The sequence below is a fragment of the Panthera tigris genome, chromosome D3 (assembly GCF_018350195.1).
Source record: "Panthera tigris isolate Pti1 chromosome D3, P.tigris_Pti1_mat1.1, whole genome shotgun sequence".
In the NCBI taxonomy this organism is placed as follows: Eukaryota; Metazoa; Chordata; class Mammalia; order Carnivora; family Felidae; genus Panthera; species Panthera tigris.
This window is the reverse complement of record NC_056671.1, coordinates 18,513,579-18,726,900: the sequence shown is the minus strand read 5'-3', so window position 1 is coordinate 18,726,900 and position 213,322 is coordinate 18,513,579. Positions and strand designations below refer to the sequence as shown.

Sequence of the window (213,322 nt, the reverse complement as noted above, 5' to 3'; positions counted from 1 at the left end):
CAAAGCTGTTATTTCTTAAGGCTACAGGTTAGCCCTACACTACAATTTAACCCTTACAAGATCAAGAGTCACATGCTCTACCAACTGAGCCAGCAGGGCACCCTTAATCATATTTAACCTCTAGCTTTTAAACTCTTTTTGGAACCTGGGAGGACCCATCACCGCCACCTTCTCCCACACGAGAACTTGTGCTCACACCAACTGTCCCAGGCCCAGCAACCATGGTGGTTGTGACAGTACTTTATTAGGTGAAGAAGTGGAATTGTTTTCAACATCTCCCCTAAGGAAAGAAGCTCAAAGGCCTGGGCCAGCCAGGCCCCGCAGGATGGGCTGCTTCTACTTGAACTTCTGCAGCAACTCACAGATCCTCTCCTTGACCATTGGATCCAGTGTTGAACTGTCCCACTCGGCCAACCTCATCAGCCGGTCATGGGCCTCCCCGAAGAGGCTAGGGCCAATGGCCAGCTCCACCCTCATGCGCCACTCAGCAATCTTGGAGCTACTGAGGAAGACATTATAGTTGCCTCCCATGGGCTGTAGATACACAAAGAGGAAGAGATGGTCAGCCAGGGGACCAGCCCTACCTACGTCCCCTCCTACAGCCTCAGGGTGTCTCCCTATCTGCCGCTGCAAAGAGTGAGTCTGTGACCCATCCCACTCCCAGGCCTGAGCAAGGGGTCATACGCTATGTGATAGATGTGGGGTGGGGGCTGGAAGGTCAGAATCTCCAGGTTCTCCACTGGTCTTGCTCCAAGGTTCCTGAACCCCTTTCTGAGGTGACTGCTGGCCCAGATGACTCCTACTTTTTAGTGTGAAACCTCCCATGGGCCCTGCCTTCTACCAGGGAAATCCCTTATTCTCAGATGAGAGTGGGAAGAATTCACACATTGAATTTCCTCCACATTGAACCTTCCTCTGTGATCAGGCGCAGGGCCTGGAATGGGAGACCCAGCAGGTAGTCTAAGAAACATGCACGCAAAAAGCCTGGGGGCTCCAAAATGGGGTGGGGTGGGTGAAATGTAAGGGGTAGGGTTTGAAATGTAGGGGACTACACCACCTGAGACAGAAAAACTGAAATGGTTTTCTCTGGTGCTGATCTGCCCTGCACACTGACCATGGACTAAAGCGGACATTTTGAATACTGGCCAGAAATTGCGTTGGCCTCTCAAGACATTGGCCGGGGTCTCAATTGGCCACCCTGCATACCAGCTAGGGCAGAACTAGCCACCCTCCCCTGCATGTAGAAACCACATAACTGTCCCACACCCAGGTGGACCCCCAAAAGCACTATGGATGCCCCTCCGACCCAGAACCAGGGAGCTTCCTTGTATAGCTAGATGTCTGGTGCTCTAGAAAAGAGGCATTCATCCAGAAGGACTCTTTGGAGGCCTCTGGACACTTCCTGGAGGGTCCGGCAGGAGGCGGAGGCATCCAGGATCCTGGCTGACTAACTGAGAAATGTTGTGTTCTTCTCCCTGTCCCAGGCCTGCCTTCCAGCTCCTGCCCACGCTGAAAAAGCATTGTGAAGCATCGTGACCCTCCTTGGTTCAAAATCTCCTGTGCTTCCAGTTACCCCTGGGTCAGGTCTAGGCACCTGGCTCCCAGAATCCCTCTCCCTCCAGCAGCCTATCCTCACACTGTGGCCCCAGTGGTCACAGAGGAGTCCTACCTCTGCCCAGGCTGTGTCCCTACCCCACTGCACACCTGCATCATCTCCACCAGGGCCACCACGTCAGCCAGTGAGATGTGGTCCCCGGCAATGAACATCTTGTCCTGCAGAAACTTCTCCTCAAAGAGCTGCATGCTGTTCTTCACCTCTGCCACCATCTGCTCCACCTTCTCATCTGGAACCTCCTCACCAGTGATCATTGGGATCAGCATCTGGCCGGGGTGGGGGAGAGGAGGGAAGAGGAGGTTGCACCCTAGTCCCATCTGACCCTCCAATCTTCAGCATCCTTGTCTGCTAGAGAGGTGTTGGACAGAACCAAGGATGTAAAGCAAGTTCACCTCTTTTAGCAGTTCTGGTTGGTAGAAGTTACCTGGGGCCATTGTCCAGAAGGATTTTGAGATCCTAGCAGGATGGAATCCTGTGATTGATTAGTGATGTCTGTCACAGGCATGAGATAAGAAGTAAGGGTACATATACATACATTGGCTAGTCATCATCTTCAAATTTGGTGGTCTCTCTGGGCCCTTTGACTGTGATGTTTTCTAGTTCAGAATGAAATTTCTTGAATCTTATCCAGTCTTGAGTAATATCAGCCCCTCCTGGGTACCCTTCCCCTTGTCTTTATAAGGCTTTTTCATACCCAATCATTCATTCCACACTCCCATCAGCTCTGTAAGGCAGGCAGGAGAGGGAGCTGAGGAAATGATGCTCAGGAAGGGAGGGAGACTTGCTTGAACTCACTGGTGGTCAGCCCAGCCTTGACCCCACTCACCTTGATCCAGAGGATCCTGCTCATGGGCATCTGAATGGCAGTGTGCTGCCAGGCCATGAACTCATCCACGCGGGCACGTGTGTGCAGGTCTGGTGGGTACCAGTGTGAGGGTGTGCTGTACTTGCGGCACAGGTAGAAAAGGATGGCCACGCTGCACAAAGGAAAAGTCGGGGGGCACTGCTCTTGCCTTCCTCAACATTGTTACACCCACCACCCCAGCGTGGCTGGGGCTCAGTGTGGGGCTTCCAGCCACAGGCAGGTGCTAGGCACTGACATTCTTCTGGGGGGAGGATGAGCCCAAAGGGTGCCAGGAAAGGCAGTCAGTCCGCTAGTCAGCGAGTGCCCAAAGGGACACCAGCAGGGTGAATGGGATCTGATGGATGGCATGAGGAAGGGCAGTCTAGACGGAAAACAACATGTATGGGAGTTCAGGGGTAAGAGGTAGCTACACTCTGTCTCTCTTTGTCTCTCAAAAAATAAATAAACATTTAAATATAAATAAATAAATAAATAAATAAATAAATAAAAGAGGGGTGCATGGGTGCCTCAGTTGGTTGAGTATCTGACTTCAGCCCAGGTCATGATCGCACAGTTCGTGAGTTCAAGCCCCCAGGATCCCAGCTGACAGTGCAAAGTCCACTTCAGAACCTCTGTACACCCCCCTCCCTGTCCCTCTCTTGCTTGTGCTATCTCTCAAAAATAAACATTAAAATATATATTTTTTAAAAGGGGGGGGGGCGTCTGGGTGGCTCAGTCAGTTAAGTGTCAGACTTCAGCTCAGGTCATGATCTCATGGTCTGTGAGTTCGAGCCCCATGTCAGGCTCTGTGCTGACAGCTCAGAGCCTGGAGCCTGTTTCAGATTCTGTGTCTCCCTCTCTCTCTGCACCTCCTCCGCTCTCTCTCTCTCTCTCTCTCTCAAAAATCAATAAAATTTTAAAAAATTAAAAGAAAATAAAAAATAAAAAAATACAGTTGCTAAGAGAGTAGGTGTTAAAAGTTCTTATCATAAGGGAAAAAAATCTACAACTATATGCGATGACAGACGTCATCTAGAACTTACCATGGTGATCATCAGTTCACAATATATACATAAACTGAATCATTATGTTGTACACCTGAAACTAATATAATGTTGTATGGCAATTGTATCTCAATTTAAAAAAAAAAGAGGGGTGCCTGGGTGGCTCAGTCAGTTGAGCATCTGACTCTTGATTTCGGCTCAGGTCATGATCTCACAGTTTGTGGGTTCAAGCCTTGGGTCGGGCTCTGTGCTGACAGTGCAGATCCTGCTTGGGATTCCCTCTCCCTCTCTCTCTGCCCCTCCTGTGTTCTCTCTCTCTCTCTCTCTCTCTCAAAACAAACTTAACAAAAAAAGAAACAAGATCTGGTACTTGGGTGGAGGGGTTCTGAGGAGGACAGGGGCCACAGGGGTACAGGGAGGGTACAGACTAGAGGCACAATTTAGAGGGAATTGTCTTGCTCTTGGCTGGTGGAGGGCAGGAAGGGAGGAACTCAGAATGGACACATATGTTTGAGGTGTCTAGAACATCTGGGGTCCCAGAGAGTCCTGAGTCAGAGTCTGATATGACACCAAAGTCCAAGAAGCAGGAGCCTGCCCTGCCGTGCCCCCGCAGCCCACCACAGAGTCAGCAGGTAAGAAGGGAACAGAGGTGGGAGGGGGGAGAAGGGAAGGAGCAGCCTGAGAGGGAGGCCCCAGAGGTACAACTGTCTAAGAAGGCGGGAAACATCAAGAAGGGAAATCCTAAATCCTGAATTATCTCAGTTGATCTCACAATAACCCTATAAGGTGGGTCCCAGTATGCTTACATTTGAGGAAACTGAGGCTCAAAGATAACAACGAACTGGCCAAAGACACATAGCCTGAGGCTACCAGAACCCGGGAGAGAAGCTTTTCCAGCTCCTTCACAGGGGTTTTGACGTCTAGCCTCTAGGAATGCAATACATTTCTGTTGTTCTAAGTCATTTAGTCAGTGGTAATTTTTTACAACAGCCCTAGGAAAATCATCCAGCACTGGGGTCACCCAAGTTCTATGGTCCACCAGGAAGATACATTTGACAATTATGAGACCGCCTCTGAAGCTGTCTGAGAAACAATAAACCCCTGAATCTCACCAAACCTCTACTTTCAATGACCAATTTACAGGAAATGAAGGGACAGAAAAACCATGTTAACATGACACCATGAGAACACGATCAGCAAAACTTAGACTGTGGGAAACTCCTCAGGACAAAGGATTCTGTTTCTTCAACCATAACGAAAATGTAAAGGCAGGGGCACCTGTGTGGCTCCGTCGGTTAAGCATCTGCCTTTGGCTCGGGTCATGCTCTCACGGTTTGTGGGTTTGAGCCCCACACTGGGCTCTCGGTTATCAGCTGTCAGCATGGAGCCTGCTTGGGGTCCTCTGTTGCGCTCTCTCTCTACCCCTCCCCTACTTGTGCTCTCTCTCTCTCTCAAAAATAAATAAACATTTTTTAAAAAGTATATTAAAAATGCAAAGGCAAAAGGTGGGGCATGGAGGGAACTATAGGCAGACCACAAGCTGCCATACTTGTAGTTTATTTGGAGCTGGATTCAAATGCACAAGCCACAAAGAAAATATTTTGGGGATAATCAGTGACTTTTGAATAGAACAGGGTATTGGTTGAAATCCAGGGATTACTGTTGCTGTTTTTTTAAATTAATTAATTATTTTTTTTGAAAGAGAAAGAGAGTGTGAGCAGGGGAGGGGCAGAGAGAGAGAGAGAGAGAGAGAGAATCCCAAGCAGGATCCAGACTCAGCACAGAGCCGGACACAGGGCTCGATCCCACAACCCAGGGATCTGAGCAGAAATCAAGAGTCAGATGCTCAATGACTGAGCCACCCAGGCGTCCCCAGGGATTATTGTTAATTTTTTATAAGGTGTCACCAAAGTATTGTGGTGATGCTTTTTTTTTTTTTTTTTTTATGAGCCCTCATCTTTTATCTGGCAGGTAGGGGAATAGAGGGGAATAGAGTGGGTTGGTTACAGGTGATGCAAAATGGGCTCCCCACGTGGACCACTGTTGGAATTGTGTGATGGGTATCCTGTGGAGGTCTTCATATCCCTCATTAGTTAGTATTCATTCTACTTTGGTGTACGTATAAAATTTTTCACGGTAAATAAAAAGTAAGTACTAGCAGGTCGGCTCAATCTGAATGTCCCAGAAGAAGCAGAGACAGATGGGAGCAGGGGTGGGCAAGGAAGACTTACCTTTCAGATAAGACAAATTTTCCATCTTTGAGGCTGGGTACCTTCTTCAGGGGGTTGATCTTTATGTATTCCTTGCTGTGGTGGTGACCTGAGAGGGGTAGGAAAGGTCTGAGGGTGCTGGAACTCTAGGAAAGAGAGGCCCGGGTCTCCCAGAGGCAGATGCCTTTCTCCCCCTTTTCTCTAGAAGGAGAAACAAGCCCAGAGGAACACCATCCATGGCTCACTTCAGGTCAAAGGGCAAGTCAGTGGCAGAATCGGGATTAGGATCAAGACTCCTGCCCCCATCCCAGGCTCAGTGACCAGGACAACCCGTTGGCTTACAGAAGTTGGAGACCTCCAGCCCCCACTCCCAACTCGGCCTGAAGCCATAGCCTGTGAATCAGCAGCAGCCCTAGAAGCCTGGATCCCACCCCCACTCCTTCAGCCCCAGCCCCAGCACACAGCTGGAATCCAAAAGGGAGCCTCTCATATACAACCAATCTATCAGAAGACTTGTTATGTTGTGGTGGGTTTTGTTTTGTTTTGTTGTTAAGTAAGCTCTCCACTGCACGAGGGCTTGAACTCATGACCAGCCCCAGAGATCAAGAGTCCACAAATTCTAGCAACTGAGCCAGCCAGGCACCCTGGTCTATTGGGAGTTTTAACTCTTCCTCAACCAGCTGCCTCGGTCAGAAAACATTTCTGGGGCTGGATTCACACCTCATTTCAGAAGACCTGGCCTCCTCCTCTGTGTTCTAGAGCCTTCTGCCTCTGCAACGTGAGCTTTTAAGAACCTCCTCCATGCTTGGGGTAATGTTGGAGACCAGTGCTCTGCACCTCACCCCGGGCCTGTGTCACCCTGAGCAGGTGTGAACGTGGAGGGAGAATGAGTGTGGCCTGAAGAGGTAGTCTTGACTCAGATTTGGATGACCACACACCTCTGCGACCTTTGCCAGCTCATCCGAGGTGCTGCAGCTAAAAAGATACTGCAAGGAAAAGCCGAGGGCTCTAGATGGGAGACCAGGGGATGCCTGGCACTTCTTCCTTCCACTTTATCTTATAAGAGCCTGTTCATAGGGCTCCTGGGTGGCTCAGTCAGTTAAGCATCCAGCTCTTGGGTTTCAGCTCAGGTCATGATCTCACAGTTTTGTGGGTCCAAGCCCCACATTGGGCTCCACGCTGGCAGTGTAGAGCCTGCTTGGGATTCTCTCTCTCACTCTCTCTCTTCCCCTCCCCCACTCACACTGTCTCTGTCTCTCTCAAAATAAATAAATAAACTTAAAAAAAAAAAAAAAAAGAGCCTGTTCATCATAGCAGGGCAGAATTAGTCACAGGGCCGGACAGCCTACGATTCCCTTGGAAAGTCTGGACTTTAAGGTGGGGAGTCGCCTCTGTGTCTCCGCTTCTCAGAGGCGCTCTGACCTTGCGTCCTGCCTCCCTGCCAAGGCCAGACCTATGCCGGGCAGCGTGGGATGCCTACCTTTTAGCAGATCCACAAACTGGAAGTCAAAGGGGATGTTGTTCTTCCTAGCGAAGATGTAGACAGCGCGGCAGGATGCTGACAGCAGGTCCAGATAGAGCTCCAGGCCCATGCTGAGACACGTGTCGGGCACCCCCACCAGCCACAGCCAGCAGGCTCTGAACCTGAGCCTATATGCGGCCTGAGCCCCTGGGCCTGGCTCTGTGCCCGTCGGCCCTCTCCAACCCAGGCCTAGGACCCCGCGTTCTGGAACTTCTTGTTTCACTTGGTGTTGTCATGAGGCCAGGAAGCCCGGAATTCTCACAGCAGCAAGAATTCTCGGGAGACTCAGGAGTAGACAAGGGAGAGGACCCTGGCTCAGGGGCAGGAGGTGGGGGCTGCCTGCAACCCTGCCCTTCCCCCTCCCTCTTGGCACACGTGTGTGCCCGTGGCCCATGTCGGAGAAGGACTTACACGCGGGAATTGTGAGGGCCAGAACTTTATTGTAGAATGTAACCCAAGGGCCTCTGCTGGGTCCAGAACGAGGATGGGGCAATAGGAAGTAACCATGGAGGGTTTCAGAAGCAAGGATTGGGGGTATGCATAGGTCAGTCTAGCCTGAACTATGGTTAGAAAAGTGTTGAGAGAAAGACAAACAGGATCCTAGAGAGCAGTCAGGGCACCGGGGACAATGCCACAGGAGTATCTAGGGTCAGCCAGCGAAGCTGTGCCATGGAGAGAACCCCAGAAACTTCTGGTCTGGCTTGGGACTGGCAGTGGCCAGTGGAGTTCAGCAGCTGGCAACTCAGGAAGGTAACTAGAAGCCCACGAGAGGCCTGAGTGCTGCTGCCTCTAGGCTGCATCATCTCGGGAGATCGCTTGTCCCTCCAGATTCTGCTCAGAAGTGGGGAGACCCCACTTGGTAAGGCAGAGGAAGCTGGAGACAAGTAGACGTCACACAGCATGTTTATTGTGGGTGGGAGAGTGCAGGGGAATGGGCTGGGCCACATCCCTCTCAACTGAGCCGCTCCTGCAGCCGATGCACCAGCTCCTGTGCCAGCCGGGGGTCCTGCTGGGCGTCTCTGGGGTCCCGCGGCTGTAGCACAAGCTTGTGCGCATCTTGGACAAGCTCAGGGCCCAGGGCAGCCTCTACTCGGGCTCGCCAGGCTCCCAGCCGGGGCCAGTCTCTGAAGAGGTCGCAGCCAACAGCAGTGGGCTGGGGAGACAGGGTAGCCAGAGCAGGGGACTCAGCCCTGTGCCCAGAGTGCCCCCAGAGGGCAAACAGGCAGGAGAAGCTTACCTGCATCAGCTCCGTGAATGCCATCAGATCCGCTAGGGAGACCTGCTCGGTGGCCAGGAAGGGTTTGGCCGCCAGGACCTCCTGATCCAGGTGCTGCAGGGCTGGTTTCAGCTTCCCCAACAGCCGGTCTAGGCACACAGTGTCCACAGGCTGCCCCGAGAAGTGGGGCAGGAGGGACTGGGCCAGGGGGAATGGAAGCAGCTTATCCTGGGTTCCTCCAAACATCCACAACCACCTCTCCACCCCTCCCTGGCCACCATCCATTAGTGATACCCCCTGGGGCACTGTATTCAGAAGGATTCTGAGGATTCATTTAGACTCAGGGGAAAGAATGCCGTGATCAATTACAGATGTCTACCCGGGACAGTGGATAGAGGGCTATATATGTGCCCGTGGGTCCTTTCCAGCACTGGGGGTTCTGACTGCTGCCCAAGCCTGCATAATAGGGCGGGGAGGCTCACCTTACACAGGTAGACATTGGTGGCAGGCAGCTGGATGGCCGTGTGCTGCCACGCCAGGTACTCGTCGACTCGGGCGCGGGCCTGCAGGTCAGGTGGATACCAGTATGGCGCCGTCTGGTACTTGCGGCTCAAGTATAAAAGGATGGCCACACTGCAAACAGGGGGTGTCAGAGAGTCCGCCACCCCTCAGGGCTAGGCAGCTTCATCTCTCACAAACAGGGTGATTTGACTGGATTTTTGTCCAACGCCACCTCCGGGGGAGGCCAACCCCACTCCCACATCCCCACCACGGGCCATCTTTTCTCCACCAAACTGCTCCATTCCTCACGCGCTCCCCATGGACCCATATTTCCACCTCCCCTCCCCTCACTACTAACCCAGCCAGCCCTCTGCCTCCAGACCCACCTCTCTGGCATCCGGGTCCTACTGAGCAGGAGGGAGGCAGACCTGCCATGGACATCCTGACCAAGGGATCTCCAAGTTCCCTCCCAGGCCAGTGCTCCCTAGCAGCCAGGGTCCAGGGGAGGGGATCGAGGAGAACCCCTTTCTTGATCCTCCCTGGGCTCCTGGCACACAATTTCTAAGTCAAATAATAAAAATGTAATGGCAACTAGAAAACATTTTATAGAAAAAGGTGGTGCCCAGTTTCCATTCTCAGGCAGGTCCTGGGAGGGGTTACATTACTACTCCATTCTACAGGGGAGAAACATGGGACACGAAGTTCTGTGACCCCTCTGTGGCCGAGATCGAGGATATGGGGAACTGGGATTCAGAGCCCAATGCAAATCTGGGGCTGCCTAGCTCCTGGCTCCTGTGACTTGAAGGCCAGTTTCGGGACATCTGGGGAGGGCTAACCTCAAGCTTGGATCTTCCCCAGCAGAGTCCAGGTTGTCCAGGCCTAACAGAGTGACCTTTGCCCAGCCCTCCATGCTGAAGCTACCAACCATCTTTAGCCCCAGAGCAGCTCCTAGTCCAGCCCCTTGCCCCCAAGCTGGGTGAGCTAAAAGGAGGAAGAGGGGACCACAGCAGTCTGGAAAGATCTCCAAGTGTGGGACCATCAGCTTTCTGCCGTCCTCTCTCCGCCTCCCCCAACCTCGAAGCCTCCACAGGCGCCAGGACCCCATTACCTCTCCGCCAACAGGAAGTCTCCATCCCTCAGGGCAGGCACCTTCCCCAGGGGGTTCACCTTTAAGAATTCAGGCTTCAGGTGCTCCCCTGGGGGATGCAGAGGATGGGTGGCTCAGCAAGATCTGGCTCCTGGATGCCACCCCCCATGTGGCCCAGCCTAGCCAAGACTCACCTCGTCCCAGCTCCACAGGCCGAAACTCAAAGGGAATGCCATTCTTCTTGGCGAAAATGTAAATGGCACGGCAGGGGGGCGAGTACAGGTCCAGAAACAGCTCCAGCGGCATGCCTGCCCCGCCCAGTGTCCTCCCCTGCTCAACACTTTAGCCTGCTTCTGGGGAGGTTTGCTTGGCCCCTTCAAAATGGGACCCAAAGACGTCTGTTCCCCTCCCCCAAGCCTACTTCCTCTGAACTACTAGCTGGGCGCCCTGGCAAGCCTCCCCACCTCCTGGGCTGTCGGTTGAGTGGAGGCAGGGTGGGCTGTTGAATATTTGTCGCTGGTTTTTCAAAGCAGGGTCCCCAGCCTGGCCCTCCTCCTGCTTCACTGGGTGTTACAAGCCCCTGGACACCCCCAGGTCCTGCCTCTTCCCTCTGGCTGGGCCACTCCCTGATCTCTGCTTCCTGGCAGCCGGGGAGGCTTTCACAACCTTTCTGTCGAAGTAGGAGTCTCCCTGGCAGAGGCGCACTATTGGTCTTTAAGGCCTTTTATGTTTTTCCTCCCACTGCACCTGTGCCTCACACACAGACTCACACAAACTCACACACAGAGTCCCACACACAGAGTCTCTCTCTCTCTCCTCTCTCTCTCTCTCTCTCTCTTTCTCTCTCTCTCTCTCTCTCTCTCTCTCTCACACACACACACACACACACTCATGCTCATACTCACATGTCCCCAGCCCAAGCCTCTCCTCTCTCCAGTCTGAGTAACTGTCCTGAAATCCTGACATTGTAAAGACATCTCTCTCTCTTGACTGTCCTTCTCTGGTGCCCCGCACCCCCTGGGGCTCAGACCAGCCCCCTGGAGTCTTCCCTCTCCTTACCCACACCTGTTCCCTCCGGCCTCACCAGCTTCCTCAACCAGCCCTTTTACTTCCATCCCAGGGCCCTCTGTCCTGGTCCACACAGCACCAGAGGGGATTTCTCAAGTCCAAATCTGATCCCATGCTCCCAAGCACCCTCAGCCCTGCAGTGCTCCCTCTCCACACACTCCCCAACCTTGTCCATTTGCCTCTCAGCCTTCCTCTTGGACTGTCCCGTGCACTTCTCTTCTGTCAGAACCCAAGTCTTGAGACACTGAGGGTGAGGTTGTGGGGCAGGGCCTCCATGAACCCAGACAACAGCCATGGGTGGGTTAGGAGCTGGGGCCTGGCATCCACACTGGCCCTGGCCGGTGGGGTGACTCACGGAGCAGGTAGCAAGCCAGAGTAGCCCCCTGGGAACTGAGCCATGGTCTCCCAGGAAGCTGCCCCCAGCCCCATTCTGGGACCTGAGGAGGTCAGAGCCACTGACCATGCAAGGGAACTCTAATGCCTTCCCCACTGTTTTCATAGGAACTGAAGTCTGCCAGGCAAGACTTTTAGGGACACATTGCATCCCTTACAAACACACATACTCACAGGACATGTGGCTCGGGCAGAGCTGACCCCACCCTTAGTTTCAAGGATAGTTCATGGCCCAGCCCAGCCAGTGAAGACCCTGTATCCCTTGACCACTCTGATTGGATCAGGCAGGGTCCTAGGGCTGTGACAGGAGTTCCTGGGAAGGAAGGACTGGGAACAGGCCCAAGGCTGACCCCTGCTGAAGTGCATTGCCATTCCTAAGAAGAGGCCGGGAAAGCGACTGTCTGCAGAAGGAACACAGCTGGCTCAGATTCTTCCCCAGTGGAGGAGGACAAGGGCTGGGCAGCCTCCAGGAGCCAGGCTGTCCAGAGCCAGCCATCCTGGAGCCCAGGCAGAAGGGATTGAAGCCAGGCAGGCCCAGCAAAGCCAGCAGCCATCCAGCAAGTCTGTAGATGGGAGGCTGGGCTCAGACTTGGCATGTCCAGAGCCATCAGGGAGCCCTGGGTCCAACACTCTGGGACCTGTAACCCAACCCTGCACAGAAAACCCCAACTGGGTTTACCATATTGGATAGGGGTCACAGCCCTACGGTGAAGGGGAGGAGCAAGAGAAGGGAGGAATAGACAGTAACCTGGAAGCAAGGTGGGGAGACAGAGATAGGGAGGAGGGCAGCAAGGGACTCTCATTCACTCATTCATTACTCATTTGCTCATTCATTCACTCATCCAACAGAGAGGCTCAGACAAACCAAAAGGCCAAGGATAGGTGACCAGAGAGGAGTCTTTCTTATATCTCCCAGCCTTCTAAGCGGACCTATGATGTAACTCTGGTGGGGCCCCGGGAGGGATTGACCACCTGCCCCCCGGATCTTCAGGATGGGGCTGTGGCCCTGGCACAACCCTGTACCCAGGAAAGCCTCCATTAACTCCTGCTATGCCACCAGCCATGACCACTCTTCCAACACAGCCAAGCCCCACATGGGTCATAGGGCTCACGGACAGGTCAGTGCTGAGGCTTTGATTCTAGACTCCAATACAGGAGACAGGGATAGCCATGCCACTGACCCCAAGGGCAGCCACAGGACCTGAGGAAAGCCAGGGAAGGATCCCACCATCTGTCAAACAGAGATTTTGGCCCCCCTGGCCCTCTAGGCAGGGTCAGCGGAGGGAGGCTGCCTGGCTGGTCTGAGCTCATGCCCACCAGCAGCTCCTTCAGCACCATAAAGTCAACCAGCGTCACCTGGGAACTTGAGACGAAAGCCCTGCCTCTCGGGAATTTGTCTGTCCCTGTTCCTACCCAGCTTCTCCCTGGGCACTTGCCTACAAATGAGCAGAACCAGCACGAGTCAGGTGAGTGGAGGGTGGGCTCAGTCTGCAGCCCCACCCTCCAGCACCTTGGCCTTGCCCACACCTGTCACACTCCCTCATCACCCCTCTCACCTGGGTCCACACAGGCATGCCCAGGGGGTGTCCTGGACACAGTCGTCATGCCAGCTCGGGCACTCATTCATGCGGGCATGGGCCTACAAGTGAGATGGCATCAGGGGGCTGCTGTCTGGTATTTGCAGGCAGGGTGGGGGCAGTGGCCTTGAGGACCCTGGTACCTAGCCATTCCCACCTCCCTCAAAAACTTGCAGGCCTCTGGCAGAAGAAGTCTCTGCCATTGATAGATTCCCCCTTCATCCTGTCCTCCACCCAGCTCTCTCTACCCCACTCCACCATCCATCGGTCAGGCCATGCCCCCACCCTCCCCCCCAGCTGGTTATGTACCCAGGCAATTACAGTTCCTGGGAACTAACGCCCAGTCCTCAGCGTGGCTCAAGAGCCTGTGCTCATCTTGCCACGTTGACCTTGGTCTCCCAGCATATGCCCTTGGCCACACCCGGCTGCTGGAAAGTCAAACACACTCAACCTTCCTGCTTCCAGCATTAGCTCAGGCCCTTCCCTCTGCCGAGACCAATTTGGGATTTAAGGTCACCTCCAGGAGTGTCTTCTGTCTCTCCTCCTGGCAGGCAACCTGGGGATCCTGCTACCCCTCCGTCCTATGATGGTGCCCAGCATGGCTAGTTCGGTTGTGGCCTCCCTCCCGGACATAGCTGTCACCTACACTGAACTCACAGTGACTGTTTAACTTCATTAACTTTATTGTTCGTTTACTTCTTATACTTTATTGCAGTGTCTGTTGAAAGAGAAACCATCCAATTGTTTGAACAACAAAGTAGCTGGTTTGGATCTAGAAGGCACAGGCTGCCTCCACCCCCAACCCCCTGGGGAAAGATGGAAAAGGCCCAGGAAAGCAAACAAGTATGAAGGATCTCTGAAAGGGAGGCCATCAGAACAGGATCTGAGGGGGAAGACAACCCCCGGGGCCCCCAGGGCAGGACAGATGTAACATGGGAGCCTGGACCCAGGCTGGAAATGACACAGGGTGGACCAAGGAGGGGCACCAAGGCCCAGGGAAAGGGGCTCAGAGCCCTAGGTTAAGGACCCCATTTATTGGTTGGCAGTGACATCTACTGTCACATCTAAGAACTGCAGCCGCATGAGCCACGTGGCCTCCTGCAGGGGGACAGGGGGTGCCTGGGAGACTGGATCCTGGCTCTCTCATAAGAAAACTACTCACTCACTGGAAAACAAATATTGGCAAATGGAACTGTAAGAAACTTGAAAGTGTTGTGTACTTTGACAAGGTCTGTTTCTGTGACATAAATGCAATTTCCCAGAAGTTTTGTGTTCAGGCACGTGGTTGGTGACGAGAAGCCCTTGACTACAAAACAGGGTGTTGGCTTTCAGTGATTTTTTTTTAAATTTTTTGTTTAATGTTTATTTATTTTTGAGACAGAGCATGAATGGGGGAGGGTCAGAGAGAGAGGGAGACACAGAATCTGAAGCAGGCTCCAGGCTCTGGGCTGTCAGCACAGAGCCTGACCTGGGGCTTGAACCCACGAACCATGAGATCATGACCTGAGCCGAAGTCAGACGCTTAACCGACTGAGCCACCCATTCACCAAGGGTTAACCAAGAGTTAACAAGGCAGGTAGTGCAGCTCAAATCTTTCCCCCAAATCTGCTTCTCTGCCACCTTGTTTCGGTAAGATAATATTCATGCTCGATGCCATGATAGCCAACTGTGAATTCTGTTGTTTTGCAGGAGATCAAGTTTTCATAAAGAAACCAGCCAGGGTAGGTGGCTCAGTGGGTTAAGTGTCCGACTTTGGCTCAGGTCATGATATTGTGGTTCATGAGTTCCAGCCCCTCATCAGGCTCTGTGCTGACAGCTCAGAGCCTGGAGCCTGCTTCGGATTGTCTCCTTCTCTCTCTGCCCCTCCCCCACTTGCACTCTCTCAAAAATAAATAAACATTAAAAAAAAAAAAAAAAAAGCCAGCCAGAACCCAGAACCACTGACTCTCTCTTTGAGCACAACAAAATGAGATTGACCCTCCCATATTTACCAACTTTCTTTGGCTGAGGAGTCATGTGACTCCTCTCCCCTTTCCCCAGACCTTCTTCTAATGGTCTTTAAAAATCCCTGACTCAGGATCACTTGGGTGGCTCAGTCAGTTAAGCATCCCACTCTTGGTTTTGGCTCAGGTCATGATCTCACTTTTCCTGAGATCTCACCATTCCTGAGATCGAGCCCAAAGTTGGGTTCTGCTCTGCACTGACAGCGTGGAGCCTGCTTGAGATACTCTCTCTCCCTCTCTCTCTGCCCCTCCCCCACTCACATTTTTCTCTCTCTCTCTCTCTCTCTCTCTCTCTCTCTCTCAATAAATAAATAAATAAATACACCTTTTTAAAAAAATCCCTGGGGCATCTGGGTTCCTCAGTCGGTTAAGCATCTGACTCTTGATTTGGGCTCTGGTCATGATCTCATGGTTTGTGAGATTGAGCCCAGTATTGGGATCTGTGCTGACAGTGCAGAGCCTGCTTGAGATTCTCTCTCCCTCTCTCTCTCTCTGCAACCCTCTCAAAATAAATAAATAAACTGTGAAAAACTTTTTTTGTTTGAAAATGGCCTGTGATAGCAGAATCGAATCTATAACTACAGAGGACGAACTATTGGGTGCCAGAGGGAAGACGGGGTGAGGGCATTGGGAAAATAGCTGAAGAGAAGTGGAGGTACAGGCTTCCAGTTATGGAATGAATAAGTCAAGAGGATGAAAGGTACAGCACATACAGTCATTGATATTGTAAGAGCATCGTATAGTGAAGGATGGCAGCTACATTTGTGAGCACAGCATAAAGTACAGAGTTGTCACATCACTATGCTGTATACCTGAAAATGGCGTAACTGTGTGTCCACTAAAAAGTATTTTTTAATAAATGATTTTTAAAAATCATTCCATTTCCGGAAAAAAAAAAAAAAGACACACGATACCCTTACCCAGCAATGCCATTTGTGGGAGTGTCCCACAGTTGTATTCAGCAGTGACCCACGAGGGCAGTGGCAGTAATAGTCACAGATTACTGGTCCATTAGCAGGAACTGGGTGGCCCTGTTCCCGTCCACAGGTGCAGTGGCCACCGTGCACCGTAGTAAAGCGCCCTTTACTCAGTGACTCAGTGAGCTCATACATGCAATGTGCTCAGAGCTGGGCGTGGCTCATCAGAAGCATATTATACAGGGGCACCGGGGTGGTTCAGTTGGTTAAGCGTCTGACTTTGGCTCAGGTCATGATCTCATGGTCCATGATGAGTTCAAGCCCCGCATCAGGCTCTCCGCTGTCAGCGCAGAGCCCGCTTCGCATTCTCTGTCCCTCTCTTTCTCTGCCCCTTCCACACTTGCATTTGATCTCTATCTCCCTCTCTCAAAAATAAGTATTAAAAAAAAACTTAAGAAAAAAGAAGCATACTATATAACTCAGCTGCCCCAGTTCTTAAAAGAAAAAAAAAAAGTTCTCTAATGAAATGACCATGTATCAAAATACTTCTCAATAACTAGTGTCTCCCTGACACCAGTGTCTCCTGGTCCATCACACCAACCTTTTCACCGGTTACCACTTCACTGCTATTTTCTTATTCAAATACAACTACAAATCTCTCCAAAGATGCAGGATGCCACAAAATAATGGCAGCAGATGCCTTTGACCCACGGTCAGGTCTGCAGACTTGTTTAGAAACCTGTATGACCGTGATTTCACTGTTTGAAGCCCTTAGGGCAGGATTCATCAAATGGAATATACAAGGAAGCTGTCAAAATTCAGTCACAGTTGGTCTGAAACCTATTTGGTGTTAGACGCATTGAAGCAAGCCCAGGCAGAGCTCGCAGCTCATCAGGAAAAAAATTCTCCATGCTAACAACCTCATTGGTATCTCATTTTGGGACTTAATGCTGATGCTAGACAACTGTGTGATTTTACACAGCTGGAGTGTCTGGATTCCAGATGTGTATTTGACTGACCTCTCCCTGTGCCTTGTCTTGTATCTGTAACTGGAAGCAAGCCCCAGATACCAAAACAACGTGGCCTGAGACCTTATGGTGCTGGACAACTTATTGTAGATTATGATCATATGGGTCTTCACTTTTTCTAAACAGACTGAGCCTCCCAAGCACCTCAAAAAAGATTTTATTTCTAAGTAATCTCTACACTCAATGTGGAACTCAGACGTACAACCCTGAGATCAAGAATTGCATGCTCTACTGACTGAACCAGCCAGGCACCCCAATAATCTATACTTTGAACCCAAAGATACAGGGTGGTGAAAAGTACGTTTTAAGAATCAGTACAGATGTGAATTTTTTCTCATGCAACCTCACTGAAACCATATAATGGGGTACGTTTTTCTTTGAGCAAGTCTATACGATCGATCATTTTCTAGAAAGTATCTCTGTCTGTACTAATGTAAAAATAAATGAATAGGGATGCCTGGATGGCTCAGTCTGTTAAGTGTCTGAATCTTGATTTTGGCTCAGGTCATGATCTCATAGTGGGTGGGTTTGAGACCTACATCGGGCTCTGTGCTGACTGTGCGGAGCCTGCTTGGGATTCTTTCTTCCTCTCTCTCTGTCCCTCCCCCCGCTCCCTCTCTTTTAAAAATGAATAAATAAACATTAAATATTCTATCTATCTATCTATATATCATCTATCTATTTAAAATACCATACTGGCAAGGCTTGGGATCTCCCTACTATGGACTAGATATTTGAATTCCCTTCTCCAAATTTATATGATGCAATCCTACCCCCCAAGGTGATGGTATGAGTCCCTTGTGAATGAGATTACTGACCTTATAAAAGAGATTCCAGGGAACTCTTTAGCCCCTTCTACCACATGAGGACATGGAGAGAAGACAGCCATTTATGAACCAGGAAGCAGGCTCTCATCAAATACTGTATCTACGGGCATCTTGATATTGTGCTTCCCAAACTCCAGAAGTGTTGAGAAATAAATGTTTGTCACTTAAGTCACACTGCCCAAGGTTCACAGGGAGGAGGCATGAAGTGGTGGTTATGTTCTGACATGACCGACTTCCCTCTGGGTAAGGAAGGCTGCCAGGCACAGATGGAAAAGATCCCAAAAGTTCTGGACTCCAAGAAGGTGGGGGTGAGGAGGGGGACTTTAGGAGGAGGAGGGGGACCTTGGGAGGGTCAGGGCCTTGGAGAAGTACCGCTGAGTCCGACTTGGAGGAGATGCCATTCCACCTGGTGAAGATGTGATGGGGCAGCTGGCCTGGGACACCAGGTGCAGGTAGCGTGCCAGGTTCATGGTGGGGCAGAACACTGTGACTAGCATGGAGGTCTGAGAGCAAGCATGACTGGGGCCAATGAGAGGCCACCTCATTCCCACTGGGGATTCACCAGGAAGGCAGCTGGAGGCTGACTCTTTCACCACCTGGCAGAACACACCAAAATCAGGGTGTAGGAAACCGACAAATAAAAACTGAAAAATAGCCACAAGCCCCAGGATTAGGAGACAGTTCCAGAGAATAAAAAAGAAGTGCCAAACCATCAGCTTTCTTGGATACTGATCTGTGCCAGGAGACTCATGGCCGAATTTTGAACATCCTGGAGCAGGCAGCCAACAAAACAGTCCCACAACCCCCACCAGAACTCTACTCATATATGCTATTTTGTATTTCCAGGATCCCCTGAGGAGTCTGGAAGAGGGACTGATGGTTGGACACATGGTGGATTTGAAGACAGAAGTCTCCCACCTGGCTCAGGGCTTTGTTTCAAGCCACCCTTCCATCACTGTCAGGGCTCTCATCACAGTTAGTTGGGGGTGGTGACACCTGGGGTTGAGCCCATTGCTTCTTACCCAGTATTCTAGATGTTAGTATGGTCCTGGGTCAATGTCTTCTTATCTTCTGTTTGGTTGAACTCCTTCCCAAAAAGCACACCTTGCTTTTGTTAGGTAGCTCAGGAGAGGTGCACAGCTGACATTTTCTATCTTCCCACAAGAGTGCTATTTTGGTTGGGTATAAAATCTTATGTGGGGAAACCCATTTTCCTCAGAATCGTTTTTCTCTTCTAGCACTCCTGTTCAAATAAATGAAGACATTTTGATGCCCAGGCAGAAATGGCCACAGGGATGCAATTGACCACCAGCTTCTCCAAGAACAGAGGTTTTTAGATCATGCCCTACACCATGGGGTATTAGACACAGGATTAAGCCCTGCCCTTAAAACACTGATACCATGAACTGAGTAGGAGGCTAGAGGAGGTCAAAAGTTCTGGACACTGTCAACATCCCCACACCAACAGGTCTTTGCTCTGGGGGCAGTGATTCTCCCATAACTGCAGTTGAACTCAGTTTGCAGTTTTCCAACACAACACTCTTAGGACCATTGTTTTCATTCACCCTGAGAGATACCAGAACCCTCTTCCATCAGTCCCTTTTCCAAGGTCTGATCTAAGTTTTCTGGGAACATCTTTGGGGTTCTGGAGGCAGCAACACCCTCCTCAGAGACCTAAGTTCTACTTCTCCTTCAGCACCTGGATTTTAATACTTCCAATTTCCTCCCTTGGTCCCCCAGCCCTAGGGTTATTGGCTGTCTCTGGGATAATCTGGGTTTTCTTTGCCAGTGGAGTTCTATCATGCCTGGTGACCAATTCTTTCTATTACATTCTCTCTGCTAAAATTACTGATGTGGGCATCCGACTTCAGCCAGGTCACGATCTCGCGGTCCGTGAGTTCGAGCCCCGCGTCAGGCTCTGGGCTGATGGCTCGGAGCCTGGAGCCTGTTTCCGATTCTGTGTCTCCCTCTCTCTCTGCCCCTCCCCCGTTCATGCTCTGTCTCTCTCTGTCCCAAAAATAAATAAAAAACGTTGAAAAAAAAAAAGTCTCTTAAGCCTAAAAAAAAATAAAAATAAAAATAAAAATAAAAAAAAAAATAAAATAAAATTACTGATGTGGGCTTGGTCATACAAATAAACCCAGCTGATATACACGGTAACTTATGCGACAATCTATAACCCCATAGTTTGCTGTTATGCTGAAACTGCCGGAAGACAGGAGTGCTAGTTGTCTTTTAAGTTTCCCAGACTTCAAAAATCATTACCATATCCTATGAAACACCATCTATATCCCGTAGTAGTTTTCAATTCTCATTGATTTCTTAATATTTTGTTGTCTTGGTACCAATGCTATACTGACTTGTTATCTGTGAGGTTACTTTGGTTAACTGTGATGAGGGTTATTGGAACATACTTTTATTCCATACATATAATACAACAGTGTAATAAAACCAATAAGTCTGGGGCCTGGGTGGCTCAGTTGGTTAAGCATCCAACTCTTGGTCTCAGCTCAGATCTTGATCTCAAGGTCATGAGTTCAAGTCCCAAGTTGGGCTCCACACTGGGCATAGAGCCTACTTAAAAAATAAATAAAAATAAAAAAAAAAAAACAATAGTTCTTGGTTCTTTATTCAAGTTGGAGTCTTCATTATTTAAAAAAAAAATTTTTTTTTTAATCTTTATTTTTGAGAGAGAGACAGAGTGTGAGTAGGGGAGGAGCAGAGAGAGAAGGAGACACAGAATCCGAAGCAGGCCCCAGGCTCTGAGCTGTCAGCAAAGAGCCCGGCACAGGGCCCGAACCCACGAACCATGAGATCATGACCTGAGCTGAAGTCGGACGCTCAACCGACTGAGCCACCCAGGTGCCCCAAGGAGTCTTCATTATTTTTAAAAGACCAATGACATTTGCTGATTTTTAGTTGATTTGTTTTTCTTCATGTTATTGAATTTTCAGAGCTTTTCACATATGGTAGACTTCAGTCTTCTATTGATTATTGTATCTGCTGCACTGAGAAGAAGCACTACCAAGGACATAAGGTATCCTGCTTGTGCAGAGCTCCTCCTGGGGTCAGAAACAAGACACTGAGGCAAGATGGAAAAGATGAAAAAGGACAAGTACGAAACTAAGAATGAATCTTTATTGCTAATCTCCTGGCCTCCAACCATCAGTCCCTATTCCAGATTCCTCAGGGGATCCTAGAAATATAAAATAGCATATAGAGGGAGAGTTCTGGTGGGGGCTGCAGGACTGTTTTGTTAGCCGTCTGCTCTAGGATGTTCAAGATGGGGCCATGGGTCTCCTGGCACAGATCAGTACCCAGGAAAGCCTCTACTCAGTCACGCCATGCTGCCAGTTTCAGCTGTCCCTCAAATAGGTCACAGCCAAGAGCCACAGACTGTGGGGACAAGGATGGGAAAGTTAAAGTGATACTGAGGCCTCAATGTCAGGCCCCTTCCCCAAACCCCACGTAAGGCCCAGGGCAGTTTGGCCAACATTAGGGCCCAAGAGCACCAGCATGAAATACACACAGGAGGGGAGCAGGAAGTCAGGGCTCCATCACTAGTTCAAAGAGAAACTTGCTCTGTGAGTCTGGGCAAATTCCTAGCTTTCTGTAGGCCTCAGTGTTTCTGTCTGTGTAATGGGCATGGTGATAGGAGGAATGCTGCCCACAGATGATCCTCCTCTGGCCAAGCTGGTACCTGCACCAGCTCCTCCAGCACCATGAGGTCAGCCAGCGTCACCTGCTGGCTGTTGAGGAAGGCCCAGCCCCCCAGGAACTTGTCCTCCAGCCACTGCAGTGCCCGGTCCGTGGTGGCCCTGTTGCGCTCCACCTTCTCCTCAGTCACATGGACTCCAATGAGTGGTGCCAACACCTAACGGGGGCAAAGGGTGGGCTCAGGCTGTGGTCCCTGCCTCCTCCCGGGTCCCTGACAGTCAACAATCCCCAGATGGCTCTCCTCACCTGGGTCCACAAGGGCACGCCAAAGGTATCACGGATGCAGTCAGCATGCCATCCCAGGTACTTGTGGGCATGAAAACGGGCCCAAAGTTCAGATGAGTACCAGTGGTCTGCCGTCTGGTACTTAAAGCTCAAGTAAATCAAGATGGCGGTGCTGGAGATAAGGGCAAGAGCAGCGACTGTGATGACCCCGGTTCGTGGCCTTTACCCCAGCTGCTCCCATCCCTCAGTGGGGTTCTGGGGCTTCTCTGTACTTGCTGGCCTCCACTCCTACCTGCAGCTCCCTGGACATTGCCTCCTCTCTCTCCCCTGACTCTACCCTCCAGAGCTCCCTCGTTCCTTTGCTATCTCAAGCAAGGAATCTTGGCCAGACCTGCTACTTTGAGCATCGAGAGCCTTCTCTCTGTGATATCACAACAGCGGCTCTCTGAGCTAGAGACTTGTTGTCCCGTTTGTGCATGAGGAAACAAAGGTTCAGAACAGTGACTTGTGCAAGGCCTCACAGCTCAGAAAAGGCTCTCTGGGCCTCTGCAATCTTGTATCAAGTCTAAGTGCGTGGGACAGAGGCCAAGAGGGGAAACGTCCTCAGATCTGCCATGGGTCCCTTCTGACAGGGTCCTCTGGCCATCACTCCTGCAGCCACCTGACTTCTTGTCCTTTATCTGCCTGGTGGCTGGCCCTCACCATGGGTCATGCCCTCAAGTCCTGGCAGACCCTGGAGGGTAGCCTGAGGAGTCAGAAGAGGCCCTTTTGGCTTCCATTTGTCGAACCTGCTCTCTGTGCAACACTGGGTAAAAGTTCCCATGTTCTCTTTTAAATTTTTTTAATGTGTATTCATTTTTGAGAGAGGGAGAGAGAGAGAGAGTGAGCATGAGCAGGGGAGGGGCAGAAAGAGAGGGAGACAGGATCTGGAGCGGGCTGCGTGCTGACAACACTGGAGCCCGACGCGTGGCTTGAACTCACGAACCATGAGATCATGACCTGAGCCAAAGTCAGACACTTAACCAACTGAGCCACCCGGGTGCCCCCACATGCTCTCTTCTAGTAACCCTCAGTCTGGGGGAGGAGAGGCTCTGCGGTCCAGAAGGGAGGAGGAAGGCAAAAGAGGTACAGAGGCATGTTGTATCAACCCCCCCCCCCAGTCATCCTGATCACCTCCCTCCCCAGCTGTCAGCTCTCACCACACCCCTCACCTTCACCCCCACCTACCCCCTGTGGTCTGAGAGGGCACACAGTGGGAGAGCCAGAGGCCAGGTGAGCCGGGGGCTTAGGAGGAAGGAGGGAAGATGAGCACCTTTCAGTCAAGACGAAGTCACCATCCTTGAGGGTGGATACCTTCTGCAGGATGTTAAACTGGGAGAACTCCCCGCTCACGCTCACGAGGTGCCCAGTAGAGGAAAAGCCCTTCGGAGCAAGAAACACACCTGCTGTGCCCTCCCTCTCCCTTCCCCAGCCAGAGCCCCAGGGGCCAGGCTGGGCTAAGAAACAGCTGGGTCTGTGGGGAGGGCTGTGTGGGGCCATGGCAGGGCCATGGCTGGGCCTTGGGACCAGGAATGAGGATGGCCTCCTTGCCCTGTCACCTCCCAGGGTGGCTGAGGGGTTTCAGCGGGTGCAGTCAGGTGCTCCACATGGATGAAGAGGAGTTATTTGTCCAGAACTGGGGTGGGGAGGGGGAAGGGAGGCAAAGAGGGGAGGCTCAGCAACTCTTACCTCTAAATTCTCACATTGTGGCCATGTCCCCAGGGTCTTTAGGGTTTTATGACTTTAAACACAGGCTTTCAAGGCAGGAACTCTGAAAATCCAGTTCAGTAGTTTCTTCCCGTCACACAATGTGGAAATAACATTATCCTCCTTTTCAGAGGGGAAAGCCAAGGTTCAGAGGGTCTGTGACCTGTCCAAGGCCACACAGCAGAGGGCAGTCTCTGGTGGGAGACACAGATGAGAACAAAGGCAAAAGAAATGTAGATAAAATGAAATTTACTTACAACTTGCAGCCCTTTGATAAATACCAGAGACGGAGACAGTGTGACTTTCCTCAAAGAATTCACAACTGCCTTAATGTTAATGTTTTGCCAGAGGCAAAAAGCAACATTAGTTTGACAATAACCAGACCTCCAGGATCCTGTAATTCTTCTGCAACACACAGAAATCCCTTTCAAGACTTCCTTTGTCTCTACCTGCCTCTCCCCCACCCAATTCCTAAATACCTAATCAGTTGCACCTCATGATCCCAGGGCAACTCTTTCTCCCTCCAGTCTTGTCTCCTGTCTTCATGCTATAATAAAAAGATTTTTTTGCACCCAAAATGTCTCAAGAATTCTTTCTTGACTGTTCCCTCACTGGCCTAAAATTATTTTTGGCGCCTAACGTGGGGCTATTCCTCTTGTCTGGACGCTAAGCCTTGGTGCAAACTTGGTGAGTTATTCCCTCTTCTTTTATTTCAGGGGCTTTTCAAGAATGTGGTCTTACTGGAACACTTTCATGTCAATTTCTCAGGCTACACTTTTCTAGCCCGTGGCTATGTTACAGAGAGGAACAAAAGCCTGCTTTTTGGCTGGAAGTTAGTACCTTGATCAGAATGGTAATAAGACGCAGAAACTTGGTGCTCTCTCTGTATTCTTATTCTTACACAGAGTTGCCTTTCTTGGGCACGGGACAGCCACCTAAGTCACTGGGACGGCTGCCAATTGTAAGACTCCCATGTGAGGTTTCCTCTTCATTGGTCCAATTGTGATCCCCTCCACATCTCTGGTCTAGCTCTTCTACCTGAGAGACCTCCACTCAGAGCCAGCTAAAACCAAAACCTGATTGAATTAAAACCCAACTGGGACCGTTTCCTAGGGAAATTGGCTATAAAGACTACATGTGTTGAAATGTCCCTTAGACCACGATGGATTTCCATCTTTACTATAGTTCATCAATGTCCTCTACTGACTAGTTAAATTTGTGACGTTAGGTATTTCCCCTCCTGCAAATTCTTAGCATTTCCACAGGTTAAAACAGCAGGGTCTCTTGCTCCATCTACCGGCACCTATTGTGTCTGGGAAAAACAATAAGGAAGCAAAGGGATGTCGACATCCCTTCAGGAAAAAAGTCAGTACTCAACATGGCTCTTTGAGGGATGCCTCTTGTCGCTTTGAACACTAGAAACCCTTGATATGATCCTGAATGGGACGCCACCCAGGAGTCAGGGGGGTATGGTAATGGACTTTTCCACTTTTATAGGACCATGGGATCTTCCTCTTCAGTCCCTAAGGACTCCCCGTTGGGGCATCTCTTAACCCATTGGAACCAATTTGGATTGCAAGATTTAAAGAAGAAAAGACTCATCTTCTGTAATAATGCATGGGCTCATCACTCCCTAAGACACGAGGAAAAATGGTCCGTTAATGCAACAATAAACTTAAATACTATACGCCAACTAGATATCTTCTGCAGGAAACAAGGCAAATGGACCAAAGTGCCCTATGTCCGGGCCTTCATGACCTTAAATCAAGATCGTGACATAAAGGCTTCTTACAGAATGTGTTTAGCCACCAAGCAGCTTAATAAACCCCCTCTGGACATATTGGATGATGATTGTCTAAATAGGTCCCCTCCTTCTAACAAACCTGGGCTACCCGAGGAATCATCATCCAGTTCAGACAAAGGGGACATTGACTCTGTTACTATCCCTCCTATAAGCCCCAAGATTCTTCTGCTCCCAACCCAGCTGGGCATGCCAGGAGCGGAACCCCCATCTTCCAGGAGCTCCTCCAAAATCTGGACTATATCCCCCTCGGGAGGTTGCTAATGAAGAAGTGGGCACAATTAGAGTCCCTGTCCATTCTCCATTGCAGACCTGGCTCAGATAAAACAATTAGGATAATATTCTGAAAACCCTTGTCAATTTATTGAGGGTTTTCAACAGTTATCAATTATGTTTGATTTGACCTGTCAAGATATCCATGTTATATTAACTCGTTCTTGTACCCATGAGGAAAAGAACCCTATCTGGGCAGGGACTCGAGAATTTGCTGATGAACTAGCAGCCAGAGATAGAGATTGTTACACGGTAGGGGGCGCTGCTGTCCCAAATACTGAACCACATTGGAATTATGCAGGCAGGCAAAGGGAAGGAGGAAACCAAAAAGATCGCTTGTTTAATAGAAGGAATGAAAAAAGATTCCAAACCTGGAAGCTTTGTTAAAATTCAGAAAGTTCCTCAAGGAGCTGATGAAAATCCAGGTCTATTTCAGGGTCGTTTGGTAGCAGCCATTAGTAAAATATACAAATCTAGACCCAACATAGCTTGAGGGAAAAACTATATTAAACATGTATTTTATATATATCAGTCATCACCTGACATCCGCCGAAAATAGACTAAAATGGTTTAGACCCTTCACCCCCCATCCAGCGCCTACCAGAGGTAGCTACTGGAGTTTCTATTCATTTATTTTTACTTTTTTTTTTTTTTTAATTTTAACTAGGCTCCGTTTCTTGCGTGGGGCTTTGAACTCACGACCCTAAGATTAAGAGTCACCAACTGAGCAAGTCACGCACCCCTGGAATTCTTTTTTTAACTTTATTTATTTGGGGGGGGGGTAGAATCCCAAGCAGACTCCAAACTGTTAGTGCAGAGCCCGATGTGGGGCTCAAACTCACAAACAGTGAGATCATTACCTGAGCTGAAGTCTGACGCTTAACTAACTGAGCCACCTAGGCGCCGCGTCACCCCATTGAATTTTTCAAAATAGAGATAAGGTCATGTGTTTTTTAATGTTTATTTCTTTATTTTGAGAGAGAGGAAGAGAGGGAAATAGAGAATCTGAAGGAAGCACCCCTCTCAGCATGAACCCAACACAGGGCTTGATCTCATGACTATGAGATCACGATCTGAGCTGAAATCAAGTCAGACACCTAGCCGACTGAGCCACTCAGGCACCCGTTAAGAGATAAGGTTTTAAGACAGGAAAAGGACCAGAAAACTAAACTGCAGGGTAAAATACAGGCCTAAATAGTGGCTACCACTGCTGTGGATTCACCCCAGTGCCAGACTAACCAGGGGCCAAAGAAAAAGCCAGTATCAGAGAAAGGACCAGGTAAGACGTCGTGCTATAGGTGTGGCCAGATGGGACATTACAGCAAAGAATGTCCAAACAAACATTCTCCACTGGGGCCATGTCCTGTCTGTGAGAAAGAAGGACATGGGAAGAGAGACTGTTCTCATTTCCAGAGAGAGGCAGCGACTCACTTCCCATCAGAGGGCAGGAACCAGAGGATCTGGCCTGACAGGGCCCCAAGGCTGCTCAGATAACTGAGCCCTGGGTTGCCCAGGGTGTGGAAGGTGAGTTTATCAATTTCCTTATTGATACACTAGCCGCTTACTCTGTTGTTATTCAGCACTCGGCCTTACTTGTCTTTCTAACCATAAAATTGTTGGCATAGAGAGGGAAACAAAAACATGCTGTCAGACAATGCCTTTAACCTGTAAATACAAAAGTCAGTTGTTAGTCATGTTTTTCTCCTCCTTCTGTCTTGCCCCACTCCATTACTTGGATGAGACTTAATGTATACGCTAGGGAGCAGGTTTGTTCTTAGGAAGATGGCTTATTAACATCTGGAGAATTAAAACCTTACCCTGATATCCCTTCTAATATGTGGAAGGAAGTAAAGCCACAGATCTGGGTTTGCAGTGTCCCAGGACAGGCTCTTAAAGCCCAACCAGTTAAAGTGACCTTAAAGGGGGCGCCTGGGTAAAATAAAGCTGGCTTACAACCGTTTATTGATAAGTTTCTCAAACATGGTATTTTAAGGCCTTGTCAATCTCCTTATAATATTCCAATTTTACCAGTAAAAAAGCCAAATGGAGACTATCAAACTGTGCAAGACTTAAGAGCCTTTATAAACGAGGCAATTGTACCCATCCACCCCATAGTGCCAAATCTATATACTGTTCTCACCCATGTCCCTGGTGATGCTAACTGGTTTACGGTTCTTTGATTTAAAAGACCTCTTCTTGGCGCACCTAGGTGGCTCAGTTGTTTGAGAGTACAACTCTTGATCTCAGCTCCAGGTCATGATCTCATGGTTAGCGAGATCAAGCCCTGCGTTGGGCTCTGCTTGGGATTCTTCTCTCTCCCTCTCTTTCTGCCCCTCCCCTGCTCACACGTTGGTTCTTTCTCTCTCTCTCTCTCTCTCTCTCTCAAAATGAATAAACACTAAAAAAAAAAAGTTAAATATTTTCTACACTCAGCCTGGCATCTACATAATCCTCTGGGAAGGTAGAGAAAGCTGATCATCCTTTTTTTTTTTTTTTTCTTAAGAGAAAAAAGAGCCAGTGGAGGAGAGGGGCAGAGGGAGAGAGAGAATCTTAGGCAGACTCCATGCTCAGTGCAGAGCCCAACACAGGGCTCTATCCCATGACCCCGGGTTAATGGCCTGAGCTGAAACCAAGAGTCTGATGCTCAACCAACTAGGCCACCCAGGAGCCCCATATTAATCATACTTTAAAATGACACCTTACTAAACTTAGTCCAGAGACAAAATTAGGTTACTCTCCTATCAATAGAACTTGTCAGAATGAGGACTACTCCACAACAATCTATAGGACTCAGCCCTTTTGAGTTGTTATACGGCAAACTACATCTTACAGTGGACCTGATGTTAGATGATTATAATACTTTATTAAATTATTCACTCGAGGCTGGTTTAATTCATAAGTTACTTAACAAATATGCTGATCACATGCTCCCCAAACCTGATTTAACTATAACTGAAAGTCCACCCATGTAAGCCCCAGAGACATGGTTTATTTAAAAGATTGGGAAAAGAAATAAAATAAGAGATTGGAAGTGAAGGGGTGCCTAGCTGGCTCAGCGAGTGGAACATGTGACTATTGATCTCAAGGCTCATGAGTGTGAGCCCCACATTGGATGTAGAGATTGCTCAAAATAAAAATGATTAAGCAAAGTTTTTTTATTTTTTTATTTTACATCCAAGTGGGTTAGAATATAGTGCAACAATGATTTCAGGAGTAGATTCCTTAGTGCCCTTACCCATTTAGCCCGCCCCCCCTCCCACAACCCCTCCAGTAATCTCAGTTTATTGTCCATATTTATGAGTCTCTTCTGTTTTGTCCCCCTCCCTGTTTTTATATTATTTTTGTTTCCCTTCCCTTATGTTCCCCTGTTTTGTCTCTTAAAGTCCTCATATGAGTGAAGTCATATGATTTTTGTCTTTCTCTGACTGACTAATTTCACTTAGCAAATACCCTCCCGTTCCATCCACGTAGTTGCAAATGGCAAGATTTCCTTCTTTTTGATTGCCGAGTAATACTCCATTGTATATATATACCACATCTTCTTTATCCATTCATCCATCGATGGACATTTGGGCTCTTTGCATACTTTGGCTATTGTTGATAGTGCTGCTATAAACAGGGGGTGCATGTGCCCCTTTGAAACAGCACACCTGTATCCCTTGGATAAATACCTAGGAGTGCAATTGCTGGGTTGTAGGGTAGTTCTATTTTTAGTTTTTTGAGGAACCTCCATACTGTTTTCCGGAGTGGCTGCACCAGTTTGCATTCCCACCAGTTTGCAGTGCAAAAGAGATCCTCTTTCTCCACATCCTCGCCAACATCTGTTGTTGCCTGAGTTGTTAATGTTAGCCATTCTGAGAGGTGTGAGGTGGTATCTCATTGTGGTTTTGATTTGTATTTCCCTGATGATGAGTGATGTTGAGCATTTTTTCATGTGTCAGTTGGGCCATCTGGATGTCTTCTTTGGAAGTGTCTATTCATGTCTTTTGCCCATTTCTCCACTGGATTATTTGGTTTTTTGGGTGTTGAGTTTGATAAGTTCTGGATAGATTTTGGATACTGACCCTTTATCTGATATGTCATTTGCAAATATCTTCTCCCATTCTGTCGGTTGCCTTTTAGGTTTGCTGATTGTTTCCTTTGCTGTGCAGAAGCTTTTTATTTTGATGAGGTCCCAATAGTTCATTTTTGCTTTTTTTCCCTTGCCTCTGGAGATCTGTTGGCTAAGAAGTTGCTGTGGCCAGGGCCAAAGAGGTTTTGCCTGCTTTCTTCTCAAGGATTTTGATAGCTTCGTGTCTTACATTTAGATCTCTCATCCATTTTGAGTTTATTTTTGTGTACGGTGTAAGAAAGTGGTCCAGGTTCATTCTTCCGCATGTTGCTGTCCCGTTTTCCCAGCACCACTTGCTGAAGAGACTGTCTTTATTCCATTGGATATTCTTTCCTGCTTTGTCAAAGATTGGTTGGCCATATGTTTGTGAGTCCATTTCTGGGTTCTCAATTCTGTTCCATTGATCAAGGTGTCTGTTTTTGTGCCAGCACCATACTGTCTTGATGATTACAGCTTTGTAATATAGCTTGAAGTCCGTCAACATGTATTGATTTCAAAAATACATTGTTTTAGGGGCGCATGGGTGGCTCAGTCGGTTAAGCGGCCGACTTCGGCTCAGGTCATGATCTCGCGGTCTGTGAGTTCGAGCCCCGCGTCGGGCTCTGTGCTGACCGCTCAGAGCCTGGAGCCTGTTTCAGATTCTGTGTCTCCCTCTCTCTCTGACCCTCCCCCGTTCATGCTCTTGTCTCTCCCTGTCTCAAAAATAAATAAACGTTAAAAAAAAATACACTGTTTTAAAAATCTCAACAGGAGAGTTTCTTTTTTTCCTTATTCTGTCTTCCGAATCAGTGTGCATTTTACACTCAGAACACGGCTCAATTCAGAGGAGCTGAATTCCAGGGGCTTGATTGCCACGTGTGATTGGTGGCTGTATTATTGGACACCTCATGTCTGGTCCATTTTACCAGCTCAGGTCAAAGCTGAATGACCAATCGAGTCTTTTATTCTAATTAGCATCTCAAATATCAAAAGATTGGCACTAAGAGTCACTTATTTGTAGTGTATGTCATTTCCTAGTATAGGGATGACACATAGTAGGTACATGACATGTCTATGCAAGCAAAGAGGATAAAACCCCATGCACTCCTATTCATTTAAGTCATTAGGAAACTCTAATATCATGCTCATTTTTCCACAGAGAGTGGGTATGGCTGAATATTTTAAAGAAGGATGTAGGGGTGCCTGGGTGGCTCAGTGGTTTGAGTGGCCGACTTCAGCTCGGGTCATGATCTCGCGGTCAGTGAGTTCGAGCCCCGCGTCGGGCTCTGTGTTGACAGCTCAGAGCCTGGAGCCTGTTTCGGATTCTGTGTCTCCCTCTCTCTGACCCTCCCCCGTTCATGCTCTGTCTCTCTCTGTCTCAAAAATAAATAAACGTTAAAAAAAAAAATTAAAAAAAAAAAGAAGGATGTAGATGTCTCATCTGCCTCAGTTACCTTGAAAAATCTATGTTGTGTCTGCTGCCTCCAGTGCATCTATTCATGGCAGAAGGAGCCCTGTGAAGAAGGATCATTGTGGCCCATTCTGTCTGCAGTCACTCGGAAGGATAAGATCAAGACAGATGGCCAGCTGGGGAAGCTGGTGTCCAAGATCGAGGACCTGGAGTGCTCTTTGAGAACTACTCTAAGCTTCACAGGAGGATGCTGAAGGACCAAGGTGAGGCATCTGTCCTGTCCCAGGTCCTGTGACTCACCTCCGGGACATGACATAGGAATTGGCCTCGGCTAAGTGAGATGTTGAAACACAAGGTCCAGTCAAATATAGGTGACCCTTATAGACCAGACCCTTTCCTGTGGGCAAGGAACACTTCACCGCTATCCCAGGGGGAGGCAGGCAATCTCCTTTCTATGCAAAGCTCCAGTTGGGGAACACAATGTAAGGAATTACAAGAGGAAAAGGACAAGTTTCCCCCTCTGGGCCCCGTGAGGAGCAAGAGGTCTAACGGCACAGGGTGAGAGTGGTGACCCTGCCCCCCAACCCCACATGGAGTGCACTACAACCCATCGTGACACCTGCACAGTCACAGTGGACTGTCAAACTCTCCCCCCTTTTCCTCGCTCATAATCTTTCTTACTAACAACACCCTGTCAAACTTTGCCTACGGCTTTCAATTAAAACACAGCCAGTACACTTCATATTAATATCATGAATTATATGTCGTTAGCATATTCCAGCAGGGTAAGGTCACAGAAGACACTGCTTTTTAAAATACAATACAAGTTACGTTTGTTTTATTTATTTACAAAATTGGAAAGAGGAATGTCAGTAACTTGTAATCCTAACTCCTTAACATATTCCGAGTTAGCACTGCATTGAATTTCCTTCAAATCTTTCTGCTCTGTTTGGTTTTTATATGTATGTATGAAAAATCTATAGAATCCCAGCCTGAGAAATGGTGCCATGAGGTGACCCAGGTCGTCCACAAGACTCTGCAGGGGTTGAGGGGACTCCTGATCTTGGGCACCTCCCAGCCTGGATTGGAGGCTGCTATGGCCCCTACTTGATGGCAGGCTGCTATGTGCCCTTGAGGAAGCCGAGCTGGGCCAGGGGAGTTGCCCTACTTGATTGACAGGGAGGCTCTGGGCCTCTGTCTTCCACCCCCTTCCCCCTGGAGCCTGAACTAGGAGAAGTCAAGCCCACCTCCGCACTGTCTCACCATATTGATTGGCTGAAGTGCTCCTTGTTTACCTTGAGAGGTTTGGGCGGGATAGGGTCCTGCAGAACTGGGTTCTTGAACCCTCCAGGGACACTTTTCACAAAGAACACAATGTGACCTGCTCCTCCTGCAGTCCGGCACACGGTGGCCCAGCAGGTGCCTCCAGCCCTGTCTCCCAAATTCAGCAGCCAGTGGAGGCCTTGGTCCAGCAAATGTAGGGTGTCCACTCCCTGGGAAATGTTGTCAGTACATTCACTTGTGGCAGTGGCCATGACCTTCATGTCCTCCCGAGAGGTCATGCGCATTTACAGCCACCCCAGCGTGCTCCTGGAGGTTGAGGTTCCCTGAAGGGCACTTGCTTGCCTTCTGCCCTTCCTCCTGCCTCTCTCCACTCCATTTCCTCCTCCTGTTCCACACCATGCCCCTTCTTTCTTGATTCATTCTCTTGAGTCCAGGACAGGAGGATTTCTGGAACCAGATTCCTGATGGAATAATTATTTTTTTAAAATTGTGTGACCTTGGTAGCTGTAAGGCAGAAGACAGTCATGTGATTCCAGAGGCCCCCACCCCCTCTCTGGGGCAGGAGAGCACCAAGAGGGGGTCTGCCAGGGCAGACCCAGGCTTCCAGGGGGGACCTCCAGCGGTGTGGGCTCAGCCCTCCTCATTCCAGCCCTGCTCTTGGCCCACCACTCAAGGCTGCTCAGCAGGATTCGGTCATGCAGAGCTCAGGTCTGGAGCCAGGGTGCTGCTGAGAAAGTGGGTGAGGGGGTGGCGGGGAGATTGTATAGACACTGGAGATGTGAGGACCTCCTGTGCCTGGACGGGACCAGGTCCTTCAGGATGAGAATCGTCCAAAGAGAGAGCAGGGAAGAGTCACACAAGAGATTTATGGGCAGGAAATAAATAGAAAAGAGCCGGAAGTGGGAAGTAAATGATATGCAGATGGCTGGTGTCTGCATCCTAGTCCTCAGGATCTGTAAAGCAGACTTCTGCGCATACAAGGGCAGCGACAGTGATGGGGTGGCCTTGGGGAAGGGAGGGTGAGGTCAGGGTGAGGTGAGAACTCAGGCCGCTGCCCCCGGGATTTGCCCCAACCCCAGATGGCAATTCTGTCCTCAGGGCTGCAGTCCCCCTGGAGCCCTGATCCGATCCTTTCTCCAATGTGATGAGGAGCAGGTCCAGGGTCTCTAGGTCCTTCCCAGCCCTCAGATTCCATACCTGGGACCAGGAAGCAGCGCCTGAGCCACCCCATCCCTCCGAGTGGCAGTCACTGTCCCCAGCACTTTGTGTGCAAGACACTGCCCGCCTCCCAATTTCCCTCCCCCGGTGACCACCTGGCCTCCTTCCTGCCTCCTGATTGCTGTCCATTTCCCGTCTCCTGGTCAGCCTCCACCTTAGTAGTTTTCTCCAATATGGGGACAGTGGAACCACAACCATGGGTATACTGCGACCTTCCCTAACCAGTCAATCCATCAACTAATCGATCCAGCCAAATCCAGGGGCACCTTCATGGTTGTGCTGGGCCCGTGGAGAGTGACCACCAATTCCCCATATCATGTGACCTGTGCCTGCTCCGACCTTAGGTACTTGGGAGACACTGGACGTTCACACAACCTTGTCCTCCACATGGGTCCCCGAGCCCCTTAGGGAGGGTGACCATGACATTAGAGGTAATGTAATTCATCCAAAGTGGCCCAGTCTATAGGCGAAGCAAAGGGAAAACACCCACGGGTGTAGCCACAGAAACACCTGTGCCTGCCAGCCTTTGCCCTGAGCACTGGGAGGAGTAGGAGCACTGGGAGGGCCCGGGCAGGCACAAGAAAGATCACAGTGTGGGCTATAAGCGTGGTGTGGGGAGCAGGCCCATTGCTGTGTGGCTGGAGCAGTGGGATGTGACAGGGGCAGGAACCCCAGCCCCACTGCCAAGAGCCTCTGTCCTGGGCCTGTTCAGTCCTAGGAGACAGCTCAGCGGGGCTGTGAGAGCCAGTGTGTGCGGCCGGCCCGGAAGCCTTCACACAGGCCTCTAGAACTCCTGCCAACGAGGGAGGGCCTCGGGACAGCCGCACAGAGGTCTCTCTCACAGGGAGGCAAGTACGGGATTTATTCTGGCCCAGGGACCCAGGATTTGGATGAGGAGAGGAGGAGAGAAATGTGCTCCAGGGAGCACCTCTCACCTCGCTTCTGCAGAAGGTCCCGGGAGCACGCGCAGGAAGGAGGCCGAGAGGGAACATTCTCTGTGATGCCCACCCCGGGAGCGCCCTTTCACCCACGGGCAAAGCTGCGGGTGGCCCATGGAGGTGCTGCTCCGTGACCTGAAGGTGCAGAGGGAGAGGGTCCCCGGGTCCCCAGCGCCCGGCTCACACGGAAGCACTTTGTCTCCAGTTCAAGTGTGCGTGACAGAGTGCCTCATCGGACCGCCTCTGTCACAGGTCGCACCAAACCCGACCCAGTAACTGCCCCTGCTCGATTCCCAAGACGTGCGAGCCTAACATCGCCGAGGCTTTGATGCTTGGCAGAGGCAGAGCGGAAAAGAGCCGGTCTTGGGGGAAAGAGAAACTTTAAATAACAAAGCAAGAAAAGATGATTCAAAACAGTACACCCTAAGCCAACAGACACGACAGCTCTTATTCCTACATCATTAAAATACGAGAAGAACACACATTTCCTTTTCTCTCTGATTTCACACCCCCCCCTTCCTCAGTCTCCAAAGCTGCAGGTATAACCTGACTGCTCCCGGGAACCGTTTCCTGATGCACCTGAGGGCTGTTCCCTCCCTGCGGGTTCTGTATCCTCGCTGCTCGAATCATATCTGTGGACGATCCAATCTGTAATGACACAAGCATGTGTGGGGCTCAAACTCCCAAATCGTGAGATCAGGATCTGAGCTGAAATCAAGAGTTGGACGCTTAACCGACTGAGCCACTCAGGCACCTCCGGTCAATAATATTTTAATAACATTGTACGGTGACTACACTCGTCATGGTCAACAGAGTAATGTATAGAATGATCCAATCAATATGTTGTGCACCTGAAACTAATATAACATTGTATTTTGATCAATTGTTTGCACTGGATATATATCAATTATACATTATAATAAAACAGAAAAAAGAAGATAATGAATTATGGGCAACCTAGTTCCAGATTTATACTAGTGCTCAAAAACATCTGCTAAAAGAAAGATTTCAAGTTAATCATTGTCTTGATACTGGGATAGAAAGAATACAAAATAGAAATGCGTGACCTGGCAGTCTCTCTCACTAGTAAATTCCAACAGAAAGCTCCTCACTAGCCCATCTTCCCTGTCCTTAACCCCCAGCATCTGGATGCGTGTCTGAGGCCAGAGAAGCCAAACTGGGGCTCAAAGCCTGAGTCAGATGTCGACGCCCCCTAGTGGAGAAAGATACTTTGGGGCCTGAGCTGAAGGACTGAGTAAGGGAGAGAGAACAGGCTGGTCTCCATGACTGCACTTCTAATCCTGACCCTCCCTCCCTCTAGATGTCCAGGCCTTTCAAACAGACAGAGCCTTTTCTTTTTTTAAATGTTTATTTATTTATTTATTTATTTATTTATTTTTGAGAGACAGTACAAGTAGGGGAGGGGCAGAGGGAGAGAGAGACAGACAAACAATCTCAAGCAGCTTCCGCACTGTCAGGATGGGTCTGATGCAGGGCTCGATCCCACTAACCATGAGATCATGACCTGAGATGAAATCAAGGCTCAGAGGCTTAACCTACTGAGCCACCCAGGCACCCCTGCAGGGCCTCTTGGTCTTTGGACTGACTCTACCAAATTACCGGACTCCTTCATGGCTTGCACCAAGCCTAACTCTGCAGACATGAGACACATGGCATTTTTAGTCTTTGTCACCATTTATACAGACTAACATACATACATGCAAATTCACATCCTTACTGTAACAGACCTAACAGTCTGGGTGGAGGATAAGCCTACAGCTAACCCAGCGGTGAGTTTCAGTTCTGATCAACACTTGCCGTGCATGAGTGTCACCTCATTTAGCCCTTACAACCACCCTACAAGGCAGAATATCTGCTATCACACCCATTTTACAGAAGAGGAACCCGAGGCCTACAGAGGTTAAGTTACATAGCTAGAAAGAAGTGAAAACTTGACCCCAAGCGTTTTGGCTCAAGACTCTATGCTGGTAACCACCCCATTCTACTTTTGGCTTGGGGCAGTTCAGGGTACAGAGAGAGGAAAATAAACAGACTTTCCAAAAGGAAAGTCAGAAGCATATGGTAAGGAAAATGATGGAGTTGTGGTGGCTTTCCAGACCCTAGAATGCACAGAGAAAAAACTGTGGCTTCAAGTCACATAATCTAAGGGTGATGCAATGGTTTGTCAATTCTGTTGCATTGCAAATGTCTCCTTTAACTCCTTCTAATCTAGAGTTAGGTGTATCCTTCAGTCCCCAGTTCAGGGGGAAAGTCGATACATTATGGTCTTGAGGAAAAGACAAGCACTTGCCACAGCCCCTGAGGAAATATTGAGCATCCAGCAAATGTAAATATCAGGGTAATTTCTTCAAACACCCTTCCCCCACTCTCTGCCCTCTCCCTAGGCAAGAGCCTTTCCACACAAACTGCCAAACATAGAGAATGAGGCAGATGAACTCACATTTGCTTCCTGCTGGTTGAAAATAAGTGTCTGGTGACAGAGTTCAAATGGTTTACTTGTTGGAGTTAATTCCTGACTCTTAACACCAACTTTGAAGCAGAATAATTACGGGAAAAAAAGAAGGTTCATTTGCACAGAAAACTCCCTGGCCAGGAGCATAAGTCTCTGAAATACAATTATGACTTGGTGTCATCAAACAAACAAAATATGGGGGCGCCTGGGTGGCGCAGTCGGTTAAGCGTCCGACTTCAGCCAGGTCACGATCTCGCGGTCCGTGAGTTCGAGCCCCGCGTCGGGCTCTGGGCTGATGGCTCGGAGCCTGGAGCCTGTTTCCGATTCTGTGTCTCCCTCTCTCTCTGCCCCTCCCCCGTTCATGCTCTGTCTCTCTCTGTTCCAGAAATAAATTAAAAAAAAAAACAAAAAAAACAAAAAAACAAAAAAAAAAACAAACAAAATATGTAACTTTAGAAGTGCTCAAAGTAGGTTGTACTCAAACTGACAAAGGACAAAAGCTGCTGGAGTTGATGGTTTTAAAATGAGGCTGTTGGCAGGGCACCTGGGTGGCTCGGTTAAGCGTCCAACTCTTGATTTCAGCTCAGGTCATTATCTCACGGTTTGTGAGTTTGAGCCTGACATTCGGGCTGACAGTGCAGAGCCCGGTTGGGATTCTCTTCCTCCCTCTCTCTCTCTGCCCCTCCCCTGGTTGCTCACGCTCTCTCTCTCTCTCAAAATATAAATAAAATAAACATTAAAAAAATAAAGATACATAAAATGAGATTGTTCGCAGAAGTAAATTTCACCCTGTCTCAGGACACAAGAGCATACACATGATCCTGTTGAAGGAAATTTTTAAAAAGGCAACCTTCATTAACAACAAAAGGGGCAAGCTGTACCGAAGAAGGCCCTTGCTTTTTTCTGCTCCAAATGTAGCTGCAAATGTACATTTTGCAGCTGTATTTTAAATACATAACTTTTTTGGACGCCAGTCCCCTGTCATCATCTGACACTCCACTTCTGCTAGAGTTTTAACATTTTTCAAACTGTAATCTTCAATGCCCCAGTAAGAAAAATAGTCAAAAAGGACACGAAGGCCATATCGGGATTCCTGTTTCAGGACAACGTGCGCTGAGATGAACTATCGATGTCAGAGGGAGGAGATGGGAGCACAGACGGCTGTGTCCTGCTTCAGCCGATGCGACAGGTCAACAGTCCAGCCAGCCATTCCCTTTGCTAAGATAACTGGAGTACTTCTTCAACTCGGGCTTCTCCAGGGCCCACCATGTCAGGATCCTTTTGGGTGACAGTCACAGCCACCCAACTCAACAAATAAGCTAAAGCAAAAAAAATGAAATTGATTGGCTTAAGTGACTGAAAGACTCTACATGAATTTTGCAGTGACTGCAAACTCTAGCCCAGGAGTCCCGGCTGGAGGCACAGTTGTCATCATACTTCCACCATGTCACACGATCATCTCAGATCTCTCTTTTCTTGCGTGTTGGCTTCATCATCCCAACAACAGATGCCCAAAGTGGCGGTTAGTAACTCAGGCGAAACAAAACAAAACAAAACAAAACACAAAAACCGGCTTGGCTGTAATTCCCATTGGGCTAGCTCAGAGTCACACGCTCAGGATTGGGAACCAATCACTGTAGCCAGAGGGACGGATGATGCTGACTGGTCACATCTGGGTCACGTGTTCACCGGTGTGGCCATGTAGGAGATGTATTGCCCCATAAGCCTGGTAGGATGGGTGGTTCCCCACAGGGCACCTGCTATAACTGGAAGAAGGGGAATAGATGCTGGGCAGGCAAAACCAGAATTCATTTTATCAACACCATGGGATGTCCTGAGCCTTTTTCAACAGCTCCAGTGAGTCTCCTGATGTTCACTTCTTGCTCAGAACTTCTCCCGTATGCTTTCCTGTTACCCCGCGTGATTTCCTCAACACTCCTAAGGCTGTAGTCATATCTTTAGCCTGAGTCACCCCAAACATGGACTCAACCGCCCCTTATTCCCCAAATGCCCCCCCGCTATGACCTGAATGCTTGTGTACCCCTAAATTCATATGTTGAAATCCTAGTCCCCAATGTGATGGTATCAGGAGGTGGGTGCTTGGGAGGTGATTAGGTCATGAAGGTGGAGCCCTCACAAATGGGATTATAGAAGACATCCCATAAAGCTACCTTGCCCCTTCTACCACGACAAAGTAAGAAGGCACCAGCTGTGAACAGGAAAACGTGTCTCATGCGATAATGACCATGATGCTATAGCAGCACTCCAGCGGGTCTTAAGGGTTAACTTGCTTCAAGTGAACACACTCCTTACTTGCTAACCTAAGGCCTTTGATCTGTAACAGAACCAATTTACATGCTTTGAGATTTGCAGGCCACTGGCCTTGAGGAGTGAAGTATCAGAACTTGCCTAGGCCACAGAGGCCAGCAAGTCTGTTTGAAGCCACCTCGCCTGTCTGATTAGCCTGGCAATTTTTTTTAGCAAAATATTTTTCTTTTGTTTAGGTCACACAAATGTCTACCTGTAGCCTGTGCCCTCCTTTGCACAAAGAACAGAATACTCATGCACATTATGAAAGAAGAATGAGACCCCCTGGCTCAAACCCCAAGCACTGAAATAACATTTGTAGCTGGCATCGAGTCTGTATGTGATGAAGAAATGTTGCAGGCCCCTGCACTCCCTTTGGTTATTAACTACCCTAGCCCCCTTTTTAATCTTTTTAAAGGTTATTTATTTTGAGAGAGAAAGAGAAAGAGCAAGTTGGGGGGAAGGGTAGCAGAGAGAGAGGGAGAGAGAGAATCTCAAGCAGGCTCTGCGCTGTCAGCACAGAGCCCAACACGGGGCTTGAACCCACAAACCACCAGATCATGACCTGAGCAGAGATCAGGAGTCAGACGCTCAACTGACTGAGCCACCCAGGTGTCCTGGTTAAACCCCTTTAAAAATGCGTGGGCCATGGGGTGCTTGGGTAGCTCAGTTAATCTCAGCCCAGGTCTTGATCTCAGGGTTGTGAGTTCAAGTCCTGCGTTGAGCTCCACGCTGGGTGTGGAGCCTACTTAAAAAAATAAAAATGCCTGGGCCAGGCAGAAGTTGGCTTTTGGACAGGAGTCCACCCTCTCACCTGGTTGCCGGCTTCCTGAATAAACCTCAAACTCCTTTCCAGTCAAAACTCATCTCTTGAGCAACAATGAATGATGATCTTTCGAGTGATGGGCAGCCAAATTTTGGTTCAGTAACAACACTGCCTTGATCTTGTACTTTTCCAGCCTCCGGAACCGTGAGCAATAATTTTTGTTGTTTATAAACTCCATAGTGTATAGTATTTTGTCATAGCAGCCCAGGTGGACTAAAGTTTTGGGCAGAGGGTGGTTTTGGAGCCCATCACAGGAAACCAGAGACACCCAAATACCAGATAGCACCAACCGTCCATCTTGTGAGCCTTCTGATGCCAGAAGACTGGGGTTGGCTTCCTCCCAACCCAGCCATTCTCCCATCTGTATCATGCTTTCATCTCAGGGCCTCCACCATGTATATTTCAGGTGTCGGGTGAAAATGAGAAATTAAGATGATTTTACTATTTAAGCAATTTAGCTTCTTTTGTCTTCAGTTCTCCATTCCAGACCATCATCTGGGCTTTACCTTTCATAACCAAAAAGGCTACCAAAGTATCTTCCTAAACCACGTCACAAAACACTCCTTTCCTAAGTTAAAACTGGCACCTTCCCTATCTTGGCTGTTGTAAATAATGCTGCAATGAACATAGGGGTGCATGTATCTTTTTGAATTAGATACATGCACCCCTATGTTTATTGCAGTGTTATTTACAGTAGCCAAGCTATAGAAGCAGCCCAAATGTCCATTGGTTGATGAATGGATAAAGAAGATGTGGTACATATTCATATATATATGATGGAAAATTATATATATACACATATATATATGATGGAGATAAATATATATATATTTATATATATACATATGATGGAAAATTACTCAGCCATAAGAAAGAATGAAATCTTGCCATTTGCAACACCATGGATGGATCTAAAGATTATAATGCTAAATGAAATAAGCCAGTCAGAGAAAGACAAATACCATATGATTTCACTCATATGTGGAACTTGTGAATCGAAACAAACGAACAAAGAAAAAAAGAGACAAGCAAAACACCAGACTCTTAAATATAGGGAACAAACTGGTGGGCACCAGAGGAAAGGTGGGTGGGGTGATGAGTGAATAGGTGAAGGGGATTAAGAGTACTCTTACTGTGATGAGCACTGAGTAATGTATAGGATTGTTGAATTGTTATATTATACACTGAAACTAATACAACACTGTATGTTAATTACACTGGAATTTCAAAATAAATAAATTTCAAAATAAATGTAAATTTTTGACAAACTGGTGCCTCTCAATGCAAATCAAAACCACAACAATATACCACTTTATACCTACTAGGGTAGATATAATTTTTTATGTAATTTAAAAAAACCCAGAAAATAGCAAGTGTTGGCAATGATGTGGAGAAATTGGAACCCTCCTGCATTTGTGAGGGGAATATAAAGCGATGTAGCTCTTATGGAAAACGGTTTGGCAGTTTCTCAAAAGGCTAAATGTAGAACTAATCATATGATCCAGCAATCGCATTCCTAGGTATATATATCCAAAAGAATAGAAAGCAGGAACTTAAACATGTATTTGTATAATAATGTTCATAACAAAATTATTCACAATAGCCAAAAGGTGTAAACAACCCAAGTGTCCAACAATGAATGAATGGATACACAAGATATCGATAGATAGACAGATAGATAGATGGAAATATATATAATGGTATATATAATGGAGGGGTACCTGGCTGGCTCAGTCAGAACAGCACGTGACTCTTGATCTTGGGGTCATGAATCTGAGTCCCATATTGGGTGTAGAGATTACTTAAATAAAGAAAACTTAAAAAAAAAAGAAATATATATGACAATATTATTCAGCCACAAAAAGGAATGAAATTTTGAAATATGTGATCATATGAATGGACCTTGAAAACATTATGCTTAGTGAAATAAGCCAGACACAGAAGGACAAATATTAGATGATCCCACTTACATGAGGTACCCAGTATAGTTAAATTCATAGGAACAGAAAGTAGAGGTTACCTGGAATTTAAAAACAGTACAGGTTATTCTGTTACTGGTAACAGAATAGAGGTTATCAGTGACTGGGGAGGGGAGAAGGGAGAGTTATTGTCTAATGGGTAGAGAGTTTTAGTGGAGGATGATGAACAAGTTTTGGATATAAATAGTGGTGATGGTTATACAACATTATTAATGTATTTAATGTAATGCCACTGAATTGTACATTTATGAATGGTAAAAATGATAAATATTATGTATCTTTAACCACAATACTAATTAATTAGCTGATTGATTGATTATTGGCAAGTCCCAAAATTTTGCCATTTTTGCTTTTGTTTATGTTTCTATGGGGGAAAAAACTATAAATGGAAATGTATTACCTAAACCGTAGGGACTTGGACATCACAGATTAATACTACAGTCTATGATCACGCAAGTATTCATTACACATGCATTTACTGAGCACCTACTGTGTGCAAAGCACACCATGTTAGGAAGTTGGGAAGGAAAGGTATAAAAATGAATGAGTTTCAGATTGTGCTCTGAAGGTAGAGTTGTCAGATTTAGCAAATAAAAATACAGGAGGCCCACTTACGTTTGAGTTGCAGGTAAACAACTAATATGATATCCCATGCAATATCAGGGTGGCACTTTTACTAAATGTTACTCACTGTTTACACGAAATTAAAATTTAACTGAATGTCCTACAACCCTGATGGAAGAAGTTTGCAGTCCCGTTAGAGAAATAAGATGCTCACAAATCACCAGAGTATAAAGTACAATGAGCCGAGCATCAGAAAGTTAAGGGTGTGAGAATTTGGAATTAGAAATGACTACATTTAATTGTAAATGGTCTGCTGTTTTAGTACTGTACAAATATATGTAATGTTACTAAGTGGAGAAAACAGGCTATTTTCAATATTTTTATTGTTTTTCTTCCTCCCCTCGCCTTTTTGCTTACTCAACATTCAACTGGGGCATTTGGGTAGCTCAGTTGGTTAAGTGACAGACTTCAACTCTGGTGCTGATCTTGTGGTTCATGAGTTCAAGCCCTGTGTCAGGCGCTGTGCTAACAGCTCAGAGCCTGGAGCCTGTTTCAGATTCTGTCTCCCTCTCTCACTGCCCCTCCCCCTGATAGTGCGCTCTCTCTCTCTTTCAAAAATAAATAAATAAACATTAAAAAAAAAAAAAAGACAGTGATGACAACTATACAGAAGAGAAGATGGGCTTGAAGAAGAGTGAGTGTGGAGGCTGTGTTGGGGGTTCCAGAAAGGGCAGTCTGAGGAATGCATATCTGGGCGGAAGACAATGGTGGACAGTTGCCTGCCGTGCACATATCTCAGGGAAGAGCAGTACAGGCAAAGGGAACAGTAAAAATCCTGATGCAGGAACAAAAAGAAGGTCAAAGTGCCTGGGGCGTAATTACACACAATATATTCTCATTAAACAATTGCTTATTCTCTTGGTTTTCTCATTCTTTTTTTGAAGGGAGTGTAAGTTCAAATTGAAATGGTTAAATGATAGGCAGCCAAGAAAGATGAAGCTAGGCATCCAATAACCCACAAACTGTTAGACTACAATGACTTTCAGGGTTCATTTAATTTTTTAAATAATTTTTAAGTGTATTTATTTATTTTGAGAGAGAGAAAGTATGAGTGGGAAAGGGACAGAGAGAGGGAGAGAGAGAGAATCCGAAGCAGGTTCTGTGCTGTCAACCTCTGTGTCTATATAACCGTGAGATCATGACCTGAGCTGAAACCAAGAGTCAGATACTTCACCAAATGAGCCACCCAGGCGCCCCAGGGTCCATTTTAAACCCACTTTTCCAAGACGTATTTTCGAGAATAGTAACAGTCAACATCTCAATCACTTATAATGTATGATGTCAGTTGCATGTATTATCTCATTCAGTCCTCTAGCAACTCAGAAGCAAACTCTCTTATATATCATCCCTGTTATCTCAGACACTGAGATCCACAGAGGTAATCTAGTGGTCAGCAAGACAGAAACTGGAAGTCTTGTCACTATGCCGTACTACCTCTTTCTACTTTTAAAGACATCAGGAACCCATGGATATTAGGATGGGCTGATTGACCTTACAGAAAATGAGTTAGGTCCCTGATCTTGGCTAAAGAGAAGCTTTTTCCTTCCTTCTTTCAGGCAGAGATTTGTTGCATGCCCTACATTCCAGCAGTTCCCAGGGCAGATATCTACAAAGGAAATCTACCAGTCTACTGGCAATACACTTAGCTGATGCCTAAACTCAAAATTGTTGTTATTATTATTGTCATTATTTCCTTTTTCTTCTTATGGTATCTGTCACAATTTTGAATTATATAAACCTCCGTGTGATTGGTGAATATCCTTTAAAAAAATTTTTTTTAGTGTTTATTTATTTTTGAGACAGAGAGAGGCAGAGCATGAACGGGGGAGGGGCAGAGAGAGAGGGAGACACAGAATTGGAAGCAGGCTCCAGGCTCTGAGCCACCAGCCCAGAGCCGGACGCGGGGCTGGAACTCATGGACCGCGAGATCGTGACCTGAGCTGAAGTTAGACGCTTAACCGACTGAGCCACCCAGGTGCCCCATTATATCTGTCTTTTTAACTAACGTGAAAGCTATGAGGTCAGGCGAGTGAGGGGCACCTACTATTGTTTGTTTTGTTTTGTTTTGTTTAATAAATGAAGACACTCCCCTTTGGGATCTCCTGAGTTTGGATTGTTAAGCTTAAGAAAAAAAATAATCAGATATTTTACCAGCAAAAATGAGTTTATTTGGGATTAAAAGAGAATTGAAATTCAGGATATGCAAGCTATGGCAAGCTATGCAAGCTATAGACAAGTCCAACAAACAAAGGAGAGAAAGTTATGGCCAAGAGGAACAAAGTTGGGAGGGGTTATTTTGAAGGAAAGTCCATTGGAGAAAAGCAAGAATTCAGGGCAATGACAGTTTCTCATTGTCTGGGTTGCATGGGGTAGTCAATTTATTGTAGGAGATGCAATGTACATCTTTTCCTACTGGGGCCTGGAATTGATGATTCTTTCCTCTGGAGGATTCTTCTGTTGGGTCTGTAACTGACAGTTCTTCCTATAAGTGACATTAAGTGGCGTGCCTCTCCCTTTCTAGAAGCTAGATGCTTCCCCTTCTAGCACGCTAAGTCCGTTTTAACAAGGTTTCTCTTTATTAATTTTCACATGATAGGACTACAGAGAGTTGACAGAATGCTTTTCCATCTCTTTGCATTGTGATGTAAACAATGGTAAACTGCAAATCAAGCCTTAAAAATGAGGCCAGGCAGTGCCTGCAGTGGTAAAGCCTCCAGATTCAGAACTATATATGGGTCAAAGTCTAGCTCTGCCACTTACAAAGCCAAACACTTAACTAAGCTCTGTTTCCACATTTATTCAGCAAGCATTCACAGAACGTACTATGTTACTAGTCTAGGCTCTGGGACAGAGCAGCGAGCAAGAATGAAATCTCTGCCTTCAGGGACCTGACATTCTAGGAGGGATAGCAGGTACTCAGAAAATAATAAAATGTACATTGAACGCATTAATGTAAATGGGGATGAGTTAAGAGGGATGCGGGAGAGAGAGGGAACAAGGGGAGGGAGAGTGTATGTTGAGAGAGTGGGAGAGTTGCAATTTTGGAAAAGGATGTCCAGGTAAGGGCTTCTTGAGAAGGTGGCATTTGTCAGATGGCAACACAGTGTCTATTTCTTGGGCCTGTGGCGAAGATCGAAAAAGAAAATGCACAGATTCGTTAAAACAAACGAAGGAACAAAAAACAAAACAAACCAAAAAACCTTCGATAGACCCAAAATGGACGCAGCAGACTCCTACGTAAAGAGACCCGCGTGGAGCTCACAAAAAGGGGAACGTTGGTCACAGCGGAATGGTGATCGAGGTGGACGTTGCCCCAGACGGACCGGTGATCCCGCTAAAAATTGGCCCCGGGCGGAAACGCTCGCCAAGACGTAACGCTAATCCCGTAGGAACCACTAGCGACAGGGTTACACTGGGCCACGGATTTATGGTTACCCTGGTAACGGCGTGCGCCGGCTGGGCGGAAGCAGCGGCGGAAGGAGGCGCGCGGGCGGGGACTGAGGCGAGGCTTTCGGCGGAAGTGAGCTCTCTGCCGCTTCGAGCCTGGGAAGATGCTGCTTCGTGTGTGGCGGTGGCTGTGCTTCGGCCTGGGCAGCCTCCTGGCGGGGCAGGCGGAGGCCCCGAGCCCCGTGGAGCCGCCGGAGCGGAGCAGGCCGTATGCCGTGCTGCGTGGGCAGAACTTGGGTGAGCGACCGCGGGCTGGCGGGCGGCGGGGGCGGGGTGTGAAGGTGCAGCTCTTTTCCGAAGCTCCGCGTCGGGGCTGGTACCCAGTGGGCTCTCCCTGTGTGCTGGTTGCATGAATGACCTGGGAGTCGAGCCCCCACTTCTCTGGCTGCGCGGGCCCAGGCTAGACAACAAGGGTGACTTAATGAGAAAGGTAAGGAGGAGTGCAGCCCTGTTTTACGGATCAAAGTGAAATTCAAAGAGATGAAGTTAATTGCCTACGTTTACACAGCTAGAATAGTGGTATTGGAAGACAGTGTATCCCCCCTCTGCTTTTCGAGCGTTTTCGTTATGCCCCTTCACTCTGAAGAAAAGACCCAAATTAGTACCTGTTTTCGCTAACCTAAAGAAACCCGAAGAGGATTAAAGGCAAAAAGTGGAAATAGCGTTGGGCAGGTTTTCTGCAGTGCACACCTCCGAGCAGCGAGAGTGGCACCACCAAACTCCTTCCCTGGAGCTACACTCAGCATCTTAGCATCAAGCCGTTATAGCTTTGAAATGTGTCTTAAGGTATCGGAAAAGCCTAAGACAGGTTGTTTGGGGGTCTGGGAAGCTCAGACGTGATTCCGTGTAAATTAACGGTAATTGCTTTTTCCTTTCCCACCATTTCTGCTTACTAAAGATTTCATAGGCACACTACCTTCAGAGAGCAGGAGAAACTTGTACTAGAACCTCGGTTTTGTGGGGCTTGAAAACCTACCTTTTGGGAGCCTAAAAGACACATACACACACACATACATACATACATGTGGCTGGCTGGCTTTGAAAGGGGTCCTGAAGCTTAAAGCTTGGCCGACTTCTGCCAAAGTCAAAGTCCTTCCTTTCCCACTGTACCTCATTGATACATCTGTATCTCTATGCCACAGAGAATCATTTTGGGTTATCTTGACTCCTCATGAACTCATATTGAATACATGTATGACCACTTACCGTGTACCTAGCACTCTCCTGAGTGGGTTCCACGTGCTCTGTGGCTTAATCCTTTAGAACAGAGTTTCTCCACCTGGGTACTACTGATACTTTGGACCAGATGGTTTTTGGTGGGGTTTGGGGGAGGCGAGGCCCACTGTCCTGAGCACCATTAGGGGCGCCTGGGTGGCTCAGTCAGTTAAACATCTGACTTTGGCTCAGGTCATGATCTCATGGTTCACGAGTTCGAGCCCCACGTAGGGCTCTGTGCTGACAGTGCAGAACCTGCCTGGGATCCTCTGTTTCCACCCCCCTCTCTCAGCCCCTCCCCCACTTGCACACTTGCTATCTTGTTCACTCTCTCTGTCTCAAAATAAATAAACTTAAAAATATTAAAAATTAAACAACATTAAAAAAAAGAAGACGTTGAGTGGCATCCCCAGCCTTTACCCACTAGATGCCAGTTGCACACCTGGCTCCTAATGAGGATAATCAGAATATCTCTGGACATTACCAGATGTCTACTGGAGGCCAAATCCCCCTGGTTGAGAAGCAATGCTGTAGAACAATACTGTTCATAGAGTGGTCTGCAGACCAGTGGGTCCCCAAACCACTTATCTGCAAAGAGAGGACTACAGAAATTAAGCTTTAGAAATTTAAAAATTTGACATTGTTTCAACATTGTTGCAAGCAAGTAGAGACCAGTCCCAGGTGTCCCTGGACTGTAATGCTTTGCAGGCAGAGGGAGCTGCTAATTAGTCATGCACATAGTAATGACCTGGGACAGGCTAAAAGTTATAAAATCTAGTTCATTACCACAGATGGTTTGAGAAACACTTCCCTAACAGTCCTGTGCAGTGGGTATTTTTGTCTCCCATCTTTTCAGAGGAGGGAACAAACACAGAGAGATTGTATAACTTACGTTAAGATCACACAGCCTGTCTATGATCTACATTGGGATTCCCAGTCTGGGAACCCAGTCTGACCCCAAACCCTGAATTCTTGACCACTGTGCTATGTTGCCTATTCAGGACATAATAATGGCTTTCAATTATAATATGCATGTTATATGTCCACACTGTTGCTGAGTGCTTTTCATAGGTTACCATAGGTAGGTTTCAAGAACCCTGGTGGGGTGGGTTTTATTTGCCACGTTTGATAGATGTAGGAAATGAAGCTGACCAATGGGAAGTAACCATAAGGAAGGACCTAAATAGTCTTAGGTTCTGCCTGCACCTGCCGTTCAGGCAGCTAATACCATGTGCAAAGTGTGAGAGAGGTAAAAAGATGAAGAATAGAATTTGTCAGGCCCCAAATGGATCGCTGTCCAAACGGATATTGTGTAGCTAACAATTCATTATTTTAAAACAGTTTTGAGATTCCATTCTCCACTTCCAGTCACCTGCGTTCCTGCTTTGGGAGTTGGTTTTTTTTGTCCAGAGCGCTTCCAAAAATGTAAAATGTAAGAAAATGGTTCAAATAGAATAAGGCAACCTAGGTTCAGTTTCAGTCAAATTCATGGAATTCAAGACTTTGAAAATAAGGGCAGGTATTTAGGTAACGAGGCCTGTTTTTGAGATACGACTTTTAGCTTGTATAAGTTGTAGGTTGTCTTTGTCACCTGTGTCTTTTCTTCCCCTTCCCCCCCTTATATATATATAGAGAGAGAGAGAGGGAGAGGGAGAGAGAGTGTCAGCTTTTAAATAATAACTGGGTTCAGTGTTGGGGCATTTTTGTAGGGATCACAAATACCCCCACATTATGGACTTAAATAAAACTGTGGTCAAATCTTATTTTTTCAGTAGCCACAGTGGAGAACAGCCATGGTTAGGCTCCAACTGGAGCCTGGCATGGGCCCACGTATTTAAAAACAAATGTACATTTGCTTGGTGAGGGTAACATTTTGAACTCTCCAAAGAGCTCTGAGGTCGTCACACAAATGGGATTGCCCTTTCTTTTCGCTGGGTTGCTGGTTACGTTAATTATTTTTTAAATTTTTCTTTATTTATTTTTGAGAGAGAGCAAGAGCATGATGGAGAGGCAGAGAGAGGGGGAGAGAGAGAATCCCAAGCAGACTCTGCATCGTCAGCACGGAGCCCGACACAGGACAAACCGTGAGATCGTGACCTGAGCCGAAATCAAGAGTCAGCCACTTAACCGACTGAGCCACCCAGGTGCCCTGGGTTATGTTAGTTTAAAGCCCTGGTTCTTATGTCTAGTACTGTACCGGGGCTCAACCGAAGTGATGAGTTGGAGGCCCTATTTCTCACTGGAGCTCCTGGAGATTTTAGATGTGAAATTTGCTCTCCAAAATATAATAGGTTTGTGAACTTAGTTCATTGCTTCTTGGCTCAGAAGGCCTTTGTCAAGACTCATCTAGAGATTGACATGCTTCACTCTTTTTTTTTCATCTCAGTTTTTATGAATGACTTTAACGTAGTTGGGCACCTGGGTGGCTTAGTCGGTTAAGCGTCAACTTCAGCTCAGGTCATGATCTCGCAGTTTGTGATTTCGAGCCCCACATTGGGCTCTCTGCTGTCAGCACTGAGCCTGCTTCAGAACTTCTGTCCCCCTCTCTCTTTGCGCCTTCCCCACTCATGCTGTCTCTCTCAAAACTAAATAAACGTTAATTTATTAGTCGGTTAAGTATCTGGCTTCAGGTCATGATCTCATGGTTTGTGAGTTTGAGCCCCATGTTGGGCTCTGTGCTGGCAGCTCAGAGCCTGAAGCCTGCTTCGGATTCTGTGTCTCCCTCTCTGTCTGCCCGTCCCCTGCTCGTGCTCTGTCTGTCTCTGTTAAAAATAAATAAACATTAAAATTTTTTTAAACTTAAAAATGTGGTTGGGCTCTCTGCTTCTGTTCTTGTGCCCTATAATCAGATGGTTCTCCGTATAGCAGCCAGAGGGATCTGTTTTCCCTACTGAACCAGATCATGTCATTCTTTACGTAAGGTCCTCAAAGTCATCTTAAATCCCATGTTGCCTTCATGGTCTGCAAAGCCCTGCGTGAACTGGCTCCAGCCTTCCTCTCACTTCATTTCCTGCCTTTCTTCCTTTCCCTTCAGCCATGCTTGCCTCATTCCATTCATTGGCTTTCTGGGCCTTGTGTGGCCCTCAGGGCTTTCCGTTGCTGGCCCTCGGGGCCGCAGTGCTCTCCCTGCAGGTCTTTGGGCGGCCAGCTCCTTCCTTCATCGTGGTCTCCCATTTGTGTGTCACCTTCTCAGGTCCTCTCTCCACCTCCCTCCCTGCTGTTACCCAGCCTCTACCCGTCACTATCGCATTCCTTCAAGCCACGTGAGATGCTCTTATTTACGTTTTCTCTCCCACATACGTGGAAACATCCCAAGAGAGAATCTGTTTGTGTCTGTCTCCCACACACCCGGCGTAGTGCCTGGCACTGAGTGGCATTTGATAAATCATCGTCCGTGAACGGATGAGCAACAGAAGCTGGAGCTGCCGCTAGGAGGTAACCTGTCTTCCTTTTGCAGTGTTGATGGGAACCATTTTCAGCATCCTGCTGGTGACCGTGATCCTGCTGGCATTTTGTGTCTATAAACCCATTCGGCGTCGGTGACAGCCGAGCAAACCAGTTCTTCCACGAGCATTTGAGAAAAGAATAAATTGTGTTGCACGTGGGTCATTGGAGAAGTTGGAATCAGAACCTTCCTGCTTGGAGATGACCTTCAGTCTGGACTGTTGTCAAATGTGAAATGATTTAGAAAAAACAACTGGCAGTTATTTTTTCCTAACACTGTAATGCAAATAATTGGGTCTGCTTCTCAGTGTTTCTTTTTGTACCTGGCTGCACTTACACTTGTTACAAGGAAGACCTGAAGCTCCAGGTTTCCTGTAGAGATGAGAAGACAGTAACTACGTGAGCAGTGTTAAAACCACACTGGGAAGGACTGAATGTTTGAAAATACTCATTAGAAGTAGACTTAACACGTAGACATTCCCTTCTTAGAAGAACCGTTTGGTCACAGTGGGGTTAAGAATCGCATATGTTTTTAATCACACTGAGTTGGCCTGGAATGCTCCGGTTGCAGAGCAGTGTCAGCTGTGGGGAACTTAGGCCGTCACTCCTCATGCTGCATCGACTCTGCACTCAAATGCCCCCGTTCAGGTCAGGGTCACATCACGTAGGCCTGTGACCGCACGCACCTTCGGCTGGAAGGTTCTGAGTTAGACTGGAAACGTTACTGGTTGGTCTATCTGAAAAAGAGCTCCATCCCACCGAAACACATTGATCTCCCTTGGGCTGCACTTAAGTCTTTCTAGGTGGTGGCCTAAAACTTGTGGCAGCTTTGCAGATTTGGAACCTAAAAGAAACTCAGCAGGAACTCTTTTTAGCCCAGGGTGAGGAGGTTCTCAACCAACAGAAGCGTGTGTTCATTGTAGGAGGCAAAGTGGCAGGTGGGTGTGTGTTTGCACAGATTTAATTTCAACCTCGAAAACGCTGCTATTTTGCACTGTTAGACTGGATTTTTTTTTCCTATTGAAATGATACAAAGTGGTTATCAGTATTTATTTTAAGGGTGCTAAGTTTAATTTTTTTATTGAATTGAAATGCTTACCTTGTACTTCAGTCACAGCACTGATTTTTTTTTTAATCTGCACTAAATGTGAAATAACTAACGTGGGATACTGTAACTGTTTGACTTAAGGATTTTGTTTGTAACCCTGACATTGAGCCATTGAATGTTCACTGTTGAGCAAAGTGTCAATTAAAGTAAACCTTAACATGCCGTTTTACTCCTAGTAATTATTTCCCAAGCGTCTAAAATGCTGGTGTGCATTTGAATCCGATCTACTCAGGGAAGCACTGTGAAGTTGAATTTTAAGTTTATGTGTAAAATAAGACAGCTGCCCCAAGCCAAGGTATTCTTTCAGAAGACTGGGCCGTAAGTAATCTCTCAGGCTGGGTTAGGGGTCAGAAGACCTGGATTCTTGTCCCAGCTCTAATTACAGACAGGCTTAACTTCCCTAGAGCCTTGGTTTTTTCATCTGTAAAGTGATGTGTACACACTTTATCTTTCGTAATTGTGGTGAAGATCAAATGCTGTGAAACCAATATAAATAAGGAGGGGTCACCACCTTTGGCCTGTCCTATAAAAGACCGTGGTTATTGACTGACTGCAGTGGGGAGGAGTAGGTGGGATTTTGAGATTGGCATTGACAGTTAAGTCCCAGAAGTGCACACCCCCACCTCATCTGGAGCGCCGTTTTGACATGCTGCCTAAAAATGTGTAACAATTTTTTGGATTTTAAAGGGAAACAGTAAAAACTTGGTAGGCCCAGGGTGCCTGGGTGGCTCCGTTGGTTAAGCATCCGACTCTTGATCTTGGCTCCAGTCATGATCTCACGGTTCGTGGGTTTGAGCCCCACATTGGGCACTGCACTGGTGACGCAGAGCCTGCTTGGGATTCTGTCTCTCCCTCTTTCTACCCCTTCCCTGCTTGCACATTCTGTCTCTAAATAAATAAAATTAAACAAACAAAAAAAGAACTTGGTAGGCCCATAAACCTTGTAACCTGCTGTTTGTTTGTTCAGTGATCCCTAGGCAGGTTACAGTAGGATCATGTTCCGGTTTTCTGAAACAATCTTGCAATAGTTCTTCCACATACAAACCCAAACCTAGCCTACACCTTCATTCCAACATTACCATCTGTTCAGTATGAGACTGCAAGCTAAAGTTAGAGGGTAATCTTTATCGCAAGAGGCTTATTACAGAGTAAGGATACAAATTTCAATTCTGGGGGAGAGCGAATTTTACCCAAAACATTCATGCACGAGAGACTGACCACTAGTCCTTTACATGGAATTATTTTACCTTCATCTCTGGTTATACAGGGTGGGGAGGTAGCCCAGACCTCCCAAACTGAACAGTGCCCTGAATACCTACCGTATACCCAGATGAGCAACGTTCACTTCCTTTATACCAATCATAAAAATGATCTCTTAGTAAACAGTAATTTTATTTAAAAAAAAATTTTAACGTTTGTTTATTTTTGAGAGAGAGAGAGAGGAGACAGAATTCAAAGCAGTCTCCAGCTCTGAGCTGTCAGCACAGAGCCCGATGCAGAGCTCGAACCCATGAACCGTGAGATGATGACCTGAGCCGAAGTCAGACGCTTAACTGAGCCACCCAGGCGCCCCTCATCTCAACTTCCTTTAAAATGGAGATTACTAAATCTGCAAGCGCTGCTCGGGATTTAGGGACTCTGGAAGACTTAGGAGTGTATTACATTTTTTCCAGCTGGACCTCAATCTTAAACCCACACATTTCCAGGCACAGGCCTCGTGTGGATTCTGAAGCCCTTCACGGCACTGCACATAGTCCCGTGGGGCTGCTGTCATGCACTTTGTCTTTGAGGTCTTCCACGTTCAGCAGGAAAGTGGTGGTTTGGCAAGTCCCTGTCCCCTGGTGTCATGTACACACTTAGCTTCCTCAACAGATCCCTCACGTTACGCGTGCTCCGGGCACAGAGTGTCGAGCACTTTGTTGTACTTAGCTCCTAGCACTGTCTTACGTGCAGAAGTTGCTCGGCCGGGCCCCCTAAGCTTTAATGAACCTAAAGGTAAAGAAACCGTTAGTCTTTTAATTAAATAATCCAGCTACTGCCTCTCATGACTGACGACTAAGTTTTCTTCATGGTGTCCCTACCCCCACAACCCCTCCCCCCCCAGCTCAGTGTTATTTTACCCCCAAAAGCAGAGCAGCTCCTTCACATCTTCTGGGAAACACCAAGGCCTCGTTTCTGGAACCCAAACATTTTTTGCCGGTCACTGCCCTTTTTTTGTTTTAATCGCAACATAATTAGGTGTAGGATAAACCTGGAAGCCCCCACCCTCACCTCAACTTGTGAGGACAGCCTCATGAAGCATTTCAGCTTCAGAGGGGAGAGCGGATTCATTCGGTCACACGAGTGATCTGATGTCAGCCTGGCTCCCCGCGCTCCTCGAGGGCCGGCCATCTCCGGCAGGCGGACCGGGGTCTGGCGGCAGCCCCGGCACCAGCTGGCTTTTTAGTTTACTTCTGAAATGAGTAGCACTCGGTGTGTGGACCGTACGACCCGGGTGGGAAGGCTGGGAGGGGCAGGTCACCTTTGTCACATACTCTTGAGTATCGCAAGGCATCCTCGTGCTCCGGTCACGTACGTAACAGGAAGTGGGAGCGACCAGAGAAACCGTATGAAAAGGAAAAAAAAGACGCCAAGGCGGTCTAGGATATCGTACGAGCACCCTCTTGGGAAGCAATCTTTATTTGCATTTTACGAGAGTGGACACGTAAATGAAACACGCTGCAACGGTGGACACACGCTCAGTCCCTTTTTAACTGACTTCCTGGGGAGCCCAGGACCTCAGGAAGCACAACAATGGAATGCAAACACGGAAATTACTGATGATTCACCGCAGTGAGTAAACGACGTGGCCTAACTGCAGCTATTCCCAAGAAGCGTCTTCACGCAGGGAAAACGCTAGGTGAACGGGAGTGCCAAGCTGGGTCTTTGAAACGAATGTGACACTGCAGTACACTGGCCTTGTGTGCAGACAAAGAATCTTGGCCGGACCGTGACAGACAAGGCAGATGGTTATGTGGAATCAAAAGCACGGTTCTTTGTGGCTAAGAACGTTTTACTGGCAACGCTCACTGTAGGATACAGACGTTCACTCTAGCAGTAGTCTATGTCTCCCTTCCGATCCCTAAAGGAGCGCAACAGATAGGAAATAGATGCAGAACGAAGGGGGCTGTTGTTTCCAGGGCATTTCAGTGCAGCCTGTGGGGACGAAGAGGCGGGCCAGAGGGATGGTGCCCTCATCTCTGTTCCCCTGGCTTCTTCCGTTGTGTTGTGCGATGGTTATTTACAGAAGGGTCAGATAAAATCGTTAACTACTAAAGGTATCCAAAAGAGGCCTGAGAAAAATCTGGTTAAAATGTATAACCTTGTATTGCTACTGATGGGAGGAGTTGTTTTTATATCTTTTAAAAACAATAAAAAGATTCTGTTAAAAAATATATTTATCCAGAAAGATGCTGACTTGAACTCTAAAAAGCGATGCGGAGTCATCATTTTCCCTTTGGAACACAGAGCTACTCTTCTAACTGCAAGTCTACCCCTTCCTCTGTAGTGAGCCCAGGCCCGCGGGGGGGCCGTCCTAGGCCTCGACGTGGAAATCTTTCACGAGGGAGGGTGTGGAACACACCTGGTTTTGGTTCTGGGCTGTCCCGCTGTGTTGGCCAGCCTGCCCCATTCAACAACAAGCCTCAGGCTCTCCTAGCTGCTCCTTCAGGGCCAGGATTAGCTGCCTTGGATTTAGCCTGGAAGATCCTGCTCTCAAAGGAACCGCCTTTATAAATTCAACTCAGACCCCTCAGTAAGTGGAGTGAGGTGGTTTGAAACTATTGGTAATTTTTAAGGCTAAGGCAACATCCGTGGTCATTTGTATATCCTAATGTGATGCAAATAGCCCTAATCTAAAACCTGTCCTGTACATGTCTCCTCTTTAACTTTAGCTGGGGGTGGAAGGAATGGACGAAGGTGGAGAAGGAGGAGGAACAGTGATAGTGTCCTAGAAACCCTGTATAAAGGTAAAAACAAAAGAGTAGATCGGCACAGATTATCCATTTCTTTGGTGAACTGTAAAGAAGCGTCTCATAAATTCTCATAAACCACGCTCTAAAAAGGCTGCTGCTCTCATATATAAAAGCACCCTGACTCTGCAATAACTTGTTTTGTTATCACTCCTTGGTAAAAAGTAATCTACAAACTCGCGGGGATTGGGGTTTTTGTCTAAAGCTGGTAGTAAAAACGTGACCTGCAAGCCAATACAGCTAATGGAAAGTGACGATGCTCTCCTCCCCTTAGCCTGGAGATGGGGCCTGCCGGTCCCCAGCCCCTTTCCAGGGGGAGGGTCGTGGGTGGGCCCGGGAGCCCCTGGTCTTGCACCTCTGAGTAAAGAAAGGGCAGCTGCTGTCTGCCACATACGTGCGAGGCTGCGAGGCGCAGGCCCTCAGCCCCGGGGCACTGGTGACGCAGCACTGGCGCGCAGCTCGCGTGCAGCCCAGAACCTCCGCTGGGCGCGGCCGTGGGCACAAAGGTCTATTTGTCAGTCAGAGACAGCTGTAAGACCTGCTGGAGCTCCGCCTCCTCCTCCCGAAGCCGGAGCTCCCGCTCCTCCAGCTCTTTGGCAGAGAGCTCCATGGCCAGCTGCAAGTCGCTGTCAAAACGGCTTGTCTCGCTCATAGCACCAGGGCACAGGCCTTCCGTGCTGGTGAGGAGGCTCTCCTGGATGGCCCTGCGGTAGAAGGAAGAGGGGGAGGAAGACCGATCAGCAGCAGCATCTACAGTTGACCGCTCACCGAGAGGACCCCACGCCAGGGACCTGATCGGCACTGCACGTGCACCGTGCCATTCAATCCCACAGAACCCTGGAGGCGTGGGTGCCGTGGACAGGGGAGAAGCCCAAGGCGCAGAGAGGTAAAGAAACCTGCCCGAGATCACCCAGCTACTAAGTGATGGGGTGAGGAATGGCACTTGATCTCTTTTAAAGCAAAACCCAAGTTCTTCAACAGGCTTTCGTTTCTGCCTGGAGTATGTGAAAATACTTACAGAATAAAGGTTTCCAGTGTCTACCACCCCCTCCTTTAAAAAGATAATCTACTTGTGTCTGTAGCTGTTCCCCAAAGCCTCATCATTTTTAAAATCGTATAAACTTCCCACGGAGGGTTTCTCAGACCCTGTGTAATCATACATTCTTTGTAGAAGATCAGGCCGATCCAAAAGCCATTAACTAGGCACCTTTCTGCCAATGGCACTGGCCTGGGACTAGTCCACAAACAACTCTATCAACGGTTCCTGGAAACAAGGCTACCAAGCGTTTAGAACTACTTTAGCGAGCAACTGCCACAAGAAGAAGCAGAAGAGCCAACTCTCAAGTCTCTCCTGCCAGGCAGGATGCTGGCACCAAGTGCCTATGTCCACCTGGGTGTAATCACTAAGAGTCATGCCAGTCACCTCTCAAACTGGGCGTCATAGGCGTATGTCTGGTTGATCCCTCCATTCGAAGCTGGTCCTGAAAGTTCCTACAAAAAACAAATGTGATGGACATGAATACCTCCTAGAAGGAACAGGTGTCGTACCGATTAGGAAATGGAAGTGGCAAGAACAAAACTGGAAATGTTGACATGCCCATTATTGGTGGCACTGTGTGAAAAACGAACAGGGACTTGGGTCATCTCAAAAACGACACCTAACTGTCAGGTGGTATATGGTATGCTGCTGTGATGAACACCCACAGCCTCTCATACTTGACACAAAACAGTCTATCAGAACAGCTCTGGGCAAAGTTTAAATGAACAAAGCAGACAACTCCTTTAAGCAAGGTGACACTACCTAATTCAATATTTGTCATCTTTGACTCTGGCTACTCCCCTTTGCAAAATTTATGCTCAACAAAGGTTTATGCAGGTATTAGGGGGGAAAATAAGCTCACTATTTGAGGGGAAGGAGAGCGTACTGGACTGACCGTGATGTCCAGGCACTGAGTCTTCTCCCAGGAGGCCTCACAAAGGGAATATGCTGGCCGTGGGTGTGGTCCTTGGCCCAGCAGCAACTGAATGGTTCTAAGAATGGAGCCATGGGAAATGGACGTGGGTAGGGCTCACACTGCCCAGTCTCTGAGTCTCCAGAATAAAACCAGAATGCCAAAAATCTGAGCTTGGACACCGGAGCGTTGAGAGGGTGCCCCTCTCAAAGCTTAGCCGACCTGTGAGTGCGGGGGCTGGGGCCGCTTCACCACGGAATTTCCACTCTGCAAACATGCTGGACGAATGATGGAAGGAAACAAGAAACAAACCAACAGACAGGCTCCCGGAGCCCAGGACACGCCAAAAGGTGGTGGAAACAGAAGCAGTCCGGACCCCAGCAGTGTCAAGGAGAGCCACGGGGGGGCAGGGATGGAAGGACTTGATGTTGGGCGAGGGGACCACACTGTCGGGATGGAAGGACTGATGTTGGGCGAGGAGACCTGGGGAAAGACTCACCTGAAAAGACAGAGGGCAAGTGTTCTCATGCTGGTCTGCCCTATCCTTAGCTCCACCCTTAGCTAGGCACTCTGCCAGAGTTTGGGATTATGCCCCTTACAATGCAATAAAACATTTGAGCAAAAAACAAAATTTAACAAAGAACCAGCCACTGTTTTCATCACACACTTACTGAGCGGCCACAACAGTGTGACTGGTCTGCCATGGGAAGAAAGCTGGGATTTAAATCCACATGCAGTCTTATGAGACCTACCAACACATGGACGATATTCCAGAAAAAGTACAATGATGTGAACTGGCATGGACTTACAGTTTCAGTACTAGAAACTTAGCACACTCCATCTGACAAATACATGGTTATTGGCTGCATGGGTGAACCTGGAAGGAAAGTCTATCAGGAGACATCCTGTGAATGCTCCTAACGGGGGCTGTGCAGATGGTGTCATGTAAGATGCTTTTGTGGAAGACCAGGTGCAGAAAATATCTCTGTAAATACCGTGACTACACCAAACTCGTTATGTAGGGTGAGTCTTCTGAGTTAGCTAAAACTGGAAACCTCCCCTTCCCTGCCATTTGTTCTGATAAAGGCACCTGGCTCCTGCTGGACTCCAGTAAACTCTGCTGGATGGCAAACTGCATTATCTCGTAATCTTCGTCTTGTAAATGCACATTTCTGCCATTGTCTTGAACGTGATAAGATTCCGGGATTTCAAAAACAGACTGATCAACCTCAAAGTTTGTGACCTGGGAAGCTGAAACACAAGGGGTGACAGTCCGGTGCCTGAATCAGTAAAATGAAGTTCCATTTTACGTTTATAATTTAAAATTTAAAAAAAATTGTTTTTAATGTTTATTCACCCTTGAGAGACAGAAACAGAGCATGAGTGGGGGAAGGGCAGAGAGAGAGAGGGAGACACCGAATCTGAAGCAAGCTCCAGGCTCTGAGCTGTCAGCACAGAGCCCGACACGGGGCTTGAACCCACAGACTGTGAGATTGTGACCTGAGCTGAAGTCGGACTCAACTGACTGAGCCACCTAGGCACCCCCGTTTATAATTTAAAATTTATAAAAACATTTTCAGTTAAAAAAATGAGAGAATTAAAATGATTAAAATCAAGGCTTGCTATTATGTGAGAGATTTTGAGAAAGAAAAACCTTGACAGAGAAAAGTACCAAAATACCGCCTTTTTGTTTTTGTTTTTTTAATTTTAGTAATAAAATTAACTCATAGTCAAGAAAAATAAAGATTTCTCTCTCTCTCTCCACCCTCTTTCTCTTATTTCCAAAGTCCAGAGGTAACCAGTGTTTACTTGTATGTCTTTTGAGGAATGCAGTGCATATGTGTGTATACTCAGTCACATCAAGATCTCTTTGTATTTTTTCCTTTTTATGAAATATGGTAAACACATGAAAAAAGTATAGGTCTGTAAACTAAAATAAAAAGATAATAACATGTCTATGTATCCCTCAACTAGCCCAAGACACAGAACACTATTTTTTACACAGTGAAAAAAAACAAAAACGAAAACAAATTGTTATGTTTCTATAAACTATCAATGAGTAACTAGAAAATAAAATTGAGTAAATAATCCATTTACAGTAGCATCCAAAAGAATTTGGATGGAAGGTAAGGGAGCCTAAGGAAATTTTGGGGGGTAACAGAATTATTCTACATCTTGATTGTGGTGGTGGTTACATGGGTACACACGTTTGTTAAAATGAACTAGGGGCACTGAACTAGGGGCACCTGAGTGGCTAGTTGAGCTTCCAACTCTTGATTTTGGCTCAGGTCATGATCCCAGGGTTGTTGAGGTTGTGCCCCTCATCAGGCTCTGCACTGACAGCGCAGAACCTGACTGGGATTCTCTCTACCCCTCCCCAACTCACTTTCCCTCAAAATAAGTAAATAAACTGTAAAATACATAAACTAAGGGCAGCTGGGTGGCTCAGTCAGTTAAGCGTTGACTTTGGCTCAGGTCATGATCTTGAAGTTCTTGAGTTTGAGCCCTGCATCGGGCTTTCTGCTGTCAGCACAGAGCCAACTTTGGATCTGCCCTTCTCTCTCCACCCCTCTCCCGCTTATGCTCTCTCTCAAAAATAAAATAAAATATACATTTTTAAAAAATGCACTGAACTGTCACACTTACAGTGGGAGCATTCATACACCTCAATAAAGTTGGGTCTTAGGACTATGCTGTCTTTTTAATACAAGTGGGGTCATATTCTACAAGTTGTTTTTTCACGCACTCTAAATGAAATCTAAACTTTTCTCTCATTCAGAGCAGAGATCTACTTCATAAGACACTCCAATGTCAAAGTGAATAATTAGTTTATAATAACTGAATATGTGTGTGTGTGTGTGTGTGTGTGTGTGTGTGTGTGTGTTTTAAATCACAAAGCCCCAACTTTTCTTTACCTGAATCCACCTGGGTCCCCTCCACATTCTGAGATCCAGTTTCTTCAGCAGTGCTACAGCCATTAACGTTTCCAAATGTAATCCGTGCATTTAAGACATGAAACAAAGGAATTTCTAACAAAATAAAAGCTTTTATAAATAAACTTTATGCGAATAATAACAGTAGCCATCATTTTCTGAGTGCTTACAGTGCTAGTAAATACTTTTTATAAGTCAATGTCAAATACTTTTTATAAGTAGGACTTCCCTAACATAACAACCCTCCCCGATATACAGATGGGGAAACTGAGATTCAGAGAGGTTAAGCAACTTTTCCTAGATCACAGTGAATAAGTGGTTGAGCCGGCATTGAACAATGTGTCACAAATATGCAACTGTCCAAAATTTAAGTTCCTTACAAGTTGTATGTGTTATAGATGGTGTTAGGCATTCCAGTGCGGGCCCTAAAACATACTGATGGTGTCCACGGTCTTCCTCAAGAAACTATCTGATCTGATGCTTAACTTAAGTAAGGTTTGACATGAAAACAATGAAGGTGTCACATTTTTGTGCCTTTTTACATCTGTTAGCATCATCGGTAAATAGAAGTGGTGGCTGGGGGATCTAATTCTGACATGCAAAAGAACCAAGAACCATGACACTTCTCCAGCCGTGGTAAGCGAGAGGGTAACTGTGGCCTGCTCCATCAGGTCTGCTACCTTTGCCTGATCATTTGATCAGCTGCCGCCTGCTACCTTTGCCTCAAATGCTCCGAAGCCCGGAAGCACATCCTGTCACCCACAAAAGCCTACAGATGCTCCGGGGTTTCCAGATGGTAGACGGTACCTATCTTGACAGGAAATCCAGGTGGGAACTCCAGCTTGATGAAATCTCTGAGCCGCGCAAAGTGAGCGCTAGTTCGGGCCATGAGGTCAATGATGGGGACGACCTGCTCCACGAGGGACAACGGAAAGTCCTCGCACATCCACAGCATCGCTTTAAACCTGCGGGACCGACCGACACAAGGCTGAGGCCGTCGTCCCCAGAGAAATGGGACCGCTTCTACGCAGCCAGCTAGACAACACCAGCTTCCTCACTGCCCCGTCTGCCCAGTCACCGTACTTCTCTTAATGCGGAGCAGGGAAGGGGCGAGACCCGTGAAGAATGCAGATCACCGTGCAATCTGGCAATCAGGAGAAACGGCCTGCCCTGTGACCTCCCCCTGCAGCAGTCTGAATTGACTGAAGAAGCTGACAGCTGGTGCGATCATTTCATTTGATCAGCTGAAGCTTGTTGGCAGCAAAAAACACAAGGAATTCTTACATCCCATCTCTATTCTATTTGGAGAAGGGCTTAATAAGAAGATGGGCAATCTACTGTTAGCTTTTATCAGGTGAAGTAACTTCAAATTATGTTTAAAGGAAGGGGACACAAAAATGACAACAGGACACCAGGAAACAGCAGAACTTCTGAGACAAGAATCTGTAAGCTGAAAATGGCCGCTGAGTCTTACTTTTGCGTTCTAATCGTGAGCTCCTTCGGCCTTCCGATGTCCCGGTCTTTCAGATCAAACTCTTCATTAAAGTATTCATCCGGCGTGATGGCCGTGGGGTTGTTGGCGGTGGCACACTCTGTGGTGAGGTCCTGCCGAGCCAGAACTCGGGGGAATTAGAAATGCCAAATGGTGCTCCCAAGTGGAGGCCTACAGCACTCAGCCTCTGAGGCGGACACGTTAACCAACTACAGATCAGGAAGTTCGAGTCATTTCCTCTCCCCTTTTCTTTCAGTGACTGCGCTGAAAATCTATAAAGGCATTATGTAGCAAGCCTAATGGGTTTCCCCGTGTCAAAACATTTCTCCGCTCTCCTTTGCATTTTTATCTCCTGATTATAGAAACAGAGAAAGAAATATCTGACAGCATGGAAGATCTGGAAGGCATGGGAGTTTAAGTTCCACATCTGTCATGCTCTCGCTCAGGACACTGGAAAGGGAATCTCATTTCTCTGACCCTCTGCGATCGACTGTACCAACTTCATGTAGTTAGAAATGTAGAAATGTAGTTAGAAATTTCTGATCAAGTCAGAAAATGTCTGTGAAGGCACTCGGTTGAAATAAAAAGTCCTGAATCCTGTTTAAGTTTACAGATGAGAAGGCACCTTCTACAGTCACAACCCTCCTCTAAAATTTTTACCTGCAAGATTCATCTAATTCTCTTCTAAATTTTTTTTTCAACGTTTTTTATTTATTTTTGGGACAGAGAGACAGAGCATGAACGGGGGAGGGGCAGAGAGAGAGAGGGAGACACAGAATCGGAAACAGGCTCCAGGCTCCGAGCCATCAGCCCAGAGCCTGACGCGGGGCTCGAACTCACGGACCGCGAGATCGTGACCTGGCTGAAGTCGGACGCTTAACCGACTGCGCCACCCAGGCGCCCCTCTAATTCTCTTCTAAAAGAGTATCTCGAGTTTTGGCTTGGGAGCGCTCTTCAGCATTGCAGCCAGAGTGGCCTGTTCAGGATTCAGTAAATGCCATCGCGGCACAGAAAAGTCATGTCCTTTGTTGAACCTGAGAACTCGCTGCTTCCACTTACCCCTTGAGCACCAAACTGGTGTTCCACGGTTCCCAGCAAAGACTCCAGGGGGTTCCTGTCCGCTACAGAAGGGGGGAAAGGTTTAATGTCTAATATTATACCTTACTTGTGACTACAGAAAGAGATTCTCATGCTATCTTAAAGTTTTGGATCCCAGCCACCTACATCAGGAAGTCCATTTATGGATAGGGTGGCAAAATCATCCACAGTCAACCATCGGCTAATTTATCCCTTCTAGGACATACTTTTTATCAGGGTCTCTAACCTAGATGAACAACAGCTACAAGAAGTAAAGCAGAAAAGCAGCAAGAGTTTGGATTCAGGAGTGAGGCTGACTGGGCCGCAGGGTCCTTATCTGTCAAACCAGAGTCCTGGTGGCAGTGGGGGCGGCAAACAGTAACTGAGCGCTGGCCTCACTGAGGGAACGTCTCAAAGGTTTGCGTGAGGAAGCTCATCTCATCCTCCCAAGCACCGCCGTTTCACTGCTGAGGGACCTGAGCCACAGAGGGTGCAGGTAACTTCACAAGGCCACAAGACTGGCCACCGGTGGGGCTGTGCGAGAACAACCACGTATTGGCAATGCTTTGGCTCACAGCCCCGGTTCTGTCCAAATCTTTCACGGTGAGAGTTTGGACTAAATCACTCATTCTGGTGAGAACTAGTCTCCGATATCCTTAACTACCTTCCCTGCCTTCTTGTTTCTTCGGCAACGATTCGCCTGAATGGCTTTAACTCCCCTTGAAGCTAACTACAGGTAATACCTTCAAGAACAGGTCAGTCTAAAGGAGACTTTTGTAAAAAGGAAGTTAGGGCGAGGATTAGCCTGACCTGATCATGTTAACCCCCAAAATGAACGAAACCAACAAAGGCTCTCTCTAGCCTAAGGAAAAGCGGGGAGAATTACCTTTGTATCTCTTTTTTTCTTCCTCGGTCAGGTGTTCTGTCCGGATTTTGGTTATCACACTCACATTGTTTACTGTGTAAACCTTGGGAAACGTGTGCAAAAGAAAACAGTGACACAGGGAATCAAAACTCAAAAAATAAGCATAGCAAGAGCAAGAATGCTGAAGCCAAAAAATAAAGAAAAGAAAAAAAAAATTCCAGCAAAATAAAAATGAGAAATGGTTGACAATCATTAGGATCCCTCCGAGAAAATATACAAGCTAATCAACTTAGAAATGCATCAGCAACTACTTGGCATCTCTGACAGTTTTAAAGACCGAGGAGTAAACGGGGCAGGGACGGGCTGCATCTCCCTGCCTGCCCTTTGTGTTGCTAATCGCTCTCAAACAAATGTCCTGATGTTGAGGCCTCCCAGCTGGATTTCTAGCGCTAAGGCACCCAAACTGGCCCCACGTACTTCTCTGCTGATTTGTGGCGATCTTATAATAGGACGGACTTAGACAGCCATCTGCTGGGCAGAAGGAAAACGGAATGAACACAAGGTTCTCTCTACCTGTGAGGCTTCAGAGGAAACCAGCGAGTCACTACTTAAAAGGGATTCCATCGATGGACAAAAAATTATTTTCACCGCCAGAGTGAATGCTCTGTTGTCAAGGTTGACTGAGAAATTTGGGGGTCTGGAAGATCAAATCTCACGGTAAACAGAGAATTAGCTGTATGCCATACGTGGATTCCCAACGTTCAAAGACTGAGGAAGCAGTGGAACGACTGTGTCTAAATGTGTCTCGCTGAGCATGACGTAAGCCTCTTTGCCCCCTCCGAGGTCACCAGAGGATCCTGCGGCACCGCACTCCGGCATGGGAGCCATCAGTCCCTGCTGTACTGCAGGGCTAACGAAAGGCCAGGAGACAGAGGCGTCCCAGCTAACAAGATGCCAGATGACTCGACTGACAGTTGTCTGCACTATGACAACTACGTTCTTAACGCACTGATGTCATGTAAGTGGGTGTCAGGCCACTGGGTCCAATTAGGCTGACTACGAAAATGGAGGCTCATTAAAGCTACTTTACTTTTTTTTTTTTTTTTTTTAACCCACTCAGGTTATTAAAAAAAAAAAAAAAAAGATCAACATGCAGGTTTCAGTCTAATCCTTTCTTTTTCTGCTTAAAGAATTAAAGGAACAGTCACTCCTCTGGGGACAACTGGCACCCGGGTTCATTTCTCTACGACATAGTTTCTCTTTTGGCATACCTAGGGACCTCCTCAGGACATGCGAGCCCATTTTCTGCACATCAGATCAGATACAAATCCACGTGAGAGACACTAAGCAGCATTTTTTCCCCCAGAGCATCTCCATGGCACAGATGCATGAAAAAATCTGAACAGACTCCTCATTTGCATAGAAGCTAAATAGCTATATTAAATCTTATTTTAAGAGTTTCCTTTTACCTTTGCTTCGTAACCATTAACAACTTCTGCTTTATCTGTCCTCCAGCCCCAGAATCCGGATTTAGTTCTGATAAAAAGTGAACACCACAAATTTCTACATGTACAATATGCCATTCAGATTTATCCCTGCAGCCTTTACAGTTTATTTCCCCCAGCTTAAGTTGGTGAAGGACACTTGGAGATTACGGTCCTATTGTCCACAAAAGGATGCTCTCAGTGACAGATGGCTTAAGTAGCCCCACCCCCTCCCACTGTTACTAATCAGCTCGCCTCACCCCTGGCATAGAAAGCCTCCGTTCTTGGCGTCTTTACAAAAACTGCCAGCACAGGCGACAAAGGTGGTGACATTGACTGGACAGCTGTCCTAAAGAAATGAGTGACGATGACCAGCGTCCAGGGGCTTGCCACGAGGTGGTATCTGGGTCAGAGCATTTATCCGGATCACCTTAACTGTGGGTATGGACATCAGTGGCTCTGTCCCCATGAGCAGCCACATCTCAACTGAGGAATTCTTAGAACAACGAGGCACAGACCATCCTGCTCCTCAGGAGAGAGCGGGTGGGGCAGGAACTCCTCACTGTGGCGAGCTGCTTGGAGAAGCCATTAATGCCTGCAAAATGGCTTGGGAGTCATACGTTTTACCAGGTTTGGTGCAGCAGGGGAAAGGATGTTGAAAGCAGTTTTCCAGCCCACACAATGACTCCAGGTCTGTAGGACTGCTATTAAAGTAGCCTAGCATCCCAGCAGCAACGACAGCACTGCTAAAGTGCCTGAAAACCCAGTTATTCGACTCAACATACTCCTGGGGAAAAATGCATTTAGGAACCAAGAGCAGCCAAGAGGTTCTGGTTCTTTTTCAAAGCAGCGCGTCCTGGGAAATACTACCACTCACAGGGAAGCCCTGAAAAGCCTGGTCTGCCCTTTTGTCTAGGACATCACATCCTAGCTCCACTGTGACTGCTGCACTTGGCCCTGCGTAGGACAACTGCCTGCCTTCCACCCTGACCCCAGAGGAAAGTGGGGACATCACGCAGGAAGCTCCGGGAGCCAGCAGATTAGCCAGCTCACAAAGATCCGTGTAATTTGCGTCTCGTGTTTCCAGTTTCATTAGTCCAGACAGGGCATACAGAGTTTTATGTGTATGTTACAGCTCATCAGAGAAAGGAAGGACCAGGGCTTTAATTTTCCAAGTAGTTGTCCACAATTAGTGCAGCATGACCCACGGAGGGAGAGAGGGAAACCCCAAAGGGATTACACCAAATGCTAGCTATCTCCACTTTACACTTCAGAAACAAAACCGCAATCCTGGGGGCGGGGGGGGGGGCAGGGTCCACACTGATTAACAAACCAGAGTCCCCTCTTAGGCTTCAATAATTGAAAATCAAGATCGTCCTTTTATAGTTAACAAAGTCAGTCCTCGGTTCCTTGCCTTTCACCTAGTCACTTGATATTCTGGCCTGGGAAAGGACTGCTTTCTGGCACACGGTCTGCCGAGGTACCAAAGGATGACTCCATCTGCCCCACTTCATCCCGTGAGCATGCTGGGGAGACGGAGCCGCCCCCTCTCCCTGGAGACCACTAGGCTGCTCACTCCTTTGCATCCGCTCAACTGGCAATCCTGGCTGCTCTGCCTCCCTTTCCATCCCCACGCTGACAGCTTGGTTATTAAATTCGGCATCCTATTTTAAGCCCAAAATTCTAATAACTCCTCAACCCTTGATTAACTTTAGGCACAGAGGCATCTGAAGATGACAGGGCAAGACCCAGCTCCCCCTCTGCATTTTTACCTCTGCCCTTCTCCGCTGAGGCTGCCACACCAAAAGCCGCTGAGCAAGCCCTGTGGCTTGGAGGCTGCTATGCAATTCAGAGAGAGGCTCTGAGGGCAGCAGAGAATGTTCTGTTTTAGGTTGCCAGAGCATACTCTTTCAGAGAAGAGAAAAACCCAGACTGCAGCCAGAGGGGACATACTGGCAGGCCAAAAACTCATGCAGGAAGCAAGCATCAAGCTCTCAGCAACAGATCAGAAGAAAGAAATGGATGAAAACGACTCTCCTAAGAGAGCACACCTTCTGAAGTCAATCAAACGCATGCTCCCACCTCCAGTAAGGAGGTGTGCACTTTCTCTACCAGCAAATCTCACACTCAAGTGGCTCAAACCCTTGCTCGATGCATAAGCAGCTCACTGACTGCATATACTGAGTTCTGAGCACCACAGAAAAAAAGCAGCTGTTTTCCAGAAATCCTCTCAGAGACCCACTGTCAGTTGCCAAAGGAGGTTAACCTGAACCGTCTGAAGAACTAGTGACCATACAAATCCCAGAGGTGCCTCAGCCCTCAGTAAAAATGGGAAGTGCCACCGTTTCCCATTTGCCCTCCGTGGGGTAGCCGCCAGTAATGGGCACACGCTTTGTAAGTTACATGTCAGAACAGTGACTCTAGCAACTCTGCCGATGACCCAGAGGGAACGGCGGCTCTCCTCATGGCATCGTAGAGTCGTGGGGGCTTTAGCAACGTCATCCCGAGATTCACTCCTTTCTTTCTTTCAGGTAAGGAAGCAGAAACGTGGAGAGACAGAGCCACCTCCCCAAAGCCACATGGTTACTTAGCAGCCCTGCCAATGGCATTCAGTCCTTCCAACTTCCACCTCCGCAGCCGGGCCGTGGCACTGAGGACAGGGCCCGCTATTTCCCAGCTTTACGAACAGAGCCCTTTGCTTCAGGGGCCCTCCCTGTCTACAGAGGTGTGTGCCGAAGCCTGAAGGAGTCTTCCCGAGATGCTACCAGGTAAAGCCACGGCCCATTCCTGACAGACAGCCGTCACCTGGCAAGGCTGGGGTGCCAGGAGACTGGTGATGGGGGACTGAGCCTGCCTCCCAGGGCTACCGCTGCCAACACAGCAGCAGTACTGGGACACCACGTGGGCTGGCATTTGGCTTTCTCTTCTACTGCTAACAGATGCCCTAATTCCACAGCTCCATCTAAATCAGAAGAAAAAGGGCACTTGAGTCTTATGTTTGACTCAACAGAAAAGTTTGTCTCAGTAACATATTTTATGGAAACAAAGAAGAAAAGAAAAAGGAAAAAAAAGAGGAGAGTTAGTATATCCATTAAGAGTAAAGAAAGCCTAGATCCAGGATAATGTGTGTCCACGTTAGCTCAGGTTATGCTGCTTTGGTTTACAGAGAGCTGGATGTGACATCCTAGGCAAACGCTCAGGGCTCTTACAGATTCCCTCAGCTCAGTGCGTTCTGTGGGGAAATCACTCAGGCTAACAGCTCTGACAGCTTTCGCTTGCCTTACATTCCGAACCTCTTCATGCCTCTGCAGGGCTCAGAGGCAGATGACCAGAGACAGTGTTCTCATCCAGGTGAACCAAGGCACAAACCTCTCCAGAAGCTTCTTCTGGTGGAGTCTGGAATAGAACTGCAATCCCTCCAGACTCTTGGCTCTAAACTATTAGGCCTCACAGGGGAAGAGAACCACATTTAACTATATGGTAAGAGTGGATCTGACTAGTATCAGTACAACCACAATCAATACTGGGTCAATTCTAGCTTCCAGAAACTCGCAAAGCTCCATGGTCTGGGACTAGGGGGTCTTGTGGGTCCCCAAACACCAAAACAAAAATAAAATTCAAGTAAAATCCATTAGAAAGGGCCCATAAAAGAGCATGAAGATGTTTCTCCAAGACTTAACCAACGTTAATGTCTATAAAATGATCTGTGAAAGAGGATGTCAGCTATGGCTTCTTTTTGGTTAGAACAGAGAGCAACTTGAAAATCCACTAGCGCTTATTATGCCGTATTAGAGAAATCCCAATCCACCCATAATTTCCAATTCATATCTACATGCCACCAAAGATGGCAGTAAAGGGATCAGACATTAAAATGCAGAACCTAAATGCGTACCTTTCAAAAGCAATATTTTTAGTATCGAGGCTGGTGTTAATGACTGGGCTCGTGAGCCGTCTCTCAACTTCCCTACTTTTTGGCTTCATCAAGTCCAGGGTGAGGCGCTCCATTTCTTGGGACAGGTCAAAGTGCTCGGTGGTGACCACCCTGTCATCATGGTTGACTTCCATCAGCTCCGCCCGGTTGTCTGTTAACGGAAACAAGAGCGTAACTAAGGGCCATGCCAGCAAGATGCAAAAACAAGGAAGCCTCAAAAGTTAAAATGCATTGTCTTTCACATTTGCCCCCCACCAAGGGCCACCTACCAGATAAAACCTGAATACTATGATTACTGACCACTTACTTACATGGGGATTATCCGGCCAGTTTGCCACAACCCACAGGAGGCTCGGGGCCGTCTTCCCCAAAGTTGCAGACATTTACAACAATATGCATTATTTGTTAGCAATACATCTGTGTACTTTTTAAAATATACCATTTACACAATTAACATAAATCATTTATGCACAACATTGGGCTGACAATGCCACTTTTCTCACCCTCTGATAGGAGGATCATGCCTTCTTACAGAGGGGATATAAAGAGATACAAGACAGAGTCTCAAATTCTGGGCTCAGGAATGTGGGACATTCCAAATGGTGACAGTGTTTGGTGGTAATGATAGGGGCTAGAGAATGAACAGAACTATCCAAAGTGTTACAGCTCCTTTAGAATTTGTCTAGCAGGCTTTCCGGTCCTTACCAGAAGACCCCTTAAAAACAAACAAACAAACAAACAAACAAAAAAAAAAACCCCAGAGAAACAGAGAGAGAGAGAGAGAGAGAACTATCCAAAAAAGAAATAGAGGAATTGAGAGTTGAATAATTAACAAGAATAACCAACAAAAACAAAAAACATAAAACACATGCCCCAGACAGTATCAGATAAGGTACAGGAATGCAAACACATTTTGATGGTTAAAAATCACTCTTGTCGGGGTGCCTGGGTAGCTCAGTCAGTTAAGCGTCTGACTTCAGCTCAGGTCATGATCCCACGGTTTGTGGGTTCGAGCCCTGTGTCTGGCTCTGTGCTGACAGCTAAGAGCCTGGAGCCTGCTTCGGATTCTGTGTCTCCCTGTCTCCCTTTCTCTGCCCCTCCCCTGCTCAAGCTCTGTTTCTCTCTCTCTCTCTCTCAAAAAGTAAATAAACAAAAAAAAAATTAAAAATCACTCTGTCACTTAGTGTGAACAGTGATTATGAAAACTGAATAGAATCACTCACCTTCTCCCTTAAATATAAAACTGCGCCTCCCTCTTATCCAGCTCATGTTCTCAAATCCCAGCAACGTGATATCCACACGCAGTTTGGCACCACTTTTCCAAATGCGACAGACATCATTCGGGCATATTCTGGAAACCAAGGGCACTGGAGAAGAGAAGTGTACTACTGAGGAAAAACTCGAGGGCCAAGCAGAGCACACAGGCCCAAGGAATCAGGATTCCAGCTTTAATAATAAAAAGACAGGAGCGGCACGCATGACGGTGACCCTCAGAACTGGGTGTGGCTCCCCCACTTACAATAGGGAAGCCACTTTTCAAAACTAAAAACGGACCTTTTGTTCTGTAGCTCTTTATGGAGGGGCAGATGTGTCTTTGTCCAGACACATGAATTTCCCAAGGACATCCCTGATCCCAACACGGACCTGTCTTTTTGACCATCATCAGGGCTACCGAATGTGTCCATCTGGCCTTCTTGCTCACATATGCTGCTCCTACCACGTCGCTGTGCCCTAACACACTGGCATATCCGCCCCTCAAAATATCAAGCCTAAAATATCTGAAAAATGCAGATATGTGCATGAGAGAAGAACTTGTGAGTTTTCCAGAAGAACCTGAAGTTCTCTTCTTTCCCATACTTTTTTACTTCATTTAAATGTTTCATTACGAATGTGACTTCTTGCCTGGAAGGGAAGTCAGAGTGAAATGGCTGGCAGCCTGGGAGTTAGGAGCTGTTATTAACTGATCTACAAGGAATAAAAGTGGAACATCTATGAAAATTACTGTCAGTCACTTTGCCTTACATAAGATTTTGGAGCAATACATCCACTTTGTGAAAAATCAAGCTATTCCAACATCCATCTCCTCCTCTTCTTTCTAATAACAAGTTTAAAAGAAGCAAGTTGAACCACATTAGGAAATGAGTAATAAATTACGGTAAATCTTCTTACTAAAATTGTAGCCATTTAAAGTGACATCTTAAAAAACTAATAATATGGACAAGTGTCTCCTATTAAGTGACAAAAGTGGAGAAAAAACTGTCTCTATATTATATTTACAGATACTTGGGAGAAAAATCTCTGTGTGTAGGGGCAAAAACGAGAAGGAAAACATCCAAAGCATTAACAGCTTAAGTTGTGCTTAAGTGAGACTATAGGTGACGGTTTTTCTTTATTTTTTTACTATGCATTTCTTAGACTTAAAAATATATACACATTAAAATCTTAGAAAGGAAAAATAAACTTCTATTCAGGGTCAATACATCTGGAAACAAATAAATTTTAAGCCCAGAGCCACTCACCCCAGCTGGTGAATTCCCATTTCATCTGCACATAGAAATCCGGAGCCTGAAGGACAAAGGTTTAAAGTAAATGACCCTTGGCGCTATAAACTAAATGCAAACATGGTAAGGGTTAATGAGGTTTTAGAGGGGGAGGGGGAGAGAACAGAGAAAATAAGAAGAAACATAAAATGCAAACCCGTCAAAAATAAGTGCTTATTTTATACGCAGGCTGATATTTTACCTCGATATAAAGTATGTCTAGACAGTCAATAAAGTTAACTGAAGGCAACAAGGTTAGAGGGGGATAAAATCAAATCTGATTTAGGACAGTCTGGTTCCTAACAGTAGCAGAGAGATGAGCCTGGAAGATGGGCTTACGCACTGCCATGCAGTGTGGGTAACAGACTGTCCTGGGCAGCGAGAAAGGAATGTCAAGTCCGTCTATTCTACAGGGAACTTGACTGTAAAAGTTTGTGTGCTGGCAAGTGCTTCATATTCACTGGACCTCGAAACCAGAAGAGGCTGCCAGCCATCACTTCCCCAGGAAATTGATTTTCCCTCCAGTTAAGAGACTTCTGCCCTCATTTTCCTCTTAAACTTTTAGTACTTGGCTTTATAAAATTTTACACCACCAGAGCAGCCCTGTTTTAGGATGACTTTCTGACCTACCATGAATTCTGTAATTTTCTTTTAATGTTTATTTATTTTTGACATAGAAAGAGTGTGCACACATAGGGGGTTAGGGGGTTGGGGGTGGGGAGGAGGAGAGAGAAAGGAAGACAGAGAATCCAAAGCAGGCTCGGTCAGCACAGAGCCCGATGTGGGGCTCGAACCCACCAATGAGATCATGACCTGAGCCAAAGTCGGATGCTCAACCAACTGAGCCACCCAGGCGCCCCTGATCTGCCAGGAATTTTTACAGAAGGTTCTTGGAGAGCTCTTAAGAAGTCCAGCAGTTACCATCCAAGAAGAGAAATGCTAGAAATCCCAGATGTTGTTCTGTTCCTTCCCACCCCCGTGGTTTGTCAGTTTTTACAGGACAGGACAGGAAGGGCAAGGATCTAGCCTAGAGTAAAACCAGAATTCCAGTGATGGGCAAAGGCCCTCTGAGGGGCAGCACACAAGAAAAGGTGGGCTTGTTTTAAGGAGACTGTTGAAAGACAAAATGTCAACCACAGCATCTCGTGCCACTGAGCACACAGGTCATTCACAGGCTGTCTACACCTTCAAGCAGAGAGCACAGTACAATGCAGTTTACTGCTATGGATCAATACAGGTAAGAAAAGAAAGTCCTTTACACTGAATTTTTTAAAACAGGGTGAGTCCACATTAAGTCATTTGCTGTTTTGCTGAGTGGGCAGATGTGTTTTTAGTTCCTCCTCCGGTACGTTAGATAAGAAAACAATAAACCCACTTGGTCTTTGCACACCAGACACAACTGTTTAAAAACAATGCATACAACCATTTCGTATTTCATGGAAGGATTCATGCAGCCCATGAAGAAGGAGTATCTCTAGGAATGCTTTTGCTTGAGTGTCATACAAATATGTCTTTAAAAAAGAGTGCTCACAGCAAAGGAAACAATCAGTAAAACTAAAAGGCAACCAACAGAATGGGAGAAGATATTTGCAAACAACATATCAGACAAAGGGTTAGTATCCAAAATCTATAGAGAACTTATCAAACTCAACACCCAAAAAACAAATAATCCAGTGAAGAAATGGGCAAAAGACATGAATAGACACTTCTCCAAAGAAGACATCCAGATGGCCCAACTGACACATGAAAAAATGCTCAACATCACTCATCATCAGGGAAATACAAATCAAAACCACAATGAGATACCACCTCACACCTCTCAGAATGGCTAACATTAACAACTCAGGCAACAACAGATGTTGGTGGGGATGCAGAGAAAGAGGATCTCTTTTGCACTGCGAACTGGTGGGAATGCAAACTGGTGCAGCCACTGTGGAAAACAGTGTGGAGGTTCCTCAAAAAACTAAAAATAGAACTACCCTACAACCCAGCAATTGCACTACTATGTATTTATCCAAGGGATACAGGGGTGCTGTTTCAAAGGGGCACGTGCACCCCCACGTTTATAGCAGCACTATCAACAATAGCCAAAGTATGCAAAGAGCCCAATGTCCATCAATGGATGAATGGATAAAGAAGATGTGGTATATATATACATATATATATATATATATGTATATATATACACACACAATGGAGTATTATTACTCGGCAATCAAAAAGAATGAAATCTTGCCATTTGCAACTACATGGATGGAACTGGAGGGTATTATGCTAAGTGAAATTAGTCAGTCAGAGAAAGACAAAAATCATATGACTTCACTCATATGAGGACTTTAAAAGACAAAACAGGGGAACATAAGGGAAAGGAAACAAAAATAATATAAAAACAGGGAGGGGGACACAACAGAAGAGACTCATAAATATGGAGAACAAACTGAGGGTTCCTGGAGGGGTTGTGGGAAGGGGGACGGGCTAAACGGGTAAGGGGCATTAAGGAATTTACTCCGGAAATCATTGTTGGAGTATATGCTAACTAATTTGGATGTAAATTTAAAAACATTTAGGGGCGCCTGGGTGGCGCAGTCGGTTAAGCGTCCGACTTCAGCCAGGTCACGATCTCGCGGTCCGGTCCGTGAGTTCGAGCCCCGCGTCAGGCTCTGGGCTGATGGCTCGGAGCCTGGAGCCTGTTTCCGATTCTGTGTCTCCCTCTCTCTCTGCCCCTCCCCCGTTCATGCTCTGTCTCTCTCTGTCCCAAAAGTAAATAAAAAGCATTGGAAAAAAAAAATTTTTTAAACATTTAAATTAAAATTAAAAAAAAAAAAAGAGTGCTCAGATAACGGGCAGTGACTGGCTTACTCATTGCAAAACTGTTCCTTTCCTCAACAGAGCTGTTAATTTTTCTCAAGAAATACATTGACTAAAGCTGTGCAGCGGACTTATCTGGCAAATATCTTTGGAGACATTTTGGGAAGCTCACTCATGTGCTTAAATGGAGAATAAATGACAGGAAGATTGAGGCACAGGTCCTTTCTTGTCTCCTGTTGCCCTGAGAATATTGCACAACTGACTCCTAAGAACGTTGCTGCAGGTAACAAAGACTGTCTGAAAAATGGCAGCCGTCATGCAAAATGGTCGATGAGCCTGGAGGCAAACTGCTATAAAAATGACCCTCGAGCATCACAGAGCCCATAAACCTTAATTCACAGATAACTGTCATTACTGGCCAAAAGCCACTGGGCTGTCAACAAATGAAGCCAACAGATTTGAAGTCAAAAAATGCTAATGGCTGGAGTCAACAGGTGTGGCAAGGAGAAGGTGCACACAGACATCGGAGCTCACGGGCCCTGGAAACCCCGGTACAGTAACCAATGCTCATCACAATTTCCTCAAGATGACCTGTGCTCAGAAGGCCACTGTTAAGAAGACGAGCACCCAGACAAATTAGTTGATGTATATTTGTCTTAAGCTATCATGTTTAAGTAGCACTTAAAAGGGTAGGTCTAGTGACCCAGAAACGTAATTTGTGAAAGACCTCATACATTTAGTAGATAAGCAACAATACTATTTGGTATTAAACAGAGCATGTTTATGACTCAAAAACTCTCACGAAGGTACACGTGGATGTCCAATTGTGTCTCCGGCTATGCTGTCAGCAATTGACCCACATTATGGCATGGTCAGATTTTTATGGATACCTCGAGAATCTTCTGGAGCAGCTCAGGCACCCCTTCCAGGGCCATGGACGTGTTGTGGTAGTCCCGGTGCTGCAGAACGGCGCACACCATCTCGGGGTCACCAGTGCTCACAGCCTCGTGTAAAACTAGAAACCAAAATGGTGAAACGTCATCGCCCAGTAGTCTCATGCTCTCTGACAAATTCCTCAGCCAGTCTGAAAAGAATCTACAGATCAAAGACTAACATTTTCTTCAGAGACACAGAGGCTACAGTCCCACCTCACTTTTATGACCATGGCTGCTTAAAGCTAGCTCTTAACAGTGAAAAGAAAATACGGCACTCGTAGCCTCTTGATCAAACCAACTTCAATCCTCCCCCCACACCCCCTTTCCTCCCACTGGTTCTGAAATCCTGCGTGTCTTCAGAGAGCTGAGCTGGCTTTATCTGTGTGATCGCACAACTGTGGTCACGTGGGGATCGGGCAGGTAGGGCTTATGCATCTCCTTGTTCAGCCAACATAAAATCACTCTGACCGACAGTATGATAGATAGCTTGCAGTCAAGTGAAATGCCAGGGTTTCACTGGAAAAGGCTACTTTTAGCCATAATTTGTTTTTGATTTTGCCTATGCTGACAGATTCACTGGAGTTAACATCACATTCCTCAGAGGGAGTCCGGCCTCCATACTCGTGTATGGTACAAGGGTTTGTACTCAGAGCTGCTTTCTGGATAGGAGTCACCCTCTACTGAGGGCTTCTGGCCCAAGACACAATTCTGACCATCGTGCTGCAGGCCAGCCAGCAAGCCTCCAAGGCCCTCATCAACTCACCCCGGTCCCTGGTCCCAAGAGAGAAAGAGTCTTAAGGTAAAGATAACCTGAGGACAACTATAATTGGGACTGGCCTTTATTCAGTTTGGTTTCAGATGAAAGCAAAACAAAAGGTTTTCAATTTGATTTTAAAAGTATACTTGCCTGTCCATCCCTCACGATTTTCTTTTGTAACATCTGCTTTATGTCGGAGCAAGACTCTAGCAGATTCCAAATGTCCCAGAGAAACAGCAAGGTGCAGTAAGGTTCGACCTCGTGGATCCAGAGCCTCCACATTCTGTGAAGTAAACACTAGTGTTTACAGGATCGTATACTGTATATTATATCAAAACATGGAAATGTGTTTAAGAGATAAAATTTAGTATAAAAATCGGGGCGCCTGGGTGGCTCGGTCAGTTAAGTGTCCAACTCTTGATTTCAGCTCAGGTCATGATCTCACAGTTCGTGAGTTCAAGTCCCAGGTCAGACTCTGAGCTGGCAGTGCAGAGCCTGCTTGGGATTCTCTCTCCCCCTCTCTCTGCCCCTCCTGCTCACGCTCTCTCTCAAAATAAATAAATAAGCTTAAAAAATTTTTAATTTAGTATAAAAATAGAAAATAGAATTTACACATTAACTACAGAAATATGTAGGAAAATGAATGCTTGCACATGGGCATGGTTGAAATATTAATTTGGCTGTAAATAAAGATGATAACTACTGAGTTCATTTTTCTATAAAGTTAAATGCCTAATAAATAAACGTTGGCTATAAGCCTCAGATAATGAAACACATCTTTTGCTCTCAACGGCACTCAAAGTAAGACTAAGTAAAGGCTAGGAGCTTTCATGAAATGCAGCCACCCTCTGACACAGAACATGGGGGATTTCTCAAGCATATGACAGCACTCAGGTCTAGAACAGGAAGTGTAGGACTTCAAGCAAAACTGAAAGTTCGGAAGATAATTTGGGTCAGAATAAAATTACATTCTCTAGCTGGGTTCCCACCAAAACGCCACTCTCATTACTCTGAACGGATTTCCAAGCGCCCTAACGTAGCACCATCCACGGGTCCTGTGACACATGACCTGCCAGGCGTGTATGTGGACATATTTATAGGTAAATGTGAGAACAAGCACATGCCGTTTTGGTCCATTTCCCCTTGAAGGTTTACTTCCCCGTGCCAGACACAGCGGTTTGGCTTTCGCTCTTTATGCCTATTCCGGCCTGCCCTCTGCCACCTGCGTTGGGTGGCCAGAGCCAAGTGGCAGTTTCTCTGGCGGGAGCTCAGTCTGAACGCTGAATGCTGCCTTCCAAAGATGACACTGAACGTTCTTCCAAGGACACAGTAAACTGCCATGGGGCTTTTGGGATATAAAAGTGCCATCTACTTCTTAGAAGTGCTTTCTCTTGATTTGAGATGCCAGTTGCTACGCAGCCTCCACAGATACCCAGAACATGCCACGTACTGGCCAGAGGGGAGGAGGGCAAACAGAACGAGGCAACTGCTGTCCACCAGCTACTGAACTTCCCTGCTTTGCTAATTGCATCATGGCCACTCTGCAGTGAAGACAGGAACTGTTATCGAGGAATAACAGCAGTGGCGGAAGGCATTCTGCTGAGTGAACACACGTCCTCCTGGACCAATCCCAGGCCTCAGTGTTCTCTCAGGCACTGGAATACCAACACATCTCCTGGCATGGGGCCCAGGGCACCTCCCAGGATTCCCTGGCTTTTCCCAAGGGTATGGCTTGTCTATCTCACCAAAGACTGAGAATTCCAAAGGGCCAGATCCAAGTCTCATATTTCTTAGCTTCCTCCACCACCCTAGTCTCTACTCGGCAGTAAATCATTGTTTTTAAAAAAGTAATACAGCTAAGACTTTTAACTGAGTTGAAGTTTAGCAGGAAAGAAATAATTAGCAAATTCATTATTTCCTTACACATCTGTTATATAGACTGTTTTCTCACCGAACAAGTTCAGTCTACAGGAAAGGTGTTGGGGTTAGGACACGGCCTGACATACAGGAAATGCTTAACAATATTTATCACAGAAACGGGGAAATTCTACCTAATGCAATTCACACCCCAGGACAAAACTAACATCTCAGACTAAGGATTGACACCCAAGCTCCTGGGCAACCACTAGATATGATGTGTAAAATCAAAGCCAAATACACTAAGTTGTTGGCTCTTTCCTATTTTGAACCACAGGTAAAACCATATGTATGAGATGGACAGCAGCACATTGTGTATTTTGCTAATTGTAGCTCTGAAGGGCCTCATGTGTCTCTTTCTCCTTTGAAAGGAGAGAAGGAAAGAAGAATACTACATTATGGTGACTGTTATGAAAAACAGTGGATGACTGTGCCAGGGGCACCTGGGTGGGCTCAGTCAATGAAGCATCCAACTCTTGATTTCAGCTCAGGTCACGAACCCACGGTTCGTGGGTTCGAGCCTCGTGCCTGGCTCTGCAATGACAGTGTGGAGCCTGCTTGAGATTCTCTCTCTCTCTCTCTCTCTCTCTCTCTCTCTCTCTCTCTCTCTCTCTTTCTCTGCCCCTCCCTGACTCATGCTCTCTTTCTCCTTCAAAATAAATAAACTTTGAAGTTTTGTTTTTTTTTTTAAACAGTGGACGATTAAAGTAGAAATTAGCAAAACAGGATAGCAAATCAATACAGAAAAATCAACAAAACCAAAAATTGGTTTTTGGTAAATATCAACAAAACTGACAAACTTTCAGCTAGTTTGACCAAGAAATGAAAGAGAAAAGACTCCAGTTACTGAAAGGAGGAATGAAAGAGGGGATATCACTACCAACTCTACAGAAACACAAAATATTTAAAAGGAATACTATGAACAACTGTATGCCAACTGAGTAACAGAACTTAAATGAAAGGCACATATTCCTAGACAGATACAAACTAGCAAAACTGACTGAAGAAAAAACAGAAAATCTTAACAATTTCTAACAAGTGACTGAATCAGTAATTTTTAAACTTCTCAGGAAAAAAAGTCTCAGGCCCAGATCACTTCACTGGTGGATTCTACCAAACATTCAAAGAATTAATATCAATTCTTCACAAACTCTTCCAAAAAAATGGAAGATAAAGGAAAACTTCCCACCTCACTGTATGAGCCCAGTATTATCCTGACGACAAACGCATCACAAAAAAAGAAAACCACAGCCCACTACCTCTTACAAACATAGATGCAAAATCCTCAACAATATATTAGCAAAACAAATTTAGCAACACATAAAAAGAGCTGTTCAACACCAGGACCAAGTGAGATTTATCCTGAATGCAAAGGTGGACTAACATCTGATGATTAGTGTAATGTATCATATCAATAGGATAAGATAAAATAAAAAACGCATTATCATCTCAGTAGATGCATGTGAATGTGCTCTGAAATACTAACCTTCAAAGATGATGGTATTAGAAGTGGGGCCTCTGGGAGGTGCTTAGGTCATGAGGGTGGGGCCCTCATGAGTGGAATTAGTGTCTTAGCAAAAGAGACCCCAGAGAGCTTGCCAGCCCCCCTCCCACCATGTGAGGACACAGCGAGAAAGCTACTGCTAGGAACCAGGAAGAGAGCCCTCTCCAGCCACCACACCTAATCTGCTGCACCATTTTCTTGGACTTAGAGCCTCCTGAACTGTAAGAAATTAATTTCCATTGTTTATAAACTATGCCGTCTATGGTATTTTGTTACAGCAGCCCAAACAAGACTAAGCTCTAAACTGATCATAAGCCCAGGGCACCTGGCTGGCTCAGGCAGTTAAGCATCCAACTCTTCAGCTCAGGTCATGATCTCACGGTTCGTGAGCACACAGGCTGCTTGGGATTCTTTTTCTCTCCCTCTCTCTCTGTCTCTCCCCGGCTGGTGCTGGCTTGCTCGCTCTCTCTCTCTCTCTCTCTCTCAAAATAAATAAATAAACTTAAAAAAAAATAAATTGAGGGGCGCCTGAGTGGCTCAGTTGGTTAAGTGTCAAACTTCAGCTCAGGTCTTGATCTGGCAGTTCATGAGTTCAAGCCCTACATGGGGCTTTGTGTTGACAGCTCAGAGCCTGGACCCTGCTTCACATTCTGTGTCTCCCTCACTCTCTGTATCTCCCCAGCTCATGCTCTGTCTCTCTCTCTTTCTCAAAAATAAATAAAGATTAAAAAAGTTAAATTAAAAAAAAAATAAGTTGATCATAAACCCAAATGTAAGAGCTAAAACAACAGAACTCTTAGAAGAAAAATAGGAGTACGTCTTTGTGACCTTGGGTCAGGTAAAATCTAATCAGATACAAAACCAAAAGCATAAGAGACCAAAGAAAATACAGACAAACTGCACTTCACCAGAATTGAACACTTTTGTACCTCACATGATATCATAAAAAAGGTAAAAACAAAAAACAAACAAAAAAACATTCCACAGAATGGGAAAAAAATAGTTTCAAGTCATTTATCTGATAAGGGGCTAGTATCCAGAATATATGAAGAACCTTAACTTCTCCAGAATAAAAAAGACAAATAACCCAATGTTTAAATGAAAATAGAATCGGAATAGACATTTCTTCAAAGAAGATATGCCCGTGCAAAGAAGTACGTGAAGAGAGATTCAATTTCACTAACCACTCGGGGAATGTCAATCAAAACTGTAGTGAGGTAGCACTGCACACCCACTAGGATGACTGCAGTCATGAAGACTAGCAAGTGTTGACATGAACGCAGAGCAGCTGGAACCCTCACACACTGCTGGTGGGAATGTAAAATGGGCGCAGCCAGTTTGGAAAAACAATCGGCAGTTCCTCAAAATGTCAAATATAGGGGCGGCTGGGTGGCTCAGCTGGTTAATCACCCAATTTCAGCTCAGGTCATGATCTCGCGGCTCGTGAATTCGAGCCCCGCGTTGGGCTCTGCGCTGACAGCTCCAGCCCCTGGAGCCTGCTTCAGACTCTGTGTCCCCTCCATCTCTCGCTGCCCCTCTCCTGATCTCTCTTTCTCTCTCAAAAAGAAACAAACATTAAAAAAAAATTTTACTAAAAAAAAAAATAACTCGAGTGTGGGTTAAAAAAAAAAAAAAGTCAAACATAGAGTGACCATATGACCCCACAATTCCTCTCGTATTTACCCAAGAAAAAGAAAAACACACTCATATGAAAACTTATACACAAATGTGCATAGCGGCATTATTCATATAGCCAAATAGTGGCAGGGGGGAACAAAAATATCCATCAGCTGGTAAATGGATAAACAAAATGTGGTACACCCAGACAATGGAGTATTATTCGGCCATAGAAAAGAATGAAGTACTGATAAATACCACATGTGGATGAACCTCCAAAACGTGCTACATGAAAGAAGCCAGACACAAAAGGCCACATACTGTATGATTCCATTTGTAGGAAGCATCCAGAACAGGCAATCTATAGAGGCAGCAAGTAGATTCGTGGTCGCCTGGGGCTGAAGAAGTTGAGGGGAAATCGGGAGTGATTCAGGGGGATGGGGTTTCTTTTTGGGGTAATGAAGATGTTCTGGAATTTGATAGTGGTGATGGTGACACAACTCAGCTAATATACTAAAAACCACTAAATGATACACTTTAATGGGTGATTATATCTCAACAAAGATGTTTAAACAAAAACCTACGTAAAAAAAAAAAAATCCTACGTATGTATGTGCTTTATGTAATACGTACAACTAACCTATTATCTATATACTGTTTAACGAATTGCTTAATTTCGGTTGGACTTCAGTTTGCTCCCTTGTAAACTGGGAACAATAAAAAACACCTACCTTACAGAGTTCTTACAAGAGTTAAGGCACAATACTTAACCCCGTAGAAGCACTAAGAATTAGCTCTTATTATCATACACCCACATATGGAGTTTCATATAAGCTGGAACTTTCTCCCTAACAGGGATCTGTTCAAATTTCATTACCGTTAATATAAGGGTCTCCAACCAACGACATTAGCTCGGTGGGCGAGAGCTTTTGGAATTAAACTGGAATTCACATTGGAAGCTGATCACTTTGGTTTTTCCTTTAGCTTTCTTCAATCATGAACTGTACCAAATTAAAAATGCTCACCTCTTTAAATTATAACAGTTCCCCCAAAGAGGAACAGGAATGAGAGTTCTGCACATCTCCTTCCTATGTGCTAATTTAAGCCTACTAACTTTGCTTGCTCCAAGCCTTGTTTACATCCTGCCGCCCTCCGGAGGCAGGAAGAGGCCAAGCTTTGAGTGTAGGCTGCAGAGCCAGATGACAGGCCCGCTTCCAGGCCCTGACTGGCCTCAGGTGAATTTCTCAAACCTTCTTGGCCTCCCCACCGCACCTAGCACCTCGCATGAAGCAAGTGCTTCATAAACTTTCACTGTGACCTCTTGCAGGGCCTCCGGGAAGAGGCTGCTAACTGGCCTTCCATTCTCTCAAGAGTCAACCAACCTCATTCCTGTGCATCTCAGACTGCCCTGGTCCTCTGCGGCTGTGGCCCACACTGACTCCCCCACCCCAAATCAGGCAGGAAATGGTATCCATGGGTGTAATTCCCTCCGGTGAGCCTGAGCCCCCAGGGCCACAGGAGAGTACCCGAGAGCAGGCTAGCTCTTCATCTTGGATGCCTGGCTCCTGGCAGGATGCCAGCCAACATGCGCCAACCTGAATGTGCACCCAGTGCCCGACTTGGCCTGCCGTAGACTGGGGCGAGAACCCCGGGGTGGCTCCCTGTTCAGCTCTGAGTACTGCTGCTGCCTAGAACATCCTCTTCCTCTTGCCCTGATGGTGGTGGGCTTTCACCTGCTGGCTTCCTAACTGGGGGCTGGCCCTCGAGTTGGGCCTCATCTGCCACCCTCCACCCTACTGGGTCCTGGGTCCCCCCCCCCCCGCGCCCCACCACACATATAAGGTACATTGCTGACCTTTACATATGTCCCTGTTAAGTGTTCACTCATTCTCCCAGCATCCGTAAGAAGGCCGGAGATGTTTAACAGACCTCTCTACCTAAGTGACAAACATCATAACCATGACACAAATCATCTCCACTGCACAACTTCAAGGCCCCACTGAATATTAAAGACCATAGAGCCGATGCGTTAAGAGGCACTTAATGAAGTGCTTCTGCTGAGCCAACATGGAAAGCCTTAAACTACTGCAGAGTTGGCAAACTCCACACTCCAGCTTGCAGCAAGACCTCGGGGTGGGGGCTGACTCACACACACTCACAAACGTGCCTGTCCTCTTCCTCTGGATGAACTTGATTCTTTCTGTGCTGCTGCTCTTAGAACAAAACACAATTCTTACAGCCACCCGTGTGCCTGCTTCAAGTCTCACTCGTGGGATGGAAGGAATGAAGGACCGGCCAGCAGAGGCTTTCTGGCAAACGAAACGCCAAGTGAAACAGCTGCTTGTACTGCTGGGCGACAGGAACTTTTTGTTTTTAATTATGCAGCCAGTATAGGTTCCTTGCAGAAAAACTGGAGCATACAGAAAAGAAACAGAATCACAGCAGCAATGATGACACAGGAGGTTACTCCCATTTACTATGCGGCCGCACTCTCCGATCTGTTCTGCCTTATTGTCCACAACTGTGAAATGGAGGTACTTTTATGGAAAGTAGAATGGAAGGGTTAAGAATACAGCACTAGGGCAGAGTCCAGCTTTCTGAGTCCACACCCTGGTGCAGCCACTGGCTAAGCATGCAACTGAGCCTCTCCACCTCATCTGGTCTCCTTATCTGTAAAATGGGGATCGTGATAGCATTCACCCCAGGGGATTCGGTGTGAGAATCAAATCTAAAAGTGCATATAATGCACTTTGCCACAGTGCCTGGCAAAAGAGTAGGCTTGCAGTGCTACTCTCCCTGTTTTTACAGATGAAACAATCCAGCAAGGGTGAATAACTAGCCCAGGCTCACAACGTAATCAGCATTTAACAGAGCTGCCTTTAAGTCACAGAAGTAGGAAGCTGTTGCATCATCAAGAGATCTTGACAAATAAGAAAGCAACGAAGTATCTCCTGTCACATATTTTAATGATGGCCACGTTCAACTTCTTAACCCTGAACTGGTTACATAATTTGCAGGGCCTAGCAGAAAATGAACATGCAAGGCTCCCTTTTCCAAAAAAAATAATGAGGAATTTCATGACAGTGACAGCAGAGCATTAAACCAAGCACAGGCCCTTGCTGACCACAGGTAGCACACACACCCTTGAAGCCAGCCAGCCCCATCTCGACCCCTTCAGTGGCCAAGTTTCAGGACTGAGATTAGATGATGTGGTCATGACAGTCAAGCTTTCAGGGTGAAGATGTTCTTTATGAATACACTTAACTACCTCTTATCCAGAGGAAACTGGTATACTGGGAAATGGTCTACAGTGATAACCGGTAACAGAGGCAAAACCAAATAATTAGCAAGAATGAGTATTGTTCCTTTGATTCCCTTGACAGTACAAGTACACTCCAGGAAAATCTGCTGCAAAATTATAATTCTCTCATCACGAATGTGCTTAACATTTCTCCAGGGAAGAAGCACGGAGAACTTTCAATGGACATTTTTTTTTTTTTTTACACAGCTTACAGAATGAGGAGATAACTATGCCACATTTTTTTTTTTTTAACTTTTATTTATTTTTGAGACAGAGAGAGACAGAGCATGAACTGGGGAGAAGCAGAGAGAGACGGAGACACAGAATCTGAAACAGGCTCCAGGCTCTGAGCTGTCAGCACAGAGCCTGATGCGGGGCTCGAACTCACAGACCGTGAGATCATGACCTGAGCCGAAGTCGGACGCCCAACCGACCAAGCCACCCAGGCACCGCACTATGCCATATTTTTTTAACTGTTTATTTATTTATTTTTGAGAGAGAGAGAGACACACAGACAGAGCATGAGCGGGGGAAGGGCACAGAGAGAGGGAGACACAGAATCCAAAGCAGGCTCCAAGCTCTGAGCGGCCAGCACAGAGCCCAATGCAGGGCTCGAGCTCATGAACCTGAGCCGAAGTCAGACGCTCAACCAACTGAGCCACCCGGGCGCCCCTGCCACGTTTGAGACTATAACCGAGACTGTGTTCTTATCAAACAAGTTTTTCTATAGAGAAAAACTGCACTGCACTCAAACTCTTTTCTTCATCTCCAATGAACAGAAAGCCTGCTGTTTTCAGGAATCAGTGTTGAAAAAGTATGTGGTTTAATGATGATGATGAAATTGTCTAGCAAAAGGGAGCTTAGTTCTAGGACTTTCTTTGTACTTTATCTCACTATTTCACAAGAAACTGGGGGTAGCCCCGATACTGAGGAACTGCAGATGCAAAACACAGCAGGATTGACTGGGTCATTTTTCAACTGTCCGAGGTGAGACACTTTCAGCTGAGAGCAAAGTGATGGAGGATTCCCTCTGGGCCACGTCCGGTAACAGAAAGGGAATTAAATCACCAGGTATACCGGGACACCTAATGGTGAGTCATTTACTCTGGGGGCATGATCTAATTAAGACCAATGACTCTTCCAATAAAAGTTTATTCTGTCTGGACAGAGGGTTTAAATGAAAAAAGAGCAACTTTTGACTTCCAGTGGGTGCTCAACAGATTTTTTAAGCAACACACTGGATAAAATGAAGTCAACAAGAGTTACACCAAAGTACAAATCCTTACCCTAACTGCTAAGTACGTGAGCTTGTGACTTGACTGCACCAATAACTCCCAGAATTGTTGAGGTGCCTTTAACATCCGGGTTCCTCAAGCAAAACACTACTGACATTTTGGGCCAGATAATTCTGTTGCGGGGAGCTGTCCTGTGCAGCGCAGGATGGTGGGCAGCGCCCTTGATCCCTACCTCTAAGATCCCAGTAGCTCCCATTCCCTATTTATAACACAAAAATGTCTCCATGCATTACCATTGGGAGTCAGGAGGTGTGTGTCCAAATCACCTCCAATTGAGAACCACTGCTTTAAAGAGAAGGCAATAAATAAAAGACGAGGAATCAAAGCACTTTAGGACCAGAAGGGATTTTAAGAACCCTGTGCACCAGAGATTCTCAAACTTTGGTGTGTATCATCAGCCTCCCTGGGCCAGCGAGGGAACATGCCTTGCCCAAGGTCACAGGGCGAGTTAGAAGAACCTGGACTCCAAACCCCAACCAAGCCCTTTCATACAAAAAGGGTTGGGAGGAGGGGGGTGAGGGTGAGCGGTGCGTGCTGCTCTCACCTCTTTGGGAGAGGCAGTGGAGCCTAATTTGTTAAGACCGTGCACTCTGGAGCCAGTCGGCCGGAGTTAAAATCTCGACTTGGTATTTATTAGGCGGGCGACCTTACGCAAGGCACAGAAGCTCTGAGAGCCTCAGTTTCCTTCTGTGGCAAATGTAATAAAGGTACCTACCTCCTAGGACTGTTGGAAAGGCAGTATAGATGGTTTATAAAGCCCTCGGCACAGGGCCTGGCACACAGTAAGCACTCCGATACACGTCCTACTATTACTGTCCCACGGCTGCAGAGGTGAAGAAGGGGTCTGCGGGCCCCGAAGGCAGAGGGCTAGAGATGGTCTCAGGGGCTCGAAGCGACCCCTGACTCCCCCCACCCCTCACCGTGGGCGGACCCCCGCCCCGCCCCTCACCTGGCCCCGCAGCTCCTTCTCCAGCTGCCGGTAGTCGTTGTTCCAGACCAGGAGGTGCAAGGGGAAGTGGCCGCTGTTGTCGCGGGTCGAGGACATGGCGAGAAGGCCGCAGCCGGGCCCTCACCGCCCGCTTGACAAGCCTCAGCCTCGGCGGGGTCTCCGGTGCCCGCCCGGCGGCCGGCGAGAGAGAGAGAGAGAAAACGCAGCAAGCGAGCGGCACGGTACGCGGCGGGGCGGCCTACGGGCCGGGTGCGGGGCGCGCGGGAGGTCGGGGGTCGCGGGCCGGGTCGGGGACGGGGGTCGGCCGCGCCCACCCCGCGCCCCGCCGCGCTCCCGCCCGCGCTGACAGCTCCCGAACCGACTTCTGCGGGCCGAACTGCCCCAAACTGGGAAGTGCGCGGGGCGAACCACCGCACACCGAGGCGGGGGGAGGCGAGGCCAGCCACCCGGCCCGTGGTCGGCCCGATCCCCCCTACCCCCAGCTGCGCACCGGGAAACACAGTGCAATCCCAAAACAGAGAGGAAGCTCTCTTCCTTAGCCCATGATCTCGACGTGGAAAACTCGGCCTACCCGTCACCAGCCCCTTTCCCCCTGCTCCAGCAAGCTCACATGGTTCGGCCCACAACTGGGCCTCTTCCATCGGCTCTGAGTTCAGGGGGTGACAGCGGAGGCCTGGACCAAACCATTCCAGTAACTGACTCCCTTGCAGCCTTTTTGGAACTGGGCAGTGCATGCATGATTGGCCAGAAGCCATTTTGGAAGTGGGCAACACCAAACAAATTTAAAGGAAGAATTCTAAACTCTGGAGAAGTGGCGTTAAAGATTTGCATAACAAGGAGACAGTTCTTTCTCAGGGTTTCTCAACATCTGCACGTTTTAAAGTGAGCAGTTTTCTTTCTGTGGGGGTTGTCCCGTGCTTTGTAGGATGCCTTTCTAGCCACGAGATGCCACTAGCACTCCCCGCCCCAAATGTCTCCAGACACTGCCAAATGACCCCTGGAAGAGAACCGTCATTCCCAGTTGAGAACCACTGTTCCCATCTGAACTCCGAACTGGGTTAAGATTCAAAGTTACCTATGGCAGTGGTTTATCCCACATATGAAGCTCATCTATTTTTGAAGCTAGCCAGTTGAATTTTGGATTATGGCAGAAAAGGCCATATTTGGGTAGATACTACCCAAACGTGACCACAGCTTGCAAATATTAAGTTCATTCTTTGGATTTCAACCTAAGGCACTACAGCTCTTTGATTCAATGAAGAGCCAAGTCAACTTGACAGCTACTCACCAGCGTAAGCTATTTGCACAGTTGTCTACAACGAGACCACACAGCTGGGCAAAGTTATTTAATGCATCCTGAAAGCATACCCTCCACCTCCCCTGCTTGTGCACATCCAGCTTTTCAGATGCCTGCAACAGCAGCTGTTCAAGAAGCCTGGCCTAATCCATTGTCCACACGTGTTGAGTCCAGAAGATTTGTGAGTCTGTGAACCAAAACAGGATGCAGGAGCATCAGGATGGCACCCAGAGGCTCTCACTCTGGAATGTGTGGGAATTATGCAGCTATTCCTACACCACACATTATCAAAATAGAGAGGCGGCTGGGGGCGCCAGTGTGGCTCAGTTGGTTAAGGGTTTGACTCGATGTAGGCTCAAGTCGTGATCTCAGTCATGAGATCAAGCCCCACCAACAGGCTGCTCGGGATTCTCTCTCTTCCTCTCTCTCTGCCCTCTTCCTCACACTCTCTTTCTCTCAAGATAAATAAATAAACATTGAAAAAAAACAAAAACAAAAACGGAGAGATGGACCAAAACCAGGGCTTCTTTGATCTCTTCCAAGACTTCCTATCTTTTCAGATGCTTTGTGAAATTTAATCTTTAATCTTTCTGTTCATCGTTCCATGTTTATTAAACATCTCTCCTATTCATAAGTTGAAAAACTCCACAGAATATCTAAAGTCAAAACAGTGCCTGGCCCTTAAAAGGCATCTAGGATTTGCAGAATGGAGATCACGGTTGCATTTACATACAAGACATACGATAAATATTCATTAGCATAGGGTCACATCTCTTCTCTCATGCTGATTAATCTCCCCTCACTGTGTTCAGTTCACCCCATCCCATAAATCATTGTAGGTTATTATTCTCAAAAACAAAAAAATTGAGATTAGAAAAGAATAGTAATACCAAATATCAATAATAGTGGGAGCTACTATTATTGAGTGCTTACTATGAGGCAGGCACACCACATTTTTCTGTTAAGTGATTCCATTTGTCTTTAGTCACACAGTAAATACTTAGCTCTGCAGGCCATATATGAGTTTCATGGAATATTCTTCATCCACTTCATCTTCTCCTTTTTCTTCTTTACAACGCTTTAAAAATGTAAGAATCATTCTTATGTGGCAGAACATGCAAACAAAACAAAACGAAACGAAGCAAAACAACCCGTCCCATCAGCTCCATTTTGCAGATGAGACTAAAATTGCATTCAGAGAAACATCTAACGTTCCTTATTTTACGTATTTTATTGTAGATCTACCACAACATAATATAAGCTCCATAAAGACAGGAAATTTTGTCTTCTTTGCTCAATTTTTTCTCTAGCGCTGGGAACAGTGTGTGGAACATAGATGGTCCATAAATATTTATCGACCAAAAGAATGAATAAGTGAGTGAACTTGACCAGTTATATTAAGTGACTTAACTATTGATTGCCTCAGGAAGGCTGTGGCTGCAGAGCTCTGGCCACTAGATTTTGCTGTTTCCCTTGGTATTAATCAGTGCGGGGACAAAGAATCTCCTCCAGAAAGGGAAACCCAAATTGAAGAAAACTTGCAAGCAGGGCAGAAGGTGCTGCCCTCACTCAAGATGGCGACAAGGCAGCGTGCCCCTTCCTGTCACGTGATCTGTCCGTCATCGAAAGGCCCCCTCCCCGCGCGTGCGTGCTGCGCCGCGGCTGCGAGGCGCTGAGGGGAGAGGCGCCGCCGCCAGCGCCGCCGCCGCCGCGGGGACCCGTTAGAGCGGAAGCGCTGCCGCCGCCGCCTTCGCTGTCCCCGGGACCCTGATTCCCGGCAGGTGGGAGGCGGGAGCCATGTCGAAGCGGCTTCGGAGCAGCGAGGTGTGCGCGGACTGTAGCGGGCCGGGTGAGTCTCACCGGCCAGGCCCGCTCTGCTCAGCTCTACTCTGAGGGACCCGTGCCCCGGGGCCGCCCCCTCGGGTCGGGCGGGTCCCGGCGGCCGAACCCCACACTTGGGGTCGCGGGGAGGAAGAGGCGGGGAGGCCTCGGAACGGGACCCGTCCCGGGCCTGTCAGAGCCGGGCGGGAAAGGGGGCCGCCGCCCTCCCGTCTCTCCCTCCCCTCTCATCCCCACTCATCCCCTCTCGTCTCCTCTGTCCCAGGCCGGGCGGGGAGGCTGCGGGGTCGGGGCCGCTTCCCCAACAGGAAGGGGCTTGGGCAATCCACAGGAAGGCCAATTACAGAAGTAAAATGCGAGCGTTCTCCCGGCTGCGGCCCCCAGAGGCTGCAGGTGTTCCCTCCCTCCCCTCACAGCACCCCCGGACCCCCGCCCTGCGAGGGGGCCCTGCCCAGGGTGGGCGCACTCATCGCTTCCGTCCACCGATACTCTCCAGGGGACTCCCGTAGATGATTTCCCTGCTCCTAACATCCCGGTTCCCACTCCGCCTCCACCGGGGAGAATCTCCAGGACTTCGGGGTCTTGGAAACACATCCAGCACTTGGGAGGCAGTGCGTGTCTTGAGTTTTGGGATCTGGACGGCCTGGGTTCAAACTAGGTTTGCCTGTGGGTGACCTTGGGCTGGTGATTTCATTTGGCCCGGCCTTAGTTTCCTTATTTTTCCGATGGAGATAATTGGGAGAACCACATTCAGTGGTAAGAGTCAATGAATATTCTTGGGATTATCTCATCAAAGTTTGTTTCTTTTTTGTATTGTGGTGTTTGGGACAGAACCTTTGCAGTCTCTTAAAGCTAGAGTTGAGTTTCTAAATCTTACATTAATTACAGCCTACAAAACAAACAAAATCACTGGCAAATAGACACACTTGGGGGCATTCGGGCAGGATAGGCATATGGGTGCGTTGAAAGGCCAAAGCCATTCTTCCCTGTGTAATTTTCAGATTTAGAGTTCAGATCCCTCTTAGCAATTGGAACTGAATTGACAGGTCTCTATGCTATTTTCTGTGCTTGGATTTTGAGTGCTTTGAAATTTGAAGTCATTCAAAGGTAAGATGGCTTTCTTTGGTATGTTAGTGTCCAATTAACAACCATAACGTAATCATTGCACAGCAGTGTTTTTGCAACTGCTCTGAACTTCATCTTGTCATATGGAAGTGAAGACTGATTTTAAATAGTACTGTGATAACTCAAACCTTATGTGGTTATTTCATGGCCTGTGTAGTGCAAGTGGGGTTACCAGTTTCCTTTGAAGATGGGGAGGAGGGTGGAGAGCTGAAAAAGAGGACCTCAAGTTAGTGTGGGTTATACAGACTCCATCGTATTCTCTGAAAAAGTTATTTGTTCCACTTCCTTATTTTCTTGTTTGCAGTTGAACTTTTCTGTGATGTGTTTGATTCACATGAGTCTAGATTCAGACTTCCTCTTGGAACGTGTGTTCTTGACTCCCCACTCGTTGGTAGGGGACAAAGGAAAGCTGAGTTCTCCATTGCCATGCTTCTGACTGTCTTGCCCTTGTGCAGCATTTTGTGCGTATTTCAGAACGTTTTCTCTTCCATTGTATCATTTTAGTTGTCTCAAATGCCTAATCTACAGAGACTTGAGTCATTTCCTTCCTGTTTTGAATATAATTAGGCTACCTTGAAATGTTGTGTGAACTTGAGCAGCTAGGAATTTGCGCTGCCTTTTCTACAGAGCCCTAGTCAAAGAGTCACCTCTTTCTCTTAGGGGTCCCTTTAAAATTCTGATGACTGCGAAGCCCTTCTCTCTGGAAAATGCACATTTAGTCACTCTTTCACACGGAATTCATGTTATAATTCCTTCATGGGGTCCCGGACATTTCTGAAGCTCATTTGTGTTGTTCTTGGAGTCCTGGTCAGGAAGCCCCAGCACAGAACATTTAGGTAAACTGGGAAGGTTCTACCCAACGTCATAAGAACTCGATTTTGATTTTACTCTATTGTGAACATTCTAACATTTTTTTCCATGGGATTCTGATCCATGATGTTGAAGTGATGGAGAACCTTGCTTACTGGGTGTTAAATCCTTGTTGTCTTGTTCCTGTTTAGTTTTCTCCAAGAACACTGTGAATCCTCTGAATGATGTTTGAAAACCAAAGCTAGGTTTCAAACTAGTCTCCCCCCACCATAGTAGTAGCATGAGTACTGTACTACAAAAAGAAGTGTTCTTATGTATCTTTGTAGGTATCTTTCATTTTGATATTTTCAATTTCTGTTTTTCAGGATTCTATAGTCGTACTGACAGAGTTCTACTTCATTGAATGATTTTGTTTCTGTTTGGTTTCATGGCAAACACTTGACCATGATCACATCTTAGCAAATATTTCACTCTTTTTTTTTTTTTTTTTTAGTGAATCTAGTTCATTTTAAATAGCTCCTCCTCTGCACCCACCTACCCAGAAACCCCACTTGAGTCTTTTCGCTATAATTGTGTTCGTCTGACACATTTGATGTTTTAAGTATTGACAAAACCTTTTTCCAGTTGTCATGAATTTCAGTGGCCTCTTGAAATATCTGAATGCTACTTAGAAAATAATTTAGAAAAGTTAGAACTGTTGATATTACTAAGTACTTACTATATACAAGGCACTTTACCCTTTCTGGCCACCCTCGCCTGAGGTATGCTGTTATTCCCATTTGATCCATGGTGAGGATGCTCAAAGAAATTACTTGCCTGAGATCATTGTGCAAGAAGTGGCAGAGTTGGGGTTCCAACCCGGGCTGCTTGTCTGCAGAACCACCGTCTCAACCACCACACCCTCTGACTCCCAGGATTTGTCTCTGATTGAAATCATAACTTTTCATTGTAGGGTCGGAAAGGGTTTGAATAAACTGTTAAACGTGGTAAAGATGGTGTACATGCATTTCAGAGATTTTTGTGGACATTGAAGAATTCTTAAATAGAATTCTTAGATCAGGCAGCTTGAGTGGCACCTATTGTCGCCCCATTGTGAGTCTGACGACATGGAGAAAGTCTGTTTTTATCTGGGGTTTCTAAGTATGTGTTCAGTTTACTTGCCTGGTGTGGATTATTCTTACTGCCTACCAAGTGCGAATTATTCCTGTCTCAGAGGATGTCTGCTGAAGTTCCGTGGGATTTCGTGGGAAAAAAGTATTGTACCCGCACCAAAAATATTACTCGTTTTTATTTTACATCTTTGCCTCTGTGAAGCTGCTGCCATTACAGCTTCTGTTCCTTCAGATCAATTGTAAGGTGGGAAGGTGGGGGGGGGGGGGACTCAGCCGTTTATTTGAAATGAGTAATGGATGTCATAGAACATTTCCTAACAAAGGCCAGGTTCCTCAGTCTGTCCTTTGAGCCACATAGCCAAGCAGTTCTGTTGTCATGTTTCTTGCAGCTTTCTGCTAAGCATGGAGCCGTGTGGAGGTATGGCAGTAGATTAGTAGATTTGCTTCAGATAATGCTTCAGATAATGTGGATCATTCACTGACATGATTATGTTCTCTTGCCCTTTGTGGAGATGGGTTTGAGATGATTCATGCGTACCCTCTCGGTTTGCTTGTCTTATGTGCAATGAAGGAGCGAGCATCTGAGATGGACGATCCCATCAGGGCTACAGACTGTGGCCCTGGACTGGAAAGGAGACGGCTGCTTATCTAGGGCTTCGAGTCGCGTTTAGTCTCATTTCACGTTGTGCCGAGTCAAGCCAACATAGGTGGCGCCGTCAGACAGGCTCACCAGCTTGGTATGTCCACTAGCATTCTAGAACAGCAGAAAGGTCTAGTTTTTCTGAAAAACCAAACCTCGGTCACCTGGGCCCGTGTGGCAGCATAGCAGCCCCCGGTGTCCCCGCCACTGAGATGTCATTCTTCCTTCCAGACCCTTCCTGGGCATCAGTAAACCGGGGGACTTTTATCTGTGACGAGTGCTGCAGCGTCCACCGGAGCCTGGGGCGCCACGTCTCCCAAGTAAGGCACCTGAAGCACGCGCCGTGGCCTCCCACGCTGCTGCAGGTAAAGAGTAAGGACTCACCCAGCATGTAATTGGAGCTTTCGGGGCTCTTGCTTTTAGCAACTAACATTTCTTCCACTGTGCTTCTTAAATCTTAACAGCAGTGTTTGAATCATAACTGAATAGGGGTGCCGTGCCTATCAGTGCTGTGTGTGAGAACTGAATTCGTTGCTTACGATTGTTTTTTTCCCCCTCTCCTAACAAATAAATCTGGCCCCAAAAGCTCAATTATAGATAGATAAATAATTGTTAAAGTTTTTTTGGTGATGTTTCACTGCTGACTTTCCAGACTGTCACCAGAAGTTGTTGTTAAATGGCCCATCTTTTCCCTATGCTATGATAAATGTTTCTGAAGGCTGCAGTCTCAGAAACTTTTTATTACGTTTCCTGCTTTGTTGGAAGCATGGACTGAGATTCCTCAGAAATTTCCGAAACATGTGATTGAAGCTTTCTTGAAGTTTTTCTTAACCAGTTAGAGACCAAATTAAGTTAACATGTGTCGGTTGAATGCCCAACACCCTGCTAAGTGTTAAGTGAGCTCTTTGTTTTATTTGGGGTTGAATGTCATGTCACCTGTACTTCTATTTTGGGGTACACATTCTTCAAGTTCCATTGGAACTCAGAATTAAGCATGTGTTTTGCCTTCATTTGTCTTGAGTACATATTTTACTAGATCTGTGGCAGCTGTACAACGTGTCCCTTAAACTTACCATATAAACCAAGGAGCCAAAACAAGTGGGTTTGGGTCTCTGATGTGATGGTATCTGCACCAATACAAAGCACAGATGGGGCTGTGTCAGGAGCGTGCTTTGAAATGAAATTGGAAGTATGGTTTATTAATAACTTACGCTGAGAAGTTTCTAACAGCTCCATCTCATGTGAAAGTAGGAGTTTACTGCTCTCAGGTCTTTGTTTACAGATTTCATTATAGGGCCTGAAGAAAGTCCAGAGATGAGTAGTTTAAAATACCAGGCTTGACCCTAAAAGTTCAATTCTGAAAGTATGGCACATGAACCACCAGTGGTACTCAAGACAGATGTAGGTAATACTCAAGTATTTATTTTAATGGTAAGATAATGACATTATCTTAATGTGTATAAGAGAACTTTAACTAGCACATCAAGCCACAATTGCTAGTACAAGTTTTAAAAAATGAGTGGATTTAAAGAAAAATATTAGGCGGATAGTCTAGACAGTATGTGGGTTGTTAGGAATCTTGAAAATAGTATTTGGGTGATCAGGTTTGGGAAATACTGCACTAAAATGCCAAAGTACTCTTCCTCCATAATCTATAAGAACAATTTAATCAAACCCTCTTAGGTCTTTAGCTGTCCTCCTGGTCAAACCTGAATCCTGCATGCAGGTTCATTGTTCTCACTCTAGAATCAGAAAGCAGTGATTTGTGGGATATCCCCATCATGCTAGTATTTGTAATGGGGCTTGGTTTTCCCAGTTCAGTTACTACAATTCCCAGGGAATATTTGTGGAAAGAAATTAAAATATGATTTTACACTGCTTGGTTTTAGATGGTTGAGACCTTGTATAATAATGGTGCTAATTCTATATGGGAGCATTCATTGCTGGACCCTGCCTCTGTTATGAGCGGAAGACGTAAAGCTAATCCACAGGATAAAGTACAGTGAGTGGAATGTTTAATACTTTTATTTCTTTGTGACACACGGGGCCCACTTAAAGGTGCACAGCTACTTTTGACCAGCTTTCACAGGGCAGCACAGGAGGTGGGTACACCTCAGTTGTGCGTTGAGCCTTTTGCTTTTAGAAATGCGGAAGACCAGGCACAGGACCATCTCTTCTGCATGGTTGCATAGCACAAGTCAGTGGCTTCTCCAGTTCGAGACAAAGGCTCAGAGGCTGTTTATGTAATCAGATTTAAGCTTAGGTGCTCAAACAAGAGGCAGTCAGACCAGAAATCTCGGTTCTGGGCTCCAGTCTGCCTGATGGTTCACCTATAGGATGGGATGAAATGCCCCTTCCTTGGAAGGCCACTAGGTCAATTACTAAAATTATAAAGAGGGGCCCCTGGGTGGCTCAGTCAGTTAAATGTCCCACTCTTGATCTTGGCTTAGGTCATGATCTCACGATTCATGAGTTTGAGCCCCACATTGGGCTCTGGGCACTGTCAGTGCAGACGGAGACTGCTTAGGATTCTTTCTCTCCCTGTCTCTGCCCCTCCCCCTCTTGTGCACTCTCTCTTATTCTCTCAGAATACGTAAATAAACTTAAAAAAAGTTTTAAAAAAGAGAATTACAAAGAGAGGAGAGGTGCTATAAAAAGCAAGTCCTCTGCAGTCCTGGCCATGAGAATGACTAATCGATGTTTTGAGACTGCAAGTCTTAAACTCCTGCTGGAATTTCTCTATTGTTCATTTTCTTCTCGAGTGGGAGATACGGGTCACTTCCTCTTCTTTTTACAACCTGAAGAATGGGGAATGTTGCATCTGCATTGCAAGTGAGCTGTTTTCCTTTTTGTTTTCAAACAGTCCTAATAAAGCAGAATTCATCAGAGCCAAGTATCAGATGTTGGCGTTTGTGCATCGCTTGCCTTGCCGGGATGACGACAGTGTGACTGCCAAAGACCTTAGCAAGGTGGGCCACACCTTTTAAAATCCCTACTGTTGCTGGATGAAACAGTGTATTGTTTTGCTTGAAAAAAAAACTTAAAGAGGAAGAAGGGAAAAACAACACAAAAACTCCTTTCTGTATTCTAAATAATAACAGCCTTTTTTGGAATTGGTTTCATCTTTAATCTTAATTGAAATGGCAGCCATTCATCTTAGTGGAGGTACAAGGGCAAAGAGAAAAAATAAGTATGTATCTAGAAAACAATTTGTGTTTTTCAGATACCGTTTTATTTGTGTTTTTTTTTTTGTTTGTTTGTTTTTTTTTTTTCAGATACAGTTTTAAAGTTGTATTTCTAGGAGCACCTGGGTGGCTCAGTTGGTCAAGCATCTGGGACTCTTGACTTTGGCTCAGGCCATGGATTTCATGGTTCATGGGTTTGAGCCCCACGCAGTCGGTGTGGAGCCTGCTTGGATTTTCTCTCTCTGTCCCTCCCCTGCTCATACTCTCTCTTTCTCAAAATAAATAAAACTTAAAAAAATATTTTTTAATAAAACAATACAATTATATTTTTATAAGTTTTTTGATTAACTTTGAAATAGGAATCATCCTTGAGTTGTTTCTAGAAGGGACTAGAAAGCTTGAGGAACTTCTTTAGGCATCCGGGTTGTATACTGAGTAGGGTCTTCAGGAAGCAGGATGACTCAAAGCTGTAGTGCTCAGGATTCTTTATTATACTTGCAAAACGAGTAGATGGCTTTCTTTATGTGGGCCTTTGCATGTTTTTGAGAGATGCCCTGAGAAATCTGTATCTTTATTTTCAAAGCATTGCCTTTAGGAAATGTTCACGCAGAGCATGGGCACTCACAAGTCAGATTTTTTAAAGTTTGCATAGAAGTACATGTAATTGGGGGGCGCCTGTGTGGCTCAGTCAGTTGAGCGTCTGACTTCATCTCAGGTCATGATCTTGCAGCTTGTGAGTTCGAGCCCCGCGTTGGGCTCTGTGCTGACAGCTCAGAGCCTGGAGCCTGCCTCAGATTCTGTGTCTCCCTCTCTCTCTGCCCCTCCCTGGCTCATGCTCTGTCTCTCTCTCTCAAAAATAAATAAACATTCCAAAAAAAAAAAGAAGTACATGTAATTGTTTCTGTTAATCAATAAGGCTTGGCATGGGTTTTTTTTTTACCAATTTAAAATTATTAAATAAGTTAATTTTAAAAATAAGGCATGGATATAGTTGCTGCAGTAGGTTTCTGCATTCTTAGATTAAGAGATACGGCATTTTGGACAATTCTAGGTTGGACTTGAAGGAAAGTAGCTCATCTTCTGCATGTGTAAAAGCTTTTCTGCAGTGGTACAGAATTTGGTATACACAGGCCTATTTCAGTAGACCCTGAAAGACTTGGTTAAAGTATTGTATACAGCGCCAAGAGTGGTGTTGTGGAGAGGGTGTGCTCTAAGGCAGAATCCTGTAGTTTATGTGGTGTGGGATATGCAGTATATGGAGCAGGCCAATAACAACAGCAGATGATAACAATGGTTATAAAAACAACAGCAGCTGTATTCTTTGAGCATTTCCTGTGTACCAGGCTCCATGCAAAGCACTTCGTTATATCATTGACTCCTTACAGTAACCCTGTGAATAATAGGTGGCATCGTTATCACCATTTTAGAGATGAGAAAATGAAGGCTCAGATTGCTTAAAGAACTTCCACAAGGTCACACAACTTGAAGGGTGTATGGTTTGAAATTGAGGTCTTTGAGACTTCAGAACCATGTTCAACCCCCTTCTTATACTGCCTGTCACTCCAGGTCTGGCTGTGCCCCCTAGACAGATCATGTATCTGGGCCTGTCGGCTTTCCCAGCCCTTGTTTCCTTCTCAGTAAAGTGCACCTGGCCCCACCTGAGAGCCCAGAGGTGGTTGTGACCAGCAAGGGAGAGACTGTTTCATCCATCTTACTGAGCTAAATGAAGATTGTTACTCACGTAATTTATGGTAAAATGATCTGCCAGTTGCTCTAGTACACCGTTCTTTACGCTTTTAATAAACATTTTTTTGGTTTGTGTTTTTCAGCAACTCCATTCAAGCGTGAGAACAGGGAATCTCGAAACCTGTTTGAGGCTGTTATCTTTAGGAGCACAAGCCAACTTCTTTCACCCTGTGAGAAAAGCATGAATTGATTCAGATATTAAATTGAAACTAAGTGGGTTGTGTTTGTGTAGCCTTTAGTTTTATTTAATTTGCTTGTTTGCCTACTTTTTATTAATACTCAGGAAAAAGGAAACACCCCACTCCATGTTGCCTCCAAAGCAGGGCAGATTTTACAGGCGGAATTATTGGCAGTATATGGAGCAGACCCGGGCACACAGGATTCTAGTGGAAAAACTCCTGTTGATTATGCAAGGTAAGAGACCTAGATTCTGGTCGCTCCCTTGGTTAGGGATTATTTATATTGGGTATGATTCATTGTTAGGTGGCTAAATTGCATATGGTTAACATTTAACCCCTTGAAGTTAAGGATTTGCGTCCTATTATTTTGCAGATACAAACGAGCCTCGCAAAGTCACAGAGGGTAGAGCCATTAACCAGTTAGCTTTCAGTCTTTCACGTGACTTAAAATGCAATGGTATTTGAGCCAAATCAAGTATCAAGAATTGCAGACCCCACCCCTCAGTTTTTTAACATGTTTAGTCATTGCTTGAACTTAAGAACAGATCTGTATGGATAGATCTATGATTAAACAAGTACAGGGTAAAATGTTAATTGTAGGTTTTAGGTAGCCGACATATGAGTGCTTGCTATAAAATTCTTCTTGGTTTAAAAACTTTGACTGTGAAATGCTGGAAGAATAAACAAATCCATAAGTTAGTCTTGAATATCCTTTAAATGATAGAAGGTGGCTTATCTTTCTTCTTCTTGCAAATTAACTTTATTAACTGCAAAGCACTGTACTCTTTTCTGCAGAGGAGAAAATGGGTGAGATGACAAAACTGTGCCTTCCCAGAATTTATTATCTCATAGAGGAGATGATTCAGAAATGCATGAAAGAGTTAAATGAAGCAAGATAACATGGAATTCATTGCCAGAATGGACAACTCCTCTTAAAAGGCATATATAGGGTTTTTTCATTGTGGCCTAAATCATTAAGAAATTTCTTTAGTTGGACTTTGAAAAATGGGTTGGATTTGGGGGTGTGAAAGAGAAGCTAAGTAAGACATTCCAGGTGAAAAAGAAAGGCCTGAGTCAAGTTCAGGAGGGAGGGATGGATAGGGCATGTTCAGCACAGCAAAGTGCTTCACTGGATAGAGCAGGGTGAGCTGAGATACTGAGGAATATAGTATTTCATCAGATCTGAGACTCCGCCGATTGTACGGGTCATAATTATCTCATATACCACTAAAAAATGAGAAAAAACTCGGACAATTTAATGATGGATGGGGGCACCTGAGTCGCTCAGTTGGTAAACATCTGACTCTTGGGTTTGGCTCAGGTCACAGTCTTGCAGTTTGTGGGTTAGAGTCCTGCATTGGGCTCTGTGCTGATAGCGTGGAGCCTGCTTGGGATTCTCTCTCTGCTCCTCCCCTGCTCTTTCTCTTAAAATAAATAAATAAACTTAAAAAATATAATGATGGATGTACCATCAATTGTCACATACTTCCTGATTTCACAGCTGTTTAAAAAAATGAGAAAAAAAAGATGCGTATCTCAGAAATCAAACGTGTAGTATGTTGGAGGAATATTCTGTAGTGTCTTGAATGGTGGGAAGAGAAACTGACAGAAACTAGGCTTTATCTTTTAAGAGGAAGTGAGCCCTAGGTACATGGTACTATCACTTACATTGGAATTTCCTCATGTGTACCTTGCATATATAATAGTCTCTCAATGTAATAACCTATTTATGTGCCGTGTTACCAGAAGGATTTCAAACAGTTTAAATACTTATTTCATAAGTGACGAAAGGCAAACCTAATGTTTTCTGTTATGGAAATTGAAGTTAAGGATGTAAAATAGTTACAGGTGTGAGCTGTGTGTTCTTTTTGGTCTCTCCCTGAATTAAAGACCTTGAAGTGGTTACTGAACTCATCCAGAGTCAGACTGGCTGCAAGAGCCTCTAGGGGAAGGACCTTCTTCATAATACTGATGTTCACACTCATCCCATCCTGACTGATTCAGAATTTCCGAGGTTGGGGCCTGGATATCTGTATGTTTTCTAAAGCATTCTAACTCAATTTTGAGAACCTGTACTCTAGACCATTTATTAGTTTTATGTTGTGCCTCCTTAGATGAAGTTATTCTTCATCCCTCCCAGAAGTCCATGATTTCCTTATTAAGTATTCTGTTTTGTAAATTAAAGGAAAGGGAGTAGTTCAGATTACAAAAAGTTTATAGAGGTGGGAATAAGAGTAGACCTTGGAAGTTTACCTCACACAAAAGGTTGATTATTCTGAGAAGTTGCATTTGGTAAATTGCTCAGGTGTCTTGGAAGACATCTCTGTCCTTTTTTATTCTAGAGCCAGTGGCTGGTGAGGAATATAACTGGTACTTTGTTTTCTCTTGACAGGCAAGGAGGGCACCATGAGCTGGCAGAGCGTCTTGTAGAAATACAGTATGAGCTGACTGACAGACTAGCCTTCTATCTCTGCGGCAGGAAACCAGGTGAGTGAAAGGCTAGTGGCCTCTCCACACCTTCAGTCAGTCAGCCTGCCTCTGGGAAAAACAAGTTGGGACGCTGTTACCCAAGACCGCTGCTTTAACATATCCTCAAGAAAAGTACAAATAAATAAGGATTTTTACTTGAAATAACTGTAGCATTTTCAGTTCCATGCAAAGGATATAAGGGTAGTCAAATCTCCTTGAATTTTAGTCTTTAAGACTTTATTTTAGCTCCAGAGGAGTGACTGTTTCAAGAATCAGCACAATTGAACCAAAATTGAATGTACGCCATAGTTCTTGCACACAATGGAACTGGGATCGGAAGAGCAGAGCAGTAACTTGTGTAGTTATTTGAAGAATTCTGCTATAAAAGGAATGGAAAATGGGTACCTGGATGGCTCGGTTGGGTGTCTGACTATGACTCAGGTCGTGATCTCACGGTTCATGAGTTTGAGCCCCGTGTCAGGCTCTGTGCTGACAGCTCAGAGCCTGGAGCCTGCTTCAGATTCTGTGCCTCCCTCTCTCTCTGCCCCTCCCCCGCTAACTCACTTTCTGTCTGTCTGTCTGTCTCTCTCTCTGTCAAAAATGAATAAACTTAAAAAAAAAAAAAAGGAATGGAAAAGAGGTCAAAAGTAAACTTTGCCATTAGCCAACTTTATTTATGAAGTAGAACTAGGGTCAGCAAACCATGGTCTATGGGCCAAATCTAGCCTGTCACCTGTTTGTTTGAATAAAGTTTTGTTGTAAGATAGCCCTGCCTATTCATTTACATATTGTCTGCAGCTGCTTTCACACTACTGCAGCAGAACTGAGTAGGTTGAGGGGAGCCTGGCTGGCTCAGTTGGCACAGCATGTGACTCTTGATCTTGGGGTCATGAATTTCAGCTCCCCATTGAGTGCAGAGATTACGTAATTAAAGAAGGAAAGAAAGGAGTAGGTTGAGTATTTGCAAGAGAGATCATATGGCTGCAAAGCCAAAAATATTACTGTCTGGTCCCTTACAGAAAGTTCGCCAGTTCCTGATTAGGATATCCTCGTGCACATATACAGCAGTTCCCTAACCTGGCTGTATTACAGAGTTAAGAGCCCCTGGTGTGTTCTACTTCCCAGTGAGATGGGGTGAGCATACCCCACCGTTTCTTTCCTGCTAATACGATCAAAAACCCTGGACCAAATGCGTGGACTAGCTATCTGAGGACTCTGGCTGGTGGTTTAGGAACTCAAAGTACCACGGAGCTAGTGGTGAGTGTCCTGTCTATTTTACTTCTGAGATGGCCTTGGAGATGGCCTGAAACCTGGAAGTGCGGAGCAGGTGCAAGAAGCCTTCTCTCTCTGGTCTAAGGAGCAGTAAATGAGATTCCTACAGGACAGAGAGGTGGGGGATTCCCCTGGGTTTTTTTTTCTCCTCCTCCTTTTCCTCCCACCCTAGACCCTAAGCACTCCTGTGGCTGCAGCAATGGCAGCAATGGCAGCACAGCTGCCTGAGTCTCTGACCAAGAGCGTGAGAGGAATTCTGATTGCTTTTATTTTTCTCTCTGTTCTCTTGCCACTTGGCCCAGGAGGCAGAGCCTAACCTGGTCTGTTGTCTGCTAAAACAAAAATGTTAACATTCTCCATAGAATTTAAAGAAGACTCAGAGTCTCACAATATAATATTCAAAACGTTCAGGATATCAACCGTAATTACTTGACATACAAAGAACCAGGAAAATCCCAAAAGACTTGCAGGGGAAAATGTAGTCAACAAAGGCCATCCCCAGATGACACAGATGTTGGAATTAACACAGTCTAAAGCAATAGGAACATCATGGTTAAAGAAGTAAGTGTGAATGTTCTTGAATCACATAGAAATATAGAAGGTCTTAGTAGAAAAACAGAAGATATAAAAATGAACCAGATAGAAACGTTGAACTGTGGGACACCTGGGTGGCTCAGTCAGTTGAGTATCCCCCCCCGGAGTTCGGCTCAGCATGATTTTGCTGTCGTGAGATTGAGCTGCACATTGGGCTCTGCTCTGGCGGTGGAGAGCCTGTTTGGGATTCTCCTGTCTCCGCCCCAATCCCTACCCCTGCCCACACCATCTCTCAATCTCTCTCTCTCTAAAAAATAAATAAACATTAAAAAAAAAAATGTTGAACTGAAAAATACAGTAACTAAAATTTTAAAACTCATGGATGGGCTTAATAGATTGGAGATGGCAAAGAAAAAACGCAATGAATTGAAATACATCACTAGAAATTACCCAGTTTGAGCAACAGAGAGAATAAAAAAGTGGGAGGAAAAAGAAACTGAACACAGAGCCCCAGGGATGTAGGGGACAATATCAGAAAGTTATGTTTTTATCTTCAGACTCCCAGAAAGAGATCAGAAAGCATGGTGCAGAAAAAATATTGAAGAAACGTGGGTTCACAACAACTCTAAATTTGGCAAAAGACAGACTTGCAGATTCAAGAAAGCTCAGAGAATCCCAAACAGGATAAACTCAATGAAATCCTCATTCAGACACATCAAAATCAAACTGCTGAAAACTAAAGACAAAACATTTGAAAGCAGCCAAGGAAAAAAACTGACATATAACATATAAAAGGACAGTTATTTGAATAACTATGGATTTTAATTGGAAACCATGGAGACAAGTACTGAAAAAAAGAAAAGAACTGTCAGCTCAGAATTCCATTTCCAGTGAAAAGAACCTTCAAGAGCGAAGGCAAAATATATTTTAAGATGAAGGTAAGAGAACTAGTTGCTCTAACAGAAATGCTAAAGAAAGTCTTTTCGGTAGAAGGGAAATGATACCAGAGGGAATCTGGAACTTCAGCAGGAGTAAACAAGAACAACTGAAGTGATAAATATCTGGATAAATATAAGAGATTATATTTTCCTCTTAAGTTGTTTGAGATATGAGTGAGTTTAATGCAGAAGTTACAGTATTGTCTAGTGGGATTTTCAGCCTATGTCACTGGGATACATTTGATAGCTACGACATAAAAAGGGAGCAGGTAAAAGAAATACAGAGATAAGGTTTCTGCATTCATCTTAAAATGGCAAAATATTATTTCTAAGTAGACTAAAAGGTTATGTGTACTGTAATGCCTAGCACAGTCACTAAAAATGGACTATACAGTGATATGTAGTCAAAACATCTAGAGATAAAATTGAATGTTAAAAATTACTCAAATATTATCAAAAGATACTTTAATTCAAAACAATCCAGAAAAGAGAGAAAAGGGGAGAAATAGGCACAAAAAACTGAGGCCCAAACAGAAACTAAATAATAAAACCATAGACTTAAATCCAAACATATGAATAATTACATTAAATGTTAATGATCTAAATGTACCAACTAAAAAGCTAATAAGATTGTCAGAATGGATTTAAGACAGTAAGCTCTAACTATATGCTATCTACAAGAAACCCACTTTAAATATAATGATAGAGGTAATTTAAAAGCAGAAAGGTATAAAAAGATACACCATGCAAACACTAAGTGAAAGAAATCTAGAGGGGTTGTGTTAACATCAAAGTAGACTTTGAGAGCAAGGAAAATTAGCAGGGATAGAGAGGGACATAACTTGGTGATGCAGTCAATTCACCAAGAAGATGTAACAATTCTGAATGTGTATACACCCAGCAACAGAGTTTCAAAATCCATGAAGCAAATTTTGATAGAACTGAAAGGAGAAATCCACAATTCTTGGATATTCATTCAGCAGTCTTCATTTAGTAACAGAACTGGTGGATAGAAAATCAGCAAAGATATGGGGCACCTGGTAGGCTCATTCGGTAGAGCATGCAACTTTTGAACTTGGGATCATGAGTTCAAGTCCCATGTTGGGCATGGAGCCTCTTTAAAATAAATAAATTAATTTAATTAAAATCAGCAAAGATAGCAAGCTGAAACCCGTCAACCAACTGCATCTAGTTGACATTTATAGCATGCTCTGCCTAACATTTTCAGAATAAAATGAATTCTCGTGCTCACGTGAGTACTCACTCTCAAAATAAATAAACTTAAAAATAAATAAAAGAATTAAAATTCTACAGAGTATATTCTCTGACCATAATGGAATTAAGCTAGTAATAAATAATAAAAATATAACTTGGAAATAACCAGATGCTTAGAAATGAACAACACAGTTCTTTATTATTATTATTATTTTTTTTTATTTTTAGAGAGAGGGAAAGCACAAGTTAGAGAAGGGCAGGGGGAGAGAGAATTCCCAAGCAGCCTCCACACAGAGTGCAGAGCCCAATGCTGGGCTCGATTCCACCACCTTGGATCATGACCTGAGCCAAAATCAAGAGTGAGATGCTCAACCAACTGAGCGATCCAGGTGCCCAACAACACAGTTCTAAATATAAGTCTAAGAGGAACTCTTAAGGGAAATTAGAAAATACTTTCAGATGAATGAAAGTACAACATGCCGAAATTTAAGGGATGCTGCTAACGCAATGCTTAGAGGAAATTTTATAGTATTAAATTCTTACATTAGAACACAAGATGGGGCGCCTGGGTGGCTCAGTGGGTTGAGCAGCCGACTTCAGCTCGGGTCATGGTTTCGCGGTCCGTGGGTTCGAGCCCCGCGTCGGGCTCTGTGCTGACAGCTCAGAGCCTGGAGCCTGTTTCAGATTCTGTGTCTCCCTCTCTCTGACCCTCCCCCATTCATGCTCTGTCTCTCTCTGTCTCAAAAATAAATAAACGTTAAAAAAAAAAAAAAAAATTTTAGAACACAAGAAAGGTCCTCAACCTAAGCTTTCCCCTTAAGAAACTATGAGTTTCTTACTGCTTACTCATCTGAAAAGATGAGTAAAATAAACTCTAAGCAAGTAGGAGGTGGGAAATAATAAAGATAAGAGTGGAAATCAATGAAATTGAAAAAGGAAAGCAGTAGAGAGAAATTAATGAAACCAGAAGCTGATTCTTTGAAAATTTCAATGAAATTGATAAAGGTCTACCCATATTATAAATAATTCTATGCACACAAATTGGACAACTTAGATAAAATTAACCAATTCCTGGGGCACCTGGGTGGCTCGGTCGATTAAGTGTCAGACTCTTGATTTTGGCCTAAGTCATGATCTCACAGTTCGTGAGCTCAAGCCCTGTGTCAGGCTCTGCACTGACAATGTGGTGTCTTTCTCTGCCCCTTCCCTGCTCGCTCATGCATGTGAACTCACTGTCTCTCTCTCTCCCTTCCTCCCACTCTCAAAATAAAGAAACTTAAAAAAAAGTAACCATTCCTTGAAAACCACAAACTACTAACCACCACCCAATAAGAAAGAGATCATGTAAATCCATAATCTTACATTTTAAAGAATTTGAATTTGTACTTTAAAATCTTCCATTTAAGAAAACCCCAACCCAGATGATTTCACTGTTAAGTACTGTGAACTAGCTGAAGTGGTGTTGCCATATAACTATACAACAGATATGCTTGATGACTCATGTGATTTGCTAGCTTTGCAATTATGATACTTAATAGATATTTTTAAGTGTTAGGAATTCACTTTTCAGGTTTTGCACATTAAATGAAACTATTCTACCAAGTATTTGAAGAAGAAATAACATTAATTCTGCATGATATTTAGAAAATAAAAGGTAGGAAACACCTCTGAAGTCATTTTGTGAAGCCACCGTTACCCTGGTACCAAACCGAGCAAAAACAGCTCAAAAAAATAGCCCTCATGAACATGGACACCAAAATCCTCAACAAAGTGTTAGCAGATCAAATCCGACTATATATATATATCTATATAGATATATATATATCTATAGATATATATCTATATAGATATATATATATCATAACCAAGTAAGGTTTCTAAATGCCAAAACTGATTAAATATTTGAAAATCATTTAATGTGATTTATCACATTAACCGGCTGAAAAAAAGTCATCAATCTTATCAGTTGATGCAGAAAAATATGTAACAGAATTCAACATTCTTTCATGATAAGAAAAGAGCAAACTTAGAATAGAAAGGACTTCCTTAACCTGATAAAGAGTATCAGTAGAGACCCACAGCTAACATCTTCCTTAATGACGAAAGATTGAATGTTTTTGCTTGACTATCAGAAACAAGGCCAAGATGTCTACTCTTACCACTCTTATTCAACATTGCTCTGGAAGTCCTAACCAGTGCCATAAGACAAGAAAAACAAAAGGCATATAGATTGGAATGAAACAGATACAATTCATCATAAATGAGATGGTTTCTATGTTGAAAATCCCAAGGAATCTACAGTTCTTAGAACAAATAAGTGAGTTTAGCAAGGTTGCAGAATGAATACAAGGGAAGCAATCAAAAATCAATCATACTTCTGTAGATTAGCATTGGGTAATTGGAGACTGAACCTAGAAAAACAGTAACATTTATAATAGCTCCACATTGGAAGCTTAGGTAGAAATCTGGCAAAATATTTGTGGGATCTGCATGCTGAAAACTACCAAATGCTGAAAGCAATCCAGGAAGACCTGAATAAGTGGAAAGAGAACTGTTCATGGGTTGGAACAAATAGAGTTAACGTCGTTTCTCTGCAAATTAGTTTGTAAAGTTAGTGTAATTCAAGGATTTTCTTGCATACTTGGATGTGCTGATTCTAAAATTTACATGGAAAGGCAGAGGAACTAGAATAGCCAAGAGACCATTTTGCAAAAGAAGGAGAATGTGGGCAGAATCACACCATCCAATTTTAACTCTTGCCGTCAAGTTTTGCTGTACTCAGACGGTGAAGAGACAGACATACAAGTCTTTGAAACAGTAGACAGCATCCAGGAGTAGACACACAAATATGTTCAGTTGATTTTGGATAGTTGCAAAGGCAATTCAGTGGAGGAAGATAGTCTTTTCAGTGTTGGAGCAACTGGACATCCATGTGCAGAAGTAGAAACTTCAGTACCTCCCACACTGGCATAAAAACTAAAAATAGATCATAGATCTAAATGTAAAACTATAAAATGTCTAGAAGAAAATCTGTGATCTTGGATTAGGTGAAGTGTTTAGATGTAACATAAAAGCACAATCCATAAAAGAAAATACTGATGAATTGGACTTTGTCAAAATTGAAAGCTTTTGCTCTGCAAAAACTGTAATTAAGAGAGTGAAAAACAAGCCACAGCCTGGGAGAAAATACTAGGAAATCACATGTCCAACAAAGAACTTGGATCCAGAATATTTATACCTAAATATATAAAATTCAAATATAAGAAAACAAACAGCCCGATAAAAACCGGGCAAAGACCATATCCAGATGACAAATGAGCACATGAAGTGAGGCGCTCGGCATCATCAGCCATTAGGGAAATGCAAATTAAAAGCACAGTGAGGTACCGCTACACGCCTTTTGGAATGACTGAAATTTAAAAACCCCTAAGAAACTGGCAATCTGAATGGGAAGATGTGAAGCAACTGTAACTCTCATACACTGCTGGTTGGAAAACAAAATGATAGAGCTACTCTGTCAAAAAGTCTAGCAGTTTCTTACCAAGTTGTGCACACATTGACCTAATACCTCCACAACCTAGCAGTCCCACTGCTAGCTATTTATCCAAGAGAAATAAAGACTGATAGTTACACAAAAACCTATATGTGAATGCATAGAATGGCTTTTTATTCATTGGCATGTGATCAGTGCCCTCCAAAAGCTAGGTGAGGACTAGGTCATTAAGCCCTGCCTGGATCTGCCAAGACCGCCTGCCTCAGCCCTGATGGTTTTATGCTAGTTGATTAATTTGAAGGTGAGCCACAAGACCCCAAGGGTGCTCCCCCATCCCACATGGAGAGCTGATGGAAGCTTGCTCTGAGCTAATTCAGCTCCCCACAAGTTCTGTCCATAACTAAAGGTCATCAGTTATACTGGGGATGGATGAAGTGTAGGATTAACGTGAACATAACCTTTCTGCCTAATGGTGTCTGGACCTTTGTATCGGTTGAAAATGGGACTATGATTCTTGCTACTGGCCAGGCCTTAGGGAGTTTGTAGCCAAACTGGCAACCTCTGCCCCTCCCACATAATTCCTAATTATGAGAAAATGCTAATTGCAAAATGTAAATTGAAAAAATAATGATGGTGTTCCTTTATAGATCCTATCAGTGTTTGTATGACCAAAACTTTGGCTTGATTTCTCTTTCAGATCACAAAAATGGACAGCACTTTATAATACCTCAAATGGCAGACAGGTAAGGCTGTTGAAATACCAATCAATTTTATCTGTCACTGTTATTTCCTTGGTTGTATAGTGTTTAAGTGTATTATATTTTGTATTTAACAAAGCCCATACATTTTTCTCTTTTATGGCTATACAATTTGGAAATAAGACGGCTGTAAGTAAACCACCATGTAAAACTTAAGCTTGAAAGAGTACACGTAACAAATTTACTAGTAAGAAAATTGGAGTTAGGGATGTCCCAATTTTAGCCAGTTGGGACAGTGTATTGTGTCTATAGATGATATCTCAGAATATTTCTGTATTGTAATAGAAGATATTCTTTGTCTATAACCATGACTGACAAAATTTTTAAGGGCTGAATAATAAATATTTTAGGCTTTGTGGGCCACACAGCCTCTGTCACAACTATTCTGCCAATTGTAGATGCACGCATCCGTGAATGTTATGTAAATGAAGGGCATATCAGTTGCAAGAAGATTTTATTTCTGGACACTGAAATGTGGATTTCATAGAATTCTTCACATTATGAAATATTTTTCTTTTGTTTTGGGATTTTTTTTCCCAAACCATGTAAGAATGTAAAAACATTTAGCTCAGGAACCAAACAAAAAAATGGGCTATAATCTGCCTACCCCTGGTCTGTGAGGTTAGATGAGTTCACAGCTGCAGGAATGAACTTGAAATTCTTATTTAACCAATTACCTTTGCACAAATACTGTCAAGAGTTTATGAAATGATTAGCTGCTGTTCTAGATGTAATCTTGCCCTTCTGGTTTTTCTCATTCTGCCCTTTTCGTATTTCCTTCTGTCGTGCCTTTTTTTTTTTTTTTTTTTTTAATACTTTAAGAATTGTGACTTCTCACATAAAGGGGTTGGCGACTAGCCTGGCAGTAGTTTTTGTCTTTCAGTTATCTGGTGATTATTTTTCCCTTTACTATGTTACCTGAGCATGATATTTCTAAAAGGAGTTACAAGTTTTTGTGTTCAGAGTTTTCTCACTAACTCTAATGGGCTGTAGAATTTTTGTTTCTGACCATGTCCATGAACTGTAATTAATGTCTTGATGCCTTGACTATCTTAATCTTCTGCCAAGCTCACAAAAATGGTTTTTATTTATGTGCTTATTAGTTTTGTACATTTTCTTAGCAGCCTGGATTTGTCTGAATTGGCAAAAGCTGCTAAGAAGAAGCTTCAATCTGTGAGTATCTCTGTTTCCTAGTGAAGTTCAGTGTGGAGTTCAGTTCATGCATCCTGCTAATTCCTATCCTTAGCCCGTTACCTGTTACATCAGATGACTTTTCATACTCTCAGATGTTGTTAAATCAGAAGCAGAGCACTGAGTATGTAGAGAAGAAGATGGGAAGTACTATTAAGTTTAGTAGATCCAATTTATTGGCTCTGCTTCGAGTAATGGCGTTTTTCTCTGTCGTTTTCAAAGTGAAGACTGTGCCTTTGACATTAGGAAGCTGTTTCTTTTCATAAGAGTTCCTTAGTTTCTCTCCCTGTAAAACAGTAAGTGGGACACACTTCGTAGGATTCCTTCCGGTAGCCTTATAGCACACTAGGGAATGGCACAATTTGGTACTGGAATGGTGAGTACCGCAGCTCCACCTGCTGCCATCTGGGTCCAGCCGCCAGTATCATGGTCTTGCTTAGCCCGCTTCATTCATCAGAGCTTTGTAAGTGCATGCTGTCGAGGGCTGGTGGTCCTGCCCTGGGTGTGCACTCAGAGCTCACCCAGCTCCCTTCGGTCTGCATACTTCTTTCCAGCCTGCCCACCTCAGCCCTAGTCAGGACCCTGACCAGCCAGCTTCTCTGGGAGCGCTTTCCCTTTGTTGGGGCCCCCCCAGTTGAAGCCTCACCAGGGTACTGTAACCACTGTAACCCACTGTAACCCCAACCACTGTAACCACCAGATTTCCCGCCTCTGGCTGTCCTCACAGCCCTCTGGATCTGAACCAAGATTCCTAACTTCTTTTCTTCACCTCAAAGAGTGTCATCCAGTTCTCACCATTCAGTTTTTGCCCTGCTTTCCATCTGATTCCCACTGCGTGCCTGCGCACATGCATGTGTGTGTTTGTGCGTGTGTGTGCATGCACACATGTGTGCAAGCGCAGGTGTTTGTTTCTTTTTGGGTTTACACTCTCTAAGGCCACCTTCAGGTCCTCTCTCGGGAATCCTGTCTTTCTGCAGTCTTCTCCTTCCCCAGCTTCCCGCCCTTTTGTCGTTCAAGTAACTGAAATCTGACCACCTTGACAGTATAGGTGGAAGTTTCCCCAAGCCTGACTCTGAAGCTGCACCTCTCCCCTAATGTAGGACTTTCTCCTCGTTCCTCTTCACTAGCGCTCCAAATAATACTAAGTACTGAATATGACATACAAGTGAGTCTATCGTTACTAGTATTTGTGATATGAAATAAATGTATTTTATGCAATCTGGTGTCTCTGTGTTCTGTATCTGTGGTTTTGTGTGTCTGTGTGTTTTTATCACCTTTCTTAAATTAAGGCGGTCATATGGTAGGATGATTAAGATGATAACCTTTGGAATCAGATAGCACCAAATAGTCTGTGATTTCATTTTAATTACTTAAGAGTATATAAGCCAATTTTTATTTTAAATAATTCAGACATTATAGATAATACTCAGGCTCCCTTAACTAACCTACATTTGCTAGACTGAAAACCGCATAAAGGTGGGGTTATGTCTGTAATATCTCTAGCATGTGGCAGGCACTAGACAAATATGTGGAACAAAGTTGAGTACAGATCCCAAGAACCTGGGCTGTGGTCAGACTGGTCAGTTAGAGAGCTCATCTCTGACAAGCTCCTTAGCCTTTCTGCGCTGTGGTGTCCTCTCCTGGAAAGAGGACTTACGATCCATCAGTGGCTGCAGATCTGAACTGCTCAGTGAGACAGGCTGCTGTCAATACCTATTGACCCCACCCAGTGGTCTCCTCACAAGGGACAGCTTGATCAGTGCCACTTCAGTGGTTGTCCCACAGTATCTCCCTCCCTGATAAGGAACTGAGAAAAATATAATTAGACTAATGTGTTTCTTGAACTAGTTAAGCGTTAACATTTGGAGAGACTTAAACTTGGATCTCAGGTCCATTACTTGCTGGCTTTGTGACTTTAGGCAAGCTGCTAATTTCTGGGCCTCAATTTCCTTGTCTGTAGAGTGGGATGATCATAGTTCCTATCTGCACAGAAGTGTCATGAGTATTAATATGATGACAGTAGCACAGTACCTGAGGTGTGAGCCCTCAGTATTGCTGTTGTAGTTACTGTCAGTAATAATAATCTTAGCTTGTAGCCCCTTATTGGAAAGAGACCGATATTTGTGATACAAGTTTAGGTCTCCAGTCGCTCGTCACCTTATCCAGCAAAACGCTATCAGAGCTTATTTTCAATTACAAATATAAGTTAACCACACTAGAGAAAATTTGGAAAACGGACAAGGGGAATCCTTTTCATTCACTGTATTCTTAACGGATTCAGGCACAGTATTTTGATATGTTTCTTCTAATTCTCGTTTCATATGCCTATCATTTTTTATTTAATGGAAGCTCCATCATAATTATAGGATTTTATATCCTGCTGCTTTCATCCAGCAATTGTATTCATTTTAGCAAGCTCTCACAAGGTCTGTGTAGCCAGCATTTTAAATTGCCACATAAAATACCTTCTGGTCAGCGTGTGCTGGATATTTCCTGGGCCCCATCTCTGTGCCAGGTACTGTGGGTGGACGTAAGGAGTACGGTCAGGAATAAAAGACATTCAGTGTCAACTAAAAAGTGACCGCCACCAAACATCTGGGTGTTTTTTATGAGGGGAAAAGTGCAGAGAACTAGAGCCACCTGGTGGACGCTTAGCCTCAGGTGGCTTGAGGAAGACCCTGAGTGTCTTCTCTATCCCAGTGGCCGCCAGGCAGGCGTTCCAGGCAGTGTGGAGATTGTTTTGTTGGCCAACACTGCACAATGTACTGAGTATAGACAGGTGTTTTTTGCTGGGGACACTTGGTTTGGGGGATTGGAAGCCTGCTTACTGAAGAATACAGCAGAGACTTGCCGAAGTCTGGGTGGTAGCTTGTGCGGTGGCATGTTTTATCTTTTCAGAATGGCATGTTTTGGCGTCTCTATCCCATCAAGGGTTTAGGATTCTTTATATTCAGAGGCACTGGCAGTTGCTCACGAGCAGAAGAGGGGGGCTTTAAAGGGTGATGTCATGCGAAGAGTGGAGAACTGGACCCTACTTTTGAGATTGTGCACTTCAGATGCCTCTTACTCCTTCATAGCACACCCCTGTCTACGTATTACAAAGGAGTGAGGCTGCTGTGGGAGGCAGAAATTTCTAGAGGAGCTGTACTGTTCTGGAAATGTTATTGTCTGTTTAACAGTCGGTATTTTACTAAGCACTGGCTTTGGATAAGACATTGGAGATCAAAGGGTGAATAAGTCACAATGCCCACTCATTCTGCTAGTGTTAATCCTTGTGCCTTGTGTTCCTGATATTTTTTTACTTGCAGCTAAGTAATCATTTGTTTGAAGAACTTGCCATGGATGTGTACGATGAAGTTGACAGGCGAGAGACTGATGCAGGTGACTGAACACGTGGCTTTTTCTAATAAGCTTCTCTTGTCAGTGGGCAGTGACAAGCTGCCCACCTCAGTGTTTTACTTGCCTGATTTCTCCTGTCCTGATGATGCGTGTGTCGACATTTACTTTTGTGTATGTTGGTTTCGGAGTGTGCTTCCCCGAGTCTCCCTCATGACATGGGAGCCGCGGCTGTCAGAGGGGCGGTGGCGCACCCATGGTGATAAGATTCTATCTCTGGCTCTTTCCTCTGGCTAGTCTGGCTTGCCACGCAAAACCACAGCACCCTGGTAACCGAGACAACTGTCGTCCCCTTCCTTCCGGTCAATCCTGAGTACTCTTCAACACGGAATCAGGCAAGTGGCCGAATCTGAGAAGAAACTGGTAGTGTTATTTGGAGAATGGCTGATAACATGGTATTTCATTTTCCCAGGACAGGTATTTTACATTTTTGTTTGATTAAAATGTTAACTGTCCTTTATATATATACACACAAATGCGCACACAGAAAACTCAAGAAACTGGTAAGAAAAGCAAAACATGTAAACAGAAGCCTGTCAAAGAATATGAAACAATTCACGGAGGAAATATAAATGGCTTACAAATGTGAAGAAATGTTTAACCTTATTAGTGATCCAAGAAAGCATTAATGAAAAGGCATTAATGAAAATTTCATCAACCCAATTAATAAAGAATGTAATAAAGGATACTTGAAGCTGGTAGGGGTATGGTGAAATGGGCTTTCTGATGCTGTAGGTAAGAGTTTATGTTGCTGTCGACTTCAGAAAGTCAGTTTGTTAACTGATTTTAAAAGCCTCAAAATTAAGTCCATCCTTTCACACCAGAAATCTTTAGTTGGGAATATATGCCAGTAAAATAAAAATACAAAGAATTATGCACGGTGATTTTCTTCAAAGCACTGTATAAAATAATAGAGCATTCAAAACAGCCTAAGCACCCATAATGAGGAGAAAAGTTGAGTAAATTGGGAAGGGTTTTTAATGTTTATTGATTAATGGCAATGGCAGTTCCCAACATTTTTAACTTTATCTTGAAATTTTACAATTTTCTTCCAAATTTTTCATTATTGGGTCTACTCTAAAATTGAATTGTAATGGAAAAAAGCATCAGGTAGAAACGTTTTTTTTCAGAAATGTGCACTGTGAGAATTTAAATGGTATCTAGTTCTCTTATGTAGATGGTTCTAGACTATTTGCAAGGAAAACATTGATGTGTGACTCCATTAACCTGCGGTGGTACTTTGATCATGTTTGGAAGTCTGCTGAAATCTGACGACAGTGTAACTGGTTTTATGTGAATATTGATGCATATGTTTTCACATATGGAAATATTTCCAATTATTTTCTCACTCAGGGCAGACAGAAACTAGCTCGGTTTAACGCCCATGAGTTTGCCACACTGGTCATCGACATTCTCAGTGATGCCAAGAGGAGACAGCAAGGCAGTCCTCTTTCTGGTTCAAAAGGTAACTATTTCAAACCACTAAATGTTTGCTTCTTTGGTCTTCTAAACTTGACACACGTGTTAAGTTTAAAATGACAAACTAATTAAAGCAGTCATAATGAAAAGTTTACCTTTTTTGAGCCCTGATGAATGATAAATATTTCAGTGTTACTAACTGCTATTCAAATTTACCTTATATGTTTCTTCCTCTTAGATCACCTATCTTCCTATAGAATTGCGTCCGGAGTGTTACAGCTCTTTTAGAATTTGTCTGTCAGGTTTTCCAGTCCTTACTGGAAACCCCCCCAACTCCTCCCAGTTAAAAAAAACAAACAATGCGTTCTGAAATTAACCCAAAAGTCTGACTTAGATCTTATTAAAGGGCATAAGAAAATCAACCCTCTTAATTGATATTACAGTTTACCTGCTGTTGCTTACATACAAAACTGAGTTCTAAATAATTAAAACTTGTTACTGTAAACTTTAGATGTCTTCAGTAAGAATTGTTGTGGTTTAAAATTGTAGAGAGCACCAAGCCCCATTTCCAAGGTGCCCTGTTGCACCTAGTTCAGTAGCTCAGCGTCCTGAGTCTGTGCTTAGGAACACACTTTTCCCCATCTCCCGTTACTCTATACTTACTGGTTTTTTTGTAATTATATATAGTACATTTTTTCCTAAGTTTACTTATTTTGAGAGAGAGAGAAGGTGTGTGCACACAAGTGGGGGGGTGGGGGCAGAGAGAGAAGGGGAGAGAGAATCCCAAGCACGTTCAATGCTGTCAGTACAGAGCCCGCCTGATGTGGGGCTCAATCCCACGAACTGAACTGTGAGATCATGACCTGAGCCGAGATCAAGAGTAGACTCAACTGACTGAGCCCCCAAGGTGCCCGTAGAATATGTTTTTTATTATAAAGCATTTAAATTTTTTTAATGTTTATATTTTAGAGAGAGAGAGAGAAAGAGAGACAGAGCGTGAGTGGGGGAGGGGCAGAGAGAGAGGGAGACATAGAATCCGAAGCAGGCTCTAGGCTCTGTCAGCACAGAACCTGACACAGGGCTCAAGCCCACGAACCGGGAGATCATGACCTGAGCCAAAGTCAGATGCTTAACTGACTCAGCCACCCAGGTGCCCCTATTATTAAAGCATTTAAACGGAAGAAGTACAGACTATAAAAATTAAGTTTTCAGTTAGCATAGTATTCCCCAAAGACAGTAATCATCAACTGACATCAGTTTTTGATTTTACTAGTTCAACAGGAATAAGCAGATTCTAAGGAAATTTACTAAATTTTGGCAAAGGTGTAGTGATAAAGGTCCTTATGTAAATTTGAAATGTCAAAATGTACATACTCTTTGATTTGGTGGTTCCATTTCTAGCTAACTTGAGGGTAAATAATGAAAGATGTTACACATATATGTAACACTGAAAACATTAGAAACAGGTAACAGTTTGCAACAGGTAAGCAGTGAGAATTTGAATATATTTGAGTAGTGCAACCTTTTTTTTCCCCAAAGAATATAGAGTGATATAAAGTAATAAATCAGTTTTTCTAAAAAAGGTTTAGTGTAATCGCAGTTTTGTAAGGAGACCATTTATACACATACATATGTGCAAGTGAATATATCACATGGAAGTACTGTGTAAATACATAATCAGCCGTCGTTATTTGCAGATCCCATATTTGCAAATTCATCTGTTAACTGAAATTTATCTGTAACCTCAACATCAGTACTCCCCATGGAAACTCGTGGACATGTGCAGAGTGGCAAAATATTTGAGTCACCCAAAACACACATTCCCAGCTGAAACCGAACTAGGTCGTGCTCTGCCTTTTTGTCTCAATTCTCATATTGTTAATAAGTGTCCTTTTTAGGTCTACTTAGTACCACATTTTTACATTTCTGTGCCTTTTGTTGATGATTTTGCTGCTTAAAATGGGCCCGCGGCATTGTACTCAAGTGCTCTCTGGGGCTCCTAAGCACAAGGAGGCTGTGATGTGCCTTATGGAGAAAATACCTGTGTGAGATAAGATTCGTTCACACATGAATTGGATAGTGCTGTTCGCTGTCAGTTCAATGTTAATGAATCGACAATGTATATTAAAGGTGTTTTTATGGGGCGCCTGGGTGGCTCAGTTGGTTAAGTGTCCGACTTCGGCTCTGCAGGTCATGATCTCACGGTTCATGAGTTCAAGCCCCACGTCAGGCTGTGCTGACAGCTCAGAGCCTGGAGCCTGCTTTGGATTCTGTGTGTCTCTTCTCTGTTCCTCCCTCTCCCTCTCTCTCTCAAAAATAAACATTAAAAACAAAAAAAATTTTTAAGGTGTTTTTAGGGACACCTCAGTAGCTCAGTCTCAGTTTAAGTGTCTGACTCTTGATTTTGGCTCAGGTCATGATCTCATGGTTCATGAATTTGAGCCCCACATTGGGCTTTAAGCTGACAGCACAGAGCCTGCTTGGGATTCTCTCAGTCTCCCTCTCTCTGCCCCTCTGCATGTGCGTGCTCTCTCTCTCTCAAAATAAATAAATAAACATTAAATATAAATATATATTATATTAAACATAAATATAAATAAACACATATGTATATATTCAATGTTTATTTATTTTAGGGAGAGAGAGAGAAAGAGCATAAGTGAGGTAGGGGAGGGACGAGGGCAGAGGAGCTGAAGCGGGCTTTACACTGACCGCAGAGCCGATGTGGTGCTCAAACTCACAAACTGTGAGATCATAACCTGAGCCAAAGTCAGATGGTTAACTCACTGAGCCACCCAGGCGCTCGTAAAAAAAAAAAAAATAAATAAAATAAAATAAATAAATAAATATATATATATATATATATATATATATATATATTCTAAAGGTGCCTTTAAACAGAAACACACATAAGTAAGGTTCTATATTGATTGGTTGACAGAAATGATGTGACCAGAGGCTGGCAGGAACCCAACCCTGTGTTTCCACAGAAACGATGGTCACTGGTTCAGGATTTGCTAATTTAGTCTTCACAACAACTTTCTATACCATACCAACTGCTATTGATGAAATTGGCTCTTTATATGTATATGTTTAGGGAAAACTCTGGAAGGGTATAGACCAACATAGATCAATAGCTAGGAGTGATTACCATTATTCTATATGGAGTATTGCTTCTTTTCTATTATTATTATTATTATTATTATTATTATATGTATTTTTAGCTAGAGTGAGTGGGGTAGAGGGGTAAGGGGGTGGGGAGAGAGAGAGCGAGAGAGAAAGAGAGAGACAGAGAGAATCCTAAGCAGGCTCCACACTCAGCACAGAGCCCAACGCAGGACCATGGGATCATGACCTGAGCTGAAATTAGGAGTCAGACGCTCAACTGACTGAGCGACCCAGGCACCCCGGCACTGAGTATTATTTCTGTAGTCAGATGATACATATATTTTAAATATTAATTTGAAAACTTAAAATTCCTTTTGAGTAACCATAATTTGTCACCCAGATACAAACCAGAAATAACACTGGAAATCAGAGGTCAGCTTGAGTTGACTGAGAGAAGTTGGAGAGGCTTGGATAATTTGTGAAATGTTTTATTCAAAGCGTGTTAGAGCCTGTGGAATCATCCCTGCTCCCCTGTAGGCCATACCTTCCTGGCATGGGTATGTGTGTCCACTGAGTTGTTTTCTCCTCTCTGGCAGTCAGCTGACTAAATGCCAGGAGCCTGTTCTTTGAGCACCAAGTTCACTAGGCTCCATTTTAACAGTTTCTTTTCCATGTCATTACCTTGTAAACAAGTTACAATTAGAATAGAATCACAGTTAATCTTATAGTAGTTACAGTGTTATTTCCATGAGTTGGAACTAAGCTCTGTGCTCTGTCTCCTGGAATAATGAGAAACTTGGGAGCCTGCCTTCTCAATCTGAGCAGCACTTTCCTAAACCACCTAATTAATTTGCGCACATTTGCTAAGTGGCCTGCAGGGATGCTTAAATACCTCCATGCAGTTGATAGTAAGGCCCTTTCTGGTTGATAACCTCTGTGATTCCTGTTTTGGTGTGAATATAACATTGCTATTTCTGTCATTTTCTTTTAGTCTTTAAATGGCTAAACCCAAAAATCCTCCCAGTGGATTTTGGGGATAAAAGTTTTTTTAGGCCTGAAGAAAAGTTGTTTGTTTCTGTTGATAGACAACGTGGAGCTCATACTGAAAACAATCAGTAACCAGCACAGTGTCGAGAGTCAAGACAATGACCAGCCGGACTATGACAGTGTGGCCTCAGATGAAGACACGGATCTGGAACCTACTGCAAGCAAGGCAAATAGGCAGAAGGTGAGGTGACATGTTGCACACAGAAAGGAAGAACGTTTCTTTCTGAAATCTTTCCTCCTGCAAAATCGCCTTATTTATCAACCACTGTGAAAAGTGCTCTGGAGGTACTGTTCGGCTTACTACCAGCTTAGACCAGTGAGGTCAACAGGGGGTCCGTGTCTCTAAGTCCGTTGCCAAATCACAGCTTTAGTTGTGACTTTATAAAACTTGTGAGCAGGGACCAGTGCATTTTATTCTTCCGACAAATGTTTACTGAGTGACTTCTCTGGATAATACTCTCCCGAATGAGGCCTGGTCCCTTTCCTGTGAGGCTGTCCCTGCCTAGTTGCCTAGTAGGAGAGAGAACTGCTCTCAATGGTACAAAGTGTCATAAGAAGCACAAACGGAAGCTGGGGGGTAGGGGTGTGTGAGGAGATGCAGCTTGTTGCTGAGGACAGGTGTCAGGGGAGGCTGTGTAAGTGGGGTGGCAGTTAATATATGCCTTAAAGGATGCACAGGGTTAGGCATGTGGAGAGGCAGAGAAGGGTGGTCTAGGCAGAGGGAAGGTGAAAGAGGGCATCTGGAGGAACCCGCTCATGTGTAGAGACAGCCAAAAACGAGTGGAACTCAGAGCTGCAGCAGAGGGCAGGGCTCATACCACAGAGGAATGTGACACCAGGCTGAAGAGTCCACACCTTGGCGGACAGCACAGAGCCCGAGAAGCTCTTAGGCAGGTGAGGAGGGCTAAGGTCAGCAGTTTGGGTTCCTCTCTTTTGGGAGTACTGTTCTCGGCGGGTCAGAGAGTGGAGGAAGATAAGAAACTCAGGTGGGGTAGTGCTGGAGGTCCAGACAAGAGCTGACGTGGGCCGCCACGGGCCCCGGCTGAGAGAGTCTGGGTGGAAGGGAAGTCTTGGTAGCAGAGTAAACGTGGGCCCAGGGAGAAGCAGTAGAGGCCTGGCCGGTTCACCCACTGCTGAGTCACCAGGACCTTGCCCCAGATCTGGCCCACAGAGGGGCTCAGCAAATGTTTGAGAACAGGTGGACGGGAAGACAAATAAACAGTGATAAGTTGGATGTGTGCAGTGGGGGTATGGACTTAAAGAGGATGTGTCCAGAGCTGTCCAGCTCACACGACTGTAAGAAGGGTGGAGCCCCTGGCAGATGCAGGGGATGCGGAGGGGACAGCAGAGGTCACTTGCCCCATCTTATCCGCCTCTGTCCAGTGTCCCTGAAGCACCAGATTCAGTCAGAGCAAAAGCCAAAGTCGTGACCAGATCCTACCAACTGGCTTCTTCCTCTCTGCCTTGCACACCCACGCCCTCTAGCTGAGCTCTGCTGCTGGCTAGAATGTTCCTCCTCCGGACAGTCACTCAACTACTGTCCTTCCACTTGACTAATGTCCTTCTGGCTGTTACTCATGTCTCACCTACCCAAAGGCTTATCCCACCTGCCTTATTAAAACGCACCCACTTCACCCCTACTTCTCTCCCCAGCCCCTTACCCTGCTCCATATTCTCTTTTCCACAGCACTTGTCATCTTCTATCTCTCTCCCACTCTGCTGGGATGCAAACACTGTGGAAGCAGGGATCTTTGTTTTCTCTTTCTACATATCCCAAGTCCCTAGAACACTGCCTGATGCTCAATACAGATTGGAATGAAGGAATTACTGAAAGAACGAATTTTTAAAAAGAAAAGGAGGGTACCTGGCTGGTTCAGTTGCATGTGACTTTTGATCTTGGGGTTGTGAGTTCGAGGCCCACATTGGGTGCAGAGATTACTTAAAACCTTTAAAGAAAAAGGAATGGGCAAGAGAAAGTCAGGCAATACCAGAAAAATGCACTGAGAGAGTCATCGTCAGGCTAGATTTAGGGCTGCACCTCCTGTTCTGTTAGAAAATATCGACTCTAGTATTTTTCAAGTATTACAGTAACTCTACCTTTATGTTTTATTTTTGCATTACTCCCTGAAGGCTTGATTTGGTTTGATTAACTTTGCAGTCCAGCTGGCATGGTCAGACTTTAGAAATTCTTTAGCTGTGAGTCTTGATATGTTATCATCATCTCCGATTGTGAACATTTTCCCCAATTTATTTTTAGAGCCTAGATTCAGATTTATCAGATGGACCAGTCACTGTGCAGGAATTTATGGAGGTCAAAAACGCTCTAGTGGCTTCTGAGGCCAAGATACAGCAGCTAATGAAGGTGAATAACAACTTGAGTGACGAGCTGAGAATTATGCAGAAAAAGGTAACATGTCAATAAATGCCAGGATGATTGACTCTTTAACCCTGTAGCATAAGGAAGAATCCCAGGCACGATGCTTGTGGGCAGAGGGGGAGAAAAGCAGTTATTGTAACAGACCTAAGAACCTTTGGCCAAGCTGTCTTTTTGGAAGCAGTGTGTATTTGGAGTTCAGACGAAGTGGTTTTGATGGGAAATAAATCCAGAGTGAATTTCCCAAGTAGTTGACACGTAATAACCGAGTTGCGGCCACCTTTGCACTACTCCGTGCTCCCTGGGAATCTGCATGCCCCTCCAGGGATGCAGTCCTTGCTGTTTATTGCTCCTTCTAAAGACTAATCACACCGTGAAGACAGAGCGGACAAAAGCCCTGGACAGGTGTCTGTGCTGACCAGCACTCCGTGCAGGGGCTGTCATCCCTGCTCACTCTTAGTCTCAGTTGTTACCCACCAGCTCCAGCAGCCCCATCCCACACCCCGCTCTGTTTTCCACCGGTACTTCTAATTTATGATGTCCTCAGAGCCTACAGCAGGGCCTGCCACAGAGTAGGCGCTCAGTAAATACAAGAAAACATTTTTCATGTGCATGAGTGAGAGCTGTACAAATCCCATTTGTCTGGCATTTTCTCATTCACTCCTTTTTGGGAGAGTGAGAAATATATGAACATATTAATCTCTAAAAGGAGTGTGGCTAATAGTAGCAAGGAATATGCTTAAGAGGGGGGTTATGGACATAACTCTTTACGAGAAGGCTAAGAAAAGGAAGTTTTAAAAATTCTCATTTCTGTCCAAGACTTTGTGGGTGCTATTACCATCATTCATTTCTCTACAAGATGAGATTTTGTCCGCTTCCCTTAAGCAGAAACAAAACAAAGTATGTGTCTGTGCCTTAATTCTGTCATTTGAAGAGTAGTGTTTCAGAATCATTATCAAGAACAGAGGACAAGGTTCGCTCCCTTTGTGACTGGGCCCTTTCCAGTGATGCTCCCTAAAGGAAGGCCAAAGAACTAAAAAGTCTGTCCCCTCTGCCTGTCAAGGACAGACACCGCAGTGCACTCTCACCTGGGGCTTGGTCTAGAATTCTTTTGATGTTGAGATCTAGACCTTTTTTTTTTTTTTTTAGAAAAATGGCTCCAAACCTACAATACTGCCTCAAGATCAACCAGATTTCTATCCAACACCTGTTCTGTGCCAGCCTGGCCCTGTCTAGGGCTGGTGTGCAGCCATGAACAAGGCAGACCAAGAGCCCTTTTGCTGTGTAATCATAGAGGGCTTGCACTTCCTCTGTCTTTTCTGAAGTATCTTCTATTTAATGAATTATAGTTTGTCCCATTAACTGAACTAATAAATTTGTTGAGGTGACTCTTTTTGAAACATGCCGACTTTGCCAGTATAAATCAGTCTGCTAAGCATCACCTTTTTTTCATTTTCATTTTTTTTTCTAAAATGCTCTTTTAGTATTTATAGAAGTCACCAGAGATAACCTCGTATCTTTGAAAACAAATGTCTTGAACCTTGAGAAATGCAGAGTAAAATTATTTGCCATTGCTCATGGATTATCTCCTCAATTCTTAGAAATGCTCTTGATTTCTGGAACTATTGAATTATCTGTAACTTTTCATTACCTGTTACACTCCTTCCAAACAAAAAGTATGATCTGATTCTTATTAAGATTGGCATCAATCAAATTTATTCTAGAACATCTCTCTAAATACAGAGGACTAAAATTTTTTGAAATCAAGACAAGGAACTTGTGCTCATCCAAACACATTCAAGTAAAATCCACGCTGGATGTTTTAGAGGCATGAAAAGCGTTAAGATGAAGTTTCACGTTTCAAGACCTTGTCTAAAAAACCCTAAGGGAAGGTTTTTACACAGACACATGACCAGACACCCCAGTTGCTCATCCAGAAGCATGTGTCTGTTCTCCTCACTCCCTGCACTGCGTCCATTTCACTTTAGGATGGGGGCTCTGTAATAAATAGTTTGACAGGCACCTTATGCCTGCCTCTGTCCTGGAACGTAGGAATTTTCAGTGGCTGCTTATCACTTTGCAGCTGTTCTTTCTTTGGAAAACAAGTCGCAGATAGAAGTTATACTCCGAAAGCCTTTGTGGTATAGAAGCAATCTGTCTGCCATTCTTTAGTGGATCACATATAGAAAAAAACAAGAAATGAGGGGATTTCTGTGGCAGAAGCAGTAAGTCAGACTATCACAAAAATTTGGCACTGTGACTATAAAGTATGTAGAATTTGCTTATTTTGCAAAGATGTGTTGGTTTTGTTTCAAAGTTAGGTAAACGTTCTTGTATACTTATAGTTGACAAAGTAGCATGATTTGTATCTGATCTTTCATATTTAACAGTTGCTTGGAAAAGATGCTAATTAATGAAGAGGAGCAGCCACTATTGGTGTATTTTTCACAGATCGGTGCTTTCTAAATAAAAATTGAAAGTAACTCCTAACCCTGAATGGGCTTGCTATTGAGAAAGTAATGATCTTCTGGTGCAAATACATTTGCTTGCGGACTTAAGCCTTGGCCCTGGTGGGGAATTTGGTCAGAGTTTACAGTCTCTGTCAAAGAGTAGACAGCTGAACTTACACCACCCCCAGCTTATAAATTGTCATGGAAGATGAAGGAGCACCAGAGAGGAAGGACACTGTGCAGGACTGGACTCAGTTAATTGTGTTTGAAATGCCAGACGCTAAGGAGTGACACGATTCCTTGCTGACCCCCTAACTCTAATTCATCAAACACCATGAAGCAGCCTGCATGTGAGGAATGGAAAGAGCAATCAGGGTCTCCAAGTGACAGCCTCTAACTAAAGTAGGGTGGTGCCAGGCACATTAGAGTGTTTAAAGCTGACACTGCCATGGTCGCGTTTTTGAGTGACAAAAGCCAAAGGAGAGCGAGGCCAGGTATCCCGGCCCTGGCGGAAAGATGACCGATCACCAGAGGGAAGCACGCGTGCTACGTGGAGCGTTCAGACGAAGATGTTAACGTAGTTCGATAGGCCTCCAGTTTTCTTCGTGATATGTTAATATAGCAAACGTACCGTGATTGAGTTCCCTCTCTTTTTTAAAAGTGCTAAATTGTTTGGAATATCAAGAGTATTCTGCAATAAAAATTTATTGATCCTAATTTTCCTTGTTGGCTTTTTGGGAAGCAGTAGCTCATCTGATTTTTCATAAGCTGAACTTCACTGTCTTTCTTGCTTTGCAAAGCAACCCTGGTTATCTCTGTGCTGCTTCCATGGTGTCTGCTGGCATTTTTGGCATTTGCAAATCGCTCAGGAATCATTTGAAAAGCGAGTTACCTAAGTGACGTCTTAATGATCTCAAACTCTTGCTTGAAACAGCCTAAGAACACTCCAGAATACAGCTTGCCCACAAACATTTCCCAGGCCCACCATGACCAGTTTTTAAGTAGTTAGACATTTCGTTTTTAAAAAGTCCAAACTGCAACTTTGCCACAATGAGAAACTAAGCTGTTTAATTTGCTGAAGTGATGAAGTGAGTTGATTGCGTGTTGCTCATTCTAGGAGAAAGAGTTCTCGTTTGTAGTTGCTGTAACTTTCGACCCAGCTAGCCGTTACTGTTCTTACTGTTTAAAGCTGGTAGTTGTATGCGTTTACTTGGTGTTTGCTTTTTCTGCTTGCTGTAGAAAAACACCGTCCCACTGCCAAACATTTCTTTCAGCTTCAAACACTCCAGAGTGAAAATTCGAACCTCAGGAAACAGGCCACAACCAATATATATCAGGTGCAAACTGGTTCTGAGTACACAGACACTTCCAACCACTCTTCCTTAAAGCGACGTCCGTCTGCCCGGGGCAGTAGGCCCATGTCCATGTACGAGACGGGATCAGGTCAGAAACCATATCTCCCAATGGGAGAAGTGAACCATCCCGAAGAGAGCAGGACGAGACTCCAGCCTTTCCCCGCGCACGTAAGTAACACCACTGGCGCTTCTGCTGTTCACTCTCTGTCCATCCTGACCGTTGCTTTCTCTCTTCTGAACCGGCACATCCCCGTGTCTCTGCTTTGCCAAACGAGGCTAGGAGAGTTATCCTTGTGTTTGCTGTATTAACATGTCAACAGATGCTTGTATTCCCACAAGCAGATAGGGCCGTTGGCTGAAAGTTTCCCAACAAAGTTTGGGACTCTGGCTCTTGTTCAGCTCCTCTCCCTCTGCTCTCCCTCGTATCCATAATATCTTTCCCAGCCAGCCAGTACTGGAACGTTCTTTGTAACAAGCTTCCTTCCCCACTTCTAAAAACAAAAACAAATTATGAAGGTCACCAGCAAAAGTGCTGTCTTCTTTGAGGTAGACAGGCACTTGCCCCTTTATGAAATGGAGCCCTTAGAATTCAAGGTGCTTCTCTGCTCCTCCCGGTGGGCAGGTCTGGAAGCCTCCGGGCCTCCGCAGCCTCTCCGCGTGTGGTCAGCCTGCCTGCTTAACTTCTGCACCCCCTTGTCCCCTTGGTGGAGAAAATGTGGCTTTGTCATTTCACACAAATGAAATGTAAAAACTCTACACTGGTTTTACAAGGATTGTATTCCAAAGATTGTGTTCCGTAACAGGCTGCTAACAATCTTATTTTACAGTGGGATGAGTATTGTGTTGTGAGGTTTTCAAATATTACATTTGTCTTGGATTATTTTTTAAAAACCCATGTTTTGACAGGACGCTATAGACATTGGGAACTTCTGTTTTTTCAGAGAATAGTCTTTATCGTTTCGAATGTGAAAGTTACTATTTCTTCAAATTTTATAGGAGTTTTCAAAAAATTCTCAGAGTAAATGCAGAGTAAAGGGTATGGTCTAGTAAATTAAACCCTAGTTTAATTTTGTCAAGCTTTAGTGTGGTAAAATTTCAGTGATGTTATATTGTAATTAGGACTCCTTTATTTCAAGTTTTTAAGTTGTTTGGACCAAAACATTCTAAGGCAATTGATTTCATACATTTGGTGTCATGGAAATGCCATTGAACTAACGGAAGAATCTTATATTTGTTTAGCTAAAAACAAAAGTTAGGAAAAGCCACTTTGTCAGTTTTCATAGTATACTTTTTTACTTTAGAAACACTTAGAATGTGATGTCACTTTATTGCAAAAGTTCTGTATCTGTATTGAAGAGTAGATTTATAACATAAACCAACTTAACCGTTTATATAGTTTCTCATTTCCTGTATGTCCTGATTAAAAAACAAATACTTGTTTAGGCTATCCATTAAAAAAAACTATTGACAAAATTCATAAAATATGCTAGGTGTTCTCTTTTCTCTTATGTAGCTTTATAAATTCTGAGTAATTTCTGGGAGGTATCTCACTAAAGGAGTAAACATTTCTGGGGACCTGTCATCAGCTAACATGGCAGTCAGCCTGCCTGTCACAGAAATTTCAGCACTGATCTCACGTAGTGAGTTGCTGTTTAGGATTCTTTGACCAGGAAACCCCAGGCTGAAGCCAGGGTAGGTGGTAGGGATTTTTGTTTGTTTTGTATTTTCCCCGAGCGTGTTTCTTTTTCCCCTTCCAGATCGGGAGGAGTGCGCTTGTGACCTCCTCTTCGTCTCTGCCTTCCTTCCCCTCCACACTTTCCTGGTCGAGGGATGAAAGCGCCCGAAGGGTTAAGTACACTCTGACCTGTCTGCTCTCTGGAGGAGGGGCAGTGCTCCTGGGCGCTTTGTGCTTCCCCTGGCCCTCCTGTCCTTCCACTAACTGCCCTTCTGTCCTGCATGAGGCAGTGCTCACCCCGGTGTCTCAGCACAGTGGCGCGTGGGCACACGCACACGCGCGTGTCTGTCCGAAGCGGTCTCCCTTTGGTCTAACCCCACGTTGCTCAGTTTCCCTTAATATTTAACAGTGTTCGCAGTTCACCCTATAACATTTATTTGAAACATACGGTCTTTTTAAACCTTCAGAAAATTAGCTGGGTGCTGGTTAAATATTGTAGCAAGGCAAACATGTCAAATTTGTCCAGAGCAACAGTTATCAGATATTTGGACCAACTGAAACACTAAGACCTCATCATGCCTTTTTTTTTTTTTTTTTAACCTGTTGCATTTTTTATGTGAATGCCATACCTGACGTACCCAGGTGTTGCAGTCCCTGTGTCCTACATCAGGATTGCAACATGTGGCAGCATTGGAGGTGTAGGCGGCTGTTAGTATGAAGCTGTTCACTTGATGAGTTGGTCAAGGCCAGCTTGCTGATGTGTAATTTACATTCTCAGTAACCACACATGATTCAGGTAAGCTCCTTTTAGAGTAGGCAGACAGCAGTGTCTATTAAGCACCTCCTCCACACCCAGCCTCTTGGTAAGTCAAAGGGTCCTAGGGACTCCCTGCTCCCAAAGGCACCGTCAGTTTAAAAAATCCTTTCCTGGGCCACCTGACTGGCTCAGTTGGAAAAGCGTGGGACTCTTGATCTCAAGAGTCCTGAATTTGAGCCCCACGTTGGGTGTAGAGACTACTTAAATTTAAAAGAAAAAAAAAAAAACTTAAAAAAAAATCCCTTTCCTGCACAGAGTGCATGATGGTAAGCTGGGATCGTGGTGGAGAGAGCATATGCTTTGATGGCCTGAGTTCAGGTCATGGCGCACTCTTTCTTTCTTTTTTTTTTTTTAATTTTTTTTTTTTGACATTTATTTATTTTTGAGACAGAGAGAGACAGAGCATGAAGGGGGGAGGGGCAGAGAGAGAAGGAGACACAGAATCGGAAGCAGGCTCCAGGCTCCGAGCCATCAGCCCAGAGCCTGATGCGGGGCTCGAACTCACGGACCGTGAGATCGTGACCTGAGCTGAAGTCAGATGCTTAACCGACTGCGCCACCCAGGCGCCCTCTCACTCTTTCTTTAATAGAAGGATAGTGTAACCAATCCTAGAGGAGGGAAGGTGGCTGTGCGTGAGGAGCTACCCTCACAGATAGGGTGGGGTTTGCACTGGGCCTTTTTCCATTGCCTCCACATCAGTAGGAATGACAGAGTTTTCCCACTGCAGGTGCCATATGGCTCATCGGGGCCCTTTGGGGCTCTCTTCCGCACTTGGAGGTAGTCGGTTGAAAAGCATTCTTGATGTACAATACTGAGTCTTGGCAGTTCTGAACTGCGATGTTTTTATTATGGTTTTTTTTCGGTTAAACTAAGGGACAGTTAAATAGAAATGAAACCTCTCCTTTGAAATTTTGTTAATAAGAGTCAAGTAGACCTCTTTTGCCCACTGGGAGATTTGTCTTTTAAAAAGTCTGTCGTCTTTGGTAGTTTTGAGAATCCGTGCAAGGACTGCTTGCTGAGACAGTGTTTTATACAAGATTAACAGTTACATCACTGAAACTGATAATCTTGATTATTCCTGACTGCTTCTTTATGAGTTTAGGTATTTATGGCATGTCTGTATTCAGAGACAACTGCACATCTGTTCAGTAAACTGAACCAGCACCAGCTAGAAGGTAACTTTTCTACTAACAGCTTTGAGAGAGCAGCACTTTGGACTAATAGGTCTTGATCTTAGCTCTGCATGTGTACAGTAATTTTCATAAAATTAAATGCTGGCTAATTTGAAATCCTGTCCTGTGCTTTTGTTTGACAACGATGAAAGGCTGAATCCGTAAGTAACTGATTTCCTGGATGGTTACTGCCATATGTTGTTTTCTGTGCTTGAGGAACGTTTCCTGAGTACTTTTATTAGATGTATGAGTTGTTACTCTTCTAAAATGTTTAAATGAGACCTGGTGCTTTTGTTAATCGTGGGGTAATGCATTTGATTTGTAATTATCACATTTACCTCAAGGAAAGCAAAAAGATTGATTATAAAAATGTGAGATTCTCTGGGTTTAATTCTGTTTTCTAGATATTTCCACTGGAGCAGCTCTGGATGAATTTTCTAGAATAATTATTTAAGTGCAAGTTTTTTACATTTCATTTATGTATGTGTGTGCATGTGTGTGTGTACGGACACACTCACGCACACACATACACTCATCCTTGTGTGTGCATATATAAAAACTAAAGGAAAAGAAATGTAAAGATTAAACATTCCCTGTGCAAGGTAAGATGGGGTATTTTTGTTTGCTTGTTTTGGGGGAGCTTTTTTTAGATCACCTCTGGAAGAGCCAGCTGTCCCCATTCCCTGCATTAGGTACAGTGCCTAGCTTTGGTCTTCCAGCTACACTTGTAGTGGTCAGTAACTCACTGATAGATTCATAAGGCCAGGTCAGAATAAGGCAGCGGTTGAAGTAGAACTGCTTACTGGTAGTAAACACAGGGATCTGGAAGGTTGTAGATTTTATAGAACTCAGCTTTACAGACTCTCCTATGGCACCAAGCCAGTATTTTAAATCATTTGCCAGATGCATTTGAGTGGGAGAAGTATGAGTTCACGTTGAATTTTAGGATCCTAGCAAGTATCTTATCTTAGAGTGGCTAGGACCAAATGGAGCCCTCAGAAAAGTGGGAAAACCTCAGCCCACAGAAGAAGGGAGCCCTTGCCCTGGGAGGAGAAAGAGAGGCTATGGGGAGACTAAAGCAAAATGTGGTGTGAATAAGGAGTCTTTCTCCACTCTGGGGCTGACGGTCTTGCCTGTCTGCATCCGGCCTTCAGAGGGCCAAGCAGCATTACCAGCAAGGAGCAAATAATTGGACTTTATATAGACTCTTAAAACTGGTCAATTCTGTGGTAGCCATTTTTTTTTTTGGATGAAGCTACAAGGTCTCCATAGGTTTAAACAAGGGTCTTAGTTTACAGCTATATCTTTAGCCACATTTTATTGCATCATTGATAAAGTTCCTTAGTCACATGATTAATTTGGATTAAATTCAGGTATAAAGGTGGAAATCGCTCATATTTGTATTTTGCAAGGTAATCAGGTTAGGTTTTGAATCAGCTCCCACTGACACCTGTTCTAGATGAAGAAATTCTCAAGCACTATGGATAAAATAAATACTGAGGGGAAATTATGTTTATTAAACACTCCAGAACTAACATAGTCTCCTTCAGAGAAATGTGTTCCCCTTCAAATTCTGTCACCCTGGAAGGCCCTGTACTTTGCCATGCTGCCATTTGCCCAAAACATTTTTAGGATCCCTCTTTTGAATCTGTGCACCATTTTTTTGATCTCCACAGTTGCATCAGATACTTATATTCTAAGAGATAGATTTTTTTGGGAAACATAAAAGTGGTTGGAGACCAAGTGTCATGCCGGGTTAACCCATTTTGGTTCACAAACGACATGCAGCAGTAAGTTAATAGTGCTGGTTTTCTTGTGTGGCTTGTATAAACTGTCTCTGAGGGCAGTTCTTAGAGAGCCCTAAATGTTTGGAATGGTGACAGTCGTCAGGGCGCAAGGCATGGAACAGTGGAGGTGGTAGGAGACAGGACCTAGGTTCTCGCTGCTGGGTTTCTGCTGACTCTGTGGCACTGGCTTTGTCCCCCAGCTCTTTGGCCCTTCATTTTCTCATCTGGTATTAGAGTAGATAATCTACAGCTGGCTTCCAGTGCTGGTGGTCTCTGGGTATGTAAGCGCTGGCCTGTGCATTATATTATAGTTAAACTCCATATTCCTTAGAGAACCAAACACGGGTGTTGTCTTGCATGTCTGTGTTAGTTTATACCAAGGATCTGTTTATGGAGTTGCCACTGAGCTAAGAAGAAAATGGTGCCAAGAAAAAGAGAAACCATTTCTGGGTCTACTATTCATCTTTTACTAAATTTTCAGTAAAGGGTTGGCTCCTGGCCCAAGTGAGATCTGGGCCACAAAGGCTCCGTGGCCTAACAGGTAATGATTCCTAGGCAAGGCTCCCAGATGTCTTGTGCTCAAAACTAACGGGTGTTTCCCTTTTCTCTCTCAGGCATCCAGGCTGGAGAAGCAGAACAGCACGCCTGAAAGTGACTATGACAACACCCCCAATGACACAGACCCGGACGACACGGGGTACAGCTGTGGGAGGACTGCCCTGGGGCGGGCTCTCAAACCTGAGACCTAGTGGCCGTGCTTAGGGGATGCGATTCATCCCCCACGTGTCTCCACTCTATGTTCAGACCCATAAGGTCATGAAATATGGACGCATAAGTTCATAGTCCAACCTCTTATCCCATATTATCCCAGGGGCCTGTTCTTTTACTGGCCGGTCACAGACCGTCTCTGAGTGTCTATAATGTGCTTAAAATCGGTATCTTAAGTCAACATCAGGTCGCATTCTATGCTTGTACCCCAAGGGGTGAGCTGGATTAAGGATGGCTTAATGACAGCACCTCCTCCCTGCTGCCATCTTTACCCTTTCTCCGGGAGTCATAATTTCCAGCCCCGTGGTAGAATGAAACAGCCGCCCCGTGAGCTGTGGCTGCCTGTTGTTGACACAGCCTCACCGTGAGTCCCCTGCAAGACAGGATAAAGGAAACCACAAGACACAAGAGCAGCCAGCTCATGCAGCAGCAGATGCACATGCAGTGGCTCCTGAAGGCAGAGCAGCAGCTCATGAGCACCTGTCACAGCAGGCCACTTCTTTAATGTCGGCAGGTCAGGCAGAAAAGGAAGGCAGAGGAGTGTGGTGTGGCAAGGCGATGGCTCAGTACCAGATACGGCAGAACCCCACGCAGCCCCAAGCCCCATCCTCCCCAGCACGGAAGACGTCATCCGGAAAACTGAACAGATCACCAAAAACATACAGGAGCTCCTACGAGCGGCTCAAGAAAATAAACACGACAGGTAAGGAGGTTTGAAAATCCTGCCTGGAAAAATGGACATGCTTTGCAAGAGAGGCTGCTCCATTAGGAACAGGGATTTTTTTTTTTTTTTTTTTTTTTCCCCCAATATACTGATTTTTTTTTTTTTTTTTTTTTTTTTTAAGATTTTTTGAAAATTCAGGTTTACATAACAGGCTTAAGTACAGATTTGTAGATTTGGATGGTGAGTTTTTTTTAACATGATGTTTTCAATTTTCTGCATTCTTACGAAGGGCTCTGGAAGCAGATGCCTCTAGAAGTAAAATTGCAGCATGGTTGGGGTAGTGATATTGCTGGTGCTGGATGGTGAGGGGCAAGAAGTTGCTCCTTAGAGCTTGCAGTTGATTCTTCCAGCCACTGTGCTCCCTGTGTGTGCCCTTGCTAGAGTTGAGTTGGCTGGCATAAAAGGTATCTTTTTTTTTTTTTTCTTAGTGTTTATTTTTGAGAGAGAGAGAGAAAGAGCATGAGTGGGGAAGGGGCAGAGAGAGAGGGAGACACAGAAGCTGAAGCAGGTTCCAGGCTCTGAGCTGCCAGCACAGAGCCTGACGTGGGGCTTGAACTCACAAACCGTGAGATCGTGACCTAAGCCGAAGCCAGACACTTAACCGGCTGAGCCACCCAGGTGCCCCTGGCATAAAAGGTATCTTGGCATGAACTTGATTTCTTAGGCCTCCCTCGTGTGCATGTATGTGTGTTCACGCGTGTACGCGTGCACAAACATCTAAGAAACAAGTGGTTTACAAATAACAATTGACCTAATCGTCACCTGCGCTCCTGAAATGAGATTCATCTTACTCTGAGCAGAACCATATCCTGCAAAGTTATTTCTTCCGGTGGAGAAGGGTCTGGCTCTTGTTCCAGCTCATCTTTTTGTTCCCTGAGCACGGGTTCTCTGAGAACTAGTGGTGGGTCGTTAACTGTCTTGAGCAGTGTCCTAGTTTCACATGGCCAGCCGCATCTGGACACACTCATGAAGCATTTAACATCCTCCCATTGGGTTTAAGAAAGCAGCAGAGGTCCATCGAAACCCCAGAACGATCTCACTGTTTTCCGTAGGTCAGTAAAGTTTAGTGCTCAGGTGAAGAGCTCCTTTGCGTGCAGTGCAGTAACAGAAGTTGTTCAGGGGACACGGTACCACTCCTCTTTGGTCCTCTCTGTTCTCTCCTTCCACATAAAGATGGGCCAGAATCTTTTGCCTTCTCTGTGTTCCCGGTATCGCCAGGCTAGACTGCCCTGCTCTCCCCTTTCCCTTTTTTCTCTGCAGTTCTGACTTTCCCCAATGTCACTGTTTCCTACTTGGTGAGAAAGGAGCAGTCTGTGTTCAGTGAAGGATGAGCATTTGTCCTCCTGGATGGACTGCTGGAGGGTCCTCAGAGGTCCATGGGAATTAGGCGGCTGTTTATCTCTCCTTCCCAGGCAGCCTCTTTATCACACACTGCTCCTCCCCATCCCCCGCACTCCACAAGCTGCCAGTGCTTACCAGTTGACAACTGATTTACTCTAGTTCACAAGTACCATGCTTGTATTTCAAACAAACAAAAAAATATGTTTACATCGCATTGTCAAAAATAGAAACATCTGCCTAGAGGCTATTTCTGTCCTCAACCGAAAGAAATACGGTGCTTGGCACAATTGGGGAAGTTCCCCCCCCACACACACCTTTTTTTTTTTTTTAAGACGTACAAATCCATGCAAAAACATGAAGATCTGATATTTTTTAAGACCCTGAGAGGATGATGCAGAGTTTAATCATTAGTTCACTCTTTTTAGTTTAAATCAGAATTGACCTAGAGAATTTATGTTTTACGAATTGCTCACTGCTTTACTGAAGTCTGTGGTTACTTAACATGTGCGAGACACTTTCATTTATAACTCTGAGTTGTACTGATTAAACCCACGCCTTTTCGTCCTATTTTCTCCTCTTGTTTATCTGTCACCTGTGCTCACTCTGAGTAGACCAGCAGCCCATGCGGGCACACTCAGGCTTTGCCCCTGTCCCTTGAGCCTAGCAAGCTGCCCACAGTCCCCGCTTTCTCTGAGTCTGGTGTCCACCCTGAGCTTACAGCCCCACTCCTGGTCCGTCTCTGTCTCTTTCGCATACACACATGCACACACTATTAGACCTCACAGTATGCACACAAGCCTTCTTTGAGGAAAGATAAGAGCTGGAAGTTGTGAACATGAACTTTCTCCTTAATCTGTGCATGCTTGCTTTTGTGGCTCATTGAGGACATCCTAAAGTATTTCATACTGAGTGAGTTTTGGGGAGGTATCCTTAGGAAAAGCAAGGTGTCCCTGCTTCTGTGCAGCAAGGGGAAGGTTGAATTCTATTTTGGTGTCAAAATGAAGATGTTAACCAGCGTTAATGTATTTTTCATGGGCATGTTGGTTTAAGTAACATTTAGGCCTGAATCAGTGGCTGCTATAACAGGGTCTTTTTCTGAGCATTTGTGTGACCAGATGGGTTGTTGCCCCTTCATATTTACAAGTGAAATAACCCCTTCTGTGTGGGCCATTTTGTTACTATGTGGTGTGTGGTTCTGATTGCTTGCAAAGGTAAAAGTCAGGATTTCCCATTTGAAAGTATTTTGGGATAACATAAACCACTTTCTGGAAATGTAATGATTTAACTAAAACATAGCCAGTCTTAATTAAAACTTTTTTTTTTTTTCAATTTTTTTAAACGTTTATTTGTTTTTGAGAGACAGAGAGAACAGAGTGTGAGCTGGGGAGGGGCAGAGAAAGAGGGAGACAGAATCCAAAGCAGGCTCCAGGCTCCGAGCTGTCAGCACAGAGCCTGACATGGGCCTCAAATTCACTGACCTCGAGATCATGACCTGAGCCGAAGTTGGATTCTCAACCGACTGAGCCACCCAGACGCCCCAGTCTTAATTAAAATAGTTTTGAGACTAGATTTCTTACAAAGATGAAGTACAGAGGTGCTTATGACAGTCTTTAAGCAGAAGCTAACTTCATGACTTAAAAAAAGGGGAAAGAATGTTAGTTGTTAGGCTGGATGCTGAACAGGATTTGGTTCCATCTTGGAAGGGAAATTTTTAAACAGCCACATGGGTGCTTGTGGAAGGCCAAACCTGAATATTTGCACTGCATTTCCTAACATGCCATCAACAGGCTACCAAAGAGCTTTTCCCATATCGCATTTCCCTTTTGGGCTCTGTGGGTCAGCTCTCCCAGAAACAAAACCCAAGCCTGGGGGGCAGTGTGCTGTCTCAGAACTGTTGCTCAGTCCCATCTTCAGTCTGTCTTTTCTCTGCAGTAGTAGTTTGTAAAACATACTACTCAGGGCAGAAGCCTAATGTTTTTAAGGCACAGGAAACTAGCCTCATATGTCGCATGTTACAATATCAAGAATAAGAATCCTGAATGAAACCAAAGTCTCCATTCTTCCAGTTCCCATCACCTGAGAAGTTGGAATCACCAGTCACGAGTGGAAAGAGGCTTGCTATAAAGAAAGATGTAAATCTGTTGTGTCTCTGATCCCAGGAGAGGACTGTGGTGTGTTAGTGAGAGACCCAGGCCCAGGTGCTGAACAGCCAGGTTTGAGCTCAGCTCTTTCTCACCAGTGGTGGGACCTTGGGCAAGTTCTCTCCTTCTCCAGGCCTCAGTTTGCTCATTTGAAAAATGGGTGTGTTAATAATACCAGCCTCATAGGGCCATTGGGAGGAGCACATGAGTCTCCACAAAGTTCTGAGAACAGAGTTGGCACTCCATCAGTGTTCCTGAAGCCTCAGCTCTCAGACTGTCATTTAGGGGGCCCCTAGGAGGCCAGGCGGCCTGGTGGAAAGGATGAGGACAGGCAGAGCCAGTGCGCTTTGTTTTCTTAGAGCTCGTGAAGCGAGCAGAGAGAGTGCCGGCTGTGTTCATGGCTGCCTGTTACAAACATAGTCATGGCAGCTTCATGAGAAAGTACGTAAGTGTCTGATCCAGTATAAGAGCTGACTCAGTGATTTCTCTTTACCCAAAGTAAAGCTTTCAATTCCCTAATGGTTGAGATGCATTTGAATAGAAGGAATTTAGAAGTGTCCGTCAGTTTTAACCAACATGTGGGTGTTGAGGTGTAGGCTCTGGCTGTAATTTAAAAAAAAAAATTTTTTTTTTTTTAACGTTTATTTATTTTTGAGACAGAGAGAGACAGAGCATGAACGGGGGAGGGGCAGAGAGAGAGGGAGACACAGAATCGGAAGCAGGCTCCAGGCTCTGAGCCATCAGCCCAGAGCCTGACACGGGGCTCAAACTCCCAGACCGCGAGATCGTGACCTGAGCTGAAGTCGGCCACTTAACCGACTGAGCCACCCAGGCGCCCCCAAAATTTTTTTTTAAAAATTAGTTTTCTTTATTTTTGAGAGGCAGAGAGAGACCGAGCATGTGTGGGGGAGGAGTGGAGAGAGAGGGAGACACAGAATCCGAAGCAGGCTCCAGGCTCCCAGCTGTCAGCACAGAGCCCAACACAGGGCTCGAACCCATAAACCGTGAGATCATGACCTGAGCCGAAGTCGGACACTCAACCAATTGAGCCATCCAGGTGCCCCAAGCTCCAGTTGTAATTTTAAGAAATGTTTTCCAGTCCTTTATTTTTAAGTTCTGTGGCCTGTGCATGGGAATCCTTGTTTGTCTTTCAAGAAATCAGGGAGATGAAGCACCTGAAAAACAAATGACCTACTGGAGGAAGTGTGAATATCTTTATAGACTGACTGTTCTGTGGCATCCCCTAACTAGTCATGTATGTCACCTACGTCCCATGTGTGGAGACTTTTTATCAGAATGAATGAACTTTGGAGAAAGGGTGTGGACCCTGCTTCTTTTGGGGTGACATCCACAGTGGGCTGTCTGCGGCCTCAGCCCCTTCGTGGGGGACATATAAATGGAACCCATTCTAGCCCCCTGGTACTCTCTGTCTCTGCGTTATTTCTGCTGTCTTTGAATAACCTCTTCAATATTCTTGCAGTTATATTCCCTGCTCAGAGAGGATACACGTAGCTGTTACTGAAATGGCAGCATTATTCCCCAAAGTAAGTCACTTCCTACTTGGTTCAGATCCCTTTTTCTTTTCATGTTTATTTATTTTGAGAGAGAGAGAGTGGGCGAGCAGGGGAGGGACAGAGAGAGGGAGAGAGAGAATCCTAGGCAGGCTCTGCGCTGTCACTGCAGAGCCTGACGTGGGGCTCAATCTCCTGAACCACGAGATCATGAACTGAACCGAAATCAAGAGCTGGATGCTTAACCGACTGAGCCACCCAGGCACCCCAGTCGGTTCAGACCCTTTTAAATGAACTGAAAGAAATTTTCTCAGGACCTTTTATATTAACCTCTTTGTAGCATACGTTTTAAATATGCAAACCTGGGAATAATTTTGTCCTACACGGATCTTGGTTTTAATAAGAATGTGTGAGCACCGTGCTAAAGGCAAAGCACTAATAGGTTAAAATGGTGTCTGGAATATTTCACCCAAGTGGATTAACATTGTCAAAAACCACCTCCGAATAGGATATCCTACTAAATTGACACTGCATGCACTTTGACCTTTGAGTGCAAGCACGTGGGCATCTCGCACGCTGTGGGCCGGGCAGCTTGCCGTGTCCCGTGTGCTGCCTCTGGGGAAGGGCGTGACAGAACCGCCGTTTGCTGTGGAACAGCTTGAGCTGTCTTCACAAGAAGGCTCGTCCCCGCTCTTGGGCGTCCAGCCTGCAGTTCACGGCAGATGACTGTGTTCTTCCGTCTAGAAACCCAAGTCTGACACGGTGAGGACTTCCCTGCGCTTGCTGACGTCCAGCGCCTACCGACTTCAGTCAGAGTGCAAGAAGACCCTCCCGGGGGACGCCGGCCCGCCCACGGACATCCAGCTGGTCACACAGCAGGTCATCCAGTGCGCATACGACATTGCCAAGGCCGCCAAGCAGCTGGTCACCATCACCACCAAAGAGAACAACAACTGAGCAGCTCGGCGCCAGCCCTCCTATTTTCTAGGCTTTTTAAAAGTCCAGTTTCAAATGCAGACGTGGAATTCTGGCAGTTTTTACGGAAACAGACATTCAATGAAAGTTTAAAACTGTTTTTAAGAAACTCAGTATTATTTTTGCATGTTTTCTAACAAAATTTTTGACTATTAATTTAACCCACTTGCCTTATTTTGTGCCTGTCTGCCAGTTTCCTCTCCAGTGTTCTGTTGTGCTGTCCGTGACTGTTGTTGAGTTGATGGTCATAGTCATTCAAAAGCATAGCTTCATTGTTTCAAGTTTGTTAGAACTTTTCCATCCCTTTAAAACTGCCCGTCTAGGGTTAAAACTATAAATGAGATTTTTAGTGAAACATTTTCTGGAGAGAATTGGGTTAAAAAAAAAAAAATCCACCTCTGTTCCCTACCAAGCATTGTGCAATAAGCGAGTTTTTCCACCCTAGTGCAGGAATCTTTAAGTTTAGGGTGTTTCCAAACATGGATGTAGAGAAAGGACTTTGCCACTCTCTAAAAGTAGCGTTAACAGTCTCACTTGGAAACAATGGACTGCTCCATTTGTTTTACCTATTCTGTCTTGGTAGACGTTCTTTTATTTGATGTTTCTGTCTTGATCTGTCTCTATTTTGCTATCATCCTGAAGTCTCCGTGGTGCCAGATAAGTACTCATCCCCCACGTCACGTGTCCTGTGGCCCTGTCCAGGTGGGAGTGCTGCCACATCATCACGCGTGGTTCAGGGCTCTGCCTTCTCACAGGAAACCAGATGTGTCATTCCAGACGTGCGGCAAGGAGGAGCCACGTCCCACAAGCCATAACTTACTCTGTGCCACCCCATTCAGATACCACTGACATAAACCATGGGAAGAGAAATTACCTGCTCCCTGACGTGGTAACATATCTCTTCCCCAGAACTCGATTACTCCTTTAACCACGAAAGCTTCGTCACATGGCCTGTTTGGTAAATCTCATCACCTTTAAGGACTTCTCGTAAGGTAAGGTGTCTGCGGTCAGCTGAGTTTGTTTCTCCTCCATTGTCTCGCTGGTACTTAAAAATGAGACATCCTCTTTCATGAATTCCTTAGAGAGTGTGCTCTAGCTGACCACCGGCTATCCCAAAGCTACAGAAGCACAGGTTTTAAGTTCTGGAACATACTGACGTTGGTTTTTAAGCTACTGAAGAAAAGACCTTTCTTGTTCTGAATGCTAAAGCATATTCCTGCCCCCGCTTATTGCAGCAGTTGCGTGGGTGTGGCTCAGACCCTGACCTAGACCAGAGGGGCCAGGCAGCATTGATGGAGATGAATGAAGTGAGCCAGGTGTAGAGCAGGGGCGGAGGACAGTCAGGGAGCAACGGTGCACCTGATGGGGACAGCAGCTCCCCGGCCTCACCCAGGCTGCCTTGTGGAAAAGTGGGCCCGAGCTGGCCGGAGCTTTGATTTTTTAAGAGACTCCAAAAACATGGATATTATTTGTGCCATTCCTCTGTTTATAAATGTTGGTGACTAAACATTCTCAGAGCACACGTGCGGGGGAACTGTGACCTCCGGACTGCCAGCTCACAGCCTCTGCCCAGGGGTCCTGTCAGCTGCAGTATGAGGTCACACCTGGTTTACCTCCGAGCCTTACCTGTAACGTGGCCACCCCTACCCTGTGTTAAGTTGCTTTGAGTCCTCATCTTACCCATGTATTCTGTCCCGTAGTGCTCATACACGTGAAGAAGTCAAAGTAATCACAGTTGCCTAAATATGTGCTAAATAAGCCTGTGTTTTCACAGAACTGTTTGATTCACAAACATCTTTATAGCTTGACCGTATGCTGTCATGAAGGAAGCACCGTGATGGTGTTTGGTTTACTAAGGCCCAGCGTGTGGATGCTTTTGCCAGATTTTGCTACACTGAGTAGCGCGGGGAAAGGGTCCACATCTCCAAAAGACTCATCCACTTTTCTGCACAATCCTAAGTGCCATGTTCCTGTTGGATGCTGAGGGGATGCCTTCTACCTTAAATTAAGTTCGAGCCCCATCTGATAACCTTTGCTGCATGCTGCACATACTTAGCTGTCCCTTCTCTTTCTTGCACACACCTGCCCTCATGTTGGGCCCATGCAGGGGCCTCGGGGAAGCCCGGTGGCAGTCCTGGGCTGGTGCCTCGGCCTCCCAGGGAGGCCGGGCTTCTAAATAATGAGTTGTCTGCGGTGGGTGCGGTGGCGTCTTCACTGGAACACTCAAGGACTGGTGACGGAGGACCTTGTCTCTGTGCCCCTAGACAAAGTCCAAGAGTGTGGGACCCAGAGAGCATCTCCGATTGTAAGAGCGGCACAGACGTTTGCTCTGTCAACCCACAGTGCCAACGCCCCGAAGGAAGTTCTAGGTGGAGTGACGTGCATGACAGAGGGGCTGCCAGCCTCCCTTCGGTGCCCTGAACACTTCCTCACCTCTTCTGAGACCCAGTTCTGTTGTCTGAACGGCTGCTCACCATCTTTTGCACGTGTGTCCCGTAGCCTTGCACTAACGTCTGCGTTCTCTAAGGTCACTCGTCACTCTTAGTTCTCAAATCTTCCTCCCGCCCGAGCCAAGAGGACGGAGGTGCACTTTATGAAACTGGCGCTTGCTGAAGAGGAGACGGCTCCGCCCCGAAGCTCCTTTAGCTGAAGTCCTCCTCTGCCTCAGAACGCAAATAGTTCTTATTTGCCAAAGAACAGGAAATCGGGCCCAAAGATCAAATGCGGCGTTTCATAAAATTGGAAGTGTAGACGCGCACCTCGGGAGCTGTTACCCCATGCCTCCAGGGATTGATGCTGCGGAACCAAGAGTGAGGCTAGCATGTGTCTGTCCACAGCGGCTGTGAGCTCCCCAATCATAGAATGTTCCTTCTTTCCTTGTCCCGGTGAAAGGCACCCTTTTTTTTTTTACAAAAGAAAATGCTGCATAGGAAAAACGAAATGCCTTTTGTTCAGATGTGTTTTATCCATGTCACTCGTTATTCTGTACTTTTTGTGTTTATTGTACATTCTATTCCTGTAATTATTGTACAACCCTGTAAGCGTTGTAAAATCGTTTTGGAATTTGTGCCTGCTAGTTATGCAATAAACAGGCTCTATAGTGTCTTTGTGGTAATTCTGTTCACGTCAATGAGGTGATGTTTCCAGATACTCTGTCAAAGTTTCAAGAAAGTTCTCCCATAACCTAATCTTTAATGAGACCGTAGTGAATATTTTTCTACCCGGGGGACTCTTGTGAGTTTACAGGAATTACGACCTTTTTCCTCCTTGTGCTTAGCAGGTAGCTTTTTTTTTTTTTTTTTTTTTTTTGTTTATTTATTTTTGAGACAATGCGAGACACAGAGTGCAAGCAACGGAGGGGCACACAGAGGGAGACACAGAATCTGAAGCGGGCTCCAGGCTCTGAGCTGTCAGCCCGGAGCCCAACGCGAGGCTGGAACTCACGAACCATGAAATCATGACCTGAGCTGAAGTTGGACGCTCAACCGACCGAGCCACTCAGGCGCCCCTTAGCAGGTAGCTTTCTTAAAAGAAATTGTGCATCGGGATTATCTGCTCCATTGATCTTACCATGATGTGTTCACTCCTAAAGTTTAATTTTTCAAATTCAGCAAAAGCCAGCCGGGCACAGTAGCCCTCACCTCCTTTACCAGATGAAGGAGTTGTGGGGTTATTTCGGTCTCTTAAGGCAGGTTCCCACAGGGACGATGGGATGTACCTGGGTTCAGTCAGGGCCACCCTTAGTCCCCAACAGCTGTCCTCTGGGGAGGTGACTCGGGTCTCTTCTCTCAAACAGAAGAAGGGGCGGGGCCTGGCCATCACAGTGCCTTTCCAAGCAACAAGGCTGGGGAAAATGGAGCATTCTCTCTCCGTGAGCCGGTTTGAGGCCCCAGACCCAGCAGCTCACACCCGGGAGGCTCTCACAGGCACCAGCGTCTTGGCCCCCGGGAGGGCTTGCTGGAACACAGCCTCCGACTCGGACCATAGCTGGGGAGTTGGCATTTCTGACAGGTTCCCAGGAGGTGCTGCGCCCACTGGTCTGGACCCACACTAGAGAAGCACTGCTGTAGACCGTCCACAGCCCCCCACCACGCACCTCCTCGCCTTCTGATATTAGACATGTCTTCATAAGAATTCTAATGACCACTAGCTTGTATCAGCTGTTGGCCCTGCGAGGCGCTGTGCTGGGGTCTTCCCATGTGTTCACGCATTTAGTCCCCCCGCACCCTGTGCAGCAGGAGCTGTTCCATTGTGCGGTGGGGAAGATCACCCCCTGGGGAGTTGAAGCCCCACATTGGGGAGCGTGTGACTTATCCTTAGTCCGGTTGCTCTTCCTGTTAATCGGCCCAGTTGGGTTTTCCTGACCCTGGCCCATTACTGCAGTCTCAGAAAATGTGGAGAAGCCAGGGGGTGGCCCTGTTCCCCCAGGGTCGAGATCAGAGATCAGAGGGGGACCGGTGCGTGACGTGAGATTGTGGACAAGTGGGGCACAGTCGGCTTGTGACCCCTAAGATGGGACCCCTCCGGCGTTTGCCAGATGACCCATGAAGACTGTCCACTGGCTCCCAAGTACTGTGAGCAGCGCTTTCTCACCTGTGCGGCTGCACCGCGGCAGCCTCACCACAGGGACAACTCGGCAACCACCCGACGGTGACCCGCTGCCCAACACACTGGCGTGCAGGAATGTCTGGGAGCCGGGCCCCGTGGCCCACAGACGCCAGGCAGGGGACACTGTGGTCCATGCCTCTGCCAGCCAGCCACCCTGCCAAAAGCCAGGGCCACATGAGGTGGGACAGACTCCCTCCTCACTGCTTTATAGGGGCTCGGTCAGCCCACCACAGAGCAGGTCCCCAGGGGAGGGGCTGCCGGGGACAAGGAGAGGTGTGTGCGAACCTTGCTGCTTCCCTCCTCACTGCCATCTTCGCTCCCACCCAGGCTCTTGCTGCACAGCTTCCCGACTGTACTCCCTTCCCAGGCCCCCAAAACTGCCTCAACACACTGAGAACGTCTGCCCCGTTTCCCCCAAATGCAGCTTCTCTCCTAGGACCCACCTTTCCTCCTCCAAAATCCCTCTTCTCACCCCTTCCAGCACCTTCCCTCCCTAGGGACTCCTCTTCCCCTTCTCTTCCCTCTCAGCACCCCTCCCCCGTTCTTATAGCAGGGATCCTTGTCCTGCCCTCCCCTTGGCCAGCTCTGTACCCATGCGCCTCAGAGCTCCTCCCTGGCCATGGCCTTTCCCCATTGCTCTGTCCTGCAGGCCCTGTCTGGCCCATGGGACCGGAACACCTTAAGGACAGGGAACTTTTGAAGTCTAACTTGGACCCCCTTCGGACCTCAGATCTAAGATTGGCCTGGGCCTCCCCTTGCACCACACTTGTTATCTGCTTCCCTCTTCCAGCCCTCCCCTTCCCAGGCCCTCACCCTTTCAACACTTCCCCCCAACACCTTCCCCCTTCCTGCACACAGGGGCTGAGTGAATACTAGCACATACTGTGGGTACCATTTCGTAAAGTAGGAACTGAGACTACCCCCATTTTGCAGATGAGGAAACCGAGGCTCAGACCTCAAAGCCCAGTTGGTGGTGGTGCAGGAAGTTAGAGCATGGGGCCTGTGCTCTTAATTACGGGGCTCTGCTGGTGCAGTGGACCATCTGAGGAAGGCGGCTGGAGGAACAGGCAGGTGGCAGAGCCTCTGGAAGCAGAAGAAGGTGAAGACCAGCCTAGACCTTGGCAGAGGTAAGGTGGGAAGGAGACGTGGAGCAGGCTCAGTGGCCCCCATCTCCAAACATTCCGCTTGCCTGGGAGTGTCAGAAAGACCGATGCTGGTCTCTGTGTGGTCCTCTGCCCGCCTGGCATTCCTGGAGGAATGGAGTCTGGGTGGCCGCGTTTGTGTTGAGTCTTTCCATTCCTTACTATTGCCACAAATATTTCCAATCGTTTTGGTCTGCTTCAAATTGAGACACTCGGGAACCACTGCTCAAGTGAGACTGATCTGTGAGTGGAGGACATTGCCCGTTTCACCAGTTTCAGTGATTGGGGGACCTCACAGATTCCACATGGCATGTTGACTGCCCAAAGTCAGCCCTTCTGGAAGGAGAAGCCCTGTACCTGCTGCTAGAAGGAGGACTCTATTCACAGCGCGGCACAGGGTAGAGGGGTGTCCACCCAGCCCTAGAACAGGGGGACAACTCCCCACTGAGGGTGGAAGCCTGAATCTGACCTGCTTCTTCCAATTAAAACAAGATGAAAATCCTGCCCAAGTCCAACAACAGAGACAAGGGTGATTCCGCCACAGGCAGGTTGTTTCCTAGGGGCAGGGAGGTACCCGCTTGGCAGGAAAACAGGTCCACTTGTCCTTTGCGCATTGTTTCTCTTACCACACCCACACATTGCTGTTCTCCACATTTCACAGATGAAGAACTGGGCCCAAAGAGGGGTCACCTGGCCTCTGTGTGGCGGACCGTCAGGACAAGAGCCCAGGCCAGTCAGGGCCATGCTCTCTGCTCTTCACCCATACACTTTGCCACCGCCCCCATATGAATCTAAATACAGAAATATGTCTGCCACATCCGCATCAAATTATAAAGTGACCACCTAGTCCCCGTGGGCCCCTCCTTCCCCTAGACTTTCGTGCACACTGCTTCCTCGTTTTTTGGTTCCATGCCGTGTGTGTGCCCAGCCCTAAGTAAGAGCTTTGTTTCGCCTGTTTTCAATATGTGAATGGAACCCTACGGATGTATTATTCTCTTCTTTCCCTCAACATTGTGAGTTAACTAGGTCAAAGTGCATGCCTCTGCTTAGATTTTCCATGCTGTGTAGCATTCGTGGAACGTATACACACGATTTATTTCTCTAGTATTTTATTGACAGACATTTGAGTTATTTTTAGTTGTTGGCTCTTATGAAGAAAATGCTTTGAAAGGTATGTCTTTTGGTACATATAGGACTCTACTTCTCTAGGGGATACATATATGCCTGGGTGTGGAGCCTCCCGGTTCATTGAGAATGTGCATCTCCAAAAGTAATGCTGTTTTTATTCCTTTTCCCAAAGTGTTGTACCAGCAGAATATGAGATTCCCCATTGTTCTGCATCTTCATGAGCAGTGGTATAAAAAGCTCTGCTAATTTTGTCAATCCAGGGGCACACGGCTGGCTCAGTCGGTGGAGTGTGTGACTCTTGATCTCAGTGTTGTAAATTCAAGCCCCACGTTGTGGGTAGAGATTACTAAAAAATAAAATCTTAAAATGTTTTTTATCAATTCAGTGGGTTTGTGGTAGTATCTCCTGGTTTCAGTGTGCATTTCTGTGATTATAATATGGTTGTGTGCTTTTCCGTGTTATTTGCCATTTAGATTTCCTCTTTTGTTCAGTGCCTATTTGAGTGTTTACCCATTTTTCCATTAGATTCTATTTATTGTTTTTATTATTATTCATAGGAATTTTCCTTCTCTTTTTAAGTTTATTTACTTATTTTGAGAGAGAGAGAGAGAGAGCAAGCATAGGCAGGGGAGGGGCAGAGAGAGAGAATCCCAAGGAGGCTCCCCCTCTGTCAGCACAGAGCCCAACGTGGGGCTCAATCCCACCACCCTGGAATCATGACCTTGAGCCAAAATCAAGAGTCAGACGCTCAACCAACTGAGCCACGCAGGCACCCCTGCCTTTTTCATTTTTTAAAAAAGTTTCCCCTTATTTCAAAGATTATGTTCTCTGTGTAAAATATAGAAAAGCACCCAAAATGAAAAATAGCCATTATCCCAACTTTTAGAAATACCCACAGAGTGTTTTGTTTCCTTAAAAGGGCCCTTGAATTATGTAAATATTGCCTTTGGGCTTTTTAGTTCTTTTTAAAACTAACCTCTATACCCAATGTGGGGTTTGAACTCATGACCCAAGATCAAGAGTTGCGTGCTCTACTGACTGAGCCCGCTAGGCAACCCACTTTTGGACATTTTAACACAGCATGAACATTTCTGCAGAACTTAAAAAAAAATAATTTAAGCATTCCATTTCATTTTAATGTACCGCATAGTAACCAAAACTCAAACAGCCTCCCGGTGTTGGACATCCAGATTATCAGTGTTTGCTATTGTAACTAATGCTACGAGGAAAACCTTTGTACCAATCTGATTGTTATGTATATTTCCTGGGCCAGGAGGTAGCATGGCACATACATTCTAGAGAAGAAAGTGAGGTGAAGGGGTGACTTCAGACAGAAGTCAGTGGTAGCCATGAAAGATAGGGGCAGAGGGAGCAAAGTAGATGGAAGCTGCAGGAGGTCAGAGTAACAGGACTCACTGCCCCTAGGCTTATGGCTCCTGCAGCTGGCAGGATGGATGGTGGTGCCATTGACTTATCTGAGAACACTGGAGAAGAGCCAGATGGTTGTTGCTGTTGCTTTACTTAATGATAGGAGTTTAGTACGAAAGATCATTTGATAGTCTTGTTGTGCTGAGTTTGAGGCACCTTTGAGATGCATATCAAAGTAGGGATGTAAAAGTGGTGGTGGATATAGAAGTATGGATTAGAGATACAGATCCAGGGTATACTAATGTGGAGATGGCGCTGGAGTCCAGAAGCCTGGCTCATATCACGTAGGAAGGGCCTGTGTGGTGAAGAGAGGCCTGGAACTAAAGGCTGGCACTCCACGGGTTACAACTGGCAAAGGCTAGAGTGACTTTGCGTAAGTGCCCAAAGAACCCCATTTGTATTGTCAACCCAGATGGAGCAACAAATGTGTATGTTAACTACAACAGAATTAGAAAACAGAAAATCAATAGACAAAAAATCAACAAAACCAAAAAAATGGTCCTTTAGAAAGATCAATAAAATCAAGAAGCCTCTAGCCAGGCTAAGACAAAAAGAGAGGATACAAATTACTAATATCAGAAATGAAGAGGGGACATCACTACAGTTCCCATGGATATAAAAATCAAAACGATAAAGGACTACTATATCAATTCTATGCCCACAAATTGATAACCCAGATGAAATGGACCAATTCCTTGGAAGACATGATGTCAAAATTCACATTAAGAAGAAACAATCTACACAGGCCTATCTCTACTTAAGAAATTCAATCAATAATAACCTTCCAAAACATAAAGCACCAGGCTGACCCAGATGGATTCACTGGTGAGTTCTACCAAACATTTAAGGAACAAAGTATACCAATTCCCCATAATCTTTTTTAGAAGATAGATGCAGAAAGAATACTTCCCAACCCATTCTGTGAGGCCAGTATTATCCTAATGCCAAACACAGGCAAGGACATTACAAGAGAAGAAAACTACAGATCAGTATCTCATGAACACAGATGCAAAAATCCTCAACAAAATATTAGCAAATCGAATCTAACAGTGCATAAAAAGAATTATATGCCAAAACCAAGTGGGATTTGTCCCAGGTGTAAAGGCTGGTTCAACATTCAAAATTCAATTAATGTAATCCATCACATCACTAATCTAAAAAAGAAAAATCACATCATATCAAGATGCAGAAAAAACATTTGAAAAAATTCAACACCCATTCATAATAAAAACTCTTAGCAAATAGGAATAGAGAGGAACTTTTTAAAAATGTTTTATTTATTTATTTATTTATTTATTTTTAATTTTTTTTAATGTTTATTTATTTTTGAGACAGAGAGAGACAGAGCATGAATGGGGGAGGGTCAGAGAGAGAGGGAGACACAGAATCTGAAGCAGGCTCCAGGCTCTGAGCTGTCAGCACAGAGCCTGACACGGGGCTCGAACTCACAGACTGTGAGATCATGACCTGAGCCAAAGTCAGCCGCTTAACCGACTGAGCCACCCAGGCGCCCCTATTTATTTTTGAAAGTATGAGCGCGAGAGGGGCAGAGAGAGACACACACGGAATCCATGAAGTAGGCTCCAGGCTCTGAGCTGTCAGCACAGAGCCTGACACGGGGCTTGAACCCGTGAACCGCAAGATCATGACCTGAGCCGAAGTCAGATGCTTAACTGACTGAGCCACCTAGGTGCCCCTAGGGGAACTTCTACTTGACAAAAACGAAATAAAACAAAACAAAACAAAACTACAAAAACCTACAGCTAGTATCATATCAATGGTAAGAAACTCAAAGCTTTCCCACCAAGGTCAGATACAAGGCAAAGATGTCCCCTCTCATCACTCCTTTTCAACAAAGTACTGGAAATTTTAGCTAATTCAGGAAAAGGAGAAAAGGAAGTAAAAGCTGTAGAGATTGGGAAGGAAGAAATAAAATTGTCTTTGTTCACAGATGACATGATCATCTCTATGTAGAAAATCTGAAAGAATTAACAAAAACACCTCCTGGAACTAATAAGCAATTATAGCAAGGTACAGGATACAAAGTTAATGTACAAATATGAATTATCTTCCTACACATTAGCAATGAAGAGGTGGAATTTGAAATTTAAAACACAGTACCATTTACATTAGCACCCAAAAATGAAATACTGTAGGTATAAATCCTAAAAAAAAAAAAAAAAAATAGTATAAGAGCTAGATGAGGAAAACTACAGAATTCTGATGAATGAAATTCCTGAAAAGAAAGAAATGGAGAAATATTCCATGTCCATGGATAGTAAGGTTAAGATGTCACTTCTTCCCAACTTGATCTAAAGATTCAATACAGTCCCAGTCAAAATCCCAGCAACTGGAGCACTTGGCTAGTTCAGTCAGTGGAGCATGCGGCCGACTCTTCTCGGGGTTGCAAGTTGGAGTGCCATGTTGGGTATAGAGACTACTTAAAAATAAAAAAATTCCAGCGAGTTCTTTTGTGGATATTGAAAAAATGATTCTAAAGTTGATGTGGAAAGGCAAAAGACCCAACATAATATTGAAGGAGAAGAACAAATGCTACTACCTGACTTCAAGATTTACAATAAAGCAACAGTGATCAAGACAGTGGTATTGATTATAGAAGTTTGTGGTATTGGCGAAAGAATAAACAGATCAATGGAACAGAGTGAGAAGCCCAGAAATACACTGACATAAATACAGTCAACTGATCTTTGACAAAGGAGGAAAGTCCATACAACAGATGGTGTTGGAACAACTGGACACCTACAGGCCAAAAACACATGAATCCAGACACAGACCTTACACCCTTCTCGAGAATTAACCCAGAATATGTGCTGAATGAGCAGAAAGAGTGAAAATACAAAAAATAAGCATTTTATCAGTAGTGGCTTCTGCACCATCTGTTCTAAAGGAACTGAACTGCGCAGAAGATCTGTGAAGAATAACCTAAGAAATCACTAGTTTTACAGGGAGTAGAAAAAGGTGCTTAAAAACAATAAAGGCGATACACATACGTAATCACAGCACAAACTATACATGAGACAAGAGGACTGTGTGGGCTATCCTGGGAGCTCTAAACTTAGAAACAATTATTTTGGCCGAGGTTAGGAATTTTTTTTTTTTCCTTTAAAGAAACATTTATTTTTTGTTTCTTTCTTTTCAGAGATAGATAGCAGGGGAGGGGCAGAGAGAGAATCCCAAGCAGGCTCCCTGCAGTCAGCCTGGAGCCCAAGCAAGGCAGGGCTGGATCCCACCAACCAAACCATGAAATCATGACATGAACTGAAACCAAGAGTCTGACGCTTAACCAACTGAATTAGGGTAGAGAACCAGCACAACACAGATTTTTAGTGCCGATAAGGAATATTACCAGCAGGCTTCAAAAACAAGATATTCAAAGAAATAAAAAATATTCAGTAAATATTTATGTTCTTATTTCCCATCTGTCCACATCTACTCTGTACTGGAGCTCAGACAGTATAGGATTCCTAATAATTCCCTGTGGTTTACTTAAAAGAGGATCCAGTGGAAATTGGAGGGGAGACAACACCACTTTCACAAGAAAAATGAGTAGAACCAGAAAATGTGAGCAGTCATAGAAAATATGGAAAGCTGTAGGAGAGATGGATTAAATCAGTAAAAATCTATCATTCCATACAACCCACTTTGCGATAATTAATACAAGCAACAGTAACAAAGTCTGGAAGCCATGCTGTCAGACCAAAACTTTATTTCACGATAAACCAACATCTGAAATGGAGGAAGCAAATATGAGCAAGCATAACGAAAGTGGTGCTCAGGGGGTCCTATCCAAAGAAATTCAAGACAAGAAAACGAAAAACAGATTAAGGATGCAGTTTGCTGCTCCGTTTGTTTTTATAGCACAATGGATGTGAAAGGCAATGCAGCCTTTACACTCAGGATTTTTAAAAAATAAACTCTGGTTTTTAACAACCTGGCACACAGCCCTATCTATAATTAGCTATAATTTACTGAAATGTGGAACCTTAAATACAGTATAATGAAAACTGAAACCTCAGAGGGAGAATATGAAAAAAAAATACAAATAAAAATAGGGTTATTGCTGCAAGGAACTTGTAGCTATTTGTAGAGATTAATCTAGAACTGTGTCACATTGTTAGAACAGTGGGAGGAGAAAGTTCTGGCCGATCTGGTTGAGTGTGATCTAGTCTTCAGGCCCCGTGCCCCTTCCTCTGGGCACATAAATCCTACAAGGCTGCCTGTCGCTGAGACCTTCCTCCAAGACACAAGAGGTCCAAAGTGTCGTGCCAAAACGTTAGCCAACCAGGTGGCCTTTTGAGGCCCCCTTTTGGGGCTTAGTAACTAACATACATGTTGGGATCACCACACAGAGTGCTCCATGGAAATTCCACCACGTTTCCTAAAGGAGGAAAGACCTATTTCTCGACACCCTTCCGGAAAGCATCCGTGGAGCACATCAGACTGTCTCAGAGTTCACAGCTTTTCTTCTTCCAGAAAATAAGACATGATCCTTTTGGGGCCACTAAATTAATAAACTGTGAAAGAAACTGAACTGACACTTAGGAGTCTGTTATCGACAGAACAGTGAAATTTAAGTGGCAAGTTTAAAAACTGAGAAACTTTCCTCATTTCTCCAGCTGGAGTCTTTACTGGAGGTTGACAATTATCGGTCTCTCATGGGACTGTGTGGCAGCACTCTCAGCATGTGACTGTAAGAGCCCCTTTCTTGGATACGAAAGGCAGGAAAAGGCCTCCTGCTGGGTGCTGCATGTCTATAGAATGCTGGCTGGTGAGGCCCTTGCTCTGTTTGACTGTGGACCCCAACAGGCTCAGTGAACCGTTACACAGCGACCCGAACACTCGAACCGAACACCGTACAGCTGTCTGGTGCCTGCATATCAAAGGCCTCAGGGACCTCACTCTGTGCTTCCAACACCAACAAAGTCAGTTCCAAGCAATTCTGGGATGTCCGTAGGGCTGAGAAAAGAAAGAAAACAGAAGCCTGATTAGATCAGCAGTCTCTGGAGCATTGGGAATTGATCCCAACCGAAATAAGAGCTGAAAGCCTGGTATAGTTAGCTGTTTTCATTTACAACTGAGAAAGCTTGGACCCTAAACCACAAATGAGGTACTTTATTACCTTTTTTGTAACATTTCCACATGTGCTCCGTGAAAACCCGATCTTGAGGCACTCAATGATCCCTGGTCAAGCGAGCTTACAATTAGGGTGAGGCAACAGGAAACCATATATCCTGCCCTAGGACACAGCCCACAGCTCCTGGCGTTGATGTAGAATCTGACTTTACATGTCTATTATGGGACTGTGCGTCGCTGAGACCTTCCCAAGACATGAAAGGTCCAAAGTGTCGTGCCAAAATGTTAGCCTGCACCTCAAGAGCCCCAGCCGGTGAGGACAAAGCAGTTCTGTGGCAGGTGAAGCACCTGCTCTGTCTCGTGGGCGGGCTTCCCAGAGTCACCTGAAAACAAAGGAGCCAGCCTCTTCGTCTCGCAGCACGTTGGAGCGCCAGGGTGGCTGAGCGGCCCTGGTAAAGGAGGGGCAGGCGCAACATGCCCGCCGGGCCCTCCCCCAGCTCCCAGGGGCTTCATTAGTTACCAGCTCTCTGGGAGTAGGGGGGCAACCCTCGCTTCTCTGTGCGTCGTGCACAGGGGCCTCTCACGTACTTCTGAGGACAGGGAAGGATGGAAGAGGACAAGAGGATCAGGGAGGGGAGGGGCAACCAGAGGTGCTGAGAGGAAGGGAAACCAGGCCCCTGCTCGCCTGGGCCCCACTGTCTGGACAGCTGCCTCTTCACCTCTCCCCTGCCGTGCCAGAGCTCTTAGATGGCTCCTGGTCCCAAACAGGGCCAAATGACATGCACCTCAGCAGTCAGGGCCCAGAGTAAAATCTCCTCAAGGGGGGCGCCTGGGTGGCTCAGTCGGTTGGGCGACCGACTTCGGCTCGGGTCACGATCTCGCGGTCCGTGAGTTCGAGCCCCGCATCGGGCTCTGTGCTGAGAGCTCAGAGCCTGGAGCCTGTTTCGGATTCTGTGTCTCCCTCTCTCTCTGACCTTCCCCCATTCATGCTCTGTCTCTCTCTGTCTCTAAAATGAATAAACGTTAAAAAAAAAAAAAAAAATTAAAAAAAAAAAAAAAAAATCTCCTCAAGGGCCGTCTGAGGCCAAAACAAGGGCTAAGATGTGTGTCGAGGCTCCCGACTGGTCGAGAAGGGAGAAACACAAGAGAAGAGGAACGAGGGAGGAATCTGAGCTGGCTGGGAAGCGGAGCTTAGGACAGGGCTACAAACAGGCCTGGGACAGCAGGGGCCAGGCTGGGCGCCAGCAGCCTGTGCCCTTCAGACTCCTTACCTTGGGCCAGGAGCCCTGCTTGGCCATCATCTTCACCTCCTGCTGCAGTAAGGCGTCAGTGAACTGCTCTGCCTGCCTGGCCTCCTCTTCCTCCTCTTCCTCCTGCTGGTCCTCTTCCCATGCCCGCAGCTGGCGCTCTGCAACCTGGCCACCAAGAACAAAGTCAGCCGGGACAGAGCTCCCTGGGCAGAGCCCTGCTTCAGGTCACGAGGGAAAGCCTGTGGATCTACCCCAGTCAGAGAATCCAAGCTAAGGCACAGTGATGGCAAGTACAAGAGGGAAGGGCACTGATGAGACTGGAAAGGTTGCACGCATGGTAACGTGCAGCTTGTGAAAAGCTCCAGGTGTGGCCACGTGCTTGGAAGATTCTGTGTTCTCTACCAGGTTCCAAACTGAACAGAGAACGGTGGCCCAGCGAGCCACATGCCTGTGGAGGCAGACAGGAGAGGGATAACAGGTAGGCACAGCAGCCTCGCTCCCACACACATGGAGGACCTGGAGTGGCGCCGGAACGAATCAGGAGGGTCGGGGTTTGAGCTGGAAATGAAATGGGTGTGCTGAGCTCACAGATGTGGGCCTCTCGGACAAGGTCTTAGTGCCTGGATGTGGAAATACGTCAAGGGTGCCCGCATCCGGTGCCATAACGGTGCAGAGGCCACAGCAAGCGGCCTGCCGCTCACATTCCCCTGCTGAGGCTTCCTCCCCCACCAGGCTCAGCCCACCTGGGCCTCCAGCTCCTGTTTCCTGGCCGATTTCAGTTCTTTGCTCTCCTCTTTCTCACGACGAGCTGACTCTCTGACCTCCTCAAGATTTCGAATAAGTTGCTCCCGGTGTCTCAGGGATTCCTCTTGTGCCCGTCGGTTTTGTTCAAGCTTTGCTTGTATTTGTTGTTGTCTCCCGGTCAGAACCTACCCTCAGCAGGAAGGCAAAGGGCAGATTTCAGTTCGACTTAGCAGTTCCCTATTCCACAAGCTGTGGACAGGCTACAGCTGCCCCAAGACCCAGCCTCGTCCTCAGCCTCAAGCCCGAATACCCCACGTGAAGGCAAGTCAGATCACAGCAATGGCCCATGCAACGTCAGCCCGGCTTCCCACCCGTCCCCACCACACAGAAAATGCACACAGACCACGCGTTAGGGAGAGACAGCTGGGCACTGACAAGATCCAAGGAGGCGGATGGAGCTCCCTCCCCAGGCACAGAAACAGCAACAAGCTTGTGAGCCTCACTCCCTATCGGTAGGTTCCAGAAAAAGAAAGAAACCACAAGCCACACAGATGACCGGAAGTAATCTGGGTCATCCCCTCAACCTTCGGGCTCTAAATACTTGCAGAAACCTTGCTGGGCTTGAAACCTGGCCACAGCACAGGATCACATCTAGAGCAGTCAGGACTCAAGAATCAAGAACGGTGGGAAGCCACTTGCCGTACCCAACAGTTATGCTCCCGGGACAGGACACGTAAAATGGCCACAACTAGGAGGAATTTTTTTTTTCATTTTCAAATTTGTATTTAAATTCTAGTTAACATATAGTGTAATATTGGTTTCAGGAGTCGAATTTAGTGATTCATCAATTACATATCACACCCAGTGCTCAACACAAGAGGAACGTTTTTAATAGGGAAAATCAAAGGTGTTGCAGAGTATTGGTATTCACAGAAGGGAGAGAGCCCCACTGGACCGGACTTCCCACGGATTCCAAAATGACATGCAAATATTTCCATTTTTAAGCCACTTTAATTTTCAATACATGGATAATGAAAGATTTTTTCTAAAAGATTTCTTTAAAAAAAAAATTTTTTTTTTTAAGTAATCTCCACACCCAATGCAGGCTCAAACTCATGACCCTGGGATCAAAAGCCACGTATCCTACCAAATGAGCCACCCAGGTGCCCCTCATTCCTTTTAAATTGGGGTACATCTTAACGCATTACTTAAATACTGACAAGTTGTGTTCTTTCAAGAGTCCACTTCTGGTTATGCACCCCAAAGAAAAAAATCCTAAATAGGATTTTTTTTTAGGAAATTTCCATTTCCTAAAAATGGAAAGCCTTATGAACCAAGATGTTCACTGCAATGTTTCTTGTAACACCTCAGGAATAAATCAGAATAAAAATCAGAATAAAAAGAACACCCACAAGAGGGGAATAGGAAAAAAAAACCCACAGTACACCCAACGTGATACATTAAGTGTGATATCATCAAAATATCTACAAAGGAGATGGAATAGTGCATTAGAATGCTGGAACTCAACAGATAGTATAATAAGGAATACGCAGAAAGACATGTTTGCACGTTTCCACACAGAGTGGAAGAAACAGAGTAACAGCGACTATGCAAATAATGGGGACCTGGGTGACTTTGTTCTTACTTCCTGTACTCCTGAATTTTCTTCTAAAAAGCTGATACTACTTTCACAATGACATTAGAAGTCTATTTAAAAGGAGCGTCTGGGTGGCTCAGATGGTTAAGCGCCCAACTTCGGCTCAGGTCATGATCTCGTGGTTTGTGAGTTCCAGCTCCACATCAAGCTCTGTGCTGATAGCTGGGAGCCTGGAGGCTGCTTTGGATTCTGTGTCTCCCTCTCTCTCTGCCCTTCCCCTGCTCATGCTCTGTCTCTGTCTCTCTCTCAAGAACATCAAAAAAAAAAATTTGTTTTTTAAATAAGTCTATTTAAAATAAGCAGAGAGGCCTGTGTTCCAGACCATTTGGCAGGGTCAGTACGCGCTCGCAGCCAGGATTACCTCGCTCATCAGTCTGTCTCGTGCGGTCCTCTCCCGGGCCCACTCCGCCTCTCTCTTTTCCCACATTTCCTTGGCCTCTTCCCTGGGAACACAGAGTGGATGACAGCAGGCTCCTTGCCACCACTGATGGCAGATGAGAACTAAAGACGTGACAGGGCTCCAGCGCATCAGGTACACACGTTCCATAGGGCCAACCTTCAAACCCACTTCTGCGTGCAAACTCTTCACAGTTTACAACTCTGGACTAGCTCATGGAGAGTACTCCTACAGGAAGTACTTTAAGTTGCCTGGGTTATGCTCCCACCTCCTTACAAAACACAACTGTGATGGCTTGCACCCAGGCCATTTAGACACCATGGCAAATGAAGCCACCAGGACCCTGGAGAGGCAGAGGAGCCCTGCTGTGCCTGAGCTCTGTCACTTTGCTCCTGGGGTCACTGCTAGCTCGCCCTGTGGCCTGAGGCAAGTCAGTGACCTCCTCAAGTGACCTGAGTACCTACCCTGCGGATGGATGTCAGGATTAAATAAGAGGTGGATGGTAAAGCGCTCTGCACGGTGTCTGACCCACAAGAAGTGCCCAATAAATGTGACATGTTATTCAATTTTTTCAATCTACTAGATTTTTAGGATCCAGACCCATTTAAAAAAGACCTAAGAAGCATTCAGCATCTCCATAATTTGTAACAATTTCCTTTCAAATTTCTAAGATCTTAAATGAACAGATCCTTACTCTAAACCCTAGTGATTTCCACCTTAAATAACAAGGGAAACACCCCTGCAAGCCGGGTCTGCTAGCAAACATGTGCTCCTCCCCATGGGCAGATTAACAAGGACGGATGCTTCAGTGACAACAGGAGACCCTGGTGGTGGCCTGCGGAGACATAAGGGACCAGAGCAGAGGCTGGGAGGGTCCAGCCCAGGCAGGCACCGCCTCTCACCTCAACAGCAGCTGCAGCTCTGCCTCCCGCTCCCTCTCCAGCTGCAGCTGCTCCTCGATGGCCTGCTTCATCCACGCCGCATCGGCCACGGCCTGCTCCCTCCTGGCCAGGTGCTCGCGCTGGTTCTCATCCTCCTTCTCCAGGAGCGCTTGCAGGATGCGCTTGTCCGCCTCCTAGAGGGTGGAGGAGGAAGCGCGGTGGGCGCCCCTCTGCAGCCACAGCACCCCCCCCACCCACCGCAGCTCCCACAGCGCCCCCTTTCTGCACTCAGCACTGACAGCAGACGTTCGTGATGCTTCCAAAGCTTCCCTACATAGAGATGGGAAGAGTCAGGGTATAACCACTTAGGAGTGGTTTAAAATAATGCAGGAGAGGCCCCTTTGCCACCACGCACCTGTCCCTGCCCTCGGACATGCCTGGTAGCACAGCTTTTGAGAACACGGCTGGACAACAGTTTCACTTCTAAGAATATGGACTAGAGACCCAAAGGCACAAAACCAAATGCACAAAATGCTCACTGCAGAGGCCCCGTAGAGGAAAAACAAAAATGACCCAAAACGCATCTGTAGGGAACTGGCTGTAGTGGACATGTCCATAGCGAGATGCAGTAAAGAACAAGGGACTTGGGAGGTCCTGGGACGGAAAAATGTACTCGGGAACAGCAGTGGCGCTGCCACCCCTGGACCACCCTGACGGTAGCAGGCAGGGATAGAGGTAGGCGGGTTCCCTCATTCACTATCCCTGTCCCCGTGTCACTAGAGAGCCCATCGACATACCTGACAGGAACACTGAGCAGCCAGTAAAAAAGAACAAACTCATTCCAAGGATTTGAGGTTTACTGTTAGGTGACTGTGCTGAGGAATGCCACTTCAGGTTTTAAAGAACCCCACCACTGCCCTCTGTGTGTGCTGGGTAAATGTATCTAGAATACACAACAAAGCAGACCCCCCTGGGGAGGGGTGGGGGTCGCGAGCTCATCAAGGAGGAATCTCCCCTAGTGTGTTATTCTTGCGAGAACGCACTCATTCTGAGCGATGGAAAGCATTTTCTTCCAAAAAGGGTGAAAGAAATGCCAGGCTGACTCAGACTTACCAGTTCCTCTTGGATCTGCTGTGCACGCCTATTGAGTTGCACGTTATACTGATGTCTCAAAAAACGTCTAGAAAGGAGCAAAATACGGTCTGCCTTCAGTGTCTTATGAACGATTAGCGGGGGCCAGATAGCTACTTACTACAGATCTTTCTGGTTTGGGACAGCAATGCAAGTCTGAGAAAGCACGAGGCTTGCCCGTCTGGGCACACACACCCCAGCTCCGCCTTCTGCCGGAAGGCTGCCATCTGCTTCCTCTCTTCCTCCAGCCTCTCCAGCTCCCACCGCTGCTTCAGCAGATTCTCCTGCTCCTTCTTCAGTTTGGTGGCCTGTGGTGACAACAGTGCACCCAGTTAAGGTCATCAGAAACGGAGCTTCCTTCACTCTTCGTGTGCATTTTCGGCAGATGCCAGGCAACAGGGCTGGCCCGGCCACCTGGTGATCAGAACTCCCTCTTACCTCTGGGCTCTGAGCCCTTGGCCCAGCGCACTCGCTTCCTCCAAGAGCCTTTCCCAGGCCTGTGGACAAGGATCAGATCCATGCTCCATGCTCCTGCAGGACCCTGCACTTGTTCACATCTTCCTATAACTTAATTCCCTTCCGCACCTGACATGGTTCCTGCCATGAAGGCCAGGACCGTGGGTCTTGCTCACAGCTGTATCTCTAGCACCCAGCTCAGTGCTCAGCATCTAGCAGATAGTGGGCATTAAGGATCTGGTTCTGGAATCATTTGGGCCTAACGAAGGACGGGCTTTCCCTCAGCCAGATGAGAAAATCTAGCCCAGGTATCTAGCTCAGGGAGACTGCACAGTATTCTCAGAACAGCCTCCGAAACCAAAGACCTCATGGTTTATGCCTTGAGATCCAAAACATGCTAGCTGGGGAGAGCTGTAGCTGCATGCTAGAACATCAGACTAAGTCAAGTCTACTTAGTGCACTGGATAATCCAAGTTCCTTTTTTTTTTTTTTTTTTTTTGGTATAAATTTTGAGAGCGAGCACATGTGAGTTGGGTATAGGGTCAGAAGGGCAGAGAGAGAGAGAGAGAGAGAGAGAGAGAGAGAATGAATGAATGAATGAATCCCAATCAGGCTCCACGCTCAGCATGGAGCCTGACATGGGGCTTGATCCCACAACCCTGGAATCATGACCTGAGCCGAAATCAAGAGTTGGACACTCAACCAATGGAGCCATCCAGGTGCCCCAGGAAAATCCAAGTTCTAAGAAGGCTCTCACATAGAGCCTAAAACACACGTAAGAGAACAGCTATTAGCTCCATATTGTGAACATTCTAGGATCTGGACGCACAACCTAGGGGGATGGAAAAACCACGGCGAGGAGTCTGTGTCCGAAGGGAAAACCCAGCAGTGTTGCATTTCTTAGAACCACCCCTCCCCAGTATGGTCTTTTTGGTGCCGCTTCCTAAATGCCTGCTTTATAACGGCAAGCGGCTGCAGGAGGAGGCCATGCCCTCACCTCCAACTCCCTCAGCTTCAGCTCCTCCACCTGCTGGAGCAGCGCCTCAGCCTGGAGTTTGCCCTCCAACCGCCTCTTCTCCTCTTCTGCTTTCATCCGCTCCAGTGCTTCCCTTCGGGCCCTTTCATATTCATTTTCATACCGTTTGTTCTCTTCCTCTTGGGTGGCTTCTTGCTACATGGGGTCAGATGAACGCAGGAGGTCAGAATCTGTCACATAGCCAGCAAAGACCCAGCTCCCCGCCGCTGTTCCTCATTCCAACGTGTCTACAACAGAGGAGGTCATGCCACTTTTCAGCTGCGTGACCCCGGGTGAGGGTGCGTCTTCCCCGGCTCTGTTCTCACAGTGGGAACCATGGAGTGATCCTTCCCTCAGAGGTGATGCTGGGGAAGTACTCAGCACGGTGCCCGGCACAGAGGAGGGGCTCAACAATGTCAGGATCCCTTCCCTTCCAAAAGTCTCCCCAGTGAACCCAGAGGCAAAGCTGTGGGTTCACGGAGGTGTGGACTTTTGTCCCCAAAGGTGCTGCTGTCAGCCCGGGTTGAGAGTTTATGATGTGTGCTACATCAAAAGAGACTGCCAGCAGCAAAAGCGACCTTTAAGATGCACCTTCCACCTGCCAGTGGCTGGCCACTGGTGTTATTCTGCCCTGGGGATGATCGGAAAGGATTCTCGTACATGTAGGAGCAACAGACGTCTGCTTTTAACGTGTTAAAGTTAACTGAGATAAAGTCTGTTCCTGGACTGGACTCATTAACATCCAGAACGAGACAACTTGAGAGACCCGGAGTCACAGCACTTCCACCATGCCATGTAGGACTATTTCCAGAGTCATATATCACACCTGTTTTTTTTCTTCTTTCTGCATTTTCCAAGAGTTTATCACGTGCTCCTTGTGAAGGGCTGATTCAATCTGAGGGTGAGAAGGCAGAGAATGTTCATTTCCTCACTGGTTCATCCGACAGATGGACGCTGCGGAGCACAGTGCTACGCCCTGGCAGGTGACCAGAAGTTCCCTAGGCAAGGACTCAGAGGGGCCCAGATATCTTACAAGGGAGCACAAGATGACCCCAACATATACATTTGGAACGCAACTCAGTTAGTAAACCAAAGGACCAGGCAGTTTGAAACAGATCTAAGGAGTTGTAACAAAGGAACACGAACTTTTCTCCCAGTACCCTGGGGGTTGTGCAGGGGCAGGTCAGCAGACGCTGGAATGGAAATACGATCTCAGAGGCCACCCCTGGTTGGTCTGAAGCATGCCAGGGCCCAGAACAGCAGGAGCTGGGTGAGGGCCAGACTCAGCCTTTTGCCTGGCTCCTCGAAACATCCTCTGCAAAGCGGTGGCTGTATAAACATGTACTCCCCACAGCAACAGATGTAACACATTTGGGGTTATTAAGAAGAGATACGGGTTTAGCGAATCTGTTGGATCAGAAAATGAACTGGAACTCTATCCAAAAGCTTTTGTTTGGGAAATTGTTTATAAAAATGTTTAATCTCTTTCTCAACTTACAAATGTAAACATCCGCAACTAACTTGAGTGTTCTAAATAAACATTTCTGAGTAAAAGACTTTGGAGCACCCACCTAAACGCTCAAATGGCCAGGGAAAGGAGACCTCCCGTGGCTTAGTGCTAACTGCACAAGGCTCAAAAGCACCAAATTGTTCTATTACTTAGTGGCTGGCAATTTTCTAAATATAATTACAAATAAATTAATGCCACCAAACATATACGCAAAATTTAAGTTAAAATACATCAATGAAATCATCACGGATCATCTTCCTCTAGCCCCGTCTCCACAGAATGATGCCACCCAAGCCAGACCGCCCCCCACCTGCCCCAGGATCTTGCATATTTGTCCTCCTTTCTCCTGCCACCCTGTTCTGGTCTCCGCCGTCACTGCCCTGGTCTCACCACCCCCTGCTCACCTCAACACTGCTGCCAAAACTACTGCTCCCTGAAATGCGGCCAGGGTGCCGCCACAGCCCTGCTGAAAATCATCCAGGTGCTCCCCAGCGCTTCCAGGAGAAGGCCACACAGGGCTGGCTGGGGTCCAGGCCCACGTGCCTCACCAGCCTCAACTCTTGCAGCCCCTGCTCGCCATATGACATCACAAACTCTCAGCCACTCATCACTCCCTGGATGCACTCTGCTCTCGTGACTCCGGCCTGCTCCTCACTCAGCTGCCTCAATCTAGAATGTCCTTTCCTCACCTTTACACCATCAAGTTAACACCCAAGTCCTTCCAGGCTCCTCCATCCCCGCAACTCCTCTGAGATGCCGCTCTGACCCACAACTGAGCTGGGGGCACTGCCCCAAATGCCCATCCTCCTGGGCCTTCCCAGCCCACTGCAACCCACACTGGACCGCAAGCTCCTAAGAAGGGAGGACCCCAGCTAATCTCCACGTGCCCAGGTGCTGGACCATGTGGCAAATGTTCAATAAGTATTGGCTGAACACCCAAGAAACCAGATCTGCATGTGGCATCGTTCAGGTGGCCGGGGTGTTCTCTGTTCCGCCCCAGCAAGAGATGCAAGTTCAAAGACAAGAAGAGAAACATGATTTTATCTACTTAGGCAAAGCAAAGGATCTCGCTGGTTTTCACCTCTCGAAGTTTGGGGTTGTTCTTCTTCCAGTGTTCATACAGAAGCTGTTCGGCAATCTGTCAAGGAAACACAAAGAGGGAAGCCTGATGTCACTTTTCAAATTCATTCACATTTTGGATAACCCACAGTGGCGGTCAGCTGAGGCGGAGAGCCCCTCGGCTGGCATGCTGTCACTGCGCCTGCCCTTCGGACCTACTGCCTGCCTTGCATCCCCGGCTCTGGGAGACACCAGAGTGGAACCAGACAGCTCTGACAAATGACTCCCACAGTGGTGATGGAAGGGCGCCAAGATCTGATGCTACAGATGGGTCCCAGATGTGACAATCTGCTTCAAAATATACAGCAGGCTTAAAAACACAGACTGGGGCTCACCGTTCCCCACAGCCACTTGGAAGATCAAGCATACCAGTGCGCAGCCTGCTGGGGCCACAGGACTGATATAAAGACAAAGGACTTGGATGTAATGACCTGAGGTGACTCGTGCAAAACCCACGTGGAGAACAACGTAGCACAAAGCACCTCGCCCTGCAGGCTCTGGAGTTTACCGTTGTCTCATCAGACCAGTGTGCCCAGGGACCCCGTGTGTGTGTCACTGACGGGCTGGGGACGCTCCTGCTCCGTAGGCTCCAGAAGGGCTAGGAGGAGTTACCAGTTTCCTTTGCTCTTCTCGGGCCGACTTGAGATCGCCATGCCGCTCTCGGAGTCTGCCTTCCCTCGCGTCCATGCTTAGCCTTAGCTCCTCCAGTTGTCTGGCCAGCAGGGCCTGCTCCTCCAGCAGCAGCTGCCTCAGTCTCTCCCGCCTGGCTTCCAGCTGCTTCCGCTTCTCCTCCTTCAGCTTCTCACGCTGATAGGCATGCATGCTGGGTGAGAAGGAGCCCTCCCCACGTCAGTCACGCTACAGCCACACGCGGCACTCTCTGCTGTGCAGTAAGAGAGGCTGAGGTGGACGTGACGGGGTGACACGGTAAAGTGTCTTCTGGCTAAAGTGAAGACAGCGGGTCACAGACCACCGTGCACGACAGAATCTTGCTTTTGCCATAAGAAAATGTACATTGGGGGCGCCTGGGTGGCTCAGTCGGTTGAGCGTCCAACTTTGGCTCAGGTCATGATCCCATGGTTCGTGAGTTCGAGCCCCGCGCTGGGCCCTGTGCTGACAGCTCAGAGCCTGGAGCCTGCTTCGGATTCTGTGTCTCCCTCTCTCTCTGCCCCTCACCTGCTCATGCTCTGTCTCTCTGTCTCAAAAATAAAATATTTCAAAAAAAAAAAGAAAGAAAATGTACAGCGGGGGCGCCTTGGCGGCTCAGTTGGCTGAGCATCAGACTTCGGCTCAGGACATGATCTTCCTCTCTCTCTCTCTCTCTGCCCCTCCCCTGCTTGCGCTCTCGCTCTCGCTCTCTCTCAAAAATAATAAACTAAAAAAAAAAAAGAAAGAAAAGAAAAAGAAAGTGTACAGTGGTCTCACATATGCATGTGGTAACAGTACTAGCTAGTATTATTTGAGCAATTCCTATACACTAGGTATTATATCTAGGGATAGCTTTCTATTAATCACACACCCAACAAAGTAGGTTCTGTTTTAGCCCCACTTCACTGATGAGGAAACTGAGGCTCATTCATATAGCAAGTGACAGTCAGGAATTCCATCTGGGTTTGTCTGACTCCAAAGCCCATGCTTTTAACTTTCATGTTTTTTACATGTATTTCTGCAAAAATGGATGCGTGTGTGTGCGAATATTTGTACACACACAAATGGGGAAAAGCATGGGAGGACAGGTGTATCAGACTGTTTACTGTGATTCTCTCTGGGGACACGGTGTTACAAGAAGACTTCCAGGTTCTATACATATTTCTTATTGTTTTCTCTTTTTCAAAGCAAATGTATTATTCACTGATGATCTTTTTTTTTTTTTTTTTTTTTTTCAATTTTCAGTTGGAAAACATCACCATGCATGCAATCTATGCAACTTCCTCAAGAAAACATGCTGATTAGCCATGGGGTTCTTAGTTCTTACAGCCACATCCCCTGAACAACAAGTGCTTTCCTGCCTCCATCCCATCAAGGTCACTGCCGTTACCTTCGCTGGTAGGACGTCTTGGAGCTCCACTCCGCCTGTTTGGAGCTACAGATATCAGACATCTTGAAGTAGCGGCTGTTCTGGTCCCACTGCTGCCGAAGCCGGGCCTCCTGCTCTCGGTGTCGCTGTCGGGCCATCTGCTGGTCCAGGAGCCTCCGGCTGCACCATTGGGAAGGCAGCGTGGGGAGTGCCATCTGAGGAATGGTAGCAATGGTAGGAAAATGAGCCTCCTGCAGCCCCCTAATGAGTGGTCCTCATCCCCTGGCTGCTCCCTGGAATCACCCCACTCCAGACCAATGACATCAAAGAAGTCTTAGCTCAGGCTCCCAGGCATCACCATTTTTAATTTTTTTTTTTTAAGTAATCTCTACACCCAACGTGGAACTCAAACTCACAACCCTGAGATCAAGACTAGCATGCTCTTCCCCCTGAGCCAGCCAGGCACCCTAGGCATCAGCATTTTAAAAATCATGTGCCATCAAGTCTGCAAATCATCACTGTTTTTAAATTTTTTTAGAGAGAAAGAGCGTGAGCCGGGGAGAGGGTCAGAGAGAAAGAGAGAAAAAGTCTCAAGCAGACTCCATGCTCAGCACAGAGCCAGATACAGGCCTCCATCCCACCACTCTGGGATCATGACCTGAGTGAAATCGTGAGTCACATGCTCAACAGACTGAGCCACCCAGGTGCTCCTGCAAAGCATCACTTTAAATAAGCCTGGACTCCACTCAGCTGTGAGCCAGACATCAAGGGCGCTACAGACAAAGACCGGGAACCAGTCCTAGCAATGCTGGACCAAGCACTTGGGGCTTTCTATGCTCCCCACAAAGTAACAGGAATAATAATCTCAGGAACAAAAAATGTACCAAGCTCTTGACATATATGAATGATCTTTTTCACTGTTATAATCACTCCATTATTTGGCAGGTGAAGAAACTTAAGTTCGAAATGGTAAAGTGACTTGCCCAAGACCACAGAGCCAGGAAGGAGAGGCAATAAAAGAGGTGGGATCCTAATTCATATCAGTCTCAGGCCAGAGCCCAGTCAAGAGTCTGCCTGTTGGGACCAACAAGCCCTGGCTCTGGCAGCCCCCAGGGAGCAGCCTCGCCTGCCCTCATCTTACAGATGGAGAAACTGAGACCCAGGAAGAAATCGATTTGCCCGGGTCACGGAGCAAATGGGGCCATAATTGGAGACTTGAAAGCAGAGAGCAGTCTTACTCCGTACACGTTCCCTGACCCCAGAGCTGTCCTCCTGGGCAGGGTCTACACTGTGCCTGGTTACGACAGTGCTTACGGAACGTCTGTCTGGGTCCAGGCCAAGCCTCAAACTCAGTGCTCAGACCTGGGGGGAAATAATCTACGTCTATGGACCAAACGTGGCCCGCAGCTGCCCCTTTATAACCTGTCTTAAACCTGTGGCGCGCCTGACATGATTTTTTCCTTGCCCTGCAAGCCGCCCGCGGAAAAGCTTTCCGCCGGGAATCAAGAAACAAGACTCCGATCCCGCATCAGTCGCATCCTTCACGCAGCCTTCACATCCACGTACGCTTTGCAGAGCAAAGCGTCGGACCCAGAGTGCGCAGGGAACAGTGAGGACTCGACGGCCGGTCCCCCGGCGCCCGCCGCGGTTCCCGCCAACACCGGGCCACGGCGGCCGGGCTCCGCGCGTTCCGGCCCCCACGCCGGCTCCGGCCGAGCCCAATGCCCGACTCACGTTTCTCCGCGCCCCGGAGTTCCCGAAGACTGCCCCCGCCGAGCTCCCGCATGCCCCAACCAAGCCCGACAGGTCCCGCGGCCACGCTTCCGGGGCCGCTCAGCACCAACTCCGGCGGTTTCGCCGCTTGTTGCCGGGGCAACAGACCGATGACGGAGCGCCGCGAGGGCCAAGCCGCCTCCAACGCGATACCGGACGCTCAGACAGAAAGGAGGTTGTGATTTTTCTCTGGCGCCCTCTCGTGGGGGGAGGGAGATCAATCACAAACGTCGCTGGTCCCGGAAACCAGCAAGGAGGGTAAAGGCATCCAATCACTACTCAAAATTCAGGGTGGTGGTTACCTGGAGTGTGTGTGTTGGAGGTGGGGGGGGGGGGGGGGGCGGTGAGGAGAATGTAGGTGAGGGTGGAGGGAAGTCAGGGGGATACGACAGGGGAGGAGAATATAAATCAGTGGTTCTCAAACCTGGCTGCACACGAGAATCACCTGGGGAAGGCTTAAGTCTAGATGCCGTTAAAGAAGTAAAAATAAATAAATACAGACCAAACTGCAGACGAGTCCCATCAGGTTCTCAGGGTGTCAGAGGTTGTCTTAGCTCCCCAGGGGCACTCAGTGTGCAACCAGCTCGGAGAACCGCTGGCCTAAATAGATACACGTTATTGGAAACGATTGTCTTTCGCTTGGTGGTGAGTTCCAGAGTGTTGGTTCTATTGGTGTTTTCTGACCCACATGTGTTACACGTATTGTTTTATGTGTGAAAAAGATAATTAAGGGGAACCTAGAGCATGCGACTCTTGATGTCAGGGTCATGAGTTCAAGACCCACGGTGGGTGTACTTAGTTTTAAAAATTTTTATTTTTTAAATAAGTTTACCAAAAAAAAAAAAAAAGATAATAAACTTCACTCATTCATCCTCTTTTCTTTCATTTTCCCATTCTTTGTATTTAATTCCCTTCATTCCTCCCTTCATTCTTATTCATCTGTTTTTTCTGGTGCGGTGAAGTATCTTGTTGAACACTTTGGCCTCTATTCCAACCTCCGCCAAGCTACTTGTGGGGTCTTGGGCATGTCACTTCATCTCTCTGTGAAATGAGAATATGAAAGTAATTGAACAGGGATACCATTAGACCAGGACAGCCCTGATGTCTTGCTTGCTTAGGACGCAAACTGAAACCTAAGCCAGAATCAAGGCCCTAGAATCTGAGAATATTAACGTTTATTCATTTTTGAGAAAGAGAGAGCTAGTGCGTACAAGTGGGGGAAGGGCAGAGATAGAGGGGGAGACACAGAATCCCAAGCAGGCTCCAGGCTCTGAGCTGTCAACACAGAGCTCGACACAGGCCTCGAACCCACAGATAGTGAGACCATGACCTGAGCTGAAATCAGACCCTTAAGTGACTGAGTCACCCAGGTGCCCCTAGAGTCTGAGAAAATTAAATGTAAGGACAACCAATCACAAACAGCCACCTAGCCTTTCCCAGATAAAACAACTAACCTATGTGGTAGCCAATAAAATGATTTCCTTGCTTTGCTTCCGTGTCTTCTTTGTAAAAAGAAAGCTCTCCCCCAGCTCCTGCCTGGTGGCAGAGAGCTCCTACCCACCTTTGGTGTGGCATCACCCAGTTAAAATATATGCCCAAATAAACTCTTGAAAAATTAGAATGTGCCTCAGTTTACCCTTGAACAAGAATACCACCAGTGCTGTTGTTTAAGGTTGCCCTTGTGAGACGAAATGAAGTTTCGGTGGAGACCACCTGGTCAATCTCAGGTAAGTACTCTTTTTTATACATCTCCCTTTACTTAGGTGACTCAGGGTCTGCCCTGCCCCGTGCGTGAGATTCCCCAGGGTTACCCTTCTGTTGGTGCCTACCCCTTTGGCCAAGCTCAAGGCCTTTTCCATATCGTGTCCCCAATGGGCAGGGGAGGCAGCTACCCACTGGGGGTCAGTCCAGCAGAAGAACCCAAGACATAAATGCTTATTGGTGGGTCTCTGTGAATGTGGTAGGAACTTCAGAAATAAGTGAATTGGATAGGGGGAGACCTGGCTTCAGGTCCTGATTTTGTGACTCTTGAGTGAGTCCCCTTTGCCACCTGGTCCTAGGTTTTCTTATCTGTATGATGGCCTTAAAGGACCAAACAAGCTCCATTAGTGGGATTCCAGGGCTTAGGGCTTGACTAGCCTGGTCCCCAGGCCATGGTCTCTAGGTCTCTTCTGCTCAACAGTCATCCCCACTGGCCCCCCACTTAGTCAACCTCTACCCTCATGGTTACATAGCTACCTGTAGCTCATTAAGCATCTTTACAAGTATCTTTTCCTTTGATCCTCCCAGAACCCCTGTGAGAGATTTTATCATTCCCATTTTATTTTTTTAAGATTTTATTTTTATACCCACCGTATACCCAACGGTGGGGCTTGAACTCATAACTCCAAGATCAAGAGTCTCATGCTCCGACTAAACCTGCCAGGCACCGTTTATTATTCCCATTTTAAAGTTGACTAAACTGAGCCTCAGAAAGTGGCATCCCTTGCCTGGGGAGGGTGGTGGAAGCCCTGCTCTGATTCTGGGGCCTGGGCTTCCCTGCTGTTGTCTTGGCATCCAGCACATGGTAGGCTCACCGTAGTATTTGTTGAGAATGAATGAGTAGATTCCCTGCATTTGAATCCCTTCTTCTTCAGAAGAAAAGGGGAGGGGCGCCTAGATGGCTCAGTCAGTTAAGCGTCCAACTCTTCGTTTCAGCTCAGGCCGTGATTTCACCGTTAGTGAGTTTGAGCCCTGCACCAGGCTTCGCGCTGGTAGTGCAGGGCCTGCTTGGGATTCTCTCTCTCTGTGTCTCTGTCTCTCTCTCTCTCTCTGCCCCTCCCCTGTTCATGCTCTCTCTCTCTAAAATAAATAAACTTAAAAAAAGGGGGGGGGCGGGAGCATGATATCAAAAGCAAAAAGAAAAAACAGAACTCACGTTGCTGGAATACTCATTTAAGCCTCCCTCCTGCGGGAGTCCTGCCTCCATTCTGTACATGAGGGAACTGAGACCCTGGAGAAGTCAAGTCACTCTCTTGAGGTCACACAGCAAGGACTAGGAGAGCCAGGATTTCCACGCAACCCCCAGAGCTTACGATCCCTCTTCAGACTGCTTTTCCAAGAGCCTGTGACTTGCAGGTGTAGCTCTTAAAAGAGGCCGGCAGATGTGGACCAGCTGGGCCATTTAAAGAGTTCAACGATGTTAAATATTTAGTGACAGGTTGATGACTATGGCCCACAGGGGGCTGAGAGGGGAAATCCAGGCAGGTGGATGCCGTACATGCTGGGCCCTGGGCCAGCGAGGTGAGGAGGGCTGTTCTTGGACTTGTGTCTCTGGGTGTCCTAGCAGGGCAGGAGAAAACAGGACCGGGGAGATGGTGTGGCCGCATGGGAGCAGCTCCCTGTTGGCTGAAACGTGACAGTGCTGGAGGCCATGCTGTGCCCTCACTTAATTAGCAGGTGTCATTGCCAAGGCACATGGGTCTATGCTGGGGTTTCACGGAATTTCAACATCAGCCACCCAGCTGCTCTCTTCTCATCTGGGTTGGGCTCCCCATCCTCCTGGATGCTGAAGTAGACCAGCAGCTCAGAGATCCTGGAGCTACGGGGCTGCCTGCCGGAGCTCCAGTTTTGTGTTTTAATAACAACAACAGGAATAATCATAAATGTAGGTATCTGTAAAAAAAAAAAAGGTGTAAAATGGCATCCACCAGAAACAGTGGATATCACTAGGGGGCAGGATTCAGGGTGATTTGAATTTTTATTTCCCTCCAGGTTTTTGAATTTATGATGGTCGCTGTTGCTTGTGTAATTAACAAAAAAATAAGGCATTGGTTTCCATCGTGCCTTAGGCTTTATGAGGTATTTCAATGCATGAATGGCTTTCAACCTTGGCTGCAGGTCTGGATCACCTAGAGAAATTTTTTTAAATCCTGATGCTTGATCCCGGAGACAGGTTCTGATGTAGGTGGTCAGGGGTGGGGTCTGGGCATCTGTATTCTTTCCCATTTTTGGTAGTTTATCTCTTTAATTAAAAAATTTTGGGGGGCACCTGGGGGGCTCAGTCGGTTAAGTGTCCGACTTCGGCTCAGGTCATGATCTCGTGATTCATGGGTTCGAGCCCCACATCGGATGGGCTCTGTGCTGACAGCTCAGAGCCTGGAGCCTGCTTCAGATTCTGTGCCTCCCCTCTCTCTCTCTGCTCCTCTCTTGCTCACGCTCTGTCTGTCTCTCTCAAAAGTAAATAAACATTGAAAAAAAAGTTTTGGGGTGCCTGGGTGGCTCAGTGGGTTGAATGTCCTATGCTGAGTTCAGCTCAGGTCATGATCCAAGGGTCGTGGGACTGAGCCCAGATTCAGGCTCCACACTGAGCATGAAGCCTGCTTGGGATTCTCTCCCTCTCTCCCTCTCTCCCTCTCGCATTTTCACTGTCTCTCTAAAAAAAAAAAAAGTATCAAATTAAAAAATAAAAATAAATTTCAAAATTTTTTTAATGTTTATTTATTTTTGAGAAAGTAAGCACAAGCAGGGGAGGGGCGAGGGGGGGAGGGACAGAGGATCTGAAGTGGGTTCCATGCTGACAGCTGAGAGCCCAATGTGGGGGCTCAAACTCACAAACTGTAAGATCATGACCTGAACCTAAGTCATAGGCTCAACAGACTAAGCCACCCAGGTGCCCCTAAATTCAAAAAGTATTAATTGACATATGGTTGATACATAATATCATGTTAGTTTCAGGTGTATAACACAGATCCAATATGTAACGAAATGTATATGTAACAAAATGCTCACCACCATGAGTGTAGTCCCCATTTTCGCCAAAGTTATTACAATATTATTGACTGTATTCCCTTTGCTGTACTTGTCATCCCTGTGACTTATTTAACTGGAAGCTTATCTGTACTTTTCATACACTTTAGAATAGTTTTCGATTCACAGAAAAATGCAAAGATAGTACAGAGAGTTCCTTCTTCTTTATAGTCCTTTTTCCGTTACTAACATCTTATGTTCATTAGGTACTTCTGTAGGACAGAAGTCTCACGGGGTTGAGTTCAAGGAGTCAAGTTCAAGCTCCCGACGGGGCTACATTTCCGGAGGCTCCAGGGAAGAATGGGTGTCTTTGCCTTCTTCAGGCTTCTGGAGGCTGCCACATTCCTGGGCTTTCTTTTGTCTTCACAGCCCACAGCCTAGCATCTCCTTCTGCCCATTCTTCGCCAGCCGCATCTGCTCGGCCTCAGCTGGGGAATCTTCTCCACTTTTAAGGATTCATGTGCCCACCTGGATGATTCAGGATAACCTTCCCATCCCAAGGTTTTTGACCTTAACCACCTCTGCAAAGCCCCTTCTTCCACGTAGCCAAGGTAACCTGTTAGGGGGTGGAGATCTTTGGAGGTCAGTATTCCACCCACCACAGGAGGAAAGGGGGACACTTTTAATTATTGTTATTCAATTTCATTTGGCCTTGCTTTTTGTTTTTACCACCCTCCCCCCCCCCCCCCCCCAAATAGTACATCACTACCACATCTCTTATCCTTCTAAGCCCTCCTGGCCTCTGCTTACCTCCTTCCTCCCAGTTTGGAGGTCGTCACCCTGAGAGAAACCTGCACAGGTAAGTCTCCCCTCTTCAGATGCGTGGCCAGGACCTTCCATGACCATGGATGCTCTATTTGTCAATCAGGTGAGCTCATCAGACCCTATTCGAACAGACCTGTTCCTATGTGCAGAGGAAGCTGAAAAATGGAATTCTGTTCCAGAACCTCCCATTCAAGTCGTTCAGCTTGCTTCCACCTGCTGGAATACATTTGTCTGATGGAACAGCACTAACTTTTTTTTTTTTTTTGGTATTCCTTTTATTTTTCAAGGCCAGCCCCGTATGAAGGAAGCAGCCTCTGTGTAGCTCTGAATCATTTCGTGTCACTGAGCTTTAATTTTCCTATCTGTGAAATAGGGATGATAGTACGAATTTGTTATTGACAGCTGTCTTAGCCCAGGGCCAGCACATTGTGGGAACTTGATAAATGATACCTGTTGGTGTCATAGTTGCCCTGATACAATTTTATGCATAGCGCCTGCCTCTGTAAGTGCTGGGTTCATTTCCCCCCTCCTAAAGGAAGGCGCTGGGAAATTGTTACTTATTTGCATACGAGCGGTTGATAAACTCCCTACCATTCCCCCCAGTTTCCCTGCTCAAGCTACACCCTGATTGGGGTTGGGGTATTGCCTTCTCTCTGTGGTTCAGGAGGAAATCCTGATTTGTCTGACCCAACTACGGTGGACCCACACCCTTGTGGGGGAGAGGGGGTGGGGCCCAGTTCTAACCAAAGACACTTCAGGGGATGTCTGCTGGGGGTGGGGGTGGGGCAACTCCTGGGTGCTGTTATATGTGCAAGAGACCTGTGGTACCGCTGCAGCCATAACCCCAGCAGGAGCATGCCACCGACACAGCTGACCGTGACCATCACAGGGCAGGAAGAGAGAAGGGTCGCTGCTTGATGGCGATGTCAGAAACAGAATCCACCCATCCCATGGGCCCCAATCCCAGAGCTTGGTTCTTCCTTTCTTTTTCTTTTCTTTTCTTTTCTTTTCTTTCCTTCTTTCTTTCTTTCTTTTTCTTTCTTCTTTCCTTTTTTCTTTTAAGATCTTTCTTTTTATTACTGTTTTATAGTAAAAAAAAAAAAACAACAAAACAAAAAAACCCACATAACTTGATATCTACCCCCTTAACAAAGCTTTAACTATACGGTACAGAATTGTCGATGGATAAAGAAGATGTGATATATACGTACAATGGGACTCCTTTTACAGGATAAAATAGTCTTCTTGCTTTATGTCATTTTTCAGTTACCAGGAAACATTCCCATCGACAGACTTTTCTAGAGCAGCATCACTCACAGTGCAGTATGTATGTGTATATACATATGGATAACATTTGGGGAGGAGGGCATTAAAATACACTTATAAAATCAACCACGTTAGACATTTTAAAAATGTATTTATTTTTGTTTTAGAGCGTGTGTGCAGGTGGGGGAGACGGACAGAGGGAGAGAGAGACTCCCAAGCAGGCTGCAGGCTCAGCAAGGAGCCTGACGTAGGGTTCAGTCTCACCAACCATGAGATCATGACCTGAGCCAAAACCAAGAGTCAGACACTCAACTGACTGAGCCTCTGAGGCACCCCAATTTTAACCGTTTTTAAGTGTGCAATTCAGTGGCATTAAGCACACTCACAATGTTGTGCAGCCGCTCAGTGTGTGTTTCAACTATTATCTAATATACAAAACCAGGTCATGGAAAATAATAATAATGATGATAATAATAATAATAATAACACCCACGGCACATACCACACTGGAGGCGGGGATGGTTTTTTCATGGTCAAGGTATTGCTGGCCAAAAAAGACACTAGAAGACAAAATATTCAAACACCCCTTTCCCCAGGCAGGTTGGCAGTTTGCTGTGGCCCACACACAGGAGCCAGTGCTGAAAGAATGCCCCCCCAACTCCCAGGGGTGCAGGAGGGGCCTAGAATAGAACTTGAATCATTCAGACTGCTTGCCTTTGCCACGGCTGAATTTCAGAAGACACGCCCACACCCTGTGCAAACAGCAGGCTTCCTGGAAAACAACGCGATGTGCGAGACCTTCAGTTTTAGAATCGGCCTGTAATTCTTGATCCACAACAGCAGCTGGAGAACCGAAGTCAGAGGTTCCCCCCACATCCCCACCCCAGTTCTCCCTGGGCGGGGGTGGGTGGGGGCCCCAAGACCACAGTTGAAGAACCACCTGACCCAGCTTGGTGGAGCTCACCCTTGACTTTACACAGAGAAGGGGAGGACGTACCCAAATGGGGCAAGTGGCAGAGTCAGTGTGTCTTGTGAGAGCAGCTGGTGGCCTCAGCGAGCCGAGACAGAAACAAGCTGCAGAGAAGGGGAGAGAGACTCAGCCAGTACCTGCGTGGCACTTATTGAACATCTATTGTCCTCTGAGCCTCTGTGATCTCTCTTCTCACGGTGTCTCCAGGAAGAATGGGTTATCGCAACCCCACTCTTCAGATGGGGACACTGAGGCTCAGTGTGGTTGGGCAGAGGATGCTCATGGCCAGTGTCGTGAGTCGGGGTCCCCATCCCAAAGTCCACACCGGTTCCATTCTGCTGGGCTGTCAGATGTGGGCATGGCCCACTGAGATGGGGCATCAAGCCAGCTTTTCCATGGCTTTCCTGGACATGGGCACCCAGGGGCCATCCCTGGACGGTAGAGAGCTTCCACTTCCTAAGTTACCAAGTTCAGGGTGATTGGAGGATGGTGTGAGAGCAACTCCCTTCTCTGCTCAACTTTGAGCCTTCCTGGGCTCCCCCTTTCCCTCTACATGAAGTCCACACCTTGAACAAGTCACTGGACCCAACGTTGGCTGTTGGCCAACCTCGCCTGCCATATTGGCCTTTCCTTTAAGCCCTGTGGCCTGCATTTCTGCCATGCTGTGCCCTCTGCCTGGAAGGCTCTGCCCTACTTCTAACTCTTCCTCATCCTTCAGATCTTGTAAATGCCACTTCCTGTGGGAAGCCCTCCCTGATCTTCTCTAATGACATCAAGTTGCCTGGCCTCAGGACACCCTGCATTTTCCCCATAGCGTTCACTGCAGTGTGAAATGATTGTTAAACATTCATAACCTGGGGCGTCTAAGTGGTTAAGTTGGTCACTTAAGTCAGCGACTGAGTGGCTCAGTCGGTGAAGCATCCGACTTCGGCTCAGGTCATGATCTCACGGTCCGTGGGTTCGAGCCCCTCATCAGGCTCCGTGCTGACAGCTCGGAGCCTGGAGCCTGTTTCAAATTCTGTGTGTGTGTCTCTCTCTGCTCTGTCTCTATCTCTCAGAAATAAATAAATGTTGAAAAAATTTTTAATTAATAACCTGCCCACACCAAACTGAACTCCATGAGAATAGGGACTTGCTGCCTTGCTCCTGCTGTGTGTCCCAGTCTCTGCCAGACTGATCCGTACCTTGTAGCTGCTTAATAAATACTTGATGAGTGAGTGAGTGAAACTCCGGCCAGGGGGGTACTAACTTAAGCACACAAGTAGTCAGGGGCATGAAGGCATGAGTGGGAAGGCCATGCCTTTGCCAGAGAGGTGTGTCCCTAAACTTGGGCCGTGTGCCAGGACTGGTTCCTGAAAATTAGTGCTATCTCAGCTGAGCAAGCGCCTGGGGTGTTCCCAGACTCCTCTGCTGCATTTAGAGCGCCTTTGTCCCTGGGAAAGCTTCAGCCCTTGGACTGTCTCCTCATGTGTGTCTCTTGAGGACAATAAAGTTCTCCCATTACTGGCTTGGGGCAGCAGGAGAGAGGGACACCCACCCCCCCCCCCCCAAAGCCACTATTGGAATTAGAAGGGTGATGGGATGCCTGGGTGGCTCAGTCAGTTGAGCGTCCGACTTTGGCTCAGGTCATGATCTCGCGGTCCGTGAGTTCGAGCCCCGCGTCAGGGTCTGGGCTGACGGCTCAGAGCCTGGAGCCTGCTTCCCACTCTGTGTCTCCCTCTCTCTCTGCCCCTCCTTGCTTGCGCGCTCTCTCTTTTTCTCTGAAAAATAAATAAACATTTAAAAAATTAAAAAAAAAAAAAAAGAAAAAAGAACTGAGATCCTTCCCTGCTTGGACATAATAAGCAGCCAGTGGCGAGAGCTGACCTAGACTGGACTTATCTTACCTTATCTTCACTGGGGACCCACAGACTGTGTGTCTTTTTCGTTCACTTCTTATGCCCTCTGTTATCTTGTTTGTTGTGCAACTTCTCTCCTGCTCCGTGTGCCCTGTGAGAAGCCAAGTGAATCACGTGGTGAAATGTCATTGAACTTGGAATCCTGAACCTGCTTTATAATTACGTTAGCCTTGCTCTATGACAGAAGAAAGCCGATGCTGTGGAAAGACACAACTCGTGCATGCACCTTCATAGCGTGCTCAGGGCAAAGGGGCCTCGAGTTATGGTGCCAGACCTACTCACCTAACAGTCAGCAGGAAATGAGGCTCAAAAAAGGGACATCAAGGGGCGCCTGGGTGGCTCAGTCAAGCATCCGGTTTCAACTCAGGTCATGATCTTGCGGTTCGTGAGTTCAAGCCCCGTATCAGGTTCTGTGCTGACAGCTCAGAGCCTGGAGCCTGCTTCAGATTTTGTGTTTCCCTCTCTGCTCCTCCCCCGCCTCAAAAATAAACATTAATTTTTTTTTTTTTAAAAAATAGGGACATCCATCAAGTCTTGAAACCAATCAACAGAGTTGGAACCAGATCCTGGGTCCCCTGACAGGTGGGCCTGGGTGCTTTCTACCTCACCGGGCTCCCAGCGTTACCCAGAATTTCTGAGAGCTGGGGAGGGCATGTCGATCATCAGCAACATCATCTTGGGCATCCCCACATGACTTGTGTCAAGTGCCAACCTGTGTCCTGGGTGAATCTTTAAATATGCCATCTCCTTGGGGCACCTGGGTGGCTCAGTCGGTTGAGCATCAGACGGTGGCTCAGGTCATGATCTTGCCAGTCCCGAGTTCGAGCCCCACGTTGGGCTCTGTGCTAACAGCTCAGAGCCTGAAGCCTGCTTCGGATTCTGTGTCTCCCTCTCTCTCTGCCCCTCCCTTGCTCATGCTCTGTCTCTCTGTCTCTCTCTCAAAAATAAACATTAAAAATTTTTTTTAAATATACTATCTCCTTGAATACTGTCCTCAACACTTTGAAGGAGGTGCTCTTAGGATCCCCATTTCACAGATGAGGAAACTGAGGCTCAGAGAGGTTATGTCATTTGTTCAACATCACACAGGTAGAAGCAGGGTTTGATCCCATGTCTGTCCGACTCCAGAACCTGTGCTCCTCTCGGTTCCCTTGTGTCCTCATCCTCAGATGGCTTAGATTCAGTGTGTGATTCATTTCTGTCAACAACAATACAAGTTTCTGTGAGCTCCTGGACGGGGTGCCATCTCGGTGCCCACAAATCCCTACCAGAGCCTGGCCCCCGGGAGAAGCTTAAGAAGTGATTGTGGAGTTGAGAGGCGCCTGGGTGGCTCAGTCCGGTAAGCGTTCGACTCTTGGTTTCCACTCGGGTCATGATCTTGTGGTTTATGAGCTCAAGCCCTGCATCAGGCTCTGTGCTGATAGTGCAGAGGCTGCTTGGGATTCTCTCTCTCCCTCTCTCTCTGCCCTCCCCTGCTCGCTCTCTCTTTCTCTCAAAAACAAATAAACATTTTTAAAAAGTGATTGTGGAGTTGAATGGAATGAAGAAGACCAGCTTTCACTTTTTCTATTTCTCCCACTGAATAACAGTGGTAATTAGCCATGACGCTGTGTTAGGTCAGGCACACAGTGGCTGGGTCTCCTTTCAGCATGTTCCCCGGAGCCCCCCCCCCCCGCCTCCCCCCTGCTGCAGGGGCGCAAGGATGATGTGGTATTCCTCCCTTTCCTCTACTCCGTGCTGTTTAAGTGCCCCAAATGCTATTTTCATCCGGAAACTGAAAAAATGTTCAAATATTTAGCTGCAGTGCGCTGTGCCGTTTTCCCGGGATGGCAGCGAGTGGGCCTGCTGGCGGGTGTCGCCTTTGCGTTAATTAGGGAAAAGCAGCAGACGGGCCCTGGAAACAGCAAGGCGGGTTGGCATGGCGGCTCTTTCACACCCAGAGGAGTTGGCTCAACAAAGCCCATTTGGCACATTTAATCCTGCTGAAAACCTGGCAGTTGGAGAGGTGACATCACTGGAATCAATTACCCCCACAACTGCCAGTCCTGGGTAGAAATAACTCAAGAAATCAATTCATAATAACCACGCCATTCATCGAGGGCCGCCTGCCTGCCAACCTCCCGACTGCCTGATTTACATTAACCCTTTCAACCTCACGTCAGCCCTGAGAGGTAGTGGCCGTTATTCCTATCCTCTTTTTACCGATGGGATTGTAGGGGCCCAGGCCGGGCCACCCCAAGATAGGCCACTTTGGCATGAGAGCTATTTAGAGTTAAAAGCCATCAAACCCCAGCAGCTTCAGGAAAAGTTCCTTACCTCCCTCTAGAACTGCCTAAAAAGACTTTAGATAGAGGACCCGCTCCGGGGAGAGGCTAGCTCAAGAACGTAACTACATTAGGATGTGAACGAGGCACGGTAGACGGGGGGGGGCCACTTTGATCAAAGTCCTCTCTTGCTGGAGGGGAGGTGCGTGGGGGGATGGGCGAAATGGGTGACGGGCACCAAGGAGGGCACTTGTTGGGATGAGCACTGGGTGTTACACGTAAGTGATGAATCGCTAAATTCTACTCCTGAAACCATTATTACACTGTATGTTAACTCACTTGGGTTTAAATGAAAGGAAAAACAAGTCCTCTCTATGCCCCATTGTTTCCGAGTGGCCCAGAAAACATTTGTTTACCGAACAGTTACTCTTTTTCATCTTCCTGTGAATTGCATTCCTTCCCTTTGAAGTCCCAGACCCCCTGTCCCCTTCTCCTTAGTTCAGCATGACACATAGGTCTCCTTTTGCCTGTCTTTGGAACTTCCATGTCTGTGTGGATTTCCTGTACATACAAACTAAATCTGATTTTCTCCTGTTAATCTGTCTTACATCAATTTGATTCTTGGTCCAGCTAGGACCTTGAGGGGACAGGATCTTCTTGCTCCCCAACAAGACCGCTGGGGCTTAGAGAGGGGACGTGTGGTAGGCTGAGTAATGGCCCCCAAAGAGATGGGCTCCCAATCCCTGGAATCCCTCAATCTGTCCTTATTTGGAAGAAGGGGCCTTCGCAGGTGTAATTAAGTTCAGGGTCTTGTGATGGGGGGGTTTATCCTGCATTGTCTGGGTGGGCCCTAACCGCCATCACAAGCACCCTTATAGGACAGAGACGGGGAGACTGTGCAGACACGAGGGAGGCTGTGTGGAGACAGAGGCAGATGTTGGAGCCATGCATCCACAGCCAGAGGATCCCTGGAGCCCTCAGAAGCTGGGAGAGGCAAGGGACAGTTTCTCCTCTAGAGCTCTCCCAGGTCATGCCGTGCTGCGCTCACCTTGATTTTGCCCTGGTGATACAGATTTCACACTTCTGACCTCCAAAATAGAATAATTTTCTGGTTGTTTTAAATCACCGGGTTTGTGGTCCTTCGTTATATAGCAGCCACAGGAAACTCACACAGGAAATGACTTGTCCGCGGCCACCCAGCTGGAAAGTGGAGGTGTGGGGCTTTAAACACAGCAAATGCTCAAAAAACATGACCTGTGATTATTACGATGTTGCATGTGGGAAGGCTGAGTCGTAGGATAAAATGTCAGAAAGACCATGAATTTGGCCTACTTTGTCCATCCCAACAGATGGCGTTGGGGAGAGACAGTTTGAGTAACCAGGATTTGATGACTCAGTTTGGGAAGAAGCTATTAACAGCGCTGGGTGGGGCTGGCTCAGGAAAATGATGAAATGTTGTTGGGTGAACACCTCACCCCCACTGAGTCAGTTCCAACCATGAGAGTCAACTCTGCTGGCCAAGCTGGTCTTGCAGTTCGGCTTGAGAGGGGTTTGCAACCAATAGAGCCAGCAGGATGGCCCAACGATCCAAAAAGATGAGATGGTTCCTCTGTGTCTGGCCATATTTCCCCCATAACACTTTATTTATTGATGATTTCATCCTCTGTTTCTCTGTGGTCCAGAGTAAACACTCAACACGTACTTATTGAATGTGTGAATGTCTGCCCCACCACAGGACGCTAAGGCCAGCTTGCCAAAGGCTTATTTCGCTCCTCCCCTGTTCCTTCCATATCTCCTTCTTTCCCCTCCCTTCTGATCTTAAACAGTTCAATCCAAGAACCATTGGGGCGGTGGGGGGGAGTCCCAGCAAGGTAAGCATCAGTAGCAGGGGAATGGGGAGAGGATGTATGCTGGTCCCAGAGGATGTCATAGCCCAAATGGGATGAGGAGGGTAGCCCAGCATGGGTGGCCAGAGCTCATGCGAGTGAGGAGGGCATCCTCATGGAAAGGCAGCCGAGCTTGAGCAGGCCGTAAAGGGCATCCTTGTTGGGGAGAAGGAGGCATCAATAATAAGAAATTTTTGCACATGGGGGATTGGCCACATGAGTGAACACATTGAAAACAATGAGAATATACCAGGTCTCTCATGGTTGGACAAGGGAATCACCAATGTGGAAACAGGAAAATCTGGAATTGGCATTGGATCTATTAAGATGAACTCATGATTCTTTTAACTTAAAAAAAAAAAAGTTTATTTTTGAGAGAGAGGGAGAGAGAGTTGGAGAGGGGCAGAGAGAGAGGGAGACACAGAATCCGAAGCAGGCTCCAGGCTCTGAGCTGTCAGCACAGAGCCCGACGTGGGGCTCGAACTCACGAACCGTGAGATCATGACCTGAGCCACCCAGGCACCCCTGACCTCATGACTTTTAATGTAGCAGAGGACCATCAAGACAAATATAGACAAGTATGGGTAGAAATGTGTGTGCATATGTGGGTTTGCACGTGTGTATAGCTCTGTCCATGGGGCGGATCTGGGAGCAGTGACACCCCAGTAACAGGAAGCACATGTAGATCTTGGTGTCTGAACACCATTCTCCATTAAAAGGAACCTGGGCTCTTTGGAGAATGGCTGCTTCCAGGCCTAGGGCAGGGAAAGGACAAAGTAAGCCTGGAATATGTTGTGCCAGAGAGTAAGGAAGTGCTTACAGAACGATGGTGACATGTCTGAAGGACACAGAAGCCAGCTGGAAGGGACCATCACAGACCCAATCTAAGCTAATTTAGGCACCCAAATAAAGAATAACAGTAATGTGTTTGTAACTCATGGAATCATCTACCTCTGTCTGCACGGACATAAATAAATAAAAGGAAAGTTTGATCAGAGATGGGACATTTACCTGGTCTCACAGTACCTCCCTCTGAAATATCTATTTGTTTCAAGGAGGAAGAGAGCAGATGCACTACACAGTGGAGAAGCCTGGAAGGCACCACCTCATACAAGTGATCGAATTAACATCAATAGTGGGACCAACTGAAGTCACAGATTATCTATTAAGATATAATGAGAGACACAGCACATCACTTCTGTGATGGTTCGTGATGTATGGAATCCACAATCTGCATCTAATCTAAGATGCGTGGCCCAAATCTAATGAAGAGGAAACATGAAGGACACCTGGGTGGCTCAGCTGGTTAAGCATCCAACTCTAGAGTTTGGCTCAGGTCATGATCTCACAGTTCGTGAGTTCAAGCCCCACACTGGGCTCCTCACTGACAGTACAGAGCCTGCTTGGGATTCTCTCTCTCTCTCTCTCTCTCTCTCTCTCTCTCTCTCTCTCTCTCTCTCTCCCTCCCTCCCTCCCTCCCTCCCTCTGTCTCTGCCACTCCCTTCTCAATAAATAAATAAATAAAATTTAAAAAAGAGGAAACATCAAACAAACATAAACAGAGAGATATTCTCCAAATAACTGCCTTGCCTCTTCATAGTATCCAGGTCATGAGAGCCAAAGAAAGACTCGGGAATGTTCCAGACGGAAAAAGGCTCAAGAAACCTCACAGGACAACTAACTACAAGCAACATGAGATTCTGAACTGGACCTTTTTGCTACAAAGTTCATCATTTGGTCAAATGGTGAAACTTGAATAGATCTGAGCATTAGATGGTACTAATGTATCAGTGTTAATTTCCTGCATTGACAGAAGTACATATAGTGATTCCACTGGAGAACATCCTTGTTGGGAGGAAATACACATTGAAATATTTAGGGTGGTGGGGCATTGTGTCAGCGACTTATGCTCCAGTGGTTCAGGGATAAACAGCTATTTGAATTGTACTTGTAACTTCTCTGTAAATTTGAGATTGTGTCAAAAGAAAAAAAAGAAATGTTTTGTGTGGCTTACATAGTGTTTTTTATTTTTATTTTTTAGGGAGGCTCCATGCCCGACACAGGTTGAACTCATGACCCTGAGATCAGGACCTGAGCTGAAATCAAGAGTCTGGTACTTAACCGACTGAGCCACCCAGATGCCCCTACATGATGTTTTTTAAAATTTTTGAATTAGCTGCCAATACCTAAAAATCAAGAGATTTTACCCCCTATTCTAGGTTTCTGACTTCTTGGGAAATCTGAAATGCTAACAATTCTGGGCAATGAGTGGCTAGGTGAACAGCCACACCGCCCTTTAGATGGGCCAGGTGACCTCTTCTCCACAGTCCCCACCACTCCTTACTGTATAAAACCTGGCCCACAGCATCCATGATGCTACCAGCCTGCCCCCGGGGACCAGCCTAACCTCTATGATAAACTATGGGAATCACCCAGAGCAGGTACTTAAAACATTCGTTGGCTGGCTGGCTGGCTGGGTAGGCAAGATGGGTCGATAGATGAACTTTCAAGATACTCTATGAGCCAAGAGCAATGACCTTTCTCAGCACATTAAATATATGTTCCATGGCAAGACAATTCTTATAGACTTGAATTTCTTTTTTTAATGTTTATTTATTTATTTGGTGGGGGGCGCTGAGAGAGAGGGAGAGAGAGAATCTCAAGTAGGTTCCACGCTCAGTGCAGAGCTCGATCCTACAACCGTGAGGCCACAACTTGAGCCGAAATCAAGAGGCAGACACTCAACCAGCTGAGCCACCCAGGCACCCCTAGACCTGAATTTCTTGTAGTGGCCATAGTCTCTGGGTGGTTTGGCTGGGATGCCGCAAGTTGAGAAATCAGGGTGTTGTCTGATGCTGGAGGTCCTGGTAGTAGGTTGTGATCTCTCTGTGGAATTGATGGAGGTGTCTGAAAGGTGGGTGGGGTACTGGCACTGGGTCAGGGTGCTGGGTAGGATGGCGAGGCTTCAAGGAGATGGTATCTTAAGATGCCTGAGGTGGGGAGGTTGGGTGGGGTGGGAACAAGCCAAGGTTGATGACTTGGGTTCCTATCAGTGAGAGATCTGACTTGATGGGGCATGTCAAGATCTGTGTCATGAGCAAGAATGATGATAGCTTTGTCTCCCTCAGACAGACCCCCTCACTTCCCAACTGCACTTGGGTTATAGCCTTGATGGGGAACAGTCTCTCTCTTCTCCCCTCTGCCTCCTGAAAGACTAAATTAAGAATATTTCATATAGTTTAGCAATGATTTTTCCGGCACTAGTGATTTCGCATTGCCCTTAACATAAACTCCAAACTCTGTATCACCCCCTACCTAACCCAACATGCCCCTGCTCACCTGCCTTAGCTAAATAAACTCCTATCTCTCCACTCTCATACCTCCCCCCCACCCCCCCCCGCCCCCGCCGGTTGCTTGCACACACCCAAGCTCTTTGTCACCTTAAGGCTTTTGCACATGCTCCAGCCACTCTGGCTGTCTGCTAATACTCCTTCAGATCTCAGCTCTTCATAGATATTTATTGCCCAAACCTCCTACATCCTATCTCCCTCAGTCACCCTCTGACATTCTGCTGTTTTATTTTCTTCATTTATAGTCATTAGTGTCCGAAATTGTCTTACTTGTGTATCGTATTGTATTGTCTCCCAAACTAGGAAGCCAGCATCACAAGAGCAGGAATTTTGCTGTACTGTTCACACCTTTTATCCACAATTCCTACCTAGCACCGTGCACGGCACAGACTGGGCACAAGTAAATATTAATTCCAGAATGAATGAGAAGCTCTCAACAACTGTGTGCTAGATTTTTTGGGAGAAGATGGGTATTGGGTTTTAGGACACAAGGATCTAGGTGGGTTGTGGCTGATGTGAATTGTGCTCCAAGTGGTGATAAGCATGTATCCTGGGCTACTGGTCTGAGGTTAGGTTTGGGGAAACAAGTGTTCAGTCTGATGGTGGTTGAGTTGGATGGTAAACTGGGCCAGGTCCCTTAGGTAACATCAGACCGTTCAGGTCAGACAGGACCCCAGATTTCAGGAAACGGGAGTCTCAGCTAGGCATGGCCGAGTTAAACTTGTGACTTGAGCAGCGTCCAACAGGTGAAAGATCATTGAAGAACAGTCAAACGTCCCCATTGGTTGCAGCTAAAGAGAACTGCGACCCGAACAGCGTCCAACAGGTTGCTTGGGGCTGTTGGAGGACAGACAGGCTCTGTTCTTGGGGAAACAGGTGTCCTCGGGGGCGCTGGCTGTGTTGGGCTGTAAAGTTGGGCTGGTAGGTGAGTGGAGTTGTGACCTGGGCAGCTCTACGCCCCCATCAGGCGAGGACCCGGCCCGAGCCGGTCCGCCCGGGTTGGGGGCGGAGGGGGAACACGTCGCCGGGGCCGCAGGGAACGCCCGCAGAAGGTTCACATGGGAGCGGCTCACCTGGGCGGACCTAGACTGGCGAGTCCGCGCGCTTTCAGGCCGGACTGGCCGGCCCCGCCCCCTGACCAATGGCGGCGGGGAGGCGGGCGGCGACGGGCGCGGATTGGACGGGCGGGCGCGACGGCGGGCGCGGATTGGCGCGGGCGGGTGGGGGCGGGGCGGCGCGTCTGGGCGCTTAGGCGCTTGGCCTGCGGGCGGCGCTGAGCGCTCGGCTACGCGGGCGCGGCGAGGGCGGAAGTGGCGACGCTGGCGTCCCCTGAGTCTGCGGCGGGCGGCAGTGACGGCCCCAGCGCTGACGGCGGCGGCCCAGGGGGCGGCGTGGACGCCCGCGGCGCCGGCTGGGGCATCACCGCCGGCCTCGACCCCGAAATGGCGCTGCTGGCCGAGCACCTGCTGAAGCCGCTGCCCGCGGACAAGCAGATCGAGACGGGGCCCTTCCTCGAGGCGGTGTCCCACCTGCCGCCCTTCTTCGGTGAGCAGGGGTGAATGGGGGAGCCAGCCCGCAGCTCTTCTCCGGAGCGCTCCCAGATGCACCCGAACCCCCTTCCCCCGAGCATCCTCCAGCCGTCCCTCTCCCGGACACCCCAGATCCTATTTCCCCAGGCACCCAAGACCCCCTTTCCTTACAGGCACCCCAGGTTCTCCCTCTCCCGGACACCCCCAGATCCTTCGTCTCCTCCAGACACTCCACTCCTTCATCTCCACCACCTCACACTCCACCGTTTCCTTAAGATGCCCACCCCCCTCCCGCGCGCCAGTTCTCCATTCCTTGGGCTCCCCCGATCATCCCTCTCCCCCAGACACCCCTGACACTTCCAATCCTCCCATCTTCCCGAAAGCATCCCGCCCCTTCAACCCCAAATCCTGTATCCCTCACCCTATCATTCCCTTCTTGCTTTTCAGAATGGCTTTCAACTCCCTCCCCTTAAAATAACCCTCCCATTCCATAAGCCCTCTCTTTTCCTTACATTCTCCAGCCTCCCCCTCGCAGGTGTGAACCCTTCTTTCCTCAGAATTCCCCCATTCCAGATCAAAGACATCCCACCCCTGCACCAAGGGAGGAAGGATGAGGAGGGAGGTTTTGAAGAGGGATTCGCGAAACTCTGGCACCCCTTTCTAGGGGGAACCACCTAAAGTTTTTCCTCCATTTAGAACAGGGGTCAGGTCAGGGGAAGCTGCTTTGTGGGGTGACGTCAGACACAGAGTGCTTGGCATGGGCTCTGGAAGAAGGCCCCTGCCTCATATGGCAGGTCCAGGAAGGCTGTGGGAGCGTGAGGAAGGCAGTTGCTAAGCCAGTTTCAGAGCATCTTTCCTCACCTCTCTGAGCCCAGCCCAGGCCCTGGATGGAAAATGGGAAATAGAAGACAACACCACCCGCCGCTGCCTTTTGCCTTTCGGGTCCTGGCTAAAGGTGCAACCTGACCCTTCCATGTGGGCTTGCCCTGCGCCTTGCCCTGCTCATTCACTCGGTGGCCTTGCAGGAAGATACCCATCCCCAGGACAGAGTTCAGCTGTAACCCACAAACTGACAGAACCTTAACACTGACCTGGGGCTGAAGAGATCTGGCACACGGACAGCCACTCCCGTTACCCCTAAGTGGGTGGTCCCCATCTGTGAAATGGGTTTGCTGATCTCTCAGGCTAGCTGCGAGGGGGTAAATGTGTGTAAAGCTGTGAGCCCTTAAATGCCAAATGGATCTTAGCTGCGGGGGCCGCAGTTATCGCATCAGTTCCTTGGTCCAGTTTTGGTTCCTTCACGTAGTAGATGATTAATCAGGGTTTGAGTGAGTGCAGTCACCTGGTTCGTATGATCCTCAGACCTGGGTTAGCAACCCGAGAGCAGGGTCTTGGCCTTTTATGTCCGCAGCTGCACCCTCAGTACCCAGAACAGTGCCTGGCACATAGTAGGTGCTTAGTCCATCCTCATGGAGTGTCTGAAATGTTCTTATCGGTTATCTCAGTGTTGAAATAACACTGACTCTCCAGGCAGGGGCTTGGGAACTCACTGGCTTTGGCACCGAGGAACTTTTTATTTGCATGCCTCCCCCCACCCCCCACCACCTCTTGTTCTGTGAACATTGGCAGGACTCAGCCAGCTTGCCCTGGACAAGGATTCAGAATCTGTTTAAGCTAATGGTTCTCCACTGAGGGCGGTTTTGCCCCTCAGGGGACAGCTGGCAATGTCTAGAGCCATTTTTGTTTGTCACAGCTTGTGCGTGTGTGTGTGTGTGTGTGTGTGTGTTGGGCGGGGCTGGGGGGGTGGCGTGCAGGGAGGTGCTGCTGGCATTCAGTGGGTAGAGGCCAGGGATATGCCGCAAAATACCTTACGATGCAGAGGACAACTTCACCACAAAGAATTGATCCAGCCCCAAATGTTTGCCTTGTCGAGGTGAGAAACCCCAAGTTAATCTCTTTATCTTCGGCAAAGGTGCCTGTACTACGGTTCTGCAGTTGGGGGGACCCTCACCGGATGCGATCATCTGGCTGCTTTTAGAGGAGAGGGGACGGTGGCCCCTGGAGCCAGCAGGGCCAGGATGCCAGGGCTGAAGAGCATCCCCTCCTCCCTTCCTCTGGTCTGAAAGGACCCTTGTCTTTGCTGTGAGCCATGTGCCGTGGGGCAGCACATCTGTTGACAGAGGCCCCACTTATACAGAAGCCTCCGTGGGTTGGCCCACACAGAATAATTCTTAGCCCTCTTAAAAGAAAAAAATGTGATAATCCATTTTGAACCATTGTGCTTGTCTGGGAGAAGAGTTTCTCCTGAGGATTTCAGTTTTGGGAGGATGCTCCCACCAGTGGCTTTTCTCTGGGACTCAGGGGTCCGTTGAGATCCACCATGGGCTCTAACACAGGAGCTCTGTCTCATCTTGGGGGCGTGTGGTCACCTGGATGGTCCGGGTGGCTTGCGTGTGTCTTCTTGAATGGGACAGGTCTGGCTTAGTGGATGCAAGAAGTCTGAAATAGGTTGCAGCCACGCTTCCCTCTAAATCAGGGTCTCTCCACCATGGCACGGCTGACGGTTGAGGCAGGATCATTCTTTGTGGTGGGCGCCGTCCTGTGCATTTAGTGGCATCCCTGGCCTCTACCTACTCGATGCCAGTAACACCTCCCTCTCCCCAAGTTGGGACAATGACTTGTGCGAGGAGACAAAATCTGGTGTGAGAACCACTGTTCTTCATATAAATAGGGCAAAGGGCTGAAAGCTGTTTTGTTTTGCTTTAAACGTTTATTTATTTTTGAGAGAGCGCAGGTGGGGGAGGGGTAGAGGGAGGGGGACAGAGGATCCCAAGCAGGCTCCTCTCCGGCAGCAACGAGCCCGATGTGGGGCTCGAACTCACGAACTGCGAGATCGTGATCTCTGAGCCGAAGTTGGGAGCTCAGCCGACTGAGCCACCCGGGCGCCCCAGAAAGCTGTGTTTTTAAAAAGTATTGAATGCTGTAAGGAAGATCTGTGTATCGAAGGAAAAACTTTGCAAGAAGAAATGATAAATAAAAATCTCTCTGTCATCTCTTGAGCACTTACGATGTGCTAGTACTCTAATCCTCTCAGAACCTTTTGAGGTCGGGTTTTTTGGTTTGCTTCTTTTTATTTTGAGAGCATCTCTGTTGACATTCCGAAATACTTTCCTATTGGACTCATTTTTGTCCGTCTTAAGGGAAAATGCATAAGTTGCTTTTTTCCGCCCACTATATAGCATGACCATCTTCCCATGCCTGTCACCATTTGTCACAGCTGCTTAGAATTCCCTTGTTTGAATGTGGTCATCCTTTAATTAACCAGTCCCCTGCTGTGGGCCACGCACATCACTTCTCTCATGGTCTGCTCTCGTAAACAACTCTCATAAACAATGCTGCAGTGAACATCCTCGTATGTGTTTCTTTGTGTACTTCTTTCATTATTTGTAATTTTTAGAAGTGAAATTGCTGGGTTGAAGGATGCGAAAGCTTTTAGAGCAATCACATTTCTTTCACTTTTGTCGGGTGTGGTTTGTGACAGAGTTGGTCAGCCCGGGTGAATGCTGATTCCTCGGGCTGCGGGTCTGGTGTGGCTTAGAGCGTCCACATCTTGGGCTAGCCCTTCGTCCTTATCTCTGGCCTGAACCTCTGGCGTGGTACAGGCTTTACTATGTCCACTTAGAGTCCAGCCCCTTGTCCGGCTTCTTTCTCCACCTTGACCCAGTAATTGGATCTCATGTCTGAGTGATCAGCTTGCGACTGACTTCTGTGAGGCTTGCTCTCTCATCTTTTAGGTCAATTATGCAGCAATGTTCTACAGTACTAACAATTAGAGGGCGGAGGCAGTGGGAGAGGGGGAGGGAGAGACAGGGATGTCATTTCATCTGGTCACTCCCTGCCTAGAAGCCTCGGTGGCTCCTTATTACCCCACCTTGAAATCTGTGTTGTAGCCTCTCTGGATGGCTTGCAGCCCCACGAGTGGTGCCGTGCCATCACTTGCCTCTGCCTGGCACACCCCTCCTCCTCTCCAGCCTACCACCTTCCTTTGGCCTGGCTGGGCTCCGCTTATCCCTACGGGAAAGTCACCTCATCCGGAAAGTCTTTCCTGACTCCCTTAGACTACCACAGAACCTATCACATTCTGTGACTTTGAGCTATTTCAGCGCCTGGCTCCAGGTGAGCTGGTGATATTTGCTGAGTGAATGCTTTTGGTTCCATTCCCATGTTTTTTTTTTTTTTTTTGTTTTGTTTTTTTCTGGGTTCTTTCTAGGAGAAGTTTTGCTTTTCTCTCTCTTTCTGAATTAAAATACATAACTCACGGGGCGCCTGGGTGGCTCATTCAGTTAGGCAGCCAACTTCAGCTCAGGTCATGATCTCAGGGTTCGTGAGTTCGAGCCCCGCGTCGGGCTCTGTGCTGCCAGCTCAGAGCCTGGAGGCTGCTGCGGATTGTGTGTCTCCCTCTCTCTGTCCCTCCCCTGCCCCCGCTCTGTCTCTCTCTCAAAAATAAATATAAACATTAAAAGTTTTTTTAAATAGTAATAAATGAATAAATTAAAAAAAATACATAACTCATAAACCGTACCTATGGCAGACATGACATTATTAACCAGTCACAATACCGCTCTCTCCCTTCTAGTCTAGACACGGCCTCGGTGTTTTTCTTAACACGCTGTTCCAGGTCCGTCGGACGTGGTGCATGAGGCCAACTGAAGATGCAGAAGCTGAAGGGAATGATCTCCATCTCTCAGTTCTTGACATCCACTTTCTGGGGATGATTTTTCTTCCTTCAGATCTCTTATGTCATTAAATGGACGTTCAGAGAAGCAGGCCTTACAGGTGTCTGATGCTCATTAAATAGTCGTAGGGGAAACCCCAGAAGAGTGATTTCCCATCCCTTTGGTTCAGTGCTCGCTCTATTTGTGGGGGGGGGGGGGGGGGGGGACAGTGGCAGCCCAGAAGGACAGAATTATCTTCTTGTTATACAGCCAGAGAAACCGAGGCCCAAGAGGTTAGGTGACATGCCCAGGGTCACACAGCCAGGGGGCAACCAATGGAGCCCAGCCACAGCTCAGGTCAAACCAGAACTCGGGCCTCAGGCCTCAGGATTCCTTATGCAGTGGTCTTGGCCATGTGCCTGCTTGCTGTCCTGGCTTCCTGTCCGGCAGAGGAGAAACCCCCTTCTGCCCCGCGTGGAGCCACCTGCATGGCCACTAAAGAGTCCAGGGGGCACAGTGACTGGTTCAAGATGCCGGAACCCGCAAACCAGATATGCAGCTTTCCTCCCGGGTGTTTGCCTCGTAATCGGCCCTCCAAGCTGGGCCTGTAACCCTTGCTCATTTGAATGCAAATTTGAATGACTGGGATATAGAAGTCACCCAGTCATCCCAAACAGGTCAGCTTCTCCTGTAATTGGAACATGGCGTTAACCGCCTGAGAACCAGCCCCCTTAACACCCCTTGGCCTGGGAGTAAGAAGTTCCCCTTCTTTGAGGGAAGTTATCTGCCCCAGGGCAACAAGTACCTTCTGGGACTCAGGACCACCTATCAGATCTCTGCGGTGTTTTGTTTTTTAAGTTTATACAAGTTTTAAAGCTAATATCGCAGGAAAGATGAGCAAGAAACTGGATTGAACCGTCTTACTCTAGCAGCTTAGTTATCATTTTGGTTGAGTGTCTGTTGAAGGCTGGATTCTGTAGGGACCGGACATAGACTGTATGCCTGTGAGGGACGCTTTTAGAGGAAACTGTGTCCCTGTGGGAGGAAGAAGCCAAAAATACACTTTCTGCAATAGGGTTTTGCAATTTCGAAACTGCCAGGAGACTCTTACTGGCTGGTAGTGCCTTTGCAGGTAGTGGGTGGGGGCCCACTAGACTTTAGGAGCACCTACTGTGTGCCCGATGTCCTTCTGATATGTCACGCTCATGATCTCACCTGGCCCAGGGAAGATCTGAGTGACCCCTGTTGAAAGAGCTGCTGCTGACTCCTGTGTTAGCCGGTTGTGTCTGTAACAGCTGTGAGTTGGCTGCTTTTGAGGCTCAACTGGGAGAAGTCACTTTGAACTTGGGTCCGCTGTCTGCTGAAGGCCTTGCTCTGAAAATCATAGGTAGATGAATGGGAAGAAACACGGGCCCTGGCGGCAGGCCGAGCCCACGCGAGCTTGAGTCCTGGTTCCACGGTGCCAAGGCTGTGTCCACGCCTAAGTTCATCCCCTCTCTAGGCCTCCAGCCCCGACTGGGCTTGGCCTCCCAAGAAGGATGGAGGTGACCTTCCCAAATGATTTTGGTGCTCAGCGCCCCGAATCGCTCCATCTTTGCCCAGATAGGACGGATGGCCTCAGGCCTTCAGACACTGCCACACAGCCCTTGGGAAAGAAACAAAGATTTCCAGAAAGAAGCTGTCTCTCCCATCTGTGGGTCTGGTGACCGACGGCCAGGGCTTGGGGCCAGCTGCTGGTCTGAGACCGCTCCAGCACCCTCATTTATAACATCCAAAGACCAGCGCGGAGCACAGACCACCGGTGCCCGCCTGCTTTGTCCTCCAGTGACTGCGAGTAGATCCTCCTCGTCCCCATGTTCAGAAAAGTCTGGCCCTGAGGTCAAGGACTGAAGTCTGGCTTCTGCTCCCAGAGGGACTCAATGGAGAAGTAGGAGGGAAAGTGTCCACTCTGTCTCTTGCTAGCTCATCCAGGCCTGCCTCACCTCCAGCACAGGGCTGCTTGGAGGAACAGTGCCCCACTGCGAATCCCTCAGGGGCAGAGGTCGGGCCCTCCCGGGGCCCAGCAGTGCCGCCGGCAGAGCGGAGTTGTCCAGAGGTGTCGACCTGAAAGGGAACGGGAAGAGCGAGTGACAGAGGGCTTTGTAAAATATAACGCACGACCCTGATCACAGCTAGCGTGACTCCTGTCTTGAGTGGCGCCCACGTGCCGAGCTTTGAACGAGCCTCTGTCTCATTTCTAAGCCTTCTCATGACCTTAGGAATTCGGAAGGAGTAGCACCATTTTACAGAAGAAGAAACCGAGGTTCCGAGTGGGGAAGGGAGGTGACCAGGTCGGCACAGCTGGGAAGTGGTCCACGGGGCTGAGAAGTGGGCTGGCCCTGTGATAAGGGAGGGCAGCACTCAAAGACCCGGGAGGTCTTACTCCGGGCAGAAGTAGCCCCGTTTCTGGCCCTTCCACGCTGTTTGGGAGTGGGGGAGGGGAGTGCTAGGAAATCCCCATCTGGCCAAGCCGCGCTGGTTTCAGTGAGCCACCCGGAGGGGCTCTGGTCTTAGGTTTCATTGTTTCAGTTTAAAAACCGCCTGGGTGGATGTTCACTCCTTTTGTTGCTTTCTTACAGTGTTACTTGTATCGGGGGCTTTTTTTTTTTTTTTTTTTTTCTCTTTTTGGTTAGCGTGTTAACTGTATCTGAGCTTTTAAGTCATTACAGCTGATCCGCCCTCTCCAGGGTCCTATAAAAACCAGCCAGCTCACACTTTCCTGTGCTCGGAAGTGATTCATTTTCTGCCGTGCTGTTCCCCCAAGTTCCCTCACTCCACTCTCGTCTGAGAGCCCGTTTTTTTTTTAATGGTCTGGAGTACATTTGAAGTCCTTATTTTATGACAGGAGGTTTCCTGCTAATTGTATCCATATCCATCAGTAGGCTCCACTTTCTCTCCTCCCTCCCTTACTCTCTTTCTTCTGTGATTTCTTAGTCATTGGGAGCCTTCTTCTCTGGATTTCCTCTCTGAAGAAAAGCTTTGTTGAGAAAGATGAAAATGATGTTATAAATAATAATAATAATAATAAGCATAAAGAATACTTTCTTTTTTCCTGAGCATTTACTAGGTGCCAGAGACTGTGCAAAGCCCTTTAAACAACACCTCGTTTAAGCCTCCCAGCGACCCGATGAGGTGAGGTCCTGAGGTGGGGTCCGTTGTCGGCCTCGTTTTACCAATGAGGAAGCCGCGGCTCAGAGAGGTTAACTGATTTCTCCCAGGCCACACAGCAAGTAGAGAAAAATGAGTTTCCCAGCCACATCCCCACTTCAGGGGTGGCTTTTGTTGAAGGGGACAACTGTGGACAAAGGGAGTTGGCATGCCATAGGGGTGATTTTTAATTTATAACCAGTGTTTTGGATTGGCTTTCTTTTGTTTTGTTTTTAAATATTTATTTTTGAGACAGTGGGGTGGGGCAGAGAGAGAGAGAGAGAGAGAGAGAGAGAGATGGAAGAACCAAAGCGGGCTCTGCGCTGACAGCAGAGAGCCCGACACGGGGCTCAAGTCCACGACCCACGAGATCGTGACCTGAGCTGAAATCAAAGAGTCGGGCGCTTAACCCTCTGGACCACCCGGGTGCCACAGGATTGTTTTGTAAACATCCTTTCCTCTTTAGACAGTAAAAATTTTAAAAACGACAATTCACACAACAATAAAATGCCTTATCTCGAGAAGTCTTAGTTTTACGAAGGTGGGCATTCTCAAAGCAGGCCTTAGTATAGACTGAGCCATCACACACACACCACATACCTGTGGATTAATAAATGATTCACTTCCATCGGCTGTAATTTGAGTTCCTCCCATTATCGTCCTCGAAAAGCCAGGACCTGTAAAGTTAATCTGCCTCGTATCTTTAGCAATGGAACCTAATTATCCAGCTACTGAAAAAAAAAAAAAAAATTGAATTTGAAATAGAACCTTCCTAAACCAGGCTCCTAGCATCAACGACACAGGCATCCTGTTCTTCCTTTTTGAAGTAAGTATTGGTTGGGGTCGGGGTTTCCATCCTGAATCACACAGGCTGAAAGCAAAGCCTTGTGTCTAAGAAGAGGAGTGCTTTTTATTCCTCTGCCAAAATTATTCCTGAGATGGAATGAGAGGGGGGTCCAGGCAGGGCAGTTCAGTCGCCCCGTTGCCCAGTGTCCGGCAGGTGTCGTGGGGAAGCTTGCATATGTGCTGTGGTCGTGCTCAGAGCGTTCGTAACAACTGTTGCTTTCCAACCACGTTGAAGCCGGAAAAAGTAGAAACGAGTCTGATTCTGGGTGACATATGGTGACTGATGGCTTGTGGGGCATTCTGCTCTCTGGGCAACCTCCTTATCTGAACCCTGGTGAATCCCAGGTAGGAGGTTGTCCAGCCAGAATCGTCACGGAGGTCATGCACAAAATGCTTGACCTTGAAGCTGACCCCCTTCATTATTTGTTTCCCAAGTATCTAGCAGAATGAAAGCGCTACAGAGAAAGCAGGAGGGAGTGGTGCTCCTTGCCTGTCAAGAACAATTTCTTTTCAGTTAGGCAACTTGGTCCTGAAAACCTGAAAATGCCACGTAGAGCCATTTAGTGAAGGGTTCAGGGGGGCCTGTGAGGTTACTGGCTCACACCTTTATCATAATTCCTATCATCGATGATGGCCCTATTTAGAAAACCGTGTGTGGCTTGGTATACGAAAGCAGGGACATTTGTGTTACATTTTGATGCGTTTCATCCAGAGTGGTTGAACCAGAGAAGGTTGGGGCATTCGTTACATTAGACAGCTAAAAAATATTTCGCCGTTTTAATTTTATCTTCTTTTTATTGTCAAGGTAAGACATTTTGTTGTTCTATGTTATGCCATTTTTCTATCAGGTTCGGCTGTTTCTTATTGATTTATCAGAGCTCTTTACATATTAAGGATAATTATCTTTAGTCTATGGTTTGTTTCACAGACCAGCCCTCCGACCATCAGTTTGTTGTTTGCCTCTGATTGGTGATGGGATATCTCCTCATGCCGCATGTAAGAGGTTTCTGGGTTTTGTAATCAGCTTTGTGGTATTTTCCTTATGCCTTCTGGATTGAGTAGCATGCTTAGAAAAACCTTCCACACCAAACAGAAGTGGCCATTTGCCACATATTCCAGATAACCAAGGCTTATTTAGAATCTGTGCTCATTAGGAGTGGTCCTATGGAGTCAGACGTTGGAGTTATAGCTTATTCTTTCCTTTCTTCTTTCTTTCTTTCTTTCTTTCTTTCTTTCTTTCTTTCTTTCTCCCTCTTTCTCTCTCTCTCCCTCTTTCTTTCTCTCTTTCTCCTTTCTTTCCCTTTTTCTTTCTTTCTCTCTCTCTCTCCTTTCCTTTTTTCTTTCCCACTCTCTCTTTCTCTGTCTCTCCTTTCTTTCTTTCTCTCTCTCTCTCTCTCCCTCTTTCCTTCTTTCTCTCTCTCTCCTTTCTTTCCCTTTCTCTTCTTTCTCTTCTTTCTTTCTTTCTTTTCCTCTCTCTCCCTCTTTCTTTCTCTCTTTCTCTCTCTCTCCCTCTTTCCTTCTTTCTCTCTCTCTCGTTTCTTTCCCTTTCTCTTCTTTCTTTCTTTCTTTCTTTCTCCCTCTTTCTTTCTCTCTCTCTCCTTTCTCCTTTCTCTTTCTTTCTTTCTTTCTTTCTCTCTCTCTTTCCCTTTCTCTTCTTTCTCTCTCTCTCTCTCTCCTTTCTTTCCCTCTCTCTTCTTTCTTTCTTTCTTTCTTTCTTTCTTTCTTTCTTTCTTTCTCCCTCTTTCTTTCTTTCTCTCTTTCTTTCTCTCTCCCTCTCCTTTCTTTCTTTCTCTCTTTCCCTTTCTCTTCTTTCTTTCTTTCTCTCTCTCTCCTTTCTTTCTTTCTCTCTCCCTTTCTCTCTCCCTTTCTTTCTTTCTCTCTCTCTCCCTCTTTCCTTCTTTCTCTCTCTCTCCTTTCCTTCCCTTTCTCTTTCTCTTTCTTTCTTTCTTTCTTTCTTTCTTTCTTCCTTTCTTTCTTTTTCTCTCTCTCCCTCTTTCTTTCTCTCTCTCCTTTCTTTCCCTTTCTCTTCTTTCTTCCTTCCTTCCTTTCTTTCTTTCTCTCTCTCTCTCTCTCTCTCCCTCTTTCTTTCTCTCTCTCTCCTTTCTTTTTCTTTCTTTCTTTCTTTCTCTTTCTCTCTCTTTCCCTTTCTCTTCTTTCTTTCTCTCTCTCCTTTCTTTCTTTCCCTCTCTTTTCTTTCTTTCTTTCTTTCTCCCTCTTTCTTTCTTTCTCTCTTTCTTTCTCTCTCTCCCTTTCTTTCTTTCTCTCTCTCTCTCCCTCTTTCTTTCTCTCTCTCTCCTTTCTTTCCCTTTCTCTCTCCTTTCCCCTTTCTTTTTCTTTCTTTCTCTCTCCTTTCTTTCTTTCTTTCTCTCTCTTTCCCTTTCTCTTCTTTCTCTCTCTCTCCTTTCTTTCCCTCTCTCTTCTTTCCCTCTCTCTTCTTTCTTTCTTTCTTTCTTTCTTCTCTCTCTTTCTTTCTTTCTTTCTCTTTCTCTCTCTCTCCCTCTTTCTTTCTTTTTCTCTCTCTCTCTCTCTCTCTCTCCTTTCTTTCCCTCTCTCTTCTTTCTTTCTTTCTTTCTTTCTTTCTTTCTTTCTTTCTTTCACGGAGAAAGAAACTTTCACAACTTCCTTTCTCCCTGGAGGTAAGATGAGGAACTAGGAAACCATCCAAACCCCCTCCCTCCCTTTTGGCAGAGGGCTTCTGGATGGCATTTTAAAGAGCCTGTTTGCTGACAACAATAAAAACCAACTTGGAGGTATATCTGCAAAACTGGTAAAACAAGAAAGGTAATTTTGGGGCACGGCTACATTCCGTAGGAAAGGTAAGGCTGGGTAGTGTCACAGTCTGCCCAGAGCAGGGGCCAGCCTGAGTTTAAACTATTCAAAAGGCCACCATGTGCTTGGTGATTAAAATCATCTTCTGGTTTTCCTGTCAGAGTACTCTCCTTTTTGGTGAGTTCACCTGGCTGGGAACATTCTAGAAAGAAAGGTGAGGGAGAAGTGGAACCAGCCCTGGTTCTGTAATTACGTCTGAGTGCCTGGCTTCCTCTTTGTGACCCTAGGCAAGTCCCTTGACTTTTCTGGGCGTGGTGGCCTTGGACGGCACCAAAGACAGACACGCCTGGAACATTCAGCAGGTCATGTTGAAGCAGGTTTCAGCCTCAACTGCGCCTGCACACGGCACCTGTGGGCTGCGGACAGTGAGGGACCTGAGCCCGGCACGGTTAAGTCACTCGTCCAAAGTCACAGACCTGGGACCTGAACCCCAGACCAGCAGACCTCAGAGCACCACACCGCCTCCTCCCTGCTCCCAGGTGCTCCGAAACTGACCCCGACGTGCGCGTCTATGTGTGCACAGAGATGCCTCTCCTGCTGGAAGTGGACTCTGGGGTCAGCCTCCCCACCCCTCTCTCCTGGGGTCCGCCCACTCCCCCCCCCGACCCCCCCCGCCGTCCCTCTCAGCTCCTCCTCTGCTCCCCGCTCCAGAAGTACACGTAGGCCCTGCATCCCTGCCCTCCCCAGTGGAGCAGAAGCTGTGTCCCTGCCTGGTGGCCACGGCACACAATAGCCACTGCTCCCAGGGCCCGGCTCCTGCTGACCACAGCGGCCTCGTGACCCGCATAGCACACTGTCAGGAGAACGCGAAACAAAAAGCCTTTCTCCCTGCCACCGGGGCAGGACTGCTCAGAAACTGCACAAGAGCTCTTTTCAGAGCGGAGGAGGCCAGATAACATTTTTCTGCGTCTCTGAAATGCATGCTCAATGACCTGTGTCACTGGGACAGGCCGGTAAACCGCCCATGGGTGGTTGGCAATGACTGGTTCCGGAGCCCCGGGTCTGTACGTTCTCCCATGGAAGGTTCTCCTCGACTCGGCCCGTAGCGGGGAGAACGATCACACGCGGACCGAGCGCTCAGTTGGCACGTATGATGCCTCCCCACGTCGCGCAGCCCCCCAGGGCCGGTCTTCCTACGTTCTCCTTTATCAGAGAAACTGGGGCCCCATCCCCTCCCCGTATTCTCCGCCATCTTGGTGGTATGGGTGCCTCTAGAACCATGCGTCGGGTCAATCGGCACCACCAGTGGGTGGATAGAAAGTGGGACTGGAGGGAAGTTTCCACCGTCGGGCCACTCATTCGTGCCACGCATGCTGGGCACAGGGGGCACAGGGCGGGGGGGAGGGGGGGCACAGGTGACCAGGTCCCTGCCCTCTCAGAGCTCAAGTCCAAGGGGGAGATGGGTGGTAAATAGAATGACATGTGGAACCACAAGCACCATGAAACGGACTCGGAAAAAAAGTAAAAGGAAAAAATACGACTTTATGGCAAAAAAAACCCCACAAAAAACACAAGCCCTGACTTTTCCCCCAGCATGTTAAATGCGACAAGTTTTTTCCTAATTTTTAAATGTTTATTTATTTTTTGAGAGAGACAGAGACAGAGACAGAGACAGAGTGCAGGCAGGGGAGGGGCAGAGAGAGAGGGAGACACAATCCAAAGCAGGCTCCAGGCTCTGCGCTGTCAGCACTCAGCCTGATGTGGGGCTCAAACCCACGGAACCGTGAGATTACGACCTGATCCAAAGTCGGACACTTAACGCACTGAGCCACCCAGGTGCCCCGACAATTTTCAAACATAAGGTAAAATTGAAAGAATTTTAACAGTGCATATTTGCACACCCACCACCTGCATTCTGCCATTAATATTTTACTGCACCTGTCTATCCATCCATCAGTTCACCCTGTATCTTTGGACATTATGCGTTTTTGGAGGATGAGGACATGAAGCCATCAGCCAGAGCTGAGGATCAGTCAGTCCCCATGCAGCACATCCAGGGGACCCGCCTGGCCCCTGTGAGGGTCAGCATTGGTGACCCCTGGCTGCACAGTCAAGAGGGAACAGTCGCTGCGACTGGCTCGCTTGCATTACTATTTAAGTCCAGAACGCCTTGTCCTTCGCGGCAGCCAGTAGTAACGTGCTCCAGGGTTAGCAGATTCCACGACCGTCCCTGCTGGATGAAGTCAGTGGTGCGTCAGGCAAGATGAAAGATTGGGATGGGGTAGTTTGGGAGGCCGTCTGGACCCCCAGCCCAGCACCTGGGAGCCGCACCTGCATGGCCCCGTGGAAGGCGGTCTGGCCCCACAGGCACGGGAGAGAAGCCCAGTGGATGACAGAAGGCTGGCCAGTCAGCCTGAGGATTCTGTGCCTGAAGCCTGCCCTGGGCCTGACGAGGGGCCTCAAGAAGGCAGAGGATAGAGGGATGTGGGTACAGGCCAAGCGTGTTCCCGTTGGGCAGAGATTCCTCAGGGCCCGTGGCTTCTGAGCACAGCTGGCTGACGTTTGCAGGACCACGGAGCTTGAAGTCGTGAACGTGGTCAAAACCCATCTTATTGAGTTGGTGCACCGGGCACTCTGCTAAATGCGTCCAGTACATGGTTTTTTAATTCCCGTGACAGTCCTATGAATTAAGTACAATTACTGCCCCATTTGACATGAGAGGAAACCGAGGCACCCAGGCGAGGAGACTTGCTCAACTGGGGTGTGGCCGGGGCAGGATTCAAACAAACCCCATCTGTCTGGATGCCTTCCCCACTTTCTTTCCACTGGCTTCTGGGGTATTTCATTTATAGTGTCTAAAGCTGTTTCCCCAATGCACCTCTTTTAACAGCTGTGCTTGGACTGTTCCAGATGGCTGGCCAGGTGTGCCGGGTCACCTTGGGTGGAATTCAGTCTGCAGCTGCCCCTCCCCCAAGCCTCTGCTCCCGTGCGGTCAAGGTGGCGTGCACACAGAGGCCCGTGCCTGACCTGCTGGGCGAGGAGAGTCTGGCATGTCCCTCCCGTGGGTACCCACGGTGGCCTGCTCGGGCGTCTGTGTCCCCGGGGCCCTGTGGTCTCTCGACACAGCAATGAGGAGGGGAAGAATGTGTTGGGGGAGCACAGCTGGCTTCAGGCTCTGAGGGTGAGGGTTGCGCTGAACCTGCTCACGAGGGAACCAGCTCTTCCCTGCGTGTTTCCTCCATGCCAAGCCCTCAGCAAGAGGCTCTGACCTGTGGGGTGTCTCAGGTCCTCACGACAGTGCCAGAGGGTCACAAAGGAGGGAAAGGAGGGGGGCAGGCTGCTCAGAGTCCCAGGCCCCGCCCATTTCGAGGTCTGCCTTTCATGGACTCAAAGGTGTCACTGGCGGGGCGCCTGGGTGGCTCAGTTGGTTAAGCGTCCAACTCTTGGTTTCTGCTCAGGTCACGGTCTCATGGTTCGTGAGTTTGAACCCGGAGTCTGGCTCTGTGCTGGCATAGTGCAGCCTGCTTGGGATTCTCTCTCTCTCTTCTTCTCTCGCTGCCCCTCCCCCACCCGTGCTCTCCCTCTCGCTCGCTCTCTCGCTCTCAAAATAAATAAACTTCAAAAACAAAGACAAAAAACGGTGTCACCAGTAACACCAAGAAGGGAAAACCCCCTCCAATTAAGAACATTCCGATTCCAGACATAAGCAAAACGTGTGCCTTGGAGGTGGGTTCTTTCAAGTCCTGCCCGCGGCATCTCTGATCGGTCCTGCTGCCCCACTGGCTAGATGGGAAGGCTGAGGCCAGTGCCTGCAGAGCAGGGTGGAGGTTGAGCCGGCGTCCCTCACGCAGTGTTAAGTGACTGGGACCCCATTGCTGACGTGTTCTCCCGGGCTCTGATGCTGGGTCTCCGAACCGTGGAGCCTCTGCGTCGCCAGTTTCTTTCTTACAGGCTGGTGAATGAGAAGGTCATTAAAAAAAATTTTTTTAACATTTATTATTTATTTTTGAGAGAGAGAGAGAGAGCATGAGCAGGGGAGGGGCAGAGAGAGAGGGAGACACAGATTTGGGAGCAGGGGCTCCCGGCTCTGAGCTGTCAGCACAGAACCCAATGCGGGGCTCAAACCCATGAAATGCGAGATCATGACCTGAGCCGAAGTCGGACCCTTAACCGACTGAGCCACCCAGGCGGCCGAGAAGGTCATTTTTAATCAATCTGGCCCTTCTGCCTCATAAGATTCCTCAGACTGGTCTATTAGCAGTGATCCGCCTTGTTGGCCAAGAGGGCTTTCTCAGAACATTATTTCTGCAAGGTACTGTATACAGCTGTGCTGATCAATAAGGTAGCCACCGGCCACATGTGCTATTTACATTTCAATGAATGAAGGTCAAGTAAAATTACAAATTCAATTCCTCAGTCACACCACATTTCAAGTGCTCGGTAGCCACGTGGGGTCTATATTAATGCAGATACAGAACATTTCCATCACTGCAGAAAGTTCTGGGCAGTGTTGTCCAAGAACAAAGGGCGCTGCGGATAAAAGGATTTGCCCCCTAGATATTCCAGTTGGATTTTAAAGGCTCTGACAAGTCCTGCAACAAGAAACTGGTCTCACCTGGAGCCCACCGCTCCAAATTAACTCGCCCACAAGCCTTCTTACCACCTATAAACAGCTCCGCTCGTCCCTAAACTGCCTTCCGGTTCCCAAGCGTCTGTGGCCTATGGAGTTCCTGAATCTCCTCCTTGTTGGGAATCTGAATCTTTCTTCTGGTTTTGTCCCCAGATTGCCTCGGGTCCCCAGTGTTTACTCCCATCAAGGCAGACATAAGTGGCAACATCACGGTATGTACTTGGCCCAGCGGCCACAGCCCGGAACCTCCACTGGGACTGTGAACCTGCATTAGTCACCAGTGCCCTGCTCCTGGCCGCAGGCTCCCCAGGTTGAGGAACAGGAAGGAGACGTGGAAAACAGGCTTGGCCCCCAGGTCATCTGGCCCAGGGCTCTTGGTGCTCCTTTGAAATCATATACCCCGCAGTCACAGTCTGACGGGGATGACAGTCTGAAGGGTTGACCTGGGAAGGAACCTCCTGGTTCTTGTATCCACCCCGACCAAATAAGAAGTAAACTCCAAAGTCCACGGGTGCATTGGCTCGGCCCTCCCCCCTCCCCATTCCTGGGTCATCCCCTGGACTGCCGTCACCCAGCCACTGCCCTTCTCCCCGTGAGGATCCACGTACGGCCCGGCCTGCCGCTTGGCCACGCTGGATTGTCTCATTTTGTCAGCCCAGTGGCCCTTTGAGGCTGGTCTGTCGTTATCCCCATTTTACAGACGAGGAAGCCGGGGCTCGGCGGGGTGGAAGGGCTCACCTAAGGTCACACAGCAAGGAAGGAGCGGAGGTGGGATTCAGATCCAAACTGCCTGGCTCCGATTCAGGAGCCTTGTTCCCGGACATCTTTGAATCCCAAAGCGACCGTCCACTTCCGATGCTCAGGGTCTGAGGCGCCATCGATCCTGGTTGGCGAGCATGGACCCTGGAACCGGTCTATGCCGGATCCCGCTGCCAGCTATCCCTTCCCCTGTCTGAGCCTCGCTTTCCCCACTGCAAACGGGGATCATGACAGCAACATCAGGACCACTGGGAGGATCAGTAGAGCAGCGCCCACAAAGGGCTTTGCCAACCCTCCCGGCTCACGGAAGGTGCTCGGTAAACGTGAACAGTCACGGTAGTTACTGTCAGGTAGTTACCGGCACAAGCCCCTGCTGCTGGTGCTGGCGCGGGTGGGAAGGAGAGGGGTGCTCCCCGACCAGGCGTGGGGGACGGCCGTCCGTGGGGACGGCCTTTCCAAGGGAGAACCCCGTGTGCTCTGTTTCAGAAAATCAAAGCTGTGTACGACAGCAACCCGGCCAAATTCCGGACCCTGCAGAACATCCTGGAGGTGGAGAAGGAAATGTACGGAGCAGAGTGGCCCAAAGTGGGAGCCACGCTGGCGCTGATGTGGCTGAAAAGGTGATGGGCTTGGGTGGCAGGGCGTGTGTGGCCGTGCAGCCCTGGGGGCCCTGCTCTGCAGACTAGGAGTGTCCAACCCTACTGTTGCCCTCCGAGGCCACCCCCGTTCCTTTCACGTGTGTGAAATGCTGAGAAAAAGTGCCCAAAGGGCCAAGGCCCCCCTGCTGGTGATGCTCCCTTGTTCCAGTCCCATCAGAGGCATAGCAAGTGAGTGCATACTCTAGATGTCGTTCTAATCGTTTTTTTTACGTCTGATCGTATTTCGTGTGCTGTGAGTTAGGTGTGGTGATCATCCCCATCTCACAGGGGGAGGCCACTGGGGCTCTGGAGGCCAAATAATGTGCCCAGGTCACAGGGTCAGAGCTGGACCCCAATGGCCAAGCACAGTTGTGCAGGTTGTACGCTGCACAAAGGTGTCCTATCTAGGGCTGGTTGCATCATGCACGTGCCAGGTTTGACTTTATGGGAGCTTCTTGACAGGAATACAGCATCTTGAGGAGAAGGCACTCTCTCTGATTTGCACAGAATTGTCCCATGGGCTGGAGGCAGGGTACCCTGATAGGGGATTTGAACCCAGACAGTCTTACCCCAAACTTGAGAATGCTCATAATCACTATATATATATATATATATATATATATATATATATATATATATATATATATATATATATATATATATCATCCTTCCAGCAGATACTTGACCCCACATCCAGTTGTTCTCATCTCACAGATAAGACCACCGAGGCTCAGAGAACCCGGGCAGTTGGCTGGCTGAGCTCACACAGCTCTCTACCAGCCACAGAATTCTCCTTTAGCTGTGTAGACACCACTGGCAGCTGCCACGAAGCCAGGCACATACTCCGCCCCACGGATGTTCCTAGTGTTGCCCTCTCTTGGGCCTGGAGTCAGGAAGGGTGCTCCTTCCCTGTGTCTCTCCCCAGCCCCAGCCGGCCGCCTCTCCCCACCACATACTTCTTTGGTGAAATGGAACAGAGAGAGTCTCCCACCTGGAGGGCGCAGCCGAGGACGTCAGGGGGGTGGATGGGCTGCAGTTAACGCCCTCACAGCATGTTTTAGGGACCACCCCCACCCACTTTTGTCTCTCGGTGAGAGACTCACAGGCCTGGGTGAGGCCTGCTCCCTGGTTCATCCATCGGCAAGTTCTGCCGGTTTCTTAGGAGGAGCAAGGCAGATGGTGATGTTCAGCTCGGTTAGATTGTTCGTGTCCCGATCAGACATGGGCAGAGCCGGATGACTGGGAGGGCGGGTGAAGGGAGATGCCAACTGGCTGAGCACGTAATAAGCACCTGCTGTGTGCTGGGCTTGTGGGATGCCGCATCGAACAAGTGGGGTCCCTCTTCAGACACCACAGCCTGAGCAGGGTATCTGGCTGGTGGGTGCATCCTGACAGCAGGGTAGCAGTGCCTGGAGCAGAGAGAGGTCAGGGAGGGCTTCCTGGAGGAGAGGTGCCAGGCAGAGTCTCTGGGACTGAGCAGGAGGGTCCCAGGAGGACGAGGCCTTGGAGAGGTGGGAGGGCAGGAGAGACCCGGTGCCTGCTAGTCTGGGAGGGTCTGGTCTCACAGGTTCTGGATGTGAGGCAGGAGCAGGGAGGGACCAGGTGGGATTGGACAGAGGTGAGTCCCAGCCTGATCGGGGTGCTGGGGAGCCACCGAGGGCCATGAAGGTGTTCAGCCACAGGGTCAGATGGTACCCCATCCCGGCTGCTGGGTAGAGGGCGGTCATTAGGGCTGTGGGGAGGCAGGGGCTCAGCAGAGGTGGCTGAGCAGGACGGGGCTGGGATTGTCCCCTGGGCTCAGTCCCACAGCCCAGGCTGATCCCTGATGGTTAAGGGCTCTGATTCAGGTATGGAGGACTTCCCTTTACCTCACAGGTGACAAAGAGACCCTTTAGTCCCAGTGCTCCTGCCCCTAAAAGCCTCCCCTCATCCCCCGCCAGCCTGATCCCCACCTCTCTGCAGGGAAGGAACAGAGCAGCTCATCCAGGGACTCCGGGGGAGAGGGAAAGATGGGGAAGGAAGGAGTCGGGCTCCGGGGTCAGACAGTGGGGTTCGCATCCTGGCCTTTGCCTGAGCCTTTCGGGGGTGCCTCGATGTTCTCCTCTGTGAAACGCGCAGGTTGTGCCAAGCCTAGCCTCCTGGGGCCGAGGGAGCCGGAGATGAGATGCCGTGCATTCAAGGGCCTGGAGGAGGGGCTCAAGCGGCCACTGGAGGGTGTAGACAGTGGCTCGGGGCGGTGGTGAAGGTGGGGCGTCCAGGCACAAGGCGGACCGGTCAGTGTGTCCACAGTCCGTGGTCCGCGAGCTGACGCGTGGCGGGGGCTGGCCGCGTGGACACAGAAGTGGGCAAGGCAGGCCCAGACCCGGCCTCGTAGACCTCGCAGCCCGGCGGGGAGCGCGGCCAGCGGCCAGCGGCAGGTCTCCTCTGGACAAGGTGCCCGGGAGCCGCTGCGCTGAGCCGGCCGGTCACGTTACACGTAAGCGGGGTCGAAGCTACCGCCTGAGGAGTGACCACCACCGGGAGCGTGTGTGCGCGTGCGTGTGTGCGCGTACCCGCGGCTCAGAGCGGGCGCTCGGGTCCAAGTGCGTCAGGGTCTGTGCAGGGGTGTGCCGGCGGCGTGGCGGGTCCGAGCGCGCCCGGTCCTGAAGCGCTGTCTCTCTCCCGGGCCGCAGGGGCCTCCGCTTCATCCAGGTCTTCCTCCAGAGCATCTGCGACGGGGAGCGGGACGAGAATCACCCCAACCTCATCCGCGTCAACGCCACCAAGGCCTACGAGATGGCCCTCAAGAAGTACCACGGCTGGATCGTGCAGAAGATCTTCCAGGTGGGCCGGCCCCCCTCCTGCCACGGCTTAGCCGTGGCCCTGGGCGACCCGGTTGGGCCCAGCTGGGCCTATTCGGGCTGAGGCTGGCTCACGCAGGGGCCCTGTCACGTGCGCTCGCCCAGCCCCACCTGTGGCCGCGGTGGGTGTTGCCAGAGCTGCTCCGTGCTGTTTCCGTTGAGTGTCCCGTGACGCCTGACCGGGGGGCTGTGGGAGCAACCCTGGCGGAGACTCTTGAAGACCGAGGGTCGCTGGCGGGCAGGCCTGTTTGGCCCCTTGGATTCTCCCCGGATCCTCACCCCGGGAAGGGAGGGGAAGAAGGGCTCCTGTACCCACCGGGGCATCTGCTAAAGAGACGCGGGTCCACAGGGCTCTTGGTGGCTTACGTTGGGGTGACATTAGCCAGGGTTTCTGCAAGTGGGGCTTCAGCACCAGCCTGGTTGCCTGGGGGCCCCCAGGATCGCCAGCTGAGAGGCCCATCGGGAAGATGTCAGGAGGTCCTTGGGGTGCCCCCCATGCTGTCTCTGGCTAACTCTCGTCTCTTGGCCCCTCGTCTGGCCCAGCCTGTCCTGGCCACCCTCCCCTGCAGCCCATCCCCTGTCCCCTGAGAACCGGGGTCCAACAGGCTGGTCTCTTTCCCACAAGGCACAGGCTGGGTCAGGAGCCAGTCTGGGTACAGGCAGGAAGAGCTGGGCCACCCCTGGTGGCCCCCCAGGTGGCACCCCTGGCTGTCCCCCCTGGTGGGGCTGGGGGCAGGGCCCAGGTGGGTGCCATGAAGCCCTGCTCCCCCTCCCCCACGCTGTGTTGCCCCCTACAAAGTCCTTGCAACCCGCACCTGAGTGATAACAGCATGTCCTGTGTGCCTGGCCCAGGGCGGGCTGCCCACACATTCTACTCTTCACGAACGCACATCCTCACCTCCATTTCATAGATGAGGAATCTGGTGCTCAGAGAAGTTGGTTAATTATCTCACTCAAGGTCACACAGTAAGATGCGGTCTGGGATTCCACCTCCCTGAGCCTCAGCATCGTCATCTTTCAAATGGGCGTAAACTAGGCCTCACCTCCAAGGGTTGTAGTAAAGATTAAAAGAGTTAATATGTACAAAGTGCTTGGTGCCTGGTTTACACTCAGTAAATCAAAGCTTTACTGCTGCTGTTCGTATGCATGATTTTATTATTTATAGCCACCCCAGCCTGTCTAACTCCTAGCCTAAGCTTCTGACTCAGCTGCAACCTTTTCTTTCTGGCTCTGCAATTCTGCGCGTTACCTGTTCTCTGTACTTTTCAAGTGTCAGGGGAGCCTTGAAATTTAGGGACGTGTAGCCCCACCCCCCCCGAAGGAGAAAAGAGGCCCCCGTCCATGTCAGCAGCCCTCTCCCCTGGTCCGAAAGTGCGGTCTCTGAAGAAGCAGTCCATCTTCTCCAGAGCAGGGGACCCAGAGGGAAGCGGCTCGTCCATGCTGAGCACCTACTGTGTGCCTGGTGCCATGCTGAGTACTTTGCACAACCTCCTTGATCCTTACGAGAGCAACCTGATGCCCGTGGGTGCCATTATCATCCCGATTTTACAGATGAGGAAACTGAGGCTCAGAGAGGCTAAGTAACTTGCTCAAGGCTCACAGCTAGTCGGCGGCACAAGCTGGAATTTGAACCCAGGTCTGTCTGTCCCCGAAGCTGGTGTCCTTCCTGCTGTCCCTCACGGGGGTAGAAGGGAACACACATCTCCCTCTTCCTTTCCCTTCCGACACCATGAGTAGCAGGGACCTCGGGGACACCCCCTCCCAGAACCCCACTGTGCCCCGCCTGGCGGCCCCTGCTGGTCCCCTAACTCTGTGCCCCCTCCCCTCTCGCCCGTCTCAAGGCAGCGCTCTACGCGGCACCCTACAAGTCTGACTTCCTGAAAGCGCTCTCCAAGGGGCAGAACGTGACAGAGGAAGAGTGCCTGGAGAAGGTCCGTCTCTTCCTGGTCAACTACACGGACACCATCGACGTCATCTACGAGATGTACACCAAGATGAACGCCGAGCTCAACTACAAGGTGTAGGCACGCGCACCCCAGCAACCGGCTAACCCGAATCACTGTGAATCAAGCTGGCGGGCCGCCCGCACCGGCCCGCGTGCCCCCACCCCGGAGCGGCCCAGAGTCCGGCCGGGGTCTGCAGGGGCCGGGCGGCCCAGGTTTTTCTTTTTAAGTCATTTTTGGGGGTTTATCCTCACGGAGCAATAAATAACGATCCTACTTCCGAATCTCCTTTGAATTTCACAGCAGCACAGACTGACTTTATCCCTTCATTTCAGTGTGGGAAAGATCAATTAATGTTTCTAATCAAGTTCTAAGGTTTGTTTTGTTTTTTTTTTTCTCCCCCCACGCGGAGCATAACTCTGGGGGAACTGTGTGTCATACCCCTCCCTTGAAAAAGAAGCATGTGTCCTTAGGATCTGGCTGAATGATGTTTTGGGTATTTTAAGGACCATGAGGAGTTTGATCTGAAATTACACAGAGCCCCTGTTGTGGGATTTTTTTTTTTTTTAAAGCAAACTGGCGTGTGTTCTCATGTGGTTTGCACAGCCCGACCTCCCAACAGTCATTAAAGATACTGTTCTTTCTTACTGTCTTTTGCCAGACAGTTTTTTTATAGCCGAAAGCAACCAGCAAGCCTTTGATGGCCACGGGGAGGGTTATTTTAAAGCTATCAGGCACAAATGAGTGGCCCTATGTGACTATATTTGCATTTTTCTGCATAGTTATTTTCTTCAGGGACAGCTTTTCCAACCTAAGAAACTACCTACTGTGTGAACTCTCTCAAGGGGGAGAGGATGAACCCTCCATCTACTGAGACCCAAGAAAAATGCCTCGCTGCCTTAACTGTCCTTCTTGGCGCTAAAAAGAGCTGTATTTTTTAAAGTGTTGGGGCGAACAGAGCAGCCCCAAAAGAATTGATGTGTGTTAAAACCCACTGAGGAACAATTGGTGATTTTTATGCAGAGACTAAATGATCCTTAATAAACAAATCTCTATTTTGGAATCACCTTGGTGTGCTGCTTTTGGTTCTTGATCCCTTTCCCACCCTCCTGCTTCTGGATAAGAGGTTACAACTGGGGACCAGCCAGGGCCCTGCTTTCTGGCCTCCGTGGTTTACAAAAATAGAAGTGGTTGCCACATTGAGAAACTGGAGAAATTTCACACACAAATCTTGATTTCTAGCTTCTTTAGAAGAAAAATCAGACGGCGTGGCAGGAGCTGAGGAATAATTGCCCCCTTGGCTGGGTAGGACGAGTGGACAAATCTATTCTCCATTTTGCCCCAGTCCCTACCAATCCCTCTTGCCTCCCTAACCTGTGACCTGAAGTTATTCGCTTGCTCGTAGGCTGATGCTTTTTCTGATACTTGGGTTAAATGGAGAGAGAATCTTTGTTTTACTTCATTCCTGCTCCTACAGAGTTGGCAGTCTAGTGGGCAGGATGGGCCAGTAAATCAATAGGGATGATACAGAGTAGTCCGTGCCCAGAGGGTGCCCGGGGCCACAGATGAGGGGCCGCATACTGGGATGCCTCTTAGAGAGTCATGCCTTGCCCTGAGCCTCCATGGAAGCGGTGGGGTGGGAAAGAGCCTGGCAGAGGAGGACGGCAGGGGACGGATGCTCCAAGGCATAAGCGAGACACCCAGGGCAGGCTGTGTGTGTGTGAAATCATGTGATGAAGGGATATGAACTTGACCCTGAAAATTATGGAGCACCTTCAAGGGTCCTTGTTCAATCAGCCAGGTAACCAGTTTGGAAGGCTGCCTCTCGCACGACCAAGGGATGGACGCCCGAACCGAGATTTCTACTGTCTCTGATTTCGTTATATTTTCCAGTGTTGCTGGTGGTAGGAATGCTACTGGGCTTTCCAAGCTCCAACTGCTTTTTAGGCTTTTTAATTCTGCCACAACTAAAAGGAATTCTGCGTCTTCATTTTAGAAACAACCTTTCTAGGGGCGCCTGGGTGGCTCAGTCGATTAAGCGTCCAACTTCGGCTCAGGTGATGATCTCACAGTTCGTGGGTTTGAGCCCCACGTTGGGCTCTGTGCTGACAGCTCGGAGCCTGGAGCCTGCCCCTTCCCTGCTCACGCTCTGACTCTGTCTCTCAAAAATAAACGTTAAAAAAATAAAAAACAGACTTTCTTGGGGTGCTTGTCTGGCTAAGTTGGTAGAGCATGAGACTCTTTTTTTTTTTTTAATTTTTAATTTTTTATTTTTTTTTTAACATTTATTTATTTTTGAGAGAGGGAGAGACAGAGCATGAACGGGGGAGGGTCAGAGAGAGAGGGAGACACAGAATCTGAAACAGGCTCCAGGCTCCGAGCTGCCAGCACAGAGCCCGACGCGGGGCTTGAACTCACGGACCGCGAGATCATGACCTGAGCCGAAGTCGGACGCTTAACCGACTGAGCCACCCAGGCACCCCTTTTATAAATTTTTAAAAAAATTTCTATTTATTTTTGAGACAGAGACAGAGCACGAGTGGGGGAGGGGCAGAGACAGAGAGGGAGACACAGAATCTGAAACAGGCTCCAGGCTCTGAGCTGTCAGCACAGGGCCCGATGCCGGGCTGAAACTTGGGAACGATGAGATCATGACCTGAGCTGAAGTCAGATGCTTAACCGACTGACCCACCCAGGCGCCCCCGAGCATGAGACTCTTGATCTTGGGGTCGTGTGTTCGAGCCCCACAGTGGGGATAGAAATTACTTTAGAAAAAGAGAGGCTTTTCTTCGTGTCTCTGACATAATACGATGGGACCGGGAAGGCAATGTGTTTGTGGAAGGTCGGCATTTGCCCAGGCCAGCCTCCTTCACTCCTGGCACCTGCTGGGCCCCAGGGGGCACACTGGGTGCCCAGAGACAAAGCCAGCAGTGCATCCACGTCCTCCCATTTCGTTTTTTGTCAAAGTGGGACTGATTTCTGCCCCGGGGCCAGGGAGGAAGGAACACACATTGAGCGCCTGCTGTGTACCCGGCCCACCCAGTACAAGTGGTTTACAGGCACCATTTCACAACCCCCTGGGCTGGCCTCAGGAGCCCCATCTGTCAGATGAGGAAACTGAACCCCGAGGACAGGGCAAGAGGACTTGGCCAGGGTGACCCGGCCAGGCACTGGGGTTTCACATCTGAATTTGTGTCTCCCGTCAGCTGTGGCCACTTCTGCGCCAGCTGACAGAGTCAGCCCGCCTCCCAGCACATCTTCCTGCCAGGACATCCCTCTGTGGGGAGTCACTTATCTGACCCACGTTAACCTGACAGTGCGCAGAAACCTGGATGAGCCCAAAAGTTGGACAGAGGTTGACCGGTGTATTCACCTGTTGGTTCATTCTTCTAAACACAACGATAGTTCAAGCCCGTAATAAATATTTCAAACCCATCATAATACATCTCTATTATAGACAAGGAACTGAAACCCATTTCTCCCTAAAAAAAAGCCTCGGTTTCCTTTTCTGTAACACAGGGGTCTTGCTAATACCCACCTCACAGGTTGTGAGGCTTAAATTGTTTTTAAAAAGCTTAATGCTTATTTTTGAGAGACACAGGGAGAGAGAGTGTGGGCAGGGCAGGGGCAGAAGAGAGAAGGAGACACAGAATCTGAAGCAGGCTCTAGGCTCCGAGCTGCCAGCACAGAGCCCCATGGGTGGCTGGAACTCAGGAACGGTGAGATCGTGACCTGAGCTGAAGTCTGACGCTTAACCAACTGAGCCACCCAGTCGCCCCACGGGTTGTGAGGTTTAAATGAAATGTTACTGGGGTGCCTGAGTGGCTCAGTCCGTTAAGCCACTGGCTCTTGATTTCAGCTCAGGTCATGATCTCAAGGTTCAAGCCCCGTGTGGCCCTGCGCTGACAGCTCGGAGCCTACGCGATTCTGTCTCTCTGCTCCTCCCCGGCTTGCACACATGCTATCTCTCAAAGTAAATAAATATACTTAAAAAATAACATAAATGTTACTATTTGCAAAGCAATTAAAAGTGTCTGAAGCATAGAAAGCTGTCTTGGTGTTAAATAAAACTGCAAAGATATATTTATGCGTTCGGGTGTATAGGATGATGTGATGGAGTAGGGAATCCTGGCTCTGTTACAGCTGAGTGGCCACAGACAAACCACTGCGGCTCTCTGAGCCTCAGTTTCCTCATCTGTACAAGGGGGATGTAATAGTCCCCAGCTCACTTGAGAGTCAATGAAACTGCCTGTTAGGGCGCTGGGCTGCGTGATCGTTCGGTGTTGGCCCGATTTTCGTTTACGGAGAGTTACAGGAGAATAGCGGGGTCCTCCCTTCCTCGGGTTTGGTGGGTTGGTGGATGAGTTCCCCGGGTGTACGCGCCACCGCCCCTCCCCCCCCCCCCCCCCCCCCCGCTTGGGGCCGCGCGCCTGCGCGCTGACCGCCTGCGGCTCCCGCAGGGCCCGGTAGGTGGCGCTGTGGGCACTGCGCCCCCGAGGCACAGCCGCGAGTCCCTGCCAGTCCCGGACCGGATCTCCCCGCCTCCGCCCGGGCCCCCGCTAGCGTCATCCGGGTGGCTTCCAAGGGCCAAGTGAGGAGCCCCATCTGAATCCTGGTGGGAAAGTTTGAAGCCTCTCAAGCGGAGGCTTTGGGGTTCTGACTTCATTCAGCTCAGCCTCTGTGTCAAAGGTGCGTCTTGTTGCTTTTGCTGCTACTTCCCCTACAAGATACCCCTACGAGATACATCTTCTGCACGTCAGGCACCGCCACCGTCACCACCACCACCCAGCACATTTTGGGGTTCAAGTCCAGGTTCTATAACTTTGTAGCTGCGTGATCCAGGGAAGTCAGTTCACCACGCTGAGCCTCAGTTTCTGCATCTGTAAAATGGGACAGGAACACTTCTACCTAGCAGGAGTACGTAATATAATGGGTGTAAAGTGCCCGACATGTAGAAGATGTTCAAGAAATGGCCTTTATTCATTTTTTAAATGTATTATGATTATCACATATATTATGATTATATATATATATGATGATGATGGTCATTATTAAAATTACTATGGCGTCAGAGCGTTTGAACACGATAGCGTTATGGATACACACCAGGGGCTCCTGAAGGGACAACCTGGCCCTTAATGCAGTTAACACGCCCCATGTTCACACACTCCTCGTTCTTAAAGATACAGAGCAGGACCCATGTGAACACGCCAGCGGAAAAGCCCAAGAAACATTGTGCAGCCTGGCTGCTTTTCTGACTCTGCCCTGATCTGCTGTGGGACTTTGGGCAAGTTCCTTCTCCCCTCTGGGCTTTAGTTTCCTCATCTGTAATATCAGGAGGTTAGATAGTTCAAAGCTCCCTCCCCGCTGTCAATCTCCAGGAGCCACCTCGTGTCACTCGTAAGGAGCCCCTGGTATGCACGCGTGATTCCAGTGAAATCAACACTACGCCCTCAAGCGGGGACATCAGTCCTTTCTCATGACCTCTAGGGGAATGACACATGCAAAGCGCTTAGCACAGGGCCTGGCACTTACAGGGTGCTTGAGAAAGGACAGTGAGGACGATGACTCGATGACTCGCCCTTCGGCAGCCCTTCATCTAGCCCAGAGAGAACTGTCTGGAAGGCAAGTCGTTCAGCTGCTGTTTGCTGAGCACCTACTATGTGCAAGGCCCTGAGCTAGGCTCAGGGGGTCCTGCAGGGAAAGGACAGATAAGGCCCCATCCTCCAAGGGGCTCCTGCACCACTGGAGGAGACGGAGAT

The 213,322-nt window shown here is 47.1% G+C and overlaps 8 protein-coding genes and 2 non-coding genes across 29 annotated transcripts; 5 read left to right on the top strand and 5 right to left on the bottom strand.

The window, feature by feature from the left end:
- Positions 1–224: 224 nt before the first annotated feature.
- Positions 225–7,351, bottom strand: LOC102960863 (glutathione S-transferase theta-4-like). The gene is made up of 5 exons (XM_007092315.3): positions 7,154–7,351; positions 5,695–5,782; positions 2,442–2,592; positions 1,705–1,881; positions 225–534 (listed from the first exon to the last, which is right to left on the bottom strand). The coding sequence occupies exons 1-5, from the start codon at positions 7,263–7,265 to the stop codon at positions 337–339; spliced, it is 726 nt and encodes a 241-aa protein (XP_007092377.1). The 5' UTR covers positions 7,266–7,351; the 3' UTR covers positions 225–336.
- Position 7,352: 1 nt separating this feature from the next.
- LOC102960578 (glutathione S-transferase theta-1-like) lies at positions 7,353–10,734 on the bottom strand. 2 transcript variants are annotated; one of them, XM_007092314.3, is made up of 5 exons: positions 10,194–10,728; positions 10,021–10,108; positions 8,894–9,044; positions 8,433–8,609; positions 7,358–8,348 (listed from the first exon to the last, which is right to left on the bottom strand). In XM_007092314.3, exons 1-5 carry the CDS (start codon positions 10,303–10,305, stop codon positions 8,148–8,150), a joined length of 729 nt encoding a protein of 242 aa, XP_007092376.1. In that variant the 5' UTR covers positions 10,306–10,728; the 3' UTR covers positions 7,358–8,147. The 2 variants fall into 2 exon arrangements, with proteins under 2 accessions (XP_042818398.1, XP_007092376.1); XM_042962464.1 differs by having other exon boundaries at positions 7,353–8,609; positions 10,194–10,734.
- Positions 10,735–20,998: 10,264 nt separating this feature from the next.
- LOC102970472 (glutathione S-transferase theta-2B-like) lies at positions 20,999–32,637 on the bottom strand. Its single transcript, XM_015542120.2, is given in 5 exon segments — positions 20,999–21,208; positions 21,513–21,686; positions 21,776–21,926; positions 23,067–23,176; positions 32,371–32,637. Coding segments are annotated over 5 exon segments (912 nt in total).
- A 13,568-nt stretch (positions 32,638–46,205) lies between these two features.
- On the top strand, positions 46,206–52,100 carry CD3H12orf76 (chromosome D3 C12orf76 homolog). The gene is made up of 2 exons (XM_042961590.1): positions 46,206–46,408; positions 50,844–52,100. The coding sequence occupies exons 1-2, from the start codon at positions 46,276–46,278 to the stop codon at positions 50,927–50,929; spliced, it is 219 nt and encodes a 72-aa protein (XP_042817524.1). The 5' UTR covers positions 46,206–46,275; the 3' UTR covers positions 50,930–52,100.
- A 2,483-nt stretch (positions 52,101–54,583) lies between these two features.
- Positions 54,584–87,570, bottom strand: ANKRD13A (ankyrin repeat domain 13A). The gene is made up of 15 exons (XM_007092348.2): positions 87,306–87,570; positions 76,873–77,005; positions 75,921–76,045; positions 72,202–72,247; positions 70,906–71,049; positions 69,644–69,833; positions 65,737–65,803; positions 64,289–64,370; positions 63,385–63,446; positions 62,308–62,438; positions 61,641–61,798; positions 60,816–60,929; positions 58,991–59,151; positions 57,372–57,439; positions 54,584–56,652 (listed from the first exon to the last, which is right to left on the bottom strand). Exons 1-15 carry the CDS (start codon positions 87,399–87,401, stop codon positions 56,457–56,459), a joined length of 1,773 nt encoding a protein of 590 aa, XP_007092410.2. The 5' UTR covers positions 87,402–87,570; the 3' UTR covers positions 54,584–56,456.
- Positions 70,338–70,399, top strand: LOC122232840. Its single transcript, XR_006210251.1, has one exon. It is a non-coding gene; the product is annotated as a U7 small nuclear RNA (small nuclear RNA).
- Positions 87,571–90,265: 2,695 nt separating the features above from the next.
- Positions 90,266–142,271, top strand: GIT2 (GIT ArfGAP 2). Of its 19 annotated transcripts, XR_006210172.1 has the most exons (21): positions 93,289–93,630; positions 94,360–94,493; positions 96,018–96,130; positions 96,992–97,097; positions 99,143–99,229; positions 99,343–99,473; positions 101,631–101,725; positions 109,857–109,902; positions 111,039–111,090; positions 114,417–114,489; positions 114,742–114,839; positions 115,858–115,969; positions 120,117–120,259; positions 122,336–122,485; positions 126,177–126,425; positions 128,015–128,104; positions 132,323–132,405; positions 132,991–133,179; positions 138,163–138,226; positions 138,938–140,160; positions 141,433–142,271. XR_006210172.1 is itself a non-coding variant. In XM_042962963.1 (20 exons), exons 1-20 carry the CDS (start codon positions 90,400–90,402, stop codon positions 139,148–139,150), a joined length of 2,277 nt encoding a protein of 758 aa, XP_042818897.1. In that variant the 5' UTR covers positions 90,266–90,399; the 3' UTR covers positions 139,151–142,271. The 19 variants fall into 19 exon arrangements, 18 of the variants coding, with proteins under 18 accessions (XP_042818897.1, XP_042818896.1, XP_042818904.1 ...); XM_042962963.1 differs by lacking the exon at positions 93,289–93,630 and adding an exon at positions 90,266–90,451 and having other exon boundaries at positions 111,042–111,090; positions 138,938–142,271; XM_042962962.1 differs by lacking the exon at positions 93,289–93,630 and adding an exon at positions 90,266–90,451 and having other exon boundaries at positions 138,938–142,271.
- Positions 116,192–116,253, top strand: LOC122232841. The gene has a single exon (XR_006210252.1). It is a non-coding gene; the product is annotated as a U7 small nuclear RNA (small nuclear RNA).
- An 8,913-nt stretch (positions 142,272–151,184) lies between the features above and the next one.
- LOC102961148 (trichoplein keratin filament binding) lies at positions 151,185–166,638 on the bottom strand. Its single transcript, XM_042962148.1, has 13 exons — positions 166,480–166,638; positions 164,767–164,960; positions 163,341–163,551; positions 162,691–162,747; positions 160,926–160,994; positions 160,082–160,255; positions 158,824–158,936; positions 158,611–158,677; positions 157,519–157,691; positions 156,581–156,662; positions 154,562–154,747; positions 153,840–153,983; positions 151,185–152,451 (listed from the first exon to the last, which is right to left on the bottom strand). The coding sequence occupies exons 2-13, from the start codon at positions 164,958–164,960 to the stop codon at positions 152,419–152,421; spliced, it is 1,503 nt and encodes a 500-aa protein (XP_042818082.1). The 5' UTR covers positions 166,480–166,638; the 3' UTR covers positions 151,185–152,418.
- Positions 166,639–185,045: 18,407 nt separating this feature from the next.
- LOC102971346 (glycolipid transfer protein) lies at positions 185,046–208,615 on the top strand. The gene is made up of 5 exons (XM_042962396.1): positions 185,046–185,250; positions 201,534–201,592; positions 202,626–202,759; positions 205,450–205,600; positions 207,459–208,615. The coding sequence occupies exons 1-5, from the start codon at positions 185,148–185,150 to the stop codon at positions 207,639–207,641; spliced, it is 630 nt and encodes a 209-aa protein (XP_042818330.1). The 5' UTR covers positions 185,046–185,147; the 3' UTR covers positions 207,642–208,615.
- The last annotated feature ends 4,707 nt before the right edge of the window (positions 208,616–213,322 follow it).

Bases quoted from the DNA above. Each gene is read 5' to 3' on its own strand.
- LOC102960863 (XM_007092315.3), bottom strand. From the start codon at position 7,265: ATGGGCCTGGAGCTCTATCTGGACCTGCTGTCAGCATCCTGCCGCGCT. The intron at 5,783-7,153 runs GTAGGCATCCCA...TACCCCTCTCAG, and splicing joins GTTTGTGGATCTGCTAAAAG to GTCACCACCACAGCAAGGAA. The intron at 535-1,704 runs GTGTGCAGTGGG...GTGTATCTACAG, and splicing joins CCCTGGTGGAGATGATGCAG to CCCATGGGAGGCAACTATAA.
- LOC102960578 (XM_042962464.1), bottom strand. From the start codon at position 10,305: ATGCCGCTGGAGCTGTTTCTGGACCTGTACTCGCCCCCCTGCCGTGCC. The intron at 9,045-10,020 runs GTAATGGGGTCC...CCCTGTTTGCAG, and splicing joins GACTTCCTGTTGGCGGAGAG to TGTGGCCATCCTTTTATACT. The intron at 8,610-8,893 runs GTGAGCCTCCCC...CCCCTGGCCCAG, and splicing joins CCAATGTCTACCTGTGTAAG to TCCCTCCTGCCCCACTTCTC.
- CD3H12orf76 (XM_042961590.1), top strand. From the start codon at position 46,276: ATGCTGCTTCGTGTGTGGCGGTGGCTGTGCTTCGGCCTGGGCAGCCTC. The intron at 46,409-50,843 runs GTGAGCGACCGC...TTCCTTTTGCAG, and splicing joins GCTGCGTGGGCAGAACTTGG to TGTTGATGGGAACCATTTTC.
- ANKRD13A (XM_007092348.2), bottom strand. From the start codon at position 87,401: ATGTCCTCGACCCGCGACAACAGCGGCCACTTCCCCTTGCACCTCCTG. The intron at 65,804-69,643 runs GTACGCATTTAG...ACTTTTTATCAG, and splicing joins AAAAATATTGCTTTTGAAAG to AACTAAATCCGGATTCTGGG. The intron at 56,653-57,371 runs GTGACTGGCATG...CTTCTACCGCAG, and splicing joins TATGACGCCCAGTTTGAGAG to GGCCATCCAGGAGAGCCTCC.
- GIT2 (XM_042962957.1), top strand. From the start codon at position 93,483: ATGGAGAAAGTCTGTTTTTATCTGGGGTTTCTAAGTATGTGTTCAGTT. The intron at 97,098-99,142 runs GTGGGCCACACC...TGTGTTTTTCAG, and splicing joins CTGCCAAAGACCTTAGCAAG to CAACTCCATTCAAGCGTGAG. The intron at 111,091-114,416 runs GTGAGTATCTCT...TTTTACTTGCAG, and splicing joins CTAAGAAGAAGCTTCAATCT to CTAAGTAATCATTTGTTTGA.
- LOC102961148 (XM_042962148.1), bottom strand. From the start codon at position 164,960: ATGGCACTCCCCACGCTGCCTTCCCAATGGTGCAGCCGGAGGCTCCTG. The intron at 162,748-163,340 runs GTAACTCCTCCT...TTTCCTTGACAG, and splicing joins GAGAAGAGCAAAGGAAACTG to ATTGCCGAACAGCTTCTGTA. The intron at 158,937-160,081 runs GTGAGGGCATGG...TTGTCACCACAG, and splicing joins TGAAGCTGAGGGAGTTGGAG to GCCACCAAACTGAAGAAGGA.
- LOC102971346 (XM_042962396.1), top strand. From the start codon at position 185,148: ATGGCGCTGCTGGCCGAGCACCTGCTGAAGCCGCTGCCCGCGGACAAG. The intron at 185,251-201,533 runs GTGAGCAGGGGT...TTTTGTCCCCAG, and splicing joins CCACCTGCCGCCCTTCTTCG to ATTGCCTCGGGTCCCCAGTG. The intron at 205,601-207,458 runs GTGGGCCGGCCC...GCCCGTCTCAAG, and splicing joins TCGTGCAGAAGATCTTCCAG to GCAGCGCTCTACGCGGCACC.